This window comes from Oncorhynchus tshawytscha, linkage group LG05 (genome assembly GCF_018296145.1).
Source record: "Oncorhynchus tshawytscha isolate Ot180627B linkage group LG05, Otsh_v2.0, whole genome shotgun sequence".
Lineage (NCBI taxonomy): Eukaryota > Metazoa > Chordata > Actinopteri > Salmoniformes > Salmonidae > Oncorhynchus > Oncorhynchus tshawytscha.
The window spans coordinates 27,052,539-27,340,896 of record NC_056433.1 but is presented as its reverse complement, the minus strand read 5'-3'; the positions used below and the strand labels follow the sequence as shown (position 1 = coordinate 27,340,896).

At 40.9% G+C, this 288,358-nt stretch overlaps 5 protein-coding genes across 7 annotated transcripts; all 5 read right to left on the bottom strand.

The window, feature by feature from the left end:
- Window positions 1-3,171: 3,171 nt before the first annotated feature.
- atp5mj (ATP synthase membrane subunit j) lies at window positions 3,172-4,871 on the bottom strand. Of its 2 annotated transcripts, none has more exons than XM_024420541.2 (4): window positions 4,760-4,871; window positions 4,025-4,148; window positions 3,639-3,659; window positions 3,172-3,332 (listed from the first exon to the last, which is right to left on the bottom strand). In XM_024420541.2, exons 2-4 carry the CDS (start codon window positions 4,146-4,148, stop codon window positions 3,319-3,321), a joined length of 159 nt encoding a protein of 52 aa, XP_024276309.1. In that variant the 5' UTR covers window positions 4,760-4,871; the 3' UTR covers window positions 3,172-3,318. The 2 variants fall into 2 exon arrangements, with proteins under 2 accessions (XP_024276309.1, XP_024276310.1); XM_024420542.2 differs by lacking the exon at window positions 4,760-4,871 and adding an exon at window positions 4,251-4,305.
- A 17,451-nt stretch (window positions 4,872-22,322) lies between these two features.
- On the bottom strand, window positions 22,323-47,680 carry sgpp1a (sphingosine-1-phosphate phosphatase 1a). 2 transcript variants are annotated; one of them, XM_024420540.2, is made up of 4 exons: window positions 46,890-47,030; window positions 46,554-46,771; window positions 38,160-38,249; window positions 22,323-26,299 (listed from the first exon to the last, which is right to left on the bottom strand). In XM_024420540.2, the coding sequence occupies exons 2-4, from the start codon at window positions 46,626-46,628 to the stop codon at window positions 25,748-25,750; spliced, it is 717 nt and encodes a 238-aa protein (XP_024276308.1). In that variant the 5' UTR covers window positions 46,629-46,771; window positions 46,890-47,030; the 3' UTR covers window positions 22,323-25,747. The 2 variants fall into 2 exon arrangements, with proteins under 2 accessions (XP_024276308.1, XP_024276307.1); XM_024420539.2 differs by having other exon boundaries at window positions 46,554-47,680.
- Window positions 47,681-63,158: 15,478 nt separating this feature from the next.
- On the bottom strand, window positions 63,159-93,941 carry LOC112250419 (snRNA-activating protein complex subunit 1). Its single transcript, XM_024420537.2, has 11 exons — window positions 93,708-93,941; window positions 93,488-93,626; window positions 85,344-85,503; window positions 84,491-84,631; window positions 81,703-81,807; window positions 79,678-79,821; window positions 79,437-79,493; window positions 79,084-79,146; window positions 78,064-78,205; window positions 64,950-65,009; window positions 63,159-63,396 (listed from the first exon to the last, which is right to left on the bottom strand). The coding sequence occupies exons 1-11, from the start codon at window positions 93,715-93,717 to the stop codon at window positions 63,359-63,361; spliced, it is 1,059 nt and encodes a 352-aa protein (XP_024276305.1). The 5' UTR covers window positions 93,718-93,941; the 3' UTR covers window positions 63,159-63,358.
- Window positions 93,942-126,495: 32,554 nt separating this feature from the next.
- On the bottom strand, window positions 126,496-135,979 carry ppm1ab (protein phosphatase, Mg2+/Mn2+ dependent, 1Ab). Its single transcript, XM_024420536.1, has 3 exons — window positions 135,802-135,979; window positions 130,974-131,884; window positions 126,496-127,330 (listed from the first exon to the last, which is right to left on the bottom strand). The coding sequence occupies exons 2-3, from the start codon at window positions 131,859-131,861 to the stop codon at window positions 127,190-127,192; spliced, it is 1,029 nt and encodes a 342-aa protein (XP_024276304.1). The 5' UTR covers window positions 131,862-131,884; window positions 135,802-135,979; the 3' UTR covers window positions 126,496-127,189.
- Window positions 135,980-159,776: 23,797 nt separating this feature from the next.
- On the bottom strand, window positions 159,777-286,244 carry kcnh5a (potassium voltage-gated channel, subfamily H (eag-related), member 5a). The gene is made up of 12 exons (XM_024420535.2): window positions 285,821-286,244; window positions 248,469-248,592; window positions 243,377-243,483; window positions 240,926-241,054; window positions 237,078-237,199; window positions 234,269-234,661; window positions 224,352-224,444; window positions 221,297-221,726; window positions 204,331-204,530; window positions 191,156-191,408; window positions 189,355-189,551; window positions 159,777-161,800 (listed from the first exon to the last, which is right to left on the bottom strand). The coding sequence occupies exons 1-12, from the start codon at window positions 285,891-285,893 to the stop codon at window positions 160,667-160,669; spliced, it is 3,255 nt and encodes a 1,084-aa protein (XP_024276303.1). The 5' UTR covers window positions 285,894-286,244; the 3' UTR covers window positions 159,777-160,666.
- Window positions 286,245-288,358: the final 2,114 nt, after the last annotated feature.

Below are 288,358 nucleotides of genomic sequence, written 5' to 3'. Positions count from 1 at the left end.
TCCAGAGCTTGCAGCTTGAAGACCGCTAGCAGTGGCTGACCACTCGCTAGTAGCTAGTTAGCTGGCTAGCTTCTGATGGGGGTTCTGGTTCTTAAGTATAAAAATAGCAGATCCGTACCACATTGGGTGAGGCGGGTTGCAGGAGAGTATACTCAGTCCGTGGATGGAAAGTGAGATTAAAATCTATACGAAATATATACAAAAAAATTAGGAAAATTATTATTTACAAGACAAACACACGTCTGACTGCTACGCCATCATCAATAAGGAAGAGCAGCCTTTACTGCCAAACGGTAGTCTAGCTAGCCTATTCTACTTCTTGCAAAATAATGTACCGGGATTGCCTTCTTTAGGTAGCATGTCCTCATTTAAGCATAATTTTTAGGTTGCTGCGACTTGCTGATCCATGCCTACTATGGGCGGACTGCTATCAATTTAGTTAATATGTTGAAATATATCAAATAAAAAGTTCTATATCATTTTTTAAAATTACCTCTAGAATGTAACGGATACAGCTGGTGTCCAACTCGTAGAACATACTCCAGATATTCTTGATTGGAAAAACTAGCTTGGCAATGTCAGTGATATATTCTTCTAGACAATGTATAAATTCAAGTCTCCACAGATAGACACTCAAACCACATGTCTCCCTACACTTTATACACTTCAGCCATACCCTAACTGTACACCCCTAAATCTACATAATTCATTGTCATAACTATAAATAACAGTCATTAATGCAATTGAATCAGTAACCATCAATTCACTTTCAATTCAAGATAAATGTGATTTCATTTCATATATTTAAAAACATTATTGTAATATAAGTAACACTTTATTTTAAGGTAGGCCTACACATAGCCATTAATTTGTAGTTTATATGTACAGTACCAGTCAAAAGTTTGGACACCTACTCATAGTTTTAGTACTAAAACTAGTACTAGTTTTACTTGTAGAATAATACTGAAGACATCAAAACTAGGAAATAACACATATAGAATCACATAGTAACCCAAAAAGTGTTTAATTAACAAATCAAAATATATTTTATATTTGAGTTTCTTCAAAGTAGCCACCCTTTGCCTTGATGACAGCTTTGCACACACTTGGCATTCTCTCAACCAGCTTCATGAGTTAGTCACCTCATGAACAAGAACAAATTCTTATTTACAATGACGGCCTGCCAAACCCTGTAAGCCAAACCCTAACGATGCTGTGCCAATTGTGTGCCGTCCCCCGGCCGTGATTAGGAGTTCCATAGGGCGGCACAAAACTGTCCCAGCGTCATCCGGGTTAGGCCATCATTGTAAATAAGAATTTGTTCTTAAATGACTTGCCTAGTTCAATAAAAATACAAGTGTAAGCGCTTTCATTGTCTGCTTATATGCCCTCTTTATTTATCTTACAGTTACTACTTGGTGTGCCAGCTGAATACTGTAAGAACAGCCCATGTTCTTAATTCTGTTGCTATGCATTTCAAAAGTGCTGAACAAATAATTATATTGACTACGTCCGTCCTAGCTCGCTCATTAATGTCTTAATCGTAATTACGGATTGCCTCTTATCTGCTCGACGTTCCCGTATGACATAGTTTGTACATCTCAATTATCAGTAGAAACCACATTTGTTTAAGCAAGTCAGCCATATAAGATGTTTTCAAAAAAGGCAATAAATGAGACTGAATGAACTGTTCCGCTGCCAGACAACGCTCCGCTGATAGTGGTGGTAAGAATTCACTCCAAGGTGCTGAAAAGTAAGCTCTGCTGTTGGGACAGCTTTTAAGGGAAAGGGATACCTAGTCAGTTGTACAACTGAATGCATTCAACTGAAACGTGTCTTCCGCATTTAACTTCTCTGAATCAGAGGTGTGGGGGCTGCCATAATCGACATCCACATATTTTGTGTAGGCCCTAACAGCACCGTTTGTCACCATTACAGCGCAATTAATGTATTGTTTAGTGGCTTTGCTGGCATGCATCAACCACAAGATTTACATGCTAAAATCGCCACAGCACGACAGGCCCCATGGAAACATCAAATTGGTAGCTAAACTTTCCAGATGTCGACAAGTTAAAATACGCTAGACAAGGTGGGATATTTATCTCAGTAAAATAATTATGCGAGAAATGGTGGAACCCATAACAAAGTAAACATTCTGTGGTCCTCCCACTAAGGCTTGGTAAAGCATGCAGTTTAATAGGCTACAGATAAATTATGAAATTCATAGGTTCTTATTCTGGTGACATGTTCGGCTGCCATTTGTCAAATAATCTCGTTTTTATCCATAATAAACTCATTGTGAAGGTTACCTACCCGCATTGTATCTGCTTTAGTCCAGCAGTGAAGCGTTCAAAAAAAATGTTAGACATGACTTTGAAGACACCAGCAAATCAGCTCACGTTCTGGCCCCTGACCATCCGCTCAAGAAAAAAAAGGAAAAAAAATCTGCCCCTGGCTGAATATAGTTGATGATCCCTCGTTAGACAGAAGGCATGCTGCAGAAGCTTCCTTGATCAACAAAATCTATACCATTAGATTCGTTGGGTTGAATGTGTCCTTCGCTAACAAATAAGCATTTAAAACTTATTTTTATCCAGGGTCTCCCATTTTCCACCTGTAGAAGTGGGTGATTAAGAGGTAGTCGCACATGACTGTGGTCAAGAATCAACTACAATGTCAGCCACAGTTGAAAAATAGGTCTGCCCCATGTTTACAATTAAAAATATGGTCACACTTCAGAATAGGGAAGAGTTACTATGTCCATTGAGACAGCATACACAGAATGAGTTTCCACTAATTAGTCCTTTGACCAAATCAGAGCTGATCTGAAAACCAATTAGTAGGATTTTTTATTTTATTTGTCTGCCTGTGTAAACAAAGCATAGGAGTGTTTTCTGTTTAACTTGCCCTTTAAACTATAAATATGCCTTCATTATAGATAAAAGAGGATATTAAGGATTGGCCAGAACTACATTACTTACATTTCCATAACAAATAACTTAAATCCTAATAAACCTAAGACCTTAAATAACTACAAATATTGCTAATATGTATACCTTAAAATAAAGTCAATGGTTTAATAGAAAAATGTGTTGACTAACTTAACATATACCCATCTTTTTGAACCCGTTGATGAGATTAAAATGATCACTGAATACAATGGCAAAAATGTATCATCCTTCTAGTGATCTCAGTAGACCATTTTATTGTTCCATAGAAACAGACAATATGGACAGACATTATGGTGTAAATTGAGCTGCTTCACATGGGGTGCTATTTCACATGGGGAAAGGGGGTGACCGCTCAGCAGTGATGAAATCAATGTGCAGGCTCTGAAAAAAAAAAAAAAAAAGTCAATGCAATACAGACTATTGCAAAATACTTAAAACGTATGATGTTGTTCAAGTTAGCTTATTAATGTCAGGTGTTACACTACCTACTGCAGCAACATAGGCAGTAAGATAGCCGCAGTGTCATCTCATGAAATGTTGGTTAATAGATCATTAAGTAAAAACGTTTTGTTTTCATTGATTCCATGAACATGCTCATGTATAGCTGTTTTAACATGCAAATCTGCCATGTAGGTATCCCAGTAAACTTGAATAAGAAATGCCAAATAGAAAACATGTTGCACTTACTTCCTTTAACTGCTTTCTTTCCTAAAGTTAGAAAAGGGAGAAGGACACAATAGATGTTAAAAAGCAAACGCATACATTATCCAAATACAGGTGTACTAGCCCTGTACAAAGTTAATACGCGCCATTAAAAAGCCCATTCTGAAATTGCAGTAGTGTTCTGCTGCTGCATGATACAGTTTCTCCAATCACTGATGTAAAGATCTTGTTCAGTTACTAAAGTTGATCCTCTTCAAGTCTGGTGTGCCTTACCAAGAATGAAAGATAATGCTTCACGCATTATTGCCCACAGCCACCAACTATTCAAATGAATGAAGACATAGTACAGTACTACGATTTCAGAAGTTTTGGTGTCAAACTTTTATTCAGTTTAGCAGTAGACAACTCACCCCCATAAGAGACTTTGTAGTACAGGTATGTCATGACACCCAGGCCGACCCACATCTCCTGGTACGCCCCAGTGTAGTAAGGGCTCATCTTGGCCCACCAGCTTGAAAATACACGCCCTGCCATCTGTGTGAAAAATAACAGAATTCTGTCAAATAGATTTATTTTCCAGGCAAAAAAACAGGGTCGGTCCAGCAATGGAAGGAAATTAACTTGGAACAAGTGTACCTTAGCAGTACCACTACAGCTGGCTAGCTTGTAGTACGTGGGAGGTGAGAGACGCCTAGGTGAAAGATTGTTAGCTAGCGTTAGCTGTATAGCCGAGCACGCAATATGGTATATGCCCACCGAACAGAACTACCGTTGAAGCAGAGGACGTCGCATGACTTTCAACCATATCCGCCTCCTTAGCTAACGTTACCCAGTTGTCCTGATACATGGCTGTTACAAGTGTCAACTTACGTTATCAAGGCACACTAGTTAGTATGTATGTCTGTGTCAAAAGTAACAGAAAAAACTAGCTAGCTACATTTACACAATCACGCAAGGCTAAATTCCTGCAACTAAATGTTAGCCAGTTTGCTCGCTAACGTTGGGCCTCATGCAGAGGTTGCTGGCACGGGTAGGTAAACCTGATATATATATTTTTTAAACAAGGTAATCTGACATATTTAATTTATATTTTTTCACTAGGTATTGGTTTGCAGACATAATAAAATATATTTGTAGGGCCTTACCTTCAGTATGTGATGCCCGGTGCGAAGAAGGTCACTTTCCAACGAAAACAATGTATGGTGTGTCGCAGAGCGTGCTGGGATACCAGTTTTCTTCTTTTGCAGCAAGCAGAGAGATAGTAGAATGCACATACAGATTTAGCCACATCGCCTCCCCGTGGTAGCCACGATTTATCATCCAGCAAAAGCACTCGACCCACCGATATAACAGAAAATCTGCTGTTTCATTAACTTGTCCAGTGATTTTTTTTGTCGACATTTAGAAAGTTTGCAATAAAGACAACTGGAGGTAATTGTTTCACAAGACCTAAAAAAAGGATTGATTTGTAAAAACCCACAGTGTCGAATAAAAATTAGGTGGTTGAAGTGTTCCCATTATGCATAGAGGCTAATTGCGCATTAATAAATTGAGACAGCCTGTATTCCTTCCCACCTATCTGTTTCATGTCTCAGGTAGCCCGCGGAAGACAGCATGGTTATAATGCAAAATTAACTGAACAATTATTTTCCATATTCTAATAACGTATTACTACAGTCCGTGCCATGGTGAAATTTGCACTCCTGTAGATCTGAAATAATTGGATGGTGAAACTTGCATTCTGCCAACCAGAAAAGCAAGGCAAAGCAATTCCGGCATTCTTGAAAGTCAGGCCAATCCTTATCCCGCAAATCATTTATTCGAAAAACAGTTTCCATCATAGTGATGCAATAAAGAAAGTAAGACAACCGAATGATCCACCCCTGTCGAACAGATAACAATGTTTTTGATCTTTAGAAAATTTCTCCTATATCTGTCATTTCCATTACACATGTGGCAATGTTTTTGTTATTGTTGTTGTGACATTGCTTTTGTCAAATAAACTTCGGTAAATGGAAACCTGTCTCCTGTTACTGAGTGGACTAAATGCTTTATTCCCGAGAGGAAGAGGCGAATCGAGAGGGCCCAAAATCTGTCTTCTCTAGCAGGTAGCGTTATTTTAGTATTTTCTTTGCTCACCAAGCGAGGAGGTTTTGAATGGAGGTCAATGTGTCGACTTTGGTTAACCATTTTTTTATGGATTATTTGCTATGTGTGGTTTATTTGATCTAATATGTTCCGTAATAATTAGGTTGTTACGAGTGTACTGATATAAGTAGGACACGTGACATCCCGGCAACTTTGAGAAAAAACACTTTATATTGTAGTTGTGCCTGATAGTCACTAGCAGTTACCTGGTCGTCATAAACCCCGCCTATGTCTACAAATTATCTTCTTAAAATGTGATTTTAAACCTAACCTAACTACACTGCTAACCAAGTCAAAAATACCCTAATAATGCATCTCCAGGAGACCTGTGGATAATGCAGCTGGCTACCAATTCATTTTCATTCAGTCATGGCTGGTTTAGGAATTTATTTGGATCACCAATACTAATGGTTTGAAAGAAATCAAAAGTAACAGTCATTATCTGGTGTGGCCACCAGCTGCATTAAGTACTGCAGTGCATCTCCTCCTCATGGACTGCACCAGATTAGCCAGTTCTTGCTGTGAGATGTTAACCCACTCTCCCACCAAGGCACCTGCAAGTTCCCGGACATTTCTGGGGGGAATGGCCCTAACCCTCACCCTCCGATCCAACAGGTTCCAGACGTGCTCAATGGGAGATCCGGGCTCTTCGCTGGCCATGGCAGAACACTGACATTCCTGTCTTGCAGGAAATCATGCACAGAACGAGCAGTATGGCTGGTGTCATTGTCATGCTGGAGCGTCATGTCAGAATGAGCCTGCAGGAAGGGTACCACATGAAGAATTAGGATGACTTCCACAGGGTTGAGACTGCCTGCAATGACAACAAGCTCAGTCCGATGATGCTGTGACACACCGCCCCAGACCATGATGGACCCTCCACCTCCAAATCTATCCCGCTCGAGTACAGCCCTCGGTGTCACGCTCATTCCTTCGATGATAAAGGCGAATCCGACCATCATCCCTGGTGAGACAAAACCGCGACTCGTCAGTGAAGAGCACTTTTTGCCAGTCCTGTCTGGTCCAGCGACAGTGGGTTTGTGCCCATAGGCGACGTTGTTGCTGGTGATGTCTGGTGAGAACCTGCCTTACAACAGGTCTACAAGCCCTCAGTCCAGCCTCTCTCAGCCTATTGCGGACAGTCTGAGCACTGATGGAGGTATTGTGCGTTCCTGGTGTAACTCGGACAGTTGTTGTTACCACCCTGTACCTGTCCCGCAGGTGTGATGTTCGGATGTACCGATCCTGTGCAGGTGTTGTTACATGTGGTCTGCCTCTATGAGAATGATCAGCTGTCCGTCCTGTCTCCCTGTAGCTCTGCCTCACAGTATGGACATTGCAATTTATTGCCCTGGCCACATCTGCAGTCCTCATGCCTCCTTGCAGCATGCCTAAGGCACGTTCACTCAGATGAGCAGGGACCCTGGGCATCTTTCTTTTGGTGTTTATCAGAGTCAGTAGAAAGGCTTCTTTAGTGTCATAAGTTTTCATAACTGTGACCTTAATTAATTGCCTACCATCTGTAAGCTGTTAGTGTCTTAATGACTGTTCCACAGGTGCATGTTCATGGTTCATTGAACAAGCAGGGAAACAGTGTTTAAACCCTTTACAATGAAGATTTGTGAAGTTATTTTTACGAATTATCTTTGAAAGACGGTGTCCTGAAAAAGGGATGTTTCTTTTTTTGCTGAGTTTTTTCAGCAATAAGAGGGTGTGTCTGAAAATACCTGGTAGCCTATGCCAACACACTTTTTTTTGCCATTATTCCTAAGGGAAGGTTGCTGGCTTCCTGACCAAATAGCAACCCAGTGGGCATGTGACGTGATAAAGACGTCTTTTTCTGGTTGAAATCTGGTCGGGACGTCTTATAACCAGATCACAACCATATTAAGACGTGAAAAATAAGTAATGTAAAATACGTCTCATTTTGGTTGATATCTGGTTTATGGTTTAAATCTCTATAATCATGTGCATAGTGTTTGTGGGCCATGCACCCATTAGATATAAGACACTAGAACAATTACAATTATTAAAATTGGAGTAACGTTATTTTTCATCAGGGTTTGCATGATTCAGCTTAGCACAGTTGGCAAATAATAGCTGGCAGTGCGGACCAAAATGGATTAGGGTTTCGTGGCATACTGTACCCAGTCATCACTCTTGGCCTATTCCGGTTGAGACTCTGGGGGCTTCAAGCAGACCGAGCTCTTCCCGAGTCTGGCAGAATCATATTACTTTGGGCTCCGGCTAATGATACTCAGGTCAAGTCCACTTAAGTTTATCCAGCCCAATTAACTTTTTCAGGAGTAGGGCCATTTGAAATTTGTGTTTGGCAGGTGATGAAATACCAATTAAAAAAGCAAAGAAATGTGCTATATTTCACCTCAGTGTCATCGAATTTTCTAGATACAATGTGTCTCTGCGGTACTATAGCTATCAGAGATGGTCCATAATTTAGAGAATCTCCGTTGCTATTGCTTTTACTAGCTACGGCAGTGTTTTTCGTAGTTTGCCATTGAAAAGTGCACATTCATTATCCATAACATTTGTTCCAGGCTACCAGCATGTAAGATAAACATGCACAATAATACAGGATACAATTTGTGTCTCTGTGGTCCTATAGCTATCAGAGACAGGTATGTAGAAATAGCTCCACCAATTCCTGGTTGCTAAAATTCTAATAGTTTGGCTGAATGCAGTTTATGTGACGAAACAAGCAAGTATAGTGTAGATAATCCATGTACCATCAAAACCGATGTGAAGAATCTTTTCCATAACCAAAAATATTGTATTTTCAGCTGTTTGAAGCTTGTGTACAAAACCGAAAGTAAAAGATGTAAAAAATAAACTTAAGAATTGGAAGCATAGAAATTGTGCACACAGGACAGATCAACCACTTCTTAGACTTGCTTTCAATAAGAATGACAGATCGGGCCTTGAGACGGGCCTGGACATGTACTGGCTTAAGCAGGGGGACACGTCTGGCACTGCAGCTTTGAGTCCCTGGCGGCGTAGTGTGTTACTGATGGTAGGCTTTGTTACTTTGGTCCCAGTTCTCTGCAGGTCATTCACTAGGTCCCCCCGTGTGGTTCTGGGATTTTTGCTCACCGTTCTTGTGATCATTTTGACCCCACGCGGTGAGATCTAGCGTGGAGCCCCAGATCGAGGGAGATTATCAGTGGTTTTATATGTCTTCCATTTCCTAATAATTGCTCCCACAGTTGATTTCTTCAAACCAAGCTGCTTACCTATTGCAGATTCAGTCTTCCCAGCCTAGTGCAGGTCTACAATTTTGTTTCTGGTGTCCTTTGACAGCTCTTTGGTCTTGGCCATAGTGGAGTTTGGAGTGTGACTGTTTGAGGTTGTGGACAGGTGTCTTTTATACTGATAACAAGTTCAAACAGGTGCCATTAATACAGGTAACGAATGGAGGACAGAGGAGCCTCTTAAAGAAGAAGTTACAGGTCTTTGAAAGCCAGAAATCATGCTTGTTTGTAGGTTACCAAATACTTATTTTCCACCATAATTTGCAAATAAATTCATTAAAAATCCTACAATGTGATTTTCTGGATTTTTTTTCTCATTTTGTCTGTCATAGTTGAAGTGTACCTATGATGAAAATTACAGGCCTCTCTCATCTTTTTAAGTGGGAGAACTTGCACAATTGGTGGCTGACTAAATACTTTTTTGCCCCACTGTATATTAACATATTCTCATTCACCCCTTTTAGATTTGTGTGTATTAGGTAGTTGGGGAATTGTTAGATTACTTGTTAGATATTACTGCACTGTTGGAACTAGCAGCACAAGCATTTCGCTACACTCACATTAACATCTGCTAACCATGTGTATGTGACCAATACCATTTGATTTGATTTAGAAGGTTGTGGTACTCAAGGAGACTGAGGTAGGGGCCTCTCGTCTGCTTTTGAATTAGCAATCTGCAGAGATTTCTCAGCAAGGTCATTACATTGAGGGTATCCACTGAGCACGGACCTACGCCGATGTCCATTGACGTCTTTTTTTGGTCTTGTCAGGCCTTGATTTTCCCCAAACATAGATGTGTATTATTGGTTCAAATTTGGGTTAGGGGGGATGGATCAGGGGCATTAAGGAGTGGGGGAGAGGAATCAGGGGCTGTGGGGTATGGGAGAGGGGTCAGGGGCGTTAAGGAGTGTGTGGAGGGGGACAGGTGGTCGGGTGGTCTGGGTCTTCATGTTGTTGTTGTCTGGCAGAGGGGGTGGGGGGTTTGTGGCATTGGCCTGTTCAGCGTAGAAAAGGGGCAGGTTCGGTAGTAGTGCCCCTACCTCCATCACAGGTTGCAGGGTCATGTTGATTTGCATTCTGAAGCCTTTGCTGATTTTACAGATTATGGCTGTACAGGCTGCGGCCAGATGGCTCAGTTGGCCAGAGTTCCTGCACAGCTTGGGCATGCCGTAAAAGTGGACAGAGTCCCTGTTGTTCCCCAGTGTGATGGTGCTGGGTATGTGATTCCTGTAATAACAACATCTGTTATCTGTAATACCAACATGTTTCAAGCAGACCACCATAGTCCGTTTGCCCAAGAACACAAAGGCAACCTGCCTAAATGACTACAGACCTGTAGCACTCACGTCGGTAGCCATGAAGTGCTTTGAAAGGTTGGTAATGGCTCAAATCAACACCATTATCCCAGAAACCCTAGACCCACTCCAATTTGCATTCCGCCTAAACAGATCCACAGATGATGCAATCTCTATTGCACTCAACACTGCCCTTTCCCACCTAGACAATAGGAACACTTATGTGAGAATGCTATTCATTGACTACAGCTCAGCATTCAACACCATAGTACCCTCAAAGTTCATCACTAAGCTAAGGATCCTGGGACTAAACACCTCCCTCTGCAACTGGATCCTGGACTTCCTGACGGGCCGCCCCCAGGTGATGAGGGTAGGTAGCAACACACCTGCCACGCTGATCCTCAACAGTGGAGCTCCCAGGAGTGTGTGCTCAGTCCCCTCCTGTACTCCCTGTTCACCCACGACTGCATGGCCAGGCACGACTCCAACACCATCATTAAGTTTGCAGACGACACAACAGTGGTACCCCTGATCACTGACAATGACGAGACAGCCTATAGGGAGGAGGTCAGAGACCTGGCCGGGTGGTGCCAGAATAACAACCTATCCCTCAACGTAACCAAGACGAAGGAGATGATTGTGGACTACAGGAAAAGGAGGACCGAGCACGCCCCATTCTCATCAACTGGGTTTTAGTGGAGCAGGTTGAGAGCTTCAAGTTCCTTGGTGTCCACATCAACAACAAACTAGAATGGTCCAAACACACCAATACAGTCGTGAAGAGGGCATGACGTACGGCCCAGTACATCACTGGGGCTAAGCTGCCTGCCATCCAGGACCTCTACATTAGGCGGTGTCAGAGGAAGGCACTAAAAATTGTCAAAGATTCCAGCCACCCCAGTCATAGACTGTTCTCTCTACTACCGCATGGCAAGCGGTACCGGAGTGCCAAGTCTAGGATAAAAAGGCTTCTCAACAGTTTTCACCCCCAAGCAATAAGACTCCTAATCAAATGGCTACACGGATTGTGTGCCCCCCCAACCCCTCTTTCACACTGCTGCTACTCTCTGTTTATCAAATATGCAGTCATTTTAACTATACATTCATGTAAATACTACCTCAATTGGGCTGACCAACCAGTGCTCCCGCACATTGGCTAACCAGGCTATCTGCATTTTGTCCCGCCACCCACCACCCCCTCTTTTACGCTACTGCTGCTCTTTGTTCATCATATTTGCATAGTCACTTTAACCATATCTACATGTACATTACTACCTCAATTAGCCTGACTAACCGGTGTCTGTATGTAGCCTCGCTACTTTTATAGCCTCGCTACTGTATATAGCCTGTCTTTTTACTGTTGTTTTATTTCTTTACTTACCTGTTGTTCACCTAATACATTTTTTTGCACTATTGGTTAGAGCCTGTAAGTAAGCATTTCACTGTAAGGTTGTACCTGTTGTATTTGGCGCACGTAACAAAAACGTTGATTTGATTTGTTAGACTTAAAGGGGGTAGTTAATGCTAAATCTATATTTGGGTCAAATTCCTCTTACCTTAAATTGTGGCTGAATGCCCATTGTGACAGAAGCCACAATAATCCATTATTTACTTCTGGCTACAGATTTCATGAATGGAAACAGCCGAACCGATGTTAGCAAAACTTCCTCAAAAACACTTCCTCACAGCCTAAAAATCCCCACAATTCAATTGTGTGAGGATTTTTACGCTATGGTTGTAAAAATCATCACAGCATGAGAATTCTCACAGTTCAATTCAGGGTTAACTCTGGGGTGTGAAGACTTGCTTTCCGAAATCAATCAAATGTAGAATCTTTTCCTTTTTTTTCCTTTTGCTTCATTGATCAGGTTGTGTAGATCAATAGGATAACAATTCAATTGAATACATTTTTAGATTTCATTTTAAGGCATCATAATGTAAACTTTGCAAGGGGTGTGTAAACTTTCACTCGGCACTGTATGTGGCCTGACCAAATTCATGTAGAATTTTGAGATATAGATCTGTCATCCTCAGTGAAAGAAAGTCTGACAAATGGTAGATCCATGCTTTGTACACTATTTCTAGGGCTGTGACAATTCCAGTATCGCAATATTTTTCCAAACTATTTGGTCTTTTAAAAACCTGCTGTATGTAAAATATTGCATGCTATAGCTTGCAAAATAAATGTGACTGGATGACAACATGATGTTTATTCTCAACATTAGGGGTGCTTTCCTAAATTAGTTAAATCTGCTTTGTTTTTTGTTTCCTTGCCACGATAGTAACGAGTATTGCAATACTGGTATCGTCTCGCCCATAGCTATTTCTATGCTTCCCATCCTTAAGTTTAGCTTTTGTGTCTTTTTACTTTCGGTTTTGTGCTCTAGCTTCAAACAGCTGAAAATAAAAAGATTGGTTACTGAAAATATATTTCACAATGGTTTAGATTGTACAATGATTAGCTACACCGGAGAGATTCAAACCTCTCCTCTGGGCCCCCCAGCTGTTCCATGTATTGGAACTATTCCACAGCAAGCACACCTGATTCAACTTGTCAACTAATCATCAATCCCTTGAATAGGTGAATCAGGTGAGCTAATTCAGGGCTACAACAAAATTGTGAAACCTCTGGGGTTTAGAAAACCACTGCGCTACACAACATTGCTCGTTTTGATACAAACTGAAATTAGGCCAACACAGCAGAGTGATTTCTACATACGGAGCCTCTAACATGGTTTTCAATTGATATAACATTTATGATAGGGAAGCTTTGAGGTGATTGTTTAACTCTCTCTGACTGATGGTATAGTATTTAGTATTTTATTTTTGGTATAGTATTTAGTATTTTATTTTTAGTATAGTATTTTTTATTTTATTTTTTTATTTTATATTAGCCTTTGCTGAAGCAGCAGCTACCCTTCCTGTGGACAAAACATGACATAATACAGAACATCAATAGACAAGAACAGCTCAAGGACTGAACTACACACATTTAAAATAACAACAATAGAACCAAGAAAAGGTCCCACTGACAGCTACACAGATTGCTGAGTTATCCACACATCAGCACACATACAGTACATACAATGCCTTCAGAAGGTATTCATACCCCTTGAATTATTCCACATTTTGTTACAGCCTGAATTCAAATTAAATTGCTTTCTCTCACTAATCTACACACAATACCCCAAAATGACAAAGTGAAAACATGTTTTTAGACATTTTTGCAAATGTATTGAAAATGAAATACAGAAATATCTAATTTATATAAGTACTTACACCCCTGAGTCAATACATGTTAGAATCGCCTTGGGCAGCAATTACAAATACTGGAAGTCTTTCTGGGTAAATCACCTGGATTATATATTTGCATTAATCTTTAAAAAATTATTCAAGCTCTGTCAAGTTGGTTGTTGATCATTGCTATACAGCCATTTACAAGTCTTGCCATAGATTTTCAACCTGATTTAAGTCAAAACTGTAACCAGGCCACTCAGGAACATTCAATATAATCTTGGTGAGCAACAAAAACATTAGGAACACCTGCTCTTTCCATGACATACACTGACCAGGTGAAAGCTATGATAACTTATTAATGATGTAACCTGTTAAATCCTCTTCAATCAGTGTCGATGAAGGTTTGGAGACGGGTTAAAGAAAGATTTTTAAGCCTTGAGACAACTGAGACATGGATTGTGTATGTGTGCCATTCAGAGGATAAATTGGCAAACATAATATATAAGTGCCTTTGAACGGGGTAGATGACAGGCACTTCAGTTTGAGTGTGTCAAGAACTGCAACGCTGCTGGGTTTTTCCACGCTCAACAGTTTCCCGTATGTATCAAGAATGGCCCACCTCCCAAAGGACATCCAGCCAAACTGACACAACTGAGGGAAGCATTGGAGTCCATATGGACCAGCATCCCGTTGGTTGAATCGGTGTTTGAAATTCACTGCTCGACTGAGGGACCTTACAGATAATTTTGTGTGTGGGGATGAGGTTGTCATTCAAAAATCATGTTAAACACTTACTGCACACAGAGTGAGTCCATGCAACTTAAGTCCATGCAACAATAAGTTGCATGGACTCACTCTGTGTGCAATAATAGTGTTTAACATGATTTTTGAATGACTTGTTAAGCACATTTGTACTCCTGAAGTTAGTCTTTTCATAATAAAGGGGTTGAATACTTGACTCAAGACATTTCAGCTTGACATTTTTTATGAATTTGAAAACATTAAAAATGATATAATTCCACTTTGACACAATGGGGTATAGTGGGTAGGCCAGTGACACAAAATCACAATTTAATACATTTTAAATTCAGGCTGTAACGCAACAAAATGTGGAAAAAGTCAAGGGGTATAAATACGTTCTGAAGGCACTGTATGTCTAAGAGCTATCCAGGTCAGAGAGGCATTGTACTGTGAGGTGTTGTTTTGTGTTTTAAAGCTAATTTTGCTGTTTGCTTGAATAATCTGAGAACGCTATATAGTGTTCGTTGCCTTGAATTCGTTCTGGATTTAGGAACTGTGAAGAGACCCCTGGAGGCTTAAGTCTGTCAGAATGATATGTATATTGATTATACAGCCAATTTGGAATTTTCAACAACATTTCTCACAAAAACAAGACTTGATGCAGTCAATTTCTCTACTTTGAGCCAAGAGAGATGGACATGCACACTATTGACATTAGACTGTTGACACTCTGGGTACATTGAAGGGCAAGGCATGCTGCTCTGCTCTGGGCCAGCTGCAGCTTTTCTAGGTCCTTCTTTGCGGCACTTGACCAGTATAACCAGTACTTGTTTGGTCGACTGTGATGTTAAAAATGCTGCGCATCTCTTCATCAGACAGACCTCTCCCCATCTTTACAACAATTTAATCAATATGTCTTGACCATGACAATTTAGTGACACCAAGAAGTTAAGTCTCAATTTACTAAACAATTCCATCATTCATTACCAGATTCAGCAGAGATCTAGAACATAGGAAATTCTTTGTACCAAATACAATTCTTTAAATTTTAGATATGTATAGAACATAGGCATGTTTACCTAGCCAACCCAATTCCAATAATTTGGCATATCTGATACAGACCTGATCCTTTTCCCAACAGGTCTGCAACAAAAGACCTCGTGGAATCGGGCCTCATAAATGCTTCGATTTCATACTAAATATGTGCATAAGATCTGTTCTCAAAATGTGAGTATGCATGTTTTATAAAATGTTTGTACGAATGTATAAAGTGTCGTAAATCAACCATAATCTTTCATTTATAAATCAGACATTTTTGTAAAATTGAGTGCATATGCATGAGCATTGGAGCTCCGCTTAGTAAACACCCCTCACTCACCATATATGGTAACAAGTTACACATTTATTTGCTTTATAAGGCTATGGATTAGGACAAGAATTGACAAAACAAGGTCATTTTTCTAAATTTTCTCCACGTCACCTTCATCCAGTAGCATAATTTGAAAGATGGATTTCTCAAAGATTTTATACAATTTAATACAGTTGAAATTATATTAAATGTTTCACAATGATCATAAATATTCAAATTGACGGCCGTCATGTATTAAATGTAAGATGGATTCATGGCATGGTGATTTCAGTTTTGTTATATAAACACTGCGAGGCAGAACTTAATGCATGTTAGTGCAGGGGTGTATTCATTATGACAGTTCCAGAGCAAAACATTGCACAACAGAAACTGTTTACGCCAAACAGAAACCATTTTGCAACGAAAACGTGTTACTATTGGACAAATTCAGGTCGGTCCCGCCCCATTTCTTTCCGTTTGCTTCTTAAACGTTAAATAGTTTGTGTTGCAAGACGCAATGAATAAACCTGTCACATTCTTACCATAGTTCTGTTATTTTATTCTTTGTTTAAGTATGGTCTGCGTGAGTTGGGGTGGGCAGTCTGTTTGTTTTTCTATGTTGGTTTTTGTGTTCAGCCTAGTATGGTTCTCAATCAGAGGCAGGTGTCGTTAGTTGTATCTGATTGAGAATCATACTTAGGTAGCCTGGGTTTCACTTTTGGTTTGTGGGTGTTTGTTTCTGTGTGAGTGTTTGGGCCACACGGTACTGTTTCGGTTTTGTAAATTCACTTTGTCATTTATTGTTTCGTGTTCTGAGTTTTAATTAAATATCATCACTTACCACGCTGCGCTTTGGTCCGATCCTTACTCCTCCTCAGATGAAGAGGAGGAAATCTGTTACAAAACCTCTGGATTTCTTAAAACGATACTAAGGGGAGATTACTTTGGTTGAGGTCGGGGGATTGTGGAGGCCAGGTCATCAGCCTGGATGTGTGTTGGGTCATTGTCCTGTAGAAAAATGAATGATCGTCCCACTAAGCCCAAACCAGATGGGAAGGCGTATCGCTGCAGAATGCTGTGATAGTCATGCTGGTTAAGTGTGCCTTGAATTCTAAATAAATCACAGTGTCACCAGCAAAGCACCCACACACCACCTCCGTGCTTTACGGTGGGAAAGATCATCCGTTCACCCACACCGCTTCCCACAAAAACACGGCGGTTGCAACCAAAAATCTCCAATTTAGACTAAAGACCAAAGGACAAATTTCCACCGGTCTGATGTCCATTGCTCGTGTTTCTTGGGTCAAGCAAGTCTTTTCTTCTTATTGGTGTCCTTTATTAGTGGTTTATTTGCAGCAATTCGACCATGAAGGCCTGATTCACACTCTCCTCTGAACAGTTGCTGTTGAGGGGTGTCTGTTACTTGAACTCTGTGAACTATTTATTTGGGCTGCAATTTCTGAGGCTGGTAACTCTAATGAACTTATCCTCTAAAAGTGGTAACTCTGGGCCTTCCATTCCTGTGGCGGTCCTCATGAAAGCCAGTTTCATCATAGCACTTGATGGTTTTTGCGACTGCACTTGAAGAAAAGCCCAAAGTTCTTGAAATGTTCCGTATTGACTGACCTTCATGTCTTAAAGTAATGATGGACTGTCGTTTCTCTTTGCTTATTTTAGCTGTTCTTGACATAATATGGACTTGGTCTTTTACCAAATAGGGATATCTTCTGTATACTCCCCCTACCTTGTCAAAACACAACTGATTGGCTCAAACACATTAAGAAGGAAAGAAATTCCACAAATGAACTTTTAACAAGGCACACCTGTTAATTGAAATGCATTCCAGGTGACTTCCTCATGACACTGGATGAGAGAATGCCAAGAGTGTGCAAAGCTGTCATCAAGGCAAAGGGTGGCTACTTTGAAGAATCTCAAATAGTTACTACATGATTCCATATGTGTTATTTCATAGTTTATGTCTTTACTATTATTCTACAATGTAGAAAATAGTAAAAATAAAGAAAAACCCTTGAATGAGTAGGTGTTCTAAAACTTTTGACCGGTAGTGTAGGTGCAACAATAACCTTGATTGCAAGCAAAAAACACACAAGAAAAAACCAGCAGGGCACGGTTTCCCAAAAGCATTTTAAGGCTCAGTTAATCATTAGAACCTTCAGAAGAGCATTGTTAAATCTCTGAAATGTTTTCCAAAATCATTGTTACTAAAGTTACACTTCAAAATGCTCATTATTTTCCGACTGCTTTGTTAGTTTTTTCGCGTCACTTTATACACAGAAGATCAGTGCTAAACAGAACCAAGATATTAATATGTCTTTGAGAACGCAGATAATTTCAGAACATAGTTGACTTCAAAGTTGCAAATGTATTTGTAATTCTTAAATTGGCCTTACAAACGGCCAGCTTCAGTCAGCTGATTCTAGCCATCCTTTATGGTTAGTTTTAGTCGGGCGCTTAGTCTCCCATTTAGAGGACCCCCACTTTTGTTAGTGTCTTAATGGTCAAGGTCACGCCAAATAATAATCACCACATCTCCTTCAGCCTATCAGTGGCCTTGATTACCAGGACTTCAGTTTCAGTTAGCCTATGACCCCAGCATGCTGTGTGGTCAGAAAACACACTTTCCCCATCCTGATGAGCACTTCACAGTTCACCCTCCTGCTGAACGTTCCCTCCTGTGGACTGAATCCCTGTATGTCTGATGTTTAATTGTGAGTGCATCTAAACAACCATAGTCAATGTCAGTTCGCACTGGACATGATTCTCAGTTATCTGAACCCTGAGTGGTCAGATGTGTGTGTGAGGTGGACATCTTCTTCCATTAAACTTCCCTTAACCTGGACATCCGCATCATCTTTGTTCCGACCGGACATTCTGTTGCTTTCGACCTTAAGCCAGCACCCAAGGATTCGTATTACATTCATGGTCCTTCGATTCTCTACAACCCTACCCCAATTTTTCAAATACAGTATAGGCTATATGCAAAAAATAGGCTACAGACAGCAGCCTATGATTAGAAAAATGTAACTCAATTGATTGAACATGGAATTTATTTCATTATGATCTAAATATTCTAGATTTTTTAACGTTCTGGGAATGGAAGTGAACATTTTTCATGTGCAGAGAACGTACATTTTTAGGTTGCAGGGAGGTTCTGAGAACATTTTACTGTGGATCCCTGAATGTTTTCCTGGGAGGTTTAATTAACATTCTGAGAACAGAAATTCTAGGTTATTTGAAGGTAATTAAATAACGTTCTGAGAACATGTTTCAATAAGACTTTTCAAAACACTGCCATCAAATATACATACACACACACACAGTGCATTCGGAAAGAATTCAGACCCCTTGACTTTTTCCACATTTTGTTGCCTTATTCTAAAATGAGCTTTTCCCCCTAATCAATCTACAAACAATATCCCATAATGACAAAGCAAAAACAGGTTTTTGAAACATTTGCACATTTATTAAAAATGTAAAACTGAAACATCACATTTACATATAAATATTCAGACCCTTTAAATCAGTACTTTGTTGAAACACCTTGGGCAGCGATTCCAGGCTTGAGACTTCTTGGGTATGACGCTACAAGCTTGGCACACCTGTATTTGGGGAGTTTCTCCCAATCCTCTCTGCAGAGCCTTTCACGCTCTGTCAGGTGGGTTGGAGAGCGTCGCTATACAGCTATTTTCAGGTCTCTCCAGAGATGTTAGATCGGGTTCAAGTCCGGGTTCTGGGTGGGCCACTCAAGGACATTCAGAGACTTGTCCCGAAGCCACTTCTGCATTTTCTTGCCTGTTTGCTTAGGGTCGTTGTCCTGTGGTAAGTTGAACATTTGATGCAGTCAGATCTTGAGCGCTCTGGAGCAGGTTTTCATCAAGGATCTCTCTGTACTTTGCTCTGTTCATCTTTCCCTCGATCCTGACTAGTCTTCCAGTCCCTACCACTGAAAAACATCCCCACAGCATGCTGCTGCCACCACCATGCTTCATCATGGTGCCAGGTTTCCTCCAGACATGACGCTTGGCATTCAGACCAAAGACTTCAATATTGCTTTCATCAGACCAGAGTGTCCTTTAGGCGCCTTTTGGCAAACTCCAAGCGGGCTGTCATGTGCCTTTTACTGAGGAGTGGCTTCCATCTGGCCACTCTACAAAAAAGGCCTGATTGGTGGAGTGCTGCAGAGATGGTTATCCTTCTGGAAAGTTTTCCCATCTCCACAGAAGAACTCTGGAGCTCTGTCAGAGTGACCATCGGGTTCTTGGTCACCTCCCAGACAAAGGCCCTACTCCCCCGAATGCTCAGTTTGGTTGGACAGCCAGCTCAAGGAAGAGTCTTGGTGGTTCTAAATGTATTCCATTTAAGAACGATGGAGACCACTGTGTTCTTGGGGACCTTCAATTCTGCAGAAATGTTTTGGTACCCTTTCCCAGATCTGTGCCTCGACACAATCCTGTCTCGGAGCTCTACGAACAATTCCTTCGACCTCATGGCTTGGTTTTTGCTCTGACATGCACTGTCAACTGGGGGACCATATATAGACAGGTGTATGCCTTTCCAAATCATGTCCAATCAATTGAATTTACCACAGGTGGACTACAATCAACTTGTAGAAACATCAAGGATGATCAATGGAAACAGGATGCACCTGAGTATCATAGCTAAGGGTCTGAATACTTATCTAAGGGATATGTTTATTTTTATAAATGTACTAAAATGTCTAAAAACCTGTTTTCACTTTGTCATTATGGGGTATTGTGTGTAGATTGATCAGGAAAAAAACATGTAATCCATTTTAGAATAAGGAAATAACATAACAAAATGTGGAAAAAGGGAAGGGGCCTGAATACTTTCCAAATGCACTGTGTGTGTGTGTATACACATTTTTACACACACATACATATACAGTTGAAGTCGGAAGTTTACATAAACTGAGTTTAAATGTATTTGGCTAAGGCGTTTCACAATTCCTGACATTTAATCCTAGTAAAAATTCCCCGTCTTAGGTCAGTTAGGATCACCACTTTATTTTAAGAATGTGAAATGTCAGAATAATAGTAGAGAGAATGATTTATTTCAGCTTGTATTTATTTCATCACATTCCCAGTGGGTCAGAAGTTTACATACACTTAATTAGTATTTGGTAGCATTGCCTTTAAATTGTTTAACTTGGGTCAAACGTTTCAGGTAGCCTTCCACAAGCTTCCCACAAAAAGTAGGGTGAATTTTGGCCCATTCCTCCTGACAGAGATGGTGTAATGGAGTCAGGTTTGTAGGCATCCTTGCTCGCACACGCCTTTTCAGTTCTGTCCACAAATTTTCTATAGGATTGAGGTCAGGGCTTGTGATGGCCACTCCAATACCTTGACTTTGTTGTCCTTAAGCCATTTTTCCACAACTTTGGAAGTATGCTTGGGGTCACTGTCCATTTGGAAGACCCATTTGCGACCAAGCTTTAACTTCCTGACTGATGTCTTGAGATGTTGCTTCAATATACCCAAATAATTTTATTTTTTCATGATGACATCTATTTTGTGAAGTGCACCAGTCCCTCTTGCAGCAAAGCACCCCCACGCTTCACGGTTGGGATGGTGTTCTTTGGCTTGCAAGCATCCCCCTTTTTCCTCCAAACAGAACAATGGTCATTATGGCCAAACAGTTCCATTTTTGTGTCATCAGACCAGAGGACATTTGTCCAAAAAGTACTTCTTTGTCTCCATGTGCTGTTGCAAACCGTAGTCTGGCTTTTATATGGCGGTTTTGGAGGAGTGGCTTCTTCCTTGCTGAGCGGCCTTTCAGGTTATGTCGATATAGGATCCGTTTTTCTGTGGATATAGACATTTTTGTACCTGTTTCCTCCAGCATCGTCACAAGGTCCTTTGCTGTTGTTCTGGGATTGATTTGCACTTTTCGCAGCAAAGTACGTTAATCTCTAGCAGACAGAACGCGTCTCCTTCCTGAGCAGTATGACGGCTGCGTCATACTATTGTTTGTACAGATGAATGTGGTACCTTCAGGCATTTGGAAATTGCTCCCAAGGATGAACCAGACTTGTGGAGGCCTACAATTGTTTTTCTGAGGTCTTGGCTGATTTCTTTTGGTTTTCCCATGATGTCAAGCAAAGAGGTACTGAGTTTGACGGTAGGCCTTGAAATATATCCACAGGTACACCTCCAATTAACTCAAATGATGTCAATTAGCCTATCAGAAGCTTCTAAAGCCATGAAATCGTTTTCTGGACATTTCCAAGCTGTTTAAAGGAACAGTCAACTTAGTGTATGTAAACTTCTGACCCACTGAGATTGTGATAGTGATTTATAAATGAAATAATCTGTAAACAATTGCTGAAAAATTACTTATATCATGCACAAAGTAGATGTCCTAACCGACTTGCCAAAACTGTAGTTTGTTAAGAAATTTGTGGATTGGTTGAAAAACGAGTTAATGACACCAACCTAAGTGTATGTAAACTTCCGACTTCAACTGTATGTTAGTTTATCTCCCGTTGTTATCGTGTCAAGTCAGTTTGATACCAGACAGTGTCGTCTAGGTTCTCTACTCCCAACCCCAATGAAAAATGTACCCATTAGGAACATTGAAAATTGCAAAGCTGGTAATTCATTGTAAGAATATTTCATTTTAAACATCAACATAATTAGAATTTAAAAAGTCATCTGACAACTTTATTTGACAACAATTTAATGAAAACATTATATTAACTCAATTGTGATTGTCTTTAATTACACATTTTAGAGGTGGACAGTTCTGGGATATTTTAATTCATCCTCTTGATAAGAAATGCCCATACAGTATTAAGACAATTTGTTGTTAAAGAATTACATGAATTGGAGATGTTAAAGTATGTACACATAAGTTTTCCATTCATAAAATGTGTAGGGTAACTTGCAACAGTAGATTTTGCATGGAAAACGAGGAAATTGTTTATTTCAGTTGTATGGAATGATTGTCAAACAGGTACATCTGCGCTTGGTCTGCTCAATGACCAGGTGTATACCACAAATAATACCCTGTCGAGAAAAAAATGAAACCCTTTTGGGGCGAAAGCAGACTAACATCACACCGACCGAGCTCGTAGCTCGACTTTAAGGGATCAGGAAATGTTGAAAGCATTTGAGATCCCTGTGCGGGTGATCTTAGGTGTGAATTGATGGTTTAACGAGAGATCACCTTGTGGTAATATGGTGGCCAATATTGGTTGCATTTGGCCCTACAGATTTAAGCTTGTCACGTAAGAACAGACAAGAATTATCTTGCAATACTATTACGTTAAAAATAAATATCATTTTCCCATACTGTGCTTTCACCAACTCACCAAATTGTTTCATGAAGTGAACAACAATTTATTTGATTTTCCTGTTTGTCTTCTTAATATAACCATAATAATAATAATATTTATTCGTAGACCACAAATCCTTAGATCAACGTCCTTACAGTTAACCTATGGCATGCACCTCCATTTGTCCAAAGGAGCGAAATGACGTCTTGCTTGGAATACAGTTGTAAGCATGGTCTGTTGCGAACTTAGAGGTACGCACATTTCAAGGTTTTTAAATAATCTGTTGTGGATTTCATTGTAAGCTAAATGTACAATCAAATACGTGCAAAATAATGTTTTATAAACGAGGTCCCTGATCTTTTGAGTTCCAATTTAGTACCACATTTGTATGTGGTACTAAAATCCTATACATGTCCAATGCTCTGCAGTGGTACTAAAATCCTATACATTTCCAATGCTCTGCATGTGACCGGAGTCTGGATGTTCAGATTGTTTTGCTCTCAACTGATTTTTTTGTGTCATTCTCAGTGTCAAGATAGGAACAAACACTGATCTTGGTTGCAAGCATGTCAGCCTGTCAGAGATATCGCAAAACTGTTACAGTAGTCTACATTATAAGTAAGACCAAAGAGGTTTAGCTAAAGACATAACATAGAAAAAAAAATCAACAAACAATAGAAAGGAACAGTGACACTAAATAATCAGTGTCTGTGTGCTATTTCAAAGGCAGGGTCAATGTGTATGTGCAATGTGGACAGTCAAACAAAAAGGATTGAATATGAAATAAAAACATCTTATTAGGCCGTGTGTGTAAACACAGCCATTGTAATTACATCAGATTAATGCCACAATAATCATGCCTTGAGATCACAGTGAGTATAATATCCTTCCACTTGCAAGTTGCAAATCTCACATATTTCTGAGAGGGAAAAAAACATCCAGGAAGGGCATGGTCTCTCAAATGGTAAGGTGACATTTTTGTGGTATGTTCCTATGAACAAAAATATATATTCAAGGGAAAATGGTAACTGAAATGACATCAAACTGCACTTGTAGGGGTTGGAATTGAGTCCAGTTTGTTTCAAGAGGTACCTCCTGTTTATTTGTTTCAAGGGTAAATAATATTGCTGTAGTGAGCAGGATAAGGGCCTGTACGGAACAGAGGGGATATTTTGTCTCAATCCTGTTTCCACAATCAACTTTGTTCCCCTTAATTTTAGAAAGATACACACATTTTTTAAAAAGTTGACTCAAATCTCATGGGCTCATATAACAAGATCTTTGTTGTAGCACATGTGATATGTTAGAGATTTGCTTCAGTTTCTTCATAAAACTACATACAAAAATGAGGGACGACATCTGAACGGGGAGCAGAATTGAACACAGGATCATTTTGATCTGGCTTAAATGTTTTGAAAAAACTGGGGCCAGTATCTGTGTTTCTTTTAAAGAGTCTTCTGTTGGGAGCAGAGCATAATCAAGAGGAGATGGATTTTGGCTGATATAAAACAAACACCTCCCAGCTAGCACGTTTGGTTCATTGGAAGTTGTGGGAACACACGTTTTTGGTTTCCTATTGGTTCTGGGAATGAAGCCATAAATTTCCTAACCGGTAAAACACAACATTTCTTAAACATTCTGAGAACGGAAGTGAACATTTTTGCCTGTTCCGAGAACATACATTTTTAGGTAGAAGAGAGGTTCTGAGAACATTTTACTACGGTTCCCTGAAAGTTTTCCAGGAGGTTTTTATTAACATTCTGATTTGAACTTAAATAACATTCTAAGAACATGTTTCAATAAGACTTTTAATAACACTGCTAGCTTAGTTTAACTCTGAGCACAGGAAGAACACATGGACATTAATTTGCGTAGGCATTAAATCATGCAAACACATGTATTTTTTTGTGACATGGCGTCAATGAGATTCAAACCTATGAGCTGTGTTTTCTATCCATTGAATTAGTCCACTACGCCACCAGGATGGAGCTAGCATGCAATGTTTGTTTTTTTACTCATACAACGCTGTTCATTTTAGTCTATTCAAACTGAACCCATTTCAAAGGAAACAAGCACTCATTAAGATCAGGTGTGGCCAATTAGAGGGTGCGGCCAACACCTTGAACACACTTAAAAAAGATGCTGTTCACGCTGAGAACGGAATGTATTTTTTAAATAACATTCTAGAACAGTTTGAGAACATTGCTTTAAACAGAACCATGAGGAAACGTAATGCTGAAGTACTGAAATTCCTACAGAAGAACGTTCTCTGAACTATTTGAGAACATAACCAATGTCAAACCAGTTGGAGAACGTTCCTAAAACCTTACTAAAATTTAAATGTAACCATGTTTGAACTTTTGGGAAACTTTCTGTTTTAGTAATGAAATATCTCAGAACATCAAGTTCCTTAAATGTGCTGAGAATGTTTCAAAGCCAAGCAACTATCATGTGCCATTCCCAGAAATTTGTGGGAAGATTGTATGCAAAATAACCATGAGACAACCACACTCTCACCAAGCTCTAAGAAACATATGGTTCTCAGAACGTTATGTGCTAGCTGGGCTTACTTTTAACGGCACAGACTGACAATATGACAACTGGTGACAGAGATGAAAAAGACAACCGCTCCCAAAAAAGTTGGTGGACATGTTTAGAGTTGACATATGTTTTTTTGTCTCCCGGTCACCATAATATAATAGGCATGTGGCCATGTCTCTGCTGTACATATGTACTGTTTAAGCACAAGGGGTGGAGGCTGATTAGCAGATTATCGAGTCTGTTCAGGAGAGGTTCAGGTAGCTGAAGAGGAGGGGAACCAGACAGACGCAGCTGAAGCTCACAGTGCCATAGACGATGTAGCGGTAAGATAGCTCAACTTCCATGTGCTGCCGTGCCTGCCGTACATCACCAGCAGGCAGCCCAAACACCCGGCAGGCCAGCGGAATGGTGGCTGCTTTCATTGCAGCCCGGGTGGCAAGCAGGACGACCACCCCAAGCAGTAGGCGCAGCAGGGAGCGGGCCAATAGGGCAGCACTCAGGGGGGGCATTGCCAGGGGCAGGGAGGAAAGTGGTGGGTCGGCCAGCAGGCCCAGCTGGTGGTTGAGGTGGGAGGCCAGGGCAGCCCCGGCCCCAGTGCCCAGAGCCTGCGCTGTGTCACCCCGTGAGGTGCTCCATGTGTCCAGGGTGAACGCCAGGAAGCCTAAGCCTACGTGCAGGATGACAATGACTAGTGGTGCATGGTGGCTCGTCAGGTAGAAACTGTCAATCTGGTCCAACGTTGATTGGAAGACGGCCAGGATCAGCAGGCTGTATAGAAAGCCAGTGATGACCTCCTGTAAAACAGAGATTGCAAAGGATATTAGGGTGCTTTGAAACCAAAATACATTAAACACATGTCAACGCAGCAGTGTGGTGGGGAGAAACTATTGAGAAAAACGCAACTACATCTTCAATTAGTTGATGGATAACTTGTGGAAAAAAAGGGAAGTGCTGCTAGAGTACACAATAGTAGGTCTATGTAATTAGAAGGTGCTCTTTGGTAAAAGGCATAAATTGGTCATAAAAAAAAAAAACGAGGAGGAGGGGGCCCATGGTTGATGGATAGATTGTGATTTTTCTGAGGGATAGAAACCCAACAACCTTGGAAGCAAAATTACTCACACACAGGATCTATAATTATTTCTCAACTACTACTATTAATCTGCGAATTTAAAAAAAAATCCATGTTCAAATGACATTACAACAAAATAGTTCAAACACCATTTCACTCTACTTTCTATTTGGTGAGAGATTACAAGACAAAAAAAAAAAAGACAGAGGCAATATATTTAAATAACGTCATTAGCCGTTCAATTGTCCCTGATCTTTCCCTCAAAGACATTAAGTCATCTGAAATACAATGAAGGGATTTTAACCAGAAAATCAAGTTTGCAAACTTGCAATGATCCCAAAACCTGAACTCAGCTCTCTTAAGTAATCCACATCCTCTTCAGTCAACTTTGGACTGATTGACTGACACACACTGAAAAATGGGCCCCTGGACGCTAGAGGGCCCCCGCAGAGCATAGACAGATTGTTTTGTTTTTTTCGCCCTTAAGCAAACCTTTTGGCTCAAGGGCCACATTGGGATTTTGAAATTCAACAGAGGGCTGCACAATTTAAAAAAAATCCATGTCAAAATCAATTTGCAGGCCAGAAAAAAGGCAGATTGTGGAAAATATATAAATCCATTATAATTTATACCAGAGAGGAAGAGGCAAAGCTAGAGGTTTTACTCAGCCCAAAACCTGTTCACGAAAAATAGCCCATGAAGTGAGGAATTTTTGTATGGAGGTCAATGAGTGTCGAATTTGGACACTTTTTTTCATTGCCAATGAGGCTTATTTGATCTAATAGAAGTTTTGCAATGGTTAGGTTGATACAAATGCACTGATATACACTGAGTGTACAAAATATGCTCTTTCCATGACATAGATTGACCAAGTGAATCCAGGTGAAAGCTGTGATCCCTTATTGATGTCAATTGTTAAATACAAAGAAGGATTTATAAGCCTTGAGACATGGATTGTGTGTGCCATTCAGAGGGTGAATAGGCAACAACAACAAAATATTCAAGTGCCTTTGAACGGGGTATGGTAGTGCCAGGAACTGCAACGTTTTTCATGCTCAACAGTTTCCTGTGTGTATCAAGAATGGTCCAGACATCCGGGGGGGGGCGGACGGACGTGGCATTTTGGAAACTTACCCAAAAACAACTTTATATCGGAGATAAATAGAGGAACCATCATGGATATAACCCGTTTTAGCATGGACACTGCCATTGAGGGCGGCCACCATTTGAAAGTAGTCAACTGGATGGTGATTTTGGGCGCAATCAGCCAATGAAGAAAATAATTGACTACTTGAAAATGGAGATAGCATCTGTGACAGCATGGGCAGTGCCCTTGAGCCTATAACGGCAAAGATACAAAGAGGTGTCCTCTATCTCTATTGCCTATTGTTCACACGTGTATCTGCAGTCTCATTGGTTAGAATGGTCCTTTTGATATATTTCCATTGTTAGAGCGGTCACTTGAATATTTAGTAAATATAATAGACAATCCCCTTGGCCAATACAGAGTATTGGTGATGACCAGCGCTGTGATATAGTGAGGAGAGGGCCTGTTCAGATATATCAACTTTCCACAGAACAACGATCATCCCCCTCGCTGTTTTATGAAAGAGAGTTATTGGGTGAAAATTAAGAATGGAGAGGAGATTAGGTGGTCATGGCTGGTGTTCTCCCATTCCTCAGATTCAGTGTAACGTGGACATAATGGCGTGACATAAATGGCAATAAAGGCAAATTTAAAGGTTTTATAAAATTATTTCTATGCATTTGTTTTTCATACCGCCAGGCAGAGGTGGGACCAAGTCACTGTTATTCGAGTCAGAAGCAAGTCTCAAATCATAAGGCCCGAGTCTCAAGTCGAGTCCCATGTAGAACGGGTCGAGACTCGAGTCAGGTCCATGTCTTGCTTTGTAAGATCGAGTCGAGTCACAAGTTTTTCAAGTCAAGCAAAAAGCAAACAACTTTCAATGTACATGTTTAAGTAGCCTACAAATCTTTTATGTTTATTGTGGCTAGCATACATCCCTTTTCATTATTTTGTCTACAACATATTTGAACTATGTAACAATTAACCCTATATACTTCTGGGAATTGGCCTATATGGATAGGGCAAAATTGACATGTTTCTTACAGAAGAAATATGAAAAGCATACGCATAATCAACACAACAGTCCATCTGACAAGACTGAAGCCAAACATTACACTTGACTTTCTGTGCATTCTACATTGACATTTTCCCCAGAATTTGTTGATAACAAAATCTGTAAATACTCTCGATACGTTCTGTAACATAATAACAATACCTTAAAAATTCAACTAAATGCTGAGTCTCAAATAGCCACCTGTCCCTTTTAATAGCTCGGCAATGACACACATTTCAGCAAATAAACGCTCGTTTCAAATAAACGCTGGGTCAAAATGAATTGTTTACCAGATTACCATGAATTGTTTATGAGGTTAATGTTTGATTTGTTACATTCAGTAATGACTTAAAAAATTATGGCAATCATCCATTTTCAATCACCAGTAAGAAACTTCTAGGCATTGGCTGCTAACAGCAATATTAACTGCTAGCTAACTGGCAAGTACAAAAACAGTACGAAAACGCAGTCTAATGAAAATAATTATTCTGTCAGGGAAAAGTATTTATTTTTTTGGCAACTTAGACAAAATAAAGAAATGTATGAAAATACTGGAAGTGAATGCTGGAATTAAACAATTAACTATGCAAATTAGTAAAAGTTTTGTGCATTAAGGAAATAGATACCTGTCTCAAATAGTAGCCTGTCTCTAAAAAGCACCAGTTGTGTTCAATGATTTAAACAAATAAACGCCCAGGCTATTAATTTAAGTTTTATGGTATACATGGAACATTTGGGGCATGTGCAACATCAGACAAAACAATGACATGGGTTTGAGTGAGAGGTCTAACTGGTGTCTCCAAGTAGCCACACACCTAACTCATTTCAATGCACTTTTATGACTCAAGGAAAAAGCTATTAGGTCAGGGCTCCAGACGAACAATTTCCCCTGGTGGAACTACACATGATTTTTCTTATAGTCACGCAATATATATATATATATATTTAGTATCTTATAAATCCATTCACAGTGCTTTATAAAAAATTATCCGAGCCATGAATGCTGATTGGCTGACAGCCTTGACATGACAAAACTTGTATATGTACTGCTCTAACTACGTTGGTAAACAGTTTATAATAGCAATAAGGCACCTGGGGGTTTGTAGTTGTTAGTATTTACTCTGTTATTTAGAACCTAACAGACAACTATGAAAAGCTCAAACCATGTTTATTCACCAAATGTGTCAGACAGTTGAACAGACAAAAACATGTTCCCACCAGCACAAGTATTTATACCCCACTTTAGGTGAAGTCTCCTCCTCTTCTCTAAACATTACATCCTTATTGCTAGGCAGGAAAATAAGTGATGTGGGTAATAACAACTGTTCCCTCTCCCTTAATGTGACCTGACCTCGGCCCCCATTCCTTACTAATCCACAGCTCTCCACACTTATCAGTGACCACAACCATGTGATTGCTTTCCCCTTACTCAATAACACTCCAAGCCCTTGGCTGATATCCAACTTTAATTGACCCCACCATATACATTCATCCTACAGATAACCATTACCTTCTGGTGTAGAAACCAGACAGTGGCACTTCTCCTTTCCACAGGACACCTGATATCTAACAATACCATGTTCTGCATTCCCCTCTCGCCCTCCATACCATGAACAAGGATATTTCATTTGACAAGTTTAGAAGTCAGAACCCATCATGGTATATGGCCAATATACCACGGGTAAGGGCTGTATCCAGGCACTCCGCGTTGTGTCATGCAGGAGAAAAGCCCTTAGCCGTGGTATATGGGGCATACACCACACCCCCCCCTGGCCTTATTGCTTAAGTAGACTACTGAGATGTGATTCAAGAAATAAGTTGATTCATCATCCTTATGTTGTGATTTGAAATATTTTAATGTGCACCCTAATCCAGTGATTGTCATGCATTTTGGGTTGACAATTAGGCTATTGTTGTTATATTTTACTGTTAAAATAGGGTTCCAGAATTTTCTGATGAGCTTGCCTGCATGTGTATGTGCACCAAATAATTTCAGGCTATTTTATTGTATTTGTGGCTAATTCACCAACTGAGTAAGTGGAAATTCAAAACACATTAGCTAGATTGCTAACTCTAAATATAATACCCACTGCCAGTAGCCATGTTAATCTAACAGTACATTTTTTATGTCCCAAAAAACATTGTCGTTGTAGCCTAGCACCCAATGAGGCCTATGCAATCGCAATGGCCAAAGTGCATGCTCCGTATCTCAAAGCCATATCAAATATTTTGGTTGTAAAATAGTTGCTATTGAGCTCAAAATTGAGAGCTGAGAAATACAAATTATACCTACAGAAATCCTTCTTTATACCTTCTTTATTCAACTATAACAACGGGATAGCTTTGTCTTCCCCACAATAGGGTTTTAAAATGTTACACAACCAGAACACTATTTTCCCCAAAGCGTTTATTTCCCCCGGGAAAGGAGAGTGTATCACTGGCTCAACACAGTAGCAGACCCCAGCACAACAGGTAGCCTACAGGGGCACGCAGACACTTTCATTAAAGGAATCATGAGGATAGTGTACTTCACTGTTTGACCAAATCATGGGTTTGGCCTCCTAAAAAATAGGGTGTTTTGAGTGAGGTGACCATGTAAATTGTGCAGCTCACACTGATGGGACTAATATTTTATTTACTCGCACAGCCAAGGCTTGAAGAATGGAGAATAGATCAGTGATACAAAATCTACATTTCATAAATGTTTTATTCAGGCTGTAACAAAATGTGAAACAAGTAAAGGGTTGTGAATACTTTGAAGGCACTGTATGTAAAGACCTGTCAATAGAAAAACTAAATGCAGCTAGTTCGGCATCTTTCCTGCTACAGTCTGGAGTGATAGTGTTAGCTGTGTAGTTGGCTAGCTGGGGGGGATCTATAGCAACAATTTTTTGTTTGCCATAGCAACCTGCCCAATTGAACTAACGACCAGTGAACCTTAACTGGAAACAATACAATACAATGAAATGAACGACCAGATGGCTTGGGTAGCAACCTCGGGACTATATCCGCATGGAAGGATGAAATACTATGAATAAATTAAATCAAAATAATGTTAAATGGAAATATGTCAATCATTATTTCAATAGGTTGGTACCCCGGTGTATAAAAGTGATAACACCCCAGAAGCCATGGTTTGGAGGATATATTGGCAAGGTTTGCCATCCCAAGACGAACACCCATGCCAATATATCCTCCAAACTACAGCTTCTCTGGCATTATCAATTAAATATACACATTATTAGCTTGTTGGAAAATGTCGAATCACGAATAATAATAATAAAAATACACGTGTATTATAATTGCACCCGGAAAATTCTCCATATCCATTATAATTGGTTTTTCCGAGATATCGGCAAACACATAATCACTTGACAATAATGAACTTCATGCTACAAAATAATTGGTGCATTTCCATTATGCAAAATATTTTTGATTGAAAACTAAATATGGGGGCAAAGGATTGCAAAAGAGGCACTACTACATGATTTAGGTTAGGCCTAGCCTCAGTAATTCAACTTAAACTTTTTATTGAGCATCTTATCAAGCTATAGAGATGTTCAGAAAAAGTTCAAGGTTCTTTACAGATAAGAGTAAACATTGTGCAAGAGCCATGTCATGATGTTGAATATGAAACAAAGTGTCAGGGTGGAAAAAAGGAAAATAAAAAAATGTCCCGGATAAGACATCCAACATGGTGAGGTTGGCCCTCAACTGAACTTTGCCCTTATTACCTTTGGAAAGACGTGTACACACACACACTTGAATGGGTTAAGCATGAACTCCACTGAACAATTTCAGTGATAGGTGTGCACAAGGACTTTCATTTTTACCTCAGTCAGAAGTCAAAATGTCACAAGATGGACTGATTTGAAAAAAACTGATATCCTACTGACAAAGTGTCGAATGATCCACCTCACTGAAAAGACTCAAAATGCCCATCACTTATTTTAACCTTGGGTGCTAGGACCCCTAATGATGAAAAACAGAAGTGTTATAACATGTTTTAAAATGGTTGTAGTTAACCTAGGCCTACTTAAAATCATCTCTCTGCAGCTTTATAGACCGCAACAAGCTGCAGGAGCAGAAGAGGTGTGTGAGAGTTCTCAAAACTAGCAGCAGGCATGCAAGTTTGCTGTCAACTGAGTCAGAAATCAGCATCAACGTTTTATCCTGTTTTCCTACGCTCATGCCGCTTGTTAGATATTATACACATTATTAGCTTGCTGGCAAACATCCTCGCCAACTGATTAATCATATACCCAGTTGGCAGCACCAATCTAAATGATCTGAGCAAAACGTGCGAGTGGAACTTGTTGTGCAATAAAAAGCGAGTAAACTGAGATGAAGCTGAGCTCTGTCCAATCGAAGCATTAGGCTCAACCGACAGCCCGCCCATTTCTTTACATACAGCAGAACTAGAAAATTGAGTCGTTTAGAGCATGAAGCACCAGACTTGTTTGAATGACATGAGAAAGACTGCAACAAAATTATTTGTGCATTTCCATTATACAACATTTGTTGTAGTGAGAAACTAAATGTTGGGGAAAGGGCTGGTGAAACAGAGGCCAAGATGAATCTACATAATTTAACTTGGATGGGGGCAGTATTGAGTAGCTTGGATGAATAAGGATGAATGGATGAATAAGGTGCCCAGAGTAAACTGCCTGCTACTCAGGCCCAGTTGCTAATACACTGCTCAAAAAATTAAAGGGAACACTAAAATAACACATCCTAGATCTGAATGAATGAAATATTCTTATTCAATACTTTTTTCTTTACATAGTTGAATGTGCTGACAACAAAATCACACAAAAATTATTAATGGAAATCAAATTTATCAACCCATGGAGGTCTGGATTTGGAGTCACACACAAAATTAAAGTGGAAAACCACACTACAGGCTGATCCAACTTTGATGTAATGTCCTTAAAACAAGTCAAAATGAGGCTCAGTAGTGTGTGTGTGGCCTCCACGTGCCTGTATGACCTCCCTACAATGCCTGGGCATGCTCCTGATGAGGTGGCGGATGGTCTCCTGAGGGATCTCCTCCCAGACCTGGACTAAAGCATCCGCCAACTCCTGGACAGTCTGTGGTGCAACGTGGCGTTGGTGGATGGAGCGAGACATGATGTCCCAGATGTGCTCAATTGGGTTCAGGTCTGGGGAACGGGCGGGCCAGTCCATAGCATCAATGCCTTCCTCTTGCAGGAACTGCTGACACACTACAGCCACATGAGGTCTAGCATTGTCTTGCATTAGGAGGAACCCAGGGCCAACCGCACCAGCATATGGTCTCACAAGGGGTCTGAGGATCTCATCTCGGAACCTAATGGCAGTCAGGCTACCTCTGGCGAGCACATGGAGGGCTGTGCGGCCCCCCCAAAGAAATGCCACCCCACACCATGACTGACCCACCGCCAAACCGGTCATGCTGGAGGATGTTGCAGGCAGCAGAACGTTCTCCACGGCGTCTCCAGACTGTCACATGTGCTCAGTGTGAACCTGCTTTCATCTGTGAAGAGCACAGGGCACCAGAGGCAAATTTGCCAATCTTTGTGTTCTCTGGCAAATGCCAAACGTCCTGCACGGTGTTGGGCTGTAAGCACAACCCCCACCTGTGGACGTCGGGCCCTCATACCACCCTCATGGAGTCCGTTTGAGCAGACACATGCACATTTGTGGCCTGCTGGAGGTCATTTTGCAGGGCTCTGGCAGTGCTCCTCCTGCTCCTCTTTGCACAAAGGCAGAGGTAGCGGTCCTGCTGCTGGGTTGTTGCCCTCCTACGGCCTCCTCCACATCTCCTGATGTACTGGCATGTCTCCTGGTAGCGCCTCCATGCTCTGGACACTACGCTGACAGACACAGCAAACCTTCTTGCCACAGCTCGCATTGATGTGCCATCCTGGATGAGCTGCACTACCTGAGCCACTTGTGTGGGTTGTAAGACTCCGTCTCATGCTACCACTAGAGTGAAAGCACTGCCAGCATTCAAAAGTGACCAGAACATCAGCCAGGAAGCATAGGAACTGAAAAGTGGTCTGTGGTCACCACCTGCAGAACCACTCCTTTATTGGGGGTGTCTTGCTAATTGCCTATAATTTCCACCTGTTGTCTATTTTATTTGAACAACAGCATGTGAAATTTATTGTCAATCAGTGTTGCTTCCTAAGTGGACAGTTTGATTTCACAGAAGTGTGATTGACTTGGAGTTACATTGTGTTGTTTAAGTGTTCCCTTTATTTTTTTTTAGCAATGTATATGCATAGTATTAGTAGATTTGGATAGAAAACACTCTGAAGTTTCTAAAACTGTTTGAATGATGTCTGAGTATAACAGAACTCCTTTGGCAGGCAAAAACCTGAGAAAAAATCCAACCAGGAAGTGGGAAATATGCAGTTTGTAGTTTTCCATGTCATTGGGGTCATAAGGCTTCCACTATATGTCAACAGTCTTTAGAACCTTGTTTGAGGCTTCTACTGTGAAGGATGGGGGAATGAGAGCTGATTGAGTCCGGGGTCTGGCAGAGTGCCATGAGCTGCTCACGTGAGAGTTAGCTGCGTTCTATTGCATTTCTACAGACAAAGGAATTCTCCGGATGAAACATTATTGAAGATTTATGATAAAAACATCCTAAAGGCTGATTCTATACTTTGTCTGACATGTTTCTACGAACATGACTTTTCGTCTGAACTTTCGCCTGGACTTGCCCGCGCCTCGTGAGTTTGGATTGTGTACTAAACGCGCAAACAAAAAGGAGGTATTTGGACATAAATGATGGACTTTATCAAACATTTGTGGAACTGGGATTCCTGGGAGTGCATCCTGATGAAGATCAAAGGTATGTGAATATTTGTAATGGTATTTCTGACTTCTGTTGACTGCACAACATGGTGGATATCTGTATGGCTTGTTTTTGTGTCTTAGCGCCGTACTCAGATTATTGCATGTTGTGCTTTTTCGGTAAAGCTTTTTAGAAATCTGACACACTTCTCCTTAATGCAACTGCTGTATCTAAAGTTCCATGCATAAAACTTGTATTTTCATCAACATTTATGATGAGTATTTCTGTAAATTGATGTGGCTCTCTGCAAAAATTGGCAGATTTTTTGGTAGCAAAACATTACTGAACGTAACACGCCAATGTAAACTGATATTTTTTGGATATAAATATGAACTTTATAGAACAAAACATAGGACTTTGTTACACAATAAATGTATGAGTGTCATATAATGAAGATCAAAGGTTTGTGATTAATTTTCTTTATTTCTGCTTTTTGTGACTCCTCTCTTTGGCTGGAAAAATGGCTGTGTTTTTGTGTGACTAGGTGCAGACCTAAATCATTTGGTGTGCTTTCGTCATAAAGCCTTTTTGAAATCAGACACAGTGGTGGGATTAACAACAAGTTTGTCTTTAAAATGGTGTAATTTGGTGCCCGGCACTTTCACTGGCTGTCATATCAATCCCGTTAGCGGGATCTAAGCCATAAGATTAAGACAAGCCTAGGAAATTCAACTTAAACTTTGATTGAGCATATTATCATGCTGTAGAGCAGGGGTAGGCAACTAGATCCCGCCATGGGCTGATTTTTGTCAGACCGGATGGTCGGGAGGCCGGAACATAATTATAATAATTTGTACTCTGTCATTTTCAAATACAATCATTTCATACCTTGACTACATTGGGACATGATCACATCTCTTTTTATTTGTGGGAATAATTGAACAGATTTCCTAAGTGAAAGTAATTTATAGATGAATTCCTGGTGATTTTTGGACCAAAAACTAAAATCCTATAATGTTATTTAAAATAAATAAATACAATTGGGGGGGGGCTCCACTCTGAGGCACATCAATCTGCAGGTTGAACATTGAGATTGTAGACTCGTAAATTGATAGCTGTAAAAACAAATCACCTTAAACTGTTACTTACAGCTACCCCATAGAGAGAGCATTGCGGCTTTTGTAGTCGACTCGAGTTGCAACAGATTTCCACAACGATTTTCACGTTGCTACCAACCTTATTATAATGACAAAATGAAACATTTGTTCACAAAAAATATTGTTCTGACAGTGTTATTTAACACTGACAACTATAGTAATGAGTGGTTTTGGGTAGATTCTTTCTTTAAGTGTTAAACTAATAATGAGTGAAAAATACATGCCTTCTGGGAATGCTTTAAGGTCTGGAAAGTCTGCCTATTTCAAGACATGGTATATGGGGGTGTAGTGAGAAACCCGATGGGTAGGACAATTCTCGACATCTTGAAAAAACAGATACTAAAAACTTGGAAAATCAATCAAATCGGCTATCATTAACAATGGAAAAATCAAATGATTTATTATTTAATATATTGAATGTGCGTGGGCTATGGATAGAAACAAAATGGTGCAGTTTCAGGCCATGTGGCAGAAAGTGATGTGGGTTCTGGAGATGGGGGTATGTGCTAGTGGGTCGGGCAGCTGTGATGTAGTTGATGTTTGTAGGATGTTGTTTGTGTATGTTTTGTATGGTTTATAAAAGACTAAAAATCATACAACAAAATTATGCGACTCTGTAGAAGGACTTGCTTTTAGTTTTTCCCGTTTCAATTCCACACGCTGTGCTGTTCATCAGTCACAATTTGACAATTGATAATATTGTCAACCATCAGACTCAATTTAATCTGGTTTTAAGGCTACATCTATTATTATATGTGTGAAATTAACTTTGATATAGTTTAGATGGGCCATTATCAGCTGGGCAGGCAACTATTGGGTGAAGGCGGGGTGGGGTGACATGTCCTCCTAACACAAATTATGTTAGTGATAGACATTCTAACAACGTCAGTGTGTTAAATAGAGTAATTTAGGAAAAGTCAAAAGGGGCATGAATTTAAAAAGGCAGAGCTATAAATAGGATCTCCATGTTAAAATCAATCTACTTTCACCCCTGCTTGTCCAATACAGATGTTCTGTACACACCAGGGCGATTTGAAAACAGTGTGATGTTTTTCATATTGTGTTGTACTGCTTTGGGTGCATGAAAGCACCTAATAAAATAACTATTTATTATAACCACCACACAGAATCAGACAGAAATGTAGACTATCTTCTGTCCATTTGCTCCAGTGCAAATTCAAGCCAGGCTCAAAACATACACTGCCTCTTCAGAAAAAAAAGCCCTGTACCTGACTCGCTTTTCCAATAGTTGGACGTTTACAGGAGTTAACACTTAACTTTTGAATGTCATGTGATTATTTTTTTAGAATAAGGTGTTGCAATGAAGGCATGGCAAGATGGAAACCACGAGGTGGAACTACCGTGAAACGGAGCATGGATTGCAGGTTAAACCTTGAATGTCTTCAACAACAAATGTATAAACATTTCTTAGAATGCATGTTTTACCCCCTCATATTTCAAGAAAAGGTTCTTGTTTGGTCTAAAATACTATTGACTTACCAGGACAGAGTGCATGCCCATGTAGACTCTGCTTACACAGACGAGGAAACTCCAGCAGATGGCCAGACTCAAGCCAAACAGGAAAGGGTACTGTGAGCAAGAGCAACAAACGGGGGAAAAAAAGGGGAGGGGGTTACTATTGTTCACATTCATGATTTAAAAACTTCAGCCTATACATATCATTAGCTGTGCTTAACAAGCTGAATACCAATCAGTCACAGGTACCGTGTGTTCTATCTCAAGTGTGTAAAAAGCTATTCAATTACAGTCCTGGAGGGCCACAGCAATAGGCCTATTGGTTGTTCATTTGGCTAGGCTATTCATTAAATCAGACTGATTCAGACCTGCGACCTGTCGTCACACGTGCTGACATAGACCAATCACGGGCTGGCAAGCTACGAGGCTTTCAGGCAGGATGAAAACGACTATATCGACCATGATCCTTTGCTAGTTATGGCCATTTTCACCATGATCCTTAGTGATTTTTTTGGTGCCATTCAGCAGTATGGTGAGCTTCAAATTCTCATAATTCCCGGCTTCATGCTCCACTGGGAGTTTTACATAGTCATAGGAATACGTGGATGACATCAGCGCTATCTACTGGTTTTAATGTCTATGGTGAAACCAGGTGGGAGAACCATCAGGCCAATCACAGAAAGTCATTTATTAACCTATGAGACTAACCACAAGGAAGAAAAGAAAACAAGTTGTACAATGCCTTCGAGGGTCAGGATTGAATAGCCCCATTATCAAAAATGTACAGTAATGAGACTCTTCAAGTATCAGAATAGGCCTACCCAGATGTTTGATGGACAGATTAACAATGAACCGTGAATTTTAATGCCATAGACAAGGCAGATTTTTCCCAAGGTCTTTGCTTTTGTCTCCGTTCCCCTTCAAGAAAAACAGATTCTGAAATGAGTCATAAATATTTTAGTGATTTGGTATAGATTTATAGGCAGAGCCCCACTGTAATCCATAGAAAGATTATTTGGCAGAAGGATGGTAAGATGTTTGTAACGTTAAGATATTTATTGAGTCTGGTTAGGGACAGATCTAAATTTACTGGCATGGGGGCGATCCATAATAGGGGATGGTTGTCAAACCTTTTGGGGGCTTTGGGGAGGAACGAATTACCCTCCTTCAATACAGTGCATTCAGAAAGTATTCAGATCCCTTGACTTTTTCCACATTTTGTTACGTTAATGCCTTATTCTTAAATTGATGAAATCGTTTAGAAATGTTTGCAATTTTATTTATTTTTTAAATAAAGGATTCAATAAAGAATTCAGACCCTTTTCTTTTTACGCAGTAAATTTACTGCCTCAATTCTTCTTGGTTATGACGCTACAAGCTTGGCACACCTGTATTTGGGTAGTTTCTCCCATTCTTCTCTGCAGATCCTCTCAAGCTCTGTCAGGTTGGATGGGGAGCGTCGCTGCACAGCTATTTTCAGGTCTCTCCAGAACTGTTTGAGACTTGTCCCGAAGCTACTCCTACGTTGTCTTGGCTGTGTGCTTAGGGTTGTTGTCCTGTCAGAAGGTGAACCGTAGCCCCAGTCTGAGCGCTCTGGAGCAGGTTTTCGTCAAAGATCTCTGTACTTTGCGCCGTTCATCTTTGTCTCGATCCTGACTAATCTCCCAGTCTCTGCTGCTGAAAAACATCCCCACAGCATGATGCTGCCACCACCATAGGGATGGTGCCAGGTTTCCTGCAGACGTGAGGCTTGGCATTCAGGCCAAAGACTTCAATCTTGGTTTCATCAGACCAGAGAATCTTGTTTCTCATGGTCAGAGCCTTTTAGCAAACTCCAAACGGGCTATAATATGCTTTTTACTGGCCGGGGTGGTGTCACACCTTTTCTCAATCCCTAGCAAACATAGCTGATTAAACTAATTCCATTCTAAACTGAAGATTATGATTAGTTGATTATTGCAGTGTAAGCTGGGGCTGGGGGAAAAGTGACACCAATCAGGCCCCCAAGGACTGGAGTTGGCCATTCCGGGCCTAGATGATACTGAAACAGTCCTACTGTAAATCAGAATTCGAAGCAAATGTCTTGCTATATTTCGACCAAATAGGCTTAGCAAATTGCATCCATTTCTGTGCTCATTGGTCAACTAAACGGATAATATCGAACCATAAAAATGGAGAGGAGTAGAAGGCCTTATTCTGATGATTGCTAATGACAATGTCATGAGTGAAATGTCATGGTGGGGATAGGCTGTGACAGAAGCCTGGACATCCAATCACATGGACTAGGCTACAGTTCACCCAAAACTGCAGGGAGATGCTAACTTCTCTTCAATGGATCAACACACTCTTTAAACCTGCTGAACTGAGTCTGTGGCTCAGTTACACAAGGGATAATGAAACAGCCTGTTCTCTCTCTTATCACACATGTTCAGTCGTATTGGTTCTGAGATTAGCCACTCTTACTTTTCCCATTAAGAGGGCATCACAACACATCTCTCCTGATATGACTGAACCAGTAAGATTGCTTGCTAGGATATGGGGGAGGGCTGTCGGGGCTAATGTACAAGCAGTGAGCATACAGCATTAAAAAGCAGGCTATTGTGCAATAGTAAGCAGCCACAAATGTTTCACTCTGTTTTCACTGGAAAATTAGCTAATTTGAGCAACCAACCTGAATGAAAGGAGGCAAGGATGTTGAGTTGGGCCTAAGCAATGTTTAAAAGGTGACAGGTTTCCCTATTTTGTTTACCTTTATACAACATCTAAGTACATCATGAAATGATCTGCAATAATACTTTGGTCAGAATAGATTTTGGATCATTGATATAAACACTAAGAGGGGCATGATCAACTGTCAACATGCTCCTTTGGAATACTTGGAAAATTCCATAAATTGCTAATAAGAATTTCTTCTTAACAGACTTGCCCAGTTAAATAAAAACATTTGAAAAGGTTCAAAGTTGTGATTAAATTGCACAATTTCACACATCTCTGAGCTCCATGCATGGTATTGTAATGTTGAGACCACAATCAGAACTATTTCATGTTTTACATTTGATCCAGTCCAGAGGTAAAAAAAATGGTGCCTGGATTTAAGCAGTTTTCACTTACGCTGCAGTGACAACTGTCGGCAGTCAGCCAGATTTCTGCTGCAAAATGAGAAGATGAACACTGTTTTCCATATAGTTAGCTAACTATAATAAATCCCTTGCAACGGCACTACTGTTTACAGTGATCTTTATTTACAGTGCCTTGCGAAAGTATTCGGCCCCCTTGAACTTTGCGACCTTTTGCCACATTTCAGGCTTCAAACATAAAGATATAAAACTGTATTTTTTTGTGAAGAATCAACAACAAGTGGGACACAATCATGAAGTGGAACGACATTTATTGGATATTTCAAACTTTTAACAAATCAAAAACTGAAAAATTGGGCGTGCAAAATTATTCAGCCCCTTTACTTTCAGTGCAGCAAACTCTCTCCAGAAGTTCAGTGAGGATCTCTGAATGATCCAATGTTGACCTAAATGACTAATGATGATAAATACAATCCACCTGTGTGTAATCAAGTCTCCGTATAAATGCACCTGCACTGTGATAGTCTCAGAGGTCCGTTAAAAGCGCAGAGAGCATCATGAAGAACAAGGAACACACCAGGCAGGTCCGAGATACTGTTGTGAAGAAGTTTAAAGCCGGATTTGGATACAAAACGATTTCCCAAGCTTTAAAACATCCCAAGGAGCATTGTGCAAGCGATAATATTGAAATGGAAGGAGTATCAGACCACTGCAAATCTACCAAGACCTGGCCATCCCTCTAAACTATCAGCTCATACAAGGAGAAGACTGATCAGAGATGCAGCCAAGAGGCCCATGATCACTCTGGATGAACTGCAGAGATCTACAGCTGAGGTGGGAGACTCTGTCCATAGGACAACAATCAGTCGTATATTGCACAAATCTGGCCTTTATGGAAGAGTGGCAAGAAGAAAGCCATTTCTTAAAGATATCCATAAAAAGTGTCATTTAAAGTTTCCCACAAGCCACCTGGGAGACACAACAAACATGTGGAAGAAGGTGCTCTGGTCAGATGACACCAAAATTGAACTTTTTGGCAACAATGCAAAACATTATGTTTGGCGTAAAAGCAACACAGCTCATCACCCTGAACACACCATCCCCACCATCAAACATGATGGTGGCAGCATCATCGTTTGGGCCTGCTTTTCTTCAGCAGGGACAGGGAAGATGGTTAAAATTGATGGGAAGATGGATGGAGCCAAATACAGGACCATTCTGGAAGAAAACCTGATGGAGTCTGCAAAAGACCTGAGACTGGGACGGAGATTTGTCTTCCAACAAGACAATGATCCAAAACATAAAGCAAAATCTACAATGGAATGGTTCAAAAATAAACATATCCAGGTGTTAGAATGGCCAAGTCAAAGTCCAGACCTGAATCCAATCGAGAATCTGTGGAAAGAACTGAAAACTGCTGTTCCCAAATGCTCTCCATCCAACCTCACTGAGCTCGAGCTGTTTTGCAAGGAGGAATGGGAAAGAATTTCAGTCTCTCGATGTGCAAAACTGATAGAGACATACCCCAAGCGACTTACAGCTGTAATTGCAGCAAAAAGTGGCGCTACAAAGTATTAACTTAAGGGGGCTGAATAATTTTGCATGCCCAATTTTTCAGTTTTTGATTTGTTAAAGAAGTTTGAAATATACAATAAATGTCGTTCCACTTCATGATTGTGTCCCACTTGTTGTTGATTCTTCACAAAAAAATACAGTTTTATATATTTATGTTTGAAGCCTGAAATGTGGCAAAAGGTCGCAAAGTTCAAGGGGGCCGAATACTTTCGCAAGGCACTGTATGTACAACACTCAAGTGGTGAGAGTATTGAGACAATAATTTTCAAAATCTATTTCACTGGGAGAGACCATGGATCTTCTTGTCTAGCTAGCTAGCTGTAAGCCACACTTGGGCTAGCTAACGTTTGCTAGCTAGGTACCCTCTACCTAACCTTGTGTTCACAATCGAGCCCCGCATCACCGTAGGACCCGAAGGAGAAATCTGAGGCGCGGTTGGAATGGTTCATGCTGCGGGCGGTCAGACAGACAACTTTGGGATTGCCGAAAAAACATGTCCAGCAAATGTTAAATGTGCTGTGAATTGTTAGAAAACCACATCACATGAATCCCTCTGTCATTCTGGCTGTTGTGTCCCTCTCCTCCCCCACCTCTAACTGGGGCTCACGTTACACAGCTGGTTTGCACTCTGTGAGCAAGGATCAGACAGATGGGTGTCTTGGTGGTGGACACACCCAAGAAACACACATATCAAATCACACCCCCAAGCCAACTCCGAGTTGGCTTCTGTCATGGCACCCAGCATTTGAGGAGCAAGCTAAAAAACGAGGCCAAATAAGCAGGTGCAGTTCCCCTTTAATGACCGGTATACACCCACGCATTCTGTTGTTGGGGTACCCCCAAACCATTCCGACACAGAAAAGCTGATTTTTAATATCCTACGGGTAAGTGTACCCAGAGCCATATATTTAGAGAGTTAATCCAACTTTTAGAATATTGTTCCAATTCTAAACATTCAGTTAAAGCATTGTTTAAATATTCCCCATGCAATGTTAATGAGGAGCTAACATGGCTGCCATAGAATTTGATAGTGTTATGTAAATGTATCATAAAGCTCATTCTAGACATTCAGTTTTTTTTTTAAATGAATAGGCAGTGGCTACGGAGTTTCGCCCCTCTGGAAACCTCTTTCTTAAATCTAAGCATAGAGATCACATTATGGGCATGTGTTATTTTAGGCACATATTCCTTTTTCTAATGTAGCTGAACATGTTTCTGAACAGCTGAAATAAAAAATTCGGCAGCGATTTGAACGAACATTCCCAAAAATATACAGTTGAAGTCAGACGTTTAAAAAAAGCTAGCAAGCTCATGGAAGCAAACAATATTTTTTCCCAAAAACATAGCTAAACAGTATAATCTGTTTCAGTACCTATAGTTTGCTTGCTAACTATCTAAAATACCCCTAATTTATAAGACAGTTCTTATTTGATTAACGGTGGTCGGACCCACCTATGTAAAGCCAGCCACAATAAGGATTAACCACATTAGTGAAAAATGTCTGTTGTTGACAGTGAAGCAAAGGACTACAAATAGTGGAATTATGCCATAATTTAATAAATCATGCTAAACGAGGTTGGAAAGTTAAATAAATTCAACAAAAGACAATTTGACAAAAATGTGAAATCACACTTGATGTATTAGACTTTAGAATTGCATTGGGGGCACACTTATTTCACTGTAAAGCCTTACCTATGGATTGTGGATGACGACATGGGGGTATCAGTCTACGCAATGACACCCAGAGAAGTTTAGCATCGTAGCTCTTATTGCGACAATCTGAAACTACGGCATTCCATAAATGTTGAAGGCTACACCAGCGAACTATGGAAAGCTGTTTGGGTCTTTGCGTGTCAAAAAAGATACATGTCAAATAATAATTTAAAGCGTTCATTATTTTTTTGCGCAGTTATTTCACAGTGATTACACTATCACTCGTATTTCATAAGTAACAACGACTCATCGATATGTATGCTATGATGCTGGTAAAGTTGTCTTGCGCACCTACAGTGCTGGTCATAAAAAAAGCGCTAGCTAGCTCATGGAATGTTCTTCCCCAAAAACATAGCAAAACGACTTAATCTGTTTCAGTTGCTATAGTAAACTAGCTAACTATATAGCTAGGTGTCATCGTCTAAAATAACCCCAATTTATAAGACCGTTCTTATTTGATTAATGGTGGTCGGACACATCTATGTGAAGCTAGCCACAATAAGGATTAGCCTTCAAAATAAAAGTACGTCTTTGACAGTGATGCAAATGAATACACATAGTAGAATTATGCCATAACTGAATAACTCATGCTAAACGAGGTTGGAATGTAAAAGAAAAACAAGACAATAATTTGTTAATTTGACAAAAATCTGTTGAAATCACACGGGATGTATTATACTTTAGAATTGCATTGTGGGCACATTTATTTCATTGTACAGCCTTACCTATGGATTGTGGATCAATGGCATGGGGGATCAGTCTTGTCAGCAACACCCAGAGAACATTAGCATTGTAGCTCTTATTGTGGGACTCTGAAACAACTGTGAATTGAGTCACAGTTCTTGTCAACCTATGTGTATTGAACACTATTCCCGAGGAAAAGCAATACTGTGTGGATGTTTTGGAGTCTGATAACTAAGGAGGACGTTGGGAAAAGATATATTGGGTTTTGAGTAGACTGATACCCCATTTCATTGATCTCCAATCCTTAGGTAAAGCTTTACAGTGCAATATGAATGTCAACACACAAAATAGGCTGACTGGGAAGGTGATTTCACATAAGAGCTACAACACTAATATTTGCGTAAACTTTTCACAGTTGTGTTCTGTTGGCTGTCACAGAGTCGACTGATACCCCATTTCATTGCTTCACATTCCAACCTTGTTCAACATTACCTAGTCTAAATACGGCACGATTCCACCAATTGTAACTTTCCGCATCGCTTTCAACGATGTACTTTTATTTTGAAGACAAACCGCAAATTCCACTAACAATGATTTAGCCGGAATCCTTGTTAAGAATAATGAAAATGACTGCAGTTTCTACTGGTCATTGTTTTCAGGCTGGTTGTATTGGTGCGGTCGAACAAATCATGCTTTATTACCAACGCGGTACAGTAAACACATCGTTGGTGGCCGGTGTTTGCAGACTTTTTTGTACAGCTTTGACAGTGCTACTGACAGTAGTGGTGGCGCTTGGATTGCACGTGCAAATGTATTACACACAACATTGTATAATAGAACTGCGTTATTTGACGTGTATCTTTTCTTGACAAGCAAAGACCCAAACGTCCAGACAATGGCGATGAAGGAAGGGGGCGTCGCCGCCGAGCACCCCGTAACAATTTTTCTTTAAATCATGCACATGCGCAGAAATATCCTTATTTTTTTTAGCCTGGGCAAATTGGGATACATAAACGCTGTATCCCGTTGCCACTCCATTACAAAACTTAATTAAATTCTAAAGCCCTCGTGCAGTCAATTTTTTTAATCATCACTTTATTTTTTTTAAATCACTGTGTATTTTTCTATATAACTCAAATATAACATAATGTATTTCCCTGAGCCACTTAAATGCTCAGTCCGAATGTGTGGGCGTTGGGATACAATTTTGAATATATTTACAGTGCCTTTAGAATGAGGTGGATAAATGTTTCATGAGTTTAGTTCAACTGTCAATACCACATCAGAATCTCAAAATACTAAATTGTTTGTAAACAAATCGGATAGTTTCAAAATTGTGATCATAGGCTAGGTTTGATGCATAGCCTACCTGCCAGCGTCCATACGTGAGTAGGAAGAGCGAGAAAGGGATGGCGGTCCCGGACATGGCATGCGTTGATGGCATACTGTACTCTGAGTTGTAAAACACCTCCACTTTAACCACAGGCGGAGATGCTGGTCGCGTCCAGCGGACAATGTCTTTGGTAGATTGGCCGAGGAAAAGATTCCAAATCCAAACCACAAGGATTCGCCGGCTGACAAAAGCATCTACATTCCAAATTAGGAAGGGGAAGAAAACAATGAAGAACATCTCGTTACCAAGCTCGGACCCGAATGTGAAAAGGTAGAATAGGAACTTATTCTGAATAATAAACTCCTGGCCTACATCCCCAGTCAGTGAGTTCCTGCGAAGAGGTTTGACCCTTCCACTAGAGTCCCCATTCTCGCGGTCACTCTCAACAGCTTTCGACGACTTCCCAGTCAATCTACAGCCGCTACTTTGTCTGTTTCCCTCATGGGAAACCGTCTGTTCGGGTGTCTCCCCTATCCCAGACACCAGAGCTGTTCCATGTTGCAGCTTGTTTGAACAGTCGTTATGTTGTTCTCTGGCAGTTACGCTTTTTCTTTGCAGAGGACCTTCGATTTGCGGTCCGCCAACATGTCCCTCGCCGTTTCCACTTTGGTCCTGGTGGCGTTTCACGCAGGCACCGTTAACAAAAAAATCATTTTCCCATTCTTTCCTGCTCAGTTTGACTGGGAATGAGCCTTGGACACCACAGAGCTTTTGAAATGATGCTACATGGTGCGGATCTTGCAAATACCCACAACACCGTACAAACATCGTTTTTAGATCTTTCGCCATAGTACGTCTGACACAAACTAGTTTAGCTAGCTAGCCGCCCTCCAAATCACATGCAAGATGGAGTCTCGTTCGCCACTGTAGGTAGCTTTCACAGACAAAATAGAGGAAATACGATACACTCCAGTTTAGTTGAAAAGTCGTTGGAATACAAAATTTGTAGCTAGATCGGAGGAGGGGAGTCTGATGTAGGTAGGTAGGTAGGTAGCTAGCTACTTGTCACAAAATAATCCGAACCAGTTATGCCTGTGGCCGGCGCGTTTGAGAAACTCACCACCATAACGATTAGCAACAATAGTGGAATTTGCGGGTTGACTTCAAAATAAAAGTCCCTAATTGAAAGTGACGCAAAGGCATACAAATAGTGGAAGCATGGACGACTAGACAATGCTAAACAAGATTGGAATGTTGTTACATAATTAAAATACATTCAGTTCACCAAATCCACCTTCGGCACCTCGAATAAAATAACGAATTACTACCACGCATGTCGGCTGATCCAGCAGCAGTACAGTATCCCGAAAGATCATTGATTACATGTTTACTTAGACCTTTTTTGGAAGTACATAAGGGCAGTAATGATGATGGAGTTTCGTAGAGCATCTATATTTTAGTGAGTACTGAACGTATTGACAACGTTTGGAGAGCTGGGTCTAGAGATTCCCAAAACACTTACTCCAAAATTACAAAAAAAAACAAGTTCATAAGATATTGTTGAGGAATTGCACTTGAGGAATAGCAACTTTGCTTAACTATAACCATATTTGAGAAGTTCATAAGAAAATCATGAAATCTTAAGGTGTTGAGTAATTTCACATAAACTAAGATTAATTCTTACGAACTTCTCAAATATCTTCTTACAAACTGCTTAAATGGCGTCTTAAAATGAGTCGCTATGCAACGATTTAGTTAGCAATAGCAATCATGTTAGCATATTTCGTATTGAAATTAGTTCTAAAACATGTTGAGTTTCAAATAGTAAACTGAAACTTTCAGATGAAGTTTGAGTTAAACATTTAATTGCTTTCATTAGCGTATAAAACAAAGGATTTAGTTATTGTGGAATTATGAAGAAAGTTAAGCAAAGTTGCTATTTTTCAAGTGCAAAATGTCAGAACTTTGTAAATATCTTCTTATGTGACATTGACATTAGTGACGTGCTTGAAACCAATAAATAAGCCTATGTGATAGGATTTGGCCCTCTATATTAAAGTGTTGATATTTCCATTTTATTACAATCATTTTTTTGCTTTGTCTCGAGTACCTTTTTTTAGTTGGCTGGAAACTCTATACACACAAACTTTATTTTTCACACATTATAGCCACCAGACTTACGTTAGCTATATCAAAACCAAAAATGGATAACCAAGGAAAGCACAATAAAAAAAAAGTTAAGTAAGTAAAAAACTTAAGTAAACAAATCAAATCAAATTTTATTTGTCACATACACATGGTTAGCAGATGTTAATGCGAGTGTAGCGAAATGCTTGTGCTTCTAGTTCCGACAATGCAGTAATAACGAGCAAGTAATCTAACTAACAATTCCAAAAAAAACTACTGTCATACACAGTGTAAGGGGATAAAGAATATGTACATAAGGATATATGAATGAGTGATGGTACAGAGCAGCATAGGCAAGATACAGTAGATGATATCGAGTACAGTATATACATATGAGATAAGTATGTAAACCAAGTGGCATAGTTAAAGTGGCTAGTGATACATGTATTACATAAGGATGCAGTCGATGATATAGAGTACAGTATCAACGTATGCATATGAGATGAACAATGTAGGGTAAGTAACATTATATAAGGTAGCATTGTTTAAAGTGGCTAGCGATACATTTACATCATTTCCCATCAATTCCCATGATTAAAGTGGCTGGAGTAGAGTCAGTGTCATTGACAGTGTGTTGGCAGTAGCCACTCAATGTTAGTGGTGGCTGTTTAACAGTCTGATGGCCTTGAGATAGAAGCTGTTTTTCAGTCTCTCGGTCCCAGCTTTGATGAGCTTGAAGTGATGGAGGAAATAGCAGCCAGGAAACGGTTGCTGTTGGGGAAACTCGATAACTGCGGGGTCACTGCGAGACGAAAAAGAGAGGATGGGCGAGAGTGGCCAAGTCTGTCTCTGCCGTCGGGGGTATGGCAAGGGGCAGTGAAGCTGTAAAAAAGAAGTGGTCCGACATCAAGTCGGCTACTAAGAAGGGAGCTGAGAGAATCATGGAGTTGAATAAGACTGGAGGGGGGTGGTATCAACCGTTCATATGGACCAGCTGGAGGACAAGGATCGATTTGGAGGTGGAGGATCTGTCATGGTCTGGGGCAGTGTGTCACAGCATCATCGGACTGAGCTTGTTGTCATTGCAGGCAATCTCAACACTGTGCGTTACAGGGAAGACATCCTCAACCCTCATGTGGTACCCTTCCTGCAGGCTCATCCTGACATGACTCTTCAGTATGACAATGCCACCAGCCATACTGCTCATTCTGTGCATGATTTCCTGCAAGACAGGAATGTCAGTGTTCTGCCATGGCCAGCGAAGAGCCCGGATCTCAATCCCATTGAGCACGTCTGGGACCTGTTAGATCGGAGGGTGAGTGTTAGGGCCATTCCCCCCAGAAATGTCCGGGAACTTGCAGGTGCCTTGGTGGAAGAGTGGGGTAACATCTCATAGCAAGAACTGGAAAATCTGGTGCAATCCATGAGGAGGAGCAGTACTTAATGCAGCTGGTGACCACACCAGATACTGACTGTTACTTTTGATTTTGACCCTCCTTTTGCTCAGGGACACATTATTCCATTTCTGTTAGTCACATGTCTGTGGAACTTGTTCAGTTTATGTCTCAGTTGTTGAATTTTATGTTCATACAAATATTTACACCTGTTAAATTTGCTGAAAATAAACGCAGTTGACAGTGAGAGGATGTTTCTTTTTTTGCTGAGTTTAGAACTGAATAAGGGGTCATTTGGGGTTAAAGGAAATGTTGCCCAATAAGCGTTATTTTATCAAACAGAGAAGAAAAGTGTATACTTCTCCCTCAGTGCTGCTCGGATTCATTTTTTTTGGGGGGGGGTGTTTATCTGGAAACTTGTTTTGCACCATTTCCACAATTCCAATTCGGGTCAAAGTAAAAAACATTTGAGTTAAATGGGTTTTGCCACTGGAAATAACTTATTGCTGCATTAGGAGCTAAATGTTTCCCTTACCAATTATCAGTTAGACTTTTCTCTCATCAAGGGTCAGCTTTGCTAAAGTCACTCTATTGGCATTTCCAGATAATCCATGGGTAGCAATCACTTCCCTCCCAAACACAGGCAGGTCTTTAACCATGTCTACGCTGGAGGTGCCATCTCCACTGCAGGCCTGCAGCGTGGGATTACTTATTCCCAAAGGGGTAATCCCCTCTGCCGATGGTCCTGGCTGTATAAATGTTGATACATTAATATCTTAGCACTCTCCAACGTTAAACGATGACAAATACACTTTTTTTTAAAAAATGTGTCACGAACCAGCTCGTCGCCCGAAAACAAAGAGGGAGATAACGTGAAGATAAAGTGTTATTCCTTAACTAAAGTAAAACATATACAATTAACAATGGTGTGTGAGTGAGTGGTTGCGTACTTAGATGGTGATAATGAGGGGTGTTGAGGTGCCAAAATAAACAAGCCACAAAATGCCACAACCAAAACACAAGTGTGTCTGCATGGAGATTGTCTCATCAATGAACGGCTGACGACCTCCTGGCTCCTCCCACCGACATCCTATTCAGGAAAATAGCAAAGTGAAAGAATTCAGCAGACAGAGTGGGAGGGTCGTCAAAAATGGCTAATTAAGCACTTGCCTTTGGAGCTGGTGGTTGGGCGGTGATCCGAGATGCTGGAGGCTGGGGCACAGCATCAAGTTTTAGAAGCAAGGCTATTCATGAGATTGAAAAACAGTAACGAATAAACCTGTTTTCAATTCAATCATTTGAAAAGAGTGAGAAACAGACAGAAGAGACATTCAGGCAATTCCTTGATAACAATACAAACATGCCTATAGCAATACATACAGTGCATTTGGAAAGTATTCAGACCCATTGACTTTTTCCACATTCTTACGTTACAGCCTTATTCCAAAATGGACTAAATGATTTCTTCCTCATACATCTACACACAATACCCCAAAATGACAAAGCAAAAAGTTTTTTTTTTTTTTTTTTTAACATAAGTATTCAGACCCTTTGTTATTAGACCCGAAATTGAGCTCAGGTGCATCCGGTTTCCATTGAACATCCTTGAGATGTTTCTACAACATAAATTGGAGTCCACCTGTGAGTAAATTCAATTGATTGGACATGATTTGCAAGTGCACATACTGGTCTATATAAGGTCCCACAGCTGACAGTACATGTCAGAGCAAAGCCCAAGCCATGAGGTCGAAGGAATTGTCCGTAGAGCTCAGGGACAGGATTGTGTCTTGGAACAGATCTGGGGAAGGGTACCAAAAAAATGTCTGCAGCATTCAAGGTCCCCAAAAACACAGGGGCCTTCATTCTTAAATGGAAGAAGTTTGGAACCACCAAGACTCTTCCTAGAGCTGGCCGCCCGGCCAAACTGATCAAATCGGTGGAGAAGGGCCTTGGTCAGGGAGGTGACCAAGAACCCGATGGTCACTTTGACAGAGCTCCAGAGTTCCTCTGTGGAGATGGGAGAACCTTCCAGGACAGCCATCTCTGCAGCAGTCCACCAATCAGGCCTTTATGGTAGAGTGGCCAGGTGGAAGCCACTCCTCAGTAAAAGGCACATGACAGCCAACTTAGTGTGCCTAAAGCCTCTCAGACCATGAGAAACAAGATGCTCTGGTCTGATGAAACCAAGATTGAACTCTTTGGCCTGAATGCCAAGCGTCATGTCTGGAGGAAACCTGGAACCATTCCTACAGTAAAGCATGGTGGTGGCAGCATCAGGATGTTTTTAAACAGCAGGGTCTGGGAGACTAGTCAGGATTGAGGGAAAGATGAATGGAACAAAGTACAGAGAGATCCTTGATGAAAAACTGCTCCAGAGCGCTCATGACCTCCGACTGGGGTGAAGGTTCACCTTCCAACAGGACAACGCAGGAGTGGTTTCAGGACAAGTCTCTGAATGTCCTTGAGTGGCCCAGCCAGAGCCCAGACTAGAACTCGATCGAACATCTCTGGAGAGACCTGAAAATAGCTGCGCAGGAACGCTCCCCGACCAACCTGAGAGCTTGAGAGGCTCTGCAGAGAAGAAATGGGAGAAACTCCTAAAATACAGGTGTTCCAGGCTTGTAGTGTCATACCCAAGAAGACTTGATGCTGTAATCGCTGCCAAAGGTGCTTCAGCAAAGGTTTAATAAAGGGTCTGAATACTTATGCAAATCTAATTAAAAATAAAAAGTAATAAATTTGCTAAAATTTATAAAAACATGTTTTTGCTTTGTCATTAAGGGGTATTGTGTGTCGATTGATGCAGGGAAAAAAAACAAACAATTTAACCAATTTTAGAATAAGGCTGTAACAAAATGTGGAAAAAGTCAAGGGGTCTGAATACTTTGACTGCACTGTAGGCTGTGAGAACTGGTTAGAACCTGTTATTTTTGGTCTAATGCTTGAAGGGAGGGAAAAGCAGTTATTTGTGTAGGTGTATACAATTACTCTGAGATTCTGTACATTTTAAGTTTCTCTCCGGTTTTATCCTGAGTGTAAACCTACCTGCAAATTGCTTGAATAAACTCTTATTGCTGATTAATGAGTTCTGCCTGATTCCTCAACAATCTAGTGCTGTGACCCGGATGAAAGCGGTTCGAGAAGAAGTCGACCCATCTTTCTCAGCTTTGACCCAGACAATCCTTGGCCAAACTACTAATCGAGGGACCTTATTAAAAATCCTTACAAAAGGAGTTGTCTGTTACCTAGTCATACTACCAGCTCGGTGCCCTATTCATTTACAAATTGGGTAAAATTTGCAGGCACATTTAAATGTGATATTTTAGTGTTTGGTAAATGTACATTATTTAGTAATCAAAGTTGCAAGACCAAGATTTTGGAAGGAAATTGTGATATTCCATACTTAAGGTATTTCCTAAGTACAATAACAATTTGGTAAATTGTAATTTATTTGGAAATCAATATCGTAAGATATTTCCTGTTTATGGTATTTCTTAGGGGTAAAACCCTTAAGAATTTGGTTTAGATTGACTTAAGGGTCAGTTCTAATAAATAAGCACTTAAAATAGGTTTCAGAATGTTGAGTTAAGTTAGGAAGGAGATCATAGATCTACGGACCCGAAGGACTGTGTATGTGATTAGACAGACGGAATCTGGAAATAATGATAGTGATTTCTATATTTAATGGCTTAATTAACGTAAATGGTTGGAGTCTGGAAGCAGGTGCAGAAGGTAAGTTTAATGAAAAGAGAAGGCAGATAAACAAAACAGGAGAAGCGTACTGAACGTAAACAAAACCAATACTTCCTAATGACAGAGGCTACTGAGGGCTAAATAAAAGGGAGAGTAATCAAGGTGATGAGGTCCAAGTGAGCGTAATGAGGAGCAGATGTGCGTACTGATGGTGCCATGACCGGTGGTTAGTAGACCGGCGACGTCGAGCGCTGAAGAGAGGCAGCGCGAGTCGGTGTGACTATACCAGAAATTCTGTGAAAATCAAATCAAATTTTATTTGTCACATACACATGGTTAGCAGATGTTAAATGCGAGTGTAGCGAAATGCTTGTGCTTCTAGTTCCGACAATGCAGTAATAACCAACGAGTAATCTAACCTAACAATTTCACAACAACTACCTTATACACACACACGTGTAAAGGGATGAAGAATATGTACATAAAAATATATTAAAGAGTGATGGTACAGAACGGCATAGGCAAGATGCAGTAGATTATAGAGTACAGTATATACATATACATATGAGATGAGTAATGTAGGGTATGTAAACATTATATTAAGTAGCATTGTTTAAAGTGGCAAGTGAAATATTTTTACACCAATTTCCATAATTAAAGTGGCTGGAGTTGAGTCAGGGTGTTGGCAGCAGCCACTCAATGTTAGTGGTGGCTGTTTAACAGTCTGATGGCCTTGAGATAGAAGCTGTTTTTCAGTCTCTCGGTCCCTGCTTTGATGCACCTGTACTGACCTCACCTTCTGGATGATAGCGGGGTGAACAGGCAGTGGCTCGGGTGGTTGTTGTCCTTGAGGATCTTTATGGCCTTCCTGTGACATCGGGTGGTGTAGGTGTCCTGGAGGGCAGTAGTTTGCCCCCGGTGATGCGTTGTGCAGACCTCACTACCCTCTGGAGAGCCTTACGGTTGTGGGCGGAGCAGTTGCCGTACCAGGGGGTGATACAGCCTGACAGGATGCTCTCGATTGTGGATCTGTAAAAGTTTGTGACTGTTTTTGGTGACAAGTCAAATTTCTTCAGCCTCCTGAGGTTAAAGAGGCGCTGCTGGCCTTCTTCACCACGCTGTCTGTGTGGTTGGACCAATTCAGTTTGTCCGTGATGTGTACACCGAGGAACTTAAAACGTTCTACCCTCTCCACTACTGGAATACTTCCGGCGCCGACAGATGGCCGCCTCGCTTCGCGTTCCTAGGAAACTGTGCAGAAGTTGTGAATCCAAGACCATGATTGTGCTTCTGTTGTGGGTGTGAAGTAACCTTTATTTGCATCCAATTGACATATGTTAATATGCATGACTATTTCTCCCAACTGCTCTAGCGAGGTGCATGAAACAGAGGAGTGCTTCACCTGCACCATGCAGGTACTTTTTACCCCTTTTTTCGTTATATCCAATTAGTAATTAATTAGTCTTGTCCCATTGCTGCATCTCCCATACGGACTCTGGAGTGGCGAAGGTCGAGAGCCATGCTTCCTCCCAAACACGACCCGCCAAGCCGCACTGCTTCTTGACATACTGCTCGCTTAACCCGGGAGCCAGCCGCACCAATGTGTCAGAGGAAACACAGTACAACTGGCGACCTGAAGTCAGCGTGCATGCGCCCGGCCTCCACAAGGAGTAGCTTGTAGCAACATGCTTATGTTTCTAGTTCCAACAGTGCAGTAATACCTAACAATAGACACAAACCCCAAAAATGTAAAGAAAGGAATTAAGAAATATTGAATTATTAGAACCATCAATGTCAGAATATAAATATACACGTATATGATGGTGTGTATAGACATTATGATGGTATATAAATAGAAAAGGTGTACAGCATTAGTTATAGGTTTGAGCATTCACTAAAACAGTATATCCATATAGAGTGGGTAAAACAGTATGCAAACATTAAAGTAACCAGTGTTTAATGACTACGTACATAGGGCAGCAGTCTCTAAGGTGCAGGGTTGAGTATCGGGTGGTAGCCAGCTAGTAACAGTGACTAAAGTTCAGGGCAGGGTACTGGGCGGAGGCCGGCTAGTGGTGACTATTTAACAATCTGATAGCCTGGAGATTGAAATAAGTTCGGTCTCTCGGTCCCAGCTTTGATGCACCTTTACTGTCTCCGCATTCTAGATGGTAGCAGGTTGAACAGACCATGGCTCTCGATTATCTTGGCCTTGCTGTGACAGAGTGCTGTAGATGTCCTGTAGGGCAGGCAGTGTGCCCCCAGTAATGCATTGAGTTGACCACACCACCCTCTGCAGAGCCCTGCGGTTGCGGACAAAGCAGTTGCTGTTCCAGACGGTGATAAAGCCCAACAGGATTCTCTCAATGGTGCATCTGTAGAAGTTTGTGAGGGTCATAGGCGCCAAGACAGATTTCGTTAGCCTCCTTTTAGTGAATGCTCTTCACAACACTGTGTGGCTGAACCATTAAGGTTATTAGTGATGTGGACGGCACCCTCTCCACTGCGGCCCAGTCGATGACCACGATCTGTTCCTTTTTTTTGTTGACGTTGAGGGAGGGGTTCTTGTCCTGGCTCCACTCCACCAGGGCCCTCGGCATCCTCCCTGTAGGATGTCTCGCCATTGTTGGTAAATCAGGCCTACCACTGTTGCATCGTATGCAAATATGATGATCAAGTTGGAGACGTGTGTGGCCATGCAGTCATGGGTGAACAGGGAGTACAGGAGGGGGCTGAGCATGCACCCATGTTGAGGACGTAGTTGATTTTCCTTTTATAATCCGTGATTGTCTGGAATCCCTGCCACATACAGTTGAAGTCGGAAGCTTACATACACGTAGGTTGGAGTCATTAAAACTAGTGTTTCAACCACTCCACAAATTTCTTGTTAACAAACTATAGTTTTGGCAAGTCGGATAGGACATCTACTTTGTGCATGACAAGTAATTTTTCCAACTATTGTTTAGACAGATTATTTCACTAACAATTCCAGTGGGTCAGAAGTTTATACACTAAATTGACTGTGCCTTGAAACAGCTTGGAGAATTCCAGAAAATTATGTCATGGCTTTAGAAGCTTCTGATTAGCCTTTTAGAAGGCTAATTGACATCATTTGAGTCAATTGGAGGTGTACCTGTGGATGTATTTCAAGTCCTACCTTCAAACTTTTTTTAACCTTTTTTTGGTTCCAAGATGGCATAGCAGTTCAGACGTCTTTTGTCCTCGTCTTGTCCCGTATATATTTTTACAACTTTTTTCCACATACATTTTTTTTTTATTTTCCATCAACTCATCTTCAAAACACTCTCCTGTAACCCACCTCACCAATTTATATTTATAAAAAAATTATTATTTACCTCAAATCTGTAATACTCCAAGAAGCTAGCCAGAAACTCCAAGGAGCTAGCCAGAAGCTAGCGCAGAAGCTAGCCCAGAAGCTAGTCCAGAAGCTAGTTCAGAAGCTAGTTCAGAAGCTAGTTCAGAAGCTAGTTCAGAAGCTAGTTCAGAAGCTAGTTCAGAAGCTAGTTCAGAAGCTAGTTCAGAAGCTAGTTCAGAAGCTAGTTCAGAAGCTAGTTCAGAAGCTAGTTCAGAAGCTAGTTCAGAAGCTAGTTCAGAAGCTAGTTCAGAAGCTAGTTCAGAAGCTAGTTCAGAAGCTAGTTCAGAAGCTAGTTAGCTTCTTTACTGGCAAATCGTTAGTATTCAGCTAACCACGGTTTGTGGTCATCAGCTATCCTTTAGCTCGAAAATCTATCGCCAGTTTTGTATGGCGCAGCGCAGCGCGGCTCGGAACGGAACATACCGGACCAATTTCTCTCTCCATGTCCCTGGATTTCAACCGCTAACTCTGGACATTCATACTTGGATCTCACAGCTAGCTAGCTGCTATTCGTGTGACTATCGGCTTTCGTCGATTCCGGAGCAAACATAAATTATTCCGGAGCTAGCCAGCTCCGTCAATCACTCCTGAGTTCCATCAATCACTCCTGGGCTGCAGTCACCTATCCGGACCCGTTTTACTGCCTACGCGGAGCCCCACCGGCTCTACCCGAAGGAGATCCGGCTGGCTCCTCCGTCACGACGTTACCTGAACGCCCATCTGCGGCCTGCTAACCGTTAGCTGTCTTATCGGCTGCTATCTGAATAGACAATCTGACAATTTATTTATTTATTTTTTATTATTATTGTATTCTTCTTGGGCCTCTATAACTATTGTTTTTATTTTTGTTGTTGTTGTGTGATTTGGATTAATCCCCTCTACCACACGGAACCCCACTAATCTACTGAAGGAACGCAAGAGGTGGCTAATAACAGACCTCCATCCTATGCTAGCTTGCTACCGATGGCCGGGCTAGCTGTCTAAATCGCCGTGACCCCCAACCAACCTCTCCACTCACCGGACCCTTTTGATCACTCGACTAAGCATGCCTCTCCTTAATGTCAATATGCCTTGTCCATTGCTGTTCTGGTTAGTATTTATTGGCTTATTTCACTGTAGAGCCTCTAGTCCTGCTCACTATACCTTATCCAACCTATTAGTTCCACCACCCACACATGCAATGACATCTCCTGGTTTCAATGATGTTTCTAGAGACAATATCTCTCTCATCACTCAATACCTAGGTTTACCTCCACTGTATTCACATACTACCATACCTTTGTCTGTACATTATACCTTGATGCTATTTTACCGCCCCCAGAAACCTCCTTTTACTCTATGTTCCAGACGTTCTAGACGACCAATTCTCATAGCTTTTAGCCGTACCCTTATTCTACTCCTCCTATGTTCCTCTGGCGATGTAGAGGTGAATCCAGGCCCTGCAGTGCCTAGCTCCACTCCTATTCCCCAGGCGCTCTCTTTTGACAACTTCTGTAACCGTAATAGCCTTGGTTTCATGCATGTTAACATTAGAAGCCTCCTCCCTAAGTTTGTTCTATTCACTGCTTTAGCACACTCTGCCAACCCGGATGTTCTAGCTGTGTCTGAATCCTGGCTTAGGAAGACCACCAAAAATTCTGAAATTTTAATTCCAAACTACAACATTTTCAGACAAGATAGAACTGCCAAAGGGGGCCGTGTTGCAATCTACTGCAAAGATAGCCTGCAGAGTTCTGTCCTACTATCCAGGTCTGTACCCAAACAATTTGAAATTCTACTTTTAAAAATCCACTTCTCTAAAAACAAGTCTCTCACCTTTGCCGCCTGCTATAGACCACCCTCTGCCCCCAGCTGTGCTCTGGACACCATATGTGAACTGATTGCCCCCCATCTATCTTCAGAGTTCGTGCTGCTAGGCGACCTAAACTGGAACATGCTTAACCCCAGCCATCCTACAATCTAAACTTGATGCCCTCAATCTCACACAAATTATCAATGAACCTACCAGGTACCTCCCCAAAGCCTTAAACACGGGCACCCTCATAGATATCATCCTAACCAACTTCCCCTCTAAATACACCTCTGCTGTCTTCAACCAAGATCTCAGCGATCACTGCCTCATTGCCTGCATCTGTAATGGGTCAGCGGTCAAACGACCTCCACTCATCACTGTAAAACGCTCCCTGAAACACTTCTGCGAGCAGGCCTTTCTAATCGACCTGGCCGGGGTATCCTGGAAGGATATTGATCTCATCCCGTAAGTAGAGGATGCCTGGATATTTTTTTTTTAAATGCCTTCCTAACCATCTTAAATAAACATGCCCCATTCAAGAAATGTAGAACCAGGAACAGATATAGCCCTTGGTTCTCCCCAGACCTGACTGCCCTTAACCAACACAAAAACATCCTATGGCGTTCTGCATTAGCATCGAACAGCCCCCGTGATATGCAGCTGTTCAGGGAAGCTAGAAACCATTATACACAGGCAGTTAGAAAAGCCAAGGCTAGCTTTTTCAAGCAGAAATTTGCTTCCTGCAACACTAACTCAAAAAAGTTCTGGGACACTGTAAAGTCCATGGAGAATAAGAACACCTCCTCCCAGCTGCCCACTGCACTGAAGATAGGAAACACTGTCACCACTGATAAATCCACCATAATTGAGAATTTCAATAAGCATTTTTCTACGGCTGGCCATACTTTCCACCTGGCTACTCCTACCCCGGTCAACAGCACTGCACCCCCAACAGCAACTCGCCCAAGCCTTCCCCATTTCTCCTTCTCCCAAATCCATTCAGCTGATGTTCTGAAAGAGCTGCAAAATCTGGACCCCTACAAATCAGCCGGGCTAGACAATCTGGACCCTTTCTTTCTAAAATTATCTGCCGAAATTGTTGCCACCCCTATTACTAGCCTGTTCAACCTCTTTCGTGTCGTCGGAGATTCCCAAAGATTGGAAAGCAGCTGCGGTCATCCCCCTCTTCAAAGGGGGGGACACTCTTGACCCAAACTGCTACAGACCTATATCTATCCTACCGTGCCTTTCTAAGGTCTTCGAAAGCCAAGTCAACAAACAGATTACCGACCATTTTGAATCTCACTATACCTTCTCTGCTATGCAATCTGGTTTCAGAGCTGGTCATGGGTGCACCTCAGCCACGCTCAAGGTCCTAAACGATATCTTAACCGCCATCGATAAGAAACATTACTGTGCAGCCGTATTCATTGATCTGACCAAGGCTTTCGACTCTGTCAATCACCACATCCTCATCGGCAGACTCGACAGCCTTGGTTTCTCAAATGATTGCCTCGCCTGGTTCACCAACTACTTCTCTGATAGAGCTCAGGGTGTCAAATCGGAGGGTCTGCTGTCCGGACCTCTGGCAGTCTCTATGGGGGTGCCACAGGGTTCAATTCTTGGACCGACTCTCGTCTGTATACATCAATGAGGTCGCTCTTGCTGCTGGTGAGTCTCAGATCCACCTCTACGCAGACAACACCATTCTGTATACTTCTGGCCCTTCTTTGGACACTGTGTTAACAACCGTCCAGGCAAGCTTCAATGCCATACAACTCTCCTTTTGTGGCCTCCAATTGCTCTTAAATACAAGTAAAACTAAATGCATGCACTTCAACCGATCGCTACCTGCACCTACCCGCCTGTCCAACATCACTACTCTGGACGGCTCTGACTTAGAATACGTGGAAAACTACAAATACTTAGGTGTCTGGTTAGACTGTAAACTCTCCTTCCAGACCCATATCAAACATCTCTAATCCAAAGTTAAATCTAGAATTGGCTTCCTATTTCGCAACAAAGCATCCTTCACTCATGCTGCCAAACATACCCTTGTAAAACTGACCATCCTACCAATCCTCGACTTTGGCGATGTCATTTACAAAATAGCCTCCAATACCCTACTCAACAAATTGGATGCAGTCTATCACAGTGCAATCCGTTTTGTCACCAAAGCCCCATAATACTACCCACCATTGCGACCTGTACGCTCTCGTTGGCTGGCCCTCGCTTCATACTCGTCGCCAAACCCACTGGCTCCATGTCATCTACAAGACCCTGCTAGGTAAAGTCCCCCCTCATCTCAGCTCGCTGGTCACCATAGCGTCTCCCACCTGTAGCACACGCTCCAGCAGGTATATCTCTCTAGTCACCCCCAAAACCAATTATTTCTTTGGCCGCCTCTCCTTCCAGTTCTCTGCTGCCAATGACTGGAACGAACTACAAAAATCTCTGAAACTGGAAACACTTATCTCCCTCACTAGCTTTAAGCACCAACTGTCAGAGCAGCTCACAGATTACTGCACCTGTACATAACCCACCTATAACTTAGCCCAAACAACTACCTCTTTCCCTACTGTATTTTATTAATTAAGCTCCTTCGCACCCCATTATTTTTATTTCTACTTTGCACATTCTTCCATTGCAAATCTACCATTCCAGTGTTTTACTTGCTATATTGTATTTACTTTGCCACCATGGCCATTTTTTTGCCTTTACCTCTGTGTCGTTGTATCTGTTGAACTGCTTTGCTTTATCTTGGCCAGGTCGCAATTGTAAATGAGAACTTGTTCTCAACTTGCCTACCTGGTTAAATAAAGGTGAAATAAATAAATAAAAACTCAAGTGCCTCTGCTTGACATGGGAAAATCAAAAGAAATCAGCCAAGAAAGATTTTTTTTTGTAGACCTCCACAGGTCTGGATCATCCTTGGGAGCAATTTCCTAACACCTGAAGGTACCATGTTCATCTGTACCAACAATAGTATGCAAGTATAAACACCATGGGACCACGTAGCCGTCATACCACTCAGGAAGGAGACACGTTCTGTCTCCTAGAGATGAACGTACTTTGGTGCGAAAAGTGCAAGTCAATCCCAGAACAACAGCAAAGGACCTAGTGAAGATGCTGGAGGAAACGGGTACAAAAGTATCTATATCCACAGTAAAACGAGTCATTTGACCCAAGTGAAACAATTTAAAGGCAATGCTGACCCACTGGGAATGTGATGAAAGAAACAAAAGCTGAAATATATCATTTTACATTTCACATTCTTAAAATAAAGTGGTGATCCTAACTGAGCTAAGACAGGGAATTTTTTAAATATCAGGAATTGTGAAAAACTGAGTTTAAATGTATTTGGCTAAGGTTTATGTAAACTTCGGACTTCAACTGTACGTCTCATGTCTGAGCTGTTTAATTGTGACTCCATTTTGTCTCTGTCCTGATATTTTGCCTGTTTGCCTTACGGAGGGCACAGCTGACTGACTGTACTTGTCCATGTTCACAGTTACCATGTGGACCCCTTTAGTTATCAAAAATATTGAATTTGGCCTTTACTACTAAAGCCCATAGAAAACGCATTGATAAATGGCACAAGAAAAAGGACAAAATGAAATCATAAGGGTTCAAGTTTTGAAATGTCTGTCCTATATCTTGGAGACGTAATAATGCTAAAAAACATTTGTTGGACATATTTAACCCCTTTGTTGGCACAAAACTGCCTCCATACTTCTATTCATTTGTACGGGTTACCTTAAGACGAGTCCCGTGACACTTGTGGGGGTTGTAGGCCAAACCATTCGGACGCTAGAGACGTTTTCTTGAGAAGACGAATTTTCGGGATGTCTCATGGTCTGAAAACACTGCTGTAGCTCAGCCCCCTTTCAACGCAGATGCGGAAGGCCGACATAGGCATATGCGGTGGATTGGGACGCTGCCAATGCAAAAAAAAACAGTTCTCCATCTGAAACTGACAGATGGATTTTTTAAATATATTGTGTTACTTAGAGTAACAGATGCATTAGACTTAAGGGCTTCAACGCGCCGCAATTCACTGTAAGTAATAGGGGAAAGTGGAGCTAAATGTAACATGGGTCAATTGTAGGGGAACTTGGGGTATAAAAACACCACCCAAGATCAAAAGTATTTTTCAGGTAGGGTGACCGACTAAAAACAAGGGGACGAGGGAACCATACCCAGTGCAGTACTATTGTCAGAAGGACAAAGGATTACAGATCCATGCTTGGAAAGTCATAGAATGATGCAAATTTGTGGCCACATTTATTTGTACACAAAAACAAAAGTGCTCTGTTAATTACATTTCCTGTTATATGCACAGTAATTAACTGGCTCAAGTCCTCAGACAACTTGATGAATATATTCATTATGTGGATATTTAGTGTTCTCCTAATGTATTAGCCTTTAGCAGTTATAGCCCAAATCCTCAGCATTCTCTTCACCACCGGAAACTGTGTTTTCGCTTCTGTCTTTTCACTGAAACAAAATGTAAGAGAGAGTCAAAGCAATTTAGGAGAATGGAAACAGCAGGTTAGAGTGTCTTCATTACATTGGGGTCCATTAAAATGCACAAATAATGAGAGAATATACCATAACAATATAAAACATTTCTTTGGTATGACTCGGCTGGGGATAGGGCTGTGGCGCTCATGTATTTGTGTCAGCCGGTGATTGTCAAGCAAATAACTGTCGGTCTCACAGTAATTGACTGTTAATTAACATACATTTACCATCTCCTGGCTTCCACGCATAGCCTACAAGCCATTGACTGATGTGGATGTTCCAAAGGTCTGCATTTAAATGTGTTAGGCCCTGATCTGGCTATGCCATACGGCTGTGGGATACACTAGTTAATTTAGCAGACAGGATTTGCTTAGAATTCCGTGGCATTATTTTGTAGAATGAATAATACAATTGAACAAAGTTGAATGAAATGGAAAGGATATTTTCTCCAAATGATTTGAGGGAGTGTGCACATGGACTATGTGTTGAGTGGTTAACAAAAGAAATAGGAATTCCTTTTTGCTTAATTTAGGAGGTATTCATCTAACTTTAGTTCTACAAACGCTGGGCTTTATTTTTTGATTTTTAATACATTGTAAGGCTGCATGATATGACAGGAATGGTTAGAAAAAAGTAGCTTGAAAGGCATGAGCTCTGCTTAGTTTTTTTGTGCAGGCTGAACACACTACATCAGTTACTCATTCACAATTTGACAAGCACTTGATAATGTCTAGAATTTCACGGTGGCATCCCCTTTGTGTGGCCGTAATGCACCCCCAAAAAAATCCATGCCGTTTGCGGTCAGCGGCCGTTGTGCCCTTCTCCCTGAGTGCTCCGAATCACCTCTCACGGCTCTCCATCAAAGTGATCAGGTCTTTCTCACAGTCTACAAGTGATGACAGCCACGGAACTGCACGCATCCTTATCCAAATCCAAGGTGCATATTGAAGATATTGGAACAGTCCACATTTACTTTGCCAGCCAACAAGATGAGTAGGCCTAACGAACAACAAAAGTCAGTCTACTATCCCCCATATTACAAAAGTCTACCTATTTTATTCTGTGTGAGAAATAAATATTCCAAAACACGCCACATTTGTCCCTCGTACCAGTTTTTACACCTAAGCCAGAAAATTGTGTCAGTGTTTTTTTCCTTTTTTGGGAGATCACCAGTGCTATTAATTAATTGGATGTCATTGACCCTGCCATACTGTGCAGCTCAAACTTTCATTTTCAATACACAAAAAATAAAAATAGTCTGACATGCGAATCGTGATATTTTGATGCATGCCAGAATGTATAGCTTTATACAAGCATCAATGACATATTGCTTAGGACAACGCTTGGTTAAGTGTAAATCCAGACTTACACTTAGTTGTTTCCTGCCCCCCCCCTACTTGGCTTTCAGGTAACTGTGTGGGAGGGAACTACTTTGAAGAACAGAAGAAAATGGACTAGTGTTTTTGTATGGATCTACATTGAAATAATCCCCTATTCACTGGTAAGTGGCATTGGCCTGTTCTTACATGCAGTCTTGTCCTCCTCAGCAGCACTAAGGAGCCAATATTGGATCTTCTGTTCATCTCCTAATGTAAAGGGACACAGCAGAACAAAAAGCTATTGTAAGGTTGGTGATGACCAGAGTTAATCAGTGAAATAAAGAGCATAATTTGGCTTGAGATAAATATGAATAAACGTTATCAGAGGAGGCTGGTTGGAGGCGCTATAGGAGGACGGGCTCATCGTAATGGCTGGAATGGAACCGTATCAAACATATGGGAAACCACTTGACTCCATGTATTCCATTATAGCCAATACTATGAGACCGTACTCCTATAGCTCTTCCCACCAGCCTCATCTGTATCAATCAAGTGACTTAAAAGCCTGGACAGACAGGTCAAATGCATCAACACAGTACACATTCATCTATCCCTCAAAAGTCAGCTGGCATACACTGAAACACATGGCCTTTGTGGCTTTCTTTGGCAAATTACCATGAATTGACTGACTTATTAATACTACATATCATATTACGGTGTGGAGACATGAATTGTGTGACAAGAAATAACTACCAAGTCTATTACGCCCCAGCAGCTAGAATTTGTTCATCCACAATTCAACTGTGGAAACATGGCGGCTCTCCATACCAGGCAACAGAAATAGCAGGCCACTAGTATACGAGAGATTGTTGGTGAGGAGATTGCCCTCGACTTACAATAAAAACCGGTAACTGAAATCAATGGCAGTGTTCACTGCTAAAATAGATACCTATTCAACCAAAGTGGAAAATCTGGAGAAGACTCCATGACCTAGAAACAGCGCCAGCTAAGTTGGAAGGGATAATCAATCTCCTAAAAGAGAAAATGGAATCACTTAAATCATTCTTGTAAATGTAATGTGCGGGGTCACAGGACTTGAAACTAGAATGGAAGCGTACAACACAACTTCCTTCCTTCTGTTCGGGCAGGAGAAGCTGGGTCCCATGCCACTCATTAACATTGTGCACCACACGGATCAACTCCACAACGGCTCTCACTGTATCATTGTAGGGATCCACAGCTTCGAAGTCAAACAGCGAATTGTTCACCTTGCAGCGGAATCCGGGGCTCTGACCTATGCAGGGAAGAGGATCAGCATCTACCCAGACCTAAGTGACAAACTGCTAAAACCGAGGGAGACCTACAAAGTGAGATTACAGCTACGAAAGCTAAGCCTGAGATGCAGCTTCATCCACCCAGCTAAACTCATTAATCTTCCAGAACACAAAACACTATTTGCACTGCCAAAAGATGGTCAAGACTTCTTTGAGAAGCATATAAAACCCAATACACAACTGGACAAGCTGACAGATGGAACCCCATGACTGGCTCATTCAGGTGTGCTATCCATGTACAGTCAGTCATGCAGCATAGCCTATTGCTATGATGCTGTCCTCAGCATAAGACAAATGAGTACACCCCTCATGTTTGGGTACAAGGAACAATATTGCTGAGCATTGAACTTGTAATTACATTGCCTATGTTCCAGAACATTTAAACAGTGATGACACCATGTCAATTAATTAATTAATACATGGATCCTACTGCTATACCTTATTTAAGGGATTAGGCTTGCATGTGTCATATCTATGTTTTACATTTTATTTGTCATTACCCACCCTTACTCATCAAGTCTGCCAACTTATTTGTCAAGGTCTGAATTGTTTACTTATTTTTGTTTAGCATCTTTAGTGTTGATGTAAAATAAAAAGCATGGCCCACAGGGAAACCCACCCATTGGTCACCCTCTAACCAAAATAAGCTACTGCTGCTACTACTACTACTTCCATTTTAGAAAAACAATGGCAACACTAGCTATTCCCATCTGGAATTTCAAAGGCCTTAATATTCCTATCAATGCTCAAGCAGTCTTGACATTCTCGCAAGAAACCATATTGATATAGCAATGCTCCAAGAAACACACCTGCGCCAAAGAGACCGAATAGAGAACCACTTGTACAAACAAAACTAATCGTGGAATCACTGATACATACTCAAATTCCCTATCCTTGGTAAAGGCAAAGACCAAGAAAGCATAATCACTTTCCTAAAATGGATCCATAATGGAAATAAAAAAAATTGCCTTTATTAATGTGTATGCTCCAATTGATATGATCCTCTCAACAGCATAATTGTTGGAATTAACTGAACACCAACTGGTTATTGGGACAGACATGAATGCCAATCTGGACAAATCTAATAAGACCAACAATCCACAGGCAACCAAGGCTCTCCAACAACTCTGATTACAACCTCATTGACGCCTGGCGAGCTCATAACCCTAAAAAATAACACTTTCTATTCAAACAGGTACAAAACATTCTCCCGAATCAATTTCATACTAAACTCAGCAAAAAAAGAAACATCCCTTTTTCAGGACCCTGTCTTTCAAAGATAATTCGTAAAAATCCAAATAAGATCTTCATTGTAAAGGGTTTAAACACTGTTTCCCATGCTTGTTCAATGAACCATAAACAATTAATGAACATGCACCTGTGGAAAGGTCGTTAAGACACCAACAGCTTATAGACAGTAGGCAATTAAGGTCATAGTTATGAACACTTAGGATACTAAAGAGGCCTTTCAACAGACTCTGAAAAACACCAAAAGAAAGATGCCCAGGGTCCCTGCTCATCTGCGTGAACGTGCCTTAGGCATGCTGCAAGGAGGCATGAGGACTGCAGATGTGTCCAGGGCAATAAAAAGCAATGTCCGTACTGTGAGATGCCTAATACAGCGCTACAGGGAGACAGGGCGGTCAGCTGATCATCCTCGAAGTGGCAGACAATGTGTAACGACACCTGCACAGGATCGGTACATCCGAACATCACACCTGCGGGACAGGTACAGGATGGCAACAACCACTGCCCGAGTTACACCAGGAACGCACAATCCATCCATCAGTGCTCAGACTGTCCGCAATAGGCTGAGAGAGGCGGGACTGAGGGCTTGTAGGACTGTTGTAAGGTAGGTCCTCACCAGACATCACCGTCGCCTATGGGCATAAACCCAGCGTCGCATAAACCCAGCGTCGCTGGACCAGACAGGAATGGTGATGGTCGGCTTCACGTTTATTGTTGAAGGAATGAGAATTACATGCCTGTACTCTGGAGCAGGATTGATTTGGAGGTGGAGGGTCCGGCATGGTCTGGGGCGGTGTGTCACAGCATCATCGTACTGAGCTTGTTGTCATTGCAGGTGTCATGACACATTTTAGATTCTTCAAAGTAGCCACCCTTTGCCTTGATGACAGCTTTGGACAATCTTGGCATTCTCTCAACCAGCTTCATGAGGTAGTCACCTGGAATGCATTTCAATTAACAGGTGTGTTTTGTTGAAAGTTAATTTGTGGAATTTCTTTCCTTCTAAATGCGTTTGAGCCAATCAGTTGTGTTTTGACAAGGTAGGGGTGGTATACAGAAGATGGTCTTTTACCAAATAGGGCTAAGTCCATATTATAGCAAGAACAGCTCAAATAAGCAAAGAGAAATGACAGTCCATCATAACTATAAGACATGGACAGTCAATGCAAAACATTAAGAACTCTGAATATTTCTTTATGTGCAGTCGCAAAAACCATCAAGCGCTGTGATGAAACTGGCTCTCATGAGGACAGCCACAGTAAAGGAAGACCCAGAGTTCTCTGCTGCAGAGGATAAGTTCATTAGAGTTTAGTGTACCTCAGATTGCAGCCCAAATAAATGCTTCACTTAGTTTAAGACATCAACTGTTCAGGAGACTGCATGAACCAGGCCTTCATTGATGAATTGCCGGAAAGAAAACAACACCAATAGAGACTTGCTTGACCCAAGAAACACGAGCAATGGACATTAGACCGGTGGAAATCTGTCCTTTGGTCTGATGAGTCCAAATTGGAGATTTGTGATTCCAACCGCTGTATCTTTGAGACGCAGAGTATGTGAACGGATGATCTCCACATGTGTAGTTCCCATGGTGAAACAGAGGAGGAAGTGCGATGGTGTGGGGGTGCTTTGCTGGTGACACGGTTGGTGATTGTTAATTTTTTATCAATAATGACTAAATTATGTATACATTTCAATCAGGACTGACTAAATCAGAATACTGTATAGATTTATGAATTTTATTTTACTCCTAGTACTGAATATAATGTGTGTAATTATAATCAAGAATTAGAACAAAGACTCTGTTCCTTGGTAGAAACTAATGAACTTATCGTCAGACTGGCTAGAATGCTTATCTACACAGGGAGACCTTGGCTTGGTCATGAATTACCTAAACCGGTGGGGGACGATGTAGGAAGGCTTGTGAACTATACTGCCATTGTATCGGCGTGGAGGAGGGACGGGACAGTTTAAAACCTATGATGTCATTTTCAATTTATAACCTGTTGTAAATTGTATCATGTTCAGTACTCTCGAGAATAAATCCTATTGCTTGATTTTGAGACTGGTCTTGCCCATTTTATGCAAATAAGTATCTTACAATCCTTAGAAATGGGCTGTGTGTATTAATTGAATTGGGTAATAAACATAGGAATTCAATTCCTTCTAACTGTGATTTATTTAGAATTCAAGGCACACTTAACCAGCATGGCTAACATGGCATTCTGCAGCGATACGCCATTCCATCTGGTTTACACTTAGTGGGACAATCATTTGTCCCACTAAGTGTAAACCAGAGCTGTGTAAGGGCTATTTGACCATAAAGGAGAGTGATGGAATGCTGCATCAGATGACCTAGCCTCCACAATCACCCGACCTCAACCCAATTGAGATTGCGGCCCAACTCATCCCAAACAGTCAATGAAAAGCAGCCAACTAGTGCTCAGCATGTGTGTGGGAGCTCCTTCAAGATTTTTGTTAAACCATTACTCATGAAGCTGGTTGAGAGAATGTCAAGAGTGTGCAAAGCTGTCAAGGCAAAGGGTGGCTACTTTGAAGAATGTCAAATATATTTTGATTTGTTTAACATTTTTTTGGTTACTACATGATTCCATACGTGTTATTTCGGGCAGCAGGTAGCCTAGTGGTTAGAGTGTTGGGCCAGTAACCCAAAGGTTGCTAGATCGAATCCCCAAGCTGACAAGGTAGTTAACCCACTAGGCTGTCATTGTAAATAAGAATTTCTTCTTAACCGACTTGCCTACTTAAATAAATAAAAATAAAAAAATAAAAAAATCATAGTTTTGTTGTATTCACTATTATTCTACAAGGAAATGGCACCAACTGCTTCGCTTCTCATCCTTGGGAAACCTTGCACCATTTTTTTATGTATTATTTCTTACATTGTTAGCCCAGAAAATCTTGTGTGTTACATACAGCCATGAAGAACTATTGGATATCAGAGCAGCGGCAACTTACCAGCACTACGACCAGTAATATGACTTCCCTGAAGCGGATCCTTCGTTTGCACCAACGAGGGCTTTGAACTGATTCAAGGCCGACCCAAAACAACAACGCCGGAGAAGAGGAAGCCGGAGCGGTCTCCTAGTCAGACTTAGGAGGCACACATCACCAGCCGCTTCAGAGTATATTACTTGCTAACGTCCAGTCCCTAGATAAAGTTTACGAGATCAGAACAAGGGTTGCTTTCCAGAGAGACAAGGATTGTAACTCTGTTTCACGGAAACATGGCTCTTAGGATATTGTCGTGGCAGAATCAGAATTCTTTAGGTAACATTTATAAGATGTTTTATTCATTTTATAGCATGCTTATGTGGGAAAGTTACTTGGGCCCAGAGAGGGGAGAGGTCTGGTTAGTCTTCTGTGAATGTGTCATGTATAAACGTATATTTTCAACCATGTGAAGGGATGATTGAGGGGGAACAAATTATCTCTTGGCTCCACAATGTCTGTGTGCCAGTCACTGGCTCTCTGTGATCTTGTCCAGGAGGGGGTGTATTTGATATATGCCATTGGGTGAGGTAATGGTGTTGGTCTGGAGTGGTACCAAGAGCGAGATAAGAACATAGTTTAGGAGACCAAAACTGAACGATAATGTATAGCCAATGCTGTCTGGCTGTGTGTGTTTTTGCTATAAAGGATCTCAGTTGCAATGTGTAAGCACTCAGAACTCATTTATAGACATTGAATTGATCTGAGAGTCACAGGGTTGTGATGGAGCTCATATAATTAAAGATGGACTTTATGAAAACTCTGTCTTGTGTGGTTTGCTCTCTTGTGATTTGGTAATACAGGAAATTTCCACTACAATATACTGTGGGAGTCGGTTCAGCCATCTGGATTCTCAGTGCATCGCGCCGACAGGAATGAACATCTCTCTGTGAAGAAGGGCGGGGGTGTATTTTTCATGGTGTAATTGTAATAACATACAGGAACTCAAGTCTTTGTTCACTTGACCTAGAATTCCTCAAATGCCGACTGTATTACCTCCCAAGAGAATTATCTTCAGTTAGTCACAGCCGTGTATATTTCGCCTTAAGCCGATACAACGACTGCCCTCAAGGAATTTCACTGGACTTTATGCAAACTATATACCTAGATGCAGCATTTATTGTAGCTGGAGATTAAGCAAATTTTAGGAAAAGGCACCCTAAATTCTACCAACATATTGACTGTAGCACTCACGCTGGAAAAAAAACTGGACCATAGTTACTCTAACTTCCGGGATGCATACAAGACCCTCCCCCACCCTCCTTCCGGGCAAATTTGCCCCTCCCTTCCTATAGGCAGAAACTCAAAACAGGAAGTACCCGTGAAAAAGATTATTCAACGCTGGTCTGACAAATCAGAATCCACCCTTCAAGATTGTTTTGATCATGCGGACTGGGATATGTTCTGGGTAGCTTCTGAGAATAATACGGACGTGTACACCGAGACGGTCACTGAGTTTATCAAGAAGTGTATAGGAGATGTTGTACGCACAGTGACTATTATAACCTACCCTAACCACAAAACATGAATAGATGGCAGCATTCGCGCACAAATGAAAGCACGAACCACTGCATTTAACCATGGCAAGGTGATGGGAAATATGGCTGAATACAAACAGTGTAGTCATTCCCTCCGCAAGGCAATCAAATAGGCAAAACGTCAATATCGAGACAAAGGAGTAGCAATTCAACGGCTCAGACATGAGACGCATGTGGCAGGGTCTACAGACAATCACAGATTACAAAAGGACAGCCAGCCACGTCCCAGACACCACAGTCTTGCTGCCAGACAAGGCAAACACGTTCTTTGCTCACTTTGAGGACAGCAGGGGGCAAACTACCTGCCCCCCAGGACACCTACAGCACCCGATGTCACAGGAAGGCCAAAAACATCATCAAGGACAACCACCCGAGCCACTGCCTGTTCACCCCGCTACCATCCAGAAGGCGAGGTCAGTACAGGTGCATCAAAGCTGGGACAAAGAGACTGAAGAACAGCTTCTATCTCAAGGCTATCAAACTGTTAGACATCACTAGCAGAGGCTGCTGCCTACATAGACTTAATCATTGGCCACTTTAATAATGTTTACATATCTTGCATTACTCATCTCATATGTATATGCTGTATTCTATACTATTGCATCTTTTAGCCTAAGCCACTCTGACATTGCTCATCCTTATATTTATATTCCATCCCTTTAGATTTGTGAGTATTTGTTATTTGTGGAATTGTTAGATATTGCTGCACAGTCAGAACTAGAAGAACAAGCATTTAGCTACACTCACTATAACATCTGCTAACCATGTGAGCAATAAAATTGCATTAAGAAAACAGGTGTCCAAACATTTGACAGGTACTGTATATTCATAATATCAAACCGGGTAGTTTGGGTCACGGTATATCAGAAAGGGGTATGACTTGTTCTAATTATGGTGGCAAGCAGTTAATAGCAAAAAGGCACCACTGTGGTTTATGGACAATATACCACGGCTAATGGCTGTATCCAGGCACTCTGCGTCATGCAATAACAGCCCTTATATTGACCATATGCATAGTCTACAAAACATTAGGAACACCTGCTGTTTTCATGACAGACTGAACAGGTGCAAGCTGTCACTTGTTATATCCACTTCAAATCAGTGTAGATTAAGAGTATGAAACAAGACAATTGAGACATGGATTGTGTTTGTGTGCAAATTCAGAGGGTGAATGGGCAAAATAAAAGTGCATTTGAACGGGGTATGGTAGTAGGTGCCAGGCACACCGGTTTGAGTGTCTCAACAACTGCAATGCTCCTGGGTTTCACACTCAACAGTTTCCTGTGTGTATCAAGAATGGTCCACCACCCAAAGGACATCCAGCCAACTTGACAACAGTTGAAAGCATTGGAGTCAACATGGGCCAGCACCTGCGTAACACTTTCAACCACCTTGTAGAGTGACAGGGGGGCACGGCTCTGTTGCAACCCACAGTGGGTGTGGCGTTTTAGGTTTTTAATTCGTACACTTTGTAAACAATCTCTCAACAACAGCTTTACAGTGATGGTGTGCTGGACTGATCTTGTTGATTGTAGCAGGTATGTACAATAACAGACTAAATTATGAAAATGCCGCTGGCAGCGGCTCCAATACAGCAGAGAGTTCCTACTACAATGCAATTCAAACACGATGGATATTCCAATGGCCCATCTATTCCCTGATTGTCTGCGAGTGGATTACAAACCAAAACACAAACATGGGGAATCAGAAAGATTTAAACAATCTTCCCTTACCCGCCACCTTGCTGATCAATAACCAGTCACAGAAACTGGAATCCATCTCACCCGACGCGCCAACATTTATTTTAGGGGATTTTAAAAACTGTACTTTGCATGTACCACCAATATGTGAAATGTCACACTAGGAAAAATAAGACTTGATTTGTGCTATCGGACAATACCAAGTGCTTTCTCTGCCACTACCAGACCTCCCCTGGGGACATTGGACCACAATGTTGTCTACCTCTTGCCAACCTACTGGAGAAACTGTCCAGGTATGGAACAATAGTATCACTCGTCTCCAAGGATGTTTTGACTGTGCTCTGTGGGAGGTACGAGGACAGCAGCTCTGATCTTAATGAAGTCAGATGTTGTAAAATTCTGTGTTGTGTCAGTTGTGCCTACTAAAACCTGTAAAATCTTCCCTAACAATAACAGGGATGCAAACTGTTGAGGGCCCAAAAAAGGTGACACCTTTTTTCTTCACTGAAACATGCAAAAAAGATCCCTGCTAGGAGGAAATGCAGGTCAATTAAACAAAGAAAATTATCAACATGATCAGTCTCTGTAAAAGAAAGTGGTTAATGTGAACCTAGCTCAGAGCTAAAAAATGTCAAGAAAGCAATCCAATGTAATTTGTTGCCTAGACTTTACTACAAATGACACTGAAGTCTTGAGGGGAAAAAAAACAACACACTAATATTGCAGTTAGCCATGACAGCCTTTATAATAGAACACTTGTGACTACACACACAAATATTGCACTTGGGGAAAAAAATATCTTTAGTAGAAATATGAAACAGGCATATGAAACATTTTATTTTTGCTCTATTATAGTGGCCACTATAGTAGACATCGATCAAGTGCACAAGGCTACATTTGTGCAAAAATTACATTCACCAAGTAAAATGCAATAATCCCCCCCCACACATCTTACTGTCAACTTCAACAGAAGCAACATCTTAGGGCTACACTGCATATTATTACATTGTACACTTTCTGAATGTGGACATCTGTTCCACAATGTGCCAGCAGAGCATGATAAACTTTGTTGGCATAATTGACCTTTCAGGCAGAGCGTACACCTGGCATACCCCCTTTAATCCACTGAATTGAAAAAGTGGGAAAGCGTGTGTTGTTCCTTTAACCTCTATAGTGGCATCCAGTTTAAGCCAGGCCCAGCTCCACTTGTTTAACAAGCAATTCCTCAAACACTACTCAACAAATTGGATGCAGTCTATCACAGTGCCATCCGTTTTGTCAACAACGCCCCATATTACCCACCACTACGACCTGTACGCTGTCGTTGGCTGGCCATCGCTTCATATTCGTCGCCAAACCCACTGGCTCCAGGTCATCTACAAGTCTGTTATGTAAAGCCCCGCCTTATCTCAGCTCACTGGTCACCATAGCAGCACCCACCCGTAGCACGCACTCCAGCAGGTATATCTCACTGGTCACCCCCAAAGCCAATTCCTCCTTTGGTCGCCTTTCCTTCCAGTTCTCCGCTGCCAATGACTGGAACGAACTGCTAAGGTCACTGAAGCTGGAGACCCATATCCCCCTCACTAGCTTTAAGCACCAGCTGTCAGAGCTGCTCACATATCACTGCACATAGCCCATTTGTAAACAGCCCATCCAACTACTTCATCCCCATACTGTATTTATCTTGCTCCTTTGCACCCCAGTATCTCTACTTGCACATTCATCTTCTACACATCTACAATTCCAGTGTCTAATTGATATATTGTAATTACTTCGCCACCATGGCCTATTTATTGCCTTAACTCCCTTTTCTTACATCATTTGCACTCACTGTAATGACGGTTTTCTTTTGTTCTACTGTATGTTTGTTTATTCCATGTGTAACTGTTGTTGTATGTGTCGAACTGCTGTGCTTTATTTTGGCCAGGTCGCAGTTGTAAATGAGAACTTGTTCTCAACTAGCCTACCTGATTAAATAAATGTGAAATAATTTTTCCTTGAAAGAAATCACCCAATTCTCTCATTCTGAAAATTAACCACATAAGGTAGAGGGAAAATATTACTGTTAGTTCACTAGCTTGTTATTAACATTTCACACAGGTTGCCAGTGTCCAAACTAATGAGGTATAACTTGAGGAACAGCAACGTTACCAGTTAATACCATAATGAATTGGTTAGGTTATTGATGTTTGCGTATCTGATGTTGTAACATTAACTAGCTAACAGTGGCTGTCTGATTTTATTAGCCAGCTCATTTTCCACACCATAAACTCAATTATTTGATCAGTTTAGTTGGCTAATTTTGCTCAACATTTTTATGGCTAGCCAAGGGAGAATGATCCAGCTTGCAAGATATTTAATGCTAACAATAATTGTTCCATCACACTTTCTCCCTCAGTTCAAACTTTCCAAATGCCAGTTGTTTTTCGGTTACAGCTCATGAAGTATACTTCATCACCTTCTCACCCCCGTCTCCGTGGTCAGGCTTCTCACCTACCCTTTCATTATCGTTCAGGGGACATGCTGCTGTAAATTAACGGGCAAACTGCCTTTCCACTCTCCTGCTCTTTGCAGAGCGCACGCTGATGCTGTAACTAGCACATTGGCTGTCTCTTCTCTTCAGTCACGTGCTGCATTCTGTTATGTGAACGATTGGCTGAGCCTTGGATACTGCCAGTATTGCTCCAAATGCGAATCACTCATTTGCATACAGCCAGCAGTCATCCATAGCCCGCCAAAAACTTCATTGGATCTACACTAATCACGTAGGTCACATTTTTTGACTTTGAAACAGCGAATTTCACCGAAAGGTGACTAGTTTGAGTCCCCGCAATAAGCCTTTGGTATCAAAAATATATATTTTTAAATCACTACTTAGTAGGAAGGCAGTTTATACTGAGGGTAATTGACAGGCTTGAAGAGATGTACAATGTGAGCTCAAAAGACAGATACTGGTGGACAAGGAGGCATATAAACAAAGGGAGAGGACCCACTCCTCAGGAAACTCAACAGATTAAATCCATGGCTAGTGTGCCCCACATAGGCAAGGGGAAAAAAACAATGCTGACCTTGGGAGACATGAGGGCTAGAACATTGCTAATGTTTTCTCCTCAAGACTTTGCCCAGCAGAGGAGTTGATGATCAATTCTTACTCTCAACACGGTCTATAGACATCTAGAAGGTGCCAAATCCCATGTCAGGGTTTGGTTGGCTTTTCTTCAGCCTTACATTCTGGCACAGAGACTCCTAAGGGACTTCTCCTTTGATGGGGGTCTGGTTTTGTGACTGTTGGACTTCATGAGCCACAGCGGGTCAAAGTAGGTCCCCACATTTCAGACAAACACACCACCAACACAGGCTCTCCTCAGGGATGTGTTTTGTCCACACTCCTGTACACTAATAGTTGGTCAGGATGGGAACTAGTACGACACCTCGTTAAGTTCACTGATGACACTGCCTTGATCAGCCTGTTGCATGATGACGAGGAACACCATGGCCCGGTCCTAAATTACCTTTGTAGAGTTGTGTGACAAATCACACTTGGTCCTCAATACCAATAAGACCAAAGAGATGTGCATAGACTTCAGGGAGTGTACACCACCTACCTCTGCAACATCTATCAGAGGTCAGAACAGAGATTGTAGAAGAAAACAAATATCTGGGTGTCCTCTTGGACAATAAGCTTCAGTGGAGTAAATGTACAGACCTGATCTACAAAGACAGTCACTGTACTACACGAACTCGGTTTTAGAAATCTTTCATTGAGAGTATCTTAACTTTTTGTATTATTTGTTGGTTTGGCAATGCCAGATATATGCTGAGAAGGATTATCACCACAGCAAGCAAGGTACTTGGAGTCAAACAGAAAGGCATGTGTGAGATCTTTATGGTCAGGGACCTCCACAAGGCTCAAATCATTTTAGACCCAAGCCACCCAAGAGACAAAATAATTAATCACGGTGCAATGATTTGAGGCTCCCGAGTGGCGCCGCAGTCTAAGGCACTGCATCTCAGTGCTAGAGGCGTCACTACAGACCCTGGTTTGATTCCAAGCTGTATCACAACGGGCCGTGATTGGGAATTCCATAGGTCGGCGCTCAATAGGCCCAGCGTCGTCCGTCATTGTAAATAACAATTTGTTCTTAACGGACTTGCCTAGTTAAATAAAAGGTTAAATAAGTGGTGTGGCAGATGCCAAGTTTACCCCATGGTTCAGGTGCCTAGGAGTCTGAACATGCCCTTAAGAGTAATTCATGCAAGTGGAATTAAAATAGACTAAGCGGAATCCATCCTGGTGTGACCACTTGTCTAGCTGCCTGTTAGTGGTGCAGCCAGAACAGAACCTCAGTCTGACAGGCCTGAAGGTGTGCTCTTGCTTTGTGGCTAGCTATAAAAGTGTATCCACATCACTGTTGACTTTGGAGAAACTCCTCCAAAACATCTCACCCCAAAAAGTTCTCATCAAACAAGAGGTATACCGACTGACCTTCCCCACAGAGGTTCTTGTTGGTTCGGGCCTTGAGTGATGGCGCCCTACTTTTGTGATATTTGGGAGCCTGTTTAATGTAGCCTGTTCCAGAAATGGATGTGTCCATCTCCACCTGGCGATGCCGCCGTGACCTCGAGGCCTGTGGATAAACATAAAAATGATCAATCAGTTCAAAAGTATTCCATTGAATAGGACACTGAGTATATCCAGTAATGCAATGAATTAAGAATTGATAAACCAGATGCATATGATGCAGACAAGCAAAAAATACTACATGTAGGGCAACATTTTCCTTGTCCTTAACTCCATTAGCAAAAGCCACAGTTTTGTAAGTGTTGCCATGCCAATCACTAAATTCATGAAAAAAGGCTAATTAGCCTACTCCCCAATACACCTTCCCGTTGCTTCACCTCTGTTGTGGGAAAGTTGGCAAGGGGCACATTTGATCAGGTATATTTAAGTTGGTTCTCCAGCAGTGATCAATGACATTCAATGTGTGGTGCATTGTGGGGATAAACAATAGAAATGCCTGCTTCTGATGTTTTTCAAGGTATTCAGTATTTGATGTCCAACATGGCCAAGATCTGTGCAGACACCTAAAGGTCAGTGGAAACTACCCAAAAAGTAATTGCTCAGATTTTTTAGCTCATTGTGCACCTTTTAGCAAGAGGAAAATGTTGCCCATCATTTTCTATTAATAAAACACATGCATAGTTTATTTCATACACCACTTTAATGGCTATGTATTGGACAAGCAGTGTCAAACTCAATTCCTGGAGGGATATATCTCTGCTGGTTTGTTATTTTCTTTCAGTTAAAGTCCAATTAAGACCCAGACAACCAGGTGAGCAGAGTTATTAACTAATCAATTACCTTTATTGATTAATAAAGTACAAGGGAGGAGAAAAAGGCCATAGACACGCTGCCCTCAAAGACTGGAGTTTGACAGATATGCATTGGACACTTAACAGTGGCACTTGAAATGAAGTGTGAAAAATCACTTCTTGTTCAGCAGACCTCTGCAAGACACCCGTATGATTTTGTCTTGATGGATGCCAGAAGCTGTGCCCTATTGGAAGACTGGACAAAAAGAGAGCTTATTCAGGAAAGGATAAGACCTTCAATGCTTGCAATGTCATTATCTGGCCAACGGTGGTACTCACCAGTGTTGACGTAAAACCATTGTACACTCCCGAAGGGTTTTGTAGTTTGTTAGTCAATGTACTATATTCTAGTAATGTTAGACCGTAGCAAAACAAGCAGTGCAGAAGGCTTTCTAGCATTTAACGGTCTATGGCAAGTTCCCAAATAGTCATAGCGTTATTTCATTACAGTACAACAACAAAAAGGCTAACTACACTAAAGCTTACCTCGACCTGCTGGGCTTTTTCCTCAGCATAAACCAAGTGGTCTGCATCTCCATGGTTCTAAACATAACAAAAAGCCAAGTTTAAAAATCACAACCAGTTTCTGGGCTCAAATATTTCTTCAGAGTAGAAATTTACATTTTATGAATTGTCAACAAAAATGTTTATAGTGCAAAACAGTGACAATTAAACACTGCTGCATTGAAATATGTGTTCTCCCTGCACTATAAGAATAGATGCTCACCTCATGCCTGTCCTGCCAGTGGAGGAACTCAAGCACACAGCTGTGCAAGCGGGCAGGCAGGTCCTGTTGGGTCACCGCAATGGATGACCTCTCCAAGACGGACGCCTTCAGCCGCTCATGGTGACCCTGAATGTTAGCCACCTCCTACGTGCAATGCAAACAAAACACACTTGCCAGACAACCAAACAGTCCGATATGCTAAATTAATCCAGAGGGTCATTCAGTGTGACAAACTGTTACATAAAACTAAACACCTACGTAAAACCATTGCAACAAGTATTGCAGTAACGTACAGTGCATTGGGAAAGTATTCAGACCTTGCCTTTTCCCGCATTGTTACATTACAGCCTTATTCTAAAAGGATTAAATCAAATGTTTTCCCTCAATCTATGGTACACCGTCATCGTAAATAAGAATTTGTTCTGAACTGACTTGCCTAGTTAAAAAGGTTAAATAAATTTTAAAAATTACACAATACCACAATGAAGCAAAAACAGGTTCATATGTTTGAAAATGTATTTAAAAAAAACCTTAACATAGGTATTTAGACCCTTTGCTATGATATTCGAAATTGAGCTCAGGTGCATCCTGTTTCCATTGATCATCCTTGTGATGTTTCTAATACTTGGAGTCCACCTGTGGTAAATTCAATAGATTGGACATTATTTGCAAAGGCACACAGCGGTCTATATAAGGTCCCACAGTTGACAGTGCATGTCAGAGCAAAAACCAAGCCATGAGGTGGAATGAATTGTCTATAGCGCTCCAAGACAGGATTGTGTCAAGGCACAGATCTGGGGTAGGGTACCAAAAAATATCTGCAGAATTTAAGGTTACCAAGAACACAGTGGCCATCACTCTTAAATGGAAGAAGTTTGGAACCACCAAGACACTTCCTAGAGCTGGCCGCCTGGGAAAACTGAGCAATCGGGGGAGTAGGGCCTTGGTCAAGGAAGTTTGTGTGTAGATGGATTCAATACATTTTTAAAATCAATTTTAGATTAAGTTTGTAACGTAACAATGTGCAAAGTTTAGGGGGTCTGTACTTTCCAAATGTACTGCAAGTAGTTTATTCTACCCAAGCCTTTGAATTGTTTCCTAATTGTAGGCTACCTTTAGCACCTGATGTTGATAAAGTATTTTAATGTTGAACACTTGACCACAGTCACATTGTCCTATGTGAATTCTGTAAGAGATGGTCGAGCTAAGGCTTAAGAGGCTGTGAAAGACACTAAATGGGCAAAAACAAAGAGCAGCACTGTAGCTGTTCAATGAGAAATTTTTAATATAGAATAACTAATCTAATAATGTTAATGGTTTGCCTAATGAGGGAACTTGGTGAGAATGTTCAGAGAATCCATTTAAGTAATTTGTTTAATTGTTGGGAAAAGAATACTTTAAAATGTAGAGCAGTGTGAAAATTGCAGCAAAATGTTTGAATGCCTTTTTCTCCTAAATGGGATTACACTTTATCAACTTTTAAAGCAGCATTACATCCCCCATGTTTTCTCCAAGTTCAGTAGATTTGGTCTCCAACCTTCTCTAGCAGGACAGCTTGTTCCAGTTCCCGCCAATATCCAGAAACTTCACACAGCCATTGTAGAGGAGTGGGACAACATTCCACAGGAAGGAGGAAATTGGTATACACACCAGATACGGAGTTGTTTTCTGATCCTCACCCCATTTCTTTAAAGGAATCTTAGAATCCATCGATTAGAGCCTAATTTATTTAAAATTGACTGATTTCCTTATATGAACTAACTCGGTAAACATTTTTTTTTTGCATGTTTATGTTTGGTTCAATCTATATGCAAAAAACAGCCCGACCACATTTTGAGTGGATGGTATGAGACAGGCTTTAGACGCACACCCCCATGCCTGCATTATAGCCTACTGATGTTCAAAAAGCCTATTCACACATTGAGTGGGAGATGTACAGATTCAGCATGGGAAATGTGCCGATTCCCCAGTGTGACATGGAACCGTTTTACTGTAGCAAAGTTTTTAATAGAGGAAAAGCCATACTTGTAGCATATCTGTAGAGATGAGGTCCTTGACCCTTTCTGGTCGGTCACGGAACTCCTCGCACACCTTGTGATGCTGGGGCTTCTTCTTCACACGGAAGGTCAACTACAGGTGGACACAGTGAACCGAGGAATAGGGTCAATTCCATCTAAATCAATTAAAAGTGCAATGTGTTTTAATACAAGTTCAATAAGTAACATTTCTGGTTAAAAAAAAAGTATTGACCCTACAAGATTAAGGGGGAGGGTCTATAAACGTGTACTCTGCTGCACTGATTGGCTTAAATGGAGCCAAGTTCGGTGTGCGCGCGCGCAGAGACAGCGGAAGTAGGTTGTGACATGTGTGGCCGCACCCCCTGGTCTACGCATCTTTGAAGTTTAGATGGGTTAAATGGAATACGCTGAAATCTGGACACTGACTGTGGGCCTAGAACCTTTCACATGTAGCCTAATACAATATAAACTTCTGCAGAATTAATGATTTCTTAGTAAAATGATACACCAAATAACATTGTTTTGGGAACAGGTGTGGAGAAATATGATTTCTTTCAGCATCTTGAGAGAGAATGACAATGTGTGGTTAAAGGCGCTGCATGGTCAATCCGACATCTGCATTGGAAGTGCAGAATTTACAGTGATATGGCCTCCGCAGAAGTCAGGGCACTCCTGCTTTTTGCGCTACACAGAGCAGAGCTGTTGTGAAGGACGTGAGTGTGTTTATACAGGACCTCCCGCCCCCACTTAACATCAACCAATCCTGTCAATGTAGAGCTATAAAGGTGCCCTCCGCATGGGTACACAAGCATAAATTGGCTTTTTTCAGCAATATAAAAGCTACCATTATTTCAACCACAAATTGGAAATGCAGTCAAGACAAACTGAAATCATTGGATCTTTTTCACAGAATTTCATTTTCTTAAAACCGGTCAAACTGATATCATTCAGACATTTTGCATGAGAAACCTTTCATCTGTTTGAGTTACTGCATTCTCACCCCGCTTCCTTAAAACGTTCTCACTCTGTGAGAAGCAGAAATGAAAGCATTCCAGTGGCATAAAGGACTTACATAAAAATACTACTTAAGTAGTTTCTGTACTTTATATATTTGACTACTTTTACTTCACTACATTCCTAAAGAAAAAAAAAAAAAAAAAGTACTTTTTACTCCATACATTTTCCTTGACAACCAAAAATACTCATTACATTTTGAATGCTTAGCAGGACAGGTAAGTGATCCAATTCACGCACTTCTCAACAGAACATCCCTACTGCCTCTGATCTGGTGGACTCACTAAACACATGCTTCGTTTGTAAATTATGTAGGAACATTGGTGTGCCTCTGGCTATCCGTAAAATTTGAAGGAAAAAGAAAATGGCACCACCTGGTTAGCTAAATAAGGAATTTTAAATGATTGATGCTTTTACTTTTGATACTCAAGTATATTTGAAACCAAATATTTTATACTTTTACTTGAGTCATTTTCTTTTAAAGGTTTCATTACTTCACAAGTATGACCATTGGGTACTTTTTCCACCAGATGCATTCATTCAATCGATCGATTTATGACATTCTGGTGGGCAAGGCTTTATTTATTCTTTTAGGGCATCAAGTAATGACAAAGAGAAGTTGCACATATCCAATTATTGACTAACACATAGGAAATAGCCGACCAAAATGTGGAGATGAGCTGAAAAATACAACTAGGCTTAATGTTAAAAAAAATTGTTCCGCCGTCTAGCCATAATCTCAAACGTTCGCTTGCGTGAATCGGCTGCACCTGAGACAAAACGTCAGAATTTCTCACCCTAATAGCTTGTTTTCCATCTAATAAACTTAGTTAATGGTGAATCAACAAAATGTCAACACTGACTCATCAAAACTGGTTGTCATGGCTTTGTCTTGTCTCTCTGCAGCAGACATGTTTTGGGCTTCTTTGGTACTCTGGAATGTTGAGTGTTGCTCCCGCAGCTGATGCTCCATGCTTAAACATTATTTTGTAAATACTTTAATTCAAATAGCTTTTTGATGATTTGAGTAATACTAATCGAATCAGACTGATTCAAGTTGGGGTCAGGGTCAATTCAACAACTTTACTTTAATTAAATTCCCTCTCACTGTAAGTTAGCTCAAGGAAATTCTAATTTCAGGTCAATTAATTTTAGTGTCAGGTAAATTCCCCCCCAACAAGAATTCAACAAAATCAATTTGAATTCAATTCACTCAAGCTGATCAGGTCACTGTTCAGAAAGCCCTGCTATAATGAAAATAATATATATTTGTTGAAATGATTGAAATATCTGTACAAGATTGTGCAGAAACACTGACCCACATGACATTTGAATGAAAAACAAACATTTTAAAGCTTACAGTGTCATCGGTTGGCCAAAAACTCAACACTAATTATTATTTTCCTATGAAGATAGATGGGCTGACATCACAACAAAAAAGGACACCGGCTCTGAGGTGCAAGGCTGTTATTCGGGTCTGTCAGATAGCAACATCGACCAGACTGCTGCTGTGAGGTGAATCATAGGTGCTTGTTTCAACTAGTTGTATTTTTGTTAACATCTCATTTTGACCAATGATGTAAATAAACAGCAGATGACTGACAGGGGGCACTGTTTAAGCTACTGCACTGCCATTTTGTACTCCTACATTGTTTAATAAGCTTTGGAAGATATGTAGACATTAAATGGATTTCTAGATTCTATTTTGCCAAGTATGTAATATTACAAAATACCTTAAGGGATACTTTAAAATTACAATATGTAATTTGGGAGTGCCTTACCATCTGAGGCATGGCAGTGTAAAGGACAGCATTCTCAGCTATTAGCTTCCTGATAATGTAAACTGCATCATAGTGCTGCGAATTCACCGAATCCTGGTAAAACTTCTGAATTTGCTCCCAGTCCTTTAGGGCAATCCTGATCTGGGAGGGGAAAAAAAAAACACACTTACTCAAACTTGACATATTGGGCATGACTTCATCCCCCTAAGACATCTAACAAAGCACCCAACAAGTTGGATACATATCATTCAACCACAAGAATCAAGAACAGATCGCCCAAGTGGGATACTTGAGTCATTTTTGGGACATAACCCAAACACAATAATGATAACAGCAAATTCATACGGATATACTTCATGAGCTATCGTCGGGGGTTATTTACTGTCAGGAACATGCATATATTTTCTCCTGCGCTAGTGAGAAACAAATTTCACCCATATGTATCAGATAGAATTTTCTGATGAGTTACACAAATGTGACGTTTCAAATGGATTGACAGTGACCACTTGGATCTGGAAGATTTACAGTCATTGTATGGGAAACTCAGACATTCCAAGACTAGGGCTGTCTGCAAGTTGTTGCACACTATGGGAGAATCTCAATAGCATACTCCTCACATCCTCCTCAAAACCCATTGAATGAGAAAGCCAAAAGGTGCATCCCCTGTGACCTTCTACTCAGGAGGCGGCGAGGAGTATACAATTGAGATTCTCCACAGACATTGTTCAGTACAGCATATTAGTTTAGGAAGTGGAAAAGTATATCAAGTCAATTGTTAAAGAAAAAAAATAGAAAACACTATTGGAATAAATGGGATTGAATAATGAGAGTTAAAGTAAGTGTCTTTCAGCACCTTCTCTTTAGGTGAAGCGAGCTGTGTGTGGTATAGGCCATAGAGAAGGTACAGACCCCCCACTCTGATCTGGAAGCTATATGGGGGTAAGAAGTAGTTGAAGGCCATGGTCAGGGTTAGGTGGCAGAATTCCCTCATCTCATTACCAGCAAGTGAACCGCTAAAATGAAATGGAGATCAGAGGGGAAATTAAGAAGAGTTACAACAGTAGCACTGGTAATGATTAGCTAGGACAAAACAGATGTGAGACCGGTGTGTATGAAATAAGCAAGAACACAACATGGAATGTATTTTAGATTATTGGAACAACCTGATTTAATGCTCTCTTGGGCACTCTGGAAATGCCTTTTTTAAATCAGAACTTTCTACCAATTATTATAGATATACCTTCCAATGTGTGACATGCTGCTAAACAGGTACAGCCATTTCAGTATGACTTAACGCAAATACTATGGTATACACAGATGGTAACTCTATACACAGTATGTGTACAGTTACCAGACTCGAGGTTCAATACTTCCTGTGGCTGTTTTGGCTAAGATACCAATATATATGTTTACGTCGCAGTGAAAGAAGTGAAATGTTTTCAAAACATAGCTCATTCCAGGGATGGAATGCGTCACTGTAATACTAATTATTCCATTGAGCAAATCGATTAAAAAAAATAAAAAACATGTTGGCATATGGCAGTTGACTAGAAAGAAGAACTGAACTTGTAGTCAATCATGTGGGGCAACATCCAAAGACCCTTTTCCCGATAGCGATTAGGTTTGAGTGTATTAACAATGCATTGTTCCTACAACGACCGAAGAATTCACATGCGTTTCCCAAAACACTACATAGGGATAACTTTCACTAAGTGCGTAGTTGGGGTGTGTGTCGGCACTGATAGGATCAAAAGAAAAAGACAGCGCTGCTCTCGGATCAGCTTTCTCTATCCAAATCCTACCAAAACAGCCACATACCATATGATTGTTCCACACTGACAGATCAGCTTAGGCCCTAGCCTACACTATAACAGACTAAACCACAGATATGGCACATCATTGAACACGTTATACACCATGAATGCTAAAATTAGACACTAGCCTACAATTAGCAAATTAGAAATCAAATTAACCAGAAATGGATTACAATATGATTGAAATATAGGCTTACAGCACCTTCAGAAAGTATTAATATCCCTTAACATTGTGTTACAGCCTGAATTAAAAATGGATTCAAGATACTTTTCCCTCACCCATCTACAAGCAAAAACCCATCCCCAACTTCAAACAAAACCCCATAGTGACAAAGTGAAAAAAAGTTTATTGAAAATTTAACAGTATTAACACCCTTGAGTAAATAACATGCTGGAGTCACCTTTGGCAGTGATTACTACTGAGTTTTTCAACACGTCTCAAAGAGCTTTGCCCACCTGTCCAATACATGCACATTCCTTAAAATTCTTCAAGCTCTGTCAACCAAGTTGGTTGTTTATCAGTGCTAGACAGCCATTTATGTCTTGCCATAGACTTAAGTCGATTTAAAAATAACAAACGTAACTAGGCCGCTCAGGAACATTCAATGTCATCTCTGTAAGCAACTCGTATTTTTAGCCTAGCGTTTTAGGTTATTGTCCTGCTTAAAAGGTGACATTTTGTCTGTTGGAAAGAAGACTGAAACAGGTTTTCCTCTAGGATTTTACCTGTGTTTAGCTCTATTCTGTTCCTTTTTATCATAAGAAAACACTGAAGCCACCACCATGTTTGAAAATATGAAGAGTGGTACTCTTGGCCGCAAACATAACACTTTGTATTCAAGACAATGTTCATTTCTTTGACACATTTTTTGCAATTTTAGTGCCTTATTGCAAAAACAATGTTTTATTCTGTACAGGCTTTTTACTCTTTCATTCAGGTAAGTATTGTGGAGTAACTACAACGTTAATTCATCCTCAATTTCTCCTCTGACCATACTGAAATCCCTGAGGGGTTTCTTTCCTCTCCGGCAACTGAGTTAGGAAGGACGCCTGTATCTTTGTAGTGAATGGGTGTCTTGATAGTTTACCATATATAGGTATTGATGCACAGAGTGGTTTGGGTTTTTACTTTAACTTCTATAATGGTATTTGAATGTTGGTTTTGTTAAGTGATATGTGGGTAACGACATTTTTAGAGTTTACGCCATGTCAACTTTTTCTGATGTCAACGTTGTGAACAGTGCCCCATGGTGGCGGTGGGGTTATGGTATGGGAAGACAAACTACGGACAATGAACATAATTGCATTTTATCAATGGCAATTTGAATGCACAGAGACACCGTGATGAGGACCACTGTCATGCTATTCATCTTCCACCATCACCTCATGTTTCAGCATGAAAATATGTTTCAGCATGAAAATGCACAGCCCCATGTCACAAGGATCTGTACACAATTCCCAGATGCTGAAAATGTCCCAGTTCTTCGATTGCCTGCATACTCACCAGTTGCAAAGGTTAGGACACTTTCCAGTAAATTTCTGGAAATTTCCAGAAGTTTTACATGGGAAGTTAAAGACGGGAATTTGGGAAATTTTGCTTAAATTCAGCAAAAAAAGTTGGCTTATAACAGTGAACCTTTTTTTGTGGGATACACAGGGCAATTCTAGGTCTTAGGGATAGTTTAACCAAAATATGTCAAAATTCAATGGAATTGCAACCCCCTGTATGCACAGTGCATTCTTCCATCACATGTACAGTGCACTCTTCCATCACATATACAGCTGATTCTCAATTTCTTTCACACTAATGAGATGCTATTGAGCCCACACTACTACACTGTCTGAGCCAAGGTCCACATGCTATTTGGTAAGTTCTGATTACAACACTGAGTGGGGTGAAAATATTTTATAAAAAAAATCAAAAAACTGATTGCCAGGTGAAAAGCAGCCTTTTATTATAAAAAATGTACACAAACACTTGAATGAGAAAAGGCTGACCTGAGAACTGGTAAACTAAACACTAACTATAGGTGAATAACTGCTTATTATAAAGTGTACACAATGTCTCCCCCTTGTGGGAGTAAGAACACTTTGGTAACTTTATGACCAATATTTGTTTTTGTTTTTTGTTGGAGAGGTTAACAATGGGATGGAAATCCTTTTGAGTTACTTATCCTTAGGAAAAGCTTATATTAGCATAACAAGGTTATTGGTTGAAGTTTGTCTTTATCTCTTTGGTCAATTAATGTCAGGGGTATTCGTAATTTACTCAAGGGTAAGGCGATTTTCCTGTATTGAAAACGGTTCAATGCAGACTTTTACTTTTTAGAAGAGACTCATGCTCGTTCTTCCGATCTATATTTTTGGAGAAAAAAAAAAAAAAATCAATGGGGTAACGATATCTGGTTATCATATGGCAACAACCACTCTGCAGGTGTAGCAGTTTTAAGAGATGCATTTAAAGGGAAAGTCATCAGTAGTAAGACTCACCACTCTGGACATTGAAATTTACTGTTAAAATTAACCAACAGTGAAATATTTTCATTAGGGAATATTTCTGCATCCAACAACAAACAAAACAGGATGTTATTTCAATAATTTGAAGAGATTAATAGGTGTATTTCAGGATATCTTAGGTGGAGATTTGAATTCTGTATCTAATGTGATGATTGACAGACACACACCATTGTTAATCCTGAGTAATTCTGTAGTCAAGGTATCAATTGAACCATCAGTTCTTACTGATCATAAAGTTATATTCTTATCTTTAAATATTAATGGATCTGAAGATACACCGAATCTGAGTTATTGGAAACTCAATAGTAGACTGTTGGAAAATGATCATTTCAAGATGGATGCCAAAGATATTATACAAGACAATTGGTCCAACTATTTAAGTCTTATGGGAAATATTGGGAATTAATGTAAGTATGAAATAAGACAAACAGCCATGAAGAGAGGTAAAGAAATTGCTGAACTTAAAAGATTGAGGGAAGAAACTTAAGGAAATACTCTAATCTCTATGGGGGACCTTGATGAAGAAGGAAAGTGTCAGTTATTCTCTTTACAGTTGTAAAGATAATAAATGTCCCTTTCCTTCTTCATCAAGGTCAAGAAATGGACCGAATGTATGAAGAGAGCAAAAGGGGAATTTGTAAGATTAAGAGAGAGATGGTTGGAGGAAGGTGAAAAAAAACAATACTTTTAAAATTTAGAAGAAAAAAAAAATCTGAATTTACATCTTTTCATAAGCTCAATATACATGGAAAAGAAAATGAAAACCACAAAGATATTTCAAAATATGTTTCAGAATTCTATGGTAACCAGTAATGCCTAACCTACTAGTGACATATCTGCTTTTCTAGACTCTGTCAAAGACTATGCAAACTTCATAGATGAAGACTTCCAAAAGTCTTGATGAAACTATTTCTATCAATGAAAAAAAAAAATTATCAGCAAGTTAAAAGAGAACAAATCTCCAGGGAATGATGGCATCATCAGTGAATTCTTTAAATATTTTCAGGAGGATATTATTCAATTTATATTTAATGTTTTTAAGGATGCAATTGATTTAGGGGTCCTGCTGCTATGACACAAGGCCTAATTTCTGTAATACCCAAACAAAGATTCTATGATGTTAGAAAATTGGAGGCCAATCACATCAATGAACAATGATGGAAAGATACTTGCATCCATCTTTGCAGAAAGACTTAAAAGGTCTTGACCAAATCATTGATGATACCCAGTCTGGTTTTATGAAGGGCAGACACATATGTAATAATATTCAACTAGATAGACTACAATGAGCACATTATGGAAGATAGTTATTTTAGTTGTAGACTTTTACAAGGATGCCCAATATCTCCTTCCTTATTTTTATTGATCACACAAGTTATGGCACTTCATATAAATAAGAATAGTTATAGGGGTACTCAGATACAAGACAAAGAGATAAAATGTTCACAATTGGCTGACACCGCCATTTTTTTTGAAAGATCATAATGAAGTCAAGAAAGCTATTGAGTATTCTCACATGTATCAGGTTTATATCTGAATATTAGGAAATGTGAAATATTTGCGTTGAAAAGATGTGACTTAAACTCAGTATGTAATATCTCCGTAAAAGATGTGATCACATATCTTGGTATTACAGTTAGCAAAGATCAGAAAGGGCCAACTTAAATTTATCTCCTATTGTAGAGAAAATTGGAAAGAGATTTAACTCCTGGTTATTAAGAGATCTTTCTTTATCTGGATGTGTACTTTTATCAAAATCTGAAGGTCTGTCCAGATTAGTTTATACCTCCCTTGCCTTGAATGTTCCTCTGTCAGTAACTAAAATGGTTGATTCTAAATTAACTTCATACTGAGGTTTATTATACGGAGGAATAAAGCTCATTATTTAAGAAAAGCGGTAATATGTAGCACCCAAGGTGAGGGAGGGTTGAATGCTCTGGATATTAAAACCTCTAATATAATATTTAAGATTAAAATGGATACCAAACTATTTAAGAAATAAGGATTGCATTTGGAATATCATCCCTAATTTAATATTACAACAGATTGGTGGTCTAGAGTTCTTAATCAAATTCAACTTTGATTCGGGTAAAATCCCTATTAAGCTTGCAAACTTTCATAAACAAGTACTTCTAACTTGGAACCTCATGTACAAACAACAAAAGATGCTATTCTTCTTTTAGGAGAATATAACAATACTCCAAGTGCAAGTGTTGAGGATTTTGTAGCCTCAATACAATGAAGGAATTTACATTTTAAACTATAAAAATGTAATAACATGTACATAAGGAAACTGTGTCAATATGTTACTATTCCCTCTGCTAAAATGTACTGGAATGCAGCCCTAGGACAAGTGACCTGGAGTGCAGCCCTAGGACAAGTGACCTGGAGTGCAGCCCTAGGACAAGTGAACTGGAGTGCAGCCCTAGGACAAGTGAACTGGAGTGCAGCCCTAGGACAAGTGAACTGGAGTGCAGCCCTAGGACAAGTGAACTGGAGTGCAGCCCTAGGACAAGTGAACTGGAGTGCAGCCCTAGGACAAGTGAACTGGAGTGCAGCCCTAGGACAAGTGAACTGGAGTGCAGCCCTAGGACAAGTGAACTGGAGTGCAGCCCTAGGACAAGTGAACTGGAGTGCAGCCTAGGACAAGTGAACTGGAGTGCAGCCCTAGGACAAGTGAAACTGGAGTGCAGCCCTAGGACAAGTGACCTGGAGTGCAGCCCTAGGACAAGTGACCTGGAGTGCAGCCCTAGGACAAGTGAACTGGAGTGCAGCCCTAGGACAAGTGAACTGGAGTGCAGCCCTAGGACAAGTGAACTGGAACAAAGTTTCGTTGTTATCTGGTAAATATTGTATATCTAATAAGGTGAAAGTAGTATCATAAACTCATTCATAGAATCTACCCTGTAAAGACCTTTATTATACACAGATTTAAAATAGCTATTGATAACAAATATGTATTTTGTGGTTGTGACCCAGAGACTCTTGACTATTTATTTTGGAACTGTTCTTATGTCAGAAGATTTGTGTGAGTTAGATTTTATTTGAAAAAAAAACAACAACTATTAATGTTAATTTGAAAGACTCTGATATTATGTTTTATTTTCATCCAAGTGATATGGACCCAGATTTAACTTTAATTGTTAATTTGTTTTATCTTTCATGGAAGATTCTGTCCATAAAATGAAGTGTGCAGAGAACAAACCCCTCTTCACATTATTTAAGATTGAAATAATTGAAATATTATTTTTGAAATGATCAGTAAATGTAAAAACAAATAAGCAATACGCACCATAAAAGTATTAAACAAATTGAAAATGAACCTTGTAATATGTAATACCCCTGTATGTTAGGTTCATGTAGTTGTTGTATATTTCAGTTTTTTTTGTATTTGTTGTGTTAGTAATAATAAAATATATATATACATTTTTTAAAATTATGAATGAACAGGATTTATTGAGCAAACACATTTATCACATAGGTTGCTTCCCCAGTGATGTTACCTGCCTGGCACAGGGAGTACTTCTAACAATATCTACAAAAACACATTTTCTTGACAAACAGTCAAATGTTGGTTAAAGAACTACGATTACCAAACTTTACCAAACGATTACCAAACTTTGCAGCTGCACTGTTCAAGTAAATGTGTTTTTGTCAAACTCTGGAACATGACCATGGCCCAGTTTCCAAAAAGCATTTTAAGGAGAAATTCATCTTTAGAACCTTCGTATGAGCATCGTTTAACCTCGAGCTGTTTCTCAAAACCATCGTTAAAGTAGCACTTGAAAACGCTCGTAATCTAACAAGCACCCCTAACGTCTGCCTCTGACCACTCGAAGAAAAACTACATGCTTCAGTATATGCTTTTTTCACCCTCCCGCGTCACTTTATACACAGAAGATCTCTGCTAAACCTAGAATCACATGGTTTATCCGTCTCTCTGCAACTGCTGAACAAAGTGTACTACAACAAAAGTTGCTAATGTCTTTGCAATTAATACAAGCGGGATATAAAATAAACTATAAATTAAAACCAAGATGGCTGCATTGAAATATAAATAGAGTAGCACATACGCCTATTTCATGTTCAATAAATTGAAAAATGTTGTTCTTTGTAGGCTACTGCCTAATACATTTCATGATGCGTAGCCTAAAATGTTGCGAAATGACGTGCCAAATCGCCGATTTAGTGCATTTTTATTGGGTATTGCAATACATTAAGCCACTTCAATACTTGCAGCCGCAGATTGTAAACTCTCACTAGGAGCTCATCCGTCGTCAGTATTGTGAAATAATTCAGATTTTAAACTGAGAAAGCTGTCCCGAGAGCAGTGCTGCCTTTATTTCCATCCGATCAGTATCGACAAACACTCCGACGACGACGCACTTAGCGTTGTTCTCTGCGTGGCGTTTTGGGAATCTCGTGTTAAATATTCAGCAGTTGTAGGAAAGACTCATCGTTAAAAACACCAGTAAGCCTAAATTCCATCGTTATCGGAAAACCGGGCACAGGTTGGCAGTGTTCTAATAATAATTTGCATGTTTTTAAAAAAAGAAGAAAAAAAAAGTGCATTATGGCAAATGCATATTTGGCAACAAATTGTCGACACTAGGTAGGCTGGCAGGTAATCTTAAAGAGACGACTGATGAAGAGGAAAGGGACTTACTAAAATACACTTGAGAAGCCCATGTTTCTCCAAATAGCAGTAAATTCCTCAAACCGCACGGATTCCGTCTGTTGGAAACGACCCAGCAGTTCCTCGTAGTCTGCTACAAGTGGCTTCAGAAAACGATCCTTCGCTTTACCTGATTAATGATATTTAAACTCAAATACACCAAATACAGATATAGTTAAACTCACTAGTGTGGTACTGCAATCCTACTTACCATTCGGCATTTCAGAAGTATGGTGATTGGCTACCCTTTTCAGTGAAGTTGACGTGCCTCTCTGAGCTCAACATGCGACCTTTTCAATACAACTGCTTGCCGTCCGTGCCTAATCTTCTTATTCGATATTACTGTGGTCTGCAAACAAACGTTATGGGTGCATGCCGCCAGTTTCTGTATGGGCTGTGCATCAGCCTAATACGTTCCTCTTCTTCTTCTGTGGAGTTTATATGGCAGTTGGCAACCAACTTTAAGGTGCATTACTGCCACCAACCTGACTAGAGTGTGGACCAGAGACACTGACGGTCTAAATCCTACCCAATAATCGTCTCCTGAAGGAAACAAAATACATTATTAAACACTACATCTCCCGAATATTTCCCCAAGAGTTCACTTAATCCTGGCTCTTCAACCCCATTACTCCTCAAATCTAATAACAATCGCTCCCTTTATCTCATTTCTGTCATTGAAATAGAACATGTTCCACTGTCTCCATCTCCTCCTGACAATTATCACACCTCCCATTCGAACGTTTCCCCACCACTTTCAATGTACTATTTAGCCTTGTGTGTCCAAGTCTCAGCCTTGTGACTACACGTTCCGCCCGTCTCAATCGGCCCGAGGACCTCCCTGCCACCACCTTTTCCTGGATCTTATACAGGTGTCTTCCCATACTTTTCCTGTTCCTGGATCTTATACAGGTGTCTTCCCATACTCTTCCTGTTCCTGGATCTTATACAGGTGTCTTCCCATACTCTTCCTGTTCCTCATCTCTTTCCACTTATTTTTAATCGCTGTTCTTATGAATCCCTTGGCTTCTGCTTTACTGATTGACAATTCCATCTCAACATTAGGATGTTTAAGAGCCTGCTTGGCAATAATATCCACTTCCTCATTCCCCTCTACTCCCATGTGAGGTGGTACCCAGAGGAACATCACAAATTCCCCCATCTGTTTCACCCTATACAAACCTCATACAATACATCCTGTCTGCTCTGAGACACACATGAATTTAAGCTCATCAGTGCTGTACAGGTGTCAGAGCAGATGACTACCCTGTCTGGCCTCACCTCCTCCACCCACTCTGGAGCCAATAGTGTGACCAACAACTCCTTTGTGTAAACAGATAAATTATCTGTTGCTCTTTTTGTCACTGCCACCTTAAACTCAGGAACACTAAAAGCTGCTCCCTGTTTTAGGGTCCTTAGATCCATCTGTGAAAATATTCAAGAAAGCCTAGTATTGTGTTCTTAAATGTTCACTTACAACTGAATCTACTCATTCCTCAACATCTCTTACCCTCTCAAGCAACCCTAGATCTATCACTGTCTGAGGGAGAAACCAAGGTGGGATAGCAGGAAGAACCACAGAGGGGCTAAACTCCCTCCCAAACAACGGTTGCGACACTTCACATCTTCTTCATAACTTTCACCATGACCTTCTTTTCTACAACTTCCACATCTCGGATTCCTCCGCCTGCAGACACTTTCTACATGTCCAAACATTCTATACCGTTTAAACTGCAACGGCCTGGAAGTAAAAGCTCTTACAGGAAAGTGCACATACCCCAGCTTCACTCGGGTCAGCAGGGACACAATAATAGACTAGTTATTTTCTTTCCTGCCATTGGCCCAACGATTCATCCTCCATGCATTAACCACTCCAGGAATACTTTTCGCCTCCTCAATGCCCACTTACTCAGAGACTCCAGCAATGACTCCTTTGACAGGTGCTCTTCTCCTTAGTTCAAACACAATACAGCATGGTCATCAATTTGTCTGATTGCCAAGACACTCTTCCTCTGTTCAGAAGAAACACAAAAAATCAAGACCAGCCCACTCCTCGTGACCCTCACCGACTCCACTTTACCCACACCTCTCTCCACCATGTTGGGCCCCAATTCTCCCAGAAACCGGACATCCACCAAATGTGATGTCTTTTTTTAACACCAGGTGCTCTCTTTCCCATCCCAACTTTGATTTTTTTCCCCCTGTCCTTTTGGACAAAGGTCCATTCTTCCTTACTTCCACTGCCATCTGATTCATATTCCACATCTGCCTGCGCCATCCTTCCTTCATCCGAGTCTGTGCTCTCATCTTCTCCTGATGCGCAGTTCCAACCAGAATTTCTGCCTTTTTCCTCTCAGCCACCTGAGGGAAAATACGATCTGCCATCTCCAGCAGTGGAAAAGTTGCTCCTTATTGCCTAATCATGACAATCAGCCTGTTTGAGGGAATCCGTTCAAGCTGTCTCGATTTAGATCCAATTCGGTCTGGTTCGCGGGATACCCGGGCCAATGTGAGACTTTTGGCAAATTTTATAATTAATGAGCTTGAGGAGAAGAGAGGATTTGATCCGATAACACTCACAGTTGTCCTCCAATCACAATGTTTATGAATATTCTGATACAAAAATGTTGTTTCATACATTTGAAAGGAAACATTAAAACATTTGTATTCATTTTATTTAATCACTATTTATATAGAGAATCCTAATTGAGACTAGGGTCTCTTTTTCAATGGTGCCCTGTGTTACCACAAACAACAATTCAAAACAGCTTAAAGAGACACAATTACACACAGAGCAGAAATTATACAGAGCAAAATTATTTGATTTTTAATCACAAAAATATACAGTACACTTTCAAGGCAGCATGGCATTGTAATACGATGTGAAAGTGAGGGGTCACTCACATCCCTTTCCCGCCATCTCTCTCTCTCTCACACACACACACACACACACACACACACACACACACACACACAGTGTTTATCAGTATGACACCATCACAAAGAAAACCATCAAACAACCACAACCAACCATCAAACAACTAAATCTAATATTAAATCATTTGGAAACTGAGCAAGATGAGGTGACTAAACTGCTTGGAGTAACCCTGGATTGTAAAACTGTCATGGTCAAAACATATTGATACAACAGTAGCTAAGATGGGGAGAAGTCTGTCCATTATAAAGTGCTGTTCTGCCTTTTTAACAACACTATCATCAAGGCAGGTCCTACAGGCTCTAGTTTTGTCACACCTGGACTACTGTTCAGTCGTGTGGTGCCACAAAGAGGGACCCCATAAAATTATAATTGGCTCAGAACAGGGCAGCACGGCTAGCCCTTAAATTTACACTGAGAGCTTACATTAAAATATCATGTACATTTCTCATGGCTCAAAGTGGAGGAGAGATTGATTTCATCACTACTTGATTTTGTAAGAAGTGTTGACATGCTGGATGCACCAAGGTGTCTGTTTAAATTACTGTCACACAGCTCGGACAACAATGTATACCCCACAAGAAATGCCACCAAAGGTCTCTTCACAATCCCTAATTCATGAACAGACTATGGGAGGCACACAGTACTGCATAGAGCCATGGCTACATAGAACTCTATTCCACATCAGGTACTGATGCAAGCAGTAGAATCAGATTTAAAAAACAGATAAAAATACACCTTATGGAACAGCGGGGACTGTGAAGAGACACACACACACTCACAGACACACATACACACGATAAGACACGCACTTTACACACACAGTATACATGGATTTTGTATTGTAGATGTGTTAGTAGAGTAGTGCCCTGGGGGAACACAATTATTGTATTGTGTGAAGTGTTATGAAATGTAATGTCATTTAATATTTTAAATTGTATTTAATATTTAACTGCCTTAGTGTTGCTGAACCCCAGGAAGAGTAGAGGGGATCCTAAATAAATACAAAAACCAACCTATCAAACAACAGCAGGTAGGTGGCGCAACCATTAGACACACTCACAGGCCCTAAAAGCTTGTGCCCCACAAAACTGGCCTGCATGAACAGGCGTCTTTCAGCACTACAGACAGCAACCCAAATGCCAGCGAGTAGGCCTAGTTGTAGACAGTGCTACACAAAATGCCTAGTAGTCCACTCTACTGATTGAGATATACAGTGCCTTCAGAAAGTATACACACCCCTTGACTTTTTACAGATTTTGTTGTGTTACAGCCTGCATTTTAAATGAGATTTTGTGTCACTGGCCATAATTCAAAGTGCAATTTAGCATAAAAAAGTAAAGTGTTGATTTGATAGAAATAATCAAATAATATAAAAATGCATTTAAATCTCGTTCGCAATAACTTTTTCATTGTTTGTCATAGAAACATCAAAACAAGTGTAAAATATTCTAAAAACATACGGGAAAGACACTTCAAGAAGAAACAGATACTTTAACTGGAGAAACAGGAAGGTTTGACATCAAGAAGAGGACAACAGAATGCAGAGAATATTTAAAAAAATGTCATGATTAATCCTATTGTCATGGCTTTACCCTCTTATCTTCCGGAAAACCTTGTCTCCTTCCTAGAAAACGTCAACCTTCTAAGTTAGTTTCAGTTCTGTAAACCATTTATCAACCGTATCTACTGAATCTCAATTTCTCAAACAGTAGGCTGCATTAAATCTGCATTAGGCTATACACTCGCATTGCTAATTTTCAAAGCTTTGTGGAAAAGGAAGTGGACACCAGTGTGACGTTTGACAATGCGCATCACAGTCCACAACATTAGTTTAGGTATACAGTTGCGTGATGGGTCTGGGGAAATTTCACCCCTCTTCAATGAATGTTGAATGTCAATACTTCATTTTATAATCCACTGACAGGGCAGTTTCTCAAACATTTCAAAATATATTTTTCAATATTTTTAATAAATCACTATCTTAAGCTGAACTGGAAGAGGTGGATGACTGGGAGAGGTGGCTGGAGCTATTGTCCATGTTGTGTCTACAACCATCTCCAGGATACCAGTAAAGGATCCTGGTCAACCCCCCAATCCCCACATTCCATTTTCCTGGTAGCCTAACGCAGAAGAAGAACAATGCATCTCCCCGAGTGGCCAACATTTAAAAAAACAGAAAAGTCCCATTAGTTCCCCGGCGGGACTTAAGACATATTTAGAATAAACCAAACACATCCCCATTCACATCAACAGGGCTATGGTGGAGCAGGTTGAGAGCTTGAAGTTCCTCAGTGTCCACATTGCTAAGGACTTATCATGGTCCAAACACACCAACACAGTCATGAAGAGGGCATGACAACACCTCTTCCCCCTCAGGAGGCTGAAAATATTTGCCATGGGCCCTCAGATCCTCAAAAATTTAAACAGCAGCATCATTGAGAGTATCTTGACTGGTTGCATCACTGCTTGGTATGGCTACGGCCATACCAAGCGGTGATGCAGCCAGTCAAGATGCTCCCAATTAAAAAAGGTAAAGCAGACATCCACCTCAAGCATCCGACCGCAAGGCGCTACAAAGGGTAGTGTGTACGTCCCAGTACATCACTGGGGTCGAACTCTCTGCCATCCATGACCTCTACACCAGGTGGTGCCAGAGGAAGGCCATAAAAATTGACTCCAGCCACCCAAGTCATAGACTGTTCTCTCTGCTACTGCATGGCAATTGGTACCGGTCCAAAAGGCTCCTGAACAGCTTCTACCCCCATGACATAAGACTGCTAAATAATTAACCAAATAGTTACCCGGACTATCTGCATTGACCTTTTACACTTTTTGACTCTATACACACACACACACACTCATCACATACAGTATGCTGCTGCTACTGTCTATTATCTATCCTCTTGCCTAGTCAGCTGTGCCACCCAGAGTCTCTGGTGGCACAGCTGGCGCCGTAGTACAGGGCCCTTAACCACTGCGCCACCCGGGAGGCCTTTTCTCTACATTTCTATTATTATTTGAATGTCTTTATTGCATTCTGCATTGCTGGGAAGGGTCCGTAAGCATTTCACTGTTAGTTTACACCTGTTGTTTACGAAGCATGTGACAAATACAATTGGATTTTGATTTGATGATCATCTGAAACTATATTTCGTGCCTATCCATGTGTAACATAATTAGTGAAAGATGTCTAGACTAGATATTGGTGGAACTACATGTTTGTGCTGGTTACATTTGAAAAGATAAATGTCTCTTCTTCCATAGTCCACAGAAATAAACGGACTATTAGTTTTACAGCATCAGAACCTCAAAGCAACAGATTCATACAGTAGTTTAACATTTTCCAAGATCAGCTATTCAAATACAGTATGTAGCAGACACAACATGTAATTCATATGTGCACATCAATTCATGAACTATAAAAGTCCCACAAAGGCGAGTAGCAACATACCGGGCCATGACAGATGGAGAGAGGACAGGGGAAACTTCACCTACCAGCATGGATGAAACGATGACCTACCCCGTACTTTCAGTATCTGTATATGGCTGGGTTAAGGGTTTGCATTTAGACCATCATTTGGGCACTTGGTTTCAATTGCATGACTTGTTTCAAACAGCACATCAGAATCATTAGTACAGCAAACATCATTCACACTCCTCACATCAACCAAACAAACAAAATCCCATTACAGAAACCCTGGTCCAGTGCAACTTGAAGCATGTGGGATACAGCATTTTCTACTCCAAATGAATCATGACTTCTGCAGCTTGTTCTGAGCGAGCAGGTGGCAGCCAGGTGGAGGTCTTCAGGGTTGAGGTGTTATTTTTGCAGTATTGTCTCCATAAATACCTTGAAACAAGACAATGATCAGGGCACTGGACTGACAAGGGGACCTATAATTGCACACGATTCTGCCCAGTAATTTCACACCATTTGAAAGAGTGCGACCTGGCTCTCCATATTTTTGCTGGACTGTGACACGCTAGCCCCTGCCGTGTTCAGAGGACATGGGGAATGATTCAACTTCAGAGTTACACACAGGGATACTTTATTGACATAGACTGGCAGACATGGAAAGTGGAATGGTAGTGGTTCTGTAACAGGAGACAATATAGGCAACAAATATTCACATACCAAATTAATACACCAGGGAAAGAATGCACAGATGCAGAACCTTACAGAATAGACTTTATACACAGACACCTTTCCACATGTCAAGGTATGTGAATGAGTCCAGTTGTGTTGGGCAGGGAAGAGGTGTAGGGGCTTGATGCTCTCTCTGCAACTGCTTGAAGAAGACTGAGATGGGGTGGCAGGAATTGGGGATCTGGTACCCAAGATGACTGCCTGTGATAGGCTGATTCCACAGTGTGATAAGGCACCTGGCAACCTGGTCACTAGCAAACAATCGGTTTGATTAGGGCCAGAGATGTGAAGGGCCAGTTACATATTTTCTCTGAGAGAGGGCTATTCGATGGTGTTTATCTAAGAGTCACCGGCAGATAATTCTGTAACATCCTTTGTAAAGCCGAAACTTTATGTATGGTGGTTATGGCTTGTGTCAGTTCCATTGATGGTCTGGTTTGAATCATTTGGATTTAGTTTGATGTTTCTCTGACAACCCAAACCGGAACAAAATGTACAGTGTCAGTTAACAGTTTGGGCACATCTACTCATTCAAGGGTTTTTTATTTATTTGTACTATTTTCTACATTGTACAATAATAGTGAAGACATGAAAACTATGAAATAACACATATGGAATTATGTAGTAACCAAGAAAGTGTTAAACAAATCAAAATATATTTTATACTTGAGATTCTTCAAAGTAGCCACCCTTTGCCTTGATGACAGCTTTGCACAATCTTGGCATTCTCTCAACCAGCTTCATGAGTTAGTCACCTGGAATGCATTTCAATTAACAGGTGTGCCTTGTTAAAAGTTCATGTGTGGAATTTCTTTCCTTCTTAATGCGTTTGAGCCAATCAGTTGTGTTTTGACAATGTAGGGGTGGTATAGAGAAGATAGCCCTATTTAGTAAAAGACCAAGTCCATATTATGGCAAGAACAGCTCAAATAAGCATATAGAAATTACAGTCCATCATTACTTTAAGACATGAAGGTCAGTCAATGCGGAAAACTAAAATAAATTTTAACGTTTCTTTATGTGCAGTCGCAAAAACCGTCAAACGCTATGACGAAACTGGCTCTCATGAGGACCGTCACAGGAAAGGATGACCCAGAGTTACCTCTGCTGCAGAGGATAAGTTCATTAGAGTTACCAGCCTCGGAAATTGCAGCCCAAATAAATGCTATACAGAGTACAAGTAACAGACACGTCTCAACATCAACTGTTCAGAGGAGACTGCGTGAATCAGGTATTTATGGTCGAATTGCTGCAACGAAACCACTACTAAAAGACACCAATAATAAGAAGAGACTTGCTTGACCCAAGAAACACGAGCAATGGACATTAGACTGGTGGAAATTTGTCCTTTGGTCTGATGAGTCCAAATTTGAGATTTTTGGTTGCAACCACCGTGTCTTTGTGAGACGCAGAGTAGGTGAACGGATGATCTCCGCATGTGTGGTTCCCACCATGAAGCATGGAGGAGGTGTGATGGTGTGGGGGTGCTTTGCTGGTGACACTGTCTGTGATTTATTTAGAATTCAAGGCACACTTTAACCAGCATGGCTACCACAGCATTCTGCAGCGATGCGCCATCCCATCTGGTTCGCACTTAGTTTGACAATCATTTGTTTTTCAACAGGACAATGACCCAACACACCTTCAGGCTGTGTATGGGCTATTTGACCAAGAAGGAGAGTGAAGGAGTGCTGCATCAGATGACCTGGCCAAAATCACCCGATCTCAAACCAATTGAGATGGTTTGGGATTAGTTGGACCGCAAAGTGAAGGAAAAGCAGCCAACAAGTGCTCAGCATATATTGGAACTCCATCAAGTTAAAAAAAATGGTGCTTTATAGAGAGGGCAGCTGTGCTTCTAGCCCCTAGGCAACTTTGCAGTATTTTGTATTTTTATGTGTTATTTCTTACATTATTAGGCTATTTTGTGTTATTACTTACAGCTGGTATGAACTTTTGGATATCAGAGCGATGGTAACTCACCAGCATTACGACCAGGAATATGACTGTGCTCAGCATATGTGAGAACTCTTTCAAGACTGTTGGAAAAGCATTCCTCATGAAGCTGGTTGAGAGAATGTCAAGAGTGTGCAAAGCTGTCATCAAGGCAAAGGGTGGCTACTTTGAAGAACAATCTACAATATAAATTGATTTTGATTTATTTTACACTTTTTTTGGTTGCTACAAGATACCATATGTGTTATTTCATACTTTATGTCTTTATTAATATTCTACAATGCAGAAAATAGTTTTAAAAAAGAAAAACCCTTGAACAAGTAGGTGTGTCCAAACCTTTTATTGATACTGTATATTATTTTGCTTGTTTTGTATTGAGGATAAGAGATTAAAATGCAATTTTATATAACCTGATTATTTCTATCATATCACCATGACTTTTGATGCAAATCAAAGGTAAAAGTAGGCCAGATGTTTTCAGAACAATTTGCACTTGTGCTGATCTTTCTATGACAATCAATGAAAAAGTGATTACGCACAAGAGATTTAAATGTATTTTTGTATGATTTGATTATTTCTATCAAATCAACACTCGACTTTATCTGTCTGGTCCCTAACAAACGAAACGTGCTTGTGAAAGATCCTTCGTAGTGTTAGGTTCTTATTTTTCAGAGTAAATAACTCACAGACACTAGAGAAGCTTTAACCAAGTTTAATTCTTCCCAAAGGATCTGTACAGCTGTAATTCAGACAACCAAAATTTCTCACCGTCACAGATATATATATATCCCCCTTAAGACACTCCTCCTTCTCTCCAATTCTTACATCTTATGGTTCCACAGGAAAGGGGTAGTAAACCTTTATTACTCCCTTCAGGGGATCTTACCTCACCTCCTGACCTCAACCCCTCCTTTGCCGTAGTCCACAGATGTCCATCTGTCTCCCCTATAGAAATCCTTTGATCTCCTCCCGTCCACCCAGCACATTCCACAGCCACTCTGTCTTTCTACAGATCTCACTCCTTAATATACTATGTGTCTGATCTATCATGTCTTTAATATCTCAATGTTCAACATTTCGAATCCAACAGTAGTAATCAGAGAGGAATGGAAATGGTTGTCAACCTTTAAATAGGCTAACGGCAAATGTCTGTTGAATGTCTGATATAAAACCTACTTTACCTCGGTTCTTGACCTGGTTCATATTGTCCAGTATGTTGTAGTAGATTCGCCCCCTCTACTCTGATGAGCTGTTTTTACAAGTTTTGCTTTCTGCCAGGCCCCGTTCAATGCATTTCTGCTCGAATCATCTCCAAGATCCAAGATGGCGCAGCAGTAATACGTGTTTGTTTTTTTGTCCCATGTAAATATTGTCTTTTTCGTTTTTTTTGTATACATTTCATTATATTCCAATCTTTGTTTTCCATTTTCAATTTTAAATATACCTTCCTGCAACCCACCTCACCCAATATGGTACGGATCTGCTATTTTCTTTAGACCTTAAAACTGGAACCTCCATCAGCAGCTAGCCAGCTAATTAGCTACTAGCTATTTAGTCATTGTTAGCCTCTGCTAGCGGTCTTTACCTTTAGCTCGGACTCCAGCCGCTTAGCCCGGATAGTTAATAAGGGAATTTATGTGTTTAAAGTAATAACTAAAGGATTCCACCCTGAAATCATATAATTGTATGAAATGTGTTAGTAGTCATAATTCCATAATATGTGTGACTAGACCATTGTGTTGCTATGTAGTGTTGTGAGAGTTGAGAGAACAAAGGACAACAAGAAAGAGGCTCCTTCCAAGGTCCCTCTTATCTGGGGAGGAAAGGAACGGCGAGAAATTGCCAAGGCTGGTAGAAAAGTGATAAACCTGTCTGTGTGTGTGTGTGTGTGTGTGTAGAGGGGGTTATAAAGACTTCAATTTTTGGTTGACTTTAGAACATTTTCTGAATAAAGCTTACGAACCTTTTGCAGAAGCCGAGTCTTTGCCTAATTATTATTAAACCCAGGGTCTTACAAACCTCGGAGATTGGTCAAAGCTCAAATAACTGTTTAGTTATCATCATTGGGATTGAAAATTCTCATGACAATAGCCCAGACGCTTTAGCCCGGGTAGTACCTGCCAGTCCTCACAGCGCGATACCAGCCCTGAGCTTATCGGACTGCTTCTTTCCATTACATCATAGGATTCCTGCCGCAAGCTCTGGAACATTACACCGGATCTTCGCAGCTAGCTAGTTGCTACCGAGTGGCTAACATCCTTGTCCAGAAGCATTCACCAGTCAGTCTCGAGCTAGCCTCGAGCTAGGCCCATCTCCTGGCTAGCAAAATAACTACACCAATAACAATACCTCTCTTACCAATTGGCCTGGACCCTTTGTCGACACGGAGCCCCGCCGATCCATCACGACTGGTCTGCTGACGTAACTCAGGCGACGTGCTCTCAACCGGCCTCTGCATCGTGGATGTTGATGATCCATCTGCTAGCCCCGGCCTGCTAGCTTCCTGAATGCCGTGTCTCCCACTCGACTAGCGTAGTAATCGACTACCGAACGGCTCCCTGTTTCATCTATTTCTGCTCATTGGACCCTATGATCACTCGGCTACACAGCTGATGCCTGCTGGACTGTTCATGAACATGGTACTTCATTTCGTTAATCTGTCTGCCCCAACCTCGAACTCAGGCCCTGTGTGTAGCAAACGGACCCTCTCTGCCCATTCATCAGCATTTCCCGTTGTTGTCCTAGCTGTTTACCCGTTGTTGTCTCACCCGTTGTTGTCTTAGCTCTCCCAATCAACACCTGTGATTGCTTTATGCCTTTCTCTAATGTCAATATGACTTGTATACTGTTGTTTAGGGCAGCTGTCATTGTTCAATTTTACTGCGGAGCCCCGAGTCCTACTCAACATGCCTTAGATAGCCCCCTTGTCCCACACCCCACACATGCGGAGACCGAACTGAGCTTAACTGAGATGCAACCTCTCTCATCGTCACTCAATGCCTAGGTTTACCCCCACTGTAATCGCACCCTACCATACCCTTGTCTGTACACTATGCCCTGAATCTATCCTACCACGCCCAGAAATCTGCTCCGTTTATACTCTGTTCCCAAAGTACTAGATGACCAGTTCTTATAGCCTTTAGCTGTACCCTCATCCTACTCCTCCTCTGTTCCTCTGGTGATGTAGAGGTTAACCCAGGCCCTGTGTGTCCCCAGGTGCTCTCATTTGTTGACTTCTGCAACTGTAAAAGCTTTGGGTTCATGCATGTTAACATCAGAAGCCTCCTCCCTAAGTTTGCTTTATTCACTGCTTTAGCACACTCTGCCAACCCTGATGTCCTAGCCGTGTCTGAATCCTGGTTTAGGAATGCCACAAAAAATTCTGAAATGTCCATCTCCAATTACAACATTTTCTGTCAACACAGAACTGCTAAGGGGGGCGGAATTGCAATCTACTGTAGAGATAACCTGCAGAGTTCTGTCATACCATCCAGGTCTATGCCCAAACAGTTCGAGCTTCTACTTTTAAAGATCCATCTCTCCAGAAATAAGTCCCTCACTGTTGCCGTTTGTCCTAGACCCCCCTCAGCTCCCAGCTGTGCCCTGGACACCATATGTGAATTGATTACCCCCCCATCTATCGTCTAAGTTCGTACTGCTAGGTGACCTAAATTGGGATATGCTTAACAACCCGGCCATCCTACAATCTAAACTAGATTCCCTCAATCTCAAACAAATGATCAAGGAACCTACCAGGTATAACCCCAAATCCGTAAACACGGGCACCCTCAGAGATATCATCCTGACCAACTTGCCCTCTAAATAGACCTCTGCTGTATTCAACCAGGATCTCAGAGATCACTGCCTCCGTTATGTATCCGCGGTCAAACGACCACCCCTCATTACTGTCAAACGCTCCCTAAAGCACTTCTGCGAGCAGGCCTTTTCTAAGCGACCTGGTCCGGGTATCCTGGAAGGATATTGACCTCATCCCGTTAGTTGAGGATGCCTGGTTGTTCTTTAAAAGTGCTTTCCTCACCATCTTAAATAAGCATGCCCCTGTCATGATGTTGCCCTCTGAGTACAGTGAGCACCATCCCCCGATCTCTGCTTCTACAACCAGACTGCTGTGGGCAGAGTGAGGTTGTAAATTCCTAAGGAAGAACCTGCCTCATGGACACACAGTTATAGAGAGTAGTTTTCATGGAGACAAAGGAAATCCTTCCACCTCACAGAACGTGAGGTACGAACAAATTTCATGTTCCAGAGAAAGTGTAAAACGAACAAATGTCATGTTCCAGAGAAAGTGTAAAAGATCGGTGAAGAATCCAGCTACGAACTGGTGCGTTTGTCACAACTTGGGAAGCTCAAGAGAGACGGTGTGGCCACATTACCATACCGCTGTTTATATAATAGCCTCAGATATGAGGTTTACATCTAATTGTTGTATAAGATGAATGAGTGAGGATGATACCGTTTGAATAATGGTGTAATATGATTGTGGACTGTTTAATGAAGAAAAATACAATTCCCTTTTGATTTGAACTAAATCAGAGGACCGCCCCTGAGCCCAGTTAGGGCCAGACATCCTGAGACAGCCCTCTTCTGCCATTCTGAATAAAACCTCACTTTGAGAAATTATCAGTAGACCATGTTTTTCTCCATTAGGAGGGGGACTAAAGGTTGCAGACCATTGCTGAATCTTTTTAACCATACCACGTGGTTAAACTCTTAGACTATCGATACCGACAGAATAAGAACAAGTCTTTGATATTGATTACTACTCTGCCGCTAGGAATTTGGCATCATTGAACACGAAGAACAACAACCACCGAAACATCTACTCAGCAAATTGGATGCAGTCTATCACAGTGCCATCCGTTTTGTCACCAAAGCCCCATATACATCCCATTACTTCGACCTGTATGCTCTTGTTGGCTCCTCGCTACATATTCGTCGCCAAGCCCACTGGCTCCAGGTTATCCAGGTTAGTCTTTGCTAGGTAAAGCTCCGCCTTATCTCAACTCACTGGTCTCCATAGCAACACCCACCCGTAGCACGCGCTCCAGCAGGTATATTTCACAGGTCATCCCCAAAGCCAACACCTCATTTGGCCGCCTTTCCTTCCAGTTCTCTGCTGCCAATGACTGGAATAAATTGCAATAAAAGTTGGAGATTTATATCTCCCTCACTAACTTTAAGCGTCTGCTGTCAGGGCAGCTTACCGATCGCTGCAGCTGTACACAGCCCATCTGTAAATAGCCCATCCAACCAACCAACTACCTACCTCAACCCCATATTTGTTTTTCTGCTCTTTTGCACATCAGTATTTCTACTTGCATATCCTCATCTGCACATATCTCACTCCAGAGTAAATTGCTAAATTGTAATTACTTCGCGACTATTGGCATATTTGTTGCCTTACCTCCTTATTTCATTTGCACACACTATAAACAGATTTTTCAATTGTGTTATTGACTGTACGATTGTTTATCTCATGTGTAACTCTGTGTTGTTTTTGTCGCTTTATCTTGGCCAGATCGCAGTTGTAAATGAGAACTTGTTCTCAACTGGCCTACCTGGTTGAATAAAGGTGAAATAAATAAAAAATAATAAAGAAACTATCCTGAACAAAAATAAATGCAACAATTTCAAAGATTTTACTGTGTTGCAATTCATATAAGGAAATCAGTCAATTGAAATAAATTTATTTGGTCTTAATCTATGGAGTTCACATGACTGGGCAGTGATGCAGCCATGGGTGGGCCTTGCAGGGCATAGGCCCACCCACTTGGCAGCCAAGCCCACCGACTGGAGAGCCAGGCCCAGCCAATCAGAATTTGTTTTTCCCCACAAAGGGCTTTATTTTGGACAGAAATACTCCTCAGCACCCTCCCTCAGAAGATCCGACAGGTGAAGAAGCCGGATGTGGAGGTCCTGGGCTGGCGTGGTTACACGTGGTCTGCGGTTGTGAGGCCAGCTGGACATACTGCCAAATTCTCTAAAACAACGTTGGCGGCAGCTTATGGTAGAGAAATTAACATTAAATTCTCTGACAACAGCTCTGGTGGACATCCCTGCACACTCCTGAGGACACCATCCAACCTGGAACTGAGTGGGTAGTGTTTGGTCTGATGTTATTTTGAAAGCCAAGAAGAAGAAAAATTAAAAATAAAGTAAAATATATCATGGTAACGTACTTTATGTGGCCCGAATGCTGAGTTAAGACTTCCAGGTTGGCTTGAACAGACAAGATACAACTTAAATTAGTACTGAGGTGTGAAGTAAGAGGTGTAGAGGCCTTTGGGCCCAACAAGTGCTAGGAGTCTCTCGCAGCCTGCCCCATCCAAATCCAGAGGCCTTTGAAGCCCCCTCCCGCTGTTCAGAGACCATCCACTGGCATTTTCTACAAGAAATCTGCCTCCAGAAATAAAAGCTTCTCCCAAGTGGGTGTGACACCTACTCCCGTTGCCTGTTGTGCTGCTGCTTGGATTCCACCTGGTGATCTGTTCACCGTCTGCCCTGGACTGTCTCCCCGTCTGGCACAGGTACCCCCACCACACTCCCCACCTCTCTCCCGAGCTTTCACTCGCCACCAGGACACAAGCACTGTTGGGGAGAGTGACTCTGAACTTACAATGGCTAGCCCCAAGTCGTTTTATATTAAAAATGTTTCTTGTGCATTTTGCCATATGACTCCAGCATGCTTTCTGCATGCTTTGTTGACTATGAACTTTCTTGTTGACCCAACAGTGGGACAGACTATGTTTGTTCCAACACTCGAGAATCTCTTGGTTACACAGACTTTTGGCCTCCCATCCTATTCTAACCACCTCTCGCCGGTTTTGTATTCATGTTACCTGATGAAATTGCTGTACAATATGATCTTGTTGCCATCTAATGCACATTCAAATGTCATAAATCAACACAGCAGAGCTCTCCCTGTCCTCTGCCATGCCTTGATTGTATTACTGCTGATGATATCTGGAAATGTGCATGTACACCCTGGCCCATCTACTGTTGCTAGCCCCAATTCTGACTTGTGCTCTGATATCTGCTTCACTGATTTCTGCTCTTGTAAAAGCCTGGGTTTTCTGCACGTTAACACTAGAAACTTATTACCTCAAATTGATCAATTGAAAGTGTGGGTTCACAGCTCCAATCCAGATGTGTTTGTCATTACTGAGATGTGGTTAAGGAAGAGTGTTTTGAATACTGATGTTAACCTTTCTAGTTATAACCTTTTTTGGCAAGAAAGTCTTCCAAAGGTGGGGGAGTGACAATCTTCACCAAGGATCACCTTCAGTGCTCATTTGTCTCCACCAAGTCTGTCCCCAAACAATTTGATTTGTTGGTTTTAAGCATTCAACTTTCAAATAGCTCTTTGTTGACTGTAGCTGGGTGCTATCGTCCTCCATCAGCACCGGCTTGTACCCTACCTGCCCTAAGCTCTCTCCTGGCCCCTTACACTAAGTCTGAATTTGTCCTGCTAGGTGACCTAAACTGGGACATGCTTAAACCAACTGACCAAGTCCTAAAGCAATGGGACTCCTTAAATCTTTCTCAAATTATTACCAATCCCACAACGAATGACTCCAAACACCCAGAGAAGGCTACTCTCCTCGATGTTATCCTCACAAATAATCATGATAGGTATCAGTCTGGTGTTTTCTGTAATGACCTTAGTGATCACTGTTTTGCAGCCTGTGTTCAAAATGGCTGCTCAGTGAAACAACCTGTCCTGATTTGTCATAGACGCTTGCTAAAAACTTTAATGAGCAATCCTTCCTTCATGAACTGATCTCTGTAAAATGGTATAGAACACCTTGATCCCCTCTGTCGAAGACGCTTGGACAATATTTTTTTATATTTTCAGTGGTATTGTTAACAAACACGCTCCCATCAAGAATTGCATTTGGCGAAAGGCTCGGCACACGCATACTCAGCCTGAGTGCACTTATTTCTCATTTGCTTGAATGAGAGCCAGTCAGCCTATCTGGAAGGCCAAAGATAGTTAATTTAAGGAGCAGTTTTCTCTCTGTGGGTCTAAGCCCAATAAGTTCTGGAAAACAGTCAAAGACCTGGACAATAAACCCTCCTCCTCACAGCTGCCAATGTCCCTTAATGTTGACGATGTGGTTGTTACTGATAAGAAGCACATGGCTGAGCTCTTTAATCACCACTTCATTAAATCAGGATTCCTATAGGCCCAGCCATGACTCCTTGCCCATCCAACACTTCCTCTTCTCCCCGTCTAATGCAACTAGCCCTGATCCTCCTCCCTCTTTTTCCCCTGCCCCGCAACACAGCTTCTCCCTGCAGGCGGCCACTGAGTCCGAGGTGCTAAAGGAGCTCCTTAAACTTGACCCCCAAAAAACGTCTGGGTCAGATGGTTTAGACCCTTGCTTCTTTAAGGTTGCTGCCCATATCATTGCCTATCTCTGACCTTTTTAACCTGTCTCTCCTCTTTGGGGAGGTTCCCATTGCTTGGAAGGCAGCCACGGTTCGTCCTTTATTTAAAGGGGGAGAGCAAGCTGATCTTAACTGTTATAGGCCTATTTCTATTTTGCCCTGTTTATCAAAAGTGTTGGAAAAACTGACTGGATTTCTTGATGTCTATAGTATTCTCTCTGGTGTGCAATCTGGTTTCCGCTCAGGTTATGGAAGTGTCACTGCAAACTTAAAGGTTCTCAATGATGTCACCATTGCCCTTGACTCTAAGCAATCTTGTGCTATTTTTATTGGCTTGGCCAAAGCTTTTGATACAGTAGACCATTCCATTATTTTGGGTCGGCTAAGGAGTATTGGTGTCTCTGAGGGGTCTTTGGCCTGGTTTGCTAACTACCTCTCTCAAAGAGTGCAGTGTATAAAGTCAGAAAATCTGCTGTCTCAGCCACTGCCTATCACCAAGGGAGTACCCCAAGGCTCAATCCTAGGCCCTACGCTCTTCTCAATTTACATCAACAACATAGCCAAGGCAGTAGGAAGCTCTCTCATCCATGTATATGCAAATGATAGTCTTATACTCAGCTGGCCCCTCCCTGGATTTTGTGTTAAATCCTCTACTCTATCGTCATTGTTCCTGTTCCCAAGAAAGCTAAGGTAACTGAGCTAAATGACTACCGCCCCGTAGCACTCACTTCCGTCATCATGAAGTGCTTTGAGAGACTAGTCAAGGACCATATCACCTCCACCCTACCTGACACCCTAGACCCACTCCAATTTGCTTACCGCCCAAATAGGTCCACAGACGATGCAATCTCAACCACACTGCACACTGCCCTAACCCATCTGGACAAGAGGAATACCTATGTGAGAATGCTGTTCATCGACTACAGCTCGGCATTCAACACCATAGTACCCTCCAAGCTCGTCATCAAGCTCGAGACCCTGGGTCTCGACCCCGCCCTGTGCAACTGGGTACTGGACTTCCTGACGGGCCGCCCCCAGGTGGTGAGGGTAGGCACAAACATCTCCTCCCCGCTGATCCTCAACACTGGGGCCCCACAAGGGTGCGTTCTGAGCCCTCTCCTGTACTCCCTGTTCACCCACGACTGCGTGGCCACGCACGCCTCCAACTCAATCATCAAGTTTGCGGACGACACAGCAGTGGTAGGCTTGATTACCAACAACGACGAGACGGCCTACAGGGAGGAGGTGAGGGCCCTCGGAGTGTGGTGTCAGGAAAATAACCTCACACTCAACGTCAACAAAACTAAGGAGATGATTGTGGACTTCAGGAAACAGCAGAGGGAACACCCCCCTATCCACATCGATGGAACAGTAGTGGAGAGGGTAGCAAGTTTTAAGTTCCTTGGCATACACATCACAGACAAACTGAATTGGTCCACTCACACAGACAGCATCGTGAAGAAGGCGCAGCAGCGCCTCTTCAACCTCAGGAGGCTGAAGAAATTCGGCTTTTCACCAAAAGCACTCACAAACTTCTACAGATGCACAATCGAGAGCATCCTGGCGGGCTGTATCACCGCCTGGTACGGCAACTGCTCCGCCCTCAACCGTAAGGCTCTCCAGAGGGTAGTGAGGTCTGCACAACGCATCACCGGGGGCAAACTACCTGCCCTCCAGGACACCTACACCACCCGATGTTACAGAAAGGCCATAAAGATCATCAAGGACATCAACCACCCGAGCCACTGCCTGTTCACCCCGCTATCATCCAGAAGGCGAGGTCAGTACAGGTGCATCAAAGCTGGGACCGAGAGACTGAAAAACAGCTTCTATCTCAAGGCCATCAGACTGTTAAACAGCCACCACTAACATTGAGTGGCTACTGCCAACACACTGTCAATGACACTGACTCAACTCCAGCCACTTTAATAATGGGAATTGATGGGAAATGATGTAAATATATCACTAGCCACTTTAAACAATGCTACCTTATATAATGTTACTTACCCTACATTATTCATCTCATATGCATACGTATATACTGTACTCTATATCATCGACTGCATCCTTATGTAATACATGTATCACTAGCCACTTTAACTATGCCACTTGGTTTACATACTCATCTCATATGTATATACTGTACTCGATATCATCTACTGTATCTTGCCTATGCTGCTCTGTACCATCACTCATTCATATATCCTTATGTACATATTCTTTATCCCCTTACACTGTGTATAAGACAGTAGTTTTTTGGAATTGTTAGTTAGATTACTTGTTCGTTATTACTGCATTGTCGGAACTAGAAGCACAAGCATTTCGCTACACTCGCATTAACATCTGCTAACCATGTGTATGTGACAAATAAAATTTGATTTGGGTAGTGCAGCTCATCCAGGATGGCACATCAATGCGAGCTGTGGCAAGAAGGTTTGCTGTGTCTGTCAGCGTAGTGTCCAGAGCATGGAGGCGCTACCAGGAGACAGGCTAGTACATCAGGAGACGTGGAGGAGGCCGTAGGAGGGCAACAACCCAGCAGCAGGACCGCTACCTCCGCCTTTGTGCATGGAGGAGCAGGAGGAGCACTGCCAGAGCCCTGCAAAATGACCTCCAGCAGGCCACAAATGTGCATGTGTCTGCTCAAACGGTCAGAAACAGACTCCATGAGGGTGGTATGAGGGCCCGACGTCCACAGGTGGGGGTTGTGCTTACAGCCCAACACCGTGCAGGACGTTTAGCATTTGCCAGAGAACGCCAAGATTGGCAAATTCACCACTGGCGCCCTGTGCTCTTCACAGATGAAAGCAGACTGTCCAGGAGTTGGCGGATGCTTTAGTCCAGGTCTGGGAGGAGATCCCTCAGGAGACCATCCGCCACCTCATCAGGAGCATGCCCAGACGTTGCAGGGAGGTCATACAGGCACGTGGAGGCCACACACACTACTGAGCCTCATTTTGACTTGTTTTAAGGACATTACATCAAAGTTGGATCAGCCTGTAGTGTGGTTTTCCACTTTAATTTTGAGTGGGACTCCAAATTCAGACCTCCATGGGTTGATCAATTTGATTTCCATTTTGTTGTCAGCACATTCAACTATGTAAAGAAAAAAGTATTCAATAAGAATATTTCATTCATTCAGATCTAGGACGTGTTATTTTAGTGTTCCCTTTATTTTTTTGAGCAATGTATTTACCCCAAAAATATGGGGGATTGGAAATTATGCTGAGAATTACATTGATGGAACCAATATTCTTTCTGCAATATTTAGCTGGTCCACCCCTTTAAAAAAAAAAGTTTTTTAAAAGACTGAAAATAAACTCCAAATTCATTTCCCACTTTTACAAGTCATAATACAAAAGCCTGACATTTCTAGACAGCTCAGAAACCTCTCTGTCGAATAATAATATTTTTGGACAGCTGCGTCATTACACCCCACAAAATGACATCACTGACGAGGTTCCTCGTGTGTGCATTCCCTATAAAATGTATATTCAAATTCATGAAAACACTATCATTTAAGATTTACAGTGGGTTTCAACATTGACACCCTTAATAAAAGATGAGCAAAACCGACTAAATAAAAAAAATTGCTCAAATACTGAGCTACAGGTAACTGCCAAAATAATGGAAACACGAGTAAATGAGGGATGAAGTATATTGTAAGCAGGCGCTTCCACACAGGCGTGGTTCCTGAGTTAATTAAGCAATTAACATCCAATCATGCTTTGGGTCATGTATAAAAATGCTGGGCAGGCGATTATTTTGGTTACCATAGCTATGCCCCCCCCCCACAGGGAACGAGTGGTCACTGAATTGTTTATGTAAGCCATATTACATGGCCATCTCAGTCACCAGATCTCAACCCAATTGAACACTTATGAGAGATACTGTGAACTTGATGCAGCATTTTTCTACCACCATAGCCGTGGGAAGTAGGTGTAACGGATGTGAAACGGCTAGCTAGTTAGCGGTGGTGCGCGCTAAATAGCGTTTCCAATCAGTGACGTCACTTGCTCTGAGACCTTGAAGTAGTGGTTCCCCTTGCTCTGCAAGGGCCGCAGCTTATGTGGAGCGATGGGTAACGGTGCTTTGTGGATGACTGTTGTTGATGTGTGCAGAGGGTCCCTGGTTCGCACCCGGGTATGGGCGAGGGGACGGTCTAACGTTATACTGTTACATAGGGTTGCTGAGGGTGCTGCAGCAACCAAGTCAGATATTTTTTTTGAGCTTATCTGATTGGTCAAAACACCAATTAATAATTGAAAAAAATTGGGCTGCCTTAGACAAGCAACCCAATTCTGATATTTATTTCATGAATTGGTCTTTTGACCCATCTGACCAGCTCTGAAAAAGACTTGATGTGAAAAGAGCTGATGTGATTGGTCAAAAGACCAGTTAGTGGAAAACATTTCTGAATTGGGCTGCCTGTTAAAATGCAGGCAAAAAACAGTCACGCTGACATCCCTGAGCAGTTTCTATTTTCTCCTGCAGCTCAGTTAGGATGGTTAGCCAGATCCTCACAGCATGGCCGCGGAAAGATGTTTTGGGTTGGTAGTGCTTATCAGGGGATGCTGCAGCACCCCTACTTCCCTCGGCTAAGCCTCACAGTGCCAGGGTGACATGATACGCCATCCACAGATGAATTACCGTACCTGACCAAGCTTAAAGGAATATTCAGTTTCTTGAAAAAAAATTGTAACCTCCCCAAATCTGTGTAAATTGGAAATGTATATTTTACAACAAAGACAACATGGACACGACCAGCGCTATATTTGATCTCAGAATGTTCAGTAAATAACTTTATTTCAATCATAGCAAACATCTAAAAATTACATCACATTTATCTACATTTCTGATATTTGGATATACAAGTTCAAATAAATCCTTCAAACTAACTTTTAAGACCTTGGAATGAGCTTTCTGAAAACATCACCATCTTACATATAAAGCTATAGACAACACAGTCTGTATAGATGGCAGGGGGAAGTCTTTTCAAATCCATGTATTCCTTCATCTTACAAATGTTATGCATGTTCAATGAAAAGACAGTGCCTATTTCCTTTAGTGCTAAAAATAGTTCATGACACAGAACCATTAATGGGTTTGTTCACTTACTTTTAGGCTGTTGTTTATTGACCCAGACAGATTTAAATACATAGTTGGGTATTTAGTTTGTTTCAGCAACCTCTGACTAGCGTTTTAGAATTTCCAAAAAACTACTGCTTTTCCTAGGTAAAGCATTATTCAACAAAAACTATTAAACCAAAACGCATCCAATCTAATCACTGTTCCTAATTGCTCTATCAAACACGACCTAGCTGGAAGTATTGCTAACAGAGATTTGATTGGAGGAGAATGAAATCAGGTAGAAACTGCATTTAAGCAAATTCTTATGAAAAACAGATGTCTGAAGTACATTATATATGATATACTAAACCCAAATATTATATTATTACATAAATTTAAATAATACTCCTAAAGTTCTATGATGTAAAAAAAATATTTTAAAAAATCTACTGGCACATAGCACTTTATGTCAAGTAAAATAATAAAATAACTTGATTGTAAATAAAAAAGAAATGCTTACTTATGTGCTAGTGGCTGGTCAGGAAGAACTCATTTTATTTTGGATTATGATAAGGAAAGAGTATTAATCTGTTTTCTGCATTTCTTATTCAAAAATGAATAACAGATCCCTTATCAAGAGTAGGAGAGGTGATCTGAAAGGCATAAGTGGGGCGGCAGGGTAGTCTAGTGGTTAGAGTGTTGGACTAGTAACCGGAAGGTTGCAAGTTCAAATCCCCGAGCTGACAAGGTACAAATCTGTCGTTCTGCCCCTGAACAGGCAGTTAACCCACTGTTCCTAGGCCGTCATTGTAAATAAGAATTTGTTCTTAACTGAATTGCCTAGTTAAATAAAATAAAAGGTAGATCACTAGTCCTACTCAGAGACGTGGCTGTTATATTTCATGTACGTCCTCTGTTATTTGTGTAGTAGGCCTACTACTGTGGAGCCTGTGTTTTTTTCAACCACTCCAAACAAGAAGGGAAAAATACATCTCTTATTATTATTCACAATGATAAAATGTTGCAGAGTGCACATACAGTATAAAAACTGTTTGGGTTGATCGACAACAGCCTAGAGAAGTGTAAAAAATCATACAAATGTGTAATTTTGGTGAAACTAACCCTGAACAATGCTGCAGTAGATGCGTACCAATCAAGACAGTTTTATTTAAGACAACAATAATAACAAAGAAAATAGCCTAATCAATTTCTTTCTTTGCATTAGTCGTGCTTTAAAAAATAAATGTATATATTGTGTAACTGAGTGCATGGACAGTCTACTATGAGTGCGAATGCAGGATACATAAATTATATTAATAAATACATTACATGAAATTCAATGAGTTATTGCTCAGAGGCATGTATAGGCCAATATGCAGCTAGCCATGTTCTAAATGAGGTAGGCCTAATTGCAGTCATAACAACAATCCCTTTGCTACGCACTAGATAGAAACCTTGGGAATGTGGCACCATCATTGTGCTAGTTGGTACATAGGATAAAACATTGATATGACAGCTTCCAAGAGCAACCAATCCATTTACACCACAGATCTCCAAAAAACACTGGCCAGCTTCAATGCTACAACATTTGCAAAATGGGATAAACACTAATAGCTCAATGAGCATGGTCCCAAGAACCAATGGGCTGGGACAGAGCCAGAACACACGTGGGTAAAGCAGTTTTGAAAATGTGTCATACTCTGATCGGTTAGAGATGATCCAATCACCGGTTTATTTTTAACAACACTCCTCATTTAGACATCACCACAAACGACGTCAAAGATGGCAGTCTCAGACTGAAGTATGCAGCAAATGATAAGGCAGCTGAAGAATTCTGATTTAGTCGTCAGGCAAAATATTGGTACCATTGACTTACATTGGATTTGTGCAACAAATGCTCAAAAGTTAGCATTTGGAAACAGTGGCCAGGTAAACAAAACTAAAGCATGGATAGCTGTCAAACCTTGTCCATAGACTGATCACAGGTTAAGGAAACCTATATAATTTTGTCATTTGGGCAAACTATCCCTTTAAGTTAAATGGAGCATTGTGTGTCACCTCTTTCTTATGCTTCTCTTATGAGAGTTGAGTAATGTCCGGCATTTTCCATGCACCAGTATCACAGATGGAACAATGAGACAGATATTTCACCAGATGTATACATGTGAACATCAACTTAGTGAGAGGAAGCCCAGTGGCAGGCAGTGGGAGAAGATGGAACAAAATGGATTTTGTCTGGCATTCTGCCAATTTTCTAATTGGTGAAACATTTGATCTCAATACAGTTTTCTGTTCCCAAAACTAGAATCTACTATGAACAGAGTGGACAACGTTTTTTAGACTTTTACCCTTTGCCAAAATAAAAAAATAAAAAAGTGTTCTCGAAGGAGTGCAAAGACGAATTGAGTTATTGCACACGCGCACTTCACAGTGTAGGCGTTCCCTAACAGAAATACGCTAATTCATGCTAGAATGCGCCAATAGGATCTCGCTAGCTCATGCTTGGCTCTGCCCACCTCCTTGCTTGTTCTGCCCACTATGACTCATTTGTTCCCATTTGAAACGACGTGCTGTGGTCTACCTTGGTTTAGTTATAAAAAATCTATGGTATGCTCAGAACCAAAACATCATTACTCTACAATATACATGCATTCAGATGACAAGATATATGCTCAATCTGGTACAGTCCAGAAGTAGTCTGATTAATGAGGCTGCTCAAAGTTCGACTTAATATAGAAATAATACTGAAAGAAGATGAGTTAACTTAAAATAAAAGATTTGGGAACCCCTGAGGTAGGCAACACAAATGTAAGCCAATGTTAAATCAGTGATGGAATTACAATCAATGTCAAACTGCAGTCTTGTAACACACAGGGCAGTTAAACAACATTCCTCTTAGTCTGATCTGTGAGTCTTGCTCTGACCTGAATATGGGACTGGAATGGGAACAGGAACTGGTGAGTAAAGTGAAGGGAGAACATAAATTAAGGATCTGTATCCAACTTTGTAAAGGCCAGGTGGTATATCTATGCGACTGACACTTCTCCCTCCCTGTGCTATCAACGCTCCCTCCGTTACTACTGCCTTTCTGAACTGCCTCGACACCTTGGTGATGGTCTTCCGCAGCTGATAGGCCAAGTCAAGACCTGCCACTGCAAGAACGCTGCAAATCATGCCTGAAATGAAAGACCTCTCTGAAAATTAGCTTTCCTGACAATGACCAAAACAAAGAAGTTAGAATAGCCTAAAGAATGAAACTAACATCCGTTTCTCACTGGTCAGCCAATTACAACTGCTCTTGGACATGACAGTCCTCCCATTTTCACCTGCCCTGCAGCATCCCTAAAGCCTGGGAGGTTTTATGATAAGCTGACTGTGATCAAAACCAACAAAGCCCCAGGTTCCGACGGTATGCCATAGCAGATCTTCCAAGAATTTACCTGCGAGTTGAGCCAACCCATGTCTGACATCCTCAACATATCATTCCAGCAGGGAAATTCCTCTCCCAGTGGAAGACATCACGGTCGAGCCAATCCCAAAGATACACCCCCTGTCAGTCGACCAACAAAACAAAGGAGTAACAAAACCTTATATTTTGGGTTATGATAAAGACAGACAGTTGTGCTAAGCTCATCATACTCTACCAAAGGGTACATAACAAGAATTTTAATAACCGTCAAACAGCTTTCCAAATCCCAAACTGTAGCTTTAGATGCTCCCAGGCTATTTACTTATTTTTCTTTGTATTGTTAGAATAAGTCCCTTGTCTGCCCCTTCATCAATGTATTTATATAGGCCTATGCCATTTGTATGGTCATGGATTTCTGTTTGTTTTAGAATAGGGGTGTAAATTAACTTTGACTAAATCATGCAGGTGGGGGTTATTGTGTTCAGTGCAAAAACTAAACGCTATCAAGATAGAAACACAGTCTTTGCAACAGGTTGAAACTATTAACTTTGTTAAATCGTGCAGTTGGTACCATGCATGCCAATGTACTACACTTCATGAATATATATATAATTTTTACTTTAAGATTGGGGACCAAGACATTCATTCAAAAGGTAAAGTAGCCAAATGATGCACAGTTGACATCAAACTGGAGAGGAAATTACGTTTTTCATTATGGTTGCCTGACATGCAAAAGTTCAACTCAGTGTTTCCCCTAGGACTTTTTTCAGCAGTTGTGGCAAAGTTAGCGGGTGGTGGCCGTGGCCAATGGCGTGGTTTTAGAGGCCCTCCAATTAGCCGCAGAGATAGCATTTAGCTTTTTTTAAACACATTTTCACCAATTCTACACATTTTGCCATGGGGCCCGAGAGAAAATGTACCGTTTTAAAGTTAATTTCCTAAAAATATACAAATGTTTTATACACATTTGTTCTTATGCTATCGGAGTGACTCAAACATTATAAGAAATTCAATGGGGGCCCCATTCCATGACATTATTTGAATTTTAGATTCTTCCTGACTGTCTAGTTATACTTTTGGTGATTATGAGATAATCTTTGAGAACTAACAAACAAATACACTGAGTGTACAAAACATTAGGAATCGCTTCCTAATATTGAGTTGCAGCCCCCTTTGCCCTCAAAACATCCTCAATTCATCGGGGCATGGACTCTACAAGGTGTCAAAAGTGTTCCACACGGCTGCTGGCCCATGTTGACCCCAATGCTCACCACAGTTGTGTCAAGTTGGCTGAATGTCCTTTGGGTGGTGGACCATTCTCAATACACACAGGAAACTGTTGAGCGTGAAAAACCCAGCAGCGTTGCAGTTCTTGACACACTCAAACCGGTGCACATGGCACCTATTACCATACCATGTTCAAAAGCACTTACATATTTTGTCTTGCCTATTTACCCTCTGAATGGCACACACACAATCCATGTCTCAATTGCCTCGTCAGTGGGAAGAGCATGTTTTGTACAATTACTGTATATTGCTCCATTATATTTTCTACATACTTCATATCTCGCATTGGTCGTTTAAGTTAACACTGAAAATGTTCTAGCGTCCCAAAATTATTTTCAAATAAAAATAAAAATATTCTAGTATTTATTTTTTTGCAGTGGCGGCCACGAATGCATATAGGGGAAACACTGATTTAACTTCAAAGCAAACCAGCAGACATACAGATACCAATGTAGAAATATAGCATCAGTCTCTGTGACACATTATGCTTGCTTAATTTATCTTAAAAACACAAAGTTGCAAATCTTTTAAAGGGACAATTCAAGATTTTGGCAATTAAACCTTTTTCTACTTACCCAGAGTCAGATGAACTCATGGATACCATTTGTATGTCTCTGCATGCAGTTTGAAGGAAGTTTAAGGTAGTTTCCGGAATTTGCAATATCTCCAGAAATGACCTTCAACTTCATTCAAACTGCATGCAGAGCAGAGGATGTGAGTGGAGCGAGTAGCGGTGTGTGTATAATTTCGCAGAAGCATATTTTAAAAAATGCTCAGGTACCGCTCATCAACAAGCTCTGGGCATGCTCTGCCCAGCATTTTTTATTTCCTTTATGACTGTTCTTTTAATAAGACATACTATTGTATTTATTAAGCCTACCCCACCACTAATGAGCAGAGATGTTGATATGACTCAACCAAGAAATAGGACACACTACCTGTGTAATTGATAGCAAGATAAGGAATGAGCACATTCAGCAGCAGCAGAGATATTTAGATGTTTAAATAGGCTATTATTTAAAAGAAAATAAGAGTATGTTTGGAACAGTGTTAAAGAAAGTTGTCGATCAACTGTAAAATGTGAGCACAACAGAGCCACAGTTACAACTGATCATCAATAGATTAGAGAAAAAGCAAGTCTTTTTTTTTTTTTTTTTACACAGCAGCCGCATATCATCAGGTAGGTAGGTCCTTGTTAAATAGCCTACGACATGTTATTGAAATGCTGAAGCTTCTTATAATATAGCCTACTTCAAAACCAAATGGTACATAGTTACATAAGTAGATGGGGTGTTTCTGTGAGCGCTGAGTGATTTTGTTTTACGGAGTGGGGAAATTACATTGTGTGCTGGCACAGTGTGCAAATACTACTTTGTGAGCGATGATGGGATTTCCAACCACTCTGCTCACATACTCTGATGTAGAGACATAAAAATGGTATCCATGAGTTGCCTCTGGGTAAAAAAAAAAAAAATGGCTTAATGCCAACATCTTAAAATATCACCTAGAGAAAAAAAAGTGTTTGACAAACTTGTCATTCTTGTGCAAATAAAATGGATGACTAAGTCAAACATATGCATGCAGAACAAGGTAGCCTACTCCACACTAAGGCAAAGGAATGACACACTAGTGCATTCATTGTCTTAATAAGAAGTATAGGACAAGACACAGCCAAACACCTCTGATCAACCTTTCAGACATTGTAATATGTGTTTGTTCTAAGGTTGGCGTATGTGGTATGTGAGGCAAGAATTTGTATTTTTGCTCCAGGAGGTGCCGATTCAAACCGCTAGGGGAACTTGATTTATTTTGTATTTTATCTGAAATAACTTGCTTTCATCAGGGAAGGGTTCTAAATTTGCAAAAATGTAATTAACTTAAGGTGAAAAAGTATATAAATACAGGGCACATCAAGTTGTGTTACCTTTTAGTAATAAATTGTGTTTGCTATTCAGTGAAAAAGCAAATTATTATTGCTCAAAATATTAGATCATTAATAAGGACATTTTAAAACAAGGCCCAACTTCACCAAAGAAAGTGAAGGCCCACTATTGAAAGAGTAATGCAACGATTTGTTTAAGCTTGCTGTTATTTATTAAATCACTTCAAGCAATCTCTGGCCTAATAGAGTGCCTATGGAAAGTTCTCAGACCCATGAACTTTTCCCACATTTCGTTACATCCTTATTATAAAATGGATTATATAAATCAAAATCCTCAGCAATACCTCCACACAATACCCCATAATGACAAGGCGAAAACAGATTTTAGCAAATTCATTAAAGATTAAAAAACTGATATCACATTCACATTAGTAGTCAGACCCTTTACTCAGTACTTTGTTGAAGCACCTTTGGCAGAGATAACAGCCTTGAGTCTTCTTGGGTATGACGCAACAAGCTTGGCACACCTGTATGTGGGGAGTTTCTCCCATGTTTCTCTGCAGATAATCTCAATTTCTGTCACGTAGGAAAGGGAGCGTTGCTGCACAGCTATTGTCAGGTCTCAATTTCTTCAACCTCATGGCATGGTTTTTGCTCTGACATGCACTGTCAAATGTGGGACCTTATATAGACAGGTGTGTGCCTTTCCAAACCATGTCCAATCAATTGAATTTACCACAGGTGGACTACAATCAACTTGTAGAAACATCAAGGATGATCATGGAAACAGGATGCACCTGAGCTCAATTTCGAGTCTCAGAGCAAAGGGTCTGAATACTAAGATATGAGTTTAGTTTTTTTAATGAATTTGCAAACATATCTAAAAACCTGTTTTCGCTTTGTCATTATGGGGTATTGTGTGTAGATTTTTAAAATCAATTTTAGAATAAGGCTGTAATGTAACAAAATGTGGAAAAACTCAAGAGGTCTGAATACTCTCCGAAGACACCGTATACTCTACACTTATCCAAACTGAAATTCGGACAATTAATTTAGAATTAAAAGGCACATGCTTTTAAATGGAATTACTGGAGACTGAAAGCACAATTGTATTAAAAGTATTTGAGCAAATGTATGGCCATCAGAGGGCAGACATTAAAAGAGGGAGTTAAAAAGTTCATAGCTACATACATGTATGCCTGAGTTCAACAGCACTTGGCCCGAAGATAGTCAAAAAGTCAAAAATGGCAAAACTACATAGTAAGAAAAAGCTAGCTCCAAATTATGTTTTTGTAAGCATTTTCTTCTGGGAGTTTATTTTTAATTGACCTTCCTCAAATGACATGCTATGATTTATAACATGATAATATGACAGCATGTAGGCTAAAATTAAGACTTCAGAATAGATAGCCACAGGGAAAACCATACAGAACAATATTTGATTTCAAGAATTTCCCTGCCATCGAGTAGCCGTGCAGCTTTGAAAATAGCTGAGACACGCCTTTGGCGCATGAGAATGCGTACATACGCTACTTTTTGCATTTATTTGTAAATACCCTGTGTAATTAAATATCTGTACAGAGACTTTTGAATATGTGCTAGAGGGGAAAAACATGTGAATGCATGCATCCATAATGACATCCAGCATTACATTTATTATGAGGTCAGTAAGTAAGGTGGGGATGTTTGTAAAACATTCTTACATCTTAAAACCAGAGTTTAGCCTACTGTCTGTATTTAATGTTTTAATTGTGTTACATTGAACACAGTATAGGTGTCACAGAAGTTCAGTGATGCAGGCTCTATTATTGTTAAAGGATAAGATCACTTTTGTTTTTTTTCACCAAATCTGTATTTTGGATGTAAATGACATGTTATAGAAGTACCCTGACACTTATTTTTGCAATTTACTTGTTATTAAGAAACTTACGCCACCAGCGATATAATTCCTCATGCTCATTCAGCAATTGCAGGGACATGATAAAACATGAACAAAGGCTCCAACATCTAACGACTTGGTTTTTAAAATGATATGAGCAAAACGTATTCCACTTTACTTGGAATGGCAAGCCAGACAAAATTAAAGGCCTATTTATATAATGAATATTCAGAGGGCAGAAATTATTAAATATTAAAGCATTGGACCTCTCACTAAAGGCTTCAGTCATACAAAAACTATTCTTAAATCCAAACTGGTTCTCCAGTAGATTACTAAGAAATAGTTCACCCAGAGTTCAATAACAGCCTTTTTCCCTTCATTCACATTACAACCTCTCACTTTCGGTTATTTGAAAATGAAATCTCCAAAATAATGCTATTTTTAAAACAAGCAATATAAAGCTGGTAGAAATTTCAGCTTAATCCACCAGAAAAGACACACCAAATATTAGAACAAATATTATGGTTAAACTCAAATGTACTAATTGATATATATATATATATATATATATATTTGGGGGGAAAAAAATTAAAAATATATAATCTTTGTAAATTATATAATAAATAGGACTGGTGTAGTTGTCACACATGCAGTTAACAAAAAATATATGTAAATGTCTGCTCTATCCAAAATTACAAACAACTGATTGCAGCATTACCCCAAAAATGGAGGAGACAAGTTAGAAAGGGAAGAAGGTACAAAACTTGTCTGTCAGTCCTGCATTAAAGACCATAATTCGCTAAAGAAAATCCTGATAAATAAAAGCGTGTATCAGTTTAATTTATGGACAAAAAACATGGACAGCTGCGCCATACAGGTTTCAAAATAGCTTGGAGGAGATTTTCTATGTACCGATTCTATGGCACGGGGTCTATGAACTGATACACAAAATGACACCAGATTAAAAACATAGTTTTTCAATGTAAATTATTATACAACAATTTCGCAACCAATAGAATGTTATATGTATGGGGGATACACAAATCGCAGCTCTGCAGATTTTGCTGCAAAGAGTCATCCATAATCATTAGATTACTTCTTTTGGTACTGCCCACATGGAGCTTGTTTTTGGTTGCAGGTTCAGGAATGGCAGAAAAATTGCAACATTTAATTGGAGCCAACTCTGCAAATAGCACTGCTGGGTGTTTGAAAAGTCAGAGTCAATAGTCCTTTCTCTTTGCTTATTTGAGCTGTTCTTACCATAATGTGGTCTTTTACCAAAAGGGCTATCTTCTGTACACCACCCCTACCTTGTCACAACACAACTGACTGGCTTAATCGCATTAAGAAGGAAAGAAATTCCACAAATGAACAAGGCACACCTGTTAATTGAAATGCATTCCAGGTGACTACCTTATGAAGCTCTTTGAGAGAATACCAAGAGTGTGCAAAGCTGTCATCAAGGCAGAGGGTGGCTACTTCGAAGAATATAAAATATATTTTGAATCGTTTAACACGTTTTTGGTTCGTACATGATTCCATGTGTTATTTCATAGTTTTGATGTCTTCACTATTATTCTACAATGTAGAAAAGAGCACAAAAAAATAAAACCCTTGAATGAGTAGGTGTGTCCAAACTTTTGACTGCTACTGTATATATTTACAAAAAATATATATGGGGGATTGGAAATTATGCAGACAATTACATTGCTAGAAACCACAATATATCTGCAATATTAAAGCAGTAAAGTGACTATGCGCAACATTACATTCTCCAGCGATACTTCTGTGTAGCCCGCACATGCGCACACGGAAAAATATAGCTCGAGTCACACAACATGGAATATAACGTTGCGGATACATTTCGGAATGACACAATTGCATGTGTATAACATCTAAAGACCTGCATCACTATGCGGCGTCACTTTTAAAAGGACGTATTTAGGTGTTTTTGGAGCCTTTGTTCATGTTTTATCATGCCCCTACAACTGCTGAACAAACATGAGGAAGGTGGTGGGACATGTTTCTCAAAACCAAATGAATTTATTTTATAGTGTCTCAGCGCTTTTTTAACATTAACGTACATCCAAAACACAGATTTGGTCAAAAAAAAAAAATTTTTTAAAGTGAACTTTGTTCATGTATGTAGTAATATAACCTGCCCAGTAGGTGGCATGGTTTACGCATATTCAAAGCACAGGTAATCTAGATTCTTAACATTTTTATATGTAGATCAGAATGGTCCTTTCCTACCTATTTCAGAAACACTGGCCCAAAAAATCTGTTGGATTTATATGATCCTGGAATGCAAAATAAGGGATTACAGAATCCGTATCATTCTGATCAAGATTAAATGTTTTGAAAAAACGGGTCCAGAAGATACAATATTGAGCTTGCTTCATTGGAAAAGCTGTGAGAAAAAATACATTTTGACAATGAATATGATTTTATATATATATATATATATATATGTATATATGTTAAGCATTCTAAAGTTAACATTTGCTAAATTTCCCTTGAGGACATTTTAAGTCCAGGATAAACCATATTAAAAAGTATGTTGCCTATAAAGACACTCAAGTGCCATCATACTTAAAATTGGGGTTCTGTGAGTACTTTTATATTTAGTTTCTGTTTTGGTAAGTAATAAGTACTACCATAAGTTTACGCAACAACAATCGGTGTCTCGCTCTTTTGAAATGTGTAACATAACTCATTTCTTTTTAGATGCTCCACCTTCTACCCTGCTCTGCAGGTACTTATCCAGCTCTGCCTGTCTCTTCACAGCTTCTTGCGAGATCTTGGGAGCACCTGGGAAACACACCAGCACCACACTCATGTTGTCCCGGCTTCCCTGTTCAGAGAGGAGAGTTGAGCAGAGGAAATGCAAGTTACGCATTTTGCTATAAAACATGCTTTTGTAAAAACTCTGAAATGATGCTTATTTGAGTGGATTTACATGGATATACTGTATGTAGCGTGAACAAAATCACAAGACGTCTCTTGAACGCTTTCAATTGACCCTTCTCCAAGCCCCGCCCCAGAATTTTGGGCAACCAACCGTAGCGCTCTAAAGGATTAGCAACGACTGACACCTCAGACAACCTCACATTTCGATGGCATGAAAGCCAGAGGGCTATGGCAACAAAAAAAAATCCTCAAAAAATTTACGTTTGAATTGCTAAATAATTTAACAGTGCATCAGGAGTACTTGCTACTGTGATTCTTGAAAAGCAGAGCCTGTAGAGAGTATTGTTTTCAAATCTGAAATGATACATTTGTTACATTATTTGCTAGCTCAGCTGGTCTCATTGACAACATGTTGATACGCTAGTTAGCTAGCCACGTAATTTAACTTGTTTTCTCAAAATGTTAGCTAAGTTAGCAATGTTATGAATACAACTCCCATCAGCTATCGCCATCACAACACGATTTGAGAGCACTAGTTAGCTCCAAAAGTGGTTTTAGCTTTGAATGCTTACAGTGAATTGTGAAGCCATTCAGTGCCAAGTTACACTACAAACATAATTTTAAGTTACCGTGAAGCAACTTTAATGACAGTCCACCACAACTTACCAAAGACTTTCCTGATTAGAAAGGGGTAGTCTGAGTTTAATTTATTTGTGTATTAGAAGCACCGTTTCACCAGTGCTTGAATGGGGAATTGGGCTTTGAAAATGTTGTCCGAGGTTGCAAGGGGGGCGGGCCTTAGCGAAGGGTCAATTAGTAACTCTAGAATGTAATAAATTCAAGGCATATATTAAATATAGAGCACATTACATTTTCTAACAGTTCATTCAAAACTTCAGGCAAACACCAAGCCAATGTTTTTAAGTTGAATTTGTGTGGAGAGGAGTGCACATTTAAATAAAAAAGGACATAGAATTGGGATTGAAAGCAGGGTTAACACGCCTACTCTCGCGACAAATGCCATCGGATCTTTAGTGAAGAGTGGAGGGCCCGCCAACACTACTTCCAACAGCAGTGGGTCCCGTCCTAGGATTGACCAGGCCCAACACTGCTTAGCTTAGAGGCAAGACAGCAGTGGGATGCAGGGTGGTATGGCTGCTGGACATATAATTTGATATCTGATTTTTAAAAGTATTGAAATTGAAGCTGGCAAACACTTTAATTTATCTTGATAGCTGTGTGGGGTACCACTAACTATCTGTGCTTGACTGTCTGGCTGATTTACAATCATTATTTAACTGAGCCATTTACACTGAACAAAAATATAAACGCAACATGTAAAGTGTTGGTCCCATGTTTCATGAGCTGAAATAAAAGATTCCATATGTTATATGGAATATAATATTCCATATGCACAAAAAGCATATTTCTCCCAAATGTAGTGCACAAATTTGTCTACATCACTGTAAGTGAGCATTTCTTTGCCAAGATAATCCATCCACCTGACAGGTGTGGCATATCAAGAAACTGATTAAACAGTATGATCATTACACAAGTGCATCTTGTGCTGGGGATAATAAAAGGCCACTAAAATGTGCAGTTTTATCACACAACACAATGCCACAGATGTCTCAAGTAGAGGGAGTGTGCAATTGGCATGGTGAATGCAGGAATGTCCACCAGAGCTGTTGCCAGAGAATTGAATGTTAATTTCACTACCATAAGCCGCCTCCAACATTGTTTTAGAGAATTTAGCAGTACGTCCAACCGGCCTCACAACCACAGACCAGGTGTGTGGGTGAGCGGTTTGATGATGTCAACGTTGTGAACAGCATGCCCCATGGTGGAGATGGGGTTATGGTATGGGCAGGCATAAGCTATGGACAACGAACACAATTGCATTTTATCAATGGCAATTTGAATGCACAGAGATACTGTGACAAGATCCTGAGGCCCATTGTGAGGACAATTATTTAGATGCATATCTGTATTCGCAGTCATGTGAAACACATAGATTAGGGCATAATGAATTTATTTCATTTGACTGATTTCCTTATATGAACCGTAACTCAGTAAATTCTTTGAAATTGTTCCATGTTGCGTTTATATTTTTGCTCAGTATACCAAAAAACAATACAGTCTGCAGCAAATCACAAAGTTGTTTTGTAGTCTAGTCACTAAACCTCGAGTCGAGTCCCAAGTCCCCTGTGCTCGAGTCACGAGTCCCTATGGTTACGTCCGAGTCGAGTCCAAGTCTTAATTACCAATGGTTGAGTCACGAGTCCAGTCAAGAGTCCCTATGGCTGAAGTCCAGTCCCAGTGCTCGAGTCCTGGTCCAAGTGCTCAAGTCTGAGTAACTTGGTCTGAGTTTTGAAGTTCGAAGTGGTTCCGGTCTCTTCTATTTTTCTGTTACATATTTGACATTGTGCCACAATCTTTGCACCATCGGTTGAAAAACTTTTGAAAGCTAAACTAATGATTTGGCGTGCTTTAGACATATTTGGTATTTTGGTTACTGCTGTTTTTTGCTCGCTCGTACTGCCGTGTTGCTGTCTCGATGCTCGTCTGTTGCTAGATTCGCGCCTCTATTGATTTGGCTCGGATTTGGTATAAGAAATCTACCAGAACTTACTAGTATCCGGCTGGTGGGAAGATTTTCATGAAAGCATTGAAGTAACGCAAATATTTTTCTCCTGCTGGCCAATGGTCATAATTGCCTGCAATATGCAATAGCTTATGGAACAAATACGTCCTTCATACACAAGCTCACACACATTTAATTTTTTATATAATGTTGAAGTTATGTCAAATCAATAATGATGTTTTGAAGGGATGAATGGTATCTAAACAGAATTGGCTATTGCTCCTGTTAGATTTACCAGATTACTATTTACATTAATTGTAACATGCTATCAGCTACTTTTTTGTAATCGGCAACTGATATGTGTGTTTTTTAATGCAGAGGGAAAACTAACAGGAGTCCTGTCAGAAACTGTCTATGGTATGCAGGTGGGAAATTGGGAGGGTAGAGTGAGACAACAAATTCAAAGACAGCCTACTTTTCTATACTCAAGGGAAGAGAGAGACAGACTGTTGTTTTACTATTAAACTCAATACTATTGTTTTCAATTTCGTAAAACAGTTTGTATTTCTTATCCAGGCAAAGATATATCGTAGGCTGGTGCCTGGTGGTTGCGGGAAGCAAAAGAGTAGCTTGCGCAATGTGTAGCTTTTGATCGAAGGCAGAACGAAGCCTGCCTGTCTGCAAACACACATTGCTTGCTTGCCCCACAGCTTACCAACTGATGTGGGCTGTGTGTGGCGTATCCTTCCCACTGCTAGAGAACAGAACCCTCACTCCACCCAGTAGTGCTAATATTCTGCTTATGATAGTAGCCTATCCAGTTCAAGTGCAAATACAAGTGACAAGAAGTCATAAAAATCCAGGAAAACTCTTGGACTCGAGTTGGCCCATAGTGTTCCATCTCTGGGAAATATGCTGTAGTAGCCAATTCAACAGCAAAGCACACTTAAGTAGACTATTCAAATCTCCTCTCCATTGTAAAATCTTATCTAGCTGACCTTACCTTGTATAAACATGTGTCAACAATCTCATTGCACACTCTCTCCAAGTCCTCTGTCACCTCTAGACGTAAACGCACAAAGTCACATAGCTCCTCATTGGCCATCACGTCCCAGATGCCATCACACGCCAAAACAACAAACTCGTCCTCCGCCTCAGATCTTTCAATCTCATACACCTCTGGCTCAGGCGACACAAGCTGCTCTGTGGGGCCCTTGCCATGTACACATTTATAGTCAAAGTCACCAAGGGCCCGAGACACAGCTAGTGAGCCATTAACACGTTGAATCATGACAGAGCCACCGGCATTCTGGATGCGCTCCTTTTCCAATGGATTGCTGGGCTTGTGATCCAGCGTAAAGAAATGGACCCGGCCTCCCCTGCTGAGGAGTGCCCGTGAGTCGCCACAATTAATGAAGTACATGTGGCGAGGTGAGATCATGACTCCCACTGCAGTAGAGCCGCTGCGGTCCGCACCATGCTTACGCTCCGAGATAACTCGCATCTGCTCATCAATCTGCAGGAAGCCAGTGCGAATGCCACTCTTCACACTCTCCACTGATGGCTCGGGTCCATGCCTGTCCAGAATTGCCCTGCCCCCCTCTTCTCCACCTCCTGGTCCTGCACCCCCACCCCTGAAATCTGGGTTGCTGGTGATGTGCTCAAGCAAGTGCTCGCAGCAGTAGCGGGCCACCTGAGAGCCAGCATGGCCATCATACACGGCAAAAAAGGACCAGGGGTTGAGGCCATGGGGCAGGCCAATGACAGCCGTGTGTGTATCCTCCATCTCTACCCGCCAGCCCTGCATGCTGCTCAGGCCATATCGTAGGCCGTTTCCTTCTCCGTGGGCATTGAACTTCTCCATCTTTGGCTTGTCCAAAAATGCCCCCATTTCTTTTTTTGGGTAGCTTTATCCTATAAAATGACAACAAGACAAATGTGCTAATCAATTAAGTTGCCTTTGCAGAACAATCAAAAAAATGTAAGTGATCATGTTTGTAACTATTTCTTTCCTATGACTGTCTAGGCCAGAGGACAGATTTACTTTTGTGGTAGCACAAACATTATTTCTTCTTTGCCTAGAAGGCAATTACTGCTGAGCAAAAATTTGTCAGTAAACATCTGTCTAACGATTAACATGCAGTAAACTAAGCATGTAATAGTTTTGATGTGTGCGCAATGTTAATGCACAGCACAATCACATTCTTCTCTTACTACTGACAACGGTCTGTAAATCAAACATTCAATTGAACACTGTCATTCCACATTCACGCAGTCTGATTAAACAGGCTGTAATACAAAATGAATTGGTACAGTATATACAGCCTGAAACTAATGCCTGCAAAATCATATAAATGTTTCTTACAAGCCAGAATGTTGAATAAAATGACATTTAAACTTACTCTTCTGGTTGTCTTTGCGGTTTGCCCTTCAACTGCCCAACATTTTTGACAAAATATTCACAGGAAAGTATTGTATAGTTTTATATTGGATATTTGTTTTCCTCTCGCCAATAGATATTGAACCAAGCATGCCATGACAATAGTATATTCTGAATCAGGGGAGGCTGGAGAACAATCCACACATTTTTTGTTTTGAATTTAAAAACATTTTGAAGATTGAAAAAGGTTGATTGTTCTCCATCCTCTCCTGATTCAGAATATACCATTTTCATTGTCTTGTCATGCTTGGCTCAAAAGCTATTAATTATAGAACCAAATATCAAACATTAAACTTTCTCTCATCAATAGCTAGTGAACCAAGCATGTCATGGCAATGAAAATGGTATATTCTGAATCTCTTCATATTTATACATTTTTTAAATAAAAAAGTCTGGATTGTTCACCATCCTCCCGATTCAGAATATACCTTTTTCATTATCATGGCATGCATGGTTCAATAGTTATAGATGGGTTAGCTGACAACATCACGAAAATGATGTGTGTGCTTCAAAGGGGCAGAAGTCAGCATGTTGTGATTCTGGATGGCCAGATTGCTAGCAAGAATGACAAGAAACTGCCATGTGGGGAATCGTATATTTAAAAAAAAAAACATGATTTAACTAGTCAAGTCAGTTAAGAACAAATTCTTATGACGGCCTACACCGGCCAAACCTGGACGACGCTGGGCCAATTGTGCGCCGCCCTATGGGACTCCCAATCATGGCCGGTTGTGATATAGCCTGGATTCGAATCAGGGTGTCTGGAGTGACGCCTCTAGCACTGAGATGCAGTGCCTTAGACTGCTGCGCCACTCGGCTTGATTAATCTTGTTATTGATAGCATGTCTTGTTTTGAGGTGTCTTGACTGATTTCAGGTCAATGCAAATATGTCTAAAATTCGCTAGCTAGCTAACCAAAACCTGTAACGATGTACGCTACATGACCAAAAGTATGTGGACACCTGCTAGCCAAACATCTCATTTCAAAATCATGGGCATTAATATTGAGTTGGTCCCCCCTTTGCTGCCATAATAGCCTCCACTCTTCTGGGAAGGCTTTCCACTAGATGTTGGAACATTGCTGCGGGGACTTGCTTCCATTCAGCAACAAGAGCATCAGTAAGATCGGGCACTGATGTTGGGCAATTAGGTCTGGCTTGCAGCCGGCGTTCCAATTCATCCCAAAGGCGTTCGATGGGGATGAGGTCAGGGTACTGCGCAGGCCAGTCTAGTTCTTCCACACCGATCTCAACAAACCATTTCTGTATGGACCTTACTTTGTGCACAGGGACATTGTCATGCTGAAACAGGAAAGGGCCTTCCCCAAACTGTGCCACAAAGTTGGAAGTACAGAGTAGTCAAGAATGTCATTGTATGCTGTAGCGTTAAGATTTCCCTTAACTGGAACTAAGGGGCCTAGAGGGAACCATGAAAAACAGAGCATTATTCCTCCTCAACCAAATTTTAGTTGGCACTATGCATTGAGGCAGATAGAGTTCTCCTGGCATCCACCAAACCCAGATTAATCCGTCGAACTGCCAGATGGTGAGGTATGATTCACTGCTCCAGAGTCCAATGGCGGCGACCTTTACACCACTACAGCCGAAGCTTGGCATTGCGATCTTAGGCTTGTGTGCTTCTGCTTGGCCATGGAAACCAATTTCATGAAGCTCCCGACTAACAGTTATTGTGCAGACGTTGCTTCCAAAGGCATTTCGGTGAATGTTGCAACCAAGGACAGACGAGTTTTACGCGTTACGCGTTTCAACACTCGACCGGTCCTGTTCTGTGAGTTTGTGTGGCGCTCCTAGACGTTTCCACTTCACAATAACAGCACTTAACGTTGACCAGGGCAGCTCTAGCAGGGCAGAAATTTGACAAACTGACATGTTGGAAAGGTGGCATCCTATTATAGTGCCAAGTTGAAAGTCACTGAGCTCCAGTAAGGCCATTCTACTGCCAATGTTTGTCTTTGGAGATTGCCTGGCTGTGGGCTTGATTTTATACAGGGTTTGGCAGAAATAGCCAAATCCTCTAATTTGAAGGGGTGTCCACATAGCTTTGTTAATATAGTGTATTTGAGAGACAAGTGCTCATTGTGCAAATGTATTTATGTTTTCAATAAACATTAGAGACTAAATAAAGCTCACATGTTGTCAACAATCTAAGCCAACCCCATCTGTTTTGCCCCATAGTTGCAAATGGCTCAGTTTTGTTGCTAAACAACCAACATGTCTATTGACAAGAGAAAAAAACTAACTTTACCTGGGTGCTGAACCAACCATATACAGTGGGGGTCAAGAACTACAGGAAATGTATGATCTCTGTAATTGCAAACAAAGGTTTCTGTACCAAAAGTTCTGCTTTTCTGATGTATCAAATACTTATGTCATGCAATAAAATGCTAATTAATTACTTAAAAATAATACAATGGGATTTTCTGGATTTTTGTTTTAGATTCCGTCTCTCACAGTTGAAGTGTACCTATGATAAAAATTACAGACCTCTAGATACTTTCCAGTAGATATTTTGTCTCAATTTTCAAGCAGCTGAAGGACAAACTGCACAGACCATTGGTAGAGAAAGATTAAACGTAATTGTATTCAAAATTATGTATTGTAAGGGACATTAACACGATTTTGCAGGCATATGTTTCAGGCTGTGTATAACTGTGTATAACAGCCTGTTTAATCAGACTACGTTCACAGCATCCTGAATGCACCGCTAGATAGGTGGAGGTAGGTTGATGGGAGATGGGTGGGATAAATGGATGAAGGGAAGTTGGAGGGATTTATGGATAAAAACGGGTTATAAATGTTTATGGATGTCAGGTTTGAGGGGTTAATGGATGGATAGAGATTGGAGGGTTATGCTTGATGGATGACAAAGCTTCAGCATACAGTTTAATAAGTAGCTAGCTATGATATGTAAACTGAATAACAGAATATAGGCCTAGCATACACCTAGTGGTGTGTTCTTGATGAAACAAACATACTGATGATGTAATGCACAGCTTCAAATCAAGTTAAAAGTAACGTAGTTAGCGAACGTTAGCTAGCTAATGTTGCTCTCATCATGACTTGTAATGTATTGATAATTAAATATATCAACAGTAATGCTTATTACTGTACCTAGCTTTGAGACGATTTCGAATGCATTTTGCCCCACTGCTTAGTAGCTCGCTAGCTACATTTAACTCTTGCATGGAAATATTACATCACAAGCTCTGTTTTGTCACAACGCCCCTAGCTAGCTCTAGCTAGCCGGTTAGCTAGCTATCTGACGTAAGTTAGTAACCTTACGTTGTAAGGTAGAGCTAGCAAGCTACCTTGGTTGGCATGCAACAACAAAGATGCTGCGTAACGCTAACTAAAATGAACTAGCTACTTACCAAATCCTCTAGTACCTATAGCTATAACGTTAATGAACTCTGGCAGGTAAACAAACTGCTAACTTATTGGTTAAAAAGCTAGCTAAAGTAGAATCTGGAAAAACATATAGTAGTGGAATACTGTGAATGAAACGCGACGTCAGTGCCTTGACCACCGTCAAGTGAGTAGCTTTAGCGACGAGGGGCAATAGGCGGTTCGTCTTCAGAATAAAAGTCCCACATTGAACCCAATGACGTATAACCCATTGTCTTACGTCAGATAACCTGCACTGAGAAGGCTTATGACTCATTTTTGCTGCATCTTTATTGGCATTGTATTCATGTAAGAAAACTGTGTCAAGACATCAGTAGATTTAGAATTGAACACATTTAGGAATATCTTACACTATTGTGGAGAGGTGTACTGCTTGGATTCTTTACCTACGATATAAATAAGATGAAACATTTTTATGTAATTAATTTTATTATTCTTTTGGCCAAATTTCATTTACACAAATGTAAATTTACAAACAAAAAAAACACATTTTCTTACCTTACAAAAATTAATTGAACTGTATTTTAAGACAATTAAATACTCTACTAACAAAAAAGCTGTTAGAATTATAAGGTTCTTGTGTAATGTGATATTGTACCCCCTAGCCCAATTGTCCATTGTATATTACTCATATATACTTGTGTTCCCACATGTACTTCTTGTATTGATTTGTTGTTAATAAAAAAATAAATGACTAATTTAATCAATATACACATTGATTCACTTTTAATAAATAATTCATAAAAATTAAAGGCATGTAAAATAAATAAAAACATTTTAAGACCAATAATGAAAAATACAATGTTGAAACTGGTATGTTCAGAATATTGGCCTGTAAATGAAAAAAAAAAGTGCTTTGTAAAGTAGCATTCAAAGTACTCAGTAGAGTCTGTACAACAGATACAGTGGCATGATTTGAATGGGTGATCATGTTGCCAAGGAAATGGGTTTCCTCCATTCGAATGCAAAATCTATAATTTGCATTCTGGAAAATCTGAAGAAAGATTTAGAATAGCTGCCAGTGGGCAGCTGGAAGCTGTAGTTGGAGAAGGCTACTGTGGTCCAGTGTGCCAGCTCACAATCATGTGGAGGAGGCTACAGCGTATCTCAAGGGAATTATTATGTGGAATATAATCAACGGACATAGGGGTTGATTCATTTCACGTCAGGGCAAATCAAGTCTGACATTTTTAAGTGGAAATTACAAACTTTAGAAGCTTTATAAATCCTTGAATACACTACAAGTTAGCCTAGCGTTGGTGCTCCTACAAACAGCCTACTACAGTATAGGCTAGTGGATCTATGAAATCAGGCTGGTTTAGACTCAAAATAATTAGCTCGCTTGTTAGTAATGCAGTAGTATAAAGCCGTCATTTACAATCAACAATGTAGTTATGAACACAAGTGGTCTGATTTGTTTTTGAGTAACAGAGCGAATGTTTAGTCCATTCACACTTTTCTGCTGATGGAATAATGCTTTACTGGTCATTAGTTGGCCAAAATTAGGCTACATGAAAAGTTATCCAAATATATTAACAGCATTACCTTTTTTTGGCAGACTAAGGCTGTGCGCTTTTGCGGTCGACAGACAGCTGTATCATGCAGACATCCTCAGGAAACTGCCAGAGCAACCCGTGCAAGTAGACAGTTTAACAAACCAACCTGCACTTCTCCCAGGCCATCTGGGCTCATGACATCAGAGCATTAATATAAAAAGTTCATATCTTCGTCTGTGAGTGATGGAAGAAAAATAGACTTTGGCTACAATTATTTGAATAATTCAATGGATGTTTTGTGCATTAAGGTGATTAATGTGTCTTATTAGGAAGTTTGACTTCACTATAGGGCCATCTATAGGAATTCTCTTTTTGGGACAGAGTTCAGTTAAACTGCATTACCGAAGCTGGCCTGTAGGTACACTTCAAAGCGTCTTTCCAGATCAGAACCCTGGGGCCTTGCTAGAAAGATGACGTTTTGTTTTTACAAAGTTCTCACTGTCGCAGTGTGCGTCTGTCTATGTGTCATAGCAAATCATGCTGCAAGATAAGTCGCAGCAGACAATGCTCTCTAATGGGTTTAGAATTTGGAAAAATTGACATGTGTATGCATGTGTGCATCTTCTAAATTCTAATTTTGCCCAAAACAGTGGTAGACTCGAGTGATCACTGTCTAACACATTAGCAAGTGGCCACTCGACTGTGTTAAGTTTGAGATTCAGCCTAAATCTTCTTTTTTTTAGGAATAGGCATAGAATTACTTCTAGAAATAAATTCTGTTGTAGCAAGTGAAGAGGGTTAATCCAAGTCCTTATACCTTTTAAAGGGTTAATAAATTATGTTTTGATCATCTGTAAGGTCTCCTTCTCAGGAGACCATTCTGTGTGTGTTAAAACCAGTTTTTTGAGTGTTGTGACCTGCAAACACTATCAGAAGGCATCTACATTTAGACTCCCCTTGTCTGGATCCCACTGTGGTTATCTGGTTTTCTGAGAACACAAGGCTGCCACAGACCTGATGAAACCAGCTACCTGTCAGAAGATGCTTACACTCGTTCACATTTTTATGATTCTATACTTGTGATGAAAGGTCAAGTTTCTGTCAAACCCACTTATGTTGTTGCCAGGGAAACTCACACAAGGAGGACTGGGAGAGGCTATATGAGGTACAGGATGTCTTAGACATTTTGCAGAACTTGGAGAGAACTATCATATACTGTTATTCTGTACTCTGTACCGACTTCTGCCTACAATTGTATTACTAAAGCAGTATCTTAATACTTAAACAAAGAGTATGTGTTTCCTTTCCATTACTAATGTATGTTTGATAATTATAAAGACCTGATCCTTTGTTGAAGAAATTGACCAACACAAGTCGGATAAGATAGTAAACATATAGTAAACACATAGTAAACATATGAACAGCAACATTGACACATAAAGGATACAAATGCAAGATAAATGTGAGAGACACATTTTTATTTTATTTGAGTCCTTAAGAGTCTATTGACACACATGTGCATCAATCTAAGTAACATAATACAAATATATATATTTAGCATGGGCTGAGTCTCAATCCACTGCATCCGCCTATGTCAGCCTTCTGCAGCTGCGGTGGAAAGTGATCGAGCTACAGCGGTGTTTGTCAGGCCATGAGACATCCCGAAAATTGGTCTTCTCACGAAAATGTCTGTAGAGTCCGAATTGTTTGGGCTACAAACTAATACCCCACTATGAAAAAAATAAGTGTTAAACAAATCAAAATATATATAATATTTTAGATTCTTCAAAGTAGCCATCCTTTGCCTTGATGACTGCTTTGCATACTTTTGGCATTCTCTCAGACAGTTTCACCTGGAATGCTTTTCCAACTGTTTTGAAAGAGTCCCATATATGCTGAGCACTTGTTGGCTGCTTTTCCTTCACTCTGCGGTCCAACTCATCCCAAACAATCTCAATTGTGTTGAGGTCGGGTGATTGTGGAGGCCAGGTCATCTGATGCAGCACTCCATCACTCTCCCTCTTGGTCAAATAGCCCTTACACAGCCTGGAGGTGTGTTGGATCATTGTCTTGTTGAAAAATAAATGATAGTCCCACTAAGCGCAAACCAGATGGGATGGCGTAATGCTGCAGAATGCTGTGGTAGCCATCCTGGATAAGTGTGCCTTGATTTCTAAATAAATCACTGACAGTGTCACCAGCAACGCACCCCCACACCATCACACCTCCTCCTCCATGCTTCACGGTGGGAACCATACACGCAGAGATCATCCGTTCACCTACTCTGCGTCTCACAAAGACACGGCGGTTGGAACCAAAAATCAACATTTGGACTCATCAGACCAAAGGACAGATTTCCACTGGTCTAATGTCCATTGCTCGTGTTTCTTGGCCCAAGCAAGCTCTTCTTCTTATTGGTGTCCTTTAGAAGTGATTTCTTTGCAGCAATTCGACCATGAAGGCCTGATTCACGCAGTCTCCTATGAACGGTTGAAGTTGAGATGTGTCTATTAATTGAACTCTTTGAAGCATTTATTTGAGCTGCAATTTCTGAGGATGGTAACTGTAATGAACTTATCCTCTGCAGCGGAGGTAACTCTGGGTCTTCCTTTACTGTGGCGGTCTTCATGAGAGCCAGTTTCATCACAGCGCTTGATGGTTTTTGGGACTGCACTTGAAGAAACTTTCAAAGTTCTTGACATTTTCCAGATTGACTGACCTACATGTATTAAAGTAATGATGTACTGTCATTTCTCTTTGCTTATTTGAGCTGTTCTTGCCATAATATGGACATGGTCTTTTACCAAATAGGGCTATCTTCTGTATACCACCCCTACCTTGTCACAATACAACTAATTGGCTCAAACGCATTAAGAGGGAAAGAAATTCCACAAATTAACTTTTAACAAGGCACACCTGTCAATTGAAATGCATTCCAGGTGATTACCTCATAAAGCTGGTTGAGAGAATGCCAAGAGTGTGCAAAGCTGTCATCAAGGCAAAGGGTGGCTACTTTGAAGAATCTCATGTATAAAATATATTTTTTATTTGTTTAAGACTTTTTTGGTTACTACATGATTCCATTTGTGTTATTTTGTAGTTTTGATGTCTTCACTATTATTCTACAATGTAGAAAATAGTAAAAAATAAAGAAAAACCTTGAATGAGTAGGTGTGTCCAAACTTTTGACTGGTACTGTACATGTTATGTACATGGAGGTAGGTGTAAAAGTGTCTAGGCAACATGCATATGTAAGTAGAGATAAATGTGATTTGGCAATCAGGATAGATAAACAGAGTAGTCGCATCGTATGTGAAGGGTGTGTTTGTGTGTGAATGGTGGAGTGTCAGTGTAGTATGTATGAGTGTGTGGGTAGAGTCCAGTGAGTATACATAGAGCCAGTGCAAGTGCAACAAAAAAGTGGGTCAATGAAAATAGTTTGGGTAGCCATTTGATTAACTGTTCAGCAGTCTTATGGCTTGGGGGTAGAAGCTGTTCAGGAGCCTTTTGGTCCCAGACTTGGCTCTCCGGTACCGCTTGCCGTCCGGCTGCAGAGAGAACAGTCTATGACTTGGGTGTCTTGAGTCTTTTTTTAGGGCCTTTCCTCTGACACCCCCTGGAATAGAGGTCCTGGATGGCAGGAAGCTCGGCCCCAGTGATGCACTGGGCCGTACACACTACCCTCTGTAGCGCCTTAACATCGGATGCCAGGCAGTTACCATAACAAACTTCGATGCAGCCAGTCAAGATGATCTCAGTGGTGCAGCGGTATAACTCTTTGAGGATCTGGGGCCCCATGCCAAATCTTTTCAGCCTCCTGAGGGGGAAGAGGCGTTGTCGTGCCCTCTTCACGACTGTGATGGTGTGTTTGGACTATGATAGGTCCTTAGTGATGTGGACACCGAGGAACTTGACGCTCTCGACCCGCCCCACTACAGCCCTGTCCATGTGAATGGGGGAGTGTTTGGCCCTCCATTTCCTGTAGTCGTCCCTCCGTGTAGACTCTTTTTTAAACAGACCGTTATCAGACAAGCACAGAAAATGATTTCAGACCCCTCCTGTAAGTATTTATTAGGGATCCCCATTAGCTGCTGCTGCTCTTCCTGGGGTCCAAACACATTAAGGCACTTACATCACACATAAAACAAAACATAAAACAGTACATCATATAACATTATTACATCACTACATACTGTATCTACAATACAACATGTATAATACCACCATACATGTGTAGAGTGCTTGTGCTAGCATGTGTGCATATGCGTGATTGTGTGTGTGCATGTGTGTGTGTCTCTTCACAGTCCACTTTGTTCCATAAGGTGTAGTTTTATCTGGGGGGGGGGGTTTCTTCCGATTTTACTGTTTGCTTGAGTTACTTGATGTGGAGTAGAGTTCCATGTAGTCATAGCTCTGTGTAGCACTGTGCGTTTCCCAGAGTCTGTCTGAACTTGGGGACTGGGAAGAGATCTCTTGAGGCATGTCCTGTGGGGTATGCATGGATGTCTTAGCTGTGTGCCAATAAACAGACAGCTCAGTGCTTTCAACACGTCAATACTTCTCACAAAAACAAGTAGTGATGCAGTCAATCTCTCTTCTAATTTGAGCCAAGAGAGATTGACATGCATGTCATTGATGTTAGCTATTTGATTTTGAATTTAATGACCCCTTGAAGTATCAAACAAATATATACAAAAATTATATTTTTGGCCTTACTGCTATTAGCCAATACAACAAATAGTCCCACCCAAAAATCAAAAGGAAGTTTATTCTGAAGTGTATGTCCTATATCTGAGAGATATAAGAAAGATCAGGAAACATTTGTTATTGTTTTGGACATGTATTTAACCCCATACTGTATATGGGGAACTTCAGACGAGTCTTTTGAGGCCTGTGGGCATCCTAGAGCAAAACAATCAACATGTACGTTCTGACGCAACAGACAGGATTTGCCAGATTAGCTGTACCAACTTTAGACGAGTCCCAAGACGCTTGTGGGAGTCGTAGAGAAAAACGGACCGAACATGGCATTGTGCTCGTGAGAGTCTCATCTTCTCATAGAGGTGATGATAGTTTTGTAGGCCAAACCGTTCAGACGCAACAGACGATTTTGCTAGAACACCGCTCTAGCTATGTCACCTTTCACTGTAGATGCGGAAGTGCGACATGGAGATTTTTGTATTATGTTAATTCGTATTCCGCAGGGCTCGGACATCAACCTTATTAAAGGCCAGCCTTGCTGCTCTGCTCTGGGCCAACTGTAATTTGTCTATGTTTCTCTTTGTGGCACTTGACCATATGACTGGGCAGTAGTAATGGTGCGACTAAACTAGGGCCTGTAGGACTTGTTTTGTTGAGGAGCACTTTATTACTGGATAGACCTCTCCCCATCTTCGTTACCGTTGCATCAATATGTTTTGATCATGACAGTTTACAATCCAGGGTTACACCAAGCAGTTTAGTCTCCTCAACTTGCTCAATTTCCACATTATTCATTACAAGATTTAGTTGAGGTTTCAGGTTTAGTGAATGGTTTTTCCCTAATAAACAGATAATAAACAGAGTAGCAGCAGCGTGATGAGTGTAAAAGAGTGTGAAAGTGTCTCTCTGAGTGTTTGTGTGTGTGTGTGTGTGAGTCCAGTCAATGTGCAGAAGTGTAAGGTAGTTGACTCGGTACCAGTACTCCATGTATATAGCCTCGTTATTGTTATTTTATTGTGTTACTATTTCCTTTTTACATGTTTGCAAATTTTTCTTACTTTTTAACTCTGCATTATTGGGAAAGTGCTCATAAGTAAGCAGTTCGCGGTAAAGTCTACGTCTGTTGTATTCGGTGTACTCTACAAATACAATTTGATTTAATTTGACCGTATGATAGAAGAGGAGCATTATTTTCTGGTCAACTCCGAGTCTACGTAGGAAATTGAAGTGTTGCTGGACTCTGTACAACTAGGGACTTGTATGAATTAACATGTGCTATGATGGCAGTGTGGAAAACTACAGGTGTATGGTCACTAACAGATTTGGGGTCAAACACCATCTCCTCCATTTTCTTTACGTTAAGGTGCCTTGGTGGAAGAGTGGGGTAACATCTCACAGCAAGAACTGGCAAATATGGTGCAATTTATGAGGAGGAGATGCACTGCAGTACTTAATGCAGCTGGTGGCTACACCAGATACTGACTGTTACTTTGATTTTGATCTCCCATTTGTTCAGGGACACATTATTACATTTCTGTTATTCCCATGTCTGTGGAACATGTTCAGTTTATGTCTTAGTTGTTGAATCTTGTTATGTTCATACAAATATTTACACATGTTAAGTTTGCTGAAAATAAACGCAGTTGACAATGAGAGGACGTTTACATCACAGAAGACTGAAATATAACAAAACTGTTTCACATTGAAGCAACAGATTTTTGGTGGGTTTAAAAAAATTATGTTTACTAATTAGGAAATTAGGAAAAAACGCGAATTACAGTCCACCCATGAGGCCACTAGGGGGGCGATTTGTTCATTTGACTGCAGGAAAGGGAAAGAATCCCCTACTAGCATCCCCTCCCCCTGACTATATTATTATTTAGAAACACATGAAGATGGACTACTAGGTTATTAAAATAACAGCAGGCCAAAAAGAGAATAATATTCTCACATTATTTGACTGTCTTTCTGCAACATAGGTATATTTTGAAATAGAGAGACGTACTTGTGAGGTCAAAGTTTTTTTTTTTTTTTTTTTTTTTTTTACATTAGCCCACACATTAACTTGTGAAGAGCAGTATGCTATTGATGGACATACTAGTGCTGGGTGCGAGAAACTACTGAACTTTTATGGGCGGGTATTTTGGATAGAGGGCTCTACCTTCGGCTGGAGCTGAGGAGGAAATGGAGCCTCAATGTCAATTCCAGTGTTTAAAATTTGGCACTATGGCATTTTCTACCCCTTGCGCAAAGTTTGTCAATTTACTTGTTTAACATCAGCTGGCTTACACTGAGAGGGAGGAATTGACATATTTGAGGTGAGTCCTTAAAAACAATCGCAAAAGTGACAATTTCATGCAGCGCAATAGGGAGATACAAGACCCACCAAAACCATGTCTTAGCGGTAACACAGTTGGCAATGGCATAGACTTTAAGGGTGTAAGTACAGCATATCCGGCCGTGACGCACAGTCCCGAATATGTCATGGAACAAGATATGTGTTTTTTGTTCTGGTGAACCAGCTGTATCACCGTCTGGTATGGCAACTGCTCCGCCCACAACCGTAAGGCTCTCCAGAGGGTAGTGAGATCTGCACAAAGCATCACCGGGGGCAAACTACCTGCCCTCCAGGACACCTATACCACCCGATGTCACAGGAAGGCCATAAAGATCATCAAGGACAACAACCACCCGAGCCACTGCCTGTTCACCCCGCTATCATCCAGAAGGCGAGGTCAGTACAGGTGCATCAAATCAGGGACCGAGAGACTGAAAAACAGCTTCTATCTCAAGGCCATCAGACTGTTAAACAGCCACCACTAACATTGAGTGGCTGCTGCCAACACACTGACTCAACTCCAGCCACTTTAATAATGGGAATTGATGGAAAATATATCACTAGCCACTTTAAACAATGCTACTTAATATAATGTTTACATACCCTACATTACTCATCTCATATGTATATGTATACACTGTACTCTAAATCATCTACTGCATCTTTATGTAATACATGTATCACTAGCCACTTTAAACTATGCCACTTTGTTTACATATCCTACATTACTCATCTCATATGTATATACGGTACTCGATACCATCTACTGTATCTTGCCTATGCCGTTCTGTACCACAACTCATTCATATATCTTTATGTACATATTCTTTATCCTGTTACACTGTGTGTATAAGGTAGTAGTTTTGGAATTGTTAGATTAGATTACTCATTGGTTATTACTGCATTGTCGGAACTAGAAGCACAAGCATTTCGCTACACTCGCATTAACATTGCAAACCATGTGTATGTGACAAATACATTTGATTTGATTTGATATTTAGGGACATAAAAATGAATGTGTTTTTTTCTCCATTTTGCCCTCTCCTAAAAGTAAGTTGTTTTTTAGTCGTGCCCAAAGCATTCGTCAAGTAGCCAAGCCTATCAATGAAGGGTTTTGCTCGTGGGACTGCCTTGAAATAAATCTTAATCACCAAAGCTTTATTAAAACATCACGTTTGGGAGCAGCAAAACAGTAAGTGGACATCCCCTTTTAATCTGCCTGCATTCAAAACAACTAGAACCTCAGAACTGGGAAATCTCAGACTTTAGTGAGTTCAAGACAACTGGAAACACACAAAAAAAACAACCTCAAACTGGGAAAAAACGTTTTGAACGGTCATCAAACTCGGAATTCCAAGTCGGGAACCTGGGCCTCTTTCTAGAGCTCCGATCTGAAGATCAGTGACGTCATCCTAGTCATCCTTGTTTTTGTTTTTTTCCGAGTTCCCTGTTGTCTTGAAAGCACCATAAATCCAGAGAATGCCAGACTTTGATGACAAAGTGTGATGACAAAATTTGCCCACGAAGGACCGCCACAACACCGTCCTGTTCAAGTGAGCACAGTAAGACAAGGTCCAAAAATGTATTGTATGCTGCTGCATAAATTAAGTGTATGTTGTGTAGTAAGCTGTTAGTTGCCCATGTGCCTGACCCTAATAATTTGGTCCCTTTTCCCGTCATAACTTTGCCTACTGTTCTGACTTGGTGGTAAACGTGTAGCCTATAGCCTGTTTTAGAGAAATGTCATCATCAAATATGATGAATATGATGATCATTATTATAACAGAGCTGGAGGGGATGGCTGCCGTTTTACGGGCTCCTAACCAACTGTGCTATTTTGTTTGTTTTTTCGCATTGTTTGTAACCCATAACCGTTATTTTATCCTCCTGATTCCTGCTTAAAAGCAAATCGAAAGCAGGAAGTACCAGTGACTCGCCCAATACGGAAGTTGTCAGATGACACGGATGCAATGCTACAGGACTGTTTTGCTAGCACAGACTGGAATATGTTCCGAGATTTATCCAATAGCGTTGAGGAGTATACCACCTCAGTCACCGGCTTCATCAATAAGTGCATCATCCCCACAGTGACTGTACGTTCATAGCCCAACCAAAAGCCATGGAATACAGGCAACATCTGAACCAAGCTAAAGGCTATAGCTGCTGCTTCCAAGGAGTGGGACACGAATCCAGATGCTTATAAGAAATCCCGCTATAGCCTCAGACGAACCATCAAACAGGGAAAGTGTCAATACAGGACTAAGATTGAATCCTACGACACCGGCTCTGACACTCGCCGGATGTGGTAGACTGAAAAATATTACCGACTACAAAGGGAAACCCAGCCACGAGCTTCCCAGTGATGCGAGACTACATGACGAGCTAAATGCCTTTTATGCTGGCATCGAGGCAAGCAACACAGAAGCATGCATGAGAGTACCAGCTGTTCCGGATGACTGTGTGATCACACTCTAGCTGATGTGAGCAAGACCTTTAAACAGGTCAACAGACAGATTACCAGGATGTGTACTCAAAGCATGCGCAGACCAACTAGTAAGTGTCTTCACTGACATTTTCAACCTCTCCCTGACAGAGTCCATAATACCTGCATGTTAGAAACAGTCCACCGTAGTCCCTGTGCCAAAGAAAGCGAAGGTAGCGTGCCTAAATGATTACCACCCCATAGCATAGACCCGTAGCACTCACGTTGGTAGCCATGAAGTGCTTTGAAAAGCTGGTCATGGATCACATCAACACCATCATGCCAGAAACCCTAGTCCCACTCCAATTTGCATACCACGCCAAAAGATCCACAGATGACACAATCTCAATCGCACTCCACACTGGCCTTTCCCACCTGGACAAAAGAAATAGCTATGTGAGAATGCTGTTCATTGACTACAGCTCAGCGTTCACCACCATAGTCCCCAGAAGGCTCATCACTATAAGGACCCTGGGACTAAACACCTCCTTCTGCAACTGGATCCTGGACTTCCTAACGGGCTGCCCCCAGGTTGTAAGGTTAGGCAACAGCACATCTGCCACGCTGATTCTCAACACTGGGGCCCCTCAGGGGTGCGTGCTTAGTCCCCTCCTGTACTCCCTCTTTACCCACGACTGCATGGCCAAGCACGACTCCAACAACATCATTAAGTTTGCTGATGACACAACAGTGTCAGTGGCAGGTCAGAGACCTGGCAGTATGGTGGCATGACAACAACCTCTCCCTCATTGTGAGCAAGACAAGGAGCTGATCTTAGACTATAGGAAAAGGAGGGCCGAACAGGCCCCCATTAACATCGACGGGGCTGTAGTGGAGCGGATTTGAGGGTTTCATCACCAACAAACTATCATGGTCCAAACTAGAGGTCATACCGGTACCGATTATTGGAGGGCCAAAAAAGCCGATACCGATTAATCAGACGATTTTTTTTATTTTTAAAATTTGTATGACAATTACAACAATACTGAATTAACACTTATTTTAACTTAATATAAAACATCAATAAAAATTCATTTAGCCTCAAATAAATAATGAAACATGTTCAATTTGGTTTAAATAATGCAAAAACAAAGTGTTGGGAGAAGAAAGTAATATGTGCCATGTAAAAATGTGTGGTATGTAAAAGAGCTAACGTTTAAGTTCCTTGCTCAGAACATGAGAACATATGAAAGTTGGTGGTTCCTTTTAACATGAGACTTCAATACTCCAAGGTAAGAGGTTTTAGGTTGTAGTTAATATAGTATTTTATAGGACTATTTCTCTCTATACCATTTGTATTTCATATACCTTTGACTATTGGATGTTCTTATAGGCACTATATTATTGCCAGTGTAACAGTATAGCTTCCGTCCCCCTCCTCGCCCCTACCTGGGCTCGAACCAAGAACACATCGACATCAGCCACACTCGAAGCATCGTTACCCATCGCTCCACAAAAGCCGCGGGAATAACTACTCCAAATCTAAAGAGTGACCTTTGAAACAGTATTAGCGCACACCCAGCTAACTAGCTAGCCATTTCACATTGGTTACACCAGCCATTAGGCTGTAGGCTTGAAGTCATAAACAGCGCTGTGCTTGCGAAGAGCTGCTGGCAAAACGCACGAAAGTGCTGTTTGAATGAATGATTACGGGCCTGCTGCTGCTCAGTCAGACTGCTCTATCAAATCTGACTTAATTATAACATAATAACACACAGAAATTACGAGCCTTTGGTCATTAATATGATCGAATCCGGAAACTATCATTTCGAAAACAAAACGTTTATTATTTCAGTGAAATACGGAACCGTTTATCTAACGGGTGGCATCCCTAAGTCTAAATATTCTTGTTACATTGCACAACCTTCAATGTATGTCATAATTACGTAAAATTCTGGCAAATTAGTTCGCAATGAGCCAGGCAGCCCAAACTATTGCATATACCCTGACTCTGCGTGCAATGAACGCAAGAGAAATGACACAATTTCACCTGTTAGTATTGCCTGCTAAACTGGATTAGTAGTTATAACTAGTGATTATGATTGATTGTTTTTTATAAGATAAGTTTAATGCTAGCTAGCAATTTACCTTGGCTTCTACTGCATTCGCATAACAGGCAGGCTACTCGTGGAGTGCAATGGTTAGAGCGTTGGACTCGTTAACTGTGCGGTTGCAAGATTGGACCCCTGAGCTGACAAGGTGTAAATCTGTCGTTCTTTTCCTGAACAAGGCAGTTATCCCACAGTTCCTATGCAGTCAATGAAAATAAGAATGTGTTCTTAACTGACTTGCATAGTTAAATAAAAGGTTAAAAAAAATAATAATAATAATAAATAAAAAAAGAATCGATAATCGGCGCCCAAAAATACAGATTTCCGATTGTTATGAAAATTTGAAATCGGCCCAAATTAATCGGCCATTCCGATTAATCGGTCGACCTCTAGTCCAAACACACCAAGACGGTTGTGAAGAGGGCACGAATACACATTTTCCCCCTCAGGAGACTGAAAAGATTTGGCATGGGTCCCCAGATCCTCAAAAAGTTCGACGTCTGCACCATCGAGAGCATCCTGACCGGTTGCATCACCGCCTGGTATGGCAGCTGCTCGGCATCTGACCGTAAGGCGCTACCAAGGGTAGTCCTTATGGCCCAGTACATCACTGGGGCCAAGCTTTCTGATACCCAGGTCCTATATACTAGGCCGTGTCAAAGGAAGGCCCATAAAATTGTCAAAGACCCCAGTCACCAAAGTCATAGACGGTTCTTTCTGCTACCGCACGGCAAACAGTACCGGAGCACCAAGTCTTGGACCAAAGGCTCCTTAACAGCGTCCCAAGCCATAAGACTGCTGAACAATTAAAACTATTTACATTTCCCCACACCCCTACTGTTTATTATCCATGCATAGTCACTTTACAAATTACATTGACAAACCTGTATTTATTTTCACTTTAGTTTATTTCGTAAATTTTTTCTTAACTCTACTTCTTGAACTGCAGTGTGGGTTAAGGGCTTGTAAGTAAGCATTTCATGGTAAGGTTGTATTCGGCGCATGTGACAAATAAAATTGGATTTGATTTGATTTGGTTCTCTGCTTATATTCCCCCTTTATTTATCCTATGGTTCTGACTTGGTGTACAGGGAGAATACTGCAAGAGCGGCCCATGTTCTGAATTGTGTCGTTGTACATTCCAAAAGTGCTGAACAAATAGTTATATTGACTACGTCCGTCCGAACTCGCTCATTAATGTCTTAATCGAAATTACAGATAGCCTCTTATCCTCTTATTACTCATCATCCCGTTATGCCACAGTTTGTACATCTCAAATGGCAGTAGAAACCACATTTGTCTAAGCAAGTCAGCCATATCAGCTATGTTTTTTTTAAAGGCAGTAAATTAGGCTGAATGTTTCGCTGCCAGACAACGCTCCGCGTATAGCCAGGTGTGGCAGTGGTATGGTGCTGGGACTGCTGTTGGGACTGGCATGCATCTAAACCATTTTTGGGGAGTTTGCCCCACCAAGATTTACATGCTAAAATCACGACTGATTCTACCTTATTTTAGCCAGCTCCTATTATTATTTTGGATGTCTAGGTTTTTCATGGAACGACAGATGTGATGATGCCGGTGACCCTCGTATTTAGAAAAATGTAAGTTGTTTTCCTGTAACAATTGCTTGTTTTCCATTTTATTTTAATCAAAACCAAGCCTTCAGTAGGTCAGCAAAAAAAGAAACGTCCTCTCACTGTCAACTGCGTTTATTTTCAGCAAACTTAACATGTGTAAATATTTGTATGAATATAAGATTCAACAACTGAGACATAATCTGAACGAGTTCCACAGACATGTGACTAAAAGAAATGGAATAATGTGTTCCTGAACAAAGGGGGATCAAAATCAAAAGTAACAGTCAGTATCTTGTGTGGCCACCAGTTTCATTAAGTACTGCAGTGCATCTCCTCCTCATGGACTGCACCAGATTTGCCAGTTCTTGCTGTGGGATGTTACCCCACTCTTCCACCAAGGCACCTGCAAGTTCCTGGACATTTCTGGGGGGAATGGCCCTAGCCCTCACCCTCAGATCCAACAGGTCCCAGACGTGCTCAATGGGATTGAGATCCGGGCTCTTCGCTGGCCATGGCAGAACACTGACATTCCTGTCTTGCAGTTAATCACTCACAGAACAAGCAGTATGGCTGGTGGCATTGTCATGCTGGAGGGTCATGTCAGGATGAGCCTGCAAGAAGGGTACCACATGAGGGAGGAGAATGTCTTCCCTGTAACACACAGCGTTGAGATTGCCTACAATAACAACAAGCTCAGTCCGATGATGCTGTGACACACCGCCCCAGACAATGACCGACCCTCCACCTCCAAATCGCTCCAGAGTACAGTCTTCGGTGTAACACTCATTCCTTCAACGATAAACATGATTCCGACCATCACCCCTGGTGAGACAAAACCGCGACTTGTCAGTGAAGAGCACATTTTGTCAGTCCTGTCTGGTCCAGCGACGGTGGGTTTGTGCCCATAGGCGACGTTGTTGCTGGTGATGTCTGGTGAGGACCTGTCTTACAACAGGCCTAAGCCCTCAGTCCAGCCTCTTAACCTATTGCAGACATTCTGAGCACTGATGGAGGGATTGTGCGTTCATAGTGTAACTCGGGCAGTTGTTGTTGCCATCCTGTACCTGTCCCGTAGGTGTGATGTTCGGATGTACCGATCCTGTGCAGGTGTTGTTACACGTGGTCTGCCACTGTGAGGACAATCAGCTGTCTGTCCTGTCTCCCTGTAGAGCTGTCTTAGGAGTCTCACAGTACGGACATTGCAATTTATTGCCCTGGCCACATCTGCAGTCCTCATGCCTCCTTGCAGCATGCCTAAGGCACGTTCACACAGATGAGCAGGGACCCTGGGCATCTTTCTTTGTGTTTTTCAAGAGTCAGTAGAAAGGCCTCTTTAGTGTCTTAAGTTTTCATAACTGTGACCTTAATTGTCTACCGTCTGTAAGCTTTTGGTGTCTTAACAACTGTTCCACAGGTGCATGTTCATTAATTGTTTATAGTTCATTGAACAAGCACCCTTTACAATGAAGATCTGTGAAGTTATTTGGATTTTTGCGAATTATCTTCGAAAGACAGGGTCCTGAAAAGGGGACTTTTCTCATTTTGCTGAGTTTATAACAAAGTTTGGTTCAGCGGCAATGCGTCATTGCGTCTTTTTTATCCTGTCCATGCATTGGCCAAGTAGCTTATCAGTAAAATAATTTGAAATTGTCTATTCGTGAGAGTGCTTTGAAATGTTTTGGATGCTTTTACAATTCACATGCCTGCATACTTAATTTTGCATGTTCAAGTATCCACCCAATTTCCAAAGACGTGCTCCTCCAAACATTTACATTATTCAGTCCTATAATGCCATGTCAAAAGCGGATTTATCTTGCCTATTTAGAACGAGCCTCGCATATAAAATACAATTGACATTTTTGAATGAAACATATTTTTAGTGTAATGAAAAATTAATGGGAGTGTATGGTTGAACGTGCCTCGCATATAAAATACAATTTATAGGAGCCTAGTATTTTTTTCTTACTTCTTGAGAAGCGTGAATCTCCTCTTCTGAGGAGGAGTAGCGAGAAGGATCGGAGGACCAATGCGCAGCGTGGTAAGTGTCCATAATGTTTAATCAAACAGAACACTGGAACAAAACAATAAACGTGAATAAACTAAACAGTCCTGTGTGGTAATAAACACTGCCATGGAAGACAAACACCCACCACTCAAAAGTGAAACCAGGCTACCTAAGTATGATTCTCAATCAGGGACAACGATTGACTGTTGCCTCTGATTGAGAACCATACTCGGCCGAACACAGAAATCCCAAATTATAAAAAAACAAACATAGACAACCCACCCAACTTAAGCCTGTAACGGTTTTCTAGTGGTGATAAAGGAGAGTCGGACCAAACTGCAGCGTGTCGATTGCGATCCATGTTTAATACAACAAAGAAAACACGAACACTACACAAAACAATAAACGAAACCGAAACAGCCTATCTGGTGCAAACTAACAGAGAGTACACATAGGACACTAAGGACAATCACCCACGACAAACTCAAAGAATATGGCTGCCTAAATATGGTTCCCAATCAGAGACAACGATAAACACCTGCCTCAAGTTGAGAACCACTCCAGACAGCCATAGACCTTGCTAGACAACCCACTAAGCTACAATCCCAATACCACCACCAAAACCCCAAGACAAACACACCACAATTACAAAAACCCCATGCCACACCCTGGCCTGACCAAATACATAAAGATAAACACAAAATACTTTGACCAGGGCGTGACAGAACCCCCCTAAGGTGCGGACTCCCGAACGCACCTCAAAACAATAGGGAGGGTCCGGGTGGGCGTCTGTCCATGGTGGCGGCTCCGGCGCGGGGACGTGGACCCCACTCCTTTAATGTCTTAGTCCCCTCTCCCTTCGTCCCTGGATAGTCCACCCTCGCCGCCGACCATGGCCTAGTAGTCCTCACCCAGAACCCCACTGGACTGAGGAGCAGATCGGACTGAAGGACAGCTCGGGACCGAGGCAGCTCGGGACTGAGGGGAAGCTCGGGAGTGAGAGAAAGCTCAGGAGTGAGAGAAAGCTCAGGAGTGAGAGGAAGCACAGGGAGTCAGGAGAGGAAGCTCAGGAGTGAGAGAAAGCTCAGGAGTGAGAGGAAGCTCAGGAGTGAGAGGAAGCTCAGGAGTGAGAGGAAGCTCAGGAGTGAGAGGAAGCTCAGGAGTGAGAGGAAGCTCAGGAGTGAGAGGAAGCTCAGGCAGGTAGATAGATCTACCAGCTCCTGGCTGGCTGGCAGATCCTGGCTGACTGGCAGATCCTGGCTGACTGGCAGATCTGGAAGAGTCTGGTTGACTGGCAGATCTGGAAGAGTCTGGTTGACTGGCAGATCTGGAAGAGTCTGGTTGACTGGCAGATCTGGAAGAGTCTGGTTGACTGGCAGATCTGGAAGAGTCTGGTTGACTGGCAGATCTGGAAGAGTCTGGTTGACTGGCAGATCTGGAAGAGTCTGGTTGACTGGCAGATCTGGAAGAGTCTGGCTGACTGGCAGATCTGGAAGAGTCTGGCTGACTGGCAGATCTGGCGGCGCTGGGCAGACTGGCGGCGCTGGGCAGACTGGCGGCGCTGGGCAGACTGGCGGCGCTGGGCAGACTGGCGGCGCAGACTGGCGGCGCTGGGCAGCGCTGGGCGGCGCTGGGCAGACTGACGACGCTGGGCAGACTGACGACGCTGGGCAGACTGGCGACGCTGGGCAGACTGGCGGTGCTGGGCAGACTGGCAGATGCTGGGCAGACTGGCGATGCTGGGCAGACTGGGCAGACTGGCGCTGGGCAGACTGGCGGTGCTGGGCAGACTGGCGGTGCTGGGCAGACTGGCGATGCTGGGCAGCTGGATGCTGGGCAGACTGACGGCGCTGGGCAGACTGGCGACGCTGGGCAGACTGGGGGCACTGGCGGCGCTGGGCAGACTGGCGGCACTAGCTGCTCCATATAGGCTGACAGCTCTGGCGGCTTCTTACAGACTGACCGCTCTGGCGGCTCCGTGCTGACTGGCAGCTCCTTGCAGACTGGCAGCTCCTTACAGACTGACAGCTCCGTGCAGACTGGCAGCTCCATGCAGACTGGCAGCTCCATGCAGACTGGCAGCTCCATGCAGACTGGCTGCTCCATGCAGACTGGCTGCTCTATGCAGACTGACAGCTCTGGCTGCTTCATGCAGACTGACAGCTCTGGCTGCTTCATGTAGACTGACAGCTCTGGCTGCTCCATGCGGACTGACAGCTCTGGCTGCTCCATGTAGACTGACTGCTTCATGCAGACTGGCAGCTCGGGCTGCTTCATGTAGACTGACAGCTCTGGCTGCTCCATGCAGACTGACAGCTCTGACTGCTCCATGCAGACTGACAGCTCTGGCTGCTTCATGCAGACTGGCAGCTCTGGCTGCTCCATGTAGACTGGCTGCTTCATGCAGACTGGCAGCTCGGGCTGCTTCATGTAGACTGACAGCTCTGGCTGCTCCATGCGGACTGACAGCTCTGGCTGCTCCATGCAGACTGACAGCTCTGGCTGCTCCATGCAGACTGACAGCTCTGGCTGCTCCATGTAGACTGGCTGCTTCATGCAGACTGGCAGCTCGGGCTGCTTCATGTAGACTGACAGCTCTGGCTGCTCCATGCAGACTGACAGCTCTGACTGCTCCATGCAGACTGACAGCTCTGGCTGCTTCATGCAGACTGGCAGCTCTGGCTGCGCTGAACAGGCGGGAGACTCCTGCAGCGCTGTGTCGGAGGAAGGCTCTGGCTGCGCTAAACAGGCGGGAGACTCCGGCAGCGCTGGAGATGAGGAAAGCTCTAACAGCGCTAGATAGGCGGGAGACTCCGGCACCGCAGGAGAGGAGAAAGGCTCTGGCTGCGCTAAACAGGCGGGAGGCTCCGGCAGCGCTGTAGAGGAGGAAGGCTCTGGCTGCGCTGAACAGGCGGGAGGCTCCGGCAGCGCTGTAGAGGAGAAAGGCTCTGGCTGCGCTAAACAGGCGGGAGACTCCAGCAGCGCAGGAGAGGAGAAAAGCGCTGGCTGCGCTGAACAGGCGAGGCACACTGAAGGCCTGGTGCGTGGTGCTGGAACTGGTGGTACTGGATCGAGGACACGCACAGGAAGCCTGGTGCGGGGAGCTGCTACCGGAGGGCTGGGGTGTGGAGGTGGTACTGGATAGACCGGACCGTGCAGGCGCACTGGAGCTCTTGAGCACCGAGCCTGCCCAACCTTACCTGGCTCGATGCCCACTCTAGCCCGGCCGATACGAGGAGCTGGAATATACCGAACCGGGCTGTGCACCCGCACTGGAGACACCGTGCGCTCCACAGCATAACACGGTGCCTGCCCGGTCTCTCCAGCCCCCTGGTAAGCACAGGGAGTTTGCGCAGGTCTCCTACCTGGCATAGCCATACTCCCTGTGAGCCCCCCCCCCAAGAAATTTTTGGGGCTGACTCTCGGGCTTCCATCCGCTCTGCCGTGCTAGCTCATCATAATGCCGCCTCTCTGCTTTTGCTGCCTCCAGCTCGGCTTTGGGGCGACAATAATCTCCAGGCTCATTCCAAGGTCCTTTACCGTCCAATTCCTCCTCCCATGTCCATATCTCCAGGTGGTGCAACCTCTCCCACTGTAGCTGCTGCTGCTCCTGCTGCTGTTGCCTCTGTTGCCTCTTCTCCTGTTGCTCCTTTGGGCGGCTACACTCCCCTGGTTTAGCCCAGGGTCCTCTCCCGTCGAAGATCTCCTCCCATGACCAGAGATCCTTGTTGAGCATCTCCTTTTTCAGCTGCTCCTGCCTGTTGACACGCCGCTTGGTCCGTTGGTGGTGGGTGATTCTGTAACGGTTTTCTAGTGGTGATAAAGGAGAGTCGGACCAAACTGCAGCGTGTCGATTGCGATCCATATTTAATACAACAAAGAAAACACGAACACTACACAAAACAATAAACGAAACCGAAACAGCCTATCTGGTGCAAACTAACAGAGAGTACACATAGGACACTAAGGACAATCACCCACGACAAACTCAAAGAATATGGCTGCCTAAATATGGTTCCCAATCAGAGACAACGATAAGCACCTGCCTCTGATTGAGAACCACTCCAGACAGCCATAGACCTTGCTAGACAACCCACTAAGCTACAATCCCAATACCACCACCAAAACCCCAAGACAAACACACCACAATTACAAAAACCCCATGCCACACCCTGGCCTGACCAAATACATAAAGATAAACACAAAATACTTTGACCAGGGCGTGACAAAGCCCTGACCATACTAAAACAAAGACATAACAAAGGAACTAAGGTCAGAACGTGACAACTTGAAACATGCCAAACCTCTTTAGCGAAACTGGGTGCATTCTAAATAAAATCTTGTTGTTTATTTTCGACTTCACAAAGTTATTGTTGTTTCAGCCAAAACGTTTTAAGTGTTAGCTGGTTATTTAGCACCCTCCATAATAATTTGGCTAATATTTTTTGGAAAGGTAACAATCAAGTTCAAGTTTTATTACAGGAACATGGCATTCAATACAAACTGAAATCCATGAGCATGCTAGTGGAAACGGATTGTATCAGAGTTAGCTGATTTTGAATGCACTGTTAACCCGCGGAAGACACATTTCAGTTGAATACATTCAGTTGAACAACTGACTAGGTATACCCCATTCCCATTAACCCACTGGACAAAACTGGTTGAATCAAGATTGTTTCCATATTATTTCTACCAAAAACATCTATGATGACATTGACTCAACATGGAAAACTGATTTGCAAAGAATCATCAACATATGGCGATTTCTTTTTTTTTTCACCCAACTTTTAACCTAAATCCAATGACATGGTGACCTTTTCGTTGATTTCACATTGAATTCACATTAGTTGAAAACTCAACCAGATGATGATAAGATGTCTGTGCCCATTGGGAACTGATACAAACTGTTTCCACTAGCATTGCTACATTCTCCAAAAGTCCGATTCTGGACATTGCTATATGACCAGCTAACACATTTCTAAATGGTTTGGTTGAAACAACATCCTAGAGAAGTCTAATTAGCTAAAACTGACTAAAATCAACCGTTTTGTTTGAAATATTATTGTGCTTGCTCATATTTCAGAGCACACGGTGAAGGTTCAGATGACACCAATACAGACTAAATGTGTCTTAAATGAGGCCGTGATAAGACCAAATGTCCCAACAAAAATAATTTCTCAATAATCCTTCAGCAAACAAATGTCAAATATGCCAAAATGTTTTCCTCCAAAGTACCTTTTAAATTTCAGAAATATCCAAAACCCAATGGTATATTTTTGTTCCAGTTTCTCTGTCACTTGTGCTCCCTCTCCGGCCTCTAGGTCACCAGGCTGCTCGTTATGGCGCACAACTGTCACCATCGTTACGCTCACCTGGACTCTATCACTTCCCTGATTACCTTCCCTATATATGTCACTCCCTTTGGTTCCTTCCCCAGGCGTGATTGTTTCTGTTTCAGTTTCATGTCTGTGTGCTGTAGTGATTCTTGTTCTGATTATTTTATTAAAACACTCACTCCCTGAACTTGCTTCCCGACTCTCAGCGCACAGCGTTATATTCACACTGAATGACCCATAGTCGGGAATTCTATCACACTTATTCTGCAGAAATCACATTGTTCCTGTGCAACAGCTAACAACATTTTAATTCATGTAATTAGACAAGATAAAACAAAGTCATTCTGATTTTAATGAAAGTTGTACATTTTTGCAAACACAAACAATAAATGTGTGTGCGGACTGAATCAGCATCTTGAATCTGGCCTAGTCATGCTTACATAGTCTTTATATAGTGTCGGCTCTGTGTTCGTGTTTGTTATATAAGGTGTCTTATCAAGGCAATTTCTGTAGATATGTCAACTTTCCAAAATGCATTCAATCAGTTGTGGACATGGTAACTCTCTACACAGTGGTAGCTAACAATATGATATGGTAAACAATGAGGATGCTTCCATTCATTTCCATCTGGGAAAATAAATCTCAAGCACATGCATGAAAGTCCTCTCCATGCAAGCATAATCCACAAACAGTTTTGTATCTTTGTAAAATTGGAATGAACATTTTTGTATGAAACATTTTTAGTATAACGAAAAACTAAGGGGAGTGTATGGTTGAAATCACTTTGTATTAAAAACCTCTGCATTAAACAGCTTAGTAAGTTCTAAACACTACTATTTGGTCTATAAGCATAACTAAATCATGTTGTACTGGAGGTGGTAATTGAGAAACTAAGGCACAGATTTAATCACGCAATAATATCAAATTTAGAATACATTTGTGCTAATCATTATCTCATGAAGACTTACCTTAGGTCGGGTTTTTTATTCATCTCTACATGCATAGTTATAATGTGCTTGTAGTTTTTATAGTGTAGTCTTTAGTTTTTAGCTTCATTGTTCATAGTGTACGTACACACAGTATATTCTGTTTGTCTGCCTGCATATTCTGTTTATTGTCTGCCTGTATATTCTGTTTATTGTCTGCCTGTATATTCTGTTTGTCTGCCTGTATATCCTGTTTGTCTGCCTATATATTCTGTTTATTGTGGCAGCACCATTTCAAATCCCTGTTGCAAATTGTGGTGGCAGAATTTAGGGTGAGCTGTTGTAACTTCTCAATGGATATGTTCTGTGTCGGACTGTGATGTTATGCCTTTCATAGACTCCTGTTATGTCTACATACTAAAAGAATGTTGCTTGTATAAAATAACTGTTGCTTAACATCATGATTGTATTATCACCTCCCACTATATAATGGACATGGAACCATTTACTCTTTGAGTTCTTCCCTGTGAAATCAGAGATACATCTCCCCTGCAGCTGTTTGATTAAATATTTTTCTATTATATCATTAAATCATCTCTGCCTTAATCTTTGGATCGAGTTTTCCACAGCAAAATGTATTTTTTTGCGAATAAAGGTGATTCTGATTCTGTCAATTAGACAGTCACAAAGGCTATTTGCCTAAACAGGGCCTGTTTTCATGTCATTCTGCATTGATGTACTGAATATTTGATCAATTAAAACAGCTTTAGATCTTATCAATACAGGTTTGTAGTGTTAGACTATACCTGTGTATCAAGCATTTCTTTGTTTTGGGCCCACACTGGTAACCAACCTTCTGTCAATCGGTACAGTCAGGTTGAACATCTGATCAATATTTATTTTTATTTATTTATTTTACCTTTATTTAACCAGGCAAGTCAGTTAAGAACAAATTCTTATTTTCAATGACGGCCTAGGAACAGTGGGTTAACAGGGGCAGGGGGCAGAATGACAGATTTGTCGGGGGTTTGAACTTTCAACCTTCCGGTTGCTAGTCCAACACTCTAACCACTAGGCTACCCTGCCACCCCATAATAAAACAGCTTTAGACCTTATAAAGCATTGTAATAACAACCAGGAAGTCTACAAGATGATTATTGACTACTACTAAGCATTGCACTTTGCAATCACAATATGAATCAGTGATTTTCAATCTTCTGACCTACTAGTGGATCACGATATGAATCAGTGATTTACAACGTTCTGAACTACTCGGGGAGCCTTCTGTCTGATTCTTATTGTCAGATTGTTCATTATTATATTGACAGATTGCTTCTGTATGGGGTGATCACAACAACCCTTAAATCCAGGGCTGCCAACACAAAAATAAGTCAACAAAATGGAAATCTTTCATTTCCAATTCAAATGCTAACTAAAGATTAACCATGATTAACCTAAATGAGGGAAGTTGCTAAATGAGGGAAGTTTTCTTCGGTAACATGTTTGTTGTTTGACCCAAGCTCTTACAAATCGCTTTACTGCTTAGCTGTTTGTGCTCGGTATAGAAGGTCTATAGACTGGACCTGGGAAGAGCAGACTCAATGTGAAAGTACATCAACAAAGTCAAAAACTGTTAAATCCCTGTGCTACTGTACTGAAGATACTGTACAGTGAAAAATCTGTATCTTAAAATCATTTATGCATGCAGTCAACTGCATAAATGTACAAGCAATTGCAATCCAAAGGTTTCTTTAAAATGTCTTTGGCAGGCCAGAATCCAGCTGGACATGCAAATGGTTATTTACACTTAAACAATTTCCCACCTAAATTCTGTGTCCAGTTTCCTCAACTTGTCCATTAAAGAAAAAGATTGGGCACGGAAGTTGGCGCAAATAAAAACATCAATGTTTTTTTGTCATTCAAAAAGGTCCATTGTCTCTCTCAATGTCCGGTGTGACAGGTCTTGACACGGTGAAGATGTCCTGGCATTTGATCTTAGCCTTGGGGGTAGAGGTCTGCGGCAGTGAGAGCCTCCTCTTCTCAGACAGCAATCTGAGGATCTCACTAACTTGGGCTTCAAGTGTTGATAAACGGCCACTCAGCATCTGGATATCTCCCTTCAGCTCCAGCTTGGCCTCCTGGAGAGTGGACTGGAGCAGCACCTGTTCAGACATGGGTTGGAAGGGGTGGCCAAGCACACCCACACTCCCAACCCCGAGGCTGTGTTCAAAAGGACTTCTCCCCATTGGACTCCGCTCATAGGGGCTTGGTGCGTCCCCTGCCCTGTCGATCCGAAGATCACTCTTGGTAATGCCACTGTCGCAGGAGTCTGTCTTGTGGAGTGCGCTCTTCTCGTCGCCCCCCTCTCCTGTGCTGCTGACGCCACCCCCGCTGCTGCTCTCCCCACCTTCTGCCTCCTGGCTCTTGCTGTCATCAGTCAACTGTTCTGAGGATTGGGACACATCACCCCATTCCTCCTCTTCTTTCTGCTGTGGCCCTTCAGGTTCATCGGGGGCCAGTGGCACCGCCACTGTAGCATTCTTAAACCTCATCCAGCCTTGACCACCACCTCCACCCCTGGGCCGTACCAGACTGGTGACCCTCAGGCAGTTCTGGTCCACCACACTGGGCTTCAGCTCCTTGACCTCGTGACAACCAGTGTGAATGGGCTCCCCAGTGTGGACATAGGCCAGTGAACTCTGCAACGGGGTGATCTGGGAGACAGTAACTACACTGGAGCCACCGCTTGTAGTCCCGCCACCTGTGCCAGGTGCCCCATTCTGCATCGGGGAGCCATTTTGGTGCTGCAAGGGGTGAGTCTGACACTGTTGGTGTGGGAGATTGGTAAGGGGGTGGTGGTGCTCAACCTGAAGCCGGTTGCGCTCCAGGTCAGGCTGAGCTTGGATTGGCATGCGAATCTCTTTCTGCTGCTTGAACTTCTGGAAGAGCTTGCGAACCGGGTGGTCAATAGGAATGGAGAGCATTACTTCATTCTTCTGCTGCCGGCGCTCTTCCTCCTCCTTCTTCACATCGGCGATCTTTCGGAAGATTATCTGCAGAGATATTGCGAGAGGAAGAGAGATCTATGCGTAAGGACAGGCTGGTGAATCAGAACATGCCTTAATCACAAGTATACTGTCTTGCATATACTACACTTCTGGCAGGGCATGGTTTTCCAACCACCATACAATTAAAAATATAATGCTATAATTTAATGGGATGAACACAAAACATTACAATTGTGATAAATATGTCGACAACTAGAAACTAAACGGAGCACCAAAACAACTCATGCACATACTGAACTGAGCAGTGTTACTGATTGCATGTTCACTATATACAGTTTTGCCATTACTTGCAAATTAAAGCTAACATATAAACCTGAAGAGGCATAAACTTGTGCTGCATAGACCTAGAGAAAAACAAATCACTGTTAACAAAATAAGACTTAAGTTTATAGATTTTTCAGTACTAACGTCTAGCGACATTACAGATGGACACCAAATTGTATTGAGCGAAAAAATAAATAAATGCATATCTATGATAGTTACAGATGTAGCAGATCTGTAATTTCCAATCACCGTATAGTGCACTGTCCATATTGTTGCACACAGTGTAAATCTGCTAGTAAACATCTCATAATAATGCTCACAATGCTGATGCACCTGAAGTAAAATGAAAATACAATCATAGCAAATGATAGATCATTTGATCTAATAACTGTTGAGATTGTGTATGTAACAAAATATATATGTGACAATGGTAACACATTGAGTTTAAACAAGGAAAGACTGACACCTAGTGGCATATTTAATATGACATCAGCAACGTCTGATGACTCCCAACGTGACATCTGTGATAGGCTATTCGGTAATGCATATCTGATAGACATACATGTAATAAAATCGTCTTCACCCCTTCTCTGCATCTCTGGACCCTTTTGACTCTGGGTTTCTGTGCTGCCCTTAATGATGCTTTGATTACATACAGTATTAATTTGATGGTGTTAATACATTTTTCAGTCCTCTTACTGATAACCCAGGCAGGCATAACCAGACCAGCTTCACAAACTAGAGTGGGCACATAGTTGCTCCTTGGCTTTCTACTCTTTATATTAACGAGGATAAGAGCACCTTCTCTAGGAACAATTTGGGATTATTGTATTTGATAATACCACAATAGAACCTGAGGCATCTCATTATGAGGGATTTATTTTTTAAATTTGTGTTAGGTCTCGTTTCTTTATCTATCATTTAAGTTAATACACAGAGGCTACTACTCAAAGTAATGTTTTTCTCACTGTCAGTTCAGGCAACACTGGACTATCTTGGTGGGACCTTCAGGCACTCAATAGAGGTAAAAATAGAGCAGCACATACCGCTTGTTATCTACTCTGGAGAAAGGGTTCTACATGGAAGCCAAAATGTTTCTACCTGGAACCAAAAAGGGTTCTTCAAAGGGTTTTCCTACGGGGCCAACAGAAGAACCCTTTATGGTTTTAAATAGCACCTTATCCTCTAAGAGTGTAGTAGCTTTAGAGACTGAGAGTGGAGGAGAGAAAGATCAAAAGATAGTGGCTGCCAGGTGTAAGTTGGGATCATTTGTTTTCTGCATTAAATCGAGGCAATCAGGAGTGAGAGAACAGCAGGGGGAGACTTCGTTTTTCTTGGATAGACATTGAAAAACGGAAACATTTTTGTTTTTGCATACAAACCCCCCAAATACTTGATATTTAGATTTTCACATGTGGGTTGGTGTTAAATGTGGAATGCCTGTCATTGGCCAAATGCACAGGCAACATTTCCTGTCCCTTACAAAATAGGAGTTCTAAATCCATTCTATTAATCTATTGTCTATTAATTAATCTATTACTATCTGTCCATACCGTGCCACAGTGCCAATATAAGTGAGTGAGCTGCTGTGATACACAGGCCATGTCCAGAAACAAAAATTCTGATCTTGGATTTCCTATTATTTTTCTATATACTTCCATGGTTGATTTCATTGATTCTCCAAATTAACTTCCCCTAATTGACAAATATGTTTTTTCCTACTACTTCCAAGTCAGTTGTAGAGGATCATCATTTTTTTTATTACCCCTTTTTCTCCCCAATTGGTATCCAATTGGTAGTTACAGTCCCGTTCCATCGCTGCAAAGGTCGAGAGCCGTGCGTCCTCCGAAACACAACCCAGCCAAGCCGCACTGCTTCTTGACACAACGCCCGCTTAACCCGGAAGCCAGCCGCACCAATGTGTCGGAGGAAGCGCGGAACACCTGGCGACCATGTCAGCGTGCATTGTGCCTGACCCGCCACATGAGTCGCTAGTCCGCAATGGGACAGGAACATCCCTGCCGGCCAAACCCTCCCTTGCTCAAGGGCACAAACGGCAGAAGGTGGCATCTGAAACTCTGATGTAAGTTAATAAACAGAGGCTATTGCCCAAACTAAGGTCATTGTAACTGCTCTTGCCAACACACATCATCTTTTTGGAACCTTCAGGCACTTTTTACCAATTGTTAACACACATTTGCTGAAACTACATCTCAGGTACTCAAAACTCTCAACACGAAACAGTTAGCCCCAAACCCCACAGATATCTTGCAAAATAAAACACATGAATCAAAATCATGTACTCCCTGCTCAAAATTAAACTCTGCATACGAATGAGGCACACACATCAAATGAATCTAACTTAGTGAAACCCAGATCACACTAATGTGACATATTCAAAACACTACTATCAGAACATGTTTCACTGTAAAGACTACGATTTTGCTGTGATACAAGAAAGGAATAGAAATGCAAAAATGTATGTTTTATATTTCAACATGTCAACCAGGAAACTGTAAGCACACATTCAGTAAAAATGTAAACATACAGTAAATATATTTTGCATATGTAAAGGAAGAAAAATAGTCCTATTTGTACTACTGTACTGTATGTTAGATCAATCGTATGGAATAGATAAAGAAACTGTCAAATCTAAATCATAAGTCAAGAAACAAATACAAAATCAGTCATGTCTGTTGTTTTGGTCCGTCCACAGATTTTCATCAACATCACAGGTGATATTCTCCTTGGCCAGACAGCGGGGGAAATATCTTCTGGCATTACACATCCACCCCTGACAGGACTCTGCTGGAATGCCACCACAGGCCTCCTCCATTGCCTGGAGAAGGGCCATATGTTCATGGGGCTTGCGATCATACACCTACCGCTGCCATGCTGAAAACAACTCGTCAATGGGGTTGAGAAATGGGGAATATGGTGGGTGATAGAGAATTGTAATCCTAGGATGGTCACGGAACCAGTTGTAGACCTGAGCATCCCGATAGAAAAAGATTGTTGTGTAAGGTGTTCAGGAAATTAAGGAGATGGGCAGTGTTGTATGATCACAAGGGTGGCATGGCGATGGAGGACCATAATTGCGGCTCATAGCTCTATATATGGTGACATTTCCCCTGCACTGGCCAGGTACCTCAATGATGGCACGTTGACCAATGATGTTCCTTCCTCTACTCCTCGTCTTCCCCAAATTGAATCCAGACTCATCTATGAATTTGATTTCCTGGGGCATGGGACTTGCATCCAAATCCATGATTCTCTGAAATGACAATGAATACTGTAATTGCTGTATAGTAAAGTTCACTGGCAATGTTTCAAGAGTGTAATACTCGTACATTACTTACTTGCACATATTTGTACCGTTTATCCTTCACTCTTTGGGAATTCCTTTCAAATGGGACTCTGTAGATTTGCTTCATTTGGAGATGGTGTTTCTTAAGGATGCAGGCTATGGTTGGAAAATGGCAGGGTTTTCAATAATCTGTTGTTGGATTTCTCACAGTCTTATGGCATTTGCACAGTGGCAGCCTCCTGTTAGTCTGTAAATAGACGCGTTCTACCGCCAAGTGGTGATCGTCTTTCAGTTCCACAACAACAAAATAGCATACAGTACAGTGAACACTACAGTAATACAGTATAAAAGATAAACATGTTACAAAGTAATATAGCTCTCAATTTCATACATACAGTACATGAAACATGGACTTTGTTTCCCCTTACATTATGAATTGGAATCTACCGTCTTTACTGTGCTTTACGTTGTTCTACTGTCAAGTAGTAAAAGTAGTAGATCGGTCCAGCACTCTCTGCCCAACCTCTCTCAAGGTCAAACCATGGTTGACGACATGGTCCACCACGGTCGCCCGAATTTCTTGGTCTTCCTCCACCTCTACCTCCACCTCTACCCCTACCTCTACCCCTACCTCCACCCCTACCTCCACCTCCACCCGCACCTCCACCTCCAGCTCGATCTCTCTCTGCCAATTTTGCTTCCATTGTTCTCGAAATACAGAAGTACTCCCCTGTGGCCTTTTTATCCATACCAAGGGTGTGATTGCAAAGTGAACATTTACGCATTTAACGTTTGCACATGTGAAGAGTGAAAGTGATCAATTGGTAATTGAACGTAGCTTGTTGAAGAGTGTTGCTTTTCATTTGCACACAAGATATTTTAGCTGTGAAGGTTATGCCAAAGGTAGAGAATTGTGTGTTGTGTTTGGTCAAATATTTGGTATAGAATTGCAATCTGAGTGTAAAGCAAAACATGTGCCAGTAGTATTGCAGATTTGGTGTATGGTTCTGCTAAATGAGTTACAGGCATTGTGCCTCATGGGCCAGTTTTAGTGTGTAAAGAATTGAAAAAAAAACTGTAATAGAGGTTAAAAAAATAGAGCAGTGCTTGTCCCTGGTTATCCCTTCATGGTCTTTTAGCACCCCTACATGTTCTGCCATTGCATGTTACTTCTCATCAACCAGGGAGCCTCCTGGAAAACAATAAATTCAGCCCCCCCTGCCACTTCAAATGGATTAAACTGCCACGTTTTAACTTAGTCGCTTTAGAGACTAACTGTGGGAGAGAGAAAGATCAAAAGACAGTGGCTGCCAAGGGTACGTTGGGATAACTTGTTTCTGCATTAAATTGGCGCAATCAGAAATGAGAAAACACTTCTTTTCTTTCTTGTATATAAAACAAATCTACTGAAAAATGGCTTGTTTTTGCATATAAACCAAAAAAATACTTAAAGTCCCTTACAAAATAAGAGTTCTAAATCCATTCTATTAATCTATTGTCTATTAATTAACCTATTAATAGCTGTCCATTACGTGCCAAGGTAAGTAAGTAAGTAAATGAGTGAGTGAGTGAGTGAGTGAGTGAGTGAGTGAGTGAGTTGCCGTGATGCCCAGGCCCTGTCCAGAAACAAAGAAATTCTGATCTTGGATTTGCTATTCTTTTCTACATAATGCTGCGTTCCTAACCAACTGGGAGGTGGAAATTTACCACCTATGAAGTTGTAAATTCCAGTTAGATGCATTCACGTGCTTTGTTTTATTTTTTATTTTACTTTTATTTAACTAGGCAAGTCAGTTTAGAACCAATTCTTATTTACAATGACGGCATACCAAGAGCCAAAAAAAGCCTGCCAGGACGTGGGCTGGGAAAACTCTTTGAGAAACGTTGATTGGCTAATGGCCAACAATCTGCATAAACCGTAACTAAAAGTACAGCTATCATTCTTGTAAATAAATTATAATGAAAAAACAAACATTAATTGATTTATTTTTATAAATAATGTTTTGTTGTTGCATTTAACTGCTTAACTGATGTTATCGAGGTCATTTCCTTAGTAGGCGACATCAGAGGTCACCATGTGGGAGAAGTGGGAACTCAGGATCCATGTTCCCTCTATTTTTTTCTGGCACTGAGCAAATTTCAGGTCTTCTGAGCACAAACTTGAACATTGTGAAAATTCTGTGCAACTTCCAGCGGCGGTTTACTGCGAACACTGAGGCTGTATTCGCTTTAAGTTACAGTATTAGACCGTGGTCAAGTAAGGTACTGTGGCTATTTGATCATAACGTAGGCTGACCAGAGTGGCTTAGCATCAAAAACTATGGAGAAAAAGCATACCGTAACATTTTAAAACCTCTTAAGGATCGGACCCAATATATACATTTTATGTATGGGTGGTCCCGGGAATTGAACACACTACCCTGGCATTACAAGCATCATGCTCTACGAAACTGAGATATAAAGGACCACTGTTTTTTGATGCAAGAAACCACTTTACAAAACAAAATGCATTATTATTCCCATACCATTATTACAGAGAATCAGACAAAATCATGCTACCCTCTGCCTATTGGCTATTTAGCTTCTTCAAGCCTTTTTAAAAATACAACAATGCCCCTTCAAGACAAAAAAAGCTATTTTCATACTCACTTGTGAAAAATGTCTAGAAATGTACAAAGGATAAGAACAAATGTGCACACTTGGCTACATGCAGCTCTCGCTTTGATCTCAAAACAAGGGTGTCTACTCATGACCGCTCATGCTGTAAACACAGTCCAGTTCAACGTGAATGGCACAGATCCATATATGGCAATGGTCTATTTGCATATAGTCCTACTGCAGCTCTAATCGTTTTTTCTGCACTGGTCTGTGTAGAGTACGGTCTGAGTCTTGAGTGTCAATGCAATAGAATCCTGCTCTTGCATAGTTAGTTCTGCGAACAAAATCTTGCATAGTTTGTTCCGTTTCGATATGTTGCATTGAAAGTGGATAATATTGCGTTGATTCCATCACAATTCCCACAGTAAAGGGAAATGTAGTGTGTTCACTAAAGGGGAAAAAAAAAAGTTGAGTGAAGTAGTTCAATCTCATGCTGGTTGATATTTCTTCTGTGCGGCAGTCCCGGGGAGTTGCGTTCACGCAGATTAGAGGGAACATTGCTCAGGAAAAACAGACGAGTTTCTCACTACTAATTACCATTTGGAGGGCCGTTCATGGGGATTTGTCCCAGTCGTATGTGATAAATTCCCACTTGGTCATGAACGCAGCACACTTCCATGGTTGTTTTTTTGTAACTTTATTTAACTAGGCAAGTCAGTTAAGAACACATTCTTATGACAGCCAACCGGGGAACAGTGGGTTGATTGCCTTGTTCAGCGGCAGAACGACAGATTTTTACCTTGTCAACTCGGGGATTCAATCAAGCAACCTTTCGTTCACTGGCCCAAAGCTCTAACCACTAGGCTACCTGCCGCCTCATTGACTCTCCCATTTAACTACCCCTAATTTACACTTTTTTTGCTACAAGTTTTGAGTCCATTGGAGAGGATCAGTATGAGCAAAGTGAGGTGTAGAATCACTGATCTACAAATAGTATTCCCTGCCTAATAATAGATTTTGTGCAGTCAAGATTCGCAGAGCTATGCCGCCCCTGACCCCGCCAAACACACGCACACCAGGAGGCTGAAAGCAGTATGGGTCAGCCGCAGAACAGTGCCCCTGGAGCAGATTAGGCAGTTAAATTACTTGCTCAAGGGCAAAAGGCAGAAGGTGGCACCTGAAACTCTGATTCCAGCAATCCTCCAGTTGCCAGCTCACTCCCGCCAAATTCTTCCTTGTCCGTTATTGGGTCCAAAACAGCAAAGCTCTGGTTACTGGCCTACTGAAATATCCAACAATTCACAGACGTGACATCTGTGATAGGATATTGAGTAATATATATCTGATGGGCGTACATATAATGAAATCGTCTCCATCCTCTTTTACTCCATCTCTGGACCCTTTTTGACTCTGGGTTTCTGTGCTGCCCTTAGTGATGCTTTGATTATATACAGTATTACTTAGATCAGGGCATTCGGAAAGTATTCAGACCCCTTGAGACTTTTCTAATTTTGTTATGATACAGCCTTATTTTAAAATTGATTTGTTTTTTTCCTCATCAATCTAACAATACCCAATAACGACAAAGCGAAAACAGGTTTGTAAATGTATTACAAATAAAAATGTTTCTACAACTTGATTGGAGTCTACCTGTGGTAAATTCGGTTGATTGGACATGATCTGGAAAGGCACACACCTGTCTATATAAGGTCCCACAGTTGACAGTGCATGTCAGGGTACCCCAACAAATTCTGCAACATTGAAAGACCCCAAGAACACAGTGGCCTCCATCATTTTTAAATGGAAGAAGTTTGGAACCACCAAGACTCTTCCTAAAGCTGTCTGCCTGGCCAAACTGAGCAATTGGGGGAGAAGGGACTTGGTCAAGAACCTGGTGGTCACCTTGATCGAGCTCTAGAGTTCCTCTATGGAGATGAGATAACTTTTCAGAAGAACAACCATCTCCATAGCACTCCACCAATCAGGCCTTTATGGTAGAGTGGCCAGCCAAAAGTCACTCCTCAGTAAAAGGCACATGACAGCCCGCTTGGTGTTTGCCAAACGGCACCTAAAGAACCCTCAGACCTTGAGAAACAAGATTCTCTGGCCTGATGAAGCCAAGATTGAACTCTTTGGCCTGAATGCCAAGTGTTACGTCTGGAGGACACCTGGCACCATCCCTACAGTGAAGCATTGTGGTGGCAGCATCATGTTGTGGGGAGGTTTTTCAGCGGAAGGGACTGGGAGACTAGTCAGGATCGAGGCAAAGATGAACGGAGCAAAGTACAGAGAGATTCGTAACAAAAACCTGCTCCAGAGTGCTCAGGACTTCAGACTGGGGCAAAGGTTCACCTTCCAACGGGACAACAACCCTAAGCACACAGCTAAGACAATGCAGGAGTGGCTTCGGGACAAATCTCAATGTCCTTTAGTGGCCCCGCCAGAACCCTGAATTGAACCCAATCGAACATCTCTGGAAAGACTTGAGAATAGCTGAGCAGCGACGCTCCCTATCCAACCTGACAGAGTTCGAGAGGATCTTCAGAGAAGAATGGGAGAAACTCCCCAAAGACAGGTGTGCCAAGCTTGTAGCATCATACCTAAGAAGCCTCGAGGCTTTAATCGCTACCAAACATGCTTCAACAAAGTACTGAGGAAAGAGTCTGAATACGTATGTAAATGTATTATTTCCATTTTTTATTTAAATACATTTGCAAAAAAATATAATACTATACTCCATATATATGGGTTATTGTGTGTAGATTGATGAGGGACAACCCCAATTTAATCAATTTAGAATAAGGCTGTAATGTAACAAATGTGGAATAAGTCAAGGGGTCTGAACACTTCCCGAATGCACTGTATAGCGTATTTTTCTTAAAGCTTGATGAGAGCATGGTTGTTCAGGGAAGGATGCAGGATAGTTGCTTAGCTTTAAGGAACTTAACAAAAGAAATGTCATTACTTTAACTGAACATTTCCTAAAAGTTCAAATGTGGTTACATTTCATTTAAATGTTGGTAATGTTCTATGAATATTCTCCCACTGGTTTGACATTGACAATGTTCTCAAATAGTTCAGAGAACTTTAAGAAACAATGTTCTTCTGTGGAAATTTCATTACTTCAGCATAACCTTTCCTACAGGTTCTCTCATGATTCTATTTAAAGTCATGTTCTCAAATTGTTCAGAGAACAAAACACACAAGAAAACTTTAGTAAAGTTCAGAGAACGTTCTAAGACTATTATTTAAAAACATATACAGTACCAGTCAAAAGTTTGGACACACCTACTCGTTCAAGGGTTTTTCTTTATTTTTACTATTTTCTACATTGTAGAATAATAGTGAAGACATCAAACTATGAAATAACACATGGAATCACGTAGTAACCAAAAAAAGTGTTAAACAAATCAAACTATATTTTATATTTGAGATTCCTCAACGTAGCCACCCTTTGCCTTGATGACAGCTTTGCACACTCTTGGCATTCTCTCAACCAGCTTCATGAGATAGTCACCTGGAATGCATTTCAAATAACAGATGTGCTTTGTTTCAAGTTAATTTGTGGAAATTCTTTCCTTCTTAATGCATTTGAGCCAATCAGTTGTATTGTAACAAGGTAGGGGGAGTATGCAGAAGACAGCCCTATTTGGTAAAAGACAAAGTCCATATTATGACAAGAACAGCACGAATAAGCAAAAAGAAATAACAGTCCATCATTACTTTAAGACATGAAGGTCAGTCAATAGGGACACTTTCAAGAACTTTGAAAGTTTCTTCAAGTGCAGTCCCAACAACCATCAAGCGCTATGATGAAAATGGCTTTCATGAGGAACGCAACAGGAAAGGAAGACCCAGAGTTACCTCTGCTGCAGAGGATAGGTTCATTAGAGTTAACTGCACCTCAGATTACAGCCCAAATAAATGCTTCACAGATTTCAAGTAAGAGACACATCTCAACATAAACTGTTCAGAGGAGACTGTGTGACTCAGGCTTTCATGGTCAAATTTCTGCAAAGAAACCACTACTAAAGGACACCAATCAGAAGAAGAGACTTGCTTGACCCAAGAAACACGAGCAATGGACATTAGACAGGTGGAAATCTGTCCTTTGGTCTGATGAGTCCAAATTTGAGATTATTGGTTCCAACCGCCGTGTCATTGTGAGAAGCAGAGTAGGTGAACGGATGATCTCCGCATGTGTGGTTCACACTGTGAAGCATGGAGGAGGAAGGGTGATGGTGTGGGGTGCGTTGCTGGTAACACTGATTTATTTAGAATTCAAGGCACATTTATGTAACATGGCTACCACAACATTCTACAGCGATACACCATCCCACCTGGTTTGCACTTAGTAGGACTATCATTTGTTTTTCAACAGGACAATGACCCAACACCTCCAGTCTGTGTAAGGGCTATTTTACCAAGAAAGAAAGTGATGAGAGCTGCATAAGATGACCTGGCCTCCACAATCACCCGATCTAAACCCAATCAAGACTTTTGGAAAAGTATTCCAGGTGAAGCTGGTTGAGAGAATGCTGAGAGTGTGCAAAGCACTCATCAAGGCAAAGGGTGGCTACACCTTTTTGGGTAGTGCATGATTCCATATGTGTTATTTCATAGTTTTGATGTCTTCACTTTTATTCTACAATTTAGAAAAAGAAAAAAAAAAAAAGAAAAACCCTTGAATGAGTAGGTGTGTCCAAACATTTGACTGGTACTGTCATATACATTTTGTTCTCAGTATGAATAGAACTCTCTCTATCCTCTATCTTGCCAAGTGTGTTAGACCCACACACTAATTATCCACACCTGATCTCAATGAGTGCTTGTTTCCTTTGAAATAGGTTCTGTTTGAATCAGGGCTGACCCCATTTAGTCGACTGGTCGATTGTTTGGTCGATAGGCTGTTGGTCGGCTGAGATTTTTTTTAGTAGAGTGGTCACAAATGTATTTATTTTTCATAGCACACGCGGCAACTGTCTGATTCGTGCCTAGAATAATCCATTGCAGAGGCCACGGGGAAGGCACAGTCCGGCCACGTTGTGTGCGCGAGCATTGCAAATTATTATTATACCAAATATATAAATATATATTTATTTATTTTTACTATAGACATAGGCAACTTAACATTTCACAGACATGGATCCACTAAACTAGACATGACGTTGGCTAGGACTTAATACCCAGCCAACATAAAAAAGATGAATAAAGACAAATACCACCACCTCAGACATGCATACATTTCAACAAACATTAAAGACATCATACATGTTCCCTCAGTTTCCACACCCATCTTGTTGCTGCCATACGGCATTGAGTAGCCCACTTTTTTTCAATATTAAATAATAATGCATTTGATTCCTCCACTGTCTTAACAATGATGGATCATTTGATTTACAGTTAAGTAAAAAAAAAAAATATGCAGAGAAAAGAATGGTCCATCCCATTGGGTAGCTCATCGCAACCTCATATGCCATGTCTTGAAATATGCAGATAGACGGATTAAAACTTACATTGCAACACTTCTGATAGCCAACTTTCTAACTCCGCACATAACTTTTGGACTTTATAGCACTCCCATGAATTATTGAGTCATTGCTTGACTCAACTGCCTTTGTGCTGTAGAATTTGTGAATTTTGTCTCTTGTATAATACATTCGGTACATTCGTTTATACTGGATTAAACGTACATTTTCGTTAGGTGTAATTTCTTTAATTATGTTATATCACTCCCTCCATCATCGGATGGGGCCATAGTGTCTCCTGACCCCTCCTGTCTCAGCCTCCAGTTTTTATGCTGCAGTAGTTTAAGTGTCGGGGGGCTAGGGTCAGTCTGTTATATCTGGAGTATTTCTCCTGTCTTATCCAGTGTCCTGTGTGAATTTAAGTATGCTCTCTCTAATTCTCTCTTTCTCTCTTTCTTTCTCTCTCTCGGAGGACCAGAGCCCTAGGACCATGCCTCAGGACTACCTGACATGACTCCTTGTTGTCCCCAGTCCACCTGGCCGTGCTGCTGCTCCAGTTTCAAATGTTCTGCCTGCGGCTATGGAACCCTGACCTGTTCACTGTGATTACTATTATTTGACCATGCTGGTCATTTATGAACATTTGAACATCTTGGCCATGTTCTGTTATAATCTCCACTTTAGCCTGGTTCCTTTCTAGGTTTCTTCCTAGGTTTTGGCCTTTCTAGGGAGTTTTTCCTAGCCACCGTGCTTCTACACCTGCATTGCTTGCTGTTTGGGGTTTTAGGCTGGGTTTCTGTCCAGCACTTTGATATATCAGCTGATGTAAGAAGGGCTATATAAATACTCAAATGTATTTATTTAGCCCTTCTTACATCAGCTGATATATCAAAGTGCTGTACAGAAACCCAGCCTAAAACCCCAAACAGCAAGCAATGCAGGTGTAGAAGCACGTATCGCCAGTATCAGTTATTTTTGAAATATTGGTTCCAATATAGACTCTCTGCAAGGTTTTGTATATCTTACATATCATATGAGTATTCTTTTCTGACTGAAATAGGATTCCCTCAACATTGCTCTGATTGTCACGTTCTGACCTTTATTTCCTTTGTTTTGTCATTATTTAGTATGGTCAGGGCGTGAGTTGGGGTGGGCAGTCTATGTTTGTTTTTCTATGATTTGGGTATTTCTATGTTTCGGCCTAGTATGGTTCTCAATCAGAGGCAGGTGTCATTAGTTGTCTCTGATTGAGAATCATACTTAGGTAGCATGGGTTGCACTGTTTGTTTGTGGGTGATTGTCTATATTGATGGCTTGTTTCAGTGCAGCTCGCATTAGTGTCACGGTTGTTATTTTGTTTACTGTTTTTATATAGTGTTTCAGTGTTCAGTGTTTTCTTTATTAAAATTCATGATGAACACATATCACGCCGCATTTTGGTCCTCCGATCGTTCTCTCCTCTCCTCTTCAGATGAAGAGGAGGGTGACCGTGACACTGATGTTCAAAAGATTTCAGATCTAAATTTCGTGATATAACATTTTTAAGTTTCATGATTTAGAAAATGTCTACATTGATCAGTCCAAAATAGCTTTTGAATTCTGTAATGAAAATAATTGTATTTCCTATTATTTCATTTAATTAGATCTGTTTTTATGTTGTTGAGTAATGGAATGGAATATCTTTATATATGTGTTGTTTGTTGTCACTTATTTAACATCTTAAATATTTGTTGTGATCCACTTAAAGGAATGCTTTAGATAATGAGTGATTTTTCCTATTGCCTTTATGTTTTTTCCCAAATATATTTTATATTATGAGATTTTAGAGTATTCTGGTAATATTTATATTGAGGGGGGCATTGAGTTTTCAATATTAGTCAGGTATATCAGGAGATCATCGGCAAATACATTTAGTTTATATTCATGTTTACCAATACTGATACCTGTTATGTTTGTGTCCTGTCTGATTCTTTCTGCTAATGGTTTAATTGCAAGTGCAGACAGGAGAGGGGAGAGAGGACATCCCTGTCTTGTGCTCCTTTCTAAAGCAAGTTAATCAGATCATGTATTATTTGTATATATTTTTGCTTTAAGATATTTAGATAATATTTTAATTAAATGTATTATTTGAAAGCTGGAAAGTTGAAGGCTTCTGAAGTTTTGAAATGAAATGGCCATTCAAGACGGTCAAAAGCCTTTTCAGCATCAACATCCATTATTGATATATCTACATGTTTTTTTTAGCTTATTGTATTATACTGAACATGTCCTTGTATTTGTTCGCAAGTGTCTATTTTTAATAAACCCTATTTGATTAATATGTATCAAGTCTGGTAAGAACTTTGCCAATTTGTTTGATACATGGAATTAGGAAGCACTGAATTGAGTGACATGTTGTCAAATATTTTGTCCCAGAATGTTGAATAAAATTCTATGGGAAAGCCGTCCATACCTGGCGCTTTTCTCTGCATGAATATTTTAACAGTGTCTAATATTTTGTTATGATTTATTTATATTTTTAGTGATTTGCTTTTGTCTGCTGATAGTTGCTTCAGGGTTGTTGAGTCTAAGAAAGCTGTAGGATCAGTCCAACTGTTGTTTAATTCAGATTTACAGTATATAGAATTTCCTAGAAGCTTTCAAAATGGTCATTAATAGCATTGTTGTTTCTAATTAAAGCATTTGTATCCTTATATTTTAAAATTATAACTGGTTTGACGTGTATTCGTTTTGTGAGGGCTGTGAGGTCCAAAGATGGACACTTACGACGCTGCGCATTGGTCCTCACCTTCTTCCTCACCATAGAAGGTGAGGACCAATGCGCAGCGTGGTAAGTGTCCATCTTTTTAATAAAGTAAATGAACACTGAACAAAAACAACAAAGTGAACGAAACCGAAACAGTTCTGTCTGGTGCAGATACAAACACTCAACAGAAAATAATCACCCACACCACATAGGTGGGAAAAGGCTACCTAAGTATGATTCTCAATCAGAGACAACTAACGACACTTGCCTCTGAGAACCATACCAGTCCAAACACAAAAACACCACATAGAAAAAGGAACAAAGACAACCCACCCAACTCACGCCCTGACCATACTAAAACAACGACATAACAAAAGAACTAAGGTCAGAACGTGACAGTTTACCAGGTTTATTTGCCATTCAATTGTGTGCTTTATATGAATTTAACCTGTAGTTGTTGGCTCTCTTCAAATAAAAGATTATATTCTTTCTTAAGTTCAGAAATTGTATTTTCTTCTTTACCTTGTAAATATTTTTTATGGGCCTTTTCTAAATTGGTGATTTATTTTTCATTCATTTTCATTTCTAACTCAGAATATATTATCATTACCCTTACGTATGCATGCAAAATTATGTCGGGGGTCAGTTTTTCTCTGTCCTCTATGTCTACATTTGTAATGGTAAAGTTTTTAAAAATTTGTTTGCATATTTAGTAAATGTCGGGTCTTGAAGATGTGTTCTGTTCATTCTCCATATGTCACTAATTGTATTTTCTGTTGATGTAGTTATACATGATGCAGGAGAATTGTCTGATATCACTAAGTCATTTTAACCCAGTATATTGTTGAGTGCATTTTTGGAAAGAAAAATGTAGTCAATTCTTGAATAGATTTTCTTACTTTGAGAAAAAAAGAAGTAGTCTTTTGTAGTTGAGAATAGTAATCTCCAGGTGTCCTGTAGGCCTGCCACTTAAGGCCTGCCACTTAAGGCCTGTGCTCAGTTTGTAATACCTTGTCAATGAAAGTATATTGGCTGGTGGGGAGAGTGGGTGCACCGAAAGGCCAGAGTGAGATGAGTTGAGAGGCACCACATAACGTGTCTGATGCCCTCCCAGCTACCCCGTCCCAATCCCTTGGATAGAGCACATCTCCACTCTAAGCAATGACCACCATTAGATCTTAGCTATAATGGCAAAAAATGAATAATAATGACTCGACGTCCTCTCCTAATCGGGCAGAACTAATTCATTTTACAGAAGGTTTGCAAGTCACAAAAATCAACATAATTACATTGTAGTATATATAGATACATCCTTCTTTTCGCCCTCTCCCAAGTCAAGCGTATCCCTCTCCACCTCCCAGTTTTCCTCCCCCCTTTATCTCACCTAAGCCGAGCTTCCCCAACTGGATCAAGTACCCTCCCCCTTCCTCCCCCACCGCCTTACCCACCCAAACCACACATACACCGGCACACACATACACTTGAGAGAGTATTTTATCTTTCTGTAATCGAGACCATGTAATATCTAACAAAAGGGTATTTTTTCATTTAATGATCTCTTATGCTTTATTTGTTGGTCCTAGATGCTTCCACTTCACAATAACAGCACTTACAGTTGACCGGGGCAGCTCTAGCAGGGCAGAAATTTCACAAACTGACTTGTTAGAAAGGTGGCATCCTATGATGGTGCCCCGTTAAAGTCACTGAGCACTTCATTAAGGTCATTCAACTACCAGTGTTTGTCTGTGGAGTTTGCATGGCTGTTTGCTCGATTTGATATACCTGTTACCAACGGGTGTGGCTGAAATAGCCAAATACACTAATTTGAAGGGGTGTCCATATACTTTTGTATATATAGTGTATCTTAAAATGTTCAGTGATGTAGAATTCACTACCAAATGAGCCTGGCGTGCCAGAGATGTTAAAGATGTTAAAATATTCACAGGATTGTGGTAAGAATGTGTCAGAATTGCTTATTTCCCATCTGTGATTGTAAAAAAAAATGTAAAACTCTCCAGAGTGGCGCAGTGGTCTAAGGCACTGCTTCGCAGTGCTGAAGCTCCACTACAGCCAGGGTTTCGATCCCTGAACAGCTTGCCCCTCAGTGATTGCCAGCAGCAGCAGCTCCGCCTCCGTGGTTAGATGGGCCATGTGAACATTGCTTGGATTCTTTTGCCAGCTATTTGCTATGAGGGAGAACTGCCCAAATGAAATTAGCAGATTTTCATAGCATAAATTATAATAGCACAATGTAAATAGACCATCTTGAAGGTGCTTAAATGTGCATCACTTCAGTCAGAACTTCTGGGTCTGCTCTAGTCTCCATCCCAATGAGGCTCTTGTGCCTGACGGTTTACTTCCTCACGTGAGACTAGATCTGTGCCATCAGGTACAGATGGCGCAAAAGCAAAAAACAAATTGTTATCAACTTCTAAAGAAACAATCTTAACAGTCATGGGAGCATGGGACCTGATAAACTGGACAACTAGATCCAACAAGAGTCAAAGGAAAGAGGCCAAGGGATACCCTAGCTAGAACCTTCTCGCAAACTAAAAAGCATGGCAAATTTTGCTTCCCTGTGTTTTCCATCAGGTTCTACTGAAGGTGATCAGGCCACATGTTGTGTGGACTAAAACAGCATAAAAAGGGGTGTATCACAAAGCATGATGAAATGAATTAGCCAGATACAGTAATTTTGAGAAACATTGATAAATACTTTGGTCTTTTTTGGGTCAAATTAACCTTTGATAAGCATAGCTGAAGCTTGCTAGCTAGTCTTTCTAAACAAATATCTGACTAAATCGGGAAATATAAAATCATTTCTGAATGAAAGTTAACTGGCTAGCGCATCATGCTTTGTGACATTATGTTAACTAGCTATCCCCAGTTAGACAATGTATTTTCACTTATTGCATCTGCATGCTTGTTGCGTTCTCCTGGTTTCCACTAGTTACCACAAGCACAAAGTCAAAATTGGCTAAATCGTAAAAATTAATGAAAACAAAAGTTACCTTTTTGGTCTTAATTTAAGGTTAGGCATAAGGTTAGCAGTGTGGTTAATATTAGGGTTAAGGTTAGGGTTAGGTTTAAAATCAGATTTTAAGAAAATACATTGTAGAAATATGAGGGCTATATGACTTGATAGCTGTAGTAACTAGTGCCAACCGTTCTCCCTGGTGCTGGCTGCTCCTTCTAAATAGTATAATTTAATCTGTTCAAAAAAGTGGCAGCATGTGCAGCAGTCATTCGAATTCAGCCAATCAGAGGCCGCAGTTGTCAATGTAAATATCCATTTTATATGTTTGAAGATTCAATTTTGAGTTGTAAAATTCCATAGGAATGCATATCGTAACACATAATTACTCAAAACTAAAATATATTCTTACAATGGGACCATAGCAGATTGGTATGTAATCAAGTAATATAATTGGCATCAATAAACCCAACATGGGATTTTACTACATTATAATGGAATGTATGGAGCAGGTTTAATCAAATCAAAGTTTAATGGTGGCGTACACAGTTTAGCATATGTTAAAGCGGGTGCAGCGAAATGCTCGTGTTACTAGCTCCTAACAGTGCAGCAAAAATATTTTTAAAAGTGTACAAATAATCATCAAGAATGTCATAACGAATCCAGTTGACAACCCAAATATCTGTCACGCCCTGATCTGATATACCTGTTACCAACGGGTGTGGCTGAAATAGCCAAATACACTAATTTGAAGGGGTGTCCATATACTTTTGTATATATAGTGTATCTTAAAATGTTCAGTGATGTAGAATTCACTACCAAATGAGCCTGGCGTGCCAGAGATGTTAAAGATGTTAAAATATTCACAGGATTGTGGTAAGAATGTGTCAGAATTGCTTATTTCCCATCTGTGATTGTAAAAAAAAAATGTAAAACTCTCCAGAGTGGCGCAGTGGTCTAAGGCACTGCTTCGCAGTGCTGAAGCTCCACTACAGCCAGGGTTTCGATCCCTGAACAGCTTGCCCCTCAGTGATTGCCAGCAGCAGCAGCTCCGCCTCCGTGGTTAGATGGGCCATGTGAACATTGCTTGGATTCTTTTGCCAGCTATTTGCTATGAGGGAGAACTGCCCAAATGAAATTAGCAGATTTTCATAGCATAAATTATAATAGCACAATGTAAATAGACCATCTTGAAGGTGCTTAAATGTGCATCACTTCAGTCAGAACTTCTGGGTCTGCTCTAGTCTCCATCCCAATGAGGCTCTTGTGCCTGACGGTTTACTTCCTCACGTGAGACTAGATCTGTGCCATCAGGTACAGATGGCGCAAAAGCAAAAAAACAAATTGTTATCAACTTCTAAAGAAACAATCTTAACAGTCATGGGAGCATGGGACCTGATAAACTGGACAACTAGATCCAACAAGAGTCAAAGGAAAGAGGCCAAGGGATACCCTAGCTAGAACCTTCTCGCAAACTAAAAAGCATGGCAAATTTTGCTTCCCTGTGTTTTCCATCAGGTTCTACTGAAGGTGATCAGGCCACATGTTGTGTGGACTAAAACAGCATAAAAAGGGGTGTATCACAAAGCATGATGAAATGAATTAGCCAGATACAGTAATTTTGAGAAACATTGATAAATACTTTGGTCTTTTTTGGGTCAAATTAACCTTTGATAAGCATAGCTGAAGCTTGCTAGCTAGTCTTTCTAAACAAATATCTGACTAAATCGGGAAATATAAAATCATTTCTGAATGAAAGTTAACTGGCTAGCGCATCATGCTTTGTGACATTATGTTAACTAGCTATCCCCAGTTAGACAATGTATTTTCACTTATTGCATCTGCATGCTTGTTGCGTTCTCCCTGGTTTCCACTAGTTACCACAAGCACAAAGTCAAAATTGGCTAAATCGTAAAAATTAATGAAAACAAAAGTTACCTTTTTGGTCTTAATTTAAGGTTAGGCATAAGGTTAGCAGTGTGGTTAATATTAGGGTTAAGGTTAGGGTTAGGTTTAAAATCAGATTTTAAGAAAATACATTGTAGAAATATGAGGGCTATATGACTTGATAGCTGTAGTAACTAGTGCCAACCGTTCTCCCTGGTGCTGGCTGCTCCTTCTAAATAGTATAATTTAATCTGTTCAAAAAAGTGGCAGCATGTGCAGCAGTCATTCGAATTCAGCCAATCAGAGGCCGCAGTTGTCAATGTAAATATCCATTTTATATGTTTGAAGATTCAATTTTGAGTTGTAAAATTCCATAGGAATGCATATCGTAACACATAATTACTCAAAACTAAAATATATTCTTACAATGGGACCATAGCAGATTGGTATGTAATCAAGTAATATAATTGGCATCAATAAACCCAACATGGGATTTTACTACATTATAATGGAATGTATGGAGCAGGTTTAATCAAATCAAAGTTTAATGGTGGCGTACACAGTTTAGCATATGTTAAAGCGGGTGCAGCGAAATGCTCGTGTTACTAGCTCCTAACAGTGCAGCAAAAATATTTTTAAAAGTGTACAAATAATCATCAAGAATGTCATAACGAATCCAGTTGACAACCCAAATATCTGTCACGCCCTGATCTGTTTCACCTGTCCTTGTGATTGTCTCCACCCCCTCCAGGTGTCGCTGATTTTCCCCAGTGTATTTATCCCTGTGTTTCCTGTCTCTCTGTGCCAGTTCGTCTGGTATGATTTTCCAAGTCAACCAGCATTTTTCCCGTTCTCCTGCTTTTTGCTATTCTCCTTTTTCTAGTCCTCTCGGTTTTGATCCTTGCCTGTTTCTGGACTCTGTACCCGGATGCCTAACCATTCTGCCTGCCTTGACCACGAGCCTGTCTGCCACTCTGTACCTCCTGGACTCTGATCTGGTTTTGACCTTTTGCCTGTCCACGACCATTCTCTTGTCTACTCCTTTTGGATTAATACACATTGTAAGACTCCAACCATCTGTCTTCTGTGTCTGCATCTGGGTTTCACCATGTGTCATGATAATATCACTAATGGAAATATCAGTCATCGAAATGCAATCTATGCATATATACACCAAAAATATATACTAAGAATAACACAGCAGTAGATATATTACAGTGAGCTATGTTGAGAATCCAGTGTATAAATAAGCAGTGAAACAAAATGCAAGATACAGTAGTAGATACAGTGCATTCGGAAAGTATTCAGACACCTTGACTTTTTCCACATTTTGTTACGTTACAGCCTTATTCTAAAATTGATTAAAATGTTTTTTTTCTTCAGCAATCTACACACAATGCCATCTCCTCCCAAGGAGCCACCATTGGAATGCACGAGGAATTGCTTCACGGTCTCATGGAAGGGTTCCAGACCTTGGCCTAACAACATGACCTAGCGTTGAACACATTGCTGGAGCAAATCCACAGGTTCTCTGTTAGGGAGCCTACCACAACAGTTACCTCGCAGCACCTCAGTAACCCGGCTGTTAGCAGCTCCGCCTCCCTGGCCACCCCGGTTTCCGGGGAACCCCACTTTCCTCCCCCAGAACACCTTGATGGAGAGTCGGCACCTGTCTGGGGTTTCTCCTCAGTGTTCCCTCATCATCGAGCTGCAGCCCTCCTCATTCCCCTCGGACCGCTCTAAGATAGCGTACCTCATCACGCTGATGTCCGGGAGGGCTCTCGCCTGGGCTACGGCAGTATAGGAACGACAGTTGTCCGTATGCTTCAGTCTGGAGGAGTTCGTGGGGGAGGTAAAGATGGTTTTCGATGCTCCATTGTCCCGGAGAGAGGCTGCCCAGAAGTTACTCCAGCTTTGGCAAGACTCCCGCAGTGTGGTAGACTATAAGGGGGATTTCCGCATGTTGGCAGCTGAGAGTGCCTGGAACCCTGAAGCTCTGTTCAACATGTTCCTGCGCGGCGTATCAGAGGAAGTAAAGGACGAGCTCGCAGCCCGGGAACTACTGACGGATCTCGACTCACTCATCGCCTTGACCATTTGGCTCGATGAGCAACTATGGAAACGAAGGAAAAAGAGGAGATTCAATTTCACTTGCCTGCCCAAGGATTCCACCTCGCCTCCGAGGCATCCCGAAAGGCCCCGACAGCACCGTTGCTGAGAGAACCCGAGGCTACCCGAGTTCCCATGAGAGTCTCCGAAGTCTGCCGATTCACCTCTTCCAGAGCCAAAGCAACTAGGCAGAGCTAGGCTGTCTCCAGACGAATGGCTATACAGGATTCACACAAAGAGTTGCCTGTATTGCAGGACTAGTCATTTCGTCTCCACCTGTCCACTAAAAGACCAGGCTCACCAGTAGGAGCGAGTACTCTGGTGGGCCATACGGAGAACATTTCCTCTCCCCTTACTCACATCCCAGTCAAAATCTCTACGGGTACTCATCGACTCCGGGGCCGATGAGAGTTTTATGGATGGTATCCTGACGTCCGAGGTGGGCATCCCCAGTCAGCTCCTCTCCAATCCCGTGGACATTAGAGCGCTGGACAGGCTCTCTATAGGCCGGGTCACCCACAATACCACCCCCATCACCCTACGTGTGTCAGGGAACCACAGCGAGACGATCCAATTCCTGCTCATTAAGTCTCCTCAGGTTCCCGTGGTATTGGGATTCTCTTGGCTCCAGCAACACAAATCCTCTTATTGATTGGTCTTTTTGGTGCCATCACGGGCTGGAGCCCGTTCTGCCACGTTGAAGTCAGCTCAGCCTGCGCCGGGACGTCTTCCTGGGAGCTCGGAAGTTGCCCCGGACCTGTCCGCCATTCCCGCGGAGTACAAGGACCGCTTCTCGCTGTGAAGATGGCGTTGGAGGAGTGGAGGCACAGGCTGGAGAGGGCGGAACATCCATTCATTGTGTGGACCGACCACAAGAACCTGGAATATCTCTGCACTGCCAAGCATCTCAATTCCAGGCAAGCTAGGTGCGCCCTGCTTTTCCCACAGTTCAACTTCTCCCTCTCATATCGACTGGGATCCAATAATGTAAAGCCGGATGCGCTGTCATGCTGCTATAGTCCTATGGCTACAACCCCGGAACCCGAGACCATCCTTCCCACCTCGTGCCTGGCGACAGAATAGGGAAGTAGTACGTGAGGCGCAGCATTCCCAGCTGAACCCCGGGAGGAGGAGAGGGGGGAGCTAGATAACTGGATGTTTGTTCCTGATGGGTCCTCTCCTCATTCCTGGAGTGGGCCCACTCCTCCAGGCTTGCCTACCACCCGGGCTCCCGTTGGACCCTGACCTTTGTGCAACAATGCTTTTGGTGGCCTACCATGGTTCCTGACATCTCCGCGTTCATCACCGCATGCACGATCTGTGTGCAGAACAAGACTGTGACCTGGCGCCGACAGAGATGGCCGCCTCGCTTCGCGTTCCTAGGAAACTATGCAGTTTTTTATTTTTTTACGTGTTATTTCTTACATTAGTACCCCAGGTCATCTTAGGTTTCATTACATACAGTCGAGAAGAACTACTGAATATAAGATCAGCGTCAACTCACCATCAGTACGACCAAGAATATGTTTTTCGCGACGCGGATCCTGTGTTCTGCCTTACAAACAGGACAACGGAGTGGATCCCATGCAGCGACCCAAAAAAACGACTCTGAAAAAGAGGAAAACGAGGCGGTCTTCTGGTCAGACTCCGGAGACGGGCACACCGTGCACCACTCCCTAGCATTCTTCTTGCCAATGTCCAGTCTCTTGACAACAAGGTTGATGAAATCCGAGCAAGGGTAGCATTCCAGAGGGACATCAGAGACTGTAACGTTCTTTGCTTCACGGAAACATGGCTCACTGGAGAGACGCTATCCGAGGCGGTGCAGCCAACGGGTTTCTCCACGCATCGCGCCGACAGAAACAAACATCTTTCTGGTAAGAAGAGGGGCGGGGGCGTATGCCTTATGGCTAACGTGACATGGTGTGATGAAAGAAACATACAGGAACTCAAATCCTTCTGTTCACCCGATTTAGAATTCCTCACAATCAAATGTAGACCGCATTATCTACCAAGAGAATTCTCTTCGATTATAATCACAGCCGTATATATCCCCCCCAAGCAGACACATCGATGGCTCTGAACAAACTTTATTTAACTCTTGCAAACTGGAAACCATTTATCCGGAGGCTGCATTCATTGTATCTGGGGATTTTAACAAGGCTAATCTGAAAACAAGACTCCCTAAATTTTATCAGCATATCGATTGCGCAACCAGGGGTGGAAAGACCTTGGATCATTGTTACTCTAACTTCCGCGACGCATATAAGGCCCTGCCCCGCCCCCCTTTCGGAAAAGCTGACCACGACTCCATTTTGTTGATCCCTGCCTACACACAGAAACTAAAACAAGAGGCTCCCACGCTGAGGTCTGTCCAACGCTGGTCCGACCAAGCTGACTCCACACTCCAAGACTGCTTCCATCACGTGGACTGGGATATGTTTCGTATTGCGTCAGATAACAATATTGACGAATACGCTAATTCGGTGTGCGAGTTCATTAGAACGTGCGTTGAAGATGTCGTTCCCATAGCAACGATTAAAACATTCCCTAATCAGAAACCGTGGATTGATGGCAGCATTCGCGTGAAACTGAAAGCGCGAACCACTGCTTTTAATCAGGGCAAGGTGTCTGGTAACATGACCGAATACAAACAGTGCAGCTATTCCCTCCGCAAGGCTATCAAACAAGCTAAGCGTCAGTACAGAGACAAAGTAGAATCTCAATTCAACGGCTCAGACACAAGAGGCATGTGGCAGGGTCTACAGTCAATCACGGACTACAGGAAGAAATCCAGCCCAGTCACGGACCAGGATGTCTTGCTCCCAGGCACACTAAATAACTTTTTTGCCCGCTTTGAGGACAATACAGTGCCACTGACACGGCCTGCAACGAAAACATGCGGTCTCTCCTTCACTGCAGCCGAGGTGAGTAAGACATTTAAACGTGTTAACCCTCGCAAGGCTGCAGGCCCAGACGGCATCCCAAGCCGCGCCCTCAGAGCATGCGCAGACCAGCTGGCCGGTGTGTTTACGGACATATTCAATCAATCCCTATACCAGTCTGCTGTTCCCACATGCTTCAAGAGGGCCACCATTGTTCCTGTTCCCAAGAAAGCTAAGGTAACTGAGCTAAACGACTACCGCCCCGTAGCACTCACTTCCGTCATCATGAAGTGCTTTGAGAGACTAGTCAAGGACCATATCACCTCCACCCTACCTGACACCCTAGACCCACTCCAATTTGCTTACCGCCCAAATAGGTCCACAGACGATGCAATCTCAACCACACTGCACACTGCCCTAACCCATCTGGACAAGAGGAATACCTATGTGAGAATGCTGTTCATTGACTACAGCTCGGCATTCAACACCATAGTACCCTCCAAGCTCGTCATCAAGCTCGAGACCCTGGGTCTCGACCCCGCCCTGTGCAACTGGGTACTGGACTTCCTGACGGGCCGCCCCCAGGTGGTGAGGGTAGGCAACAACATCTCCTCCCTGCTGATCCTCAACACTGGGGCCCCACAAGGGTGTGTTCTGAGCCCTCTCCTGTACTCCCTGTTCACCCACGACTGCGTGGCCACGCACGCCTCCAACTCAATCATCAAGTTTGCGGACGACACAACAGTGGTAGGCTTGATTACCAACAACGACGAGACGGCCTACAGGGAGGAGGTGAGGGCCCTCGGAGTGTGGTGTCAGGAAAATAACCTCACACTCAACGTCAACAAAACTAAGGAGATGATTGTGGACTTCAGGAAACAGCAGAGGGAACACAACCCTATCCACATCGATGGAACAGTAGTGGAGAGGGTAGCAAGTTTTAAGTTCCTCGGCATACACATCACAGACAAACTGAATTGGTCCACTCACACAGACAGCAGACATCAAAGCTGGGACCGAGAGACTGAAAAACAGCTTCTATCTCAAGGCCATCAGACTGTTAAACAGCCACCACTAACATTGAGTGGCTGCTGCCAACACACTGACACTGACTCAACTCCAGCCACTTTAATAATGGGAATTGATGGGAAATGATGTAAATATATCACTAGCCACTTTAAACAATGCTACCTTATATAATGTTACTTACCCTACATTATTCATCTCATATGCATACGTATATACTGTACTCTATATCATCGATTGCATCCTTATGTAATACATGTATCACTAGCCACTTTAACTATGCCACTTTGTTTACATACTCATCTCATATGTATATACTGTACTCGATACCATCTACTGTATCTTGCCTATGCTGCTCTGTACCATCACTCATTCATATATCCTTATGTACATATTCTTTATCCCCTTACACTGTGTATAAGACAGTAGTTTTGGAATTGTTAGTTAGATTACTTGTTGGTTATTACTGCATTGTCGGAACTAGAAGCACAAGCATTTCGCTACACTCGCATTAACATCTGCTAACCATGTGTATGTGACAAATAAAATTTGATTTGATTTGACTCCTCGGCAAGCTCCGGCTGGTCTATTTCAACCTCTGCCTGTCCCTCACATATCCCTGGACTTTGTCATGGGTCTCCCCTTGGCTGATGGCAACACCGCCATCCTGACAGACAGTAGTGGACCAGTTTTAAGCCGCCCACTTCATTCCTCACCCCAAGCTACCCTCTGCCAAAGAGACAGCCCAGCTCATGGTGCAGCACATCTTCTGGATCCATGGACTCCCAGTGGACATGGTCTCTGAACGGGGTCCTCAGTTCTCGTCCCGTCGGCCAGCCTGTCCTCAAGGTTACACCCCAGTCCAACGAGCCAACCAAGATCTCGTTGGAGCGAGCCAACCTAGAGGGAGCGAGCCAACCAAGACCTGGAGACGACTCTTCGCTGCTACGGTCCCCACTAATCCCACCGACTGGAGCCAGCAACTAGTGTGGGTCGAATACTCCTGCATCACCCTTCCTTTCTCTACCACAGGTCTCTCGCCCTTTCAACGTTCCCAGGGTGATCAGCCACCACGCTTCCCTGAGCAAGAGGAAGAGGTCGGCATACCTTCAGCCCAGATGTTTGTCCACCACTGTCGTCATACCTGGAAGAGAGCCCGGTCGGCCACTGGACCCTGGCCTCCCGGTATCGTCTCGGGCAGAAGGTATGGCTGTCCACCCGGGATCTGCCCCTACGGGTGGAGTCCCGCTAACTTTCCCCCTGGTTTATCGGCCCTTTTCCCATCTCCAAGGTCATTAGCCCCTCTGCTGTTTGTCTTCTGTTGCCCCGTACCCTCTGTATACATCCCACTTTTCATGTGTCTAGAATCAAACCCATGTCTCACAGCCCTTTGTCTCCTGTTTATACAAGTTTTCCACTAGTGTGTTTGATTTGTACAGCAGCATGTCCGAGTTGGTGGAAGTTGACTCAGATTTAGAAATCCCAAAGCCAACACTGGCTACACTCATGAACATTTCAGCCAGGTTTGCTGTCATGACTGACTTAGCGAGGTCATCTACAAACCACAGCACTGACCATTTCTATATCAAATGTCAACTCCCTCCTCCCAAGACATGCTTCTGTGGAAATCAAACAGACCTGTGAAAGTGTATTGTAGAAAATAGTTAAATGCACCTGGATTGAATTACACAGACCAACTCAGACCAAACAGTATCCCTGGGAAGTATTTTTGACAAGTTAAATGGTCTCTCTTCCAATGTGACACACGCTCGTAATACTGCAGGCTTTCTGACATTCATGGATTATTTTTGAATCGTTCATGGACCTCAATTTGGAAAACATAAACTCAATGCATTCATGCTCGAGTAGAATGTCTTACGAACCGTAGGAAAGGAGACATGAGACATGAAGAAAGACATTGACAGGAAGAGAGAGTACACATTCTGGACACCTTAGACTGAGTTCACCTACAGTAAATGTGCTCACTTCAGCCTATGTCACTCAAACTTCATAATGAGGTTACATTTTTTTTTAAACCGTTTTGATTTTCTCATAACAGTGTTCTGTAAGGGAGAGAAATTAAACAATGAAGCGCATTCATGCATCCCCCCCCCGCCAACACACACACACATAAATATAAATTATCAACTGAACCTGCCCCAAAAACTAAATGTGCAGAAGCTGAATTGCAATATAGAACGTTCTACCAGCTGAGATAGGAATCAGGTGTGCTGCTGTCTTGTCTGTTGTGTTAATGAATGTGCATTTTCCTTACCCGTTTGCGCAAATTGCAGGTGAGAATTAGGTTGCGGGAGAATGTGTTGGCAAAAGCCGTGTAGAACTCCAACACCTTCAGCAGAGCATCTCTCCGAATTACGTGCAAGTCGCAGTAGGTGAGAGCCCGCACATTGGCACAAGCATGTGCCAGATTGGCTTCCTTCCAGAAGACATCCCCAAACACATCTCCCTTACCTGGGGAACAGGAAAAGTAGCATTACTTTGGAAAAAAACACCCAAAAACAATTTGTTACTAGTTAGGTTTCCCTGCAATTGGTGACAGATTTTCATGCGAATATTCTAAAATTGGCATAAAGAAAATATGCAAATTCTCCCACCAGTGGTGTGTTTCCATCAAACAGACTTTTTGCTGATAAAAACCAGTACCTGATGATGTAATGCACACAAATGTCAAAATCTAATGTTCAATGTGTAATATCGTCACAAAAACTGTTGCATTAATTAGCAAATGTGCCTACTCTGACAAATTCTGTTTGCATTTATAAAATTAGTTGGTTAGTGTCATCAACAAAGTAACTTAAGGAAAAGTGTTGCTTTGCCACCCTCTCCAGCCTTTCAAAATTAAAGGCCTGGTGCAGTCAAACACGTTAATAGACCAATAAGAAACAGCGTTCCAAACCTCTCTGGCAATAACCTTTTTTTTTCAGTTTTCTCCTCCCTGCTCAGGCCAATCTAAGAGCAAAATTCTTGCTTGTGAAATGGTTCTTTGCTCAGAAGCTATTTTTGTTTCTACTTAATTGTTACCCATAACTTATTTGATATTGAGATAAAAACAGCGGCATTGGGCCTTTAAGCACAATGACAGAGCAAAGCGATTGTTGTGTGTGTAGTTATTCCACAATTCAAAATCTAGAAAAAACTTGGTAGAGGGAACACTTCAGGGAGTTTTAAAGGTAACTCATGCAAAGAAGATTCCCTGCTGTTCAATGGTTATTGTGTTGATTCTCAAAAAATCTAATTCATAGGCAGTGTTTAAAAAGCTGTTCGCCGGCATTAAACACAACATTTAAAAAAAAAAACTCTGGTTACTCTGATTAATCCATCAGTGACAAGCAAACACATCCACAGACAGACAGCAACAATACAGTACACAGTCGGCTGGAGTGGACTAATCACCGTAATCAGTGGCTTTTTAACCGATTGTGTTCAAAGCCAGCGAATATTGGGGCAGTTCACCAAAATGACACATTGGTTTCCTTACCCTGTAAGCAGTCTATGGACAAGGTATGACAGCAGGTAGAGCAGCATTTTCTAGTTTCATGTCCAAATTATCCTAAAGTATGTCAAATTGATTGTGTAGCTCAATGAAGTGACTTCTTTTCATTTGGACAATGTGTGCCACAAATTGTAAAACGTTAGCGTTTGGAACAGTGGCCAGATTGGTGTACCTCGCATGAGCTACCGTTAAACACGCTGAAGTGTTCCCCCTTACCTTTCGTATTCGTAACTGATGTGTATTTTGTATTCTGCAGAGATTATTTGAAAAAGAGACCTTTGTCTCAACATGACTCCCTGTCAAAATAAAGAAATACATATATTTTTTATATGTGAACTATCCCTTTAAACACTGCTGAACTTTGCCTTGAGAGCATAGTATAACTGTTCTCCCCTATAATAACAAAAATCGATCTATTGCTTCAAAATGTCAATTCCATAGATTGTCATTCAATGAACAGCACTATCAGGGTATTGTAAGACAAACATACGTGCCCCTCTCAGTTTAATCCTTAATTGATTCAGAATTAATCAGAGGTGCCACAGATCCCAGCGGTGCTTACCTAGAATGGCGATGACCTCATCGTCCTGAATAACTTCCAATGACCCGGATACTACAAAGCAAAGGGTGTCCACACTTTCGCCAGCGTGGAATATGAGGTCCCCTGGGGCGCAGTGTGTGGTTTGGAACTCAACCGCTAGAGAGCGCAAGCAGCCATCACTGGCCAGTCGAAATGCTGGGTGCTCATTGAACACCTGTCTATTAAGGTGGACACAGATGTCTGCTCGCATATCTTTGGGACAGATTGACAGGACCTAAAAGGGAGGGTACAAGAGCACAATTTGGTCACACTAACACTGGGATAGTGTTAAAAACAAGTTACAGAGCATCTTCAACAAGAGCAAGCTCAAAAATGATAAATAAGCTATAAGTCAGGGGTGTCTAATTTATATTGCTCCAGGGGCTGCATTCGTGGCTTGCCACCAAACTATAAAATCAAATACTCCTGTGTCTATTATTTTGGCGATTTTCAATGCTCCCTGACTGTTTAGATTTTTTATGGCTTGTTAGAGGCTGAGACACAGTTAATAGATATACTGTATGATTCCCTGATATTACACACTGAAGCCTGTACATTTGACTATGTTGGTGAGAATCACATTGGCGTGTTCCATATTACCACACCAGTCTTGAAAAGAAAACAGTTCAATTCAAGCAAGTTTATAGAACAGTGACTGGTGTAACTGTAACTGACTTTAAATGTACCTTTCGTATTGAGCCGGCATTTGCAGAATTTATCATGAATGCGATCACTGCAAACGCGAGAACATTGCCTTTAAAAGCTTTATAGACTTAAATCCCAGCCTATGTTTTTTTTAAAATTATTCAATGGAATCCCAGTGTCCTCATGTTGTAAAACCTATATTTACAGTTATTGATAGTAAAGTGTCAGGAAAGTTGTGCCCAAAATGTAATTGCTTAAAATGTAATTGCCAGACTTGGGTTCAATTACTACAATATTTCAAATAATAAAATATACCTCAGCTGTGTTTGATTGAGATTGCCTAGACCAGGGGTAAGCAACAGGTGGGAATTCATCAATAAAACTTTTTGGGGGGGAAGTCTGTTCCCAAGTATTGCCACAAATTTAAAAAAAGAGACATTTGATTCTAGCTCTGAGTCTCTACTGTTATCCAATGTAAAAAATAAAAAACATTTCACATTTTGCAACATAGGACCGAATCCAGGTGGTGGGTCACAAATCTTAGGTAATTGAGAATTGTCTTAAATGGAGGCCACAGACGCTCAAATCTAAGATCATTTTAATAGCCTTTAGTTTTTATTGATCTGTACAATATATGAAATAATTTTGCTTAGTTTCCAGCATTCAAAATAATAGATTGATCTCTTTAAAATCAGCAAAACATGTCACTACAACTTTACTTATTACGACTGGAAAATTTGCCTGCCCTAAGTACTATAAACAATGTATAAACATTAAGTGGCAATATGTTACTTTTTGGCAACCTGACCAAATTTTCATAGAATTGTGAGTTATAGATCTATCAATCTCATTGAAAGCAAGTCTAAAAAACAGTAGATCTGTTCTATGTGCGCTATTTCTATGCTTTCGGGTTCTTAAGTTTTTAGTTTATTTTGTCACATAAACTGAAATTAGGCAAACTATTCGAGTTTTAGCAACCAGGAAATGGCAGAGCAATTTTTCCACATAGCAACTTCAATATATGATATGACATATCACATTTATTGTTTTGCAGTGTATAAACAGTTCAATATTTTCATTAATAAACAGTTCAATATAAACAAAAACAAGTATGATGGGTAACTAAACTCAGCTAAAAAAGAAATGTCCCTTTTTCAGGACCCTGTTTTCAAAGATAATTGGGAAAAATTCAAATAACTTCACAGATCGTCATTGTAAAGGGTTGAAACACTGTTTCCCATGCTTGTTCAATGAACCATAAACAATGAATGAACATGCACCTGTGGAACGGTCATTAAGACACTAACAGCTTACAGACGGTAGGCAATTAAGGTCACAGTTATGAAAACTTAGGACACTAAAGAGGCCTTTCTACTGACTCTGAAAAACACCAAAAGAAAGATGCCCAGGGTCCCTGCTCATCAGCATGAATGTGCCTTAGGCATGCTGCAAGAAGGCATGAGGACTGCAGATGTGGCCAGGGCAATAAATTGCAATGTCCGTACTGTGAGACGCCTAAGACAGAGCTACAGGGAGACAGGACGGACAGCTGATCATCCTCGCTGTGGCAGACAATTTGTAACAATACCTGCACAGGATCAGTACATCCGAACATCACACCTACGGGACAGGTACAGGATGGCAACAACAGCTGCCCGAGTTACACTAGGAACGCACAAGCCCTCCGTCAGTGCTCAGACTGTCTGCAATAGGCTGAGAGAGGCTGGACTGAGGGCTTGTAGGTCTGTTGTAAGGCAGGTCCTCACCAGACATCACCGGCAACAACATCGCCTATGGGCACAAACCCACCATCGCTGGACCAGACAGGACTGGCAAAAAAGTGCTCTTCACTGACGAGTAGCGGTTTTGTCTCACCAGGGGTGATGGTCGGATTCACGTTTATCGTTGAAGGAATGAGTGTTACACCGAGGCCTGTACTCTGGAGCAGGATCGATTTGGAGGTGGAGGATCCGTCATGGTCTGGGGCGGTGTGTCACAGCATCATCGGACTGAGCTTGTTGTCATTGTAGGCAATCTCAACGCTGTGCGTTACAGGGAAGACATCCTCCTCCCTCATGTGGTACCCTTCCTGCAGGCTCATCCTGACATGACCCTCCAGCATGACAATGCCACCAGTCCAGGAACTTGCATGTGCCTTGGTGGAAGAGTGGGGTAACATCTCACAGCAAGAACTGGAAAATCTGGTGCAGTCCACGAGGAGGAGATGCACTGCAGTACTTAATGCAGCTGGTGGCTACACCAGATACTGACTGTTACTTTTGATTTTGATCCCCCCTTTGTTCAGGGACACATTATTCCATTTCTCTTAGTCACATGTCTGTGGAACTTGTTCAGTTATTGTCTCAGTTGTTGAATCTTGTTATACAAGAATTATACAAGAATCTTGACATACAAATATTTACACATGTTAAGTTTGCTAAAAATAAACGCAGTTGACAGTAAGCTAAAAATAAGCACAGTTGACAGTAAGAGGACATTTCTTTTTTTTCTGAGTTTATTAATAATTTTAAAGTATTTATCATGGTTGTAAAGGCAAGGGATGCAAATGCCACAGCAATTCAAGAACATCCCATTTATTTCTGGAATTATTCCTAAAGTTTGGAAAGCAGGACATGTATTTCCTCGTCACAAGGGCGGGAACCCTATTGACCTAAACATCTACCGCCCTATATCAAAGCTTTCATGTTTGACAAAAATATTAGAAGCATTGATACTCTCAACTTCTCTCCTTGATATTTTTTTTTACCCCCTTTTCTCCCCAATTGCTCTATATCTAATTGGTAGTTACAGTCTTGTCCCATCATAAACAACTCCCAATAGGACTCGGGAGAGGCGAAAGTTGAGAGACATGCGTCCTCCGAAACACGACCCTACCAAGCCGCACTGCTTCTTGACACACTGCTCACTTAACCCGGAAGCCAGTCGCACCAATGTGTTGGAGGAAACAGCATACAACTGGCGAACGAAGTCAGCGTGCATGAGCCCGGCCCGCCACAAAGGAGTCACTAGAGCGTGTTGGGACAAGGACATCCCGGCTGGCCAAACCCTCCCCTCACCCGGACGACGCTGGGCCAATTGTGTGTCGCCTCATTGGCCTCTCGGTTGCGGCCGGCTGTGACACAACTTTTCTCCTTCTTAACCAGGAAGTGTATCTTAAATACAGCCTTATTCTAAAATTGATTAAATAAAACTAATTCCTCAAATCTACACACAATACCTCATAATGACAAAGCAAAAACAGGTTTTTAGATTAAAAATGTATTACAAATAGAAGACCCTTTGCTATGAGACTCGAAATTGAGCTCAGGTCCATCCTGTTTCCATTGATCATCCTTGAGATGTTTCTACAACTTGATTGGAGTCCACCTGTGGTAAATTAAATTGATTGGACATTATTTGAAAAGGCACCCACCTGTCCCACAGTTGCCAGTGCATTTCAGAGAAAAAAACAAGCCATGAGGTCGAAGGAATTGCCCGTAGAGCTCCGAGACAGGATTTGCGTCAAGGCACAGATCTGGGGAAGTGTACCAAAACATTTCTGCAACATTGAAGGTCCCCAAGAACACAGTGGCCTCCATTATTCTTAAATGGAAGAAGTTTGAAACCACCAAGACTCTTCCTAGAGCTGGCCGCCTGGCCAAACTGAGCAATCGGGGGATTAGGGCCTTGGTCAGGGAGGTGACCAAGAATTTGATGGTAACTCTGGCAGAGCTCCAGAGTTCCTCTGTCGCGATGGGATAACCTTCCAGAAGGACAACCATCTCTACAGCACTCCACCAATAAGGCCTTTATGGTAGAGTGGCCAGACGGAAGCCCCTCCTTAGTAAAACACACATGACAGCCCGCTTGGAGTTTGTCAAAAGGAATCTCAAGATTGGGCAAAGGTTCACTTTCCAACAGGACAATGACCCTAAGCACACAGCCAAAACAACGCAGGAGTGGCTTCGGGACCCGATCGAACATCTTTGGAGAGACCTGAAAATAGCTGTGCTGCGATGCTCCCCACCCCAAATACAGGTGTGCCAAGTTTGTAGCATCATACCCAAGAAGACTCAAGGCTGTAATTGCTGTCCAAGGTGCTTCAAAAAGTGCTCAGTAAAGGGTCTGAATACCTGTGTAAATGTGATATTTCAGTTTTTTTTATTTTATACATTTGCCAACATTTCTAAAAACCTGTTTTTGCTTTGTCATTATGGGCTATTGTGAGGGGAAATAAACAATTTAATCCATTTTAGAATAAGGCTGTAATGTAACAAAATGTGGAAAAAGTGAAGGGGTCTGAATACTTTCCGAATGCACTGTAAATACCTTGTCATTGGATCGTTGACAAGTTGTTATTTAAAACACACGTAGATGAGCTAACAAAGACACAGAATCAAACTGGTTTTCTACTGCAGAAATAAGTTGTGCCTTTCTCTTGATAGTGGAAAACAATTTGTTCAGTCAACTTTTTTGTCAGCCCTAGACTATGACAACATAATCTATATGAACGCCGCTGCCACTTCTTTAAACTATTGGATACTGTTTATTATAGTGCACTCCCCTTTATTACATGTGACCGATTTTGCACATACAGTTGAAGTCAGAAGTTTATATACACATAGGTTGGAGTCATTAAAACTCGTTTTTCAACCACTCCACAAATTTCTGGTTAACAAACTATAGTTTTGGCAAGTCGGTTAGGACAGCTACTTTGCGCATGACAAGTAATTTCTCCAACAATTGTTTACAGACAGATTATTTAACTTATAATTCACTGTATCACAATTCCTGTGGGTCAGAAGTTTGCATACACTAAGTTGACTGTGCCTTTCAACAGCTTGGTAAATTCCAGAAAATGATGTTATGGCTTTAGAAGCTTCTGATAGGCTAATTGAAATCATTTGATTCAATTTGAGGTGTACCTGTGGATGTATTTCAAGGCCTACCTTCAAACTCAGTGCCTCTTTGCTTGACATCATGGGAAAATCAAAAGAAATCAGCCAAGACTTCAGAAAAAAATTGTAGACATCCACAAGTCTGGTTCATCCTTGGGAGCAATTTCTAAATGCCTGAAGGTACCACGTTCACCTGTATAAACAATAGTATGCAAGTATAAACACCATGGGACCACGCAGCCGTTATACCGCTCAGGAAGTAGACGCTTTCTGTCTCCAAAAGATGAACATACTTTTGTGCGAAAAGTGCAAATCAATCCCAGAACAACAACAAAGGACCTTGTGAAGATGGAGGAAACAGGTAGAAAAATATCTATATCCACAGTAAAGCGAGTCCTATATCGACATAACCTGAAAGGCCGCTCAGCAAGGAAGAAGCCACTGCTCCAAAACCTCCATAAAAAAGCCAGACTACGGTTTGCAACTGCACATGGGGACAAAGATCGTACATTTTGGAGAAATGTCCTCTGGTCTGATGAAACAAAAATAGAACTGTTTGGCCATAATGACCATTGTTATGTTTGGAGGAAAAAGGGGGAGGCTTGCAAGCCGAAGAACATCATCCCAACCGTGAAGCACGGAGGCGGTAGCATCATGTTGTGGGGGTGCTTTGCATCAGGAGGGACTGGTGCACCTCACAAAATAGATTGCATCATGAGGCAGGAAAATGAGGTGGATATATTGAATCAACATCTCAAGACATCAGTCAAGAAGTTAAAGCTTGGTCGCAAATGGGTCTTCGAAATGGACAATGACCCCAAGCATACTTCCAAAGTTGTGGCAAAATGGCTTAAGGACAACAAAGTCAAGGTATTGGAGTGGCCATCACAAAGCCCTGACCTCAATCCTATAGAAAATTTGTGGGCAGAATTGAAAAAGTGTGTGCGAGCAAGGAGGCCCGCAAACCTGACTTACTTACACCAGCTCTGTCAGGAGGAATGGGCCAAAATTCAAACAACTTATTGTGGGAAACTTGTAGAAGGCTACCTGAAACGTTTGACCCAAGATGACCAATTTAAAAGGCAATTCTCCCAAATACTAATTGAGTGTATGTAAACTTGTGACTTACTGGGAATGTGATGAAAGAAATAGAAGCTAAAATAAATAATTCTCTCTACTATTATTCTGACAATTCACATCATTAAAATAAAAGTGGTGATCCTAACTGACCTAAGACAGGGGATTTTTACTCGGATTAAATGTCAGGAATTGTGAAAAACTGAGGTTAAATGTATTTGGCTAAGGTGTATGTAAACTTCCGACTTCAACTGTATCTCTGTGATCTGTATGAGAAAGTGGGCTGGCTCTCTCTCACAAATCATAGAACTTAACATTGGTTTATTTACAAAGTTCTCATGCTAAAACTGCCATATCACCTCACATCGCACCTAACCTACAGAAATTTAAAATACCTTAACTCGCTCACAGAAATGGCTAACTGTGGGGGGTGATATTCATCTTGTTGCCACTGATTTATAGGTAACTGACATAATAAAGGAAACACTTCAGTAAATGAGCGATACAAATTATATGTAAAGCAGTTGCTTCCACACAGGTGTGATTCCTGAGTTAATTAAGCAAATAACATGCTGTCATGCTTAAGGTAATTGTGACGAAGCTGACTCCGTAGCACTCGTCACGAATGCTCATTATTTAATTACTCTTACAAATTGTTTAGCGCATTCATGTTTCCCCATATCTAGTAATTAATTTATCCTAAATGTTCTGTATATACTGTTGTTCTTTTCCTCTTTTGCCAGCATCATGGCAAGGCTAATTATGTGTTGAGGAAATGTTTAGTCGAGTTGCATTGTGACGCATTTCAGTTTCATATTTAAATGCAGAGATCGACCATTTTGCAATTCACCCAGTGGATGCGATGTTCTGGTGCACATGAACACTTGCTACACTGACGGGAAAGAAGTTTGTTTATTTCCATATTGTAATGTGTGCGTCGCAGGTGCGTGGCTCCGTAAGTAATACGTTTTGCCGTCTGTTGGCCTTCAGAACTATTGTTTTTGAAATGTGTATTCATTCATGTAAAGTATTCCCTCCTTGAGGATAAGCCAGGAATGTTTAAGATGTTAATTTAGACGGAATATGTAAATGTGGGTACAATGTTACATGATTTAACATGTCATATTTGGGTAAAGAGCTCCATGGTTAATGATATGGTCCATAGGGAGGAGCCATAGGTATAAAGGTACCTGTTCAACCTGTGAGCAGGAGGGATGTTCTAGCTCTGGTATGTGAGCTGGGTGGGGAGGTTGTCCATAGCCTGGTATACCCTAACTTGATTTTGTTGGTTTGAAAGGGTAGGCCTGATTGAGGCTTAGCCTTTTGATTTATATTCAAACCTGCATTTTAGTGTTTACTTTATTTTGTCAGTTACTTGTAGGTGAAACGGCCTTCAGGTTTTATGTGCCGCATACATGGAATGAATTTCAGGACACTCTGAGATCAGACTGCCTAGTACCTTTCAGTCATTTCAGGGCATTGGTGGGAGACATGTTCACAGAGTAGCGTATGTGTTTTTTGTCATTTACTTCTGATATCTTGATGGGCTGGGGAAACTGTAGGGGGAAACTGTTTGGTTGATTCATTTCGTATTAATACTGTGTTGTCACGATCGTTTAGAGATGGATTGGACCAAGATGCAACATGGTATGTTTCCATCCTTTTATTTAGAAGAGAAACTTAAAGCACAAAATCAATAAAGAAAATAAATGAAACGTGAAGCTACATGCAGTGCAGAAAGCAACTACACACAAACATAGTCAAGATCCCACAAATCACAATGGGGAAAATGGCTACCTAAATATGATCCCCAATCAGAGACAATGACAAACAGCTGCCTCTGATTGGGAACCATACCTGGCCAACATAGAAACATAATCACCTAGATGACCCACCCTAGTCACACCCCGACCTAACCAACATAGAGAATATTAAGCTCTCTATGGTCAGGGCATGACATGTACGTGTTTTTTAAATTTTTTATTCAGGGCTCATTTGTAAAGAGACTTGGGTATCAATATGACTCTCTGTTGAAATAAAGGTTAAATAAAGTCTGGTGAGTTAGCGGATAAGTCAGGTTGCTGCCAACCAAGTGGTTGTGAGTTCAAATCTAAGGTGAGGTTGAGGTCCCAAGTATGCTCACTGTTTAATTGAACATACACAATGTATGTCATGTTAACAGTGTAATGCAAACCAATGCTTTCTAAAAAGGCTCCAGTAGTTGCGTCGAGCCATCCCGGATCCGGGATCGTGAATACAGCCTCAAGCTCATTACCATAACGCAACGTTAACTATTCATGAAAATCGCAAATGAAATGAAATGAATATGCTAGCTCTCAAGCTTAGCCTTTTGTTAACAACACTGTCATCTCAGATTTTCAAAATATGCTTCTCAACCATTGCAAAATAAGCATTTGTGTAACAGCTAGCACGGCTAGCGTAGCATTTAGCGTTAGCATCAGCAGACAACATTTTTACAAAAACCAGAAAATCATTCAAATAAAATCATTACCTTTGAAGAACTTCAGATGTTTTCAATGAGGAGACTCTCAGTTAGATAGCAAATGCTCAGTTTTTCCTGAAAGATGATTTGTTTAAGAGAAATTGCTCCGTTTGGTGCGTCACGTTTGGCTACCAAAAAAAAACTAAAATTCAGTCTTCAAAACGCCAAACTTTTTTCCAAATTAACTCCATAATATCGGCAAACGTTGTTTAGAACCAATCCTCAAGGTGTTTTTCACATATCTCTTTGATGATATATCGTTCGTGGAAGTGTGCTTTCCCCTCTGAATCCCAGGAGAAAATGCCTGCGGCTGAAGATAACACCAATTTACACAAAGGACACCGGGCGTACCCGTGGTAAATGTAGTCTCTTATGGCCAATCTTCCAATGATATGCCTACAAATACGTCACAATGCTGCAGACACCTTGGAGAAACGATAGGAAGGGCAGGCTCATTCCCGGGGCATTCACAGCCATATAAGGAGACAATAGAAAACAGAGCTTCGAAAATTCTGCCCATTTCCTGGTTAAAGTATCATCTTGGTTTTGACTGTAGCATGAGTTCTGTGGCACTCACAGATAATATCTTTGCAGTTTTGGAAACCTTAGTGTTTTCTTTCCAAAGCTGCCAATTATATGCATAGTCGAGCATCTTTTCGTGACAAAATATTGCGCTTAAAACGGGCACGTTTTTTTATCCATAAATTAAAAGAGCGCCCCCTATATCCAAGAAGTTAATGTTGTAGGAACTTACTGTTAACTTAACTTCAAAAAGACGTCACACAAACATTAGCCAGTGATGTTCATATAACCATTAGTCGCTTATTTTAACTTATTATTATGATCATGTTTTGTATTCCTGTTTTGCATTTCGTAGTTGTATATTATGTGAATATTTTTGTAACTACAGGGCTCATCTGTAAGAGAGACCATGATCATGACTCCCTGTCACGATGTTCGTAATAATAATGGTCAGAGCGTATGTTGAGTTCCACATATTTTAATGAAATGACACTTTAAGCAAACACAAAACAAAATAAAGAATAAACGAACCGTGATGACAATGCAGTGCTAACCAGCAACTAAACATAAACAATACCCCATAACCCACAGGTGGAAAAAATGTAACTTAAGTATGATCCCCAATTAGAGACAATGATTACCAGCTGCCTTTAATTGGGAATCATACACAAACGCCAACATAGAAAAATAAACCTAGAACCCCACATAGAAATAATAAACTAGACTAAACACCCCTAGTCACACCCTGACCTACTCTACCATAGAAAATACAGGCTTCCTATGGTCAGGACGTGACACTCCCTGTCAAAACAAAGGTAAACATAAAAAAAGAATGATTGATTGAATAGATGTAATATGGTCTTAGCTATCTAATAATATTTTTCCACTGTGGTGCGGAGCTAGAATCAAACATTATGTTTTCATGAAAAGCCTGGTTCCACATCATTCAAAATAAAGTCAAATCATACTTTATTTTTCACATGAGCCGAATACAACAAGTGTAGACCTTACTGTGAAATGCTTACTTACATGCCCTTAACTCTTCTTGAACTGCACTATTGGTTAAGAAAATATTTACCAAATAAACTAAAGTAAAAAATAATAAAAAGTAACACAATAAAATAACAACAACGAGGCTACATACAGGGGGAACTGGTACAGAGTCAGTGTAAGGGGGTACAGGTAAGTTGAGGTAATTTGTACATATAGGTACAATCAGCGAGTAGCAGCAGTGTACAAAACAAATGGAGGTGGAAAGGGGGGGTGTCAATATAAATTACCAGGCCATTTGATTAATTGTTCCACAGTCTTATGGCTTAGGGGTAGAAGCTGTTCAGGAGCCTTTTGGTCCAAGACTTGGTTCTCCGGTACCGCTTGCCGTAAGGTAGCAGAGAAAACAGTCTATGACTTGGGTGACTGGAGTCTCTAACAATTTTATGGGCTTTCCTCTGACACTGCCTACTATACAGGTCCTGGATTGCAGAAAGCTTGGCCCCAGTGATGTACTGGGCCCTACACACTACCCTCTATAGCGCCTTACTGGCAGATGCCGAGCAGTTAACATACCAGGCGGTGATGCAACCGGCCAGGATGCTCTCGATGGTGCAGCTGAAGAACTTTTTGAAGATCTGGGGACCCATGCCAAGTCTCTTGAAGGGGAAAAGGTATAGTCGTGCTCTTCACAACTGTCTTTGTGTGTTTGGACCATGATAGTTCATTGGGGATGTGGACATGTCTTGCCTGTAATCCATGGCTTCTGGTTGGGATATGTGCAGACGACGTCGTCGATGCACTTATTAATGAAGCTGATGACTAAAGTGGTATATTCCTCAATGCCATTGGATGAATCCCGGAACATATTCAAGTCTGTGCTAGCAAAACAGTCCTGTAGCGTAGGCTCCGTGCCATCTGACCACTTCCGTATTGAGCGAGTCACTAGTACTTCCTCCTTTAGTTTTGATGTAAGCAGGAATCAGGAGGATATAATTATGGTCAGATTTGCCAAATGGAGGGCGGTGGAGAGCTTTGTATGTAAGCAGGAATCAGGAGGATATAATTATGGTCAGATTTGCCAAATGGAGGGCGGTGGAGAGCTTTGTATGCATCTCTGTCTGTGGAGTAAAGGTGGTCTAGAGTTTTTTTTTTATTCTGGTTGCACTTGTGAGATGCTGGTACACATTTGGTAAAACTGATTTCATTTTGCCTGCATTAAAGTCCCCGGGCACTAGGAACGCCGCTTCTGGACAAGCATTTTCTTGTTTGCTTATAGCATTATAGAGTTGGTTGAGTGCGGTCTTCGTGCCCGCATCGGTCTGTGGTGGTAAATAGATGGCTACGAACAATATAGATTAAAACTCTCTCGGTAGATAGTGTGGTCCACAGCTTATCGTAAGGTACAGGCGAGCATTGCGCACCAACTCTTATTGACAAATAGACCCCCAACCCTCGTCTTACCAGATGTAGCTTCTTCTCTGTTCTGCCGGTGCATGGAAAATCCCGCCAGTTCTATATTATCCGTATCATCATTCAGCCACAACTCGGTGAAATATAAGATATTACAGTTTTTAATGTCCCACTGGTAGGATAATCGTAGGTCATGAATTTGATTTTCCAATGATTGCATGTTAGCAAGTAGAACGGATGGCAGTGGGAGTTTACTCGCTCGCCTACGGATTCTCAGAAGACAGCTCGACCTGCGCCCCCTTTTCCTCCGTCTTTTCTTCATGCAAATGACGGGTATTTGGGCCTGTTCTCGGGAAAGCAATATATCCTTCTCGTTAGAGGAAAAAGCTTCTTCCAGTTCGTGTTGAGTAATCACTGTTCTGATGGCCAGAAGGTATTTTCTGTCATAATGTTGCTGCAACCGTCTCTTATGAACCAAGTAAGTTAAAAAAACAAGTCACAAATAACGCAAAACAAATGACACAGTTGGTTAGGAGCATGTAAAACGTCAGCAATCCTCTTCGATGCCATCTTACTTGTACGTAAAAGCAACCAGTACATATAGGAATACAAGCTCAGACTGGTATTCAAAGGCTGCGTTTAGACAGGCAGCCACAATTCTGAAATTTTCTCCACTAATTGGTCTTTTGACCAACCACATTCCCAAGACTGCTCTAATTTCCCCACTACAAAATCTACACCTTGAGCAGGAATGAGATGGGCAGTGTTCAGCCATAGTCTTTGCATATTACTTTCACAGTGGAGACCGCCCTCGATGAGCCTTAAGGTAAAGTTTGTGAAATTCCATAACCATTTGCAGAGGAAAACCATGCACCAGCATAACTTTTCCCAAGACTGCTCCAACAATTATTTAGTTCTAAGTCCCATTCCTTGTAAAGGAAACACAAAAAAAAGACCAACAAATGAGGCTGTAAGTCCCATTAAGATGCCACCAATGTGCCAGTTTCAATATTGGTATCACAGTGGTATCACATTCTCTCTACACAAGACCCTGAAACAGAGACAGGAGATCTAGGACTGAAAGAGCAATATGGTTTCTGCCCACTTACCCTATCTGTGTCAATGCCCTTGGACATGGCCCAAGTCGAGACGATGTAATCCATGACCCTCTCGCTCAGTCCCTTTGGCACCTGGTAAAGTTTGAGAAAGTCACGCACATTGTTGAGCATCTCGTGGTAGCGGTTAGTGTTGGTGTACATCTGCTGGAAGATGGTGGTGACGTTCCCAAAAATGGTGGCATACAGTAGGGCTGGAACACAAATAGGCAGAGGGAGGGGTTATTTGCAACATGCATTGCAAGAATGGAGTGGTGTGTGCTTGAGTGTTCCAATGCTAACAGGAGTGCTGCTTACATAGGTGGTAGTGAAGCCATTTGTAGTATATATAAACATGTCAGCACATTAAGTAATCATGGGTTATGGCACTTAGCTCAGTCATTACTGTAAGAGGAAGACTAGGTTATAAATAAATACATTTACTTTGGTTTTGGGATCATAATTTGTCTGTAAGGGCTGGAGTTGGCTGGAGTTGGCCTAGCTCAGGCCTAAACTCATCGGCCACTAAAGGCCAGGCTTTAGTTTTTAGGCCCAATCAAAACTCTACTCCACTTTTGATTGTCTAATTGAATGTAAAAGGATCCAATACATACAGGGATACAAGCTCAGACTGGTATTCAAATGCTGCGTTTAGACAGGCAGCAAAAATTCCAATATTTTTTTGACCAAGCACATCAACCACTTTTTGACCAACCACACCAACCACTTTTTCAAAGCTGATCAGATTGGCCATAAGATCCATTAGTGAAAAATATCAGAATTGGGTTGCCTGTCTATACGCAGCCAAACAAACCGTAACAACTGACATCGAACTGCACTTGACTTTTAAAGGCAATTTCCCTGACATTTGTGGAGATACGATTGTAGGTAAACAAAGGATGGCTCAAGCATCAATTACTTTTAAAAATCAGGTGCAGTGTGGTTTTGCGTATTGCGGTTTGTTTTAATCCCGACTTAATGTAATTCCTCCCACAGCCAAAATGACTAGCTTTGTTTCATGTCTGCCTGTAAAAATGTTTTAGTTAACCTTTATTTAACTAGGCAAGTCAGTTAAGAACAAATTCTTATTTACAATGATCCCCTGATCCCTGAAACATTCCCACAACGTTCATGGAATGGTGCGGGATAGTTGTTTGGCTCTGGAACATTCTCAGCACATTTAAGGAACATGATGAAAACATACTTCTCTTGGTATTTTATTACTTTAACAGAACGTTTCCTAAAAGTTCAAGCATGGTTACCTTTCAATTACATTTTTGGTAATGTTCCAGGAACATTCTACAACTCATTTGACATTGGGAATATTCTTAAATAGTTCAGAGGACGCGAAGAATCAAAGTTCTTCTGTGGGAATTTCAGTACTTCAATATAACGTTCCCTACATGTTTCTTATGGTTCTATTTAAAGTTATGTTCTCAAATTGTTCTTACGTTAAGAAACAATGTTCTTCTTTGGGAATTTCAGAGAACGTTCTAAGAATGTTATTTAAAAACATACATTCCATTCTCAATGTCAACAAAACTCACTCTATCCTCTATCGTGTTAAGTGTGTTCAGGTGTGTTGGCCATGCCCACTAACTGGCCACACATGATCTTAATGAGCGAACATGTGTTTCCTTTGAAATGGGGTCTGTTTGAATAGACTAAAATGAACAGCTTTTCTGAGGGGAAATAAACCATTGCATTCTAGCGCCATCCTGGTGGCACAGTGGACTGATTCCATGGATAGAGAACAGAAGAGCATTGGGTTGAATCTCACTGACACCGTGTGCTTGGAGTTAAAAACAGTTAACCTAAGCAAGCAGTATTATTGAAACATTGTCACGTCCTGACCATAGAAAGCTTTTATTTTCTATGGTAGAGTTGGTCAGGGCGTGACTGGGGGGTTGTTCTAGTTTATATTTTCTATGTGGCGTTCTAGGTTAATTTTCTATGTTGGTGATTTGTATGATTCCCAATTAGAGGCAGATGGTTATCGTTGTTTCTAATTGGGGATCATACTTAACTAGCATTTTTTCCACCTGTGGGTTATGGGATATTGTTCATGTTCAGTTGCCTGTTAGCACTGCATTGTCGTCACGGTTCGTTTATTCTTTATTTGTTTTGTATTTAAAGTTTCACTTTATACATACAAATTATGTGGAACTCTACGTACGCTGCGCTGCGCCTTGGTCCGACCATCACTATTACGAACGACGTGACAGTTATTAAAAAACCTCACAAAATGTTGAGAATGTTCTCAGAAAGTTATTTAACTACCTTCAAATAACCTATAATTTCGGTTCTAAGGAACATTAATTTCACCTCCCAGGAAAACATTCAGGGAACCATAGTAACCTCCCTGCAACCTAAAAATGTACGTTCTCAGAACAAGCTACATTTTCACTTCTGTTCTCAGAACATTTTAAAAAACATTACGTTTTACCTGTCAGGAAACGAATGGCTTCATTCCCAGAACCAATGGGAAACCAAAAATGTACGTTCCCACAACTTCCAAGGAACCAAATGTGATAGCTGGGCATTGTTGTCTATTTGCACATCCTTTGCAATAAAGAAGCAGAAGACACAATAACAAACTGCCTCCAATTACATGAGCTAAAATGAGTCAGTAGTGCATTTGCAAGCCTTGAGCATAAATAAACCTCTTGGGAACTGTATTTTAAATAGACAACAATTAGCTTTTCCATTACACTCTGTAACTCCCCTGTGAAGTACAAACAAGTAGCCGTTAGATATAGACATGTCCTAATATGGAATGCACATTTGCTCAGCAGGAATACTGCATGCTGGAAGTTGCAATGACCCAAATGAGTCAGTTAGTATTGCTTATCATGAATTCTATCCACTCTGGGGAAAGAGGATAACCTCTACTCTGTTCTTTGGGTGGTTTATCTATCTAACTTGAGGAGTCTATGTTCATTCATCACATCTAGGCCTCCAGGCAGCCAGGCACAATCCACTTCTGCACCTTATTTTCTCCTTTCCTTCTTTCCTCCTCTTTCCACCCTCACATCTTGCCAGGCCGTCATTGTAAATAAGAATTTGTTCCGAACTGACATGCCTGGTTAAATGCAATGCTGATGACAACTGCCTCTGTGGATTTCTATACATTTGTAATGCTTCTGACATGGGGGACGATAGGTTATTAATGTGCTTGCTGAAGGCAAGGCCACTCTAGATTTCTTACATATTTTTTTTAATTATTATTCTGCCCGCTCTAGAACTTAAAAGATTTAAGCTATAAACATGAAACCAACTATTAAATGTGCAGATGGTCCCAGCTTAGATTGTTTAAGAAAATATTTTTGATAGCCATTCTAAATGTTAAAAAACGTTAAATTCTTAATTAATTGATATAATTCTTACTAATAACCCTCATAAATACATGCCTAGGGGGGTCTTTGCTTATGATCTCAGTGATCACTGCCCTATAGTGTGTATTAGAGACACTATGCAAAAACAGTCTGAACCTTGTCTAATAAAGAATAACACTAAAATGTTGCTAGTTTTGTTGCCACAACCTTATTTATGAACTTTTTAAGGCTGTGAAGTTTCTTTTTGTGTTTGATTAAAAATAACTTTGAGTCTTGCGCTCTTGCCGCCGCATCACTGGTGGATCGGTTTGATTGGTTTAGTTACGGACTCATAGGGTTGGGAAAGTGTTTCTCTTGTCTTATTCTGATCTTTGAGACAATATAATTTTGAGTTAAGCAAATATTATACCAGTGTGATTATTTTGTTCCGATTACATTTATAAGGGACACAAACAAACAACAAAGGCTTCAGTTCTCTATAGTTATTTTCAGTTTTCTATAGTTTGAACCTGTTTTGAAATAACTCGTCGCCTCCGATTTAGGTAAAACAGCCTTTCGTTTTTATGAGCCGTACACTTGGAACACATTCCTGAATACCCTACGTTTGGACGCTCTTGTGCCTTTTAGGCATTTTAGGGTATTGGTAAAGGAACTGTTCTTCGACAAATATACCTGCTTATTTTTTAAAAATGGTATTTATGTATTGTTGCAGTTCTCATGCTTCTGCCTTTGTTTGTTGTAATTTGTATCACTAGTTCCTTATTATGTACCTAATATTTTCTTATTTTTTTGTGAAGCAGGGCTCCTTTAAAGTATCATTTTAATGCTGTGAATCAGGGTGAACATTACACACAGATTGAGAAGACATGCTACAATTGCCTTCTCTTAGCTGGACTGGCATATGACTTACTGATCTGAACTGGCAGAATTACATTCATCCTGCTTTCTTGTAGTTTCAATTGAAGTCCCATTCCAAGTCAATAACACACTCTCATCACAGTGCAGTAACCGGGACCCTGAGGCAATGGAAACTAAAGCACCATAGTCTCAGATTATTGTGCAATTGCTCTGTAATGGCAGATGATTTGTATGGATTGCAGTGCAACTCCTAATACATTGGTGGAGAGTCTTTCGGCACGCCAGTAAAAGTACTCATATCCGCCTTGGACAGACCTCAAGTGGTCCATCAGTAGACGACAAGTGATTGCTTTGAGAATAGAGGCTGTGCTGACTAGCCTGCAGCATCCTGTCTTACTCACAAAGAATGAGCATCCTTTTAGATTTGGTCAATTGTATTACTCTTTCCGTGAGACCAGAGACACATGTGACTATAAACTCAGAGAAACTAATGTTCTAATGTAGATGAAACTTGGGAATTTGGGGTAAAGAATAGATTTGGTAAAATGCTCTACTCTTTATGTGAGACCGGAGACCTGTGTCTAGAAACTCCAAGAAACCATTGTTGTAAGAGAACAGTGGAAATTTGTAAAGAATACAAATGTTGCAGTGAGTATGGATGTTGTAGATAGACCTGAAATAATCAATAGTTCAGTGGGGGATGGTGAGGAAATTGGGTAATAACCTGTCATAATATGATCATAACACTGTCATGACGCATATATTTAGACCTGTTATGACATATATTGCTTTATTTTATGGCTGGTTATGACCAATACATAAGATTGTAAAAAGCGGCCTCCCGAGTGGCGCAGCAGTCTAAGGCCCTGCATCGCAGAGCTAAAGGCGTCACCACAGATCCGGGTTCGATCCAGGGCTGTGTCCCAGCCGGCCACGACCGGGAGACCCCTGAGGCGGCACACAATTGGCCCAGCGTCATCCGGGTTAGGGGAGGGTTTGGCCGGCCGGATGTCTTTGTCCCATTGCGCTCTAGCGACTCCTTCTGACGGCCGGGGGACGCATGCACACTGACTTCAGGTCGCCTTCTGTACGGTGTTTCCTCCGACACATTGGTATGGCTGGCTTCCGTGTTAAGCGAGCAGTGTGTCAAGAAGCAGTGCGGTTTGGCGGGGTCGTGTTTCGAAGGACGCATGCCTCTCGACCTTCGCCTCTCCCGAGTCCATACGGGAGTTGTAGCGATGGGACAAGACTGTAACTATCAATTGGATATCACACAATTGGGGAGAAAAAGGATAAAAAAATAATAAATACATTTTTAAAAAGTGTAAAAAGCAACAAAACCTACCACGGTAGTTATTTTATGGCTGGTTATGACACCTACATAAAAGTATCAAAATTTACCACACAAGACAAAACATTCCATTCCACCATAGCCTATAGGGTTCTGAAATTGGCCATATTAAATCATTATTGTACAGTGCATTTGGAAAGTATTCAGAACCCTTCCCTTGTTCCATATTTTGTTATGTTACAGCCTTATTCTAAAATTGATTAAATAAAAACATTTCCTCATCAATCTACACACAATACCCCATAATGACAAAGCGAAAACAGTTTTTGCCAAAGGTGCTTTAACAAAGTACTGAGTAAAGGGTCTGAATACTTATGTAAATGTGATCGTTTTTTAATTTGTAATAAATTAGCAAACATTTGTAAAAACCTGTCTATGTTCATAAGACTATTAACTTAATATATGTTTCAAATGACTTGAATATGGGAAAGGTGTAACAATTTGTATTAGCAGCAGTAAGTCACTGAAATGCATCAGAAAGGTATTGGAAAGTTAATAATGGAAGCTCATTGGGCAGAAGCGACTCTAGCCTTTTAATTTTTTTTTTTTTTACCTTTATTTAACCACGCAAGTCAGTTAAGAACACATTCTTATTTTCAATGACGGGCTGGGAACAGTGGGCTAACTGCCTGTTTAGGGGCCCTAGGCAAGATTTGGTTGGTTAGTGAAAGTAAAAAGATTCAAAAACAAACTTAAGAAGGGGAAGCATAGAAATAGCACATAGAGAATGGATCTACCGCTTATCAGACTTGCTTTCAATGAGAATGACAGACCTATAATTCCCAATTACTGCATATCTGAATTATATTGGGCCACACACAAAGCAACATAATGCAGCGTTTGCAAGTTAACATCCGCGTTCCAGACCATCTGCAAAGCTGCACAGTTAACTAATGATTGAATGAAGTCATCAAGATCATCAACTTTCTATTTTCCAGGGACCACCAAATCACAGTCAAAAGCTCATTAAGACCACCATTCGAGTCAAATAATTTCATTACATAAAATGTCTTGCCTATCAAATGTATAGTCAATTTTATCAGTGAATGTAGCAGAACGATTATTATTATAAACAATTGGCATTGCGAAAAGTATCGTAAAATTGCTTCTAATACCAATAATACTACCATCAATTATTATTGTTTGATGAAAAACAATCTATTAAAAAGAAGAATTTGCGGACCACCTGCAGTACCCCGGGTCTGCGGACCACAGGTTGAAAACCACTGATCTAGATTGCAGTTGGGCATCAGACTGCAATGCCATATTGATGTGGTAACTGACATGTTAATCACTTATCCAGGCAATATGAGAGTTGGGGCACGACTGCAATGTAGGTAGAAACGACCAATCGCGGCTGATCTTTTGAGTGGATCAGGGCTTCAAATCAAATGGACCTCTGTCCTTGTCGGGGCTATATTTATGTGCAGAGTAGTGGGCTGTTCAATGTAAAGCTAATGAAATGGGTGGGTTGAAACTCCCTCCTCTCCACCCAGAACATTCCAGCCCCTGGCCTCAGACAGCTCCTGTTGTCTAACTCTTCATTATTCAACTTCCCCTTTCAGTCATTTAATAGACAGCAGTCCTTACACCGCTGTCTAATTACGTCCCATCAGGCATGAAGCATGAATCCAATCATGCCACTGAGAGCTGGAATGTGGCAAGTCACAAGGGACCCAGGGGAACTACTGGTGTCTGGGTCAGTGTGGTGATGATTGGCTGATAGCGTTCTGCATACATGTCCAGAGAATTCAGCGTCAGTGTGACCCACCTTGGCAGGCAGGGCAAGAGAAAATAAATATAAAGAAAATAAAGTGGGAAATTGCTCAGAAGTGCAGACAGTGAAGGTTAGAAGGTGCAATGTGAGAATGATGTGGAGAGAAAATAAAATATTACATCGTACAAAATCTTGAAGAAGCTATGTCTCAACACTGACAGAATTGCCAAGTAGGTTCAAATTTGATTGACGCATTTCACGACATGGCCCTTTTGGGGTGTATATTGTGGCTCCCCCCTCTCTCACCCTCTCTCCCACATCAGGTTTTTACAAAGGTCATTACATTCCTGCTAGAAACATTCTCTCTTCCCTGCCATGGAGTATAGAGGGAGAGAGCCTATGGAGAACAAAGAGCTCCTCTTTAGAAACTCCTAATATAATATTTATATTTTGGAGAATGTGGGACTGGTCCGTGGACACTTAAGGGACAGTCATGTCGAGTGTGTTTCATTTGGTGATCTCATGAAGGACAGGAAACACACATACCTATATCTCTAAGAGTGTACATTTCCCAGCTGTCAGGTTTACTTCTGAATGTTGTATAAGATGGATGAATAAGTATAAGTATACTTTTGAAAAGATATCAATGTGATTTAGTCTTCTAAATGAGAATTGGTTGTTTTATGGTAACTAATGCACAGTCAGTAGCCACGCCCAGGTGGGCACAAACATGATAAGACGGCCCCTTTTCTACCCAAGTATAAAAGCCCCTGTGACTCAATTCACACCAGACCACGCAAACCACGGTGTAAGCTAAGGTTGCAAATGGTTGAATTTCTAAGACCAAAACATGCCTGGTGACACTGGTGTGTGAAGTGGTTTAAACTACAACTCTACCAGAGGACAAGACCAGAGAATGTGGAGATCATTCCCACGTTGAAATGGCGAAGAAATCTACAAAGTAAATCATCATTATTCAGACTGCAGCTGAGTAAATACTTTAGTCTGGTAAATTCTAAGAAGATTTCCGAATGGTACTCTGACGTAACTATTCTAACAACCTTCAACTTTGATCTCTTATGAACACAACCAGAGACTTTCTGGTCGACTCTCTCCAGCAGACGGACCGGCGACCACAGAGAGAGACAACAAGACATACACTCGTAAATATGTCAATTGCTATTTATTTTCGAATGAGTTCATGTAAGGTATTAGCTATTTCTATGAGTGTAGTTATCAGCTATGAGTTTCCCACTCTTGAGCGGTCCACACTCCATTTCATTTGTCTACCAAGCCATCATATCAGTTTCATCCGCTAGGGACTTTTTCTTTGCATCATGTAATACCCCATGTATGAACTAATTATGTGTGTTTTCATGTATTTCTGTGACTTGATTAGTGAGTTAATAAATAAATCAACCAATTTGTATATAGCTGATGCATAATTTATGCTAGGGTTCGTAGAGCTATCCAAGGGTTTGCGTCATTCAGTAATGAGAACAGATGAGGTAATAACAATTCATTAATAATCGACTGTGTGATATGATATGAAAATATCTGAAGAGTTATGTTCAGGAAATTGACACTCTATAAACAACATCTTTATGTGGTGCCCTGACTTCCTAGTTAATTAAAGTTACATATTTAGTTTAGTCACTTAATTAAATTACACATAGAGAATTGATTTTGATAATATAGTCTTCATATTTGATGATATTTAATGATAGTCACAGTAAAATAAATCCCCATCAAAATCCATCTGTTTAGGGCCTCCCGAGTGGCTCAGTGGCACTAGAGATTCTGGGTTCGAGTCCAGGCTCTGTCGCAGCCGGCCAGAAGGCATACATGACAGAAGTTCGCAATTCTAAAACCAAAGTTTGCAGGCAAAACCTTTGCAGTGGTTTTAGTTAAGGTACACTACATGACCAAAAGTATGTGGTCACTTGCTCGTCTAACTTTTCATTCCAAAATCATGGGCATTAATATGGAGTTGGTCCCCCTTTTGCTGCTATAACAGCCTCCACTCTTCTGGGAAAGCTTTCCACTAGATGTTGGAACATTGCTTTGGGAACTTGCTTCCATTCAGCCACAAGAACATTAGTGAGATTAGCCGATTAGGCCTGGCTCGCAGTCATTGTTCCAATTCATCCAAAAGGTGTTCGATGGGGTTGAGGTCAGGGCTCTAAGCAGGCCGGGCTCGACAAACCATTTCTGTATGGACCTCGCTTTGTGCACGGTGGCAATGTCATGCTGAAACATTAAAAGGCCTTCCCCAAACTGCTGCCACAAAGTTGGAAGCACTGAATTGTCTAGAATGTCATTGTATGCAGCAGTGTTATGATTTCCCTTCACTGGAACGAAGGGGCCTAGCCCGAATCATAAAACCCAAACTACCCCAAGATGATTATTTAGCCTCCACCAAACTTTACAGTTGCCACTATGCATTGGGGCAGGTAGCGTTCTCTTGGCATCCGCCAAACCCAGATTAGTCCGTCAGATTGCCAGATGGTGAAGCGTGGAGAACCCGTTTCCACAGCTCCAGAGTTCAATGGCAGCGAGCTTTACACCACTACAGCCGACGCTTGGCATTGCACATGGTGATCTTAGGCTTGTGTACTGCTGTTCGGCAATGGAAACCCATTTCATGAAGCTCCTGATGAACAGTTCTTGTGCCGACGTTGCTTCTAGAGGCAGTTTAGCTGAATCCACTCATTTGAAGGGGTGTCCACATATTATTGTATATAAAGTGTTGTTTATGCATTAAAAATAACCTCCATCATGCGAGCTACTAGTCTGTATTTTATTCAAGTGAACAAAGTAGTGATGTTGGTAGTGATGTTGTTCCTCTATGCCAAAATAGTCCATAATTGAAACCAGACTGTCGTCACAACATCTGCGGATGAAAGTGGCAGTGCTACAGCGGTGTTTGTTAGATCAGGAGACATAACGAAAATGGGTCTTCTCATGAAAAAGTCTGTAGGTCTGAATGGTTTGGGCTAATATGACCCCTCTATGTAAAGATGAGACTCATGAATATGATGTTGTTCTCTGTTTTGCTCTAAAACCCCCACAGGTGTTACGAAACTCATCTGAAGGTAACCTGGTACCAGGCCGAAAAATCGATAAAATTGAATAGGGCATTTCCACTTCAAAGCTAACATACGGGTCAAAACATACCTTCTTTTGATTTATTTTTGGACTATCTGATTTCTATGCATGAATCTGTTATTCAATGTATTTTTATGGGCTAAAAGCAGTAAGGCCAAATTAAATGTTTCATCAAATATGTTTTATATATTTGTTTTTGATACCTACAGGGGTCCTAAAATTCTAAATCAAATAGCTAAATTATCCTCGGTCTGACCATCTTAAAACAATTCCATATGTTAGCTTAGTAGAAACTCAGCCCAGGACCCTTAGACTAGGGGGTTCATTTTACTTATTAGATCTCGGGTCATAGGTAGCCTAGTGGTTAGAGCATTGGACTAAGAGCGTTGGACTAGCAACCGGATGGTTGCAAGATCAAATCCCCGAGCTGACAAGGTAAAAATCTGTCGTTCTGCCCCTGAACAAGGCCCACTGTTCCTAGGCCGTCATTGAAAATAAGAATTTGTTCTTAACTGACTTGCCTAATTAAATAAAGGTAAAATTAAAAAAATTGCCTGGGCATTGGGCAGAAACTATACGATTAGCATCCCCTCCCTGGGTAATTCTCATTCTCTTCCTCTCTCTTCTATTTCTCTTACCACAGCTCACTGAAGAGTCCACACAAAGGAGCAGCATCCCCTGACCCGAGAAAAACTCTTGCATGATGCTACAGCACTTAATTAATGCAGTGCCTTCACCACAGAATCCAATCGACTACTTGGAGCTGAGCCTCATTTGAATGCAGCCTGACAGGAAGCACAGTGAAATTGGAGTAGGCGTCTCACAAAGAAAAGACTACAGAGCAGAGTAGGTTATGGACAATTTCAATTAACATGCACTGCACTGATCTGGAAAAACATTTTAAATATATATACTCACTCACTCACACACGCACACAGTACCGGTCAAAAGTTTGGACACAACTACTCATTCAAAGGCTTTTCTTTATTTTTACTATTTTCTACATTGTAGAATAACAGCGAAGACATCAAAACTATGAAATAACACACATGGAATCATGTAGTAATCAAAAAAGTGTTAAACAAATCAAAATATATTTGATATTTTTCAAAGTAGTCAACCTTTGCCTTGAAGACAGCTTTGCACACTCTTGGCATTCTCTCAATCAGCTTCATGAGGTAGTCACCTGGAAGGCATTTCAATTAGCAGGTGTGCCTTGTTAAAAGTGAATTTGTGAAATTTCTTTCCTTCTTAATGCTTTTGAGCCAATCCGTAGGGTTGGTATACAGAAGATAGCCCTATTTGGTGATAGACCAAGTCCATATTATGGCAAGAACAGATCAAATAAGCAAAGAGAAATGACAAATCCATCATTACTTTAAGACATGAAGGTCAGTCAATCCGGAACATTTCAATAACTTTTAATGTTTCTTCAAGTACAGTTACAAAAACCATCAATCACTATAATGAAACTGGCTCTCATGAGGATCGCCACAGGAAAGGAAGACCCAGAGTTACCTCTGCTGCAGAGGATAAGTTCATTAGAGTTACCAGCCTCATAAATTGCAGCCCAAATAAATGCTTCACAGAGTTCAAGTAACAGATACATCTCAATATCAACTGTTCAGAGGCGACTGCATGAATCAGGTCTTCATGGTCAAATTGCTGCAAAGAACTACAGTCCTTTGGTCTGATGTGTCCAAATGTGAGATTATTGGTTCCAACCGCCATGTCTTTGTGAGATGCAGAGGATTATCTCTGCATGTGTGATTCCCACCGTGAAGTATGGAGGAGGAGGTGTGATGGTGTGGGGGTGCGTTGCTGGTAACACTGCCCATGATTTATTTACAATTCAAGGCACACTTAACCAGCATGGCTACCACAACATTCTGTAGCGATACACCACCCCATCTGGTTTGTGCTTAGTGGAACTACAATTTGTTTTTCAACAGGACAATGACCCAACACACCTCCAGGCTGTGTAAGGGCTATTTGACCAAGAAGGAGTGATGGAGTGCTGCATCAGATGACCTGGCCTCCACAATCACCCGACCTCAACCCAAAACCCAATTGAGATGGTTTGGGATGAGTTGGACCGCAGAGTCAAGGAAAAGCAGCCAACAAGTGCTCAGCATATGTGGGAACTCCTTCAAGACTGTTGGAAATACATTCTAGGTGAAGCTGGTTGAGAGAATGCCAAGAGATCAAAGCTGTCATCAAGGCAAAGGGTGGCTATTTTTGTTGGTGACTACATGATTCCGTATGTGTTATTTCATAGTTTTTATGTCTTATTCTACAATGTAGAAAATAGTAAAAATAAAGCAAAAGCCTTGAATAAGTAGGTGTTTCCAAACTTTGGACTAGTACTGTATATTTACAGTACTGCCATCAGGGTGCAAACTGAGGTCTTAACCTCTTAAAACCATGAGAGGCAATAACAGTTTAGCACTGGCATCGGTAGGCTTTTAAATGGAAATAGATGTTTATCTTGTATATATAGTAAGCATTTGTATATGTCATGTGTGAATGTTGCTGTTTATATATTTTTATATATCTTTATCTTATTCGACTTGCCACACCTGACATTCATTTGGAGAAAATAAAGTATATCAATCTATTTATGGTATAAAAACAATTGCCTCTTTGCCCAACCTTTAAGGGTATTTGACATTTATTTTGGGAAAAATAGTTGAAAACAGTAGTATTAGTATTTTTAGTATTTTTAAGAATTCATTCTAAAAATGTATTTGGTTTTACAAGTAGGCATTGAAATACTGCAAATAGAAGTATTTGATTTGGCCAGTCTATTTGAAAATACTAAATTACAAAGAACAAGTATTTAAAATACAAATATTTAAATAATAATGTATCTGAACCTAGGTATGGGCAAAAGACATCACACAACATTGAATGTGTGTGAAGTGCAATTGAGCTGTTAACTAATGTGCATCCAAATAAAGAAAGTCGCACACTCCATATATAATCTCCCAGTAATTTATGGGTATTTCTCAACATTTCGGCATCACTGTGCATCCAACATAAAACAAAAAATGTGCTTGCTAAAATCAATTGTGAATATTTTCTAGCTTAACATATAAATGGTCTATAGGCCAATATTGACCACATATTGACTGAATCAGTGACTGCATCATGTCTACCCCAAAACATGGGGCCTGGATTCAAACATGTAGGCTCAAGCAGAAATCATCTTTTAAAGTAAATTGCAAAGTACAGGTTTATCTCTCCATTCTTTATCTCTAAACCTTATTTGGTTCATTATGAACAGAGAACAGCGCAGATACACACTACATTTTACCTCAACACAGTGTTATTAGGAATTTCAAGAGTTAGCCAACCCTCTGAGTGGGTTTGTTTTCCCGTACTTCTTCTATAAGTTAGTAACAATGTTAGGCAATGAGGGAGTTTTTGCATAAAAGCTTTATAATTGAACAGAATGCATTGTTTCTACCTATTTGATGCCAATGAGGGCCACCTCCCTTCCATTTTAATATGAACAGAGGCTCCTGAGTGACGCAGCGGTCTAAGGCACTGCATCTCAGTGCAAGAGGCGTCACTAGAGGCCCTAGTTCGAATCCAGGCTGTATCACATCCGGCCGTGATTGGGGTTCCCACAGGGCGGCGCACAATTGGCCCAGCGTCGTCCAGGTTTGGCTGGGGTAGGCCGTCATTGTAAATAAGAATTTGTTCTTAACCGACTTGTCTAGTTAAATAAAGGTACAATTATTTTTACATTTTTTTAAATAGAGTGCCGTATATTCTGGGCTCTAGAGCTCCTCAGGATAGCACAGCGGTGTCTCACCCACGGGAGCTTTTGATCCTGGGTCTCACTGGGAACAGGTATCCCCTGTCTCACAAAAGATCAAGATGGTGATGAGTAAAAGAACTGCATACGTTTGCAGTCTAGTGAGCCCTGGATTATGCATTATGTAATCAAAACAAAATTATTCAGTGAGCAAAGTAGATGCAGCACACTGATCTAATGTGATTTACAAATGCACAAAACAGGGCCAAAATGAAAATAGAGAAATAAAACAAATGGATGTCAGCCGACAGGGGATACCTGGTCCCAGTGTGACCCAGAATAAACACCCTCTGTGGGTGAGACACCACTGTGCTATGTTGAGCGGCTCTAGGGCCCAGAATACGACTCAGCATACAGTACTCGATTGCTTCTGTTCAAATTAAAATGAAATACTCGCAAGTACCGAGGTGTTGTGCTGAGCCCCAGCCAATTGCCACTGGGCTATTCTGTTCAAAGTGTGTGTGTGTGTTAACGTGGTGTGTTGTTTGTGTTGGAAGAGGCGAGTTGGGAAGACTGTTACGTAAGGTATGTGTTATTATTAATTAGATAGGACAGGTCTCCTGAGCGCCATCCTTGGCCCAGTGACGTTGGTATTCGCCCACACTTATGTAGACACACACACATCTCTGCCGTCCCTGTAGCCTTTGAGAGTGATGGACTAAAGCGGGATCTAAATACAAACCACTTGGAACGAAAGCCCCAGAGCTTTTCCTCACATGAACCGATATGCAATTTATACCAATGCGATTAATGAACATAGTATGATAGCAGGTCAGGCAAAGAACGCTTCATCGAATAAAAATGTATCTGATGTGCGGTCAGACGGACTCGAACTCTAAGTGTTTGATTAAATCAGTATAGCAGAACTTCAGAGCTATAGCACCGATATAACATCAACTCGCTCAAATGTCTGATTGATCAATGCTACTCATTTGACTCTTAAAACAGTAAACCATTAGCCATTAGATTAGTCATTTAGTATTACCTGCACAACCACACATTGCAGGAGAACAATGGAAAAGTCATTATTTTGGCCGGGATTAAATTCATAGCACGCTGGACAGCCAACATTGAAATTTATATATCTTTTTTTTTTACAAATATTGTGTTGAAAAAACCCCTGCTGTGTCATCCAGAAAAACAAGTGAGAGAACTTGCGCTTCTTATACATTTTAGTGCATTCCGGTATGATTTTTCTTTCCTTTCCTCCCCTAAAAGCATGAACGTCTTTACAAATCTAGCCCTACCAACCTAACCCAGCCAAACCCTAAACACAACAACTTTGGCCTAATGCAACAACTCGGATCCTTCATTAATCTAATCCAAAGCCAGGCCATATTGTATCAGTCCCTCATGGCTTAATTTGCGCTGGGGTTTCAGGCAATCCCCAAAGCCTCTAGCCTTGATGATGCAACTCAAGCGCCTCTTGATCTAATAATTATTTTTAACTGCTCTGATTCAAATCAAAATATGTTCTCAAATATCCCCTCAGATTACTCCGCTGCATGAAAGATTGTGTTAAACCTACTGCCTATCTCTTAATTTCATGAGTAAGCACAAAAGTGGTGATTGCTCCATAGCTGTATGGATTTACAGTACTCTCCACAGCTCTTTTGAGCTCCTACTGCCCTGAGGTTGTGGCTTCAAAAGTTCCCTGTGCAGGGTATAATGTCTTCATATAATCTCATCACGATCCTGACATAAAACATATTATAAGTCTTACAACAACCCCTTTCAGACAGAGGGTTTTTACCGTTTTTGTATAGGAGGGTAAAAAACTCAGCAAAATACCTAGTCATGGAGCCTGTATGAAACAGGTTATGAGTCTGTCTGAAAACAGCAGGCAAATAACAGGCTGTTTGAACAGGGGACATACAGTATTACAGTCAATTAGCAAAAAAAGTATCTGTGAAAAAAACTTTAGAAGAAGCTAGGGGTAATACATGCTTACAACAGCAAGGAAAGTGCTATAGTGGTTAGTTAGTGATTAGCATTAGCACATGTGGAGCTCATGTGGTAGGCACATGAGGCATTTTGCAGAGATAAAGATACAAACTAACAGTATAATATAGAAAACATGTGGATTTATATGAAGAAGCAAAGTTGAAAACAGAGTCGTTGTTGTTTCTTGAATGCGTGCATTGGCCTAGCTAACATAAGCATGCAGACCCAGAACTGTGCCTGATTGAGTGACAGGGGGCGGGGCATGGTGTGAGTAGGAAGCAGCCGCAATAGGAGAAAGAGGGAGACTGGAGAGAGATGACAAGCGGAGTAAACTGTAAAAGGTTTTACACGTAGCTGAGTGAGGTTTCAAAAAAATCGTAGCCTCTTATGATATGCATTTTTTTTTTTTAAATTTAACTAGGTAAGAACAAATTCTTATTTACAATGATGGCCTACCCCGGCCAAACCCGGACAACGCTGGGTCAATTGTGCGCCGTCCTATGGGACTCCCAATCACGGCAGGATATGATACAGCCTGGATTCGAACAGGGACTCTAGTGACGCCTCTTGCACTGAGATGCAGTGCCTTAGACCGCTGCACCACTTGGTGAATGGCATACGGCACATGTCAATATCACCATTTGAAATAAAAATGGATTAATTGTGCAGCCCTAGACTATGTTCCATACTCTATCCGGTAGTTGCACATGATCATTGGTAGTCTTTCTTGGCATGAAATGTAGAATTTTAGTTGGCGAGGAGCCTTTCAACCTTGAACTATTAGTTATTGTAAAAGAGAATAGCCTACCTAGTTTCACAAAAGTCAGATAAATATGAATACTTACAGCCCACCATCATCATCGCCACAGAGAAGATCTTCTCGCCGTCTGTTGTGGGAGCGATGTTACCAAAGCCGATGGTGGTGAGACTGGTCATGGTGAAGTAGAGAGAGGAGATGTAGAGTGTGTCCTTGCTTGGGCCACCCTCCCACTGGCCAGAGCCGCTGGCGTTGTAGCGGTAGGGTGAGCCAATGCTCGTGGCCAACTGGTAGAGCCAGCTGTCTGTCTTGATTGTGTTGGTGGCTTCGTCAATGACCTCATAGTCCCCAATGCTGTACCAGATGCAGGCCAGCCAGTGGGCCACCAGGCCGAAGACACACACCAGTAGAACCAAGACCGCCGCCCCGTACTCCAGGTAATGGTCAAGCTTCCGGGCCACGCGGCCCAAGCGGAGAAGTCGGACCACCTTCAGTGAGCTGAAGAGGCTGCTGAGGCCCTAGAGACAGAGAGAAAGGAGAACAATAGAGGAGATGGAGATAAATATAGAGAAAGATAGGGAGAGAGCAATTGCAATATGGTCCACTCATACATCAATTTAGACCTAGGTCTGCGAGCTTCAGGCGCAAGCTTTGAACCACTTGTTTTTGGGGGTCACAGGTCAAAAACGTTTGAGAACCACTGCACTAGAAAACACTGGACAACTAGAAATAATCCAACTTTAAAATAAAAAAATCTGTATGCATGCTAATAGTCACTCTTTTTGTTAAATTATGTGGCACAATTTCATGAGGACAGGGAATTTGTCAGTGAAATCCTCATGCAACTGGGTGTATTTGTAATATTGTCCTATGGACTCAGTGCAATTAAAAAGCACTGAATCCAACTGTAAAAAAAATGACTAAACTATAATGAGAGCCTTGAATCAGCTGCTACTGAGGTCTACTCAGCCCCACATCTCTAGAAGGGGCCATGATTACACAGCAGAAATCTGATCTAAATCAGTAAAACAGGATCAGTAAAAACACATTATTTTTTTTATGTTAACAAAAATTCAAGAAATGTATGACTTGTTGACCTGCACCTGGTGTACTAACCTTTGTATGCACTGCTTTTAATCAGTATGTTGTGCAACCTGAGAATCTCATCAGAGTTTGAAAGGAAATGTGACCTTAATTACAAATTCACCTCATCGTATGAATACCTAGAATATCATTAATGGATGATTATAGGCAATAACCTTCAGATAGCAGGCGGGTATAGGAGTTTTCACAACTCAATGTACAGTACAGCTTAATCCCACCGGATCCATAACCATAGAATTCTCACCCTCTCAAAAGGCAAGGCAACCAGGAGGCAAGTTATGATAGTATTTTACACTACAATCTCACATGGAAAAAATCCAGCTAGATGGATGGACAGCCCAAAGCTTCAAGGAATCCTGCCTCACTCTGCCGGCCTATGGCTCTTTTATGTAACGACTTTCCTGTATTTGGATGGAAATATATGAGTTTATATGGGGACTGTATGGATGAATTCCTCCAACTCCTAGTACTTCTGCTCTCTCTTCATGACAGGTAGCATAAAAAAAAACATGTTTACCCCTGTCGCTTGTACATTAGAGTTCCCATTGTCCTAACTTCTTCAACATTTCCATGGTCAACTATCCTCTTTATGCCTTATTTGTAATTAATGTAGCCCCTAAGCTCAGTGGGCTACTTAAATTATATTTAGTGCCATGTCAAATGTATTCCATTACCCATGAAGAATTATCCATCAAAAATTACATTCAGTAATAACTCAGCCACTACACCCTCCAACAATGTGTACCACCACATACATCATGTTGACTATTGCTGTAGATGGATAAGTTATTCATGTGCTAGTCATTATCATTGTTTGGGGTCAATCGCTTTAGGGCAAAGAGATATACAGTAGTAGCCCACTGTACAGTAGTAGCCCACAGTGACAATGACAGAAGACAATACTCTACACACAAACTCCTACACAGCAACATAGTACCAATTATTTTCTTATAGGAGGGAAATGCTGACTTTGCTAGGCATAGACCAGAATCTTTTAAAGCTACAGTCTGCAATTCGAAAACCAATGAAACGGCTATCCCACCACTCTTTTTGGAATACACCACAGGAAAGGGGCTAAGGAAATGTAACACCTCTCAGACTCTAAAAGGACTGACAGTCCATGACATCCACATTATAGTTTTAACCATGTTCAAGCTTTGTTGGTTCTGATGGGACAAGGCAGTTGTACTAAGCTCAAGTCATATTCATCAAGAATCAATGACTATATATCATTAATTTAAAAGTCAAAACATTTTGTGCCAATACCTGACTGTAGCTGTAGCATAATAAAACTTTCAAAAAATAAGGTTCTCTACATTTTTGATGCTCAAAAAACTAAGCGAAGAAAATGCCGCAATATAGCATTAGCTATGAGTGGCAACCAAGGCTGGGGTCAATTCCATTTAAATTCAGTCAATCTATGAAGTAAATTGAAATCCCTATTACAATCATCCTCAAGCAATTAGGAACATTGGAATTTCAGTTGACTTCCTGAATTGACTGACTTGAAAAGGAACCGACCTCAAACCTGATGGAGGAGTTGAGACAAACGCTGTGACTGAATTCTATATAGCATAGCTGCTTACGAGAAATATAGCTTGTGTGTACTAACCATAATACATACTATTTAGAACATTCTGGCAGTATGTAGTAAGTGACAAATATTATTAATACTGAGGAAGTGTTGTCTGTTGTGCAATGAATCGTGTTGTTCCCTGCGATTATTATTATTCTATTTCTTTTTTTACAGCCCCTCCCTTATGTGATCATCAGCTGTTGTCAGACACAAGGGTCTGAAAAGAGGACTCTCTTCCTTGAATGTGGAGTAAATTCATACAAGATGAAAATACCAAAAGTATTACATCCCAGCACTTAAAGCCATACTCCATTTTTATAACTTTTCACTAGAAAATGCTCTATTCTCGCATACTCAAAAAGCCTACTAAACAGGACATGCTATACATGCAAGTACGAGAATACAGTCACAGCCTAAGTGAGGCCATGTCAAGGCCACAGAGGGGAAGGGAAAATCTGCTTACTGGGAGAACTGAGTCTTCTGCCCTTGTGGCGTTCCTCTGCGAACTGGATGACTCTCGCAGGTGCCCCACTGCCAAAGAGTCTGAGATGGAATCCTTCACAGAAACATACAGAAAAAATATGTATTATCACTCGTACACACTTGACATTGGTATTCATATACAAATTAATTCAATAAAAACAGGAAAGAGAGAGAGATAGGGGATACCACCTAAATGAACAGAAAATCACAAGTTAATATAACAACTTACATTAGTAGGACATTACATAAGTTCACCAATTGAGGAAAGCCTAGGTAGGCTCGTTTGATCATAGGAGGATATCTTTCTATACATTATCTATCTACTACTGTATATTATCTATTTACCTTAATATCTATTTTTTTTAATCTATTGAAACTTTATATTGTTCAACCCCCACACAAAACTGTTTAAATTCACTTGATATGTGGTGCCGTCTGCTGGAAAATGTATCTTTCATTAGGCATGAATACCAGTCACTATACACCAATATCGCCATTTCTTCAATAAGGGAATGATTAAGCTTATTGCATTATGAAAGAAGCCATTTGTATTGATGAATTATATGTTGAGGCAAGGGGATATGCCCCTCTTTAGTGAAGTCAAGCATATCCTAAGTCAAGCAGGACCCTGAGATGAATGAATCAATACTGTTAATCAAGAGGTTAGTAGTTCCAATCTACACACGGTATAACTTTCATTTTACTCCAACTGTAACTCATAAAGAGTAAAATCAACAGAGCACTCTCTCAGACATCTATAATTCACTCGAGTGGGTTGTCTCTCTTATATAACACTCAATAATGTATCAACTTTGAGTCTAACGCTTGTTCCACACCAGGTCTGGAATCAGTGAGTTGTTTCTATAATGCAGCCAACAGAGAGTAGGGAAGCAGTGATTTCACACCTTGTGTTTTGAAATAAATAGAGGACCACGTTTTCAATGTCTGAAAGTGGGTTTTGACAATAGTGACACCTTTTATGCTTTTTACATCAATAGGTGACATCTTCTGTCCACAGAACAGCCTTCACAGTGTACAGAGTAACCCTAACATTTCATATTGATTAGTTGGAACTTAATTCAAAATGGGTTTGTAATGGTTGTGATTGTATGGCATACAACACATTTTAACACTGTATACTATACTATAAATCTGCATACAAATTCATCGCCCCCTCATGGTCACCATGAAAACAAACACTTAATAGGTACATGCTGCTGCAATACAGTATTTTTGCACATTGTGATGATAGCTGTTTGTAAATCATCAAACTAAAATAGAGTACAACAAAAGTAACTCATTCACCATCTTGGCAGAGATCTACAACTATTTACGGTTCTTACATCTTCATTCATGTATATAACCCATGTTATTAAAGGAGCAAACTGCTTTTAAAGCTAGAATCCTTAGTTTAAAGCGTTGTTACAGTCTTTGGTTCTTCCATTTATAATTTGAGGTTTGGACATTAGGCAGTATGTTTTACAACTGTGCTGGCTTGTCATCTCGTTAGTCAGAAGGTGTTTCACCTGTGCTGGCACAGGTGATATTTAAGAGCGGCTGGCCCAGTTCTCCAGTTGGCTTGAGAGATGTGGAAGGTTACCACCTTCTGTTGGCTCTCCCTATTTTGAAGAAACAACAACAATCTAAATAAACAATCCTTTATCTGAACTTCCCTGTTTTTGTTTTGCTCCACTTTTTGGTTTGCTTCCTGTCTTTAAGTTTGGTGTAGGTTTTTATTTTGTTTGCCTCTTGGGCAAATTTAGTGGACGCTCGTGGGTGTCTTTTAGGTCCCAGCTATTGTTGGCAGTGAACTTTCAATTTCAATGGACACCCCATGATTGTCTTAAAACCCCACCTGTTTCATTTTGGATGTTGTCAGTGACTCTGTTAGTTCCCCCTTCTGTTTTCTTGCTGGAGAATGTAACAGCGTTAACCCCGCCTCTGTTTTGGTAAAAAGCTGCAGGATGGGCTTGGAGAAATGTAAACACACTCTCACATTCATATACAGAGCTATGGATGTGGTGTCTCTTGTCTTGATGTGTTTTGTCCTATATTTTTATTTTTAATCCCAGCCCCCATCCCCACAGGAGGCCTTTTACCTTTTGATAGGCCGTCATTGTAAATAATAATTTGTTCTTAACTGACTTGCCAAGTTTAATAAAGGTTAAATAAAATAAAAATGCAAGGACTGACCATGATATCAAAATAATCATGTTGAGGCTACAGTGTTTGTTCACAAAGAGTAAAACAAGCTTATATTTTGGGATCTGATGGGGTATAACAGTTGAACTAAGCTCATGAAGCATTTAAGTTATATTCTTCAAGAATTAATGGGTCTATACCATAAATTTATAAGTCCGAAAAGGGATGTAGCTACTAAGTGTTCTAGCTTTAAGTGAATGATATACTGTGCACCCATTGTTTCTTAAAGTTTTTCACTTATTGTGCCTCATGAGCTTAGTTAAACTGCCATACCACATCAGAACCCAAAATATAAGCATGTTGTACACCATCGTTTGTAAAAAATTGTTTTCTAAACAAACACTGCATAGCCTCAAAACATGGTTCATTTTATCTGATGGATGGTAATTATTTGCAGCCATAGCTCGGTCTATGAATTTGAGAGTGGTTACATTTCTCCAGCTCCATCCCTTAGCTCTTCACCAAAACGGAGGCAGGGTGATCGCTTTGTTATTGTTTGAACTGCAAATTGCCTCTTAACACTTTAAATATTAAAGTTAACCTCAAATGACTGTGTGTGTGGACTGTTTGAGATTGCCCTATGGGATGCCCTGTGTGAGATTGCCCTACAAATGTGTGTATGGGATGGAGAGCTCTCAGCACTCAGGACCTGAGGCCTACACTGCTTTGAATTTGCAAACAAACACAAACTAACCCCATTCACATGCATACTGTTACGTGCACACAGAATAGGCAGGAGACTAATAAAAATATGAACAGCACCAAAACTGCTTTTAAAACAATTAATGCACTGATTTTAACATTCACCTAAATGTGTTGTTAGGGAGTGGCAGTTGAAACGACTTGCCATCTCAACAAAATATGTATAAGCTAGTGTCAGCCAAAGGATGATACATTTAAGGTCGACCACTATTTTATCTGTGAGGGCGACAATAATTGAGGAGTGACATTCTCACAGCTGGTGTGTGCTCCTGGACTGCTGTGGTCTTTTGTATGAGATCCCACTCAGTGGAAACACATCTTGCAGGGCTCTGGATGGACAAAGCTTTGAGACAGAATAACGAGAGGCAATATTGATTTCCCATGAGTCTCCTCTCTCCATTCCAGGGTCCAGTTTCTGCAATGTAAACTATGAATACTCCAATATTCTCTCTCCTTTACACCTCTGGTGCTCTTACCCTTTCCCTCTTGCTCTGTATTTCCACACACCTCTTCATTCCAATCATTCTTTACTCACCCCTGCTCCCAGCTTCCGAATGATCTCCATCCACATTTGTCTCCATCTCTGTCCCTCAGACTCTCGCTCCCTATGTGTCTCTTCCCAGAGCCTATATTGCACTCACACTGATATAAAGGTCTAGCAGCAATGTCCTAAGGGGTGCATATAAAGGGTTTCCATGGCCCCAAGGCCTAAGTAGCACATTTCAGTGCCTGTCCAATTTAAAGCAAGCCCATCCATATTTTTATCCACACAAATGATCTTGAATAACTTTAAAAAGGTAAAACGAGTATAAAATGTATTGCAAAACAAAACTTTAAGAAAATTGTGTTTTTCCATATACAGTGGCAAGAACAAGTATGTGATCTCTTTGGAAATACCTGGATTTCTGCATAAATTGGTCATACAATTTGATCTGATCTTCATCTAGGTCACAACAATAGACTAACACAGTCCGCTTAACTAATAACACAAAAACAATTATACATGTTCATGTCTTTATTGAACACACCGTGTAAACATTCACAGTGCAGGTGGGAAAAGTATGTGAACCCTTGGATTTAATAACTGGTTGACTCTCCTTTGGCAGCAATAACCTCAACCAAATGTTTTCTGTAGCTGCGGATCAAACCTGCACAACGGTCAGGAGGGATTTTGGACCATTCCTCTTTACAAAACTGTTTCAGTTCAGCAATATTCTTGGGATGTCTGGTGTGAACTGCTGTCTTGAGGTCATGCCACAGCATCTCAATCGGGTTGAGGTCAGTACTCTGTCTAGGCCACTCCCGAAGGGGTATTTTCTTCTGTTGTTGATTTACTTCTGTGTTCTGGGTCGTTGTCCTGTTGCATCACCCAACTTCTGTTGAGCTTCAATTGGCGGACAGATAGCCTAACATTCTCCTGGGAATTCATTTTTTCGTTGACGATAGCAAGCTGTCCAGGCCCTGAGGCAGCAAAGCAGTCCAAAACCATGATGCTCTCTCCACCATACTTTGCAGTTGGGATGAGGTTTTGATGTTGGTGTGCTGTGCCTTTTTTTGTGTGTTCCTTCCAAACAACTCAACTGTAGTTTCATTTGTCCACAGAATATTTTGCCAATAGCGCTGTGGAACATCCAGGTGCACTTTCGCAAACTTCTGACGTGCAGCAATGTTTTTTTTGGACCGCAGTGGCTTCTTCCGTGGTGTCCTCCCATGAACACCATTATTGTTGAATGTTTTACGTATTGTAGACTCGTCAACAGAGATGTTAGCATGTTCCAGAGAAGTCTTTAGCTGACACTCTAGGATTCTTCTTAATCTCATTGAACATTCTGTGCTGTGATCTTGCAGTCATCTTTGCAGGATGTCCACTCCTAGGGAGAGTAGCAACAGTGCTCAACTTTCTCCATTTATAGACCATTTGTCTTACCATGGACTGATGAACGTCAAGGCTTTTAGAGATACTTTTGTAACCCTTTCCAGCTTTATGCAAGTCAACAATTCTTAATCTTAGGTCTTCTGAGATCTCTTTTGCTCGAGGCATGGTTCACATCATGTAATGCTTCTTGTGAATAGAAAACTCAAATATTGTGAGTGTTTTTTATAGGGCAAGGCAGCTCTAACCAACATCTCCAATCTCATCTCATTGATTGGACTAGGTTAGCTGACTCCTGACTCTAATTAGCTTTTGGAGAAGTCATTAGTCTAGGGGTTAACATACTTTTTCCAACCTCACTGTGAATGTTTAAATGATGTTTTCAATATAAACAAGAAAAATACAATAATTTGTGTTTAATTAGTTTAAGCACACTGCTTTTCAAGATGGCAGCCGGAAAGTTCGGCGTGTTGGCAGCGTTTTTTATCCCTGCTTTTATATTAACATGTATCGATTCTAGCCCCTTTTGTACATCAAGTCGATGTCCTTTTGACAAAGTATGCGTTTTTAATCAGAAGATGAGGTTCGAAGACCAGATTGGCACTAAGCATTTTGGCCTCCAAAAGGGAGATTATGGTTGGGGGGAAACGCCAAATAGATGGTACAAACCTAATAATTACCCTATGCCAGTTGCTGTCTGGAGATGTCCATCAGTTCACCGGCCCGTTTTCAAGCGATAAATCCATTCGCTATAATTTAGAGGGTCAGAAGGGAAAGAGCAACAACCATCTCTTTCAAATGCGAGTGCGAATCTTGGAAGGAGCTTCATTGCGGCGATTGGACTGCACAGAGTCAACACTCATCTCAAGTGAACAATTTCAGCTGACAGTTCCAACAGAGGAGGAGAACTTAACTCTAGAAAATGTCATCTCAACATTAGAGGTCTTATTCCTAAGATTGAGGAAATTTGCCTACTCTCCAGTAACTGTAAGGTGGGAGTGCTTTGCTTTACCGAAACATGGTTGGATAAAAAAAAAACGCTGAGATTGAAGTTGAAAATTATGTAGTAATTAGAAGAGACCACAATCACACAGGCGGGTGAGTTTGTATTTATGTAAAATCAGATATTGGGTTCAACTATAGATCAGATTTAAACCATGATGAGATTGAAGCTGTGTGGTGGAACATTTTATTCCTGAAATGTAAAGCTATTATAGTGGGAACCTATTATAGACCCGCAGAAGTTTGATGAATTGTTGGAGGAGACTTGTTCCAACTGTACAGACTTAAATCAGAGGTTATTGTTACTGGTGATTTTAATACAGATATGCTCAAAAAGGGCCATGCTACTTTTAAAGCTCTTAATAATTGTTGTAATCTATTTGCTTTATACCAGCTGATTAATGAGCCCAACAGGGTCTGTCCTTCTACCCAAACCATCATTGACCCTGTGTTGGGTGTCGGATAGATCAAGGATATCAAACAGTGGGGTTGTAAACTATGTGATCAGTGATCATTCCATCATTTTCTGTAGTAGGAAAGTTCCGAATTGTTTTAAAAGTATCATAATTTAATAGAAATTAGGGCTATGACGAATTATAGTGCTGATATTTTTGTTAATTGTCTGAGCAAATTAGACTGGTCTGCTGTATTGAAATGCAAAGAGGTGTAGAAATCCTTGGGCAATTTTAAATAATTGTTTTTACATGCTGTAGATAAGCAGGCTACAGTAAAACAGGTTAGAATTAAGCAAAGAACAGAACCATGGATAAATTATAACATTTTAAAGACAATTAAGCGTAGAAATGAACACTTTCTGGAGTTTAGGAAATCCAGGGCAGATTATATATTTATAGACTATAAGAAATTAAGAAATGAAGTCAACAGGATGATACAGGCCAAGAAGGCCAAGAAATAATATTTTAATGACAAAATAGTTGAAAATAGGAACAATCCGAGTAAATTATGGAAGTGTCTGAAGCTGTTAGGTTATAGTAACAGATTAAAGACCAAAGCTCTCAATCTTAGCTTGGACATTGGAGGAAAGGTTACATCAGACAAGACCATGGTTGCAGACAGTCTGAATAGCTATTTTCCAACTAAAGCTAATACATTAGTTAGCAAGTTACCTTGTCAATCAGGTTACTATGGGGAGAGTCATGTGAGCCCCTTATCACAGCAGGGGATTCAAGTACCTGATTTTGCATTTGAAAAGGTGTCTGAGTCAACTGTGCTATAGAGGCTGAAAGAACTTGACCATTCCAAAGCAACTGGCCGTGACAACATTCTTGACAGATTTCTAAAGGATGCTGCGGTAATTATCACTCCCTGTGTAACTCACATTGTGAATCTGTCTATTGAACTAGGGTGTTTTCCCAGTGAACTAAAACTTGCAAGGGTCATTCCTTTATATGAAAAGGGAATAAGTTAGATCATGGAAACTATCGTCCTGACTCAATCATGTGTGTTTTATCGAAGGTCATGGAAAAGATTATGTTCAAGCAGATTGACAGTTATATTTCCTTACATAACCTATTCTATGAGCTCCAATCTGGCTTCAGGAAATCCCATTCCACTGACACCTGTATACTATATCTGACTGATCACATAAGGAAGGAAGTAGATGGAGGGAGATATTTAGGTATGGTTATCTTAGATCTCCAAAAGGAGTTCAATACAGTGGATCATGACATTCTGTTAATCAAACTAAGGGCCATGGGCTTTAACAACTTAGCAGTAAAATGGTTCAGCTCTTACCTGCAAGGAAGAAAACAGATGGTGGATGTGGATGGGACCCTGTCTAAACCCAAAATATGTGGGGTACCCCAAGGGAGTGTGCCGAGTCCACTTTTATTTCTATTGTATATAAATGATCTGAAATCTGCCTGTACATGTGACCTTTTACTATATGCAGATGATTCTGCACTGTTGGTTTCCCACAAAGACAAAAATGTGGTTGAGAAATCCCTCAGTGCTGAACTTCTGAATGTCAGTAAATGGCTATATGACAATAAGATGTCACTTCACCTTGGAAAAGGTCCATCTTGTTCGGGTCCAAAGTGAAACTGAGGAAATTCCCAGATTTTAAGGTGGTAGTAGGTGACATTGTAAAGCAAAATAACATGTTTAGTATCTTGGATGTGTGCTAGATAACCATCTGACAGGGGAGAGCATGGCACAAAATGTTATTGCCAAAGTGAACCATAAAATTAGGTTCCTGGCTAGGACCTCCAAATATCTTGATAAGAATGCAATGGGGACATTGGTAGGAGCTCTTGTTCAGTGCCACGTTGACTATGCATCCTCTTCCTGGTACAATAGTGCCCCCCAGATAATAAAAAATAAATTGCAGACATCTCAGAAAAAATTTGTCAGGATTATTCTTAAACTTCCAGCACTTTCGCATCTTGACTATTCCCACTTTGAAAGGCTTAGATGGCTTAAAGTGGAGGAGAGAGTCGCTCAGATAAAATTGTGTCTTGTACATAAGATTGTCCACAGTATGGTCCCCAGATACGTATGTAACTACTTTAACTTAGTAAAGGATAACCATAACTATTCAACTAGAAGGAGTGAAACTGATGTTGTTCCTTTTCGATTTAAAAGTGGTATGGGGAAAGAAACATTTTTATACTCAGCTGCCATTCTTTGGAATAATATTCCAAAGAATTTACAACTTATAACCTATATAGGTAGTTTAAAGTTCTCACTGAAAAAAATTGCTAAGTAGTAGCATGTCTCAAAAGTGAGTGATAAGATTAAAGTAGGTGGCAGAGAGGGAAATGCTTGGGATAGCATATGGTCTGCATTTGCTCACTAAAGTCGGTTACGATGCCGAACTGTAGTCAGATCGAGACCCTGGTGAAGATGACAAGCACACAGATGAGCTTCCCTGAGATGGTTTCAGACAGTTTGCACAGAAATCCTTTGGTTGTGCAAACCCACAGTTTCATCAGCTGTCCGGGTGAATGATCTTAGACGATCCCACAGGTGAAGAAGCCGGATGTGGATGGCCTGGGCTGGTATGGTTACACGTGGTCTGTGGTTGTGAGGCTGCCAAATTCTCTAAAACGATGTTGGAGGCAGCTTATGGTAGAAAAATTAACATTCAATTCTCTGGCAACTGCTATGGTGGACATTCCTGCAGTCAGCATGCCAATTGCAAGCTCCATCAAATTTTAAGACATATGTGGCATTGTGTTGTATGGCAAAACTACACATTTTAGAGTGGCCTTTTATTACCCCTGGCACAAGATGCACCTGTGTAATGATCATGCTGTTTAATCAGCTTCTGGATATGCCACACCTGTTAGGTGGATGGATTATCTTGGCAAAGGAGAAATGCTCACGAACAGGGATGTAAACAAATTTGTGCACAAAATTTGAGAGAAATAAGCTTTGTGCGTATGGAACATTTCTGGAATCTGGTATTTCAGCTCATGAAACATGTGACAACACTTTACAGGTTGTGTTTATATTTTTGTTCAGTGTAAATAGTATATCCCACACATTTATTGTATTGTAATATATGTTTTTCCATATAAGCATGAAGGAAAGGTATGTGGCCAGCTTTGCAAGAGAAGAGAGACTGCATTTATTGTTAGGCTAATAACCTTTCTATCCATCTTCTCCCATTCATACAGGAATTAAAAGGGCAATACTGACAGAGACAAGAGCTTGCCGTCCATGTTGATTCCTACATGCCAAAGCAAGACTCTGTCTATTGGACTTTAAGTGCATCAAAATTGATTGAACAATAATCCCAAGCCCTAGATGTCACCGAAAAGCACCCCATTATTGAAATCTTGGCTCAGAGTCATTTTGAAGCTTAAATTGCATTCCACCCATGCTGAGGATTCACCTGCTAGTAAGCCTCAGTAGGGAAATGATGCATGTTGCCTGGGAAAGAATCAAGCTAAGACTAAAAGTAAATATATCACTGTGCTTCTCTGACATACTTAGACTTAACAGGGCCTCCCCTTCTACTCTCTGATTTGACTGGGGGACCATAATTCAGACCAATCTTTCAGAGGACAAAAAGGTTAAAAATGTATACTGATTGAGTATGCCCTTGGTCAAAAACTATGGAGAACAACATTTCAAGTATGTTCAGGGCCTACCTCATTTACGTTTTCAAAGGCATTGATGATGTCGTAGGGCAGGCAGGACAGCAGGTCAATGACGAACCAGGTCTTCAGGTAGTTCATTCGAATCAGCTTCGGATCCGAAATGACCTCTCCACCAGGCCCAACGAAGGTGGTGTGGAAGTTGAGCACAATGTCCACAAGGAAGATGACATCTACCACGCTGTCCAGCACGAGCCAGGCCAAATTGTTCTGCTTGGTCTTGAAAGAGACATTGTAGGGCACCATGATGGCTGTGTAGAAGGTGAGGATGAGGATGACCCAGTCCCAGGTGGTCTTAAAGGTGCAGTAATGGAGGATGATGTGGGGCGGCGTCTTGGGCGCCTCCTGCTTGTACTGGGGGAGAATGTCCGAGCCCAGCTGGAGAGCCTGAGGTCCACATAGAAAAGAGGAAGGCTGTTAAAGTAACCCTTTATATTACAGTACTGTTTCAGATGCTATTTACCTGATATCTACTTGCAGTGCCTATAATAAGTATTCACCTCCGTTGTGTTACAAAGTGGAATTGAAATTGATTTAATTAGGATTTTCTTTGTCATTGATCTGGATAGACAAATACTCCATAATGTGAAAGTGAAAAGTACATTCTATATATGTTTCCAAGTTCAAATTAAATATAAATAACTTAAATGTATTGGTTGTAAAATGATTTACCCCCTTTGTCATGGCAAGCCTAAATTAGTTAATTGGCTTAACAAATCACAAAATTAGTTGCAGGGGTCAACATGATTTTTGAAAGATTTCCCCATACATACAACCTCTAAGGTTCCTCAGTCGAGAAGTGAATTTCAAGCACAGAGTAAACTACTGTCACGACTTCTGCCGAAGTTGGTTCATCTCCTTGTTCAGGCGGCATTTGGCGGTCGGCGTTGCCGGTCTTCTAGCCATCATCGATTCACTTTTCATTTTCCATTTGTTTTGTCTCGTCTTCCCACACACCTGGTTTCAATTCCATCATTACATGTTGTGTATTTAACCCTCTGTTCCCTCCATGTCCTTGTCCGGAATTGTTTATTGTAAGTGCTTGTGCACGTTATTTCTGGTGTGCGACGGGTTTTGTACCCATTGTATTTATTGTTCTGTTTACGGTGATTTTTATTATTAAACTGCGCCGTTGTAACACAGTTTTTGCTCTTCTGCGCCTGACTTCTCTGCCGCCAGTATGCACCCCTTACAACTACAAACACCAGGGAACGTTTCCAATGCCTTATAATGAAGAACAGCGATTGGTTGATGGGCAAAAGTAACAAATCAGACACGGAATATAAAAATGGGGTAATTATATTATTTTATGCTAATACAATTGCTCTGTGAAAGTGATTTTGTTTAACAGGTAATAATTATTTTCAATACTGTTGTTATTGTTTTCAATACCTCACCTGGCGAGGATAACGACACTGAGCCTTTTTCTAAAATGTTTTATGAGATTGGAGAACAAATTGAGAGGGATTTTACACCATTCGATCATACAGAATCTTTCCAGATCCTTGATATCCTTTGTCTGCGCTTATGGACTGCCCTCTTACAGTGTTCAAGTCCGGAGACTGACATGGTCATTGCAAAATGTTGATTTTGTGGTCATTTAACAATTTATTTGTGGATTTTGATGTGTGTCTTGCTGAACATTAGGATAATGTTTTACAGCTTTGTCATTCTATTTTTTTTAAATTATCTTATTAAATGATTGTCAGAGATGATTACAGACACCTGTGATAATCTGAAGGACCTAAAATGGCCACTAGATGTCTTGTGATAGATTACATAAAATCCTTGAAATATACCAACATTTTGGCAGTTTACTGGTAAACTTCGAAAGTTTCCAGTAATATACCTTTCCTTTGCGACCATACCCAGGACCCAGTGGAAGAAAATTAGCCCCATAACATCAAAGATCCACAACCATATTTTACAGTAGGTGTGGATTTATTTTCAGTTTATGCATCCTTATTTTGATGCAGAACCCACCACTGGTGTGGGTGGCCAAAGAGCTCTATTTCCATGTAATCTGACCATATCACCGGTTCCAATCCAATTGTCAATGCCATTCTGCTAATTCCAGGCATTTACATTTGTTGAATGATATGAAAATAGAGCTCTTTGGCCACGCACACCAGTGCATCCAAAGAAAGATGCATATGCAGAGAAGAAGCCCATACTTACTATAAAATATGGTGGTGGATCTTTGATGTAATGGGGCTATTTTGCTTCTACTGAGTCAGGGGCCCTCGTTAGGGTCAACGGCATCATGAACTTTATGCACTACCAGGTCATTTTAGTCAAAAACCTGGTTGCCTTACTTCCTTTGAGGGTATTTTCATACATATCTATTTTACCACTTAGACATAAATTCACTTTATAAATCTACTTGATAGTGTATTAAAATGGTCTGAATGTTCGTTTTGGTCCCATATCGCTTGCACCCAATGACTACATCGAGCTTGCAACTCTACAAACTCGTTGGGTGCATTTGTAGTTTGTTTGGGGTATATTTGTAGTTTGTTTCAGGTGTATTTTGGGACATTAGTAACTAAAAGGTGATTTTTAGTAATTTACTTTCTAAATAAACAGAGAAGATGCATCTGAACACTTCAATTCATCCTGATGCTGCCATGATTAAGAAAATGTAAATGGTCAAACAGATACGTATGAAAATACCCTCAAATGAAAGGTAACATTCTGAACTGTCGAAAATGCTGTAGTACAGAGCCAACATTTTTTTATGTATCTTGACTGTCCAAATACATATGGTCAGGATTGTATTATTCTTTTCCAGTGAGATGCTCACCTCAGCCAGTCTGGAGTGCTTGTGGCTGACCTCGTTGACTTGGTTCATGGGCGTCAGCTGCTGCATGTTGCTGCGGCTGTTGCTGGTCAGTGCCCGGGTCAGCCGGGCAAACTTGTTCCATCCTGCCAGAGATGAGCAGAAGTCCATTCACCACAAAAAAATTATATTCTCTGACCGCCATTGTCTTAATCTTTCACTGCCTCATATTGAGTCTGCTTCTATCATATATATTTACTTAACATCAGAGAGGCCATTAGTAAACTTAAACTGTAGGTCTTCTCTTATGGACAAAAACTTACCGGAAGACCACAGGACACATTTGTGGGCACAATCTGCAGTGACTCTGGTCTCAGAATATAGGGTCTCCCAGCTTCTATAAAGGATATATAGCTAATGGCATACCATCATTTGGTCTTTTGCATGGACAAAAGCGAGAAAGGTGGGGAAAATTAGGCTGAGGCAATCTAATTCAGATATGATGTGTGTACTACAAAGTGAGTTAGAGGATATAGTTGCCTGATTTGGTCAACTATGAGTTCAACTCGGGATAACAGTTGACACAAAAGTAGCTCACCTTTTAGTAAGGTACATTTCTATGGCAACTAATCCTTAAGAAGTAACACTAACCTGCTCTGGGGCAGGACCAAGGAAATCAGATTCCCTCCCTCGCAATGATTGCATCATCATCTAATTTATTTGATAAAGTCGACTGAATAAATTGTTTTATTTGTGTAAAAAAAATGAAATATTAAAATACATGCATTCATTACACATTTAGAAATGACAGGATGCATTTGAAACTTCATGCACAGGAAAACTTTGACTTAATAAAGTTATTTTATCAATAGGAGTGGGAAAAAAGGTGCACCAATGCACACCAAAGATGGCATTAACAATAAGTAATAAAAGAAACCGGGCACCTCTAATAGCCTATTTCACACCATAGCCTGCTGAATTTGCAAGATTATTTTTCTTTTCATGTTGATTTGGCAAATGTGGCACTCACTCGCCAATGGATTGCTGTTTCAGCACTGTCTAAATGGCGAGTTCAGCTTACTGGTCTTATCCCCGTGTGACATGCGAGCACAGTTACAAGCCTGGCTGGAGTTAACGTCAGGTGGAGGATCAATATCCACCTACATCACATGGATGAAGCCTGAGCTGGAATGTGAAGCTAACTGAAGTTGGCTAGCTTTATAAAATCCTGAGTAGATCTAGATGGCATCGTAGTGTACCACTCTGCTCTCCGTCTATAACCTTACATGTCCCTGTCAACAAGCTACAAACATAACCAACGCTCTTTTCTTCTGGAGCTTTTAGGAAGATTGTAATGCCCTGAGGGACCTAATAAGAGTACAAAATCTCCTTTTGACTTCAAACTGAATGGCAGCATTATGGTGTGAGACATGAGAACCCAGCTGAGCGTCTCGTTTGATGCAATCCCTATCATACATTATTTAACAGCCAAACGTTTTCTTTTTCACCACTCTCCCACAGCTTTGGGAGGCTGATGGCTTTGGCCTTTGGAGTTTTGGAAAAGAGAGATGCGCATAATGCATAGTTACAAGTCCAGATTTCTCTCAAATCATCGTTGCCTGCTTCTACGCACACCAATGGTAGGTTTCGCGGATAAAATCTCGTTTGCTTGGATAAATGAAAAAGATAATGTTAAAAGCTCCATTGAAGTCATTTTGGTGAATGTAAACCGATAACAACAAGAACATATGACATCACTAAGCCAAGTCCCTTGTGGACCTTTATTCTCTGCCCATCACCCCGACAATGCAGAGAAAAGCAAGCAGAGAAATACTGAAGCACAGACACATTAAATCATTCAAGGGTTAAGGGGGTGAACTCAACCATGTTCAATGATTGGTGGGGCGGATTAAAATAGTTTGCTGGCCTGTCTCAGCCCTTTCAGTTCAGCACGCAAATAAAGTGTGAGCCATATGGGAGGGCAAAAAAGTAACTTATTCAGGCCAACCTCTCTAATGCTAACTGTTTGTTCTGTATACTATGCGTTTCACACAGCAGTGTGCTTGCAAGGAATTAAAGCCCCACTACTTGGTTAGCTATAAAGCTGAGGGATGGCAGTGTTTCCCATTTATGCATTTATAATGTAGATATGCCCCAGGAAGTCCCCATCCGCCGGTTGTTTAGAAACAATGCAGTAAATGTTGGGTTATGATGGGGTTACACTGCTCATGAGACATTCTTCAAGATACAATGGTTATGTCATTCATTTAAATGACAAAAACTGCTGTCAAATATCACAGTGGGCCTTTAAACAAATGAAAATGCGTGTTACTTAACATTCAGTCATCCTGACAGTTGGTGTACGCTATTTCTCCACATAATTAACAGAATGAGGTCCAGTTGGCTGTTAAATGAATGAGCATTCCTTTTGTGATGGACATAAGCAGTTGCATCTGTCACTCCATCAAATATGAAGTGAGTTGTCCTTGCCATCTGCTTGCCATTACATACTTAGTCACACTGCTGCACATGATCCCCAGGGATGTGTCGGTGTGGACCCAGGGGGAGACGCACACATCCATCTATTCAGACAAACAACATCTGGGCCAATAAGTACAGTGTGTGGCCATGTCACATGTAGCTACAGTATGCCGTGTAAAATAAATATGCTTATGTGAATGTTTCCAGAACATTTCATTAGATTGGCAGCAAAGGTGTAAGAACATTGCCAGTATAAACATCAAATCTGTCCAGTTTTCCGCATCATCAAACAATGTTTTAGGGTGCTCAGAACATTCCCTTGATGGTGCAAGAATGTTCACAAAAAGCTATTTTGTTGTTCTTCAAAAGTTCCCAAAACATTCAAACAGACTATCGCATATCCTTTGACCGTAATGAAGCCAAATATGTTTTCCTTTTGCTTGGGCCAAGAGGGTAAAGGGTAGCCTCAGCAAGAGGTGGTCTACCTGGCCCAGAAAGAATATAAAAGTGTGTTTAAGATGAGGAACTGAAGATGTCTACAATGTTTGAGGTGGTCTAAACCTCAAACCACAAGGCAAATTAGAAACTTATCTTTGTCTTTTTAAACCACCAGTTGGTTTCTCTCAAATGAAACACCTTATATATTTTGATCACAGCTCTCTGTTGATATACAAACTACACAGTTTAATGTTGCTGCTAGCAAGAGAGACCAACAAGAGAGGAAGGTGGGCGAAGGAAGAGATCTCACACTGCACATAAATCACGTATACCAGAGGAGAGCCCTGTTACTCAGTCTTCCATTCTCTAGAAAGAACCAGGGCCAGACATAAGCAGACAGCTTATCTGTCTTGCAACACTCCTCTTCTGCTGAAGTTTGTGGCCTCAAGTGCATAACATGTGATCTCCAAGAAGCGCTCTGCTATCAACTTTGTAGTGATTAGTTAAAAACATCTGTGGCTTGTAAGACGCCAGGACATCCCTTCCCTTATCAAAATAAGGGCAACGTGCAAAGCCTTACAGCATAACTAACGACACCTCTCACCCAATCCATGACCAACGCAAACTTCAGAACCACCAGAACACAAAAAAATAAACATCCAAGCAACCACCTACTGAACAAGGGACAACAGCATATTCTATTAGTTGACAGGTAACAAACTCTTAAAGGATGTGCGAGTCGTATACACATCCCAAATCCTCAAACAGGTCCTGGGCCAATAATAGATTCTTTGAATACATAAAGAAAGCCCACACACAGTTTGCCAGAGCTGCTTGGATGTCATCCACAACACACTAGACAACTTTACGGCTGCAATAGCCTTCATTAGGTCACGTGGGAACACAATATACTTTGTTCAGGCTTTTTACTTAATTAACATTAGGTCTCTCACCCTTGGTGGATTCGTCCTCAATAGGCTGCTTGAAGACAGTTATGTCTTTGAAGGTACACAGGAACAGAACCACCTTGTCGTTCTCGTTCCTGATGGGAGCCACCTGCATGTAGAGCCATATGGGTGTCCCTGCAGGGTAAAAGAGGAGAAGGGAACCAAGGAAGGATTGTAAAAGGCTACATAATAGTAAAATATATGGTATCATTAGGTCATCTCTGGTACTTCTTTCTATTTAAACACAAATGGTAACTACAGATGTAGGCTCTTAATTTGAGCCAGTTTACTACAGCAGGAATATAAACCTGCAGCAACAGAAAATTATTATGTGGACTATAATTATGTGGACATTTTTTGTCGTGGTTCATACATTTTTCATAAGGGGAAATCAATTCTGAAATTTCTAAGTGGAAATTACAAACTTCAGAAGCTTTTTAAAACCTAATACACTACAAGTTTAAAAAAATCCTGCATTGCACAAACGTTATCCTGCAACAGGGTGATCAAATTAAGATCCTACATCTGTACCTGGTACTAAATATAGCCTATTGGGGCTTATTGCAATAGATCCCAATGAATACCAAAGAAACAAACAAGTGTTTTGTTCATAAACACAGCAAAAAAAAAGAAAGGTCCCTTTTTCAGGACCCTGACTTTCAAAGATAATTCGTAAAAATCCAAATAACTTCACAGATCTTCATTGTAAAGGGTTTAAACACTGTTTGCCATGGTTGTTCAATGAACCATAAACAATTAATGAACATTGAACTTTTATTAAGACACTAACAGCTTACAGACGGTAGGCAATTAAGGGCACAGTTATGAAAACTTAGGACACTAAAGAGACGTTTCTACTGACTCTGAAAAACACAGAAAGAAAGATGCCCAGTGTCTCTGCTCATCTGCATGAAATTGCCTTAGGCATGCTGCAAGGAGGCATGAGGACTGCAGATGTGGCCAGGGCAATAAATTGCAATGTCCGTACTGTGAAACGCCTAAGACAGCGCTACAGGGAGACAGGACGGACAGCTGATCGTCCTCGCAGTGGCAGACCATGTGTAACAACACCTGCACAGGATTGGTACATCCGTACATCACACCTGCGGGACAGGTACAGGATGGCAACAGCAACTGCCCGAGTTACACCAGGAACGCGCAATCCCTCCATCAGTGCTCAGACTGCGTGCAATAGGCTGAGAGAGGCTGGACTGAAGGCTTGTAGGCCTGTTGTAAGGCAGGTCCTCACCAGATATCACCAGCAACAAAGCCGCCTATTGGCACAAACCCACCGTCGCTGGACCAGACAGGACTGGCAAAAAGTGCTCTTCACTGACGAGTAGCGGTTTTGTCTCACCAGGGGTGATGGTCGGATTCGCGTTTATCGTCAACGGAATGAGCGTTACACCAAGGCCTGTACTCTGGAGCGGGATCGATTTGGAGGTGGAGGGTCTGCAATGGTCTGGGGCGGTGTGTCACAACATCATCTGACTGAGCTTGTTGTCATTGCAGGCAATCTCAACGCTGTGCATTACATGGAAGACATCCTGCTCCCTCATGTGGTACCCTTCTTGCAGGCTCATCCTGACATGACCCTCCAGCATAACAATGACACCAGCCATACTGCTCGTTCTGTGCGTGATTTCCTGCAAGACAGGAATGTCAGTGTTCTGCCATGGCCAGCGAAGAGCTCGGATCTCAATCCCATTGAGCACGTCTGGTACCTGTTGGATCGGAAGGTGAGGGCTAGGGCCATTCCCCCCAGAAATGTCTGGGAACTTGTATGTGCCTTGGTGGAAGAGTGGGGTAACATCTCACAGCAAGAACTGGCAAATCTGGTGCAGTCCATGAGGAGGAGATGCACTGCAGCACTTAATGCAGCTGGTGGCCACACGAGATACTGACTGTTACTTTGGATTTTGACCCCCCTTTGTTCCAGGACACATTATTCCATTTCTGTTTGCCACATGTCTGTGGAACTTGTTCAGTTTATGTCTCAATTGTCGAATCTTGTTATGTTCATAAAAATATTTACACATGTTAAGATTGCTGAAAATAAACGCAGCTGACAGTGAGAGGATGTTTCTTTTTTTGCTGAGTATATATAGTATATATATTGTTAAATAAATAAAGGTAGTGCAATTACAATTTTACCGAGTTAATATCTGATTATTTCTATGTCATAGAATAGATTGCTACCAATTTTGTATCCCTTTACTTCTACATATCATTGATACTTAGGAATATTGCAGGTGGAATTGTTGCATAAAGCACCTTTAAGTGTAAAATCATATAATGTCAGTGAGAATAGAATACTGTAGAATAACGTGATTTTCCCTGGAGGGAACTTCAGTAATAAAACGTTTCTAAAAACAGTAGGCACTTTAACCCCATCCTTACAGGGGTAAACCCCTAAGCTAAATTGACAAGGATAGTTAGTGACATCTTTATACTCACTGTTCTTCTTATAGAGCAGCACTTCAAAGCAATGTGATTCATAGTTATCAAAGGTCTGCCTGACTTCATCTATTGTGTTCTTGTCTGTCAGGTCCCCATACATGAAACTGCGGGAGCCAAAGAAGGAGAGGGTCAAAAAGGCATGGTAGGTAGGGTTAGTTTGAAAGGCAGATGGGGAAAACAAAAGAGAGAGGGTTAGTCGTGCAAACCTATGTGGCATAAACATTCACACAACAGACACCATTTTATCACTCACTGAACTGTAATTTTGCTCATGGGAACGTGATGACGTTGACTGTCAAATCCTATTGATACAGTGTTTGTGTTGAACAAAAGAGAGGCCTGAGTAAACAAGAGAGGGCTGACAACACGATAACCTCCCAACCCTAGGTGAACTGTGGATGAACATGGAACATTGATGCAACATCAGAGTGATGACCCTTTTAAAAGCTGTGCTTTGAGTGTTTGAGCAGCATTTCCTAAATGTTGGCAGTTGTATCACTCTATATCATGATTAAATATTTCAGATTTGTTTTTGGTAAGCCTAAATCAGAATATTTTCTCCATGTAAACTATTGTCATTGTACCCCTGATCAAACCCTAACCTGCTCTGTGGATGACCCTTTGCTGCTCCCTGCCTGCGGTGGATGTGTCCAGTTATACACATCATCACACAATGTTAGTTTAAGGGTGCACAGAACATCCTTCAAAAGTTCCCAAAACATTCAGACAGCATATTGTTTTGACCGTGGTGAAGCCAAATATGTTTTCCTTTTGCTTGGGCCAAGAGGGGAAGGTTTACCCCAACAAGAGGCTGTCTACCTGACCCAGAAAAAAAATAGATTAAAGTGTGTTTAAATTGAGGAGCTGAAGATGTCTAATGTTGAAGATGGTCTTAACCTCAAATCACAAGGCAACACCTCAATTAGGCTGATATAAATCCTTATTCTTTTGTTTGATGATTTAGAATGTTAGTGTATTTTTTTCTATATAGCCTACACTTTCTCGTTCTGAACTTAGTGCCTTCAGAAAGAATTCACACCTTTTGACTTTTTCCACATTTTGTTGTTACAAATTGGGATTAAAATTGATTTAAATTGTCTCTTTTTTTAAACGATATACACAAAATACTTTGTTAAAGTGGAAGACAAATGCTAAAAAAAATGTTTTTAATGAAAAATAAAACACTAATATACATCTTGATTAGATAAGTATTCAACCACCTGAGTCAATACATGTTAGAATCCCCTTTGTCTTTTTGGGCAAGTCTCAGAGTTTTGCACACCTTATACAATATGTGCCCATTATTCTTTTTTTAAACTCTTCAAGCTCTGTCAAGTTGGTTTTTGATCATTGCTAGACAGACGTGTTCAACTCTTACCACTTAGTTTCAGCAGGCCACTCAGGAACATTCAATGTCATCTTGGTAAGCATCTCCAGTGTATATGTGGCCCTCAGTTATATACTATTTTCCTGCTGAAAGTTGTCTGTTGGAAAGCAGACTAAACCAGGTTTTCCTCTAGGATTTAGTCTGTGCTCAGTTCTATTCCATTTATTTTTATCCCCTCCAAAAAACGATCTAGTCCTTGCCGATGACATGCATACCCATAACATGATGCAGCCACCACCATGCTTGAAAATATGGAGAGTGGTACTCAGTGATGTGTTGTGCTGGATTTACCTTCAAACATAACGCTTTGTATTCAGGACAAAAAGTGAATTTCTTTGACACATTTTTTAAATAGTATTACTTTAGTGCCTTACTGCAAATAGGATGCATGTTTTGAAATATTTGTATTCTGTACAGACTTCTTTTCACTCTGTCAATTAGGTTAGTATTGTGTAGTAACTAAAATGTTGTTGATCGATCCTCAGTTTATTTTTATCAGCCATTAAACACTGTAACTGTTTAAAAGTCACCCGTTGGCCTCATGGTGAAATCCCTGAGCAGTTTCCTTCCTCTCCGACAACTGTGTTAGGAAGGACGGCTGTATCTTTGTAGTGACTGGTTGTATTGACACACCATCCAAAGCGTAATTAATAACTTCACCATGCTCAAAGGGATATTCAGTGTCTGCTTTTTTTTTGACCCATCTACCGATAGGTGCCCTTCTTTGCGAGGCATTGGAAACCCTCCCTGGTCTTTGTGGTTGAATCTGTACTTGAAATTCTGTCACGTTCTGACCATCGTTCGTATGTGTTTTCCTTGTTTTAGTGTTGGTCAGGACGTGAGCTGGGTGGGCATTCTATGTTGTGTGTCTGGTTTGTCTATTTCTATGTTTGGCCTGATATGGTTCTCAATCAGAGGCAGGTGTTAGTCATTGTCTCTGATTGGGAACCATATTTAGGTAGCCTGTTTTGTGTTGGGTTTTGTGGGTGATTGTTCCTGTCTTTGTGTTTGTTGTCACCAGATAGGCTGTTTAGGTTTTCTCACATTTGTTTTTTTTGTTAGTTTATTCATGTATAGTTTTCTTCATTAAAAAACATGAATAACAATCACGCTGCATTTTGGTCCGCCTCTACTTCACCTAAAGAAAACCGTTACAAATTCACTACTAGACTGAGGGATCTTACAGGTAATTGTATATGTGTGGGATACAGAGACAGGTAATCATTAAAAAATCATGTTAACCACTATATTTGCACACAGAGTGAGTCCATGCAACTAATTATGTGGCTTGTTAAGCACATTTTTACTGAGCATATTTAGGCTTGCCAACACAAAAGTGTTGAATACTTATTGACTAAAGACATTTCAGCTTTCAATTTTGTATTAATTTAAAAAATGTGGGTTATTCTGTGAAGATCAGTGTCACACAATCACAATTTAATCTACTTTAAATTCAGGCTGTAAACACAACAAAATGTGGAAAAAGTCAAGGGATATGAATACTTTCTGAAGGCACTGTACAACACGGGTGGGATATAAGGATGGGTGGGGTTTCGTGACAATGACCACAAGAGCCGCTCACCAATTTGACAGCTCCAACGTGTTAAACCTCCGACATCGCCTAAAGAAAAAAAACAATCATATGCTATGCGATTGTCAATTACTGCCGGTTAACACTGATCTGATCTAGGCCTAAGTCTACCAATTAAAGCCACTTCTGTCAATCCCTCCCATCCTCTCCAACTTTTATCTCCTATCATTCTGGTTACACTGATCATTATCAGGTGAAAAATAAAGTGTTTTTATGGAAGATATCCCCATAGCAACAGCTTTTGTATCTTTGTCTGTCTTTCTTAGGAAGGGCAGTGTGCAGCAAGTGGGGGTTATTTTCAGAAGCCTCAGTACTGTCAGTGTCTGCAAGTTCAGTGTGCCCAGCTTCAGTAAAGAAACGTAAGCACTCTTGCTGTGTGTCAAAGTATCTATTTGGTTCTGTGAGCATGCATTGACATAAAGACATGGCAAAAATGAGGAGGGAGGGGTGTTGTAAATTTCATGGGGACAATTTAACGCTCCATCTCCTGCATGACAGCAAATCCCACTCCTTTGGGCATTACAAGTGTGCAGGACACCCTAATTAAAATACTTTCAATCGAGAATGTATCACGTCAAAGATATCTCACCATTTCCTCTCCAACAGTTTATAATCCATTAAAGTTACTATTTATACAGTATGAATAACGCCTCCCTCCCACCTCAGCACAAGCAGGTTGATGTTAGACTGTTAAATTGCCAATCCTTATATACAAGGACAAGCCAGCTGTTTCGGCCATGCAATTGAGCCTTCTTAATCGTATTGATTTGTAAATATTAAATCCTGTATACAGGGCCCCCAGGACTGGAGCAGAGAAACCTTAGATTATACTATACAAATATACTGAACATTCCACCAAGTACAGACCGAGATGCAATTACCATTACTGTTTCATGAGTTACTTGAGAGGGAAACACAAAGTGTTAAAACAACAGCAGCTTATAACTGCACAATTTGCACACGCATTATCAAGTATTATCCACAGAGGAAATTATTCAGCATTGTCAGAAAATGTTTTGCATACACTGAGCGTACAAAACATTAGAAACATCTGCTCTTTCCATGACAGACTGACCAGGCGATTTCAGGTGAAAGCTATGGTCCCTTATTGATGTCACTGGTTAAATCCACTTCAATCAGTGTAGCTGAAGGAGAGGAGACAGGTTAAAGGATTTTTAAGCCTTGAGACAATTGAGACGTGTGTGTGCCATTCAGAGGGTGAATGGGCAAGATAAAAAAAAATGTAAGTGTCTTTGAACGGGGTATGGTAGTAGGTGCCAGGCGCACTGGTTTGAGTGTGTCAACAACTGCAACACTGCTGGGTTTTTCAAGGTCATCAGTTTCCCGTGTGTATCAAGAATGGTCCACCACCCAAAGGACATCCAGCCATCTTGAAACAACTGTGTGTAGCATGTAACATAGGCCAGCATCCCTGTGGAACACTTTCGACACCTTGTAGAGTCCATGGCCCCAACAAATTGAGGCTGTTCTGAGGGAAAAATGGGGGAGGGGGTGAAACTCAATATTAGGAAGGTGTTCCTAATGTTTTGTACACTCAGTGTATTTGTTTACAGATTTGTAAACATAAAAAAGGAAAAGAAAAGCATGTGTGGAAGGGGTCAGGAATATAAGCACTACATAGATGCTTCACAAATCATCTATAACTGTATATCATGCTGTATAAATGTATGGGTATGTCACATTATGATATATCATAATGTGACATACCCATACATTTATATGTTTACATTTATTAATCTTTTATAGAGCATGAAATAAGGTTATAGATGATTTGTGATTTATGCAGTGCTTACGAAGCCTATATGAATGCTTTATGAATCAAATCAATCAAAGTATAAAACCTTGCAGCAGATGGGTTATAATTAATTTCTTATTCAACTGTTTTTTTTCATGTGATCACAGAGCAGTTTGATATTCTACATATACCTTGTGTGTGTACTAAAACTGGACTGTGTCTGGACCTGCTTTAGTCCTTTTCCCACTGTCAACTCACATTACATGCCTGTGTAAACCGTCAGTGGATGTGTTACGCTTCTGTGAACAGTGGAAATAAATGAATGACAGGACAGGGACAGAGGCCCAGTTCTTACCTGCATGTGCTGCTCCTTTGCATGACTTCTGCCCTGTGGTACCCCGACAGCTTACAAAACCCGTCATTACTGTATACTACTGGCCATTCCACTATCTGGGCATTCCCCAACAGGAAACTTGTTTCTGAAAGACAGCCATGGGAAAAAGCAGAAAATCTAAAGAATTATAGAAAGTGAGTTCAGTCCTAAATCCCAAAATGTAAACAATTGTAGATAAATAACAAGTAAGCCCACATTGCGGTTTAAGAGGTGAGAACTACTTAAAAACTGACATACCTCTCAAAATGCTCCAACTGTGGTCATTGTTATTGGATATTGACATGAAACCACACCTGCCCTTAAAATAAAGTGTTAACATGTGGAGCCTTCGCTGTAGAAAAATCCCATCGTTCCTTCACCACTTTTATTGCTAAATATGGAAATGGTAAATGGGTTTTTGGGGTATTTTGGGGTTGTTTTGAGTAGTTTTGAGTTATTAGTAGGACGCCGTAAATAACCTTGTTTTTGTTTACACCCTGAACATTGTCTAATTAATCACAAGGCTAAACATAATTTGTTTTCTATGGTGCAGGAGAAATTGTATAATGCCTGTGCAGATTTGTCTCATATACAGGTTTGATCATCATCATCTCTTTATCCTGCAAGGCAACTTTTGAAATAGTTAATGTTGATTTAGACTACAGTGAGCAATAGTTTCCCATTATTGGTTCTGGTCCTTTAAATGGTATACAACTGTGTGAGAGATGAGGGGTTCCTTGCCCTAGATTGCAAACTGCCATCTGCCCGAAAAACCATCCTACTTAGATCACAGAAATAAAATCAATAGGCCTATTAGTAGTGTCTACAATGCATATAGGGAGCTGTAACATACTGTACAGTATTTGCTACATAGGGCATCGTATTATGGTGCCATACTATTCACGTTCTCTGTTTATTCTGACATCCCGTTGCTCTTACAATTAGCTATGAGTTGCTACAAAGAGATGTGTAACTACCTCTGTCGTCTCCCTAATCCACCCAGACTTACTGTTTTATGAACCCTAAAAGCGCCAACATATTTATATATTTGAAGGCTCCAAATTGGTAATGACTGTCTGTCAAGCAGTAGCACTTTTCATTTTATGAATCTCTTCTAACACAAGCAAATGGTTTAAATTCCCCACCAATGTTTTTTTAATAATAAATATTTATAATAAAAATAATCAATAATATATTTTTTCAATGTTCACACATTTGTAGTTACATTTGATGTTTAAAAATATATGTTTTTAAAAGTTATTTTGATCAATTCCATCCACAGCAACTTGTCATAAACAACTTGTCATTTGTTCTGTTATTCATTGAAAGTGTTGTGTTTCTGTGATACTCAGAGGCTGAGAAATTGGCGATATAGCTAAACTGACCTGAGAGGAAGAGGCAAAGTGAGAGGGTTTACTCCGGCTAAAATCTGTCCACAAAAATAAGCCCACAGTGAATATTTTTTTTACAGAAGTCAATGAGTGTCGAATCTGGTCAACAAAGAATAGAATTGCTAATTTGCTACGTGAGGCTTGATCTAATAGAAGTTTCGGAATAGTTAGGTTCTTTTACTAGCCTCGTCGTGAACCATGCTTCCCTAAAACGCTTGCTTGGTCAGATCTCCAAAGGTGCTCACCAGATTAGTGCGTAAGCACAAAAAATTTCAACAAAACAAGCACTGGTGACAAAACCTTTCAGTGTTTGCAGCATGTTGGTTTTCAAAGCATTTCTAATATTTCGAGATGAGCTATAGCTGCAGCAAGAATGGAGAAATGGTCTACAATGCTGGCCATATCAAAAATTTTATGTTGATATTTATGAAGTGATATTTGACTGTAAAGGCTAGCACGAAGGACAAAAAGTATCTCGTCACAATGAGGTTTGTGTATAGAAAAGCCAGCTAACCTTGTACGTTACCTAGGTATAACTAACTAGCTAATAGCTACAGTAGTTACATTTCTCTCACGATTATAAAGCCAACCATTTTTTATATAAAAACAGCATATTATTATTGACCTAAAAGGTCAACTGTGTTAGCGCAGTCGCAAGTAATTTATAGAGCACCCATGTACTGTCTGTCCGTGGGAATAACAAAAAAATTATTTTGCAACCAACATTGCTAAAATTAAACAAATACATTTAAATCAACTTCATAAAATGTTACCTGTAACGCTCATCTCCTGCAGGTTAATTGTCACCCTTATTTTCATACTGTACCTAAATAACAAGGGTTGGATTTGCACTAAACAATGTTATATGTCATCACTTCAAAAGGGATGTACAAAATCTGTTAGCCTCATATACATTGTCTACTGGTATAATTTTTTATTGAGAACATACACAAAATACCCAAACCATTAAGAACACCTGCTCTTTCTATGACATAGATTGACCAGGTGAATCCATGTGAAAGCTATGATCCCTTATTGATGTCACTTGTTAAATCCACCTCAATCAGTGTAGATGAAGGGGAGGAGACAGGTTAAAGAAGGATTTTTAAGCCTCGAAACAATCGAGACATGGATTATGTATGCATGCCATTCAGAGGGTGAAAAAGATTTGTGCCTTTGAGCGGGGTATGGAAGTGGGTGCCAGGTGCACTGGTTGAGTGTGTCAAGAACTGCAACGATGCTGGGTTTTTCACGCTCAACAGTTTCCTGTGTGTATCAAGAATGGTCCACCACCCAAAGGACATCCAGCCAACTTGATACAACTGTGGGAAGCATTGGAGTCAACATGGGCCAGCGTCCCTGTGAAACGCTTTCGGCACCTAGATTTGAGATCTTACAACTAGACAAAAATGAAGTGTTTATTTGAGAAACAGACACATTAGAGACAGAACTCCTTCCCCTCTTTATTGCAGGATTGTGTTAAGTGATTAATCAACATTGACGCAAGTTCATTTTGAATAATAGTTTAACAATTAAAACAAGTTTAAAAACTTGAATCCACATTTTATCACTTTAAAATGTACAAATAAGCTAACTCGTATGTCAGTGGAGGCTGCTAACAATGGCTGGAATGGAGTCAATGGAATAGTATAATACACATCAAAGATGTGGTTTCCATGTGGTTGATACCACTCCATTGACTCCATTCCATCCATTATTATGAGCCATCCTCTCCTCAGCAGCCTCCACTGTGGTATGTAAAGATTGGTCTAAACAACAATAGATAATTTAGTACTAGTATCATGTAGGCCATTATTACTAAAGCATAATTTCAGGTGAACAAATCTTCATAACAGCGGTGACCAACCTTGCTCCACCGATCCCTGATCTACTGTATTCTATTCCTGCCCAGCAATAGCAGACTTGATTTTAAACTCATCTGATGTTATACGTTAAATCAGGTGCATTATTGCTAGGTTAAAACAGAACCCTGCACACCCAGGAGACCTCCAGCAGGGTTGGCCTGCTCCAATTGTAATAGATTTGTCCATCGTGTGTGATGCATACAACATTTGCTAACATAGGTAGACCTACACATATAACATATAGGATATACTCAGTCTCATTTATTGGGACCTTTCTCTTCATCTGCTAACAGGCTTTCACAGCTTTCCATATCTGAGGACAGAAAATATTATAATCAAATTAGATAGCACTGAATATTATGTTGCTATTATCTCTCTGTCCGCAAAGTTTTCCCCTGTAGGGACTGGAACTGGAGAATCTTTTCATAATGTCCTCCCAAAAAATGACCTGCTATATTCAGTAGCCTACACTCTCCCTTTACTGCCAGGTGGAGCTGCAATTTCACCCTCTTCCATGGCTGTTATCTACAAATGCATTTGGACGGTGTTTTTAATATGCAATGATTACATCAAGATAGCTAGCTCATAGGAAGTTAGCTAGCTGATGACATTTAATTCACTTAGTTAAACAGTGTGTAAAGTTAGCTAGCTAACAGCGATCAGTTAAGTTAGCCTTCAAAGTGGTCTACTGTCACCAGCTAGCTAGCTAATAATACATACTTTAACATTAAAAACATGTATTTACTTACTTGAAGAGGTTCTCCCACTGCCTCTGTGTTTTTTGTCCTTACAAAAACAAAATAATGGGCAATCTTCACAATATTTTCAGTGGTAGCAAAGTGCAGATAGCAGCCATGTGGATGAATGGAGACAAGGTAAAAGGTGTGTTTGTCACAAGAGCAGTTTAGAATGTGTTGGGAGACTCCAAGATGGCGTCGCTTTGAGAGGGAGTGTTTTCGCGCTCTTCAAAGCAATATTGAGGGTTAGGTGGTTAACAGTCAAATAGTTTCTTTCAATATGAATAGCCAATAACTATAACTTTTTTATGGACATGGGATAAGTTTAGAGTTTTTGTCAAGTTGAATGGGAAGAACGAGACAGAAAGACAAAAATAGACGAAATATCCAAGTCTCACAGAAGACGGCTGACATGCTAGCTAGCCACAACGAGGACCAGAGCAGCATGGATACACAAGAAGCCGCCATCTCAAGCAAGAGAAAGAACAAAACTGACCAGGATGAAATCCTTGCAACCTCTTTACCTCAGACCCCAAGTAAAAATCCACCGGTAAAAAAAGTAAAAGAAGACATTTCCATGTTGGAACTTTTCTCTGCAATCAAGTCCCTGTCTACTAAACAAGACGCCACGCTCTCCAAAGTGTCCATCATAGAGCGGGCTACAGAAGAAACATCAAAGAAGATCGATAATCTGTCAGAAACTGTCAATCAACTACACAAAATTGTGTGCAAGAACAAGGAAAAGATAACGTTCCTAGAGAATGAGCTGAAGAAAATGCAATCCAAAAATAATGAGCTGTGTGAGAATGTAGCTGAACTTCAAAGGTACTCTCGCAGGTGGAATCTGAAAATCCAAGGTGTAAAAGAGTTAGAGGGAGAGGATATTAGAGAAGTAGTCATTAATGTCCTGGGAAAAGTGGCACCATGCATCAAAGACAGGCTAAGAGACGTGATTGATGTGGTACATCAACTTGGGAAACAAAGATCTAATGGACCCCTTCGCAATATCATCTTGCGCTTAACTATGCGCCATTACAGGGACATCATATGGAAAATGGCCAAGGGGAACAAGTTTCTGGACGAGAAGAAACTCCGCATCAAAGAAGCTCTGAAACCGCTGTGGCCACTTATACAGAAGGCGCGACAAGAAGGAACGAAGGCGAGGTTCAAAAGATTAACGAAAGGAATAGATACCATTATAAATGAGACTCAAACAGGATTTAAGAAGGGCCGTCACATAAGCTCTAACATTCGTTTAGTCTTGGACCTTATAGATTATTCAAATGCAATTGACTCAGATGTGGTTGTCCTATTTCTGGACTTCTGTAAAGCCTTTGACACAATTGAACATGAATTTCTCTTTAGGTCTCAAACTTTTTGGATTTGGTGAACATTTTATTCAAGTAATTCGTATGTTTTACAAAGATATAAATATATCCTCCTCCTCTGCCTCTAACCCTATTACAGGGGCTGAGTCACTGGCTTACTGGGGCTCTCTCATGCCGTCCCTGGAGGGGGTGCGTCACCTGAGTGGGTTGATTCACTGTTGTGGTCATCCTGTCTGGGTTGGCGCCCCCCCCTTGGGTTGTGCCGTGGCGGAGATCTTTGTGGGCTATACTCAGCCTTGTCTCAGGATGGTAAGTTGGTGGTTGAAGATATCCCTCTAGTGGTGTGGGGGCTGTGCTTTGGCAAAGTGGGTGGGGTTATATCCTTCCTGTTTGGCCCTGTCCGGGGGTGTCCTCGGATGGGGCCACAGTGTCTCCTGACCCCTCCTGTCTCAGCCTCCAGTATTTATGCTGCAGTAGTTTGGGCTGGGGTCAGTTTGTTATATCTGGAGTACTTCTCCTGTCCTATTCGGTGTCCTGTGTGAATCTAAGTGTGCGTTCTCTAATTCTCTCCTTCTCTCTTTCTTTCTCTCTCTCTCTCGGAGGACCTGAGCCCTAGGACCATGCCCCAGGACTACCTGACATGATGACTCCTTGCTGTCCCCAGTCCACCTGGCCATGCTGCTGTTCCAGTTTCAACTGACCTGAGCCCTAGGACCATGCCCCAGGACTACCTGACATGATGACTCCTTGCTGTCCCCAGTCCACCTGGCCATGCTGCTGCTCCAGTTTCAACTTCCACCTGACTGTGCTGCTGCTCCAGTTTCAACTGTTCTGCCTTATTATTATTCGACCATGCTGGTCATTTATGAACATTTGAACATCTTGGCCATGTTCTGTTATAATCTCCACCCGGCACAGCCAGAAGAGGACTGGCCACCCCACATAGCCTGGTTCCTCTCTAGGTTTCTTCCTAGGTTTTGGCCTTTCTAGGGAGTTTTTCCTAGCCACCGTGCTTCTACACCTGCATTGCTTGCTGTTTGGGGTTTTAGGCTGGGTTTCTGTACAGCACTTTGAGATATCAGCTGATGTACGAAGGGCTATATAAATAAATTTGATTTGATTTTGATTTAAATAGTTCTGCGCTACTAAACCTTAATACTTCCAAAAGATTTAGTATGAACAGAAGTGTATGACAGGGATGCCCAATTTCGCCATTTTTATTCATTTTGGTTGTGGAACTTCTATCTCTAGATATTCTGAATGATGCAAATTTGTATGGCTTAACCATTTTTAACAAATAAATCAAAATTTCCCAACTGGCTGATGATACTACTCTTTTCTTAAGAGACAAAGACCAGGTCGCACATGCCCTTAATGCTATAACTGCATTTTCTATTGCATCAGGATTAAAACTGAATGTTTCTAAATGTGAAATATTATGTTTATTTGACTCTGATGATAAAGAAATTGAAAATATTCCTGTAAAGGACTGTGTTAAATATTTAGGAATTCATCTGTCAAAAACCACTTAGTCAGACAACATTTGAATTTCTCTCCTAAAATTAAGAGAACTAAAAATATATTTAATAATTGGCAACAAAGAGATTTTTCTATACTTGGGAGAGTACTTCTGTCCAAGGCAGAGGGACTGTCTCGTTTTGTGTACCCCTCATTATCGTTATGTGTAAGTCCAGCTACTTGTAAAGAGATCAATAAGACCTTTCTTGACTTCATCTGGAAAAATAAGTCTCACAAACTAAAAAAAACATGTCCTTTCTAACCAAAGAGCTGAAGGCGGTCTAGAAGTGTTGGACTTTGTTGACATAAATAACACTTTCAAGATAAACTGGTTGAAAAAATGTTTGCTCGATACTGATTCAATATGGTATTTCATTCCAAATAATGTGTTTTAATAAATTGGGAGGTCTTCAATTTTTACAGAAATGTAATTATATTCCTGAAAGATTACCTGCTAAATTGGCTAGGTTTCACCAACAAGCTTTACTGGCCTGGAAAATATGTTTCCTGCACAATTTTTCCCCTCATAAAGCTCTTTTTGCAGAATATTTCAGACATAACTGTAAGGAATAAGTCATTGTTCTACCCCAGCTGGCATGAGAGGAATATTGACTTTGTTCTTGATATTTTCGACAACATGGGTAATATTCTCACATATGAACAATTTATAACATTGAAAAAGTTTCCAATACCTTTCAGAGAGTTTATTTCTGTGATCAAAGCCATTCCCAGTGGTCTAACTACACTTATGAAAAGTCATCTTAATTTTGGGAATGATCACAAAGTTCATCCAGAACTCAGATTGGAAGGCGTGGGCTTACTTGAGAAAACTTGTTGTAATAAATATATAAGACAAATTCTTCATTCACAAAACCAACTTACACTGAGAGGAAAGTTTTTCTGGAACATGCTTATTCCTGACATTGTCTGGAAAAATGCATGGTTAAGACCTTACAAATACTGTATACCAAACAAAGTTAAGGAAGTGCACTTCAACATTTTGCATAAGATATATCCATGTAATTCTATGATGTCCAAATTTGTGGCTATTGATGATATATGCGTTTTCTGTGAAAAAGGTGAGAATCTGTCTCACTCAATTGTGTCCGAATTTTGGGAAAACCTTGCAAAGTACTTATTTCACATTATGAACACTGCCTATAATTTTAACATAAAATATATAATATGTTACTTTTGCAATGATAACAAAACCACTGAAATGATTGTTAATTTTTTTTATTCTTGTTGCCAAATACTTTATACACAAATACAAATAAAAATTCAAAAATTCTAGACCAAAATTACCAATTTTTCTGATTGAATTTAATTATCTTATTAAAACACTAACTCTAGTGAATAACAAAAAGAATAACATCTTCATGAATCATTATAATAAGATATTTTCAGAGTGAATATAATTGCACTTAAATTGTTTCTTTTTTGTATGTTTGAGCATTGTTAATACCGGTGTTTGGTTTGCTAGACATGTTTGATGTAGCAATGTAAGTTGATTTTTGTATTATGAATAATAAAAAAATTAACATTTTAAAAAATCTTTTTTTTTTCAAGTTTAGAACGTGTTGTGACATTTGTCATTACCAGAGTAATCCAATCTAAATAAATATAAATCGCAGACTGTCGGCCACACGTGATAATTTGAAAACTAGCACTTGAAACTAGCATAAGCAACAACTACCACAACGAAAAACAGTGATGCATATAACACATAGCACCCATTCAACGGGCGTGTGGGGTGAGGGTTCTTGAAATGTAACATCCAATCAAAATCTTGGCACTGGGAGCCAGTGGACCATTCAAACCGTTGTTGCAAGGGAGGTGTGACAACAACGTGATCTTGGGGGTATGGCAATGAGAGACTAGGTTGTTACGAATGCACTGATATAAGTGGACGCACATGGCATTTCGGCAACTTTGAATAAAACAACTTTATTTCAGAGTTGTGCCTGTTGTCATGAGAGAGATAGAGGACTCAACATGGATATAACCCGTTTAAGCATGGAGGGCTTCCACCATTTTAAATTAGTCAACTGGGTGGGGACTCCTACGAGTTGGGTACAATCAGCCAATAAAGAAGAAGAAAATGGACTACTATAAAATCTTTGGCTCTGTGGACAACGAATCCCATGGTTAGGGAGGACACATAGACCTCTCCTCATTATATCCAGTATCTCTGATCTGACATACCAGTACGACCTAAGATGGCATCCGATATGGGCGCTGGTGCCCTATCAGACTTTCAGCTCTAACTTCAGAATTCCATGGGCAATCAATTCAGTTCCAATTGCATCTGAAAGATGGGATTTCCAACCTGGTATAGAGATGTTGACTGGAGGCCAAATATGTATTTATTTTATTGAGTTAATTTGACCCAGAAAGTGCCCGATATGGGGCACAAATTGTGAAAAGCGCCACAGGTAGCCAAAATGACTTCCATCTTGTTCCATGCTATATTCCTTGCATGTCAGTCATAGCTAACCAGCGGTATTTTCAATGTTGTAATAAAATGACACAATTTTAGTGGAATAATCATAAAAATGTCAACTAAATCTATGGTAGTATTGTATTTGAACATGAACAGAAGAATTAGGACACAAATAACATGAAGATGTGCAGCCTCTATTGAGCTTGAATTGCACCACTCTGATAGAGGTTCAAATTCCCCTCCCCTCCCCCCCACTGTGTGTACCACTAAATATTACTCCTACAAGAAAATGCTTCCATCAGTCAACACAACTGTTCAAACGAATACATTCTTATTGATGCAAAGAATACAAAAAAGGACACAGGTATAAAAAAACAAGTTGTTTGACAAAATCATGAGACATTTGAAGGATCCAACAAAATCTACAAAAAGTAAGTTGTGTGTGTGTCATTGCACTCAATAACCAACAGTCCTCTGGCACCCCCTGAACAGGTGGTGCCTATGAGGTAGAGGCCCCACTAAACCCCCGGAGGATATGTGATGCACTCTATCATAATCCGTCGGAAGTTGCAATGGCTTAATTTGGATATAAATTGTGTTTTTGTTAACATTTACATTTGTCGCTGTTGGGGGTTTCATCTGGTTTTAACAAAACAATGTCTTTGCTTTCATAATCTGTATGTATTATTGCCAAATTCAGAGTATAAATATAGTTTTTAATCTTATAAGCGTAGGATGAGACATAGCAACTAAGCAATTTCACATTGGTTCAGTGGCTTGCAATATATCAGGCTTTCACGGCTGTATCTTAACTGCACTATTACAAACCTCCCCTATTCCGAAATCATGAATGAATTACAAACTAGCTAGCTAGCTAGCTATATATTTCGAATCGAGCTACAATAGGCTATTCAATCGGTTCATTTTCCTGTTTGCCCAATCAAAAGCTACTGTAACGTATCAACCACATGAAAACAAAGTGTACCTCAGGTTACACTCTCTCGCACTTCAAAACCCATCACACATAGTCACACTGTCACTACTGCCTACACCTTAGCTAACTAGCTTAGGTTTCTACTGCATCGATGGATTCCCGAGAGAGAGAAATCGGAAATCAACATTTTTATATAATAATGTTGTGCTGGGAACTGGTTCAGACGATCAGTGGCGTCAACTTATTGGAAACTACTTTTTGACACTAACCCGGAGAGCGTCACCTTCAGCGACTCCGCAGACAGCGACTCAAACGAGCTCACTGTAGTCGAGGCCGAGCCCCTTGAGGAGGCACCCGAGGAAGACCCCCGTCAATGGTGGATCCGTCAATTAAGGTGCTTCAGTCGGTCAACGGGGAATATATATGTGATGCTGGGAAAGAAATTGAAAAGGCTCACGAGATCAGGTGCACTTGCAAGACCAACAAAGAAAGCCCTACTATTTGCTTTTTACCCAAGAGGAGATGGTCAAGAAAAGTGACCAGATGAATTAACTCACCAATGGTAAGTACTTGCCATTGAACTATTAGTCAAGTTTCGTTGGCTGTGAGTGAGTAAAGTGTAATGTATGCGTGTTTCTGTGTCTGCCTGCCTATCTGTCAGTGTCAGTGTGTGTGTGTGTGTGTGAGATAAGGCACAAGTAAACTGACTAGCTAGCTTGCTATTATATTAAAGCCAAGTGTGTGTATGTAATTGAGTGCGTGAGGGTGTAATTGAGTGAGTGAGTGTGTGCGTGAGAGTGAGCAAGAGAGAGATGAGGAATGTGTAGCGCATAAAACATTTGCAGTAACTTATGGGACCTGTCTGTCTGTGTGTGTATGTTTGTGTGTGAATGCATGCGTGCATGATGGGTACTTATATTTGTCCCATTTGTCCTAAAGACAGGTTACATAAATGCATGAAATGACCATCAACACTGAACAAAAATATAAACGCAACATCTAAAGTGTTGGTCCCATGTTTCATGAGCTGGAATAAAAGATCCCAAGTGTACCATATGCACAAAAAGTATATTTCTCCAAAATGTTGTGCACAGATTTGTTTACATCCCTGTTAGTGAGCATTTCTCCTTTGCCAAGATAACCCTTCCCCTTGACAGGTGTGGCATACCAATAAGCTGATTAATCAGCATGACCATTACACAGTGCACCTTGTGTAATGGCCACTTTAAAATGTGCACACAACACAACACAATGCCACAGATGTTTTGAGGGAGCGTGCAATTGGCATTCTGACTGAAGAAATGTCCACCATAGCTGTTGCCAGATAATTTAATGTTAATTTCTGTACCATAAACTGCCTCCAATGTTGTTTTAGATCATTTGGCAGTATGTCCAACCGGCCTCACGACCTCAGATCATGTGTAACCATACCAGCCCAGGACCTCCTCATCCGGCTTCTTCACCTGCGGGATCGTCTGAGGCGGTGTGGGGGGTGCTGATGAGTATTTCTTTCTGTAATAAAGCCCTTTTGTGGGGAAAAACTAATTCTGATTAGATGGGCCTGGCTCCCAAGTGGGTGGACCTGGCTGCCAAGTACACCCATGCCCCGATCAAATCAAATCAAGCTTTATTTATACAGCACATTTCAGACCTGGAATGCAACAAATTGTGCTTCACAGGAAAAAAACTAATAAAAACAATGAAAATAAAAACTTAAATATTTACTTCACAACAAACATAAGAGGGTAAAAAAACAATAACAATATGAACTGAATGACTAAAAAGCACCCTAAGGAAAAGCAAAGGTAAAAATGTGTGTTTTAAGATCTCTTAAAAATGTCCACCATTTCGGCTGGGGGCATATTAACTAAAAGCTGCCTCTTCATGCCTCTTGGTCCTAGGATTTGGGATAGTTAAAAGGCCAGTGCCATAGGACCGGAGGGACATAGCTTAAAACCATGTCTGACATGTATTGGGGTGCACAATCGTGTATTGATTTAAAAACCAATGAAAGTATCTTACAATGAATTCTAAAACTCACAGGCAGCCAGTGCAGAGACATTAAAACCAGGGGAAATGTGTGCTCTCCGTCTGGTCTTGGTCAGTACCCCTCCCACAGCATTCTGTATGTTTTGCAGATGACCAATGGCTTTCTTCAGTAGATCAGACAGGAGAGCATTACTGTAGTCAAGCCTGCTTTTAATGAAAGCATGGATGAGTCTCTGTATCAGCTTGAGAGAGAAACGGCCACACCTTGGCAATGTACCTCTGGTGGTAAAAAGCTATTTTGGTCCCATTGCTAATGTGTAATTCGAAATTTAGTTCAGAATCTAAAATAACACTTAGTTTTTAAAAAATCTTTATTACCCGTGAATGAAAATGTGCAGCCAGATTCTCGCTCTGTGATTTGGCTCCAACAATAAGTACCTCAGTCTTGCGTTGATTTAGCTGGAGGAAGTTGTGAGCCATCCAAGTATTTAAATCACTAATACAGTCTAATAATTTATCTGTGGAGCTGAAATCCTCTGGATACAAAGAAATATAAAGTTGTGTATCGTCTACGTAGCAGTGAAAATCAATGCTGTGCTTTCTGACAACACTGCCAAGGGGTAACATACAGTATATAAACCGGACAGTACCGGACCCAAAATCTAACCTTGTGGAACGCCACATGTGATATGTATTTTCTGAGTTATGTTCACCAAGGGTGACAAAAAAACTTTACCGGGTTAAATAAGTCCTAAACCTATTTAGAACTGGACCGGAGGGACCAACCAACCTCTCCAGGTTAATGTAGCACTTAAATCCAAGAGTACAAGGACAGAGAGCTGTTTGGCATCTGTGTTGGTTCTAAGATTATTTACCACTTTAACTAAGGATGTCTCTGTGCTGTTGTGGGCCCGAAAACCAGATTGGAATTTTTCAAATATACAAAATAATTCCGCTGTTTTAAAACCAATTTCTCCAGAATTTTGCTTAAGGTTGGCCAAAAATATGTAAGAGCTGAAGAATCGAGATTACTTTTCTTCAGAAGGAGTTTCACCATAGCAGTTTTTAGTGCAGTGGTTTACACTTCTTCGGATATGCAATTAAAAAGTATTTTGGTGGGGATAGGATCAAGAAGGCAGGTATCACTTTCCTGAGCATGTCTGTGTCAACCAGGGAACATAAATCCATAGTGGCTTTGTGTGGTAGGCTAGGGCACATATCATCATTCTCATCAGGTCTTACTTGACTGATACCCAGCCTAACATTTGTTATCGTATCTCTGAAATATGCCCAGTCGTAAATCCATAGATTAGGGCTTAATGTATTTATTTCAATTGACTGATTTCCTTATATGAACTGTAACTCAGTAAGATCTTTGAAATTGTTGCATTTTGCATTTATATTCTTGTTCAGTGTATGAAATTTTCCCATACCTTTATATCAAACATGACATCTACAATACTAGTTAAAAAGTCTGCGTGTGTGAAATAATAATAATTTTATAGATTAAAAACATCTAGTGCTCATTGGCAACATCGCAGTTTTGATTAACCTCTGCACGGAAATGGTTGAAAAGGAGAAAACAAAAAGAAACCAAACAGAGAACATCATAGTTCCTTGATAGCCAGCAAATCTGCAGAGAAACATTCAAGTTCTTACAAGCGTTAGTTTTCTTGAGTAAAACAACTTGATGTTTCTGTTATTACTGGGGCAGCAACATTATTATAAAGTTCATGAGGTAGTAGGCTGTATCATAAATAGAAATACAAGAGCTGAGAATACATAGTGCGTTCCAGCACATATTAAAGGCATGTTTTAAATCCATTCTCTTCTGGTTTCAGAATTTCCACAAAAAGTTGACTGCAGTGATAAAGATCAACAAGGAACATGGTGTGGCTCCAAGGAAGAAGAGGTATCGGGGTCTTCTCGCCAGCAAACGGGTGCTGTCCTATGAGGACATTCAGCGAATCGTCCACTATGTCAACAACTACAGTGGGGCAAAGTATTTAGTCAGCCACCAATTGTGCAAGTTCTCCCACTTAAAAAGATGAGAGGCCTGTAATTTTCATCATAGGTACACTTCAACTATGACAGACAAAATGAGAAGAAAAGAAATCCAGAAAATCACATTGAAGGATTTTTAATGAATTTATTTGCAAATTATGGTGGAAAATAAGTATTTGGTCACCTACAAACAAGCAAGATTTCTGGCTCTCCCAGACCTGTAACTTCTTCTTTTAAGAGGCTCCTCTGTACTCCACTCGTTACCTGTATTAATGGCATCTGTTTGAACTTGTTATCTGTATAAAAGACACCTGTCCACAATCTCAAACAGTCACACTCCAAACTCCTATGGCCAAGACCAAAGAGCTGTCAAAGGACACCAGAAACAAAATCGTAGACCTGCACCAGGCTGGGAAGACTGAATCTGCAATAGGTAAGCAGCTTGGTTTGAAGAAATCAACTGTGGGAGCAATTATTAGGACATGGAAGACATACAAGACCACTGATAATCTCCCTCGATCTGGGGCTCCACGCAAGATCTCACCCCGTGGGGTCAAAATGATCACAAGAACGGTGAGCAAAAATCCCAGAACAACACGGGGGGACCTAGTGAATGACCTGCAGAGAGCTGGGACCAAAGTAACAAAGCCTACCATCAGTAACACACTATGCCGCCAGGGACTCAAATCCTGCAGTGCCAGACGTGTCCCCTGCTTAAGCCAGTACATGTCCAGGCCCGTCTGAAGTTTGCTAGAGAGCATTTGGATGATCCAGAAGAAGATTGGGAGAATGTCATATGGTCAGATGAAACCAAAATATAACTTTTTGGTAAAAACTCAACTCGTCGTGTTTGGAGGACAAAGAATGCTGAGTTGCATCCAAAGAACACCATACTTACTGTGAAGCATGGGGGTGGAAACATCATGCTTTGGGGCTGTTTTTCTGCAAAGGGACCAGGACGACTGATCCGTGTAAAGGAAAGAATGAATGAGGCCATGTATCGTGAGATTTTGAGTGAAAACCTCCTTCCATCAGCAAGGGCATTGAAGATGAAACGTGGCTGGGTCTTTCAGTATGACAATGATCCCAATCACACCGCCCAGGCAAAGAAGGAGTGGCTTCGTAAGAAGCATTTCAAGGTCCTGGAATGGCCTAGTCAGTCTCCAGATCTCAACCCCATAGAAAATCTTTGGAGGGAGTTGAAAGTCCATGTTGCCCAGCAACAGCCCCAAAACATCACTGCTCTAGAGGAGATCTGCATGGAGGAATGGGCCATAATACCAGCAACAGTGTGTGAAAACCTTGTGAAGACTTACAGAAAACGTTTGACCTCTGTCATTACCAACAAAGGGTATATAACAAAGTAATGAGAGGTCAAACGTTTTCTGTAACTTTTGTTATTGAACTTGCAAATAAATTCATTAAAAATCCTACAATTGGATTTTTTTTTCTCATTTTGTCTGTCATAGTTGACGTGTACCTATGATGAACATTACAGGCTTCTCTCATATTTTTAAGTGGGAGAACTTGCACAATTGGTGGCTGACTAAATACTTTTTTGCCCCACTGTACATGCATGTGGGTGCACGATAACGATGCAGACAGACATTGTCTGTATAGTTAGAGCAAGATGTAATTTATATGTAGCCTCTGTGTGTGTGTAAGTGAGCTTGACTGAGTGAGTGAGAAAAAGAAGAACATGGGCACTCATGTCAATGGATTTCATGTATTGTGTTTGGTATTAAACAAATAATACCAAACAGTATTTGGTATTTGTATTAAACAAATAGTTCTGATTAATTATTTGAATAAATGTCTTAAAAGTAACTGCAAACTTTGACTGCGTTTTTCTCAAACATTTGGTGCCAAATCAGCAGGTAATGGCACGTAACTCACTTGATATTTGGAGTAGAGAGATGATGTTGGTCTCATTAGAAAGCTAGCATTCTCCTCTTTCCAGCACAGTATAAAACTGTGTTTCGGGGTCAAAGTGACTGATTATGATAGAGCAAGTCACATATACAGTGCATTTGGAAAGTATTCAGACCCCATAACTTTTTCCACATTTTGATGCGTTACAGCCTTTTTCTATAATGTATTAAATTGTTTTTTTCCCCTCATCAATCTACAAATTTTGGCAAATTTATTAAAAATAAAAACTGAAATATTATATTTACATAAGTATTCAGATCCTTTACTCAGTACTTAGTTGAAGCATATTTGGCAGCGATTACAGCCTCAAGTCTTCTTGGGTATGACGCTACAAGCTTGGCACACCTGTATTTGGAGAGTTTCTCCCATTCTTTTCAGCAGATCCTCTTGAGCTCTCTCAGATTGGATGGGGAGGATTGCTGCACAGATATTTTCAAGTCTCTCCAGAGATGTTTGATCGGGTTTAAGTCCGGGCTCTGGCTGGCTCACTCAAGGACATTTAGAGACTTGTCCCAAAGCCACTCCAGCATTGTCTTGGCTGTAGTCTTATAGTCGTTGTCCTGTTGGAAGATGAACCTTCACACCAGTCTGAGCTCTCTGGAGCAGGTTTTCATCAAGGATCTCTCTGTACTTTGCTCTGTTAATCTTTTCCTCAATCCTGACTAGTCTTCCAGTCCCTGCCGCTGAAAAACATCCCCACAGCATGATGCTGCCACCACCATGCTTCACTGTAGGAATGGTGCCAGGTTTCCTCCAGACGTGACGCTTGGCATTCAGGAATGCCATCATGCCATCTGACCAGAGAATCTTGCTTCTCATGGTCTGAGAGTCTTTGTTTCCTTTTTGAAAACTCCAAGCCGGCTGTCATGTGCCTTTTACTAAAGAGTCTCCCCTGATTGCTCAGTTTGGCCAGGCGACCAGCTCTAGGAAGAGTCTTAGTGGTTCCAAACGTCTTCCATTTAAGAATGATGGAGGCCACTATGTTCTTGGGGATCTTCAATGCTGCAAAAATGTTTTGGTACCCTCACCAGACCTGTGCCTTGACACAATCCTGTCTCGGAGCTCTAGAGACAATTCCTTCGACCTCATGGCTTGCTTTTTGCTCTGACATGCACTATCAACTGTGTGACCTTAAATAGACAGGTGTGTGCCTTTCCAAATCATGTCCAATCAATTGAATTTGCCACAGGTAGACTCCAATCAAGTTGTCAAAACATCAAGGATGATCAATGGAAACTCAATTTTGTGTCTCATAGCAAAGGGTCTGAATACTTATGTAAAAGGGTATTTCTAAAAACCTATTTTCGCTTGGTCATTATGGGGTATTGTGTGTAAATTGACGAGAAAATATATATAAATTTAATCATTTTTAGAATAAGGCTGTAACACAACAAAATGTAGAAAAAGTCAAGGGATCTGAATATTTTACTAACTGAGGTCTATGCCTAGTGGGTGGTCACTTTCCGGGTCAAATTGCAGTTGTACAGTTGTACCCATATTTTTGCCCATGTAACTCAAAAATAGACATATATATTAGCGTCCAGTCAATGTCTCTATACCGGGGGTACATTCTTCTCCTTTACCCTGCAACTCTTTCCCGGGTCCATGGTGTACAAGAGATGTGTTTTCTGTCAATACACCTGGTAAAATAATGGTTAATAAACAACTCTAAGGGGGCCCCATAAAATAAAGTTTTTCTTTTCCCGATTTCTCTTTTCTCTGTCAAATTTATCCTGGTTTGGGATTATTTCTTTTTTTTTTACTCTCAATATTAAAATTATTCATAGAGAAACAACTAAAATAGATGTTCTGAGTCCATGTCAATGCTTAAATCTCATCAGAAGAAATGATCATAGTAATAAAAAATACATGTAATTCCCCCTTAATTGCGAATCTAGCAAGAGAGGGATGTGTCAGTCTGGTGTTTTTGCTGTTATACCTACTGCACTCAAAACAATCACCACCCAATTGATACAAAAAATAATTATATAGTTCTGCCAGGTAAACCTACTTTGCAGTTAACATTTAATTGAGAAGGTTTTTGGGGAAAATCTTTCTGTCTACCCACACGATGGTTATCATTAACTGGCTACATATAGTGTGATAGATAAACAGGTGCACCAAAACAGACAGAGAGGAGCAATCTGGCTGGAAATTAATTGGCAGATATTGTGTTATGTTTGGCTTTTTGGGGGTGGGATAATGTCACTGTTGCTTTGATTGGCTAGTAGTTGGAACATTAAAAAAATGCTGGTACTTTCAGAACTGATTGGCAAGTTACTCATAGGTTGACTGAGATAATGGTAGCTTGAAAGATGAGAATCTCATCTTTCAGATGGAATTGGGACTGAGTTGTTTTCTTCTTTGTGGTAAAAAATATCTACAAATGAGGGGGTAACTAGTTGCTTGATAAAGTCCTACACTTTTAGGATAAAAAAAGTTTTAAAATTACGTTTTTGACACCGGTTGGCGCTTCTAGGGTAATTAAGGTTTTAGGGACTATTTTTTTCTACACAACTTAGCAACTTTTTAGTAACTCTTGTGTCTCTCCCCAGTTGAGAACTGATTCAGCAAAAAACTGTTTCTTCTGGAAAGACCAAAAATAGACAGCTAAACAGGACACAATGGCATAGCACTCTGATGGAATCAGGGCATTTATTCCAAACATTACATACCTATGACACAAATCCCCTTTTTTGTGTATTGAGAAAGAGAGAGAGAGTGAAGAAGCGAGCGAAGAAACAAGTAAGTGAGAGAGTAACAAAGACAGAAAGAGAGGGGAGGTGGGATGGAGAGAGGAGGACTTGACACAGCTACTAAATGGGGCAGCAGCATCCATCTCCAGCTGAATAAACCTCATTCTCCCACTCTCTCTTGTCTCCTTGCCTTGCTCCCACTCTGTAAGAGTCCAGGGCTCATTATAGAAGCTGATAGACTGTGGCTAAAGCTTTAGTGGCCTCAGGGGTCAAGGGTCAGAGGAATGGACCGGCCCCAAGGGCTGAGGTGACCCAGATCTTGGCCCGAGATCGGAGCCTTCAGATGTAGCTAATTATGTGCCCACTGTCACTGGTGATAAACCCCCCTCCTCTCACAAAAGAAGAGCAACATCTGATACAGCCAGAGAAGTAACTTAGACTCCACTACAGCCAGGCTAATCGCTGTCATAGTTTGGCAGTTTAGCATTGCACTCTGATGTTGTTCCATAATGTGTACAGTAGGGTAGCTTGTGTGTTATAGTTAACATGTCAGTATTCAAATCTCAAGTTCTCATGCAAAAGTCAGAGGAATTCAATCACTGTACATTATGCATCAAAGAGCACAAAGTGAAGACTTCAGTGTCAGCATCTACTGCAGTTGACATTGAAAAAAATAAGGACCCGTGTGACTTTGCATCAAAACCCAACAAAAATACCTGCGTTATGTCAATCTTGAAATGTACAGTGCCTTCAGAAAGTATTCATATCCCTGGACTTGTGGTGTTACAGCTTGATATTAAAATGGATTAAAATAAAAAATTTATCACCCACCTACACACAATACCCCATAATGAAAAAGTGAAAACATGTTTCAAGAAATGTAAGCAAATGTATTGAAAATTAAATGCAGGAATATCTCATTTGGCAGCGATTACAGTCTTTCCGGGCAAGTCTCTAAGAGCTTTCCACTCCTGGATTGTACAATATTTGCCCATTATTCTTTTCAAAATTCTTCAAGCTCTGTCAAGTTGGTTTTTGATCATTGCTAAGCAACCATTTTCAGGCCTTCCCATAGAATTTCAAGCAGATTTAAGTCAAAACTATCTTGGCCCACTCCGAAACATTCACTGTCTTCATGTTAAACAACTCCAGTGTAGATTTGGCCTTGTGTTTTAGATAATTGTCCTGCTGAGAGGTGAATTCATCTCCCAGAGTCTGGTGGAAAGCAGAAGGAACCAGATTTTCCTCTAGGAATGTGGCTGTGGCTAGTTCCATTCCGTATATTTTTTTATTCTGAAAAACTCCCAGTTCTAAACAATTACAAGAATACCCATAACATGATACAGCCACCACTATGCTTGAAAATATGGAGAGTGGTACTCAGTAATGTGTTGAATTAGATTTGCCCCAAACCTGAGGTGCCAGAAAAATGCATATTGACGTCACATGCAAGGCTTAACCACGGCAATGTTTTCAGGGTCCTTCTGTCGTTATTACGGGACAAAGACACTCCTTCAGCATGTATGTGGGCTTATGATGTGGCGGTGCTGGCGACAGCTTATCATGAGGGTGATGAATAGGAGGCATATTGCTTTGGATGAAAGATGCAGCACCGTGTTTTCCCGGTGCGTGTGGGAGGCAGGGCTGCAGCTGCTGGGCTGTTATCCAGTTCTCAGAATAAGGGCCGTATTTAATCTAAACTGTTAACTGGGTTGATGGGATAAGTTAAAGATACAATTCATTCAACTCCAAGATGTTTTTTTAATGAACATTCTGTTCCGTGTTTGTCTCCTACTGTCAAGACTGTTTTGTTGAATACACTTATCTAAACAAGTATTTTTGCAGTGCAAGGGACATTTGGCTTTTACCTTTGCGAGAATGTTGAATACCTAACTAGTGAGAAAGCTTCTGCTTTTGAACTGTACAGTATGTCACCATTGATATCACAAAATGTACCACCGCAACCTTTTTAAAAAGGTGGTTTGTTTAGAAAAAAAGACACGGTTACACTTTACAATAAGGGTTCTATAATCAACATGAGTTAATGGTGTTTGAATAAATACATGGGATACATTTAGCTATTAATAAATAAATAAAAAAGATAATTGTTCATATTTGTAAAGGTACTAAATGAGCAGTCATCCAAATGTGTTAATATGCAATGGGAACAATATCAGTGTCAGAAATACACAATACATCATATTGTTTTGCAAGAATGTGTTTATTTATTAATTCCAGGAATCATTCCAAGAAAACTACTCCAACTTTTGAAATTAGTTTTGAAGCAACTGTCACAAAATCATTCACTTTGAAGGCAGCGCAGTTTATTGGCAGGGATATCGCCACAATAGAAGTTGGATTGTCAAGGTAGGTAGTTATTACATTAGCTTTGCCGATTCATTTAAACTAATATACGTTTATGTTAGTCAAATACGCTAACATACCTGATAACTACACTGTTAAAAAAAATCTGGCTGTTTTTACAGTATTATAGAATAAAAACTAATAGTAAAGTACCATATTATTTACAGTAAAATGCCATATATGGCAATGCACTCTGGGTGATTGTAGGGGTAAATGGTCAATTATAGCGTAAATACCAAGGAAATTTTGGTTTAACAGTACATTACTGTCACAGCACAGCATTATGGAATTGTCAACTGGAAACTTTCTGAAGTTGCCAGTTGATTTACAAAAGTTAATTATACCGAATATTACATGGTAATGGAAAACTGTGATTTCTACAATGCATTGGCTCACTTATCAACAGTAAAGTACTGTGGAGTATATTGCAGCATACTGTCAATTATGGTGCATTGTGGTAAAATGTGGGAGGGAAAGAATTGCTGTATTTTGAATGGTGTACAGTATTTTTGGAGTGCCAAAAAACATTTTACCACTAGTGGGTGCAAGGTATTGTTGTTTCTGGCTCATTAACATATTTTGAGGTGTGCTTTGTAAGAGGCTACATTTGTTGCACCCGTTAGTGAGAGTGCTGTGCCAATTTAACTGATGTGGTGGTGGTAGTAATAGTTTCCCGACAATTGAATGTATTTCGGGGACAGGTTGGAGTGGCAGCAAGTCTCAAACGGTTGCATAACCATTTCAGACTTGCTCAAATGGTTTTGCCCGGTAGTCACTGCCACAGGCCTAAACTACGACTCGATGCTAGATGTACTCAGGCTTTTCTGAAATTAGCAAGCAGTTTCGCTTCACATTCCAGCTCAGGCTTCATCCATGTTACGAAGGTAGATATTGATCGTGCACCCACCGCTTCTCAAGCCTGCTTCATTACTATTAAAATATAGGTTGTGATATTTTCATTAATTCCCCCAGTAGGCTAGTTCAATTTTGGTTTCATGTATAGTTATGAAAATAACAACTTGCTATTTAGAGCATTTCCCCCAAATACACATCCTGTTTTTGGCTTCAAAGACAATAACAATTGTAGACTATAATAAATGTGCATTGTCAAGCAGTGGCATAATGATAGGCCTAAATTGAGAAAATGTAAATCATTAATGATTACTTAGTACAAAATAAAGAAAAACCCTTGAATGAGTAGGTGTGTCCAAACTTTTGATTGGTACTATATATGCCAGTATGCTTCCAGGGCACATTTTAATTACCTAATGGGGCTATGTAGTGGGTATACACTAGAAATATGAGCTGATTTACTGATACATATTCAAAGGCAACTGTAATATTCATGAGGCAGGAGGCAAAGTGCCACCACGGCAGACAGTTTGGTTGTCGTGCCTGCATGGTTTAGGTAAACAACAAATGGAAGAGTCAGCTCTTTGTGAAACAAAACAACCTTAAAATGAAGAGACATCCTCCCAGAACATAAACAATTTAGTACCTGATTTACCTTTTTTGTCTTCTACCTCACACTGTTTTCTCTATCTCTATTCTATCTCCAATGTTTTTTTGATCGGTCTAATAAATACCTATATCTCCCAGTTTCCTCAGTACCATCTTCCAGTTTCCTCCTATTCCTCTCAGTCTTTCCCTCATATGTAATTTTCCACCTTTCTTCTAGTCTATCCCCATCTCTGTCTCTTTTTTGTCCAATTGAATTCACTGACTTAGGGCTCTATCAATCCGTATCACAGAAGTTCAGCGTTAAAGCACAATATACCCATGTTGGAGGAAACTGCATTCACGGTAAACGCTGCATATGTTGGCTCAAACAGAAATGACCTTCAGCTTTCTGTCACGCAATATGTTACACTTCAGTGACACAGATTGAATAGAGCCCTTAGCCCTTGCCCCCTATTTTTCAGCACACCCCTTCTACTTATTGTAATGCACCAGTCCATGCTGCACGCTGAGTATGGCTCCTAGCTATAGCGAGTAGTCTTATGTAAGCCCTATGAAAAAGGAGCTGCTCTCTTCTGGATGGGGAGAGATGGACAGTTGTGCAAAATAAGAGGACTACACTCGACCCCACACGGGACACTTACACCAGATACAAAACCCCATCAGTCAATGGCCCCAGGTCTAAGGGGTTGGGATTTGAGGGGGGTGAACAGCACTCATTCAGCACTGAAGTTATTTAATATATGCAGTGAAAAAGAGAAACTGTTTCTTCCCCTCTATTTCTATATATATATGTTTTTTTTACCCCCTTAAGAGATTTAGTCTCATCTGAGAAAAATGTCTTACACCTGTAGTGGAGGAGCATGGCTGAAGTATATTTGCATGATGAGTGCCCTAAAGTGAAACATGAAATTACAAGCTTTAGATCACAGTGTAATATACCGTCAATATACAGTTGCGTGGACAACCTGGATGGTTGGTTGCACAGAATTAGGAGAGGATTCAATCTGATTTTAAGTTGTAGAGCGCTGTCAATGAAAGCAGAAGTTGGCAAATGTTTTTTGCTGAGGCAGAAATGTAATAAGCTGTTATAGCACATGTATATATGCATGCTAAAACAGCATGGTTATACCCAATCCTACAAAACTAGGTTAGGATAAACAACATTCAAATGTGAAGATGGCGCTGAAGTGGAGAGCTGCCATTTTACGGGCTCCGGACCAATTCTGTTATTTTATGTTATTTTTTACAGTGATCTGAACTTTTCTTTTACATAATATTTCAGCCGTCATTTCCGATGACCAAAAACTGTTTCTGGACATCAGAATAGCGATCACTAACCTCAATTTGGATGAAGATTTCTACTTCAACAAGTTGGCAGCTGTGGATGTACTCCTCATTGCGTACCAGGCCCTAATCCCCGTGCCTCGAAAGAGGAATAGATTGCGCAAGAGAGGCAAACGAGCGGGTCCATTGTTTAGACTACGTCATCGAGAAAATAAACCGCCTCTACCCTCTGTTCTTTTGGCGAACGTAAAATCACTAGAAAAGAAACTGGACGAGCTCCGTTCGAGACCATCCCATCAACGGGAACTGAATAACTGTAATATTCTATGTTTCTTGAAGTCATGGCTGAACAAAGACTTGACTAATATACACTACCGGTCAAAGGTTTTAGAACACCTACTCATTTAAGGGTTTTTCTTTAATTTGACTATTTTCTACATTGTAGAATATAGTGAAGATATCAAAACGATTAAATAACACATATGGAATCATGTAGTAACCCAAAAAAAGTGTTAAACAACTCAAATATATTTTACATTTGAGACTCTTCAAATAGCCACCTTTTGCATTGATGACAGCTTTGCACACTCTTGGCATTCTCTCAACCAGCTTCATGAGGTAGTCACCTGGAAGGCATTTCAAATAACAGGTGTGCCGCCTTAAAAGTTCATTTGTGGAAATTCTTTCCTTCTTATTAATGCATTTGAGTCAATCATTTGTGTTGTGACAAAGTGTGTGTGTGGGGGGGTATAAGGAAGACATGGCCAAGGCCAAGAACAGCTCAAATGAGCAAATAGAAATGACGGTCCATCATTACTTTAAGACATGAAGGCCAGTCAATACGGAAAAGTTCAAGAAAGTTTCTTCAAGTGCAGTCGCAATAACCATCAAGCGCTATGATGAAACTGGCTCTCATGAGGACCGCTACAGGAAAGGAACAACCAGAGTTACCTCTACAGCAGAGAATAAGTTTATTAGATTTACCAGCCTCAGAAATTGCAGCCCAAATAAATGCTCCACAGAGTTCAAGTAACAGACGCATCTCAACATTAAAAGTTATTCTTTACACTTTGGATGGTGTATCAATACACCCAGTCACTACAAGGATACAGGCGCCCTTCCTAACTCAGTTGCCAGAGAGGAAGGAAACTCCTCAAAGATTTCGCCATGAGGCCAATGGTGACTTTAAAACAATTACAGAGTTTAATGGCTGTGATAGTTTTATTCTGAGGATGGATCAACAAAATTGCAGTTACTCCACAATACTAACCTAATTGACAGAGTGAAAAGAAGGAAGCCTGTACAGAATACAAATATTTCAAAACATGCATTCTGTTTGCAACATGGCACTAAAGTAATACTTTTTGAAAAATGTGGCAAAGCAATGAACTTTTTGTCCTGAATACAAAGTGTTACATTTGGGTCAAATCTAATACAACACATTAATGAGCACCACTCTCCATATTTTCAAGCATAGTGGTGGCTGCATCATGTTATGGGTATGCTTGCAATCGTTAAGGACTGGGGAGTTTTTCAGGGTAAAAAAGAAACAGCATGGAACTAGCCACAGGCAAAATCCTAGAGGAAAACCTGGTTCAGTTTGCTTTCCACCAGACACTGGGAGATTAATTCACCTTTCAGCCGGACAATAGCCTAAAACACAAGGCCAAATCTTCACTGGAGTTGCATACCAAGAAGACATTGAATGTTCCTGAGTGGCTCAGTTACAGTTTTGACTTAAATCAACTTGAAAATCTATGGCTAGATCTGAAAATGGTTGTCTAGCAATGATCAACAACCAATTTGACAGAGCTTGAAGAATTTTGAAAAATGTTGCACGATCCAGGTGTGAAAAGCTCTTAGAGACTTACCCAGAAAGACTCACAGCTGTAATCACTGCCAAAGGTGCTTCTACAAAGTATTTTCTCAGGGGTGTGAATAGTTATGTAAACTAGATATTTCTGTATTTAATTTTCTATGTATGTTAACACATTTCTTAAAACATGTTTTCACTTTGTCATTATGGGGTATTGTGATTGGATGAGTGAGAAAATAAATCTATTTAATATATTTTTTATTCAGGCTGTAACACAGCAAAATGTGGAATAAGTCAAGGTGTATGAATATTTTCTGAAGGCACTGTAGTCACCGATTGTCATCAGGCTATTAGGCAGCCTACAGGTACCACCCACAGGGTTCAGTTAAAGTCATTCATACTCAGCCTCTTACTTGTACAAAATTCAATGTCACAAACCCATGGTGAAACCTTTAAAGGATGAGTATGATGGTCTCCACTCCCTGATTTTAATATAACTGGAGCAAAAGAGGAAAAGTCACCACAATGATCCAGAAAACTGCAGTGACAGAGGGAAAAAAGCAGAAGGACCATCACCATGATGACCTCCCTCCATAGTTTCCTAACCAAACTGCATCGTACAATGAATGTCCCATCGGCAAAGAGTGTTTGTTTACTGAGGAGAGTGCATGATTGGTGGTGAATCGTGGTTTGTGCCACAACTATAGTGTAGGGGTCAGAGGCGTACTCTGCCACAACAGGCAAACAGAGGGCCATTTAGAGAGGGGGATGTGTCACCTGTCCTAGTGGAAAGGTGTCCACCGGTGCATTTAAAGGTGATGAGGATGAGCACTGAAGGACAGACAGGCCAATTCACAATCCCACTCTGGAGTCCTGGATCGTGAACACCAACATAGAATGGAGAGGCCATCGACTGGGTTCACGAAACTAGCTTGTCAATTTTTTTAAACCAAATGTACCGGGGAGAGGGTTGAAAGGGCACCAAGATGCTCCATTTTACAACCATCAATATGTACAGTACAGTACAACCAAAGTGGCATTGCTCTGGTTGAAAGTAACTGCAGTGAGTCCATCAAAAAAAGCACAATGCTACACCTGTATCTTTTTCAGACGCATGAAAACACTGCATGCTCACGTTAAGCTTTAAAGGTGTGTGTTGTGATTCAGTCCTGTCTTACATCAACCCCTCATTCAGATTACAATTCTTGTAAGAGGTTCCTTGTCCATTTTATGTGAGACAGTAATGGGTGAATTAAAATATGTATTACTATTCATTGTTCATTTTTAATCATTGTTATTGAGGATATGCTTAAGCCTACCGGGATTGGCCCATCATAGTGGTGATTTCATTTTAATAGTTTTTTTTACATTCAACAACATTTTAAAAGTTACTATGGCTGATCAATGATGTGTCATTTTAAATATTATACCAACTTTAAAACAATAACTAATTTAAAAAGCCACTTAAGGGGCAACAGTAATTGTAGCCAAGACTGTAGTTGAGAGCAAGAGAGAGCAAGGGAGAGAGACAAATGAACACCCACTAACGTGTTAAGATGGCCATACATTACACGATTTTAAACTGAGATTTTGCAATGATTTGGGATCCACGGTAAATTTCTGAAATCGCAGGAAAATTGTGCAGTCGTACGTTGCGTAATATGAGCAGGTGAGAGACGTGTAATTATGGGCATCTTAGGTCCCGATCATTTTTCTGACACAACATACATTTCCGGTAGTATGTTGTATAGTGAGCGGTAATGATGACACTTCTTAAAGCCACTGGTGCCACGCCCAGCAGGAAAGGGAGGGGTCTAGAGCCAGGTTGCAACGTAACGTGAGCACACCGGTCACAGATTTCAGGATGACAACATTATGCAGACATTTCGCATAATGTGAGTTCTGCCAAGATGTCAAGATTATTGTTGTTATCTAATGTATGCCTAGCTTTACTATTGAAGGAGGGTATGTCAAGCTCTTCCCTGGTGGATACAGATAGGCTAGCTGTCATTTAAATGTGTAAATAGTAAGACTGACATAAATAGCCCGTACAGCTGCTGTTTAGTGTTTATATATATTTTTTATTGTAACAAAACGGATTTTAGAGGCAAATTCAATGTGTGTATTAAACAATTATATTTTGAACAGTTACTGTTTGAGTAGGCTACACTCTCAGAGAAAAAGGGCTATTCATTTTTTCCCAGTAGGGGAACCCTCTTTGCGCTGTGGATAACCTTTAATATTGGTTATTTGTATAGCGTAACCATCCACAGACGGTTCCATTAGGAACAACTTTTTTCATTTAACTGTAAAAAAATAATAATCCTGGCTACTGGTTTCATTAAATGGTAAATATACAAGTTACTGTATTTTTTGGGCTGTGTTATTACTGTGAGGTACTGTATGCTGCGGTGTTCTGATTACTTGGAACTCCTCTTGGTTGCCAGCGGCCTGAATTTCCTTCTACACTATCAGGTCTGTGGGTATAATAGAGATTGTTAAAAGATTAGAGATAAGAGGAATCTGTCATTTGTCCCACTGTGGGAATCCTTTTGAGTGCAACGTAGAACCCTTTGATTTGTCCCTATAGAGGAACCATGGAACCATTTGAGTTCCATTTAGAACCCTTTCATGAGGAACCCTCATCCCTGTAGGCAAACCCTTTAGGGTGCTTCCTAGTACCCTCATGAAGAACCATCTGGTTCCAGGTAGAACCAATGAGAAAGGTTGTTCAGAGGGTTCTTCATTTGTCCATGTCAAACCATTTTGGGTGCTAGGTACAACCCTCTACACTTTTGGCAATTTCTGTTAAATGTGGTGTAAAAAAAAAAATCATACTGTGTCATTCTTTTGATGTATTTGGGCACTTTACTGTGTCAATCACAATGCATTTGAGCACTTTTTGGACCGTCTGGTAAATTATCTCAGCATGCCTCACTTATGATTATAGGATAATGCACTTTTCCTGTAATTTGACAGTAAGTTACCATCTACTGAGCTGCAGTGAAAACACAGTAAAAAAATATTGTATTTTTTACAGCTAAACTATGTTTTACAGTTTAATTAAGGTGTTGTTGTAAAATGACAGCATGCTATTGTATTCTGATTAAAATACATTCTTGTAAATTATATATATTTTGTGTATTTTAAACGCAACTCAGTAGCCAGTCAGTTATTGTAATTTTACAACATTAATGCACTTCATATCCCCAAAGCATTTATACACACTTAACGTCAAGTGTCCCTTAGCACTGCTATTTTTTTTTACATTGGTGTCATCAAATAATCAGACAATTATTGACAAAATCTGTGGCCAATCTTTGTCATGCCCACAGTTTGAGGCATAGCAGGAACATTTCAGGTTGCTCGAAACCAAAAGGTTGTGAGTTCAAATCCCAGTTGAGTCCCAAGTGTGCTCACAGTGCATACTTTTACATTATTTTACTGTATTAGTTATCCTACAAAGTTACATTAACTTACTGAGTTACAGTTAAAATGTGGTAAATATCATACTTTTAAAGTATACTGTCATCAGAATACAGCAGCATACTGTCATTTTACAGCAATAATACATTCAAGTTGTTGAACATTTACTTTATTCCTACTGCAACTGTAAGCAAAGTGCAGAAATGTACAGTTGAAGTCGGAAGTTTACATACACCTTGGCCAAATACATTGACAGTTTTTCACAATTCCTGACATTTAATCCTTGTAAAATTCCCTGTCTTAGGTCAGTTAGGATCACCACTTTATTTTAAGAATGTGAAATGTCAAAATAATAGTAGAGAGAATTATATTTCATTCATCACATTCCCAGTAGGTCAGAAGTTTACATACACTCAATTAGTATTTGGTAGCATTGCCTTTAAAATGGTTTAACTTGCATCAAACATTTTGGGTAGTCTTCCACAAGCTTCCCACAATAATTTGGGTGAATTTTGGCCCATTTTTCCAGACAGAGCTGGTGTAACTGAGTCAGGTTTGTAGGCCTCCTTGCTTGCACTCGCTTTTTCAGTTCTGCCCACAAATTTTCTATGGGATTGAGCTCAGGGCTTTGTGATGGCCACTCCAAAACCTTGACTTTGTTGTCCTTAAGCCATTTTGCCACAACTTTGGAAGTATGCTTGGGGTCATTGTCCATTTCGAAGACCCATTTGCGACCAAACTTTAACTTCTTGACTGATGTTGCTTCAATATATCCACATAATTTTCCTACCTCATGATGATCTATTTTGTGAAGTGCACCAGTCCCTCCTGCAGCAAATCACCCTCACAACATGATGCTGCCACCCGCGTACTTCACGGTTGGGATGGTGTTCTTCGACTTGCAAGCCTCTCCCTTTTTCCTCCAAACATAACGATGGTCATTATGGCCAAACATTTTTCTATTTTTGTTTCATACCTGAGGACATTTCTCCAAAAAGTACAATCTTTGTCCCCATGTGCAGTTGCAAATCGGAGTCTGTCTTTTTTATGGCGGTTTTGGAGCAGTGGCTTCTTCCTTGCTGAGTGGCGTTTCAGGTTATGTTGATATAGGGCTTGCTCTACTGTGGATATAGATACTTTTGTACCCGTTTCCTCCGGCATCTTCACAAGGTCCATTGCTGTTGTTCTGGGATTGATTTGCACTTTTCGCACAAAAGTATGGTCATCTCTAGGAGACAGAACGCGTCTCCTTCCTGAGCCGTATGACGGCTGCATAGTCCCATGGTGTTTATACTTGCATACTATTGTTTATACAGATGAATGTGGTACCTTCAGGCATTTGGAAATTGCTCCCAAGGAACAACCAGACTTGTGGAGGTCTACAATTTTTTTTCTGAGGTCTTGGCTGATTTCTTTTGATTTTCCCATGATGTCAAGCAAAGAGGCACTGAATTTGAAGGTAGGCCTTGAAATACATCCACAGGTACACCTCCAATTGACTCAAATGATGTAAATTAGCCTATCAGGAGCTTCTAAAGTCATGACATCATTTTCTGGAATTTTTCAAGCTGTTTAAAGGCAGTCAACTTCGTGTATGTAAACTTCTGACCCACTGGAATTGTGATACAGTGAACTATAAGTGTGTCATGCACAAAGTAGATGTCCTACCCGACTTGCCAAAACTATAGTTTGTTAACAAGAAATTTGTGGCGTGGTTGCTCCACACATAGCCAGTGGGTAGTAACAAGCCATCTGCTTTAGTTTTCGAGATGTTCACTCTCTCGAGGGAGGAGATGGTTTTTCCATATTGTGTGTATTTATTTATTCTGAACACATTTCCATTTGTTGTAAATTCTTCAAAACATATTCTAAATACTTACTTCTATGTTCGCTAGCTGTACAGGCAAAAGCCGCCGAGTACTTAAGTAGACAGCTGGTGACAGCTTGAGAGAGATCTCCATCCGACAAACTTCTATCAGGTAAAGTAATTTGGGGGTTTTGTAATCTAAATATTTAGTTATAAAAACATGATACCATCAAAGCGAGCTGTAAAATGACTCCCGTAGAACGCAGCAACCTTAGTAATGTAGCTAGCTTTCTAGTTAGCCAGCTAGTTACAACAAGTAGATGTTGCTATGTAGCAGGAGCAGAGAATTTTATCGAGCGCAAGCTAGCATGTCATTCCGGGATAAGAAGTTTTTTAGTTATTAGTTTATTCCAAGTAATAATTTAAGACTACACACATCTATAGGACAGGTAGTGTAAAGCTAATACACAGTGTAAAGACAAGGCAGGACCTACTAGATGAATTCATACTGACAAATAAGAAATTCCACATTATTCCTGTCTATAGTTGGAATAGGATGAATGCAGAGCACCCTGCCTCAGACTGTCAGGATGTTCATTTTCTAGCTCACAAACTACATTCCTTTACTGCGATGATTTATTGTATTCATTCTTGCCTCTCACTTTTGTCTCCTATGAGCTATTCACCAAGTCCTGCAGTTTGAACTAGCCCTGCTGTCACTAATTAGACATTGAGACCACATATGCATTTGAGTGTTGTCTTTGTGGGTTTTGTCTAGTGCATTTTAGTTTGAGCATCTCAAAGACTAAATTCAATCTAGAATCAGTTTGACAGGTGACAGATTATTTTACTATCATAAAATGCACCGGTGAGAATTCTATTGTCCCTGTCAGGAGCCCAGGCTTTTGCCATAGATGGTAGAGTTAGTCTCTGGACCATACAAGCTTTAGATTGCATTCTGCTAAAGCACTTGTCTCCTATGGGGCCTGGGCACACAAATGCTCCTAGAGAGGAGGAGGAATCATGCGTTGATGACGGTTGTACAGTCTCCATCAGAGGCCCAGGCGTTTGGCAGATGGTAAAAGCTCTCATTTCTGGACTGCAACATTGTAAGATTGTGCCTTCCATGGCACCTGATATACATTGATTGGTTACACTATATTTAGATACTTCAAATACTGCCTGAGACACCTTTAGTATTTGTCTCCGTACTCAATAAATGGTGAAACACTATTTGTGATGGTGTTCTTTGTTCAAATGTATATGCATGAAACATACATTATGGAAAACATGTCTCACTCAGTCATAGCTATTAGAAAAATGAAGGGATTGGCCAGATTTTGTCATCGGCATCTTTTAGAAAGTTAGTAGGAATGTTAATAATTTGAACCACCTAAATATACTCACATTAAAAGGACATTTAGTATTTGAAAATCATACATTCATTTCCCTACTGCTTTTTCTATAATCCTACAGCCTCTATCATTCTCCATACCTTATATTCAAATGCATCCAACTTTATGCAGGCCCACCATGGTATTGGGCAGCAGCTATTTGAGAACTCATCTGGTTTAGAAATCAAACTCTGGTTATTTTATTGCATAGCGCATTGTACAACTATTTTTTTAGAGAAGATTTTAATTTCAAATTATGCTATATGTGTATGGGTTATGTATTGCTAGCTAATATGCATATGAAGCTGTCGCATATACATCTATCTACATGTTTTTATTTAGATTTCTATGCAACTTGTATGATTTAATGTTTATTTAAGCCTGCAGATAGTTACTTGAAATGAAACAATCATGACAAAACATGATTCAAAATTGAATTCACTGACAGAGAGATAACTAATGAAGCACTAGCTACCTGAGCAGGCACATTGATGTTTACAGTATTGGCTAAGCTAGTCAATGGTAACATTAGCTAACTTTCAATAAATTGGATAAATGGTCAACAGAGTTACCTCTTCATATAATCAAAACCATTCCTATTGCATGCTGCATATTTCAAGTGCACTCGAAAACAGATATTTATCTTCTTTCAGTCTTTGGGAGCTAGCGTTAGTTCCTCTTCACACACTGACAGCAGATCACGATTTCATGTGAGGCTGTGTTTACGTCTTAGATAGAAGCCGGCCCATTGGCTGCCTTCATCACGAGGGGAAAATAATTTAAGGTACCAATACATTTTACAGTAATCATAAGAATATGTATTTGCCATATACAAAACAAACAAAAAAAATCGGCTCCTCCCTCGATATAGATCAATCAACTTCACTGTTTTTGGCATAGGCCCACCACCTATTAGCCTGCACCGGAGGTCTGGGCTGCATAATAGCTTCCCACTCTCGCTGCAAAGAAGTTAGCACAATTGAATAATGCGACACGGCATGTAGAAATGTTGAAACTGAATTACAGTTCCCAAAACAATGTTCCCACAGACTAGGACACTTTACAATGCAAGAAGAAGCTTTCAGCTTTGTAGGCTAACTTTCTTTGCTAGCTTACATCTGAAACTAACATCAATTCACTACCCTAGTACTTTGTTTGAGATTATATGCAAACCATAACAGAAAGAAATGGTGATTTCAAAGCTGATTGCCACCAAAACTTTTTTCATTCACTTAATCGGTCTCACGTCTTTTAAAGATTATCTATTGCCTCAGCAAACTGACTGTGTGTGTGACTTGAGCTCAGATGGGCCACCCCCTCTTAAAGAGACGGCGCACACTTTTATAAAATATGCTACTTCTATGCAAATGTTGTTGATCAGTACAATACAATAAGTCCCAAATGGAAGGGAAACAAATGGTTTTTGAACTGTAGGGTTAGGGATAGGGTGAACAAAATAAGCTCAATAACTCAATGCATGAACACACTCCTATTGAAAAATGCATTCACCTGTCCTGTGAATAGGCCTAGGCTACAGAGATTTACCATGCAAATAAATGATCGCCATTGTTGTTATGTAGTTAGATTGTTTTTACCAAAGTCAAATTGACTGTATAATTTATTCATAAATGCATACTGTACATGGCCACCGCATTACGTTTTTGACACAAAATATTTCAAATTAAATAGCAGTAGCTTAGTTTCTCTGTCTGGATCAAGTGCCATTCTGTGACTTTGGCTAATATGCCCTATTTTTTTGCAGTGGTATTGTTATGGTATTATTTAGTATTGAGTATTGTGATGGTATCAAGTATCGTAATACTAAACTAGGGCTGCATTCCACACATTTTTACTTTTTGGAACGTTTAATAGAATGCAATGGTGCTGTACTGAATGACTGGCCATATAAACCTCTTGTTTTAAGCCACACCTCGCCACACCCACCAAATGAGAGCAAACGTACCTCAGTATTTTCAAGAACGTTTTGGGGAACGTCTTGGCGTTCAGTACAAACTGTTTGGAAACTTAGCAAATGTTGAAGCGAACTCAGCACACCACTGGTATAAGTATCGAAGTCAAAATTCTGGTATCGTGACAGCACTACAAGGTAATAATGCTGCGTTCACAACTGGGAACTTTGAAAAATACGAGGTCAAATCATGATGTCATTGATCTTCAAGTCGGAAAGTCGTAGCTCTAGAAAAGGCCCGAGTTCCCATGATGGAATTCCAAGTTTGATGACCGTTCAAATCAGAGATTGTTCCTAGTTGTTTTGATTGCACCAAAGTCAGAAGTCAGAGATTTCCAAGTTCCCAGTTCCTAGTTGTTTTGAACAAGACATAAATCTGTGGCCACAGACCTGGTGGTGTAGCAGGAAATTCAGGTCATTAGCAACCAAGAGGTTGTGAGTTCTAATCCCAAGTGAGGTACAGTATAGTCCCAAGTAATCAGCATTCAGCAGCATACTGCCTTTTTACAGCAATAACACCTTAATTCAGCTGTAAGAATACAGTAACTTGTTGTTCTTTACTGTACTTTCACTGCAGCCACTAGCCTGTAGGGTAGCGTAGAATTACTGGAACTTTTTAACAGTGTAGCATTTCATGGCATAAAAGGTTCTTCACAACCATCACAGCAGCAGGCTAAAAAAGAACCCTTCCTGATATGCAAATAACCTTTTGGTGAAAATGGTTCAACATATAACCCTCACCCCTGACAAACAACCCCTCAATTGCCTTTTTCTCTGAGTGTAGCCTAGTTACAAATACACTATATATACAAAAGTATGTGGACACCCTTTCAAATGAGTGGATTCGGCTGTTCAGCCACATGTTGCTGACAGGTGTATAAAATCGAGCACACAGCCATGCAATCTCCATAGACAAACATTGGCAGTAGAATGGCCTTAGTGAAGATCTCAGTGACTTTCAACGTGGCACTGTCACAGGATGCCACCTTTCCAACAAGTCAGTTTGTCAAATTTCTGCCCTGCAAGAGCTGCCTCGGTCAATTGTAAGTGCTGTTATTGTGAAGTGGAAACGTCTAGGAGCAACAACAGCTCAGCCCAGAAGTGGTTGGGAACACAAGCTCACAGAACGGGACCACTTAGTGCTAAAGCGCATAACGCGTAAAAATTGTCTGTCCTTGGTTGCAACACTCACTACCAATTTCCAAACTGCCTCTGGAAGCAACGTCAGCACAAGAACTGTTCGTCGGGAGCTTAATGAAATGGGTTTCCATGGCAGAGCAGCTGCATACAAGCCTATGATCCCCATGCGCTGTGCCAAGTGTCGGCTGGAGTAGTGTAAAGCTCGCCACCATTGGACTCTGGAGCAGTGGAAACACGTTCTCCAGAGTGATGAATCATACTTCACCATCTAGCCGTCCAATGGATGAATCTGGGTTTGGCGGATGCCAGGAGAATGCTACCTGCCCCAATGTATAGTACCAACTAAAGTTTGGTGGAGGCAGAATAATGGTCCGGGGCTGTTTTTTCATGGTTCGGGTTAGGCCCTTTAGCTCCTATAAAGGGACGTTGTAATGCTACAGCATACAATGACAATCTAGACGATTCTGTGCTTACAACTTTGTGGCAACAGTTTAGGGAAGGCTCTTTTCTGTTTCAGCATGACAATGCCCCTGTGCACAAAGTGAGGTCCATACTGAAATGGTTTGTCGAGATCAGTGTGGAAGAACTTGACTGGCCTGCACAGAGCCCAGACCACAACCCCATCGAACACCTTTTGGGATGAATAGCCCAACCTCATTAATTCTCTTGTGGCTGAATGGAAGCAAGTCCCTGCAGCAATGACTTTGTAATGAGATGTTCGATGAGCAGGTGTCCACATGCTTTTGGTCATGTAGTGTAGCGCCTCTTCAATTGACTCATTCACTTCTCAGGTGGTAGCCTGGCGCTAAAACATTTGGATAGGCTGGTAGTAATAATAATTGCACAACACAAACCAACCGGCTATATCATGACTAAAACGCATTGAAATAACTTACCTTACTGTGCATATTGTAGCATGCAATGTGCATATGTTTTTCAAATTAAAGTTGCATATAGTCAGTCTAGTAAACATAGCTTTAGCTTAGGCTACTGTGAAGTTATATTGCTGCCTATCCCAAAAGCTGTTGATGTTACATTCATAATAATGAATGTAGCTTATTAAAGTATGCCTCGTTAACTCATATTAGCCTTTAAATCACTACCATTAATTATCAAAGCAACAAACTTTGGGGCTTCGTTATAAATAAAAGCAGAAATGATGTCTTCTCCGAATATTTGCCCCATTTACAGTCATGGAAATTATATGGACAATTCGTTTAAGTAAGGCTTTTTAGGACACAACCCGATTCTGGCAATAATCATATCGGGGAGCACACATTTTAATGTCAATCGGGCTATCCCAAAACATTCAACGCGCAATGCGAAGGTCCCTGAGAAAACCTTACTCTATGCACAGCCTTGTTTAAAATGTTTTATAATGTGATAAACAAATACAATTTTGCCTACGCATAAACTTGGCACTTATAGCCTATAGGCTACATCAATAAATTGTATGCATCGCATAAAGCGCAGTAAGTTATTATTAAGTGGCACATGATCGTCTTCTGTATAGGCCTATCTATAAACTGCCAACAGAGGGTGTCTTGGAGTTTTTAAATAAACCACCGTGGCTCTGCTATTCACAGACCTTGCTTATCTACAAAAAAAAATACAGTATCAGGTTTGCAACCACAGGCTATTGCATCTGCTTATTCGCCGACAAATAATAATAATTATGCCTAATTGCCCTGAAATTAATGCACAGCATCGTTCATTCAGAAAATTGGGTTTGACATCATTAGCGAAATTCAACAGATTTGGTAATTGTAGGCTAATCTACACTTGTTTCTACATGCATTTGAACCATTTAATGCTACTGACAGAGGGAACTCTTACCACTTGAGCGCCGGACAATGTTCTCCAAAAAAGTGTTCTGAGGTGCCACCAAACCTCTTTTTCCCCCGTGCATTCTGTGGTCAGGAGGTGTCGTTCGGGGCTTCAAGCTTTATGAAAGCTGGTCGCAAAAGTGAAATAGTCTAGATAAGTAAGAGTCTGTGGGATGAAGAAGCTCATGGTAACAATGCACCGAGGCTGGTTTGATGTAGATTCTTTATCACAGAGCTAAAGCAGCTCCGCAGGCTACGAGCTTGTCCTGGTGCGCCTGCGCTCTCGATGTTTCACCGCAAACCCGATGGCATTGAATCTCAGATGGTCAATGCAATAATCTCAAGCAACGGCATGAGTTTGAGATCCAAACTATTAGAAAATGTTGCCGATATTTTCAATCTATCTGAAAGTAAACTATACCTCAATGGGTTCTTAAACGTATTCTCCCTCTTTTTGCAATTCAAGCAACACTGTCCATTTTCTTGCATGAGATTACATTTACCAACAAATAGGCTGGCTACACTCTTAGAAAATAAAGACGCTAAATAGAACCACATAGAGTTGTTCGGTTTTTCCCCTTAGGGGAACCCTTTTTGGTGCTAGATAAAACCCTTTTCAGATAGGTCTATTTAGGGTTCTTCATATAATCCCTCCTCACCTGGATGTCTAGGTCTTAATTGAAAGTAAAAATCAAAACCAACAGACACTAAACCCTCCGTGGAATGAGTTTGACACGCCTGACCTAAATCATCTAAACTGGAACAACTATCTCAGTAACGTGTGCAATAAATCCAACTACTAACAGATAGGATAAGTATTAGAATTATAAATGTATGTTATTTATCTTCGTGTAGCATAATCAAACAATCAATGTACAAGCAAAAACACAGATATGGAAACAAACAATTCTGAAAATCAACCAGCAATTGCACGCTGGGAAATACGATAATGATGGGATTGTTTTTAAATGTTTTACAATCCCTCCAGGATTTTGCGGGATTTTCTGTGATATTTGCAGGCAAAAGAGCTTGATTTTGCTACAGCAATTCTGCCATTTTGCATGGCAAATGCAATTTGTCTCGAAAATGCGCTGATGAGAGAAAGTTTGTTGACGTGTGGCTTGATTGAACCATATCAAAATCAAATCAAATCAAATGTATTTGTAACATACACATGGTTAGCAGATGTTAATGGGAGTATAGCGAAATGCTTGTGCTTCTAGTTCCGACCATGCAGTAATATTAACAAGTAATATAACCTAACAATTTCACAACAACTACCTTATACACACAAGTGTAAAGGAATGAATACGAATATGTACATAACAATATATGAATGATTGATGCCCGAACGGCATAGGCAAGATACAGTAGATGGTATAGAGTACAGTATATACATATGAGATGAGTAATGTAGGGTATGAAAACATTATAAAAAGTGGCCTTGTTTAAAGTCTCCCTAAATTTTATCAGCATATCGATTGCGCAACCACGGGTGGAAAAACCTTGGATCACTGCTATTCTAACTTCCGACGCATATAAGGCCCTGCCCCGCCCTCCTTTCGGAAAAGCTGACCACGACTCCATTTTGTTGATGCCTGCCTACAGACAGAAACTAAAACAAGAAGCTCCTGCGCTGAGGTCTGTTCAACGCTGGTCCGACCAATCTGATTCCACACTCCAAGACTGCTTCCATCACGTGGACTGGGATATGTTTCGTATTGCGTCAGACAACAACATTGACGAATACGCTGATTCGGTGAGCGAGTTCATTAGAACGTGCGTTGAAGATGTCGTTCCCATAGCAACGATTAAAACATTCCCAAACCAGAAACTCCGCAAGGCAATCAAACAAGCTAAGCGTCAGTATAGAGACGAAGTAGAATCTCAATTCAACGGCTCAGACACAAGAGGTATGTGGCAGGGTCTACAGTCAATCACGGATTACAAAAAGAAAACCAGCCCAGTCACGGACCAGGATGTCTTGCTCCCAGGCAGACGAAATAACTTTTTTGCCCGCTTTGAGGACAATACAGTGCCACTGACACGGCCGCAACTAAAACATGCGGACTCTCCTTCACTGCAGCCGACGTGAGGAAAACATTTAAACGTGTCAACCCTCGCAAAGCTGCAGGCCCAGACGGCATCCCCAGCCGCGCCCTCAGAGCATGCGCAGACCAGCTGGCTGGTGTGTTTACGGACATATTCAATCAATCCCTATCCCAGTCTGTTGTTCCCACATGCTTCAAGATGGCCACCATTGTTCCTGTTCCCAAGAAAGCTAAGGTAACTGAGCTAAACGACTACCGCCCCGTAGCACTCACTTCCGTCATCATGAAGTGCTTTGAGAAACTAGTCAAGGACCATATCACCTCCACCCTACCTGACACCCTAGACCCACTCCAATTTGCTTACCGCCCAAATAGGTCCACAGACGATGCAATCTCAACCACACTGCACACTGCCCTAACCCATCTGGACAAGAGGAATACCTATGTGAGAATGCTGTTCATCGACTACAGCTCGGCATTTAACACCATAGTGCCCT

Coding starts and splice junctions, on each gene's coding strand:
- atp5mj (XM_024420541.2), bottom strand. CDS start 4,148: ATGGCAGGGCGTGTATTTTCAAGCTGGTGGGCCAAGATGAGCCCTTAC. Junction 3,660..4,024: donor CTACAAAGTCTCTTATGGGG/GTGAGTTGTCTA, acceptor TTCTAACTTTAG/GAAAGAAAGCAGTTAAAGGA.
- sgpp1a (XM_024420539.2), bottom strand. CDS start 47,366: ATGGCGAAAGATCTAAAAACGATGTTTGTACGGTGTTGTGGGTATTTG. Junction 38,250..46,553: donor TCACGTATGGACGCTGGCAG/GTAGGCTATGCA, acceptor TCTTGCTCACAG/TACCCTTTCCTGTTTGGCTT. Junction 26,300..38,159: donor TGGGCATGCACTCTGTCCTG/GTAAGTCAATAG, acceptor TCTGTTTTACAG/GAGGTCATCACTGGCTTTCT.
- kcnh5a (XM_024420535.2), bottom strand. CDS start 285,893: ATGCACGGGGGAAAAAGAGGTTTGGTGGCACCTCAGAACACTTTTTTG. Junction 243,484..248,468: donor CAAAGGAGCAGCACATGCAG/GTAAGAACTGGG, acceptor TGGCTCCCGCAG/TTTCATGTATGGGGACCTGA. Junction 204,531..221,296: donor GGCGATGATGATGGTGGGCT/GTAAGTATTCAT, acceptor TTTGTGTTCCAG/CCCTACTGTATGCCACCATT.
- LOC112250419 (XM_024420537.2), bottom strand. Junction 85,504..93,487: donor GGCTTCTCAAGTGTATTTTA/GTAAGTCCCTTT, acceptor ATTTCATTTTAG/CGGTTCACTTGCTGGTAATG. Junction 81,808..84,490: donor ACACTGCCATGCCTCAGATG/GTAAGGCACTCC, acceptor GTCCACCTGTAG/TTGACCTTCCGTGTGAAGAA.
- ppm1ab (XM_024420536.1), bottom strand. CDS start 131,861: ATGGGGGCATTTTTGGACAAGCCAAAGATGGAGAAGTTCAATGCCCAC. Junction 127,331..130,973: donor TTGACACATGTTTATACAAG/GTAAGGTCAGCT, acceptor CTCTCTGAACAG/GGAAGCCGGGACAACATGAG.